The 288,358-nt window shown below is 41.9% G+C and overlaps 3 protein-coding genes and 1 pseudogene across 31 annotated transcripts; 2 read left to right on the top strand and 2 right to left on the bottom strand.

The window, feature by feature from the left end:
- Positions 1-67,822: 67,822 nt before the first annotated feature.
- On the top strand, positions 67,823-68,991 carry LOC112933454 (fructose-bisphosphate aldolase A pseudogene; annotated as a pseudogene).
- A 10,728-nt stretch (positions 68,992-79,719) lies between these two features.
- On the bottom strand, positions 79,720-121,262 carry FHDC1 (FH2 domain containing 1). Of its 5 annotated transcripts, none has more exons than XM_072724850.1 (12): positions 121,094-121,262; positions 113,366-113,994; positions 104,678-104,739; positions 103,557-103,659; positions 97,430-97,515; positions 97,242-97,342; positions 94,044-94,114; positions 93,842-93,949; positions 92,014-92,084; positions 89,652-89,769; positions 85,711-85,875; positions 79,720-83,360 (listed from the first exon to the last, which is right to left on the bottom strand). In XM_072724850.1, the coding sequence occupies exons 2-12, from the start codon at positions 113,855-113,857 to the stop codon at positions 81,378-81,380; spliced, it is 3,360 nt and encodes a 1,119-aa protein (XP_072580951.1). In that variant the 5' UTR covers positions 113,858-113,994; positions 121,094-121,262; the 3' UTR covers positions 79,720-81,377. The 5 variants fall into 5 exon arrangements, with proteins under 5 accessions (XP_072580951.1, XP_072580954.1, XP_072580956.1 ...); XM_072724853.1 differs by lacking the exon at positions 121,094-121,262 and adding an exon at positions 119,952-120,037; XM_072724855.1 differs by lacking the exon at positions 121,094-121,262 and adding an exon at positions 119,703-119,813.
- A 17,910-nt stretch (positions 121,263-139,172) lies between these two features.
- Positions 139,173-272,383, bottom strand: ARFIP1 (ARF interacting protein 1). Of its 20 annotated transcripts, none has more exons than XM_072724830.1 (11): positions 272,082-272,383; positions 257,264-257,343; positions 254,886-254,913; positions 223,766-223,867; positions 202,210-202,318; positions 197,057-197,152; positions 195,169-195,281; positions 185,896-186,117; positions 176,946-177,103; positions 168,479-168,653; positions 139,173-141,038 (listed from the first exon to the last, which is right to left on the bottom strand). In XM_072724830.1, the coding sequence occupies exons 1-11, from the start codon at positions 272,373-272,375 to the stop codon at positions 140,883-140,885; spliced, it is 1,533 nt and encodes a 510-aa protein (XP_072580931.1). In that variant the 5' UTR covers positions 272,376-272,383; the 3' UTR covers positions 139,173-140,882. The 20 variants fall into 20 exon arrangements, 17 of the variants coding, with proteins under 17 accessions (XP_072580931.1, XP_072580935.1, XP_072580933.1 ...); XM_072724834.1 differs by having other exon boundaries at positions 271,961-272,178; XR_011994982.1 differs by lacking the exons at positions 254,886-254,913; positions 257,264-257,343 and adding an exon at positions 166,970-167,192 and having other exon boundaries at positions 271,961-272,205.
- TIGD4 (tigger transposable element derived 4) lies at positions 272,233-282,882 on the top strand. Of its 6 annotated transcripts, XM_072724847.1 has the most exons (4): positions 272,378-272,596; positions 274,549-274,637; positions 279,266-279,351; positions 279,682-282,882. In XM_072724847.1, exon 4 carries the CDS (start codon positions 280,235-280,237, stop codon positions 281,768-281,770), a length of 1,536 nt encoding a protein of 511 aa, XP_072580948.1. In that variant the 5' UTR covers positions 272,378-272,596; positions 274,549-274,637; positions 279,266-279,351; positions 279,682-280,234; the 3' UTR covers positions 281,771-282,882. The 6 variants fall into 6 exon arrangements, with proteins under 6 accessions (XP_072580950.1, XP_072580948.1, XP_072580947.1 ...); XM_072724849.1 differs by lacking the exon at positions 274,549-274,637 and having other exon boundaries at positions 272,233-272,596; XM_072724846.1 differs by lacking the exon at positions 279,266-279,351.
- Positions 282,883-288,358: the final 5,476 nt, after the last annotated feature.

The following is a 288,358-nucleotide window of genomic DNA, read 5'->3' as shown; positions in this document are numbered from 1 at the left end:
CGTTTCCCTATTTTATTGCCCTGTAAAGCAGTAAAAACTGTATTAATTGTTCCATCTACCTGTGTGTCGTCCTGGCTGCCCAAATGGCCATGTCATCCAACTAATTAAAAAGTACTTGCTGCCTCCCAGGGCCCTTCAAATGTTACATGTGCAGATAAAAGTGAAAATTTTTGTAAATGGGGACGCCTGGGTGGCTCAGCGGTTGAGCGTCTGCCTTTGGCCCAGGGCATGATCCTGGGGTCCCCGGATCGAGTCCCACATGGGGCTCCCTGCAGGCAGCCTGCCTCTCCCTCTGCCTGTGTCTCTGCCTCTCTCTCTGCATCTCTCATGAATAAATAAAATCTTAAAATAATTATTATAAATGTCTACTGCACTCATCTTTGCATTTCTTTCTTGTGATAAGTACTGAGGGGTGCAGCTCTCAGCCCAAGAAAGTGAAGATGGCTCCTTTTCCTGGAGCCCCTGAATGCTGCTGATCAGCCGGAAGCACCCCCTCCCCCTGCAAGGGAGCCTGAGTTCAGGGGCAGTGGCAGAGCCTTTGGGAGTCACCTGGAATGGGAGCAACCTGAGGGGGATGGGCCAAGATCCCAGCGACATGGCCCAGCTCCCAGAACTCCCCTTTGGGCTGTGTGCTTCTGTTTTCCATCACCTCTATGCTGCCAGAAAGTTCTGTGGAAAGCAGCAGGGCCAGGAGGGCCAGGAGGCAGTCTGGGCAGCTGCGAGGGGGACAGTTTTTCCAGGTGGGTGCAGGGAGAATGCCTGTTTGGTGCAGGGAGAGCAGGAGCTGGGCCTCAGGTGCAGAGAAGGAAAGGACGGGCCTGCTTGGTGTGGGGAGAGCAGGAGCTGGGCCTCAGGTGCAGAGAAGGAAAGGACGTGCCTGCTGGGTGCGGGGAGAGCAGGAGCTGGGCCTCAGGCTAATCCCCGTGAGAACTGTGCGCGGTGGAGACAAGGGCAGGAGTCCAGGAGCCGCCCCTGGGTGCTGTCCCACGAGACAGCTAATTCCACCGCCCTGTCCTGCCGGGCTCTGGGGGCCAGGGTCGTGGGGCGGTCGGGAGACAGCTTGGAACCAGGAGAGCCCTGTCCCTGGAGCGACCCCCCGCACCCCCCCTGCATCCCCGCACGCTCCAGGAATGGGCAGCGACTCTCCCCAGACTCGCTCTTCCCGCTGACACTGGGCCCCTACCCAGGGTTCTAGGAGGTTCTGAAGGGGAAGACAGGGGGCTTAGCACAGGGCCAATTCAAGCGTTTTGCTTTGGCAAAATGAGAAAAAGAAGGTCGAGGCAGTGAGATTTTCAAAAAGTTAAATGTATTCAATGTAAAGATTGCTCTTGTGCTAATGCTGGGGGGGTGGGGGGGTGTCTGATGTTTTGATTTGCTTTACTGGTGGCGGAGTAGGTGCTTGGACTTGCTAAGGCCCTTACAGCCGGCTTGCCCATGGTTTTTTTTTTTTCCTTCTGATTTTATTAGCCCATGAAAGTTCAAATTCCCGAGGAGAGAAGCATCCCAGGGCCTGTCTTTTGGCCTTTTCTTCTGTGATGATTCCACCTGTATCTTATTTCAAACGACAAGCACCAAACCTTTGTTTCATTTAGTCATTTGACAGACATCAAATAAGCTGCCACTGCGTGTTGGACAAAAACTTTGTCAAGATGTCATGTTCCCTTGCAGGTGATAAAAGGATTTCGAACATTGCAGAAATGAACAACATAAAACAAAAGTATTAAGTGGCTATCGAATTTTCCCTGACACACTTGCCATGATACATCCGTGCACAGATCAGCCACTAGCACTTCACCAAGAAACTTCCTCTTTGATCATGAAGCCTAGTTATTTTTTCTTAGCAATGTTATCATTTAAAAAACCATGAATCTACAGGGCACCTGGCTGGCTCAGTGGTTGGGCATCTGCCTTGGGCCCAGGGCGTGATCCCAGGGTCCTGGGATTGAGTCCTAGGTCGGGCTCCCTGCATGGGGCCTGCTTCTCCCTCTGCCTGTGTTTCTGCCTCTCTCTCTCTCTCTTTCTCTGTGTGTCTCTCATGAATAGATAAATAAAATCTTTAAACAAACCAAAAAACCATGACTCTAGATCCTCCTCCCCAGTCAGTTTGAAGTGACCACAGTTGCTCTCTAGATGTGCCTTTCCACTTGCTTTACCAGTGAGTGTGTGTGGTGGAGACTTCTAGAGCTTTCCGGGCTTGTTCGGGACTGCAGCACCACCTAGTCAATCCAGACTCTTATGGGGACTTACTAGTTTACCCTTCTTTCCCTTGAGGCCTGACGCAGCTGCTGGGGCCATCTCTGTGTGCTGCTTGGTGCCAAGTGTGGGCCAGCTGGCAGCAAGCTGTAGAGCCCAGGCTTTGATCTGGATGCTTCTGCGGTTGAGCCCTGGCCTGGTAACCTCAGGCCTCTCCAAGCTCCGCTTCCCTCCCTTGTGATGTGAGATCATTCTAGTCCTTTCCTTGTGGGGCCACAGTAAAAAATAAGTGACATAATTTGTGTAAATCACTGGCTCTGGTGCCCACCACAGGGCAATAATCCAGTGGTGATTATTATCGTCATTGCACATATCAGTCTGCTAGGGCTGCTCTAGCTGAGAACCACAAACTGGGTGGCTGAAAAAAACAGAAATGGGCCATCTCACAGTGCTGGAGGCTGGAGGCTGGAGGCTGAAGGCTGGAGGCTGGAAGGAAGGTGTTGGCAAGGAGGGTTCTTTCTGAAGACCGTGAGGGAGAATCCGTTCCTGGCCTCCCCCAGCAGCTGGTGGATTGCGGCCCATCTCTGGTGTTCCCGCTACCTCACCCCCACATCTGTCTTGACATCACGCGGTGTTCTCCTGGCGCATCTATCATCACACGTCCATCTTCTTAGAAGACACCAGTCCTACTGGATTAGGGGCCCATCCTACTCACTAAGATTTCATCTTAATTTAATCATATCTGCAAGAACACTATTTTTAAATGAGGTCACATTCTGAGGTAAAGGGTATTAGGATCTCAATGTGTCCTAGGACGACACAGTTCAATCCACGACATGGGGGGGGGGGTGTAATAGGATTTTGCCTATTGCTGCTATCATGACTGTTTTCATCTTTTTTCTAACACTGGTTCACCTGCCACTGTGCACAGAGCATCACCAAATGCTGGCTGCATGGCAGTTTCTTCAAGCAATCTCCGCCCAGCCCTCTGTTGGTGGCTCCCCTCCACCATCTGGGGCTCCCCTGGACCAGAGCAAGTTCTCCCCTTCTTTCCACCAGCTTCTACCCCAGAAGACCCTCCTGCTCCCCACTCCCCATGCCCTCCAGCACCTCTCCACCTTCTGCCCAGCATACCATATCGGGTGAAGGGTGATGGCTCATGTGGGAGCAAGCAGCAGCCTGAGCTCACACGCTTGCAGCATGCCTGTAAAACAGAGAGACCCTCTGAGACCCTCCCCATGAGGTCTCCGTGCTGCATGGCCACTCTTCATCCCACCACCCTGCACCCTGCACACTGTGGTCCTGGCTGCCTGGAGCTGCCTGACAGTGGCCGACCCTCCTCAGGCATAACTTGCTTTTTGCAATCGCTGGCCTTCCTCAGGGTGCTGTGCCCATGTTCCTGTTCCTTCTCTTTTTCAGTTGGCTTCCCGTGTTAAATACATGACGGAAATTTCACTGATTAAGGAAAGCCTGTGGCCTAGCCTGTTATCGGTGGATGAAATAATCACTCACTACTGTATTTTTGGCAAATCCAGATTTTTCTACGTGTTACTGGGTTGGCTGAAAGTGGGAGTGCACCCAGGCATAGCTCTGAGCTTAAAGGTTTGGGTGTGACTCTTAGTGCCAGAGAAAATGATGACTGACAATTTCGGGCCATGGATTTCTGACTGCTGGCAGGGCCTGTAGATCGGGATCTCTCACTACCTGAGACCCAGCCTCTTCCCTCCCTGGAGGGTGGCTTCAGTGGGCCCTGGATACCAGGGAATCACACCTTCACATCCCTCTCAGCCCCTCCCTGAGGCCGCAGGAAGGAGTGAAGCTCTGGGGTGCTCAGGGGCTCCCAATCCCGGGAGCTGAATTGCCGAGCCCAGAAGAACCTTTCTGACTACATTTATGATCCTACTTTCAAGTGAGGGGGAATAGAAAGGCAAGGTCTTTGCCTCTCCTTTAGAATTGCCAGATTTAGCAAATAAAAAAAATATAGAACAACCCATTAATTAGACTATCCAATAACATCAAATCATTTTTTTGTCACCCTTACCATTCTTAAGTGTATGATTCAGCAGTGTTAAGTACGCACATGACAACAAATGGGTTTTTTTTAATGTTAACTGCATCCCAATCAATATTTGGGACATACTTACACTAAAAGATAATTCAGTGTTTGTCTGAAATTCAAACTTAACTGGGCATCCTGTATTTTATCTGGCAACTCTACCCCACTGGCCCTGGCTTATTTCATTTGTTTGTATTTCAGGTTCCTTGTCTCTATGAAGAGAAAGCATCCCCAGGGAATTGAGGCTGCCCCGCTCCCTGACCTCCTAGGTGAGAGGCTGGCAGCCCGGAACATATATACTGAAACCTTATTTTGTGTAGTCAAGATCTTGAACAAAGTGATAAGGAAGTGTATCTTTGGCACTTCCCCCTTTTCTACGGCATCCACTTGTTACCCTGCCCCTCCCTGGGCAGCCCCCTTCCAAGTCATTAACTCATCCTAGTCAAGCACTAACTGATAAAGGATAAAGTGTTAGCTGCTGATATGATTAAAATGTGACCTCCTCTCAGCCATACTTCCCCCCACCACAACAGTGGACTCAAATGATCAAGAAAGGATGGTGACCAGACAGAGTGGGAGATGTTGCTGGTGTGGGGTGAGCCTGTCCAGTCCCTGGGCTGTGAAGCCCAAGATGCTGATGACCGCTCACCTCTGCCAAGACCCCTTTCCTTACAGATCTTCTGAGAGGAAGGAGTTATTTGCAAGAAACTCTTCAAGGACTTCTCATTTATTTTTAATATTTTTAAAAGATTTTATTCATCCATTCATGAGAGACACACACAGAGAGGCAGAGACACAATCAGAGGGAGAAGCAGATCCTCTGCAGGGAGCCTGATGTGGGATTCGATCCCGGGACTCCAGGATCACTCCCTGGGCCAAAGGGAGGCGCTAAACCGCTGAGCCACCTAGGTGTCCCAAGGACTCCTCATTTAATGGAGAATTCGGATTGCCCTTGGTCTTCTATTTTTATAGTATCTAGATTCCCAGAGTGGAGATAGAAGAGAACCCCAAATGAGAAATCTTTAGAGAATGAGTAGCTCTAGTCTAACTTCATGCAAACCTCTTGTGGCCTTAAGGCTCGGTGACAGACACAAGAAAAGCTTTCTCTTCCTCGCTGTGCCAGGCGTCCTGGTTAGATTTGGGAATACCTGCCCAACTTGTGTGTTTCCACTGTACTCAGATACACATCAAGGTGGTGACGGACAGTGTGTTAGGCACAATTAAAACACACACAGTGACCCACATGCACAACCAGTTCTTCCTTTCAGGACTTTTCTTGCAACCAATTATAGTGGTAATGAAATAAGGCCATGTATACATCTCAATAGGTTTCTAATAGCAACTCAGTTGAAAATAGATTGAGCACTGCCAAGCACCAGGCCCTGTGACAGAAGGTGAGGTATAAGGACATCTAAGCCATGTCCCCTCATGGAGATGTTTATGGTCAGCAGCACCAATCACAGCACAGAGTGGCTTGTGCTGTGGTAGAGGGAGGCTCAGGCTGTGTAGGAACACCGAGGACAGTGATCCCCCAACCCAGGTGTGGAGAGATTGAGAGAGGTAGGCAAAGGAGGCTTCCTGAAGGAGGCAATTCCTAGCAAGATTGGAAAGAGCAAATGACAAGTTAAAAGCATCCCTTCTGTGGCAGAGAAGGCTCTAAAATAATAGCCAACCCAAGTCAAGGTTAACGTGGGGCAGTAGAGACTTGGCCTGCCCCTGTCCCTGGCTCAGCTCTATCAACTCCACTATTCTGGCCCAAGACTTTCTTTTGAGTCTCCCCCAAGTGAACCTACCAGCCATGAGCAGACAGAAAAGTGGAATCCCTTTTCTTAAGCTTCCTATTTATTCATTTCAGCCAAGCAGTTAATTAATTTTGGGAGAATCCCAGAGTGATTCTAGCACTCCCATCCAAACTTCAATTAATGAAAAGCTTTACTGAGGTTGTTCTCCAGAGCATTCAGATTTATTCTTTCTTGTTTTAATACTGAATAAGCTGCCTTTGAGGCTAGCGGCTTAGGGGGGTGCTCAGTTGTTTGCTGGTTTCCATTTTCTGCAGCTCAGCTGTAACTAAGGATTTTGACCACCAACTGGGCTTTCAACACCACTTCTGCTCAAGAGCCTGGTCCTAAAGGCTATTCTTGGCTCAAAGAGGCCCTGTCCTGCCTCTGCCTCTATAGCCGTTTCTTCACAGCCATGTCTACAGTCATTCTGTTCACCCACTCGATTCACACATGGAGAACATTATAACCCAACTAAAATATCTGAAAATGAGTCAATGATAAGATTCTTGGAAGAGGCTTATATAATAAAACCTCAAGAGGGAACTCACCAAGTATTGATGTCAGGAAGGAGATGCGAACCCAAAGGCATCTCAGTCCAACGGAGAGCAGACGGAGGGCAATTGTTACATGTGGGCCTCAGGGTCCCTTTTGGATGAGAAGACTCTGCAGGCATTGTACTGCCCCAAATCACATCAGATATATTTAGCCTGGGAAGATTTGCTTGAGGGATACAATAACTAGATACATCAAAATTTAAGGAGAGTGATTAAGAATAGTTCGAAGCAGGCAGAGAATATCTTTGGACAGTATATCTGCTGAGGCATGTGACATTATAGGATCAGTAGCCCTCGGAGGTTCAAGTGTAATCTGCTCTAAGGTTGCCTTCTTCATTAATCCATCAGTATATGCATACCCTCTCCCTCTCGTCCCTTCTCTCTCCCTTCTTCATCTCTTCCTTCTACTTCTGCCCTCTCTCTTTACTTCCCTCCATCATTTACCATAGTACCCCCTCTCCCTACTTTGAGTTCTACTCACTATGGGTCACACTTTACCATGGCACCTGGTTGGTTTAAGCATGATTGAATTTGGGGCACCTGGATGGCTCAGTCAGTTATGCATGTGCCTTCAGCTCAGGGTCCTGGGATGGAGCTCTGTGTCAGGCTCTCTGCTCAGCAGGGAGTCTGCTTCTCCCTCTACCCCACCCTCTGCTCATGTTCATGCTCTCTCAAATAAATAAATAAAATCTTTAGATATGATTAAATTTGCCTTTACCGTATCAATCACATCCTTATCTATTTCACTAAGACAAGGCCCAGACTCAGAACCATAACAGGGGTTAATAAGGCCAAATTCAAACCTAGAGGCTCAAAGAGATCTTAGAAAAGAGAGCTTGTGAAGGTCACATGGGCTGGAAAAACTTGTCAATAAAACAGTAGTGTTACTTTTCCATAGAAGAAGCAAACGAAATCTTTATCACTAGAAGGATAGGAGTCCCACCAGATGGAAAGGTGAATTATTGGCATTAGTTTGTGCCTCCTGTTCTGAAAAACAAATGTGCACACAATCCAATGTTCCTTTAAGTGACTTTTGTAGTTCTTTCCTTCCTATGACTATCAAACTTTTCAACCAGGTGGCAAAGACACCACTGCTTCCATTTTCCTACCACCACTCTCCCTTTCTCCTCTGACTCAGTGAAGCAACAGCCTCAGGAGTCACTCACTTTTGTCACTATGTTCACATCTAGTCCTCATTTCTTTTCCTTTTTTCCTTGATAGTAACCAATGATCAACTTCTTTACTTTGGGGGGGGGGGCGGATTTTATACTTATTTTATTTTTTCAAGATTTTTTTTTTAATGTTCACTCTCTCATCTCAAATATAGACAAATACTGAACTGTTCCGAGTTTATTTTTTTTTCCGAGTTTAAATACTTACTTAATACATAGCTAACATGTTGAAGCTTTCAGAAACAAAATAAGGTTTCAAAGCCAAACAGTGAGCAAGAGCTGAAATATAAGTAGCCAATAGGGATAACAGGATTGAATTTAGATCTTAGCAATATGCACACAATATCCCATGCAATATGCAAGGAGAATTGGAACTGAGTTACCTGAATAAAATGAAGATTCAAGAATGGTTGCCCACAGAAAACAAACTAGAAAAATTCTAACTAACAGGACAATGGAAGGAAATTTACTAGACATTGGGCTGTGGATAGGGAAGAAATCATTCACAAAATCTAGAACCCAGACCAATGTCAAGTAGGCTGTGATGTAGGGAGCACAGACCAAAAGACTAACATTAAAAATTGCTCTTGTATCTATTAATCATACAGGATCCCAGGACAGGCGAAGATAGACCAGCTGCTAAAGAGGTTTCTGGGGGCACCTGGTTGGCTCAGTTGTTGAGCATCTGCCTCTGGCTCAGGTCGTGATCTCGGAGTCCTGGGATCAAGTTCCGTATCAGGCTTCCTGCAGGGAGCCTGCTTCTCCCTCTGCCTATGTCTTTGCCTCTTTCTCTGTGTCTCTCATGAATAAATAAATAAAATCTTTAAAGCTTTTTTAAAATGAAAGAAAATAAAATAAAGGTGTGTCTGTCACCCAGGTATATCACCTACTAAAACCATATTCCTGAGGATTACTTCATAATCAATAGTTAGAAATCACACAAGGAGACAAACGACCATGGAGAGAACTAAGAATTATGAATAATAGAAATGAATCTGAAAAGATCTTTAAAACAAATTTTGGGAAAAACGTTGAATGTCATAAGGCAAGAGTATAAAAACTACTGGTTTATTTCAAAAAAAATACTTTTGATAAAATACCATAATTTACATACAGACACTGATGAACAAATAGATGGAACCATGAGCTGGATACAGTCAAAGAGAGAATTAGTCACTTTGAAGATAAATCTGATGATATCACCAGAATATAGCACAAAGAAGGAGAAATAAAAAATCTGGAAGAAATGTAGAAACCAGAACCTATAATGAAAATTTATGTTATAAGAGGAAAGAATGCAAGAGACATAATATTCAAATATCTGAGAATATTCCAGAATTGAAGAATGATAGGTATTCTCAAGTTGAAAGAATGTTTGTATCATGAGCTGGATACATTTGCTTTTATTTATTTATTTATTTTTTAAAAATATATTTTTTAAAGATTTTATTTATTTATCCATGAGAGACACAGAGAGATGCAGAGACACAGGCAGAGACACAGGCAGAGGGAGAAGCAGGCTCCATGCAGGGAGCCCGACCCAGGACTTGATCCCAGGTCTTCAGGATCATGTCCTGGGCTGAAGGTGGTGCTAAACCGCAGAGCCACCTGGGATGCCCTTTTTTTCTTAAAGATTTTATTTATTTAAACATTTCCTTTTAATTCCTCATTGAGACAAATAATATTCAAACTTCAAAACAAACACAAAGAAAAGTTATAAAAGCCACCAAAGAGTTAAGACAGAGTATTTTTTAAAAGACAATTAAAATGACAGCTCACTTTTTTATCAGTGAAAGTATATACCTAAAATGTAAATTTTTTTTCTTCAAAAAGCAGGTGGAGAACACTTTTTTAAAAAAGACTTTAATTATTTATTTATTTTGAGAGAGACTATGAGCAGGGGAGGAGGGAGACAGAGGGAGAGGGAAAAGCCAACTCTCAGCTGAGTGAGGAGCCTGATTTGGGAGCTCAATCCCAGGACCCTGAGATCAGGACCTAAACTGAAGGCAGATGCTTAATTGACTGAGCCACCTAGGTGCCCCAGAAAATACTTTTTCTTTTTCTTTCTTTTTTAATGACTTTATTTATTCATTCATGAGACACAGAGAGAGAGAACGAGGCAAGCAGAGAGAGAGAAGCAGGCTCCACGCAGGGAGCCCGACGTGGGACTCAATCCTGGACTCCAGGATCACGCCCTGGGCCGAAGGCAGGCGCTCCATGCTGAGCCACCTGAGTGTCCCCAGAAAATACATTTTCAATTAGAATTCTATACCAGCCAAAGCATCATTCAAGGCTGAGAGAAAATAAAGACATTTTCATACTTTCAAAAATTTAGAGAATTGACTAGTTATAGACTATCAAAGAACTACTGAATGATGCACATCAACAAAAAGAAATCAAAACGTAAAAACGGTATGGCATGCAAAGAGTCATAATGAGGAAATTAATTGTTAACAAATTAGTTGGAAATTTTTAATAAGACTTTAAAATTTAACAAGGAAACTTCCCTTTGAAAGAATGGAGAATAAAGAAAATTCTATCAATACAAAAGCAGACAAGAAAGAAAAAATAAAACCACTAGTAATATAGAAGAAATAAGTATAAATATAAGTATAAATATATTCATCATAATAGTAACATTAAACTTGCTAGTTAACACATGAAGGCGCTCAATGGAAACAAACAAAAAAGAAATTCATGCATACAAGAGTCACACGAACATTAAAAGTAATGGCAGGGGAAAATCTATAGCAGGAAGCTACTAATTGAAAGAAAGATGATGTAGTAATCTCAATATTAGATAATATAGAATTTAGGAAAACAAATATTAGTACAATTAAAGAAGAGCACTATACATTGGGAGAGAAAAAACAAGAAACAACCCACCAAGAAGATTTAGCAATCATAAACCTGCTTAGACCTAACAACATAAGTTTGAAAATCTACAAAGTAAAAATCAATCCATTTCAAGAAGAAAAAGAAAAGCTTCTCTCAGAAACTTCTACCCTGAGATATAGGGGCAGGATATCTGCAACTTAATATCCAATGACTTCAAAATCAAATTCGATCTTGATCTAAACCTGGACATAGATATTAAACAAAATAAATAATATCAAGCAAGCGTGATACATATTAACATCTTGGGGAATTAGGTGAAGAGAGTAAGGTAATTCCTTGTATTATTTTTGTAACTCTTTTGTAGGTTTGAAATAAAAAGTTTCAAAATTTAAAAAATAATACTGATGCACAGGACTCCTGGGTTCTTCAGGTCAAGCAACAAACTCATGATTTCAGCTCAGGTCATGATCTCAGGGTCCTAGGATCAAGCCCTACATCAGGCTCCAGGCTTACTGGGAGCCTGCTTGAGATTCTCTCTCTCCCTCTGCCCCTCCCCTTACTCATGTGCCCATGCTCTCTCTCTAAATGAAATAAATAAAATCTTAAAAAAAAATACTGATGTGAGTGCTACAACTGATTTCACCAGTTAGAAATTCTACTTTAAAAATTAGGGATGCACTCCTAGCAACAGATTTATTTAACACTTCTAGGTGATTCCAAGATTTTTAAAAACCCCAATAAATCAAGCATATAGAAAATAAATAAAGAGAGAAGATGTGACTAACACAATATTATCAAGCATAATCCACTAGATCAATTGAGCAGATAGCTCAATTGAAAAAAAGAGCAAGACATTTAAATGGGCACTTTCCAAAATGTGAGAAAAGCCCAACCATTTTTGTCACCAGCTAAATGCAAATTAAGACCACGATGAGAGGCCACTATACCCCTACCAGACTGGCTAAAATGGAAAAGATAATATGAAGTATTAGGGGAGATGTGGCGCAACCGGAACTCCTAAGCACCACTGCACAGAGCGTGAATTGTCACACCTGCTTTGGAAAACTGCTTGAAAGTATCTACCAAAGCTGGTTATGGGGCACCTGGGTAGCTCAGTGGTTGAGCATCTGCCTTCAGCTCTGGGTGTGATCCTGGGGTCCTGGGGTTGAGTCCACATCGGGCTCCCCCCGCCCCCCGCCCAGGGAGCCTGCTTCTCCCTCTGCCTCCATCTCTGCCTCTCTCTCTGTGTCTCTCATGAATGAATGAATGAATGAATGAATGAATGAATGAATGAATAAATAAATAAATAAATAAATAAATAAATAAAGCTGGTTATATGCATGCCCTATGAACCAGCACTTCTACTCTGAGGTATAGATCCAATAGGAAAGCATATGTGTGTTCACCAAAACACTGATACAACACTTCTAGTAGTAGTATTATTCATAGTACCCAAAAACTTAGGAAAAAAACCCTAAATCTTCAATAGTAGAGTGGATTAAAAACTGTGGTAAATTCATACTATAGAATACCATATATTGATGATAATAAATAAGTTACAATCACAGTGAACATAAATGAAACACAGAAATATAATGTTGAATAAAAGACATCAGGCACACAGGAATAAGTGTTGCATGATTCTATTTGTAAAAAGTTCAAAACTCAGCAAAATCAATCAGTAGCATCAGAAAGCAGGATGGTGGTGGGTGGGTGAGGACATTAATTACTAAAAACACATGATTTTTCTGGGAAATAATAGATATGAAGAGAACTGTCATTCAGGAAATAGAAGCCAGGGCAGCCCCGGTGGCTCAGTGGTTTAGCGCCGCCTTCGGCCCAGGGCCTGATTCTGGAGCCCTGGGATCGAGTCCCACGTCCGGCTCCCTGCATGGAGCCTGCTCCTCCCTCTGCCTGTGTCTCTGCCTCTCTCTCTGTGTGTCTCTCATGAATAAATAAATAAAATCTTAAATAAAAAAAAAAAAAAGGAAATAGAAGCCATATTTTTTTCACTCATTAATGAAACATGTATAAAGTTGACCAGAAAAGATGTCTCAACAAATTCCACAGAATAAATAAATATGGTTCTCTCACTATAATGCAATTAAATAATATATGCTCATTGTGGAAAATTTGGAAAATACAGGAAATAAGAACATTAAAATTGAAATTGCCTCTCAAAATCCAGACAAAAAAATCCAGACATTTTCACTCAGTATTTTAGAGCATATGTCTCTTATTTTTACCTATGTCTATTTTAACATGGCTGAAATCATTCTATATATATTGTTACCTAGAATAGCCAGGATAATCTTTCAGGACAACACTGAAAGATTAACCATAGCAGATATTAAGATGTATTATAAAGAGCAGCCCTGGTGGCGCAGTGGTTTAGCACTGCCTGCAGCCCAGGGCGTGATCCTGGAGACCCTGGATCAAGTTCCATGTCAGGCTCTCTGCATGGAGCCTGCTTCTCCCTCTGCCTGTGTCTCTGCCTCTCATTCTCTCTGTGTGTCCCTATGAATAAATAAATAAAATCTTAAAAAAAAAAAAAAAAGATGTATTATAAAGCCACAGTAACCAAGACACCATGGTACTGGCACCAAGATATTCAAATAGATCCATGGAATGGACTTGAGAGCCCAGAAACAGACCTACACATATTCAATTACTTTATAACAAAGGTGTTTCTGCAATTCAGTGAGGGAAAGAGTAGTCCTTTCAATAAGCAGTCCCCGGGATGCTTGGGTGGCTCAGTGGCTGGGCTTCTGCCTTTGGCTCAGGGCATGATCCGGGGATCCAGGATCGGGTCCCGCATCAGGATCCCTGTGGGGAGCCTGCTTCTCCCTCTGCCTGTGTTTCTGCCTCTCTCATGAATAAACAAATAAAACTTAAAAAAAAAAAAGCAGTCCTGGATCAACTGTATATCTATATGAGAAAAATGAGCTTTGATCTCCCTTAACACTATACATAAAAATTAATTCAAAATGGATTATAGATCTTACCATGAAAGGTAAAACAAAGTTTCTAGAAGAAAACAGAAGAGAATATTTCCATGACTTTAAGAATAGTCAAAGATTTCTCAAGGAGGGTAACAAAGGCACTAACCACTAAAACCAAGGCTGATTCATTGGACCACATAAAAGTTAAGAGCACTGTCTTTCCCCAAAAATACCATTAAGAGAGCAAGAGAGAGGCAAACCACAGACTGACTTCACGATGCATATATCTGACAAAGTATTAGTGTCCAGATTATGTAGAAGCCTATGAATTAAAAAAAAAAAGATAATCCAAGTTTTTAAGTGAGCAAAAGACTTAAACAGGCATTTTGCAATAGAGGATATCCAAATGGCCAAAAAGCATATAAAAGTTACTTAACATCAGTACTGCACCAGGAGATGCCAATTAAGATCACAATGAAATACTATCACACACCCACCAGAATGACTAAAACTAGAAGGCCAACAAGGCAAAGTATTGACAAGGTTATTGAGCAACTAAGACACTCAGACTTCACTGGTGGGAGTGTGAATTAGTACAACCATTTTGGAAAGCTATTTGGCAATCTTGACTACAGCTAAGCTATGATTACCCTAGGACCCAACAATCCCACTACTAGGTATCCAGTCAGAACTGAGCTTGCCCACCAAGAGACCTGTGAGAGAATTTCCACAGCACCTTAATTCAAAATAGCCAAAAATTGGAAACAACTCAACTGTCCACCAACAGTGGAATGGATAAATTAGGGAATATTCACACACTAGAAACAATAAAGAGTAACTCCTGCTACACACAGCACAAAAGAATCTCACAGACATGTGAGATAAGCAAAAAAAAAAAAAAAGGCCAAACATTAAAAGAGCACATATCCTGAGAGTCCATTCATGTGAATTTCAAGAATAGGCAAAACTATTGCATGGAGGGAAGAGTCACTGGGGTCATCTTGCCTGTGGCAGCAGATGGTATTAACAGGGAAGGGACATTAGAAAGCATTAGGGAACTTTGGGGATGTTAAAGTTATTTTACATCTTCTTTTTTAAAGATTTTATTTATTCATGAAAGACACAGGGAGAGAGAGGCTGGGACAGGCAGAGGGAGAAGCAGGCTCCATGCAGGGAGCCTGACGTGGGACTCCATCCCAGGACTCCAGGATCACACCCTGGGCTGAAGGCAGATGCTCGACCACTGAGCCACCCAGGGATCCCGCTATTTTACATCTTGAATTGAAATGTCACATATGTGTATACTCGTGTGTGTGTGTGTGTGTGTGTGTGTGCATGCGTGCATGTGTATACGTGAGATGGAAAAATTCACTGGTCATACACTTGATATCTGTGCTCCTGGTCGTATATACGTGAGTGTGCATGTATGGGTGTGTATATATAAAATAAAACATTTCAGGGATCCCTGGGTGGCGCAGCGGTTTAGCGCCTGCCTTTGGCCTGGGGCGTGATCCTGGAGACCCGGGATCGAATCCCACGTCAGGCTCCTGGTGCATGGAGCCTGCTTCTGTCTCTCCCTCTCTCTCTCTCTCTCTCTCTCTCTCTCTCTGTGTGTGTGACTATCATAAATAAATAAAATTTAAAAAAATTTCAATAAGAAATTTTAAAACTTTAAGTTAGAAATCTATTGCACTCTAGTTGATACATAGAAGAAAAGAGGAATTCTACTCTAGATCTGGATGAATGGGAAGAAAAAAAATGGAAAAATTTGCTGGGAAAAATGTAATGGATTCAAGAATTGCAAAGTTTATTTTTAACTTGATTTGTGTAGCTTGCCACTGGCAAACTTCCACACAAGCACGGCTCCAGAATGTGCAGAGAACTCTTCTAATCTACCCGCTGGTGAGCACAAACCAGTTCAACAGTGAAACTCCTCTTTAGTGGGAGCAAACTCAGTTTCAAAGGAAAGTGAGCCTCAGCAGAGGGAAATTTGTAGGGAAATAAGGAAATGGTTGGACTCCAAAAGAGTTTTTGAATTGGGTTGAAGGAGTGAAGAGGAGAAAGTCTTCCAGGATCCTCCATCCTTCTTAAAATGCAAGCTCTCCAACCCTCTACTGCTGGAGCCAAGGCTGTGCCTGGAGGCATCAGTGGATGGGCATTCCAAGCAAGTCAGGTGCAAAAATCCCACTGTCCCTTGCAGTAAAGATGGTTTGGAGGTTCAGAAGTAAGGGAAATAAATGGCAGGAAAATAAAAGTCAAGATATTGAATTCTGTAAATCAGTGGGAGAAACTGCTTACTGGTCTCTGCAATAAGCATGTCAAGTAGGATGCCAGGATATGATCAAGGAGAATGAACCAGCATGGATAAAGCTCTCAAGAGAGAAAAGAAGAAGAGAATCCAGTCTAGAGCCAAGACAGGGTTGTCCCCTGGCCACCAGTGGCTGAAGTTTTAAAAATATCCTGGTGGAGTGGGATTGGGAGTTACCATCACAATCATCATCAATAACTATGCTATTTTACATATAATTCCCATTTAATCTGCAATAGTCCTACACATATAAAGTAGTACTATTATTATCCTTATTTTACATATCAGGAAACTGAGGCTTAGAAAAGTGAAGTAACTTGCTAAAGGTCAACACAGCTAGTCAAACACCAGAACAATTCCCAGTTATACCTGACTCATCTGTGGCCACACCCCACTCGCAGGAACTGGTCCAGCCCAGTGAAGGTGAGAAGGTTGAGCTGTTGCCAGGCCAGGATCCTGGAACTGGGCCAGATAGATAACAGGATCTGAGAGTAAGGGCAAGATCACGTCTAGTGCTTTAAGTGTCTACGATCACCGCTATGCAAGTGGCTAGTTAGTGGTAGTGTGGCTCAGAACTTTTCATTGCTGTGTCCTGGGCTTTGATGAAAGAATGAAAGTAAGTGGAGGCTTGGCAGTGGAAGGATGGTTTTGGGATTGATTGCCTCTGCAGTGGATATGCAGAGAGAGGTCTAGGCAAAGGGTCCCTGGGGGATGTGGGAAGAAGGTATTAGAGGTGGAGAAGAGACCCTGCCAGGAGAGGACTATCCAGCAGATGCTACCTCAAGTTAGCTGATTACACTTAAAAACATCAAACAAGCCTGATGAGACGTTTTGGTGCTTATGATAAGAGGGAGATGTGGCTCAGAATCAAATATTACAGTTCCAGAAGGAAATGCATTGTTACATGAGAAAAAAGTTAGAGAGGGAGCGGAAAGATGAGACCACGTCCTTAGAATAAATGCACAAAAAAAAAAAAAGAATAAATGCACCAATTGCACATTTGCAGCATTCCCAGCTCTCTGCCATTAGCCTGGGAAACCAGGGACCCCGCCTTGTGATGTTCTGGAGCAGGCCCCAAAACCCCTCTCCAAACTCCGGATGTCGAACTTAGCCTAGGGGAACAACATGGAGCAAACCAAAATACGGATTTACGGTAGTTACCAAATCACTCAAAACAGTTCTCCTGGGTATTTGCCAGTTGCCTGCTGTCAATCACTCGGCATCTAAAGCAGAACTATTTTTGTCTTCCATGTCTGAAATAAAAAGATTCCAATACAGAAACAGTTTAATTTTTTAACAAGTGTACCTTGTAGCAGAATTTGTTCCTCACCTTATGCTGAGGTGAAGGCGAGTAGAAGGCATGGCTGTTACTGATATTTTTTTAAATTACAATTCAATATATTAATTATGATATTTCATGAACTATCAAACTGCTGCCATCTGAAATTCTTCCTGTGGAATTAGAGACAGCCTGGACTGGAAGTGAGTGGACACGAAGGGCATCATATTCCTGCCTTCAACTCTCACCCCCTCTGCCCTTCCTGTCTATAGCCCTACCCCCCCACCCCAAGGCCCATTTCCATTCCCATGCCCCCAGTAGGGCTTTTCCAAGGATGGAAATCCAATGTGACTGCCTCTGCAGTGAGGCCACAGGCCTGGAAATGAATACCAAGAGACAAGGTTGACCAGAAGCCACCTTATAGGTTTGGTAAAAGGCAGACTCTTGTGTATGAATGTTACTTTGATGTTAAAAAAAAAAAAAAAAGTTAACCAAGACCGCTTTAACTGATTGCTTGCCAATGCTGTGATTTGCAAATACAAAAGCAAACACAGGCACTGTAATCCCATGTTTCTGTTCTAAACAGCTATCCGATGGTCCAGAACTTTTTTTTTTTAAGATTTTATTTATTTATTTATTCATGAGAGACACAGAGAGAGAGAGAGGCAGAGACACAGGCAGAGGGAGACACAGGCTCCATGCAGGGAGCCCGACGTGGGACTCAATCCCAGGACTCCAGGATCACGCCCTGAGCCAAAGGCTGACGTTCAACCGCTGAGTCACCCGGGCTGGCTGGTCCAGGGCTTTCAAAGTCCTCCTAAGTTTATAGTTCCCTAAAAATTTGCAGACTTCTAGGAGTCTATAGCCTACAATTTGAAAAAAGCTGCTCTGGATCAAATTTTTAAAATCCCGTTGGGATTAGGATTATGTCAAACTCAAGAATGTTTTGGGTGCCATTAGGTTTCCGTAGAAGACAGTAAGACTTGGTAGCCCAGTCCCCATGCAGTGCGGGGTCTCCCCATCCCTTGTAACTCTGCTCCATGGAGCCGCGTGACAGGGTCAGATGTCCTCCTGTGGTGACACCTCCAGTACATAGACTCTTTATTCCTTCCCTTTCTGTAGCTTTCACAGGGCTCAGTCTAGAACAAAAGCTCCCGTCTAATTCCACAGAATGAATAAAAACAGGCCAAGGCCACATTGTTACGTGGGCCTTTTAGAGGTAAGCTTGCCTCACCTGCAAGCTTGAGAGTCTAACTTGTGGTAATGAAAGTGATTTTATCTCCTCCAAAGTATTGCTTTTCTCTCTAGGGCAAAACCAACCAAAGGAAAAAACACTTCTTCCAATAATTACATGGGGTTTCTGGGTCCAGGTTCAGCATTTTTACCATCTAGCTTTAGCTGCCTTTCCAGCAGAAGGATCATGGACTCAGAAGACTGGTAGGACACCAGATAGAACCAGCCCTTCACTCCACGCAGCCAAGAATGAACACTTCTAGGAATTTACTAGCCCACCAGTCAGCACATTCCATTACTGGGGAGGGGAGAAGCAGGTTTGCTGACCAACACAATGGTAACTCCAGAAAAGCCTTGGTCAGACCCTGTAACCATGGCTGCCCATTCCGTGAGCTTCAGTACAACCACCTTCACTCTTCTCTGTACCTGTGTGCGCTTATCAATGAGTGTGTGCATGTGAGTGTGCGCACACGTACAATCGTACAGAGGCTAAGTCAGAGTTCTTAAGATAAGGCACACTCTTTTTGAGATCTTTTTTCAATGACTTAGATGATTGAGGTACTTGAGAAAATCATTACAGTAAAACTAAATAGTGTTTTGGGTACTTGTGAACTAAGGCTTTGATCTTCTATGATGTAATGAGAAAGACTTTGGTAGGCTTTCCATAAAAGTTGTTCTAGGCACTTGGTATACTTAATGAGAAGCAGCAGGCCAACTTCTTGGGACACCTTGGTTCTCCAAAATAAACATCCAAACGCACCACGATGGTGGGTGTGGGGGTTGTGTCTGGGGTAACAAAGCCAAAGAGATGAGAACATGACAAGAAAACCAACTCCCGGGGCGCCTGGCTGGCTCATTCAGTAGAGCATGTGACTCTTGATCTCAGGGTTGTAAATTCTCAAGACCCACGTTGGGGGTAGAGGTTACTTTAAAATGAAAACCTTTAAAGAAACAAACAAACAAAGAAACAATTCCTTGGCAGGAAGGGAGCAATTTCATACAGGTGCCTTCATATAATGGTCCTGATGCATCTCTGTGTCACAAAATCAGGAAGTGGAAATCTCTGGCTCAAGCTAGAAAGGTGGAGGCACAGAAACCACAGGAAGGAAATGACTGTGTGGGGAACGGCCTGGCTACTCTGCAACCATCCCAGAGAAAGCCAGTTGAGCATTATGTTTCCATCATTGTCTTAAATTCTGGTGGTGGGAAGTAGAGGAAAACATCACTATTTGGGAAGTGGCTATAGGAGTAGAGAGTCTGGGTTCAAAAAGAAGAAAATTAGTATTCCTATTGTTTATATGCCCCAAATAGAATGTAAATTAGGGGACCAAATGGCCTACATCCTAATAAATTCCCTTAGACAGGATCGTCATGATTTTTTAAATAGTCTGTAGTAAGCGCCATCCGAGATGCTGTTAATTCAAGAACAACAGATTGTAGACTTAATGCTCACACAATAATTAATATCTTCAGTATTTATTTTTCTTATCATAAAACTAACACAAAAATGAGTAGTAAGAAAAATTAAAATCCCACTGCCAGTTCATTCGCTTTCTCCTCTCTCTCTTCCTGGCTGACGCAGTCGTGCCCTGCAGGACTGTGCCAGGATCTCTGGGATCTGGAGGGCCCGTGGTGCCCATCCCAGGGGCCCACATCAAGAGGTCTGGCGGACTTGGAGGGCACGAGAGCGCCTTTGTCTCTGTCATTGAAGCTGAGTGAGAGCCCTGCCCGGACCTGCCCCTCCCCACAGCAGGCTGGGTCCCCAGATTGTGCGGATGACTGTGGTTCCTCTGGACTGCACAAAGAAAGACTTCATTGTAGAGGGGATTTTGATCCCAAATTCAAATTGGGCGACTCCCTCCTCTTGCCTCACTCCCTTGCATTCTTCTCTCTCTCCCTCAGTCATGTTTTAAATCATGCTAACTTGCTCCTTTGAATGAAAGGGCTGTCATTCTCCAAACGGTCCCCGGTGTTCCCCCAGAGGAGAGGTGACCAGGGGCAGTGTGGCACAATGGCTAGACCACAAATAGTGAAGTCGGAAAGAGAGGAATTGAAATCTGAACTTTGCTGTGTAAACTTGGGCAAATCCCTTAACGTCTCTGAGCCTTTGTCTACTTACCATTACCCCAGGTTAGCTAACATTTGAGCTAATGCGTGTTCAGAGCTTAGCACCTTGTCTGGCACATAATGGGCCTTAATAAATGGTGGTGATTAATAAATGGTGGTTATTCCTTCACATCCCTGGAAGTTCAGCTTTCAACTAGGGTGATGTTTCTCAGCTTTGGCTACCCAAGGGGATCACCTAGAAAGCACTGACAAATCCTGATGCCCAGGCCTCACCCACAGCCTCATTACATCAGAATCTCTGAGGCTGGGACCCAGATACTGGGCTTTTAAAAACTGCCCAGGTGATTCCACTGTGTGGGAAAAATGAAGAAGCACTGGAAATGAAGCTGTGATAAACCACCAAGGGCAACTTGCCCCTTAGCTGCAGTAAACATACTACTCAGAGAGGAGCCCCCTCACTCCAGGAATCCCCTGGGAGCTAATTGCCAAGGTGCATCATGCAGTCCAGAGCTAAGATACCCCAACACTGGCTGGTTGGAAGGCAACTGAAGCATTTGCACCCCTCGCGGGGGGTCTTGGGGCCTTGGCATCCCTCCTGACACCCTGGATAAGTGGAAGTGGCTCACTTTCCCTCTGCCCCAGCAAGGAAACAGGCTCTGATCTGCTCTTCCCATTGAGGCCGTACCTGTCTGCTTCTAGCAAAGAGCTAGCCGGCCCTGGTCCTCTCACCTTGGGACACCATGCAATGTTTCTATTTTCAGATTGTTCCACTGCATTCATAGGTAAATCCTGGGAAATACTGAGTAGGTCCCAGGGCCGTTTACCTTTATGCCCAGGAAACAGAGAGGGAGTTCAACAGACCCAATATCTGCAGTCCCCAGAGGTTAATTATGCTGATGACAAACATTGAAAGAAAAACCCAAGCTGCACTTGGGTCACAGGAAGCCCAAGGCTGGGATTTTCTAGAGGCCACCAGTGCCCTGCCGTCTCCTGCTTTTCTGATGGTGAGAATTTTGTTCCTGCCCATAGATCCACAGGGAACTTCGGGATATGGAATTTGGGGGGCCTGTCTCGAGTGTCTGTGGCAGAGAATAGGGTGGAGGGAAAATGAATAAGAAAAGCAGAGAGTAGAACAGACCTTAAAACTCTAAAGCAGAGCACTTTGGCCTTTTGAACGAATCTCTGAAAGGAAAAAGAAATAGGGAATTTAAAGATGGAAAGGAGGTAGAATGGAGAAGTTAAAGCAAGTGAAGAAAGGATGCTAAAAATATTCTTTTTTCATCTCTGAGTACTAGAATGATGGGTTTTTCGCTTTTTTTTTCTACTAAAAAACTATTTAAGGAATATAGGTTTCTATACAACAAAATAAACACTCTTAACCTAAAGAAAGGATGGGATTATAAATCCGCACAATCCAGATGGGATTATAAATCAGCACAAAGCCTTTGGAAAAGAGTACAGCTAGCTGCCCATATAGCACAATCCAGCAATTCCAATTTTATATCCCTAAAGGCACAGGCGCTCATCAGATATACAGACAGGAATGAACCGTAGGGACAAGTGTCCACAAGGATGAAACTCATAAGCATAATATTGAGAAACAACATTAACCCCAAGGATGCACCAAAAAAGATGGTATAGCACTTACACAAACACCTCCCAAAAGCAATATATTGTTTAGTGATAATCACATGTGATAAAAGTATATAAAATCCACAGAGTTTAGGATAGTGGTAATTACTTGCAGGAGGAAGAAGAAGAGAAACAATCACTGAGCCTTAGACTCCTGAGATAGACTTATTTGTGTTCCCCTGAAATTCATATGTTGAAACCTAACCTCTAATGGGATAGAATTAGGAGGTGGGATCTTTGGGAAGTGAGTAGGTCATGAGGGTGGAGCCCTTGTGAATGGAATTAATGCCTTTTAAAAGAGGCCCCAGAGAGCCCCTTAGCCTCTTTCTCCATGTGAAGACATCGTGAGAAGTCTGCCCTCCGTGTACCAGGAACTGGGCTCTCACCAGCCACAGAATCTGCCATGCTTTGATCTTAGATTTCCCAGCCTCTAGAACTGGGGAAAATAAATGTTTCTTGTTTATGGGACCCAGTCTATGATAATTTTGTTCTAACAGTCTAAATGGACTATGACAGCACCTACATCAACCTGCCTGTTGGACATCTCTACTTGGCCATCCAAGCAGATACCCAAATGCCTTGGGCCTGGAAATGAGCAATCTCTTCCCTTCCACATTGCTTTTTCTTCTGTGATCTCTTCCCACCCTAAATGGTACCCACCTACCCAGTGGTTAGCATCATAGGAGTTATCTTTGTCTATTTCCTTATCCTCTTGCTCCATATTATATAAACTCTTGAACTTTTTCAATACTTCTTTATATGTCTCAAGTTTTTTGTGCATTTCCCCCCAATCTCTACTGTTGGAGCCTCTCTATATCTTTCCTAGATATCTACAACAGCTTTTTAAGTAGTCTCCCAGACTTTAGGTTGGGTGCCCTTGATTTCCCCTGCCACTTACCACCAGAATGATCTGTCTGGAAAAGAAATCTGACCGCATGAATCCCCTGCTTAAAATCTGAATGTCTGCTCACCACCTACAGGATCAACTTCAAGTACCTTAGCATCACACTCAGACCTTGCCAGAATCTGGCCCATTTTGACCCTCTAACCTCATCTTTACTCCTCCTGGCTCTCAAATTTTTTTAAAAAAAAATTCCATTTATTTATTCATGAGAGATACACAGAGCAAAGCAGAGACATAGGCAGAAGCAGGCTCCCTGTGGGGAGCCCAATGAGGGACTCAATCCCTGGATCCCGGATCAAGACCTAAGCTGAAGGCAGGCACTCATGGAACCATTTGTAGTTCACCCCACACATACAAATCCTCTGCTTCTAGTGTCTAGTGTCCACTCATCCTTTTAAGACCAACATATCATATCCCAAGAAAGCAGTTGCTTCTTAGGGCCAGCAGATTGTTGCCCAAGTCAAAATAGTGCCCCCAAGTTTATCAAATATTCCATTTCTTCCTAAGAGAAATCAGAAAGCTCAGTTTGGGGGCATCTGGGTGGCTCAGTTGATTAAGCATCCACCTTCAGCTCAGGTCATGATCTCAGGGTCCTGAGAACAAACCCTGTGTTGGGCTCCCTGCTGAGCAGGGAGTCTGTTTCTCTCCCTTCCCCTCTGCCCCTCTCCCCTTCACTCATTCTCTCTCACAATAAATAAATAAATAAATAAATAAATAAATATTTTTAAAAGTAATCTCAGTTTCAATGACAAACCACTGATTTTTATGGGAAAAAAATGATGATGTTTCAACATTGCCTCAAGTTTTTTACAAACACTGTAGACTCAAACAAAACATCTCTGAATTTTGAATTCAAGCTGAGCACCATTTTGCAAATTTTGAGGTATCCTACCCTAAGTTTCCTAAATTTGCTTTTTAATAATTTACCTCATCATCACATATTCTTATTTCTCGAAGAGTAAAGCTCATGGCTCTCTATACAGATTTAACCAACAGATTGCCCAAAACTACAGAAGCCAAGTTCAGCACATGTTTTCAGAAAAAAATAAATATATTTTAAAGCCTAGACATTAATATTTAGAAATACACTGAAAAACTGGTATATACTAGATATCTGTTATGACTTAGCTCAAGTATTCTTTACCTTCCCCTCAACCCCAGTGTTATAGGAAATTGAGTCACATGTGTCTCTCTCGTGTTCCTATAATTCTCTTGGAACAACGCCACCATTACATCCACCATATTGTTCTATATTTATCTATTTAAGTATTTGTCTTTCTCAAAAGAGTATACACTCTTGGCAGGGACAAATAAAATATGTATAGTATAAGGTTGTTAGGAGACTTTAGTCTCCAATTGTGTCATTTATGACACAATACAATAAAGTGTCTAGAACAGTGTCTGGCATATAGTAGAGTATGTACAAGTGCTTGTTTAAAAACTCATTTTTTTGTAGCCTAGCCTAGCATCCATTTTATAGTAGTTGTAACTATTTAAGGAGTCAAAAAAGTAAATGAATGAATTCAACTTGAACTAAAAATCTAGTTGTATGATATACATCCCTCCTGGAAACAGCCACAAACCATAGTGAAATCTTCTATTCATATATCCTTCAGGGATTCCAAATATGAATTAAATCTCCTTATAACAAACCTGAGGACTGGGTAATTGCTATTGTAAGTAGGCCACATCTGGGACTTGGAAATGTTTTATTTTATAGAGTTTTTATTGTTCTACTTACATGTGTTGGAAGTGAATTTAAGAGCTCTTCTAAATCATGCATATACTCCCCAAACCCATGAAGACTTAAAGAAAATGCACAGGACAATAAGGCCATGTCCTTATTTCTCTATTAGCAGAACTACAATGCATGCAGTCATTTCCAAGATGCCTTGGGGGACTGGAACCTTTGGCTTCTGACCTCATGTTATGCCAAGAAGACAATTTCTGATTTTAAGCAGCATCTTTCCGAATTATTTCTGACTCTGGGGCTCACCAGCCTACTCCTTGTGCCCAAAGTGAGATCCTTTAAAACATGATTTTCATCTCAGAAGTCCTTTCAGTGAACAAACTAAACTAAATTAAATTAACTAAAAATAATTTAGGATGTTGCAAAAAAGCAACATCCCTGCACCTGAATTTCCCCCTGAATGGAATCCCAGGACATTTTCTACAGAGTTCTAGAACAATCCAAAATGGCAAGTTCCTATCTAACTACTTTGACACCGGCTCGACATCTAGCTGGCTAAATGTGACTTGGTTAGTTCAACAACTAGCTGAGCACTAACCCTGGGTGACTCTGTGCTGGCAGCAGGGGTGGCAGGCACAGTGGCTAAGGCACAGACCAGTTCTCTGAGAGGGAAATTCACAGGGAAACAGACCATCACGTCACCCTGCAACCGTGCTCCTTGCAGACAAACTAGAGAGTACAAAGGGGGTCCTGTTGTCTGCAGTTATAAGTCAAAACCTATCAGGGCTTTCATAAGAGTTTTGCAGCTAATCTCTTCTTAGATCTTCCCCGAGTGTTTCAGAATAAGATGCAAACCTTTCTCCACAAAGAGAGAACAAAACAAAATCACACCTAATCATTTCTTACTGAGATGTCTTCCCAGATTTGAGTTAGTGACCATTTACTGCTTCAAAGCAAATGGCTTTAAAAGCTTGCCATGGCTTTCCCTATTCGGACTAGTGTCTGATCTTGTTTTTATCTTTGCTTAGTTATTTGCTCTAATAATAACTTGTGGCAGTGAGTTCTCCTGGGTTACTATTCACTGTGAAAGGGAAAGAACTCTTTGTTTCGTTGGTTTAGATTCATGGTGGAGCCATTATGCTCTGCTAAGAGAAAAGCTAAGTACACATAAGCTGGTTAACAGCCACTAAAAGGAGCCATTCATTGCTCTGCTGGGAATATGGATGGGGAAGAGGGTCAGGAGTCCTGGCACCTGGTCCCCATTGTGCTTCCCTGTACAAGCTATTCCAATCTTTCGATATCTTCATCAATGAAGAGAGAATGTCTTTTAAAGGCATTTGAAATGTTACCTAATAGGCTCTGTGATCCACAGAGGAGCTCCTTGCTCTCTGAGGGTTCACTCCACCATCGTGGCACACACATCAACATAGGAGCACCTGGAGAGGCATCAAAGAGGCAAGGACCATGTATTCTACACTATTTGTATTTGCGATCTTCTCCCGGGGAAGTCCTTCTCTACTTCCAACCATTTCATTTGCCCAGTTTCTGGGCAGTCTTTTGAACCAAGGTTTTTAATAATCCATTATCAAATCAATGGATTTATTGGACACCTAAATAAGGCCTTAGGGCTAAGAACTCGAGGGCAGTGGCTGTCAAGTATGGTTCAGAAATCCCTGGTGCTCTCAGACACCTCCTGGGGGCTCCACAAGGCCAAAAGTCAAGCATGGATCCTTTCAAAGTGGAAGGTAGATTAATGCATTTTTAAATTTTTTTCACATTTTTAAATTTAAATTCAATTTAATTAACATATAGTGTGTTGTTAGTTTCAAAGATAGAATTTAGTGATTCATCAATTGCATACAACACCCAGTGCTGCCCATCACCCAGTTATTCCATCCACCCACCCAATTCTCCCACCCTGCAACCCTCAGTTCATATTCTATAGTTAAGAGTCTCTTGTGGTTTGTCTCCCTCTGTTTCCATCTTATTTTTCCTTCCTTTTACCTATGTTCTGTTTTGTTTCTTAAATTCCACATATGAGTGAAATCATATATTTGTCTTTCTCTGACTTATTTGGCTTAGCACAATACTCTCTAGTTCCATTTATGTCCTTGCAAATGGCAAGATTTCATTCTTTGTTGGCTGAGTAATATTCCATTGTATATATGTACCTCATCTTCTTTATCCATTAATTTGTCAAAGGACTTCCGAGCTCTTTCCGTATTTTGGCTTTCAAAGTGCAAGGTGGATTAATGTATTTTAATGTAACACAATATCAAAAGCTCATTGATACAGTTTCAGGTTCCAAATTGCAACCAATCTTTAAAAAACTATCACTTGTCAAGTTTTTATGTAGAATGAAAAGAATAACCACAATTATTTGAAAAGATTGTTAACATATTCTTCTCAGGCAGCCTGGGTGGCTCAGCGGTTTAGCGCAGCTGCCTTCAGCCCAGGGTGTGATCCTGGAGCCCACATCGGGCTCTCTGCATGGAGCCTGCTTCTCCCTTTGCCTGTGTCTCTGCCTCTGTGTGTGTGTCTCTCACGAATAAATAAATAAAATCTTAAAAAAAATATATTCTTCTCTTTTCCAATAATGTATCAAAGTGAGGTTGGATTGTCTTCATATCCTTTAACTAAAACAACGTATTGCAAGAAATAGAATGTGAAAGCACGTGTGAGAATCTAGCTGTCTTCTATGAAGCCAAACACTACAAAAGCCTGAAAAATGCAAAACAATGTCACTTTTCTCATTAACTTTCCTTCGTTTTGGAATATATATTTCGTAAACTGTGCTATTTGCATTGCTATGTATTAGATATGTTATTGGTATTTTCAAATGAGTTAAGTAAATTTTTTAAATGTCTGTTTTCACTTTTAATATGGAAAATATCAATAGATATAACCAACATAAGCTCTTTGTTGTCTTCAATAATTTTTTCAGTTAAATTGTTTATGTTGAGATAAGTAAATTCATATACAAAGGAATAACACACAGAGATATGCTATTTCTCTTACTCAGTGTCCTGAGGAACAATGGTACCATCTTTGCAAAGTTATAGTACAGTATCACACCAGGTATTGACATTGATACAGTCAAGATTCAGAACATTTCCATCACCAGTAGGATTGTCCATTCATAACCACCCCACTTTTCTCCTACTTACCCTTTATCTGTTCTACATTTCTATAGTTTTATCATTCCAAGAATGTTATATAAATGAAATCACACAATATGTAGCCTTTTATTTTTTAAAGACTTCTTTATTTATTTATTTTTTAAAGACTTTATTTATTTATTCATGAGAGACACACACAGAGAGAGAAGCACAGACACAGGCAGAGGGAGAAGCAGGCTCCATGCAGGGAGCCTGATGTGGGACTCAATTCAGGGTCTCCAGGATCACACCCTGGGCTGAAAGCAACATTAAACTGCTGAGCCACCCAGGCTGCCCAATACGTAGCCTTTTAAAATTAGCTTTTTTCACTCAGCATAATTCCTTAGAGATTAACCCAGGTTTTTACATGTATTACTGGTTCATTCTCTTTTATTGCTGTGCCATAGTTTAGTTAGCCATTCATTCACTGAAGGACATTCAGGTTGCTTTCAGGTTTTGGCTACTACCAATAAAACTTCCATACACATTGTTATAGGGGGTTTTGTGTGAGCATAAATCTTCATTTCTCTGGGACAAATGTCCAGGAGAATAACTGCTAGATCATATGGTAGTTGCATGTTTATTTTTTAAAGAAACTGCCAAATTGTTTTCCAGAGCAGCTGTACCTTTTTACGTTCCCACCAGCTAAGAATAAGTGATCCAGTATCTTCGATTATATCTCTACCAGCATTTGTTGTTACTGTTTCTTACTTAGGCATTCTGATATGTTTGTAGTGAAGGCCCAATGTAGTTTAGGTCTGCATTCCCCTAGTGGCTAGTGCTATTGAAGATTTTTATGATGCGATTATTTGCTTTCTGTATATCTTCTTTGATAAATGTCTCTTCATGTCCTTCATCCATGCGTTAATTGGACTGTTGAGTTTGAAGAGTTCTTTACATATTTATATAATTTATATAATAGTCCTTTGTTGGATATGTGCTTTGCAAATATTTTTTCCATTCTGTAGTTGGTCTCTCTTCCTCTTTAACAAGATCTTTTGCAGAGCAGTCTGTATGCCATTAATTTCCCTTTCTTGCCTTATCACACTGGCTAGAACTTCTAGCCAGTTGAGTTAGAGTGGTGAGAGTAACATCCTGTCTTATTCCTGATCCTAGGGGAAAGCATTCAGTCCTTTACCATTAGGTATAATGTTAGCTATGGGTTTTTTCTATATGTTCTTTATCATATTGAGGAAGTTCATTTGTGTTCTTATATGCCCAAGAGTTTTCAACACAAATGAATGTTGAATTTTGTCAAATGCTTTTGCTACATTGATATGATCACATGATTTTTTTTTCTTCTTTAGCCTATTAATATGATGGGTTACACTGATTGATTTTCAAATATTAAACCAGGCTTGTCTCTCTGGAATAAATCCCACTTGGTCATGGTATAGAATTCTTTTTATATATTGCTGAATTCTATTGGATAATATTTTGTAACAGATTTTTACATCCATATTCATGAAGCATATTGGTCTGAACTTTTCTCTACTGTCTTTGTCTGATTTTGGTATCAGGGTAATATTAGTTTCATAAAATGAATTGGGAAGTGTTCTCTCTGGCTATTTTCTGGAAGTGATTGTATATAATTTGTATTAATTCTACTTTAAGTGAGTAGTAGAATTCTCCAGAGAAACCATCTGGACCTAGATTTCCTTTATGAGTGATTTCATTACGAATTCAATTTCCTTAATAGTTATAAGCCTATTCAAATGATCTATTTCATATAATGTGAGTTATAGTTGTTTGTGTTTTTTGAGAAAGTGGCTCATTTTGTCAATTCAGTGGGCCCGGGGAGGGATGACAAACGGGGGATGGAAAGCCCATTATAGTTATCCATATTTTGTTCATTATAGGCTGGCATGGATGAAAGTTCCAGCTTCCTACTTGGCCTTTTCTGACATTACCCTGGTGGGGGGTTTGGGATGCTTCATTACAGCCTGCTGAGGTTAGGAGTCTGGACTGCACAACTGGCCTTTGCTAGATGGATTTTGGTAGGGCTATGGTTTTTGGTTGGAGTGGAGTGGCCATTGTCTAAAAGTTTCCTATCTAGCAAAGTTGCCCCTCTCTTGGTCCCTTAGCTAGGGAAAGGAGACTTCTGTTGGAGTTTCTCTTATCTGCACACATTGGTGTCTCTGGGTTACAGCTCCCTTAACTCCAAGTTGGGGATAATAGGAATAGGAAGCAAAAGGTAAAGCCAGACACCTGCCACTGCATCATCCATTGGGTTCCTAAGTCCTTAGTCAGACTACCAACTTCTCTCCACATTTCAGAGCTTTCTTACATTTGCTTTATGTATAATGTCTAGGGCCAGTTGGTCTCTCTTCCTTCTCACTAAATGAAAAGAATATGGAAAATTTTGTCTTACCCATATTCCAGAAGCAAAAGTGTCCTCATTAATTTACGAGTATGAAGTTTGAGGACCACTGGTCTAGGGGATATGAACTACATAAATTATAGATCCTAGTTCTTGCATTTGTAACCTCGCTCTGAATGTGACATGTCAGGAATTTTAAATATTTAGCTCTTTCTGTTAAACTACATGAATTTTTTTTTTAAAAGAAGCTACCACCAATTACATGTGGTCAAAAAAATTCCTTTCTGGTTTTTCTGTTATTGTAGAGGCTTGCTTTTCTGTTCTGCCCCCCAGCGTATCATACTGCACCACATCACACTGTCATGACTGGGATAGCAACAATTTACATTTGTATCGCCCATGACTGCTTTCAAAGTGTTCTCATGTACATTATGACATTTGATCCACACAACAGCCATATAAGGTCAGTAGAACTAGCATTATCACACCAGGGCTGACATTTGGCTCGCACACACCAGTACAGTTGTACTGGCTGTAAAATAACAAAATATTTCTATAAAAGTTGCTGCCTTAAGTCCCCAGATAATCTCCCTGCCACCAGTTCCCCCCACCTCCCAATAATCCTGCAGTTAAAAGGTTAACGCTAGGCCAAAATGAGACCTTGCCAGTGTCAAATCTGATTGGGTGGTACCTGAGTCACCCCTATTTGCCAGATGCTTTGACTGTCACTTCTTAGTCTCCTTCTCATGAGATGGAAGCTCTGAGAACAAGTGACCTGTTCCTGTCTCTGAGCAGATCCTTCCTGAGCCAGTGAATGGATGGAGACGTCCAGGTAGTGGGGCTGACAGGTAGCCCCCTGAGACACCCCCTCATATACCCTGCTTATTTCTCCTGCCTCTCTGGGCCTTGGCACCTGCTATTTCCCAAACAACTGAGAGTGCCTGTGCCTGAAGCCTTCTCTAGGAACCTCAGCCCCCACCATCTTTCCCTTCTAAACTGCTCTGAGCCCACACATACCAGCTCTTTTTTTCTGGGGCCCCAGGGCACGGGAGGGGGGAGGCAACTCTATAATGAATCATGCATGTGTGTTTTATATTCTCCCCAAAGATCATACAGTCCTTAAGGAGAAGGACCAAGTCCCAAATCACCTGGAGGACGACGTTAGGCACATAATGGGTTCTCTCGAGCTCATAAGAAATACTGGCTGATTGGCAGGTTATCGGAGGCAGAGCACAGATGTGGATGGGAAATGCGTTCACACAACACTCTGCTCCCCTGGCTGGTTTTCCACCCACTTACAGTTTCATGCACATAAACACACCCATGAAACAAGATACGCGGCACTCCAAATGTGTTCTTGTGCCTTCGTGCACGGAAGGACAGGTTTTCACTTGACAGTTATATGATTGGTGTGTGCTCCCTCCCCACGTAATTTCTTAGGGTACGTACATTTATCAACGACACCAAAGAATGACATAAAGTCTGGTGAGTAAAGGGGGAATTGGAACTTAGCAGAACTCCTCAGCTCTGCCCATCTGGGGATGCCTGGGCCGGCAACTGCCGGCAGAGTAACCAGGCCAGGGGCCCAACGTGGAAGATCCCATCTGTGCTGCCACATGCCCCTCAAGTGGCCCTCCAGGGACAACACTATCGTTTTCAGAAAACATAGCGTGAAACCCCCTCAGTCTATGGTGGCCAACTTGGTGTGATATGAACCTAATAGAAATGAGATGGTTCCTGGTTTCTGAGACCTGACTGGTGGAGGTGACACTGACCCAGCTGGACAGGTCTGTGAGGGGACAGCCCGGATGAAGAATTCTTCTTGACCTGCGGCAGCCCAGCACCCTGCTTGGGACACTCAGACAGCGTCCCTCAGCTCCCTGCCCTTCCTAGGCCCCCTCCTGTCTGTTCCAGGGGCTGCTCCCGTCAGGGCCTTTGAGGTAAAACCTGTTCCCAACATGCTTAAGATTCAGAAAATTCCTGTGAGTGGCCAGCTCTGCACCTTGGCCTGCAGTTTGCTTCTCTCTTGAGAAAGACACCAGGTGAGGAGGAAGGTGAGAGATTTGAAGACAACAAGGAAGAGAGGCGCCCCGGGGTGCCTGCCAGCGCTGTGGGGGCCACAGCCCCACCGTCAGTGAGCGCAGGGGTGGCTCCGGGCCCTGAGGGGACGCCGCACAGGGACACGCAGACACCCGCCCTGCGGACAGGACGCTTCTCGGGCCCCAGCACCTACATGTTTTTCCAGAACTTCACAAGAAAACAACCTGAAGCATAAAGCTTGCCGTCTCTTTGCTGCCTTCAGAGTGGAAAAGTTGGGGTGACAGAGGAGTGTACGTGTGGCAGGGCTTAGACAGCAAGAGTGGCCGGCGTGGGCCGCCTGGAGGAGCCCCCACAGCCCACTTCCCGTAAACCAAGCCTAGTAGCTGGTTCATGCTCTCCCTCTCCCTCTCCCTCTCCCTCTCCCTCTCCCTCTCTCTGTCCCATAAACAAGCACACAGACACACGTATACACAACATGCACACTGCCCTCACTTCTAAACTAACATGCCCCTGGTCTCCTTCTCATGTTAGAAGCCCAACTGAACTTAGAAACTCCTCAAATCCCTCTGCCCTGTAACCTGTGTCTTATGGGCCTTTATTTTAAAAACAAAAAAAAACAACAAAAAAAAAAAACAGGCCTTTTCTAAGACAAAGCCACACCCCCAGACAACACCCAGCCTGCCTGGGCGCAGCAGTGCAGTTACCAGACTGGGTGTCGCATCCCTCAATCCCACCCTGGGCCTGGGCCTGGGCCTGGGCCTGACCTCACCACACTCGGGGCCCTCACCCTGGCCCTCGTGTGGGCTACGGCTACGGGAATCTTATTTCACACAACTGTGACAGCGGGTGGCTACAGTAAGTAAAGAAAAACACAACAAAACAAAATCTCTTTATGTTTTTCCCTGTTGTAAACATTCTATCCCCCAAGGGTTGGCCAAGTGGAAGGAGAGCGGTTTTCCCCACGATAATTACATCTTGAAGAAAACTGCAGCACCGTGTCTGAATCTGCAATGCCCAGGGAGTTGTTTATTTGACGTGAGCCACACCCACTGTTTAGTTCTCTAAAAGCCTGAGGACGGTGTCCAGGGGCCCCCACACCCGGCCGGCACCCCAACTGTTCCAGGCAGGACGCAGGACAGGCCCCAGTGGGCGCCCGCTGCTCTACCCACCCAGCCGTGGGCGGCCCAGGTGGAAAACAATACCCTCTTTCATGGGAGGCAGGTGGTTCCATTGCAACATAGAGTGAGAAGAATCAAGTCTAACCGTGAGAGGCTGTTTTGGAAATGGGAGGAAATGTATTTCCAGAGGGAAGGGGCCAACCACGTGCTGCTGAAGTGCCAACCTTCATGCCACTTCAGGGCAGCCAGCCAGCTGGTAAGCTCAGGCACGGCTGAACCGGTTGTTAAAATACTGAAATGCTCTGAATCTGAGTGGCAAATAGCGGCTGTCCCGAGCCCCAGCGGGTCCCCTGCTGCCTGGGCCTACCTCTGCACGTGTGGTGCAGGTCCCTGGACTTTCTCACAGCCCGACTTCGGAGGACCCGTCCCAGGAACTTGGTCTTCCCTCACTTGTGCTGTCAGTTCTGACTCTTCAATTCTTTTTAATTGAGGTATAATTGACATATGACATTATATTAGTTTCAGGTGCACCATATAATGATTGGATGTATGTGTACACCGCGAAGAGATCACAATAAGTCTAGTTAGCAGTTGTCATCATGCAAAGAACAACAAAACATTTTTTCTTATTCAGTCTCTTGGCAACTTTCAAGTATGCACTACAATATTATTGACTATAGTCACCATGATGTGTATCATTCCCATGACTTATTTATTTTATTTTTAAGATTTTATTTATTTATTCATGAGAGAGACACAGAGAGAGAGAGAGGCAGAGACACAGGCAGAGGGAGAAGCAGGCTCCATGCAGGGAACCCGACATGGGACTGGATCCCGGGTCTCCAGGATCACGCCCTGGGCCAAAGGCGGTGCTAAACCACTGAGCCACCTGGGCTGCCCGACTTATTTATTTTATGACTGGAAGTTTGTAGCTCTTGATCCTCTTCACCTGTTTCACTCATCCCTCAACCTCCCCCACCCTTCTAGCAACCATCATTCTGTCCTCCATATCTGTGAGTTTTGCTTTGTTTTTTAGATTCTACATGTAAGTGAAATCATATGGTATTTTTCTTTCTCTATCTGCCTTATTTCACTTAGCATCATACCCTCCCGCTCCATCCATGGGTCACAAATGGCAAGATTTCATTCTTTTTGATGGCTGAGTGGTATTTCATTTCCTATATATACTACAGCCTTTTTAATCCACCAGTGGAGACTATGGTTATTTCCATATCTTGGCTATTGGAAATGATGCTGCAATGGACATAGAAGCATATATATCTTTTTTGAGTTAGTGCTTTTGTTTTCTCCGGGTAAATACCTAATCGTGGAATTGCTAGATTGTATGGTAGTTCTATTTTTAATTTTTTGAGGAAGCTCCATACCGTTTCCTACAGTGGCTGCCCCAGTTTACATTTGCACCAACAATGCAAGAGGGTTCCTTTTTCTCCGCATCCTCATCAACACTTGTTATTTCTTTTTTTATTTTTAATTTTTATTTTTTAAGATTTTATTTATTTGTTCACGAGAGACACAGAGAGAGATAGAGGCAGAGGAAGAAGCAGGCTCCATGCAGGGAGCCCGACGTGGGACTCGATCCCCGGTTTCCAGGATCACACCCTGGGCTGAAGGCTGCACTAAACTGCTGAGCTACCAGGGCTGCCCAACACTTGTTATTTCTTATACTTTTAATACTAACCAATCCAACAGGTGTAAGGTGATATCTTACTGTGGTTTTAATTTGCATTTCCCTGATGATGAGTGATGTTGAGCATCTTTTCAGGTGTCTGTTGGCCATCTGTATGTCTTCTTTGGAAGAATGTCTATTGAGATCCACTGTCCACTTAAAAAATTGTTTTTGCATTATTGAATTGTAGAGTTCTTTATATATTTTGGATATTAACCTCTTCTTGGATATATGATTTGCAAATATTTTCTTCCATTCATTAGGTTGCCTTTCATTTTGTTGATGGTTTTCTTTGTTGTGCAGAAGCTTTTTATATAGTCCTATTTTTTAATTTTTGTTGCCTTTGCTTTTGGAGTCAGATACAAAAAAATCTTTGCCAAGACAACATCAAAGAATTTATTTCCTATGTTTTCTTCTAGGAGTTTTAAAGTTTCAGGTCTTATGTTTAAGCCTTTAATCCATTCTGAGGTAATTTTTGTGTATGGCACAAGATGGTAATCTAGTTACCTTTTTGTTGCATGCAGCTATCCAGTTTTGCCAACATTGCTTATTGAAGAGATTGTACTTTCCCCATTGTCTATTCTTGGCTCCTTTGTTGTAAAATAATTGATCATATATCCCCATGCATATTTCTGGGATCTCTATTCTGTTCCATTGATCTATGTGTCTGTTTTTATGCCAACACCATACTGTTTTAATTCATATAGCTTTGTTATATGGTTTGAAATCAGGGAGCACGATGCTTCAGGCTTCATTCTTCTTTCTCAAGATCACTTTGGTTGTATTGTGGTTCCATACAAATTTTAGGATTGTTTCTTCTATTTCTGCAATAAATGTCATTGGAATTATGATAGGGATTACATTGAATCTGTGGATCGCTTTGGAGGTATAGACATTTTAACAATATTAATTCTTCCAATTCATGAGCATAGTATGTCTTTCCATTTATTTGTGTCATCTTAGACTTCTTTCATCAATGTCTTATAGTTTTCAACAACCAGGTCTTTTACCTCCTCAATTAAATTTATTCCTAAATATTTTATTCTTTTTGATGCAATTGTAAACAGGATTGGTTTTTAAATTTCTCTGATGGTTCATTGTTAGTGCATATAAGTCCAACAGACTTTTGTATGTTAATTTTGTATCCTACAGCTTTACTGAATTTATTAGTGCTAATGGTTTCTTGGAGGTTTTTACAGTTTTCAATGTATAAAATTATGCCATTTGCGAATAGTGGCCATTTTACTTTTTCTTTCTGATCTGAATTCCTTTATTTCTTTTTCTTGCCTAAATGCTCTGTTAGGACTTCCAATACTCAAAAAAAAAAAAATAAATAAAAATAAAAATAAAAAGGACTTCCAATACTCTGTTGAATAAAAATGGCAAGAGCAGACATCCTTGTCTATTCCTGATCTTGGAGGAAAAGCTTTCAGCTTTTCACTGTTGAGTATGATGTAAGCAGTGGGCTTGTCATTATGGCCTTTATTATCTGGAGTTACGTTATATTCCCTCTTGAGAGCTTCTATCATAAATGGATGTTGAATTTTGTCAAATGCTGCATCTATTGAGGTAATCATAAGGTTGTGATCCTTTGTTTTGTTAATGTGGTATATCACACTGATTGATTTACAGAGAATGATGCCTGTAGATTCAGTGTGTCCAGTGGGAGGAGGTGGGGTCAGGACCTTCCTACACCACCGTCTTAGACAATGGTAAATATTTTTCATCACAACCTGTAGCACCTCCTCTGTAAAAGGTCACACAGACACACACCCCAATCAGAATTAATTGCCCTTTGAGAAATCAGATAGCACATTGCTTATACTTTGGGCATTTACCGCAGTCTTTCATCTTATTTCTGTTATATAGGTCATTTATATTCAGGTCTCCCCCTTCCCAGGGCCTGTGTACCCTTTATCCAGGGTTCCCCAGCACCTCATGCAGACTAAATGCCACATACATGTGACATTGGTTTGAATTAGGGTTGGCTTAGAGGTGGGGAAACAGGATGAGACAGAAGTCCTGTTGAGACAAGGGACATTTCCCTGTGTGCATATGTGCGTAGGGCCTGAGGGGCCATTTCTGCCTTCTCTGATGATCTGAATGTAGAGAATGAAGACGGGCTTAGGTGGAGGTGGAGAAGCCACATATCAGGACAGCCAGGAGTAAGAGCAGCCAGACTGGAATGGTGACAGGCCTTTCCCAGGGCTTGACTCTCCCATCAGGCTTTTTGGCTCCCCTCAAACTGAGACAGCCTGTTGGAAATGTCAACTTCTGGTTACTGAGGCTCCAAAGGAAAGTGTTCTTATGCAGTTACCCAGGAGGTGCTTGGCCAGAGAGACCCCAAGAACACCTGTAATTCAGCCATTTGGCCCTCAAATGGATAAAACAACCTACCGTTGGCCTGTCCTTCCAAGGCCTTCCAGACTGGTGAGGCTTCCTGGGAATGGAAGAATGGCAGAATGGGAGTGGAAACCTAAGAGAGACTGCAGTCCTGCCCCCTCTGAGGCCACAACTGGGGTAGAGTACAAGTGGGAGGGGTGGCTATGGGGCAGCAGCAGAGCTAGAGCTCATGGAGCCCAGATCTTATACTATTTGGGGAACATTCTTTAAGAGAAATAATCTAAAATTATGAGGACAAAATGAGGTACAAGTTTGGAAGGAGCTCACATAGGTAAGGGGCCTGAACCTTATGCTTCATTAGCTTTACAGTAAATTTGCCTCTGGTACGATCCTCAAAAAAGCAGGAAAATGTGGCTACCGATTTTCTAGGGCTGCTGTAACCAAGGACCACAAACTGGGTGGATTCAAACGCCACAAATGGACTGTCTCACAGTTCCAGAGGCTAGATGTCTGACATCCCAGTGTGGGCAGGGCTTCACGCCTTCTGAGACCTGTCAGGGACTCCCTCCTGGTTTCCTCTCAGCTTCCAGTGCTTTGAGGGCAGCCCTGGGCATTCCTTGGCTTGCAGCTACCTTATTCTGCTCCCTCCGTGGATCACAGAGCACCTTCCATGGGTCACTGTCTTCACATGGCCTTCTAAGGACACCAGTTACTGGGTCAGAGAGTCCACAAGCTGGCAAAACACGATGGGCACAGATTGACCCCAGAAAATACCGTGTGGATGTATCCACAACCCAAGGATCATGAAAGCCAGCTCCCAGTGCTCATGGAGCTAAGCCAAGGGGAGGGTGGTTCAAGCAGCAGGTACTGTGGGCCAGAATGCATCACTGATTATGGTTTTCCTTCCACTAAAAGGTTTGTCCTCTTATTTATGCTTTGCTTAATCTCTAAAATGAATTTAAGTTTGTTGGGCACATAGCAAGGCGTAGGAGCAGCCTGGAGAGCTCTAGGTGGCAGGCAGACTGGGATTAAAAACAGACAGATCGGGCAGCCCGGCTGGCTCAGTGGTTTAGCGCCGCCTTCAGCCCAGGGCCTGATCCTGGAGACCTGGGATCGAGTCCCATGTCAGGCTCCCTGCATGGAGCCTGCTTCTCCCTCTGTCTGTGTCTCTGCCTCTCTCTCTCTCTCTCTGTCTCTCATGAATAAATTTAAAAAAATTAAAAAACAAAACAAAAACAGACAGATCATCACAAGAAAGGTGATCCACGTACATTCAGTAACCCTGGGCCTGCCCAGCAAGATCGACCATGGGCTGGCCTGGTTGCTTCAGCGTTCTAATTAACCAAATGCCAAAGAGGCCATTCCATTTTCAGAGTCATGATTCAATTAAATACATCCAACATTTCAAATGCTACTCCACATGGGTCATCTATTCTCATTCAATCACCCTCTCAGAATCCAGGAGTGCCCCCAAGGACATCATTTTGAGTGTGAATCATCCATGGATATAGTACTGCACTTGTGAGTGATGCGGGGACTGACGACATCTTGCTGACCCTGTGATATAATGAAGAAGTGGCTTCCCGGTCTCCCAGGTCAGGATAGAAAATAATGGTCATGTGAGCTTGTAGTTGTTTGGGTTCCAGATTAAGAAGCAATATGATGGTCGCCTGGGTAGCTCAGCGGTTGGGCACCCGCCTTCAGCTCAGGTCATGATCTGGGTCCAGGGATCAAGTCCCACATCAGGCTCCCTGTGGGGAGCCTGCTTCTCCCTCTCCTATGTCTCTGCCTCTCTCTCTCGAGTAAACAAACAAAATCTTAAAAAAAAAAAAAAAAAAGGAAGCAATATGATAATGGACGTTTGATTGCATCTGCCTGTGAGGGCAAAGAACAAGCTCATGGATTGACCAGTTGTGGTGAGTGCATGTTTGATCGTACTGGGCTAGGAAAGGCAGGATCTGTACCCACAGAGCCCCCACCCACCCACAGGAGAAGGGCAACCCCTCTGGCCATTGAATGGTACCATTAAGACCCTGTGTGACTCTTTGACTGCACTTTGGACCATCCTGCTATGGGCTCATGGGCATTCACTGAAAAAAATCTCAATTTCCACCCATTCTGCAGGGTAAGCCCCTGGCCCTTGTCCTACCTTTCTGTGGGATAACAGAATTTCTCCTTTCCCTGTGCGTCCACTCAGAAGCGGCTATCAGAAAGCAAGGCTGCCCCTCAGAGTCCACTGCCGACGGCCACCTCCTACTAGTCCCACTGGCATCTCCAGCCCCACGGAGGACCACAGAACAGCAGACCATGGATGTAGATGCATCCATCTGCTGTATTCAATGGGTTCGGCGGGTGTGCCCCACAGGAAACGTCTGTTTGCAGCCACCACCGTGCTGGTCATGAGATAAGTGCTGGTAGTTGAGGCTGAAAGCTGCTCCGTGTCTGCTTTGGGTATGTCACCTCCCTCTGGGGCTTTTATTTGGCCTCTGTGCTGATCCCCAAGGCACTGAAAACTGGAAACATCTGTTCAATAATTAATACATGAATCAACAAGGACCAAGTTTATTTTCGTTCTTGGTATAGCCCAGGAACCAGTGGAGCACCCCACTCAGGAGAAACCCTAAATAGTTTTGAGGTAAAGGAACGAATGAGTCAATAAATGAATGAATGACATATCAAAACGAGAGTCATTTTGACAGTAGGAACAGAAAGGATCCAGGTGAACCAAAGCAACCAGGGGCGTTTCCACAGAGGAATAACACCTGGGCAGCTGTGGGGCACCTGGGGGGCTCAGTGGTTGAGCATCTGCCTTCGGCTCAGGGTGTGAGTCTGGGGTCCTGGGATCAAGTCCCACATTGGGCTTCCTGCAGGGGGAGCCTGCTTCCCCTCTTCCTCTGCCTCTTTTTGTGTCTCTCATGAATAAATAAATAAAATCTTGAAAGAAAAGAAAAGAAAAGAAAAGAAAAGAAAAGAAAAGAAAAGAAAAGAAAAGAAAGAAGGAAGGAAGGAAGGAAGGAAGGAAGGAAGGAAGGAAGGAAGAAAGAAAGAAAGAAAGAGAAAGAAAGAAAGAAAGAAAAAAAAAAAAAGAACTGGGTGGCTGAGGCTGAGCCGCATCGAACCAAGTAGAGAGAGGGTGAAGCCAGAACAATTTCTGTTGAAGATCTTCTAGGGAGGGAAAGGCCGGTGCTGGGAGGGATGTTGGGGCTCAGTCAATTAACAGCCATCATCCTGGAGGCTCAGCTGATTATCTTCCCATGGGACTAAGCTAGGGGCTGACTTGGACAAATTCTAGGAATTTGAGCTCACGCTGCGCAGTCCAGCAGGTAGTACAACCATGGATCCAGCAGCGAATGTGAAATCATGTTCTGCCCTGGCAAAGGGGCCCCAAGTGAGTGTGTTTTATGTTCTGAAGGAGAGGGATTAGGGAAAGTCAACATCTCCCTCCCTCTCAGTACTCTGGACTCTCAACCACTTGCATCATCGGGTCTTCTATTCAAGCTTCTTGGATTTCCCCTTAGGAGGCTTTTCAACAGCACCACCTACTCGGGGAGTCTCATCTTCATTCCTGCACAGACTCATCCAGTCCACATATACTTGTCAAGCACCCACCGTGCACCAAAAATTCTCCTAGTGACAGCAGAGAGCAGGACATGCGTGGTCGCTGGTATCATGCACCTTACATTCTCCAGGAAAAGAGGACAACAAACAAGTAAGGAAGGGAAAAAGAAGGGGCACCTGGATGGCTCAGATGGTTGAATGTCTGCCTTGGGCTCGAGTCATGATCCCGGGGTCCTGGGGTCCAGCCCCACATTGGACTCCCTGCTCCGTCGAAGAGTCTGCCTCCCCCTCTCCTTCCCCCTGCTTGTGCATGCTCTCTCTCTCACTCAATCTCTCTCTCAAATAAATAAAAATTAAAAATATTTTTTTAAAAAAAGGAGAAAGGGGAAAAAAGATAATTCCTGGTGTAGGTGGCACATTAAGGACCATCAACCAGGGCAACGTGATAAAGAATGACGAGGTGAGGGGTGGCGGCTCTAGATATGGTGGATGGTAGAGAGGGTAGCTTTGAAGAAGTGACATTTGAGCTGAAAGTTATAGGTAAAATAAACTCATGCCAAAAGTCAATAAAGACTAGAGAATATAGTTCTGATACTGCATCAATTAGAAACTGAGATTAACTGATATTAACAAGAAATAACCAAAGTGGCTCAAGTAAGTCACAGGTTTATTATTCCCAAGCAAAACGAGTACAAAGGTAGGTAGCCCCCAGCTAGGTCGGTAGCACATCAGACGCCAGCTCTTTCTAATTTTTGTTCAGCCATTTCTAGAGCCTGATTTCTAGTTTGCTGGTCACATTGTGGTTCAAGACTGGTGCTGGAGCTCCAGCCATCGCATCTGTATTCCAGGCAGGAAGACAAGAAAGAGAAAGGGACAACTGGGGCACTGCCTAACTATCTGTCTCCCTTTGAAGGAACTTCCCTGAAAATCCCATTCAGTGAGTTCTCCTCTGCAGCTGTTTGACCAGAATTTAGTCCATGGCAACAGAACAAAAGGAAGGCAGAGAGTCATTTAGCTGGGGACTGTCACTGATGTATCAGGTGGCTAACTAGTCATCTCTGCCACCAGAGGCCAAAAGATAGTTCTGCTCCAGACCCGAGAGCATGAGCTGCTGTTGGCCACATGGATGATACAGAATTTAAGATGAGGCCACTTCCCCACAGGTGGCATCAGTGATGTAAATTAGAACTCAGAGGCTGGCTGCCCCCCCACCCCACATACAGATCCTACCCTCAGTTGTCCCTACTTTTTTTTTTAACGTAAATTTATGTTTTTGAACTTATTTATTTATTTATATATAGATATATTTTACAGATTTTATTTATTTATTCATGAGAGACACACACACAGAGAGAGGCAGAGACACGGGCAGAGGGAGAAGCAGGCTCCATGCGGGGATCCCGGGTCTCCAGGATCACACCCTGGGCCAAAGGCAGACACTAAACCTCTGAGCCACCGGGGCTGCCAAACTTATTTTATTTAAATTTTTATTTAAATTTATTTAAATTTGTTTAAATTAAATTAGTTAACATATTGTGTATTTTTAGTTTCAGACGTAGAGATCTGTGATGCATCGGTTGCACGCAACACCCAGTGCTTGTTACATCACGTGCCCTCCTTAATGCCCATCACCCAGTTACCCCATCGCCCACTCCCTCCTCTCCAGCAGCCCTCAGTTTGTTTCCTAGAGTTAAGAGGCTCTTAAGGTTTGTCTCCTCAGTTATCCCTACTTTACTCCTGTATAGTCAAGTCACTGGGCTGCCTACTGTTCTCTTCACTGAAGAATAAGGACTGAGTTTTTTTTAAGTGTGTAAGTAGGTTTACTAGGGGCCACTCACAGATGTCAAAGCCTCAATCTGGAACTTGAAAATGTTACTTTATTTGGGAAAAGGGTCTTTGCAGTTGTGATTAAATCAATGGTTTTGAGAATGGATTATCTAAATAGGCCCTGGATGCCATCACCAGTAGAGTTCTGAGAGGCACAGAACAGGAAGTTGGGATGTCTGGGTGGCTCATCAGCTGAGCATCTGCCTTCGGCCCAGGGCATGATCCCAGGGTCCCTGGATCGAGTCCTGCATTGGGCTCCCTGCATGGAGCCTGCTTCTCCTTCTCCCTGTGTCTCTGCCTCTCTCTCTCTCTTTCTCTCTCTCTCTCTCTGTGTGTGTGTGTGTCTCATGAATAAATAAACAAAATCTTTAAAGAAAAAAGAAGAAGAAGCAATGTGACCATGAAGGCAGAAGCTAGAGCAATACAGCCAAAGGCCAAGGGGCACCCAGGGCCAGCAGTGGGAAGAGGCAAGGAACTGATCCTTGTTCCCCTGGAGCCTCCAGAGGGAGATGGCCCTGCCAACACTTTGATTTTGGATGTCTGGCCTCCAGAACTGGTAGAGAACAAATATCTGTTGTTTTAAGCCACCCAGTTTGTGATACTTTGTTACGACAGCTCTAGCAAATGAATGTAGTAGTATACCAGCTTGGGGGAAAATATTGAGTTAGAGGCATACCTTACATTACATACATTAGTGGATTAAAAAAAATCACAATTTTTTAAAAAATTACAATTTAAAAGAAATTAAATTGTTGAAACAACAGTAGAAAATGGGAAATAAATCACACTTGTGAGAGTGTAATGATGTTCTTAGTTGAAGAAATGTAAAAAAGTCTCAGTGGGAAAAATCTACAAATGTGGACATATAAAATCGCAAAGCTTCTATAATGAAAATGACAAAACTAAAATATTTAAAGCTTATGTGACAAAACACTATAAAGCCAAAAAATAAATGAAGAATTCATTCAAATTTATTAGAAAAACAGCTAGACCCTAACATAAATGGAGGAAATATATCAATGGCTCTCACAGTGGAAAATTCAACAAATGAGCACATGACATCATAATAAAATAGTTGTTTTTCTTGCATCAGGCTCTGTGTTAGGCCCTTCGGAAACATTGTCTCATATCCCTATACAAACCCTGCAAGGCAGGTGTTATCATCCCCATTTTGTAGATGAGTAAACTAAGGCCCAGGGAGTGTGGACAAAGCTTAGGGAGATGCAATTTGGACCCAAGTCGGAGAACAAAATTATTGCAGGTAATCACGCATTTTACCTCTACCCTGTGAGGCTAGGTACTGTGCTAAATAGAACTGGGATATAAAGGTGGACAAGTTGCTTTCCCTTTTCTTAGGGACCTGGAAACTAGAGGAGCAGGTAGACAGTGAGCCTTCAATCACAGATTGTGATCAGAGCCCACGGAGGAGAACCAAAGAAACACCTGTTGGATGTTCCCATTCGCACCTGGGCTGACTTTCAAGCTAACATCCAACAGCAGCGCCAGAGTGTAGGGCCAGCTTCGGAAAGCCGTTTTGTTAAGTCCTGCTCAGCGGGAGCCAAAAAGATATTGATGCTTCTTGGCCTAGTCATGCACTCCTGGGAATTTATTTTAATAAAATCATTCAGGGCAGCCCGGGTGGCTCAGCGGTTTAGCTCTGCCTTCAGCTCAGGGCGTGATCCTGGAGTCCTGAGATCGAGTCCCATATCGGGCTCCCTGCATGGAGCCTGCTTCTCCCTCTGCCTGTGTCCCTGCCTCTCTCTCTCTGTGTCTCTCTTGAATAAATAAATACAATTAAAAAATAAATAAATAAATAAATAATAAAATAATTCAAAAAAAGACAACAGAACTATGCTACCACAGGTCTATTGTAGCACGTACAAAACAATGGGAAGCTGAGAGGAAGCAAGAGGTGTTTGAGAAGCCCTCTGAGACTGAACCCCTGGAGTCCTGGTCCCCCCACCCCAACCCTGGCCTCCGGCGCACCTTTCACCTCTGCCTCTGTCACAGTTCAGTGTGTCCTTGTCCCAGCATGTGTCCCTGTGAGCAGCTTCGCTCAGATCCGCTGTGTACCCACAGCCACGAGGCCACCGTGAGAGGAAGGTGTGTTTATAGAATATGGTAGATAAACACGATGAAATATCGTTCAGCTGCTACCAAAAAAATCAGGAAGGCTGTGTTGAAATATGGAAAAGTGTTGTACAGCAGAAACAGCCTAGATGACGGCGAGAGGAAAGATTTAATGGGTCATGACAGATCAACACAATGGAACATTACAGGAACTGTTTTAAAAAGGGGGATTATGAAAACCATGTAAGGACGTGACAAAAACTGTTGGATATGGTGATAAGTAAAAATAGCTGAATACAGAATTATATATGCGAACAGACTATAGAAAAGGTTTCTCTGGTTGTCATGTCTATGTTATGTAACTTACATTATAAAAATGCGATGTCTACAAATAGTGATATGCAAAATTTTTGAGTTAGGGTAGAATGAGCGATTTAAAACTATTCTTTCTCACTCACACTATCTCAGTGGCTTTTCGGTGAGATGGACACAGTTTTTAAAAGATAATCTATTTTGGGCGCCTGGCTGGCTCAGCCGGTGGAGTGACTCTTGATCTCAGGGTCATGAGTTTGGGTCCCACGTTGGGTGTGGAGCTCGCTAAAAAAATAAAAATAAAGATAATAAATTTCAAAATGAAGAGAACTCTTCCAAACCAGGAGAGAAGTAAATCTTTCTTAAGGGTCTTTAAAAACATTGTTCTAGGTTCTGGTGATAACAGGTGAAGAAGCCAGGCTGAGGGGCGTCTGGCTTAAAAGCCTGCCTTTGGCTCAGGGCGCGATCCCGGCGCCCTGGGATCGAGTCCCACAGCAGGGTCCCCACAGGGAGCCTGCTTCTCCCTCTGCCTGTGTCTCTGCTTCTCTCTCTGTGTCTCTCATGAAGAAATAAATAAAGTCCTTAAAAAAAAAAAAAGAAGAAAAAGAAGCCAGGCCGGGTGTGGGCTTTTGGGCCGTTCACGCTTATCCATCCCCGTCCTTGTGGTAGATTGCCTGCAAAAATTAGCCTCCCACAGTTCCTCCATTCCTATGCATGTTCCTCCCATGAAGATATGGGAGCCATTTACCTCCCCTTAAATCTGGGCAGGCCCTATGACTTGCTTTGACCACAAAATGTGGTGGAGGTCACACTACGTAACTTTGGGACCTGGGCCTTCTCCTCATCCGTCCTGCTAGACAGAGGCCGCATGGCAAGAGAGGTGCTGGGGGCACAGGGGCGGCTCAGCCGACCCCTGATGTCAGCAAAGCTACCAGGCTGCCTCTAGCCCCACTGGAGCTACCCAGCCAAGACTACGAACAGCGGAGACCCCATGCCCTGAGCCCTGAGCCCTGCTCACTTGCAGAGCTGTGAGCAAATAAACGTTTGTCGTTGTTTTTAGTCACTAAGTTTTGGGTGTTTTGTTATGTAACAAAAACGAACTGAAACAACACTAACCTCCCCTGGCTTTGCATTCCCCTCCCGGGCACAGAGCCTGGCACGTTGATGGGTGGGTTCAGGGGAGAGAGAGAAGAGAAGCCAAATAGGAATATTAAAAACTAAAATTTACTGAGCACATTTTATTGTATTTTTTAAAGATTTTATTCATTTATTCATGAGAGACACAGAGAAAGAGGCAGAGACACAGGCAGAGGGAGAAGCAGGCTCCATGCAGGGAGCCCGACGCGGGACTCGATCCCAGGACCCCGGGATCACGACCTGAGCCAAAGGCAGACGCTCAGCCGCTAGCCACCCTGGTGCCCCATATTGAACACATTTTAAATCTTTTCTACATGTTGACTCTGTTATTCCATTCATGACACAGGTGAGGAAATGCCACAGAGAGATAACTAATTCAGCCAGGGTCACTCACTGTGACAGAGCTGAGTTTCTAATCCAGGCAGTCCAGAGCCCTTGCGATGGACAATTTTGTTGTACAACCTCTCAGAATAACCTGATGATGAAGATTAAGAAGGAATCTGAACGCTGCTCTGGACAAGCTCCTTCCTGAGTAAGTATAGAGAGAACAGGGTAATTACCAGGGCAGGCCTGTGGCTAAGGGGTGTTCCTGGGTGGAGGGGGGAGCTGGGGCCTGGTGGCAGCAAGCCCCGCATCCATGGCAGTTCTGTGCTCGCAGCCCCCAGAGCGGGCCAGCTCCACTGCGCCCACAGCCTCCTGGACACCCCCGCCCAGCCACAGATTTCTGGAATTCAGGGGTTCTCCTGGGCTCACTCATGTAGGTGGGACATAGAGGAAGGCGAATGGGGAAACCAGCCTCACGTTGGTTCTAATTCTATATAAACACTGTGCTGGGGATGTGGGGAATCTCCAGAGGCCTGGACTATCTAGCCCAGGGGTTGGCAAAATGAGGCCCGTGAGCTCAATCCAGCCTGCCGTGTTTTTGTATGACTTGCAAGCTAAGGATGTTTTTCAACGAATGAATGTTTTCTTTTTTCAATGAATGTTTTTCATTCTTTAATGGTTGAAAAAAATGGTGTGTTTTTTTTTTTTCAGGGAATGTTTTTCAATTTTTTCGAATTTTTTAAAAAAATTTTTTACTTATTCATGAGAGACACAGAGAGAGAGAAGCAGAGACACAGGCAGAGGGAGAAGCAGGCTCCCCATGGAGAGCCTGATGCGGGATTTGATCCCAGGACCCCAGGATCGCACCCTGGGGCAAAGGCAGATGCTCAACTACTGAGCCACCCAGGTGACCCTGTTTTTCGATTTTTAATGGCTAAAAATATCAAAAGAATGATTCTGTTTTGTGGCATGTGAAAACCATATGAAATTCACATTTTAGTGCCCATAAATAAAAATTTGTCAGAATACAGCCACACTCCTTTATTTACTTATGTGCATGTTTGCCTTCATGCTGCAATGACAGAGCTAGAGAGGCTTTCTGACCCACAAACCAAATAAGATTTACAAAATACCTGGGTGCCTCAGCGGGTTGAGCATCTGACTCTTGATTTCAGCTCAGGTCATGATCTCAGGGTCGTGAGACTGAGCCCTGCATCTGGCTCCAAGCTGGGCATGGAGCCTCCTTAAGATTCTCTCTCTCAGTCTGCCTTCAGCTCAGATTGTGATCTCAGGGTCCTGGGATCAAGCCCCATGTGGGGCTCCGTGCTCAGTGGGGAGTCTGCTTCTCCCTCTTCCTCTGCCTCTCCCCACTGCTTGTGCTCTCTCAAATAAAAAAGATCTTAAAAAAAAAATCTCTCTCCCTTTACCTCCCTCCTCCCCCACCTTGTGCACACACGTGAACTCTCTCCCTCTCTAAACAAAACAAAAAACAATGGCCTTTTATGGAAAATGTTTGTCAACTCTTGCTCTAGAGAATACTTCACATGTTGATATGATCTTAGGCAGCCTATTTTCTACATAAATTGCTCAAAATATTATGGTATTGACAAGGAATGTTAGATACTTTTTCTTAGTATCAGGTTGAGGATCTTAAAAGGGTTAGGGCCCCTGGGTGCTCAGCCAGTTAAGCATCTGCCTTTGCTAGGGTCATGGTCACCTGCCTTTGCTAAGGTCGTGGTCCCTCCTGGGGGTCCTGGGATAGAGTCTATAGGGCTTTGTGCTCAGCAGGGAGCCTGCTTCTCTTTCCCTCTGCCCCTCCCCCTGTTCATGCTCACTCTCTCTCAAATAAACAAAATCTTTAAAAATAAAATAAAGACAAGGGTTACAGGCTGAGCTGGGATATTTTTGCATGACGTGGCCAGATCTTTCAACCCCCCTTAGCTTTACTATCTCCTTCCTAAAATGGTGAGGGGCAGGGCTAGTATTCAGCTGTCTGCACAGGTGAAAGCAAAACAAGTTGCTAAAAACAGAGATTTCTGTATCACTGAATGAATAACTGAGGGGCTGGGGTTCTTCTGCCCCCTGTCCCTTCCCCCACAGCCTCCGCCATCTCCCCGGTTCAGCAACTAGAGGGTTAACATCTGATGCTGCAGATAGAGCTCTCCAAGACCCCAGGTGCCCTCCTTCTGGTTGTTCAGGGCCTGTGCTTATGGGTCAAGGGTCATTAAGTATTTTAAGTGTCACCCTCTCAAGTGCCCTGTGCACAATCTACCAAGAAGATGCATCCATTTTTTTTTTCTAAAACACATTTTCAATCCCTGAGCTCAAAAATCTGTCTTCTGAAATAGTCAGAATCTTAAAGCTCTGATCTTTGTCAGAACTCAGTCCCCATGTGAGCAATTAAAATGAAAAAAAAAAAAAATCTTCCCAAAGATGGGAACGAAGGCAGGAGTGTGACAGTTCATGGACTCTGGTCCCTTGGGTCTTGGGCTACGCAGGTCACCGAGGTTGAGAGGAAAGAGCCAGCAAAGCCCGCTCCCCACCATCCCCTCAGCTTGCTCCTCCAGACAACTCCAAGTTAACGCATCTTCTAGAATGTGCTTGCCTCGACCGCAAGGATTCCCATAGGCACCTTCTACGGGGTAGAAGAGAAGAAAGCGGTCTCAGCAACACGGAGCATGGCCAGCTGCTGCCTGCCAGACCTGGGCCCATCCCCATCCCCTGGCCACACTGGGGCAAAGGCAACTGGATACAACCAGCACCTCCCCCTCTGCAGGTCAAACGTGCTCAGGAGCAGCAGCAACCCGGTGATTGCCTCCCTCAGGAACTCACCTCCCATTTGTTTGCAAGCAAACAACCCCCCTCTGTCTGACAGAGGTCTTTGCAACTCCCTGTTTTCAGCAACTGAGATGAACCACTCCCACGGCCTGGGTGGAAGGGGCCCGTTGGGAGCCAAGAGACCTGCGTTCAAACCCAGCTTCTGACATTTCAGCCAGCGAATTCACCCACCTGCATGATAGGGTGAATGCTTGTGCTGCAACCACATGTGCCTGTCTTAATGCTCAAAAGAGATAAAGCAGGAAAGAGATCCCGTAAACACAGAGCCTTCCTGTGCCTGTCTGTCTTCCACATCCTCTCTCTTAGGATGTCATTTGCCTCCTTGGGAAGCAAGTGAGAGATGGTGAGGCCCTTTACCAGAAAAGGAGAAAAGGAAGGAAGGGGTTGCCCGTCTCCCACTTGTCGCCCACTCCCGTCTAAGTGATGCAAACACAGAGCTCTGGTGACCAAGGCTGAAAGGAATAGCTCAGAGGAACCATGGTCAATCTTGCTTATTTTTTTAACCTGTTTTTTAATCGGGAAAAGTTTCATCGTATTCATAGGAATACCAATTAAAACTAGAATATGATACAATCTTCCCCCTTCATTCATTCTGTCTCCGATGCTCTTTCTTTCTTTATGTGTAAATCCAGGTTTTTCATCTATATCAATTATCTTCTTTCTAAAGAACTTCTTTTAACGTTTCTTTTTTTTTTTTTTTAGATTTATTTATTTATGAGAGACACAGAGAGAGGCAGAGACAATAGGCAGAGGGAGAAGCAGGCTTCATGCCGATCCCAGGACTCCAGGATCATGACCTAAGCCACCCAGGTGTCCCTCTTTTAACGTTTCTTACAAGACAAATCTAATGGCAACAAATTGCCCCAGTTGTCCAAGAAAGTTGTTATTTCTCCTTATTTTTGAAGGCTAACTCCACAGAGTACAGAATTTGTGGTTTATCTTTTTCAACACTTCATTTCATCCTACTCCCTTCATGCCTGGTATCTGAGAAGTCAGATATAACTCTTATTTTTGTTCTCTAAGTAGGGTGTTTTTTCTTCGGGCTTCTGTCAGGATTTCTATCTTTGAGTCTCTGTGGTTTGAAAATGACATGTCTAAGTGTAGTTTTTTGGTCGTTTCTCCTGCTTGGTGTTCTCTGAGCTTCCTGGATCTGACATTAATTTGGGGAAATTCTCAGTCATTAGTTTCAAATATTCGTTCGTTCCTTTCTTCTCCTTCTGGAATTCCCATTACACATGTTACACCTTTTCAGTTTTCCCACAGTTCTTGAATATTCTGTTCTTTTTTTCTCCCTAGTCTTTGTTTTCTCTTTGCTTTTCAGTTTGGGAAGTTTCTATTATGATATCTTCAAGTTCAGTGATTCTTTCCTCAGCTGTGTCTAGTCTACTAAGAAGCCCATCAGAGGCATTCTTCATTTCTGTTATAGTGGTTTTTATCTCTAGCATTTCTTCTTGGTTCTTTTCCAGGATTTCCATCTCTCTGTCATATTGCCCATCTGGTCTTGCATGCTGTCTATTTTATTATTACAGCTGTTGGTTTATTCATTATTGTTGCTTTAAATCCCCGGTCTGATAGTTCCTGCCATGTCTGAGTCTGGTTCCGATGCTTGCTCTGTCTTTTCCAATTTTGTTTTTACTGTGTCTTAGAGTTTTTTCTGGATAGCTGGGCACAATGGGTTGGATGAAAGGAACTCCTATAAACAGTCCTTTCTGTGCCCAGCAGTGTGGTGCTGAGGTGTGGAGGAAGGGGAAGCACTGCGTCCTCCCGTGATTCAGTCTCAGTGTTTTAATGAGCTCATGGCTCTGGACTGTGCTTTTCTGTTTCCCCCCTTAGGTGGGACAGGGTGGCTCTAGATGGCCAGACTTTGAATATTTCCCTTCCTCCAGGCCAATTAGGCTCTGATAAAACCCTTATCGGGTTAGGCTCTGGTTACCTGGTTTTCCCTGAGGGCAGGCCTTGTTGCGAGCAGAGCTTTGGTGTATCTCAAAACAGTTCCTTTTTCTCTCCCCCAGATAGGAGCACCAGGGGAATTTTTTTTTTTTTAAATATTCACTGTGAGGATCTTGTAGAGCTCCAGGAGGTGAAACTCACTGAGGTATAGGGGATCACTATAACTGAGTCCCCTAGGGTTTTATGGCTCTCAGAATTATCCACACTGAGCCTCCAGCAATTCATCAGTTATCGTTCAGATTTCCCTACCCCAGCACTGATTCCAAGGACATTCCCACTCTTGGGGTTCTGCTCCAGTAACCCATGATTCTCTGTATTTGCCTCCCAGTCTCTCCAATTTAAGGGGCTGCAGTTTGTCCTGTAACCTCACTTTTCTTACAGACCTAAGGTTTTTGTTTATTCAGTTTTGACTTGTTAGGACAGAGGAGTGGCAATTCTAAACTTCGGACCTGCTGGATTAGCACTGGAAGTTGAATCTTGCTTAATTTTTTCAACCAACTTCTCTTTATTGAGAAAAGTGACTGGAATACTTCGTGTTCTGTGCTTGGTCCTGTGCTCGGTCCTGTGCTCGGTCACAGCTGGTTGGTAAGATGTGGAGACCGGGGTATGGAGAAGTTAAGTGACTGGGTGCCCTCACCCATGACATAAGTCGGAGGTAGTGGTTTTAAAACAGCATCGTCTTCTCTTACTGTTGGGTAAGTTTGATGAACCTAGACCAGACTCATTAGGAGTCTGAACAGAGGTTCCCAGGGGATGTTCCTACAAATGCTATTTCTGCCACATGCTGATTTTTTTTTAAAAAGACTTTATTTATTTGAGAGGGAGAGAGAGAGCACGAGTGGGAGAAGGGGCAGAGAGGGAGAAGCAGACTCTTCACTGAGCAGGGAGCCCGTGTGGGATTCGATTCCAGGACCCTGGGATCATGCCCTGAGCAAAAGGCAGAGACACGCCCTCCCCTATGTCCTGCATCTCCTCTTTCTAATAGGTAGACTGGACGAACCTAGACCAGACTCCTAACATGGAGTCTGAACTGTGGTTCCCAAAGTGTGGCCCTAGAAACACTGTCCAGCCTGGAGGCTCTTGGGGCGGGGGGGTGTCCTAAAGTCAAATTTGGAGATCATTGCACATAAATTTAATTTATAGTAAAGGCTTTGAGAAGCTCTGAAGTCAAGAAAATGGTCCAGCTCAGGTGTAATAGTTTGCCAGGGTGGCAGTCACAAAGTACCATGGACTGGGTGACTTCAACCACAGGCATTCCTTGTCTCACATTTCTGGAGGCTGGAAGTCAGAGATCAGAGTGTCAGCAGGGGGGGTTCCTTCCAAGGGCTGAGAGAGAGAATCTGTATTGGGCCTGCCCCCTGCGTGGGGGCTTTGCTGGCAATCCTTGGCATTCCTTGGTTTGAAGAAGCATCATCCCAATCTCCGCCTTCAGCTTCACATGATCGTCTCCCTGTGTCCCTGTTCAAATTTCCCCCATTTCATGAGGATGCCCCTCATGTTGGCTTAGGGGTCTAATATTCCATCCAGTATGATCTCATCTTAAGCTAATAACCTCTGCAATAAACTGATCTCCATACAAGGTCACATTCTGAGGTTCTGAGGGTTCGAATTCAACATGTGCATTCTGAGGGGCACAATTCAACCCACAACACCAGGATTTCCACACACTTCTGGACTGGAAAAATCAGCCCCTACAGCCCCCTTTGAAACTTCCCCAAACCTGAGTGTCAGTGAAGGGACTGCTGCCCCTTTGGAATGCCTGCTTTAAGCATCTGGGGAAACTGAGAAGGAGCTCAGATGAGAAGCTTCAAGAAGTCAATGAGAGGGTAGCCCAATCCCCAACCCAAAGAAGAAACAGAATCACTTGCTTGTTCCTTCTCTCAGTGCTGGGTGCTGGCAGGAGGCACCACGCCACAGTGCCTGCCCTCCAGATTGAAGAAGGAAAGATCAATTCTCTCTTGATATTCGGCAGCCCTTGGGCATTCACAGTGTCCCATATTTAAGGGGAACTGAGGCTTTGAGACATGTAGAAATGTGTCATTTGTTTGGAGTGCGAACTTGACACATATGGTGACATATGGAAGTCCCTGAGCAATGAGTAGGCCCAGCCAAGCACCTGCTTGGCATGAGTATTGTGGTGGCCTTCCTCCTTTTCCCCCACACACTCTGGGGAAGTAATCAAGGCTTTCTTGGAAAAGAATGGCCTGTTGGAGCTCTCTCTTCTGATTTTCCCAAAGAACAGAGGAGAAATAGAAGGGTTCTTATTAAAATTGAATGCCCAGCTGGCCCTCAACAAATCAGCGAAGTTGACATTAGCATCTTATTAACCAGAGGCTCACTCAAATGCCACAGTAGGGAGACTGTCCTGAGATATTATTGGCACAAAAAGTCACATTGAAGGGGACTAGACGGGTGGCATTTAGATGAGCTCAGAGAATGAGCTGGGCCGGACAAGGAGGAGGGAACTTCTGGTTTGAGAGATGAAAGTCTGAGAAAGAATATGCTTGACGTCTAAGAGATCACAGACATCTCAGAGCAGGAGAACATTCTGAAAAACTTGAATGAACAAGTAGTTCTTCAAAGCTTGGAAAAAGCAGTTGTAGGACAGATTAAAGCAAGTACTACTTTTAGGGTAGGCGGTAAACAATTCATGAGCTCAAGATCCAAAACAAGCTGTTATTATAAATAAGTTTGAAGAGTGTAAATCAGACTCAATCATGGAAATAAATGTAGCTAAGTGACAGTTGGAAACCAAAATTCTCAATGGGAATTGGTTTAAAATTGCATAAACCATGGGGTACCTGAGTGGCTCAGTTGCTTGAGTGTCTTCAACTCAGGTTTTGATCCTGGAGCCCTGGGGTCCAGCCCTGCCTCAGGCTCCCTGCTCTCAGCGAGCTTTCCACTGCCTCTGCCTCTCTCTCTCTCTCTCTCACTGTATGTGGGTCTCATGAATAAATAAATAAAAATCTTTAAAAAAAAATAAAATAAAGTTGCACAATCCAGATTCGAACCCAAAGCCTGGTGCAAATCCCTAACATTTACCAACGTGGTTCTAGTTTTAAAAGATCTTTCCCCTTTCCTGCTCTGATTTTTATCTTCCTTATACTAGTAACCACTATAGCATGGAAAGAAAGTCACAGGCTTAAGAACCAGAGGGTCAGCTAATTTCTGGTTCTGCTCCTCACAGGGATAAATTAGGCGAATTATTAAGCTTTATTTTTTATTTATTTTTATTAATTAATTAATTTGTTTATTTTTATTATTTTTTTAAAATTTATTTCTACATCCAACATGGGCCTTGAATGCATGACCCCAAGATAGAGTCACATACCCCTCCCACTGAGCCAGCCAGGCGTCTCTAAGAGAGTTACTGAACTTCATTCTCTCCAAAAAGGAATAGTGTGATCAAGCTAGATTTTTATGAATTATAAATTATCAGTGTGATAATTTATGTAAAGTGCTTGGCACATGGTAGATGCTCAATAAAATTAGCTCCTTCCTCCTCGTCCCCTCCTCAGAATTCTAGAGGAGAAATCAGCTTTTCCTGGGGCAGGACGGACAAAGCACAGATGCTGGCTAGATGGAGCGATAGAGAAGGTTCATCTAAACTTACACCTTCGTCCCACTTTCTTGCTTCTAATCTTCCTGATCTTGCTCCCTGTGTGAATGGGACTTTCTGAGGAGCTGGAGGCCAGGAGGCCCTCCTTGCAGTCACCCCTCAAGGTGACCTGGACGTTGGAGCTGAGGCTACTCGCCACTTGCCTAAAGGGCCTGCGCACACTCAAAATGTTTAAGAGAAGGAATTTGTAAATAAGTTAGCAGTTTGAACGACCCCTTCTCCTTCTCTCTCTCCTCATGTGTCATCACATGCCACCTTTGTTAAAAACAATCTTCTTGAGGTGGCCCGGGTGGCTCAGCAGTTTAGTGCCGCCTTCAGCCCAGGGCCTGATCCTGGAGATCGAGGCCCACGTCAGGCTCCCTGCGTGGAGCCTGCTTCTCTCTCTGCCTGTGTCTCTGCCTCTCTCTCTCTCTCTCTCTCTCTGTCTCTGTGTCTGTCATGAATAAATAAATAAAATCTTTAAGAAAAAAATCTTCTTTTGCATTGGTATATTCTTTTTTTTTTTTTTTGCATTGGTATATTCTTTGAACAAATATTTAGGTTCCCGCTCAGGAGACAGTGGGCCACAGGCAAGACCCAGCACCCACCTTTGTGGGACTCAGAAGCCCAGGGGGAAAGAAGAAAAGATAACAGTTCCTATGTGAAAGGTTTTCTTTCCCTTAAACATGTAAGAAGTTCTGAGGCAGGGAATAGGCCCGGGGCAAGGGACCTGAGGCATCAGGATGGAGGAAAACAGGAAGTGGTAAAAACAAAGAATGAGAGTGGGATGGAGATCCAGGGAGGAAGGGAGTGCTTTGCTGGGGAGGTGAAGGGGTGAGGGAGGCAGCACGTGGGGGGTGGGGGTGGGGGGGTTGTCGGAGGGGGGTGCTGCGGGAGGGAGCCGCCCCTCCAAGGGCAGGGGGCCCTCAATCCGGCCCACAGGCCTGTTGGCCCCCACTCCCCAGGCTAAACATCTGGCTGTAGACAAAGCGGGTGAAGGCCAGGACAAATAGGGCCTGGGCGTGGTTCTGCCCAGGACTGGGCTGCCTGTTTCCACCCATGTGCATGGCCCCCCAGAGGAAGCTGTGTGGATTCCCCTCTCCTCTGCCCCCCATGGGGGTGGTGGCACTTCTACACAGTTGTCCCAAGGCACCCTCCCCCTCAGGTGGTGATTTAAATGAAAAAGTGAGGGAAAGAAAGAAAAGAAGTGCCCCAGAGCAGGCCAACTAACTTCCCTCCCAGGCCCCAGTGTCCCCTTCCCCAAGCAGACCAGCAGCCTGCCCACATCCAGCCCTGTGGAGCCCTTGGTGGCAGCAGGGTCACATTTGGGATCATCTGCTGTTTTAAATGTCCTAATGAACCCTGTTTCTTTATCCTAGATGGCTGACCCCGCCCCCTCTTCAGGCCACATGGGGTAAGACAAAAGCTGCTAGAAAGCTGCTACCTTGACCAGCTTGTCTGCTTTGCCTGGGACTGTCGGGTTTTGAACAAATAAAGTCACATGTCCCAGGAACCTTCTCAGTCCTGGGTCACCCTAAAGCTTCTTCAGGGCCACACCAGCTTTGGGGGTTTTCTGTGGGCCCCCTAGGCAGGTTCCAGGCTCACGAAGGATTAACATCTGAGGACTTGCCCAGCGCTCCGTCCCCACTGCAGATGGGTCCCAGGGGACTGGGCTCACTTCCCCCCAGACGGTTCTCCATCACCCTGGCCCAGTGCCCTCACTGGGGGCTGTTCCAAAGCGGGCTCCTACAGTCTCCCACAACACCCTCCCCACCAGTCTGCAAGGGTCAGGAGATGAGGAAAATGAGCCATAGGCAAGCGGTGGATGTAGACTAAAACCCAGGGCTGGCAAACTCCAGACCCCATTCTCTGAAAAATAAGAAATAAATGTGTGTGTGGAGCAGGTTTGGGGGGATGGTGGGAAGTCATTAGGCAGTTGGAGAGTGAGTCCCTCCTCGACCAAGGCCAGTCCCCTCCACTTTCCACCCTGGAGATTCAGAATGGGGTGGGGAAGAAGCAAGCACTTTCCTACCAAGCTCTCCAGGAGGCTCTGACCCATTCCCCACCCCCATCAACCTGAGGACCACTGGGAAAGGCCCGGCTCTTCTAAACCCAAGGATCTTGAGCTTTTGCAAATGCACTGAATCTCTGAGATTTATAAATCTATCAGGAACACTGGCGTAGCTTCCGTAGGAGCACGGCTCCTCATTTGATACCGCTCTTCCCTGGGAAGGACTAGGCTGCGAAGGTAGCATGCTTCAGAGACTGTGGGTAACTCCTTCAGGAACGCTGTGCCTGCAGCCTGAGCTTCCTCTGGTACAGCTGCAAGGGATCATCTTCAAACATAAACCAAGCTAGAGGCCCATAGACATCTCTTTAAGGGCCAGAGGAAAAGCCTGAGTACCACCAACTAGGTAATGTTTTTCAGTTTATTAAATAGTATTATTATTAAATATTATATTTAAAATATTTTATTTTAATATTTTTCTCATTCTCCTTGTGACTCTATCAATGCTTGACTGATGTAGAAGTTATTTTATTTTAACGTATGTTTTGTTTTTTAAGATTTTATTTATTTATTCATGAGAGACACAGAGAGAGGCAGAGACATAGGCAGAGGGAGAAGCAGAATCCTCACAGGGAGCCGGATGCAGGACTCGATCCCGGATCCCGGGATGACGCCCAGAGCCAAAGGCAGATGCTCAACCACTGAGCCACCCAGGCATCCCTTAACATACGTTTTTTAATTTGCCACCAGCAAAGGCTTAGGGCATTGCTACGTTTCAGAACCTCAGGCCAAAATTTCCCAGGAATCTCTCTCTCTCTCTTTATTAAAGATTTATTTATTTATTTACTTACTTACTTATTTACTTACTTTTACTTACTTGAGAGACAGACGAGGAGCAGAAGGAGAGGGACAAGAGGCTCCACACGGAGCACAGAGGCTGATGCGGGGCATAATCTCACAACACTGAGATCATGATCCTGAGACCACGACCCAAAACCAAAACCAAGAGTCTGACGTTCAACCAACTGAGCCACCCAGTTGCCTCTTTCAGGAATATCTCTTAATGTCTTTTAGCTGCAAGATTAACCTATCTCTAGTCCTTTCTAAGGTTCCAGAAAGCATTTCTGTAATATCATAATTATAAAATAGAAAAGTCTCCAGTCCTTTCTTTAATCCCGAGGAAGTGCTTTCCTGAGCTATTGGGAGGAGACAAAGAGGTATCTCTTAGTGGCTTGCTGTGGTCCTTAGAGCTTCCCCCACTCCCCCGCCACCCCCCCCCCCCTGTCAGTTCTCATGGGTCTCCTGGGTCAGCTTTGGCCTCCAGACCCCACGCCTTTAGGTTGCACACACTGAACATGGTACTCCGTCCCAAGCACCTGCCAGGGACCCTCCGGTGCAGGTGTATTCCTTGAGCTCTATCCATGCCAGCCTCTTCTTTGATATTAAATTTCTCCAACTGGTCACAGTGCCTGCCATGCGGCTGGCACTCAGGGGTAGTGTTTTATTGTTGTGCTTAACATTATTCTATTTCACTTTCATCATTATCCCCAGATGGGCATCTCTCCACTTAACAGGTGAGGCTCTGAAAAGTTCACCGGCTCTCCCAGAGTCATGCAACCAGAGAATGACATTTGTGGGATCTCAAGCTCTAAGTGGGTGCCCCTTCCCCCATGACCCTTGTTTGCAAAGCTCCTCACACAAACTCAAGCCCTGGGTGCCCACTGAGCTAAGTGCCAGGGACACAAAGGAGTACAAGAAGCCAACAGAGTCCAAGAGGGACACATAAAGGGATTGTCTAATCTGAGTGACAGCGAGCCTGGAGGTGCGTTTTGCTCCTGGGAGAAACACCACGAAAGAGGGCTGGGTCACCTCCACCTCAGTGCAGCTCAAGTCAGCTTTCCCAGAGCCAGTGACCCTTGAAATGGGCCCTCAAGGCTGAGTGGGATCTCCAGGCAGCTGGGGGAGTGGGGAGGCAGCCGGCCAGTTCCAAGCTCAGGGTGATTTTCTTTGCCTGGACCCTGGGCTGCTGGGGTGAGAGGTGATGGAAATGGAAGGGTCCTATTTGCCCTTCACCTGCTCCCCCTCATTTGCCCTCGCACAGGTATCCCTCCATCCCCAGCTTTAGGAAGGGATTTTGCTACAGCCCCTCTACAGGGCATAACTGCAAAGATGAGATACGGGAGCAGAGGTTCAGGGTAGAATTGGGAAGGACTGATTTTGTAACTTTTCGCAATGTATAAACCTGCCCCCACACTTACCTCCAGGCCGAATGCAAGCACCAGACACGTCCCAGGGCCCACCAGCCACCCCTCCAAGATCCCTCCCACCTCTGGTCATAGTGAGAGTCTGCAGGCAGTTGAGATGTCCCTGGCACCCCAGGCCTGAACAGCCCCCACCATTTATCTTCCCACAGTAAGTGAGAGTGGTTTGGACGCAGAGGCAGTGTGAGGAGGCCTCTCTGCCTGTCTCTGGAAACCTCAGCCAAGCTCCCAGAGCGCAAGTGCGTCTGCTGGTACCTCCCCACCTCCCCACCTCGCTGTGGATTTGTCATGGAATGAGAATGACTCTGGCAGAAGTGCAGAGGCAAGAACTCTGTGCGGCTTACACACAGGAAGCCATGGGGAGCTCTGACATCAGTGGGAGTCCGGCGAATTCCCAAGAGTCCTGGCCTGGCAGGAAAATGACAGATGTTTGGAGGTCAGTGCTGTCCCTTCTTCCCCTCAGCCCCCACCCCCTTCCACTCTGCCCACCCGCCCCTCCTTAAAGAAGTACAAAATGGGGAAGGTTCACCCACAGCCTCCGAGCAAGTGCCCCGCTCTTTGTGTGCAGACCCATCTGATCCAGAATGTTCCTGCAATGGCAAGTCCCAGGTTCAGAGCCTGAAGGTGGTGAGGTTTGATGCTGTCAGCCTCTTCATTTATTTCAACCCGACTCGCACCCCTACATGCTGCCTCTGTCTGTAGCCGTCCTGGTTCCCTGAGAAGAGTCACAAGCCTCAATGGCGTGAATAATTGGATGTCACAGGAGCAGTGATGTATGAGTCTCTTTGACCGGCTTGCTTGCCTGTGCTCATATGTCATTCACGGTTCCTAAGCCTCCTGCACTGTGGATGAGCATGAATCAGACAGGAAAGGAGGTTTCCAGGGAGCCCTCCGTCCCCCTAAAATAGAGGCCCTACCACTTCTGTGTTGTCAGGTGTGTGCCATTCCCATCCAGCCAAGACAGGAAAACCTCAATGGGTTGAATTTCACAACGCTACGCCTGCTGGAGTCCCAGGAGCCCAGGGTCCCAGACCCCCAGGCACTGTGCCCGCTTTCTAAGTGACATGTGAACCTGTAAATTAAAAAAAGAAAGAAACTGTATGAGTCACTGCACTTTGAGGGGAGGGGAAGGTAAAGCTCATCTCCACTCCTTCCTCCCACCTCTGGTTCTCAAGGGCTAAACTGGTCCTCTCTGCAGAGCAGGATTTTCTCGGTGGAATTTGAACTCAGTTCCCCTTTCGGGCCGGCCCTGAGAGCACTCGCAAAACCAGATCTGCTGGTCCTGTTTGCAGCACAGCCATGCCAAGAGGATTTACTTGGTGTAGCTGGGATGCGACACGTGGACTCCTCAGCCAACAGGTGTGCTGCAGCTGGGGTTCTTCCTCCCTCCCTCCCCATGATTTATGGCTGCGTGAGCCCAGCTGTCCAGGGCTCTCAAATTCTAGAGGACCATCTGCCCTTCCTCCCACCTGGGCTCTTAGCAGAGGCCCAGAGGGCACAAGGCCAATTCGAGTGATACAGGAGGCATTGGTTTCGAGGCTGGGTTCCTCTTCCTGCTGTTCCGTGTTCTCTAGACCTTTGACCATTGTTTGATGAGGGATTTTAACAAAGATCTCCCTTCCTAGAGGTTGTAACCACAGAAAAGGGATTCTGGGAAGAGTTAGTCATAGAACATCCCGCTTGAACTTCCTGTGTGCTGTCTCTATGGAGAGGAGACGTGAGGTGACCTGGCCTGACACCTTCACTGTGCAATAGAAGAAAGTGACGTCTGGGCCTTGTCCCAGGTGGCACGGTGGCTTCTCCGGGAGACTAGAGCTGCCCCAAGTCTGCTGATCCGCAGCCACCCTTCCAGAACCGTGGGCTCACCCTGTCCTGTGTGCCGTCTGGCTGTGACCGTATTTCCAAGATCATTGCCCATCTTTCCTGCGCCCACCGGTCCACCCGCACACCAGCTCCTGGGACTTCGTTTCTCTCATCTCCACCACATCGCCGTGTGTGAACGGTGACACCCAGGAGGACCTCGATTAGTGGCCCTGAGCCGATCGATGGGCTCGGAGTCCAGTGCCCTTTCCAGGCCTCTGATCTGCCTTCGGGAGCCCCCACGAGCCCCGTGCTTGGGAGGAACCCCCAACGCAGAGACTTCCTCAGGTCATGAGAGCGCTCATCCTTTTCGGCCCTCTCCCGCGGGAAGCAGGCTAGTGGCACACGGGACAGACAGGGACAGCCTGTGCCATCGTCAATCAGTCGCCTCCCTCCCTCTGGCACCGGGGAGGTGACCTCACACGGCTCGAGGCAGGAAGCCGCTGGGTTACTCACCTGCCCAGCAGGCAGCGGCAGCGCCGACAAGGGAGAGGTGGTGGCAGCCGGTGGCCGGAGCAGGTCCCCGCGCCAGGGCTCCTGGAGCTGGCGCTGGCTGTGTCTGCGTGGGGCGCTGGGCGTGCAGGTGTACTTGTGTGCCCGTGCGCCCCTGTGCCCGTGTGCCCCTGTATCCGTGTGCCCCTGTGCCCGTGCGCCCCAGTGTCCATGTGCTCATGTGCCTGTGCGCCCCCGGGCCCATGTGCGTGTGTGCCCGTGTGCCCCTGTGCCCGTGTGCCCCTGTGCCCCTGTGCCCGTGCACCCCCGTGCCCCTGCGCCCCTGCTCTCCTGTGCCCGTGTGCTGGCTGGCGGCTGGGGGATCGGGAGGGCAACTCCTGCTTCACCCTGTATAAACCTGGGCAGCGTGCGGGTTTGAGGTTTAAAAACAAACAAACTGCTGCCAATAACTAAGTAAATATATTCTCCCCAAGAATCCAAATAGCTATTTTGTCCCCTCCTGCTTTCTCAGCTCCTCCTCTTCCTACCCTACCCTCAGGGCTGTGGGCAGACCCCAGGACTCAAAAACCTGGCCCAGGGCCGCCTGGGTGGCTCAGTGGTTGAGCGTCTGCCTTCGGCTCAGGTCGTGATCCTGGAGACCCGGGATCGAGTCCCACGTCGGGCTCCCTGCTTGGAGCCTGCTTCTCCCTCTGCCTGTGCCTCTGCCTCTCTCTGTGTGGCTCTCATGAATAAATAAATAAATAAAATCTTAAAAAAAAAAAAAACAAACACCTGGCCCGAAGGGTAGCCAAAAGAGCTGGATTCAAAGACAGAGAAGGTCTAGGCTTCCAGTATTTAGGGCCCTGAGGAATGCGGTCAAAGGTGCCACTGACCAAGGCGCCAAATAGCTGGCTGGGTTCCATGGACACCGATGGCCCCTCCAACCCCAAGCAACCGCCTCCTTTTTTTTGTTTCTGCCCACTTTCCCAGGCCTTCACTCCCTGGAGACACAGGCCTAGATTTAGCGTCTAAATGACCTGGCTGGCTCCTTGTGCAAACAGTGCACTAACAATACATGATAGGGTGGCACTTTGCAGACCCCGGGTTGCACCAAATCCACCCCCTCCCCAGAAGATCTGCCAAGATTGGCATCCTACTGAGGTTTCCTGAGGTCCCCCTACGGCCAGTAGAGTATTAGTGAGGGAGAAGAGGAGGAGGAAGAAAAGAAGGGGGATCAGTATAGGTGTCATCGCTGAACTTTTGGCAAAAAAATAATAAAAACCAAAACTGAGGACCTGGCTGTCTCCGTGGGTAGAGCCTGTGACTCTTGACCCCAGGGTGGTGAGTTCGAGCCCCACATTGGGCTTAAAACCTACTTGAACAAAAACAAAGGTGAATTTATGATTGTTTTTTTCTTAAAACACAGTTTTCGGTGGTTTCGCTCTCTCGAGGAGGGGAGCCACAGCTACGTGCCCCTGTAACCAAGCTGGGCTGAACCACGTCCACAAGTCCTGCGGGCACGGAGACTGGGAACACTTGGACCTCCTTCAGGACAGGCCCAAAGGCGCTAGAGGGCCGCAAGAGGAAAGTGAGTGTCACCACTGTTGAAACGACGTTACACACCAATTTTTGGCACCATTTCTAAGCGTGGGGAGCTGGCCGTAGCCTGGGGTTTTCCTGGTCGGACAGATTTCACGGCCCTTAGAGGGGACCTGGCCGGGCATCGCCTGCTGCTGCTGCTGCTTCCAGAAGCTGGAGGGCCTCGGGGAAGGAGGACAGCAGAGGCTGCACCGGTTTTCAGCTCGGCCACCTGGCAAGGGATCTGAGGTCAGGGGACAAAGAAGAGATTCAAAGGAAACAAACAAACCAACGGGAGTTGGTGGTGGTGGGGGCTGTGGGAGGAGAATAGGACCTAAAGGGAAGGACACCCCAAAAAACTTTCTCAGAGAGCCGCCGAGCCTGAAAGTCCAGTTTGGGAAAAAAAAATGGGTGGAGAGGAAACGACAAGAATTTCTCTCCAGCAAAGCGAACATTGAAGTAAGCAGAAAGATAATTATTTCTCTCTCGGGTAATGAGGCTTCCTTGGTATGGCAGTGTCACGATGGTCCTACTGATCTGAAAGGCTGCTTTTCTGAGGTTTCAGTTTCAGGAGAGAGGAGAGAAACAGCCTCCCATCCCGGCTGGTGAGCACAGGGACCTCCTGGAGGTGCCGGGGAGCCGCCCCTGCCCTGGGCCCCTGGGGAAAGGTGTCAGCCGAGTCCCCTCCCTGCCAAGAATGAGGACAACCAGGGAGACTGGATGGCCTTTCCTGGGGTCTAGTTGGGCAGGGACACATCTTTCATCTTCTGGGCAAGGCTGACGTTTGCCCAGTGGCCTCTCTGGCTTCTGGAAAACAACTTCACTGATGTGGTTTGGTTTACGGGGCCGGGGACCCCTACTCCATAAAGGAGGCATTTCTCTGGTTCTTTCTATTTACCCCAGTGAGACCCTACACCGGGCTTCCCAGGTGCCTCAGCTCTTCTCTGGAACCCCAGGGCCCTGTGTTTACTGGTACAAATGTGTAGTCTTCTTTTTTTTTTTTTTTAATTAATTTTTAAAAGATTTATTTATTTATTTATTTATTTATTTATTTATTTATTTACTTGAGACACACAGAGAGAGGCAGAGACATAGGCAGAGGAAGAGGTGGTGGTTTTGAAACAGCATCGTCTCTCTTTCTGATGGGTAAGTTTGATGAACCTAGACCAGACTCATTAGGAGTCTGAACAGAGGTTCCCAGGGGATGTTCCTACAAATGCTATTCCTGCCAGGTGCTGATTTAAAAAAAAGAAAAAAAAAAGACTTGATTTGAGAGAGAGTGAGGGAGAGAAAGAGAGCACAAGTGGGGGAAGGGGCAGAGGGAGAGGGAGAAGCAGACTCCCCACTGAGCAGGGAGCCCTATGTGGGAGTCGATCCCAGGACCCCAGGATCACAGCCTGAGCCGAAGGCAGATGCTCAACCACTTAATCACCCAGGCGCTCCTAAACAAATAAAAATCTTAAAAAAAAAAAAAAAAAAAAGCCTAAAGTCAGAGTGAGCTCTAGAACAAGGCAAGGGAGACCCTTAATTTCAGGTTGTATACATGCAGGTTGACAGCTGAGGACAAGGCCTTCTTAAATTTTTTAATTTTAATTTAAGTCCTTAAAGCTTTTATTTTTAAGTAATCTCTACACCCATTGTGGGCTGAAAATCACAATCCTGAAATCCCAAGTCACACGCTCCATCCACTGAGCCAGCCAGGCACCCCTAATTTTAATTTAATTTTCTTTTTTTTAATGTGAGTGCAGTTGACACAAGGTCTTTTTAAATTTTGCACGGTGGTCCCGGCCTTGCCGAGGCTCGGTTCCTACTCCTTACAGCCCAAGGTCCCTCACTGATGAGTAAATCTGGCAGGTGTCTGCAGGGCATCTCCTGCGTGCGCTCTGTCGTAGGCCTGGGGCGTAGTACAACCACGGGGGAGAAAGCACCGGGCCTGCCCTTGAAGAACTTGTAGGCTAGGACCAGGGAAGACAATCAGTTAGTAAATTGAATTGCATTTAATGACAAACCATTGTGCAGGAAGGAGACGGTGGCTCTCAAACCTGGAGCCAATCAGTGCGAGATGTGCCTTCTTCCCCGGACAAGGGGATCTGGAGCCCGCGCCAGACAAGGAGCCAAGCAGCGCTGCGGTTCAGCAGGCCCCGGCCTGGGCTCCGGCTATCCAGCACCCTGCAGTTGTCTGCTCTGTCCCCACCCCTAGTGACAGCGACTGTTACCTAGACCGTCTGAGGCAGCAGTTCCTGAGAAACTCTCTCTGGGCTTCTGAAGTAGACGTGTGTGAAAATGTTCGCTGCGGTGCTGTGTGTGGTAACACCACGTGTGAGTCACCAGGTGTCCATCAACAGAGCAAAGGCAGAGAACAATGCGGTGGTCACAGACTCAAGAATTTGTGCAGCAGCAGTAAGAATTAACAAGCTACAGGTGCACACGGCCACATGGAGAGATCGTAAAAAACAGGGTGTAGGATGAAGAAACAGAGCGGGATTCACAGTAACGCTCTAACTTACGTAAATTCAAAATCCGCATCCTAACAATGCTACATGTTGTACAAGGATATGTCTCCATGTCGACATGTAGGTACGCACACGTCTACACGCACACACATCTAAGAACAGATATCAAGTGCATTGTGGTGGGTGCCCACTGAGGAGAAGGGGATTGAAAGTGTAGAGGTGCAGGGAAGTAAAATGATGTCCAGGGGCGCCTGGGTGGCCCAGCGGTTGAGCGTCTGCCTTTGGCCCAGGTGATCCTGGAGTCCCTGCATCGAGTCCCACGTCGGGCTCCCTGCCTGGAGCCTGCTTCTCCCTCTGCCTGTGTCTCTGCCTCTCAATCTCTGTGTCTCTCATGAATAAATAAAATAATAATAATAATGTCCAGCATGAAAGGGCTTTGCCCAGGTGGATGATAATTGTGTGCCAACAACTGAGTGTGGTTAGCTCTGTTCTCCGCTCCTGTGGCCCAACACAGAGCAAAACAAAACCAATCAGCCCACCCGTAAAACCCTGACTCAGGACACCTTACATGGGCGTGGTGATTTCATTCCGTTCCTGTCAGGGGTCATAGGAATTACTCCAACCAAATTCCCAATTCCCTCTTCAGGCTTAGGGAACCTGAGGCCCAGAGAGGGCGTATCAGTCGCCCTAGTTGCACAGCTCCCGGTGGCAAGATGAAGACTGATGCAGATTCAAGCCCCTCCCGGGGACTCTGTGCCTCACTCTGTCTGGTTGCATGTTCTGACCGCTCAGCCCAACCTCCCCACAGTGTTTGTTTAAAGGGCTTGGCCATGTTTATCTTAGCACACGGGCGCCCTGTCTGAAGTCATTCACTGGCGCTAACTGGCCCTTCCTGAGTAGAGGTCAAGGTGAAAACCTCACTGGGAGCTGGGAGGCTCACGTTCTATTTCACTTTGTTGTTTAGTGTTTTTTTCTCTTTCCAGGACAACTGCCTCAAAGCACAGATGAGCTCATCGACTCACCTGGGCAGGTAAGTGCAGAACCTGGACAGTGCTTTAGTGGGAGTGCATCGTGTTTGGAGGAAATGATGTCACGGTGTGCTGGGCGGGGTAGGGGGGACAGGAACACCTTTAAAGGGCTCATCTTTCCCACAGCCTGTTCAGCATTCGCTCTGCCCCTGGCACGTCCAGAAGCCCCTGCACAATGTGGGTACGATGTGTTGATGTCAACAGTTTTGCTGGAACCCACAGATCCATAAAGCTGCTAACAAGAACACGGAACAAGGTGTTAACGTGGGCAGTGGGTGGAGGTTTAGGACAGTAAGTGTCCTGAGAGGGGGGCGTGAACAGGAAGTCTCAGAGAGCCTCCCTGAGGAGCAGCCTTTGAGAGGGGCTTAGATCACTCATAGCCCCAACTCGCACTTGGCCCAGTTCAATTACTAAAGCATAACATAGGGGCGCCTGGGTGGCTCAGTCAACTAAGCGGTTGCCTTCGGCTCGGGTCACAATCCTGAGGTCCTGGGATGGAGCCCCACATTGGGCCCCCTGCTCAGCAGAGAGTCTGCTTCTCCCTCTGCCTCTATCTCTCTCTCCACTCATGCTATCTCTCTCCCTCTCAAATAAATATATAAAATCTTTTTTAAAAAGAGAGAGAGGGACACCTGGGTCACTCAGTGGTTGAGCGTCTGCCTTCGACTCAGGGCATGATCCCGGGGTCTGGGATCGGGTCCCACATCGGGCTCCCCACAGGGAGCCTGCTTCTCCCTCTGCCTGTGTCTCTGCCTCTCTCTCTCTCTCTCTGTCTCTCATGAATAAATAAATAAAATCTTAAAAAAAAGAGAGAGAGAGAAAGTAAGCAGAGCAGCAGGCAGAGGGAGAGGGAGACATATCTATATGAATTTTTTTTAAAGATTTATTTATTTATTTGTGATAGAGCACATGTCGGGCTCCCAGCTCAGCGGGGAATCTGCTCCTCCCTCCCCTCTGTCTCTCCCCCTGTTTGTGTTCTCTCTGTCTCTCACTGAAATGAATAAAAAAGAAATCTTAAAAAAAAAAATCGGACTGGCTGCAACATGCCCTCCCCCCCACCCACCCAGCGCTGACCCCGGAGCAGAAGGAGGTTTTTTTTTAAGATTATTTATTTATTAAAAAAAAGATTATTTATTTATTCATGAGAGACAGAGAGACAGAGAGAGGCAGAGACCCAGGCAGTGGGAGAAGCTGGCCCTATGCAAAGAGCCGGACGCGGGGCTCGATCCCGGGACCCCAAAATCAGGCCCTGGGCTGCAGGCGGTGCTAAACCGCGGGCCCCCGGGCTGCCCGGGAGGAGCTCTCCGGCGTGGCTCGCGGCACCGCCCCGGGCAAGGGCATCCTGGCTGCAGAGAACGCGGAGGAGGGCGGAGCTGCGCTGCCTTGGGGCCATCCTATTCCATGAGCGCTGCAGTCGTCCCTTCCCCCAAGTCATCAAATCCAAGGGCGGTGTCCTAGGCATCAAGGGGGACCAGGGTGGGGTGCCTCCCCGCAGGATCCAACGGCCAGACTACCCCCAAGGGCTGGATGGGCTGAGCGCTGTGCCCAGTACAGGAAGGACGGGGCTGACTGTGCCAAGTGGGCTGTGTGCTGAAGAGTGGGGAACACACCCCCTCAGGCCTTGCCATCATGGAAAACGCCAGCGTCCGGGCCGTTCTGCCAGCATCTGCCAGCAGAATGGCATCGTGCCCCTCGTGGAGCCTGAGATCCTCCCTGATGCGGACCATGACTTGAAGCGGTCAGTATGGAACCGAGAAGGTCTGGCTGCTGTCTACAAGGCCCTGAGTGACCACCACATCTAGGAAGGCACCTTGCTGAAGCCCAATGTGGTAACCCTAGGCCACGCCTGCACCCATAAATATTCTCACGAGGAGATTGCCATGGCAACTGTCACAGCACTGCCCCCGCTGTTACTGGGATCACCTTCCTATCTGGAGGCCAGAGTGAGGAGGAGGCATCCATCAACCTCAGGGACATCCACAAGTGGCCCCCCAACGCCACCCCCACCCCCCAACCCCCGGCTGAAGCCATGGGCCCTGACCTTTTCCTATGGCCCAGCCCCTCAGGCTTCTGCCCTGAAGGCCCAGGGTGGAAAGAAGGAGAACCTGAAGGCTGCCCAGGAGGAGTGTATCAGCGAGCCCTGGCCAACAGCCTCGCCTGTCAAGGCAAGTACACCCCAAGTGGTCAGGCCGGGGCTGCAGCCAGCGAGTCCCTCTTCATCTCTAACCCTGCCTACTAAGCCGAGGTGTTCTAAGGCTGCCCCCTCAACACTCTAGCCCCGCCCCCTCCCACACTCACTCTTGAAGAGAGGGCCTCACCTGGGGCTCCAGGCTGCTCTTTCCCATCACTTTGGCCTCCCATGTGACATTGGTGTGTGGTGTTGTCTGTACATGCTAACTCCGTTGCTCTTTCCAGCCCACTGCCAATAAACAACTATTTAAGGGGGGAAAAATAAATAAATAAAATAAAAAAATAATCGTGTGCTGGTTGATTAAAATCCTTTTCAAGTATTAGTTCCCTTGCTAATACTTGACCCCATGGTTCACCAGTGAGATAGGCAAGGGGCAGTCAGTGTGCCTGCCCATCCTGGTGGCTACCGAGGCACAGCCGACGTGCTTAGTCACAGAGTCCTAGGATAAGTCAGCAGAAACCTGACCTTTCAGCCAGAGCCCCTGGCCGGCTCCCAGCTTCTCTGCACCACCTGACCTCCATGGGCATCATGCCACAAGCTGCAGCTCTTTGCTGAGCCACCTGGGCTCTGCTGGGAGGGCACACAGGTTTGAGATGTGAAATAGGCGCCTGGGACAAGCTTCTGGCACTATCCTCCAAGAGGCCTCGATGGTGACAGACCTCAAAGCCTCAAAGATGCATTAGATTGTGGAAAACAGCCAAACACTGAGGCATGTGTGGAAAGCAATGGCCTGGTATGCTCAAATCACTCTTAGAATTTCTTTTAGAAATTCCTTTGAAGCCAGATAGATAAGCCACAGTTCTCTTATCTCATGGTTGTGTCATCTTTATGATGAAAGATAAGTGTGTTTGACGACCCACCATTTTTCATACGTGTGCCACCAGACAACAGAGCCCCAGCCAATTGTCACTCACGGGGCATACAGGACATATCCACAAAATAGGCTTCCCTAATAATCCCGTTTGCCATTTACTGAGCACCCTCTATGTACCAGGATATACTTCCCACTTTAATGACAGCCCCCAAAGATCATTTTTCCCATTTTACAGAAGAGGAACTGGGAGCCTCGGATGGTTAAGTGGGTTCCCCAAGCTAACCCAGTTAGGACTAGCAAAGTTGGGATTTGAATCAGGTCTGTCTAGAACCAAACAAAGCACACGTTCCCTTGTCGGTCTTCACAGGTTCCTGGGGTGGCAGTGGGGACGGTCAACCACAAGACCAGCGATGAGTGGGCCTTTGAACCCTTCTGAGGATATAGAGGAGACCACTGGAGGCAAATGGAGCAGAGAGATAGGCTACAATGTGGCCCCAATGTCCCTCACACTCACAAGGACCACAGTATTAAAATCAGACCCCCTGGGCAGCCCACATGGCTCAGCGGTTTAGCCCTACCTTCAGCCCAGGGCCTGATCCTGGAAACCTGGGATCCAGTCCCACATCAGGCTCCCTGCATGGAGCCTGCTTCTCCCTCTGCCTATGTCTCTGTCTCTCTCTCTCTCTCTCTCTCTCTCTGTGTGTGTGTGTCTCTTGTGAATAAATAAATAAAATCTTAAAAAAAAATTTCTTTTAATTTTTTGATAAAAAAAAAAAAGACCCTGAGCCCTGATGGGAACTTGGAGAGCACAGAGCTCCGCCTTTGCTAGAGGAATCCCTAAGGAAACAGACATTTAAAGAGGATGTGCAACTGGCCCAGGGTCATCCAGAGCAGGATGAGGAAGAAGCATGACTTCAGGCCTCTGCTCTTTCCGCAATGTGTGGTGGTCTCCTTTTTGCCAGTGTCTGCTGACGCTAGGGCACTGGACATCTTTCTGTCTTGCCTTCTTGGCAACCAGGGTGACAGGTTTCATGTGGATGGAGGACACACCTGCCCAGGTGGCCACAGGGCAGCAAGTGATCCTGTTTCAGAATCAGAAAGGAGTGTGCTGGGCTGTGGAGAGGGAGCCTCTGGTTCCTCCTGCTTCCAGGGCTTTGTTGATTTGAAGGAGACTCCAGGCATGGCGTAATCCCTTGGCCCTTCCCTGAACCAACACCTGCCTGCTGTGATGTGGACCTGTAATCAATGGGCATTTTCCCAGAGAAGGGACACCAGGAGTCCCAGGTGGGAAGGAATCCCCTGAAGACTTTGTCCTCAAGGATGAAGTCATGGGTCTTGGAAGCTAATGCATTTTATAGATCCAATAAAGTAGATACAACCAGGCTGTTGAGGTGCTGTCAGGTGTCCTGGAGCCCTGCCTTGCTTACTCCGCTGGAGGAGGAAGCCGAACGAGAGGCAAACTTGGGTTTAGTGACCTGCCCAAGGTCATCAGCCAGATAGGGACAGAGTCCGGGTGAGGACCTGCTGCATCAAGTCAGCAGGCTACTGGGGAATGTGCTGGCCTCCCTGCCTGACTCACATGGGTCTCTAAGGCATCCCTGGTGAGCCAGCCCACATCACTGGAGGCCCTGAGGGGTTGCCAGGCGTGGCCTTTACCTAAAACAGTGATAATGGCAAACACTTGGACTGTCTTAACATAGTGAGCCATTTAACCCTCTGGGGTGCTGTGCAGTTAGTTGCACAAGGCTGATTCTCAAGCATAGATGTTAAGCGACTTGCCCAAGGTCACACAGCTATTAAATAGCAGAGCAGATGGGGGCACCTGGGTGGCTCAGTGGTTGAGCATCTGCCTTTGGCTCAGGTCGAGATCCTGGGGTCCTGGGATCGAGCCCGGCATCAGGCTCCTCGAAGGGAGCCTGCTTCTCCCTCTGCCTATGTCTCTGCCTCTCTCTCTGGGTCTCTCACAAATAAATCAATAAATAAATAGCAGAAGAGGCAGTGGCCTAGCTGCCAGTGGAAGGCGGGCACCCCATCTCTTCCATCTCCAGAAATGTTCCAGGGCTCTTATTACATAAAGATGAGGGGGTCATGTTTGAAATGCCTGGGGGCTACTTCTATCTGCTTTCAGGGTCCCATGATGTGGCTTAGGGGCATTCAGGGCGGAAGCAGGTGGCCCTGCATTGGGGCTTTGGCCCCCTGAGGGGGAGCTGCCCTCTAACAGGCCTGAGGGATTGTAGGGTGGCCTTGAGGTTCCCATTCCTCTCAATGTCAAGCACAGACCTAGTGCCTGGAGCACTCAACACTTGTCTTTTGCTTTTGTCCCTTTTCCAGCATCTAAGGACCCTCTTCTCCCAGAAGCTCACCCGCCATGGGGCCTTCAGCCGGAGGAAGTACCTGAGTACCACACCTTTACCTATCCAAACCAAGCCTGGGCAGGTACAGAGACCTGCTGGTAAGAGAAGGGTGCTGGGCAGTGGTGCCCCTAGGTAGCTCGAGGGCACGGGTCCCCGAGCCTTCCCCCCACCCTTTGAGTTCCAGCCCCCACATGCTGAGCACCTACTTTTGTGCCAACCCTTGCTGGGTCTTGGAGGGCTCCACAGATGAAGAAACAAACACCTTCACCCTCCCCACTCTACACAACACACCAACGAGGTTATAGCCTCATTCAGGAGTCAGACAGATATAACCAACTGTTCTATAAGACAGGTGGGGTTTGGCATCATCACCCCAAGTGCTATGAGAGATCAGGGGAGGGAAAGATCAATTCCCAAAGTCAGGGGTCACAAGAGAGTTGATAGAGGGAATGATGTATTCCATCTGGATTTGGGGGAAGTTGGGTTTTCTGAGAAGCCACTGAATAACACGATCCCGGGCCCCCTGTTGTGGGAACACTGTGAGCCACAGAGCTTTCCAGAATCACAAACTTTTCTTTAATTCACACTGAGAATCTGTTGTAAGGTGATGGCCCTTGTACCCCAGAGCCCTGCCATATGGACAAATCTAAGAAGAATAAACAGATGCTGCCCAGTGGGCCCTACACCCAGAGACATTCGATAAATTCTTTCAGGCAGTAAGGAAGTTGCCTGTCATGATGCTTCTCCTCATGACACAATAAGGTACAGCTGGCCTGTGAGGGGATAGTGCTCTCAGGTGCCCCTGGATCTACTCAGCTACAGAATCTGAGGCAATCATTTCACAGACTCGGAGTCTTCCAGATGGAAGAGACGTGGAGGGCCTCCAGCCAGGGGTGGTGGACATGTGGCTTTGGCATGACCTCCTCCTGTACCTGAAGATGTATCTTCATTTTGTTTTGGAACAACACAAGATTAATCCCACTACCAGGTTCTTATTATCCTTTTTCAGTTTAAACAGTCTTCGTGGCTCATCCTTGAGCATGGTGTCCAACCCTTGGCTGTCCCAGTCATTCTCTTCTCTCATACTCCAGCTCACCAAGATTCCTCCTGAAAGGTGGTGTCCCAGGACTGGGGACAGATGTGGACTGACCTGAACAGCTGGACCTCATGCTGGGAGCTATCATTCCATGAATGTGATCAAAGACGGGGGTTTGGGTAACCATGTGAGACCCCTGACTCACACACTCCCCTTACTTTTTTTTTTTTTTTTTAGAAATTTTATTTATTTATTCATGAGAGACAGAGAAAGAGAGAGAGAGAGAGAGAGAGGCAGAGACACAGGCAGAGGGAGAAGCAGGCTCCGTGCAGGGAACCCGATGTGGGACTGGATCTCGGGTCTCCAGGATCAGGCCCCAGGCCCAAGGCAGCGCTAAACCGCTGAGCCCCCCACCCCCACCCCGGGCTGCCCGCGCACTCCCCTTTCATCTCTCCCAGAATGAATTCCTCTACCAAAATGTGGGAATGACAAGTTCCACCTCCCACTGGATCATGGGAACAGTGGGTGCGTGAGTAACTGCTCAAAGCTGTGAGCTTCTGGGGAGAAAAGTTGCTAGCCAGACTTCGATCCATTATGAGCTGGTTGAGGAAAGCCGGGGCTTGGGAAAGGGCTGAGAGCATCAGGCAACTTAGCCAGGTGCTTATCTAGTGACTTCTTTCTATTGTACTGGAGTCAAATCTGAACTTGGGAGGAGGAGGCCCTGTGGGGGCGGGAAGGCCGTTTTGCTGCCTCTCAGCAGTGGCAAGAAGCCTGCCCTGCGGACAGCCCACCTCCTCTCTCTCCTCCCTGGGGATGAATCAGCAGGTGGGAAGCACTGATGGCCTGGGAAAGGAGACAATACAGCTGACCAGCAAGGCTGACGTCTCTCCACTCAGCCACAGCTGAATGCAGGTACTGTTCTTTCTGTTGAGGCAACCTCCAGTGCTGAACTGCCGTTTTAATCCAAACATAACTCAAACTGCTCTACTGCATCTGCCCAAACTGGCAAAGTGGCTGTCCCCGAACTTGCCAAGGCTGTCCGGTCTCCCAGCAAACGCCTCGGACTGATGGGGAGCCATTTATAGCAAGAAGTGGTGAGAGGTAACTTATTCTGCTGTGGAAGGAACCAGAGCCCAGGGCTCCTCCCAGGGTGAGCTTCACACTCCACAACAGGGTGGGGAGCTGCTTTCCCACGCCCCTTCTGCTTGCCTGCTGAGGCCGCACGCGAGCGCCAGGCTCCCAGCGCACACTGAGTCAGCACCCTGGAGAGCTGCCCCGCCCCTCCCTGACCAGTGAGGTCAGCACAGATGCTGCCCCCCCACCCACCCAGGGGGAGCGGCAACTGCAGCCACTGGGCAAAGCTCCCAAGAGCTGAGTTAAAGTAACACCCCTGAAAGCTGTGGAAAGCTCCAGAACCCAAGAAGCGCAGGGAACAGGGTTCCAAAGAGCATGTTTGCAGACAAAATCTCACCATTGGGGGACGCCCGGGGGGCTCAGATTGGGTTTTCTGCGGTTTGAGTGTTGAGCAGTTGAGCGTCTGCCTTCAGCTCAGGGCATGATCCCAGGTCCTGGGTTAGAGTCCCAGGTCGGGCTTCCTGCGAGGAGCTCGCTTCTCCCTCCCTCTGCCTGTGTCTCTGCCTCTCTCTGTGTCTCTCGTGAATAAAGAAATAAAATCTTAAATAAATAAATAAACAAACTGACATTATTTTTATTTTTATTTATTTTTTAATCTCACCGTGGGCACTCATATGGGTGTGGCATCATTCGGCGTGTATTAGCAAATCGCTTAGCAGACACCAAATTACAATCTTCCTAAAGGGCTGCCATTGCAAGACTTGAGGGACGCGTCACTTCCTATGTTCCTCTGGAGCCATCATTCCAGAAGCTCCGATATTACATCACTGAGAGCTCCAGACTCAAAGGAATGGCCAAGGGTATGATTGAAGGTGCTTCTGTCTTAAGATCCAAATTAGACCAACCCTCAGGATCCTATAAGGCTCTCCTCCTAACCGGGTGCTGAGCTCAGAATAAATTTTCTGCATCGCTTGTTTGGGAGAAAAGCACCTGCATTGGCTGACAGAGCCTCGGAGAGGGGCCCAGCCCAGAGAACAGCTCATCAGCCCCTAATCAGGACCCCTAGTCTCTGGCCTCTCTCCAACCCACTGGTTCTCAACAGCAGGGGGGGAAATGGATCACTGGGGAGTTAAAATGCAAATTTGGGGACCCCACCAGAATGATTCTGACCTAGAGTGGAACCAGGAATCACTCGCCCAGCCCTAGGTGATTCTGCTACACCTGAAGCACTCCACGGCGTGTGAGACTGTGGGCCACTGGCTGCTCAGATACTGTCTGGGGTCTGGAGACACCACAGAGAGTTCACCACCTGCAGCAAACATCTGGCCCTCCCTGAATGACCCACTTGCCCAGCTACCCACTGTCCTTAGCCACACAGGTGACCTCCCACAACCCCTGCCATCTTCCCATTGATTATCAGAAGGCAAGGGCATGTGGTTGAATCCAGCCTCCCTCCTGGAAAATTGAAAGCAGATGAACATGTTTCCGCTGGGCTTATTTGTGCCCTTTTAGGAAGAGCAAGCAAAAGGTAGTCTCAGACACAGAAATGGCCCACATTTGCTGGAGTCAGCCTGGGAGATGGGAGCCTCTGTGTCTGACCTCCGGAGTGGAGAGGACTTTTCTTTTGGAGCAGTGGAGAGTGAACATTACTGGTGCCCTCAAGTTGCTGTGCCTTAATCTCTGCTCCCTGTCACAAAGCTGGGGAGGGATGTTCCTGGCACCCCGGCACTTCACTGATCTGTAGGAACTCTGTTACGAGTGATGTCTCTTGTATAGAAACGTCGATGCCATGGTCCACCCATGGATGGGTTAAGTAGGTTTTTCATGGGCTGGCCTAGGCACCTACCTATGGTGCATGACACAGTTGCTCTGGGAAAGTGCATTCTCAACTCTTCAACTCCTCATCATCTAATTGGCAAGCAAACTCCGGGAATATCATCGGCTTATGACTCAGCCCTTGAATGTTTCCAAGAAGGCTGGGGGCAAACCCAGGCCTGGTTCCAAAGGCCTGGCATGAATGCACCAATAGAGACCTCAAGCAGATCCTCATTGAAAGACTCGGCACCTTCATCCCCCAGGCTGATGGTCAGCTTGTGCCAGGCTCCTGGTGGGCTCTGGGTCTAAGGCCCATGAATGACTGGCCTGTGAGTGCTGCCTGTGGCTATGACCTCTCCTGCAGCGGGGTCCAATTGTCCTACCTACCAACCAGGAAGCCAAAAGCTTCAATGCAGTGCTGTGGCCTGGAAGACAGAAAAGCCATTTTCTTCAACTGTAAGAATGTTACTTTTATTTTCACTGAGGTGATCCATTGAGCCATAAGGCACTTTACTGGAAGATACTTGCAGATGAAAAAGCCGCCAGGGAGAGCCTGCTCTGGGTTATTTTCAACCCTGCCACAGATTAAGTCCAACTCTGCAAGGTTACTCCACAGACACTGAGAAGTGACCCGGCAGACCCACTGTCCTCCATTTTTGTGTGTTCACAGCCCAAATAATTTTAAGAAGCATTTAGTGAATGGGGTGCCTGTGTGGCTCAGTCAGTAAAGCGTCCGACTCTTGGTTTTGGCTCAGGTCATGATCTCAGGGTCATGATCTCAGGGTTGTGAGATGGAGCCTGGAGTCAGGCTCCGTGCTCAGCGGAGTCTGCTTGAGATTCTTTAACCACTCTGCTCCTCCCCTGTTCTCTCTAAAATAAATAAAATCTTTTTAAAAAATTATTTATTTATTCATGAGAGACACACAGAGAGAGAGAGAGGCAGAGAGACAGGCAGAGGGAGAAGCAGGCTCCATGCAGGGAGCCTGATGTGGGACCCGATCCCGGGTGTCCAGGATCAAACCCTGGGCCAAAGGCAGCGCTAAACCACTGAGCCACCCAGGCTGCCCATAAATAAAATCTTAAAAAACAAAAACAAAAACTTAGTACCTTATTCTAATTTAGTTTATATGTTTGATGCTTATATCTGTTTGAGGACACAAACCAAAAAAACAAAACAACTCTTCATTTTTTCATTGGGGCGCAGGACTGGAATGTGAATCAAAAGTATAAGAATTGAGGGGCATCCGGCTGGCACAGTCTAGTAAAGCATGAGACTCTTGATTTTGAGGTTCTGAGTTTGAACCCCGCATTAAGAATAGAGCTTGCTTTAAAAAAAAAAAAAAAAAAAGCAAAAGAGGGATCCCTGGGTGGCTCAGTGGCTTACCGCCTGCCTTCAGCCCAGGGTGTGATCCCAGGGTCCCAGGATCAAGTCCCTCATCAGGCTCCCTGCATAGAGCTTGCTTCTCCCTCTGCCTGTGTCTCTGCCTCTCTCTCTCTCTCTCTCTCTCTGTGTGTGGGTGTGTGTCTCTCGTGAATAAAATCTTAAAAAAATTAAAAAAAAATTTTTTTTAAAGTATAAGAATTGAGAATAAAGTTTAAGTTTCAACAGAAAATTCTGTGGAATTGCAAAATATCAATATCTCCAGGTGGGAGGCAGTAGGATATTGTACCCTTAGAGGCAGAAGTTTGTGAACTTGTATGCCCTGGAGGGTTGAATTAACAGTTCCATCTGACTATTCTGGGACCTCCCACAATAATACATAAACAAGCAGAATCTTGAATGAACAACTGTGGCCCCTTTAAACTCAACATATAGGGGCACCTGGGTGGCTCAGTCGTTGAGTGTCTGCTTTCGGCTCAGGATGTGATCCTGGAGTTCCAGGATCGAGTCCCGCGTCGGGCTCCCTGCAAGGAGCCTGCTTCTCCCTCTGCCTGTGTCTCTGCTTCTCTGTGTCTCTCATGAATAAATAAAATCTTTTAAAAATAAACAAACTCGGGATGCCTGGGTGGCTCAGTGGTTGAGTATCTGCCTTTGGCCCAGGGCATGATCCTGGAGTCCTGGGATCGAGTCCCGCATCGGGCTCCCTGCATGGAGCCTGCTTCTCCCTCTGCCTCTTTCTCTGTGTCTCTCATGAATAAATAAATAAAATCTTAAAAAAAATAAAATAAACAAACTCAACATACATCTTCAAGAGGACTGGAACAGATTCCTCGTGAAAGCCACAAAATAAAAAGGTACAAAGAAAACTACTTGAGATCCACTATAAGAGTCTTTTTTTGGTTGATGCAACCCCTGGTTTAACAGGTTGAACATATAGTAGGGAGTCCAGCAGCCCGACCAGCTTTTAACAGGCAAAATCAGGCTCTGAGAGTCCACGGAGCAGATAGCAACTCATAAGGACATCATCTACTTTTTTTTTTATTTTTAAAGATTTATTTATTTAAGATAGAGAGCATGAGCAGGGGCAGGGGTGGGAGGAGTCGAAGGAGAGGAAGAGAGAATCTGAAGCAGACTCCGCACTGAGCTACTGAGCAGAGCCCCACGTGGGAATTGGGTTCACAATCCTGAGATCAAGATCGGAGCCAAAAGCAAGAGTTGGGTGCTGAACCAACTGCGCCAAGCAGGCGCCCCTCATCTACTCTTCTGGTGGTGCCTGACCCAGGGATCATGCTCTAAACCACTTCAGACAAAGCCAGAGAGTAGCTGGGACTAACACCTGACATGAACCCCTGAGGTTTGAGGTGCATCTTCCAAACAATTGCCCTTTCTTCTCATATTAAGCACCAGCAGTACATTCAAATCAAACCACCCCTCCCTCCCTCTGCTCATTCCGGAGGCAGCCGCAGAAGTGAGCTGTGATTTCCCAATAGTGTCCTGAGCCAAAATGCATGAGGACACATAGGGGCAGATCCAGACTTGCTGGCCCCACAGAGATTACACAAAGCTTGGCCCAAAACATGGAATAATGCGAGCATGTACGAGGTGCTGAACATTCCATCCGCGGCCTGCATGTCAGATGCATGCTTGCATTCCCACAGGTCTGGCGCCAGGCCCGCTCTCTGGGCCTTCAGTTAAAGTTTCTGGGCCACAGAGAAGACACACACCAACAGCCCAATTTGACTCTTGAGCCTTTTGAGGACAAGATCGCTGCATCCCAAACCTCCTGCATCCGGGCTTTTCTGTGTGCAGGAAATTATATACTATTCCACAAGGTTCACACACACACACACACACACACACACACACACAAACACACACACACCCATCAACACAGTAAGTCGAGATAAACCACAACTCCCATAAACAGGAACTTTATTAAGCTACATGTTACATAAAAGAACATATAAATGGACCTTTAAATACATTCAGTTCATCTTAAACAACTTATATAGAAACTTATTTACATTTCTCCATTATATACTTAAATTATTTTTCAAAGCTTACTACCGATAAAAGGTAATAGAATGATCACCTGCTCATACAGATGCATACACAGAAGCTCCACAAGGGTAAGTAAAACCCCGCTTCTCAAGAAACTCAGCTTATTAGGTTTCAAAGCAACAATGTTCTGAAGGTGCTTCCTTCTGAGCAGGCCTTTGACATGAGGCCTCTGCTATGGAGGTGCTGGCGGTCAGTTCGGAGAAGCTGGTCCTGGGGTAGATGGGTCCTTGGTTGTCTGTAGTAACTTGGACTCTTGGAGCTAGAGGAACCTCTAGAAACCATCACTGAGGCCATGTTCCCACTTCTCTGGCTGGGAAGCAGAGGCTTAGGGAGAGGGAGAGATTTGCCAAAGTCACATAGCATTAGCAACAGAGCAGGGACTGGGACCCCAGTTGCCAGGATCCTACCTGGAGGTCCTGACCCCACCACTATCCACAATTTTTTTTTTTTTTAATTTTAGGGAGGAGGGGGAGAGAATGCACATTAGTCGGGGGAGGGGCAGAAGGAGAGAAAACCCCAAACAGATTCCGTGCTAAGCTAGGAGCCTAACACAGGCCTCAATCCCATGACCCTGAGATCATGACCGGAGCCAAAATCATGAGTCGGATGCTTAACCGACCAGGCCATCCAGGCACCCCACTATCTACCAACTTTTGACCTCTTTCATCCATTTCCAGCCACCCATGGGCCCTATGTTTTGAATGTTGTTGTCTGCGTGGTTAAATATATGGTTTCTTAGACTTTTTGAGATGATGAAAAGCAGTGCAGGATTTCCATAACCATTTTTGTGGGGCCAAGGAAATATCTACTCAAGGCCATTTTTATAAGGTTTTGTGATCAGGTGCCTTACTTATTTAGCCATAAAGCTTACCATTTCAATCTAGCTGACTTATGGAAGCTCAAAGTTTCCAATTAATTTGGATGGGAGGCAACATTCTTGAGGAAGACTGGAACATCAACCACATGGATTTGCTGAAATCCATCTACCACCGTTGGATCTAAAGTAAGGTTTCACCTAAGGTTTCACTAAGTGACCAAAAGTGGAAAAGGGCAGGGAGTAACTTTAAATAACAAGAAAGTTTCAAGAATCCCCTCATTTCCTAATTAGTCTCAAAAGGAAGTAGTGAAATGGGCAGTGAGTAGAAACAGTAAATGTTTTTTTTCCTCTCCTTTCTTTTGAATAAAGCCTTCCCCCCCCTCCAAAAAAAATGTCCAGATAATCTAAATTCTCCTAAAAGCAGTTTTTCTTCTGTTTTTGGTCTGTTTTTAAAAACTTGGTTTGGTTTTTCTCAGGATTTAAAAACCACTGTACCAAAGAAGAGATGTCAACATTAACAGGTATCATCCGGGACGCAGATCTACACTCTCCAGGCTCCAAGTGGGGTTGGCAAGAGAAGGGAGGGCTGGCTGCAGGCAGAGAGGAGGGAGGGAGAGGACAGGGACGGAAGGGTTCATTCTTCCCCGAAACGAGAGTGAACCCAAGTCTTAGCAGCCTTCACTCAGTTTTAGGACAGATACATAAATGGGAAAACACGAAGGGGAAGACGTGCTCCGCTCAGGAGCCCCTGATGCCTTTGCATTAAAGTATGGACTTGCAAGTGCAGGAAGACCCAGCATCCTGAACGCACGGGAGCACCCCATCTGCACGCAGTGATGTCCCTGGGCCGGGCTCTGTGGCTCCTGCTCCCACGCAACCCTCACCCCAAGTCACACCAGTGAGCGAGGCGAGCGCCTTCAGGGAGGCGGTGCCAACCCCGACCCCGGGGCTTGCGGAGAGTCCGGTTGGCAGCAGCGGACGGCGAGCGGGACGCGGAACCCCCAGGCCCGGGGACGCGGGAGAATCAGGTCTTCATATTGAGGGTTTTGTCTTTTTTTGTTTGTTTGTTTGCTTCTTCCCCTAGGAGGCATTGCATTCTGCAAAAGGAACTAAAATACTTTTGCGATATTAAAAAATAAAGTCTGACGTATAAAAACTGGCCGGGATTTTCTTTCCTTTCTACTCCGTGGGTAAGAACAGCATCTCCCCCGTGCACGCGAGGGGGGTCCCTGCACCGGGAGGGGTCCCCGGGCCTCGGCGGCTGCACCCTCCGCAGCAGGCGCCGTCACTTGCGCAGGGGCTCGAGCATCCTCCCCAGCGCGGCCCGCTCCGGGGGCTTCAGCCGCAGGGAGGCGCGGTCCCCGCGGTCCCCCGGCGCCCGGGCCCTCGGAGGGGCCTCGGCCCCCGCCCCCGCCCCCGCCTCCGGCCACCTCCTGGGGGCCCGGGCGCTGCTGGCCCTCCGCAGGGCGCCGCCGTCCCTGGGGGCCGCCTCCTCGGGGCCGCCCTTCGGCCTCGGCTGCCGCTGGGACGACGCCCGGGAGACGCCGGGCGCTCGGGCCCCGGGCGGGGGGTCGGCGCGCAGCGAGCGGGACGAGGAGGCCACCGTGTTGCGGGCGAAGCTGGGCACGGGCGGCGGGGCGCGGGGCGCGCTGGGGGCGGGCGGGGCCGGGGGCTCCTCCTCGGGGCTGGGGCTGGGGCTGGGGCCGGGGCCGTCGGGGCCCTGCGGGCCGGAGCGGCACATCTTGTTCTCCTCGGGCTTCTGCCTGGGGACGTTCCGCAGGGGCTTGGCGCTGGGCTTCCTGAGCGAGCCCCGCGGCTGCAGGGGGGGCTCCCTCCCCGCCCCCGCCCCGGCCCCCGCCGAGGCCCGCGGAGACTCGTCCGAGGGCCCCCGGCCGCCGGGCGCCTCCCGCGGGGGCCGCCTCCAGCCCGCGGGCCCGGGGGCGCGGCCGGCCCTGGAGATGGGCACGACCTTGCGCATGCTCTCGCTCTCCGAGGCCGTCAGGGTGCGCACCGCCTTGGGGGCCGCCGGCTGGCTGCGCCGGGCAGGGCTGGCCTTGGGGGCGCCCTGGGGCGCTTCCCTGACCGAGCTCCTCTTGGCGGCCGCCGCATCCTTCGCCTTGGCGGGCCTGTCCCCGGGGAGGCTGTCCCTGCGGGCGGGGGGGCTCTCCTCGGGCCCTGGAGCCGGGGCCTCCCCGACGGGGCTGGAGGTGGGGTGAGAGGAGACCTGGCTGCCTGGCTCCCCGGCCCCCGAGGACAGGGAGCCGTCCCCCCCGCCCGCCTCCCCCGGCTCCGAGCAGTCCAGGGTCAGCGAGCAGTCGGTGGCGTCCGAGATGTAGAACACAGGCCCCGGGTCTTTGCTCTCAGGGTCGCTGCTGCCCACAGATGCTAGAGCCTTGCCACTGGGTTCGTCGGGGGCAGCCGGGTCCCCCTCCCCGTCCAGGGCTGGGCCGAGGCCACCCGGGGCACCTGTGCCCACAGGCCTCAGGCCGCTGTGGCTGGCACTGAGCGACGACGGCTCGCTCCCATCCCCCGGAGACACGGGCGCCCTGGAGCTGAGGTCATTCGCGGTCAACCTGGGCACCTCCTCTGGGCCCTTGGGTCCCTGCAGGTCGAACTGAGCCAGCCCTGTCACCAGCTCGTGCTCCTTAATCCCCAGAGCCAACGGCGAGAGCGGAGGGGACCGGGCCGGGCTCAGGCCCACGGGCTCGCTATTCCTCTTTCGAAGGATGCTCACCCCACTGCGCCGAACTCGGGGGAAGGCGGGCGTAGGGTCCTCAGGCCGGAGGGCGGACAGCTGGCTCTGGCAAGGTGATGAGGGCGGCTCGGGGTCCTCCTTTCGGCCTCCTGAGGCCTGAGGTCTATGTGCCTGGCCGGGGTCCTGGGCCTTTGGGTCCCCAGGCTCCATCCAGGCCAGCGTGGGCCGGGCCTGCCGAGGACTGTTCCGGGGCAAGCTGTTGGACTTGCTGGGCTCCTCAGGGCTGCCGGTGGAACTTTCCAGGAAGGTCAGCAGCTCCCGGTCAGCGAAAGCACCCAGGGAAAGGCGGGAACGGCGGGTGTTAGGAGGTCGGTACGAAGGGCTGACAGGCCTGGGTTGCAGGAAGGGGGGCAGGTCCTCCGTGCCCTTCTTGGTCAGCTGTTCCACGTCATTCTCACTGCTGCTCCGGCAAAATCCCCCAAGCTCCCCAGCCGCCCAGGAGCGACGCTTCTGCTCCAGCTCCTTCAGCCGCTGCAGCCGCCTCAGCTCCTGCACAGCCCGGTCGTGGTTGTCCTGAGGGAGGAGTGGAGAGAAGCCCGAAGACACATGAGACACAAGGGACCTGCGTGCAATTCCACAGCCACCTGCCTTAAGACCCAGCGAGAGCTACGTGCATGGGGGGCACCTGGCTCCTAAGCGTCACCAAGAGAGATGCTGTCGGTTTGCAGGCAGGAGGGTGTGGCGAGGGCTAGTTCTCCCCAAGCTGGCTGCGGACCCCACCAGCCCACCAGCCCGTCTACAGCTATCATCAGATCCCTGGGCCCAATTTCCAGCTCGGCAGCCAAGGCACTGTGATTCCACACATGCCAGCCCCTCGACTCCAAAGGAACCCAGCATGGCTTCTAAGCGGGCGAGACAGAAAGGACTTCCGGGAAAGGGCTACCAAATCGATGGCAGAGAGAAAACAGGAGGAGCCTGAGATCATACCTCCCAGCTGCATCTGTGCAGAGGACGCCTACACAGGTGCACGCACGTGCAGCACATTGTGCTTAACCACGATCTGAATGCGTCAAAGTACACCCAGGCTACTAAGAGATGCCTTTCAAATCTGTTCTCTGAACACTCCCTGGTAAGGCAACACCAGAGGTGCCAGGGTGGCTCTGCCCTCATGCCCCACCCCCTTCCTACAACCAGACAAGAGGATGTGCTTTACAAAGCCTTCCACCACCCTCCACCCTGCTCCAAGTGCCCAGCCCTGCCCCAACAAAACCAAACCAGAACAAATGCACATCGTAAAGCACACTTCACCACCCGGCTGTGCACTTTAACTATATTTGTGGGGCGCCTTGAGTGGCTCAGTCAGTTAAGCGTTGGCCTTTGGCTCAGGTCATGATCTCAGGGTCCTGGGATCGAGCCCCACATCGGGCTCCCCACTCGGCAGTGAGTCTGCTTCTCTTTCTCCCTCGGCCCTTCCCCCTGCTCGTGCTTTCCCTTACATAAAGAAGTAAAACATATTTTATAAAATATATATTTGTCAGGCAGCCCAAGTGACTCAGCGGTTTAGCACCGCCTTCAGCCCTGGGTGTGATCCTGGAGACTGGGGATCGAGTCCCACATCTGGCTCCCTGCATGGAGCCTGCCTCTCCCTCTGCCTGTGTCTCTCATGAATAAATAAATAAAATCTTAAAAAAATATAGACGTCTCCTAGATGTGTGGCTCTCCCAACCCAAATCTGTCATTGACAGCACTTTTTACTTGAAAATCAATTTTCTCAAATGGTGGATTTCCCTTCCATGTTTCTGTGACGCTCTGGCTGGGGATGCGTGGCCCCTCCTGCAGTTCTGGCCCGGCCTCTCCAGTGTCCCAGGTCCCCCCAGGCCCTCTCCTCCAAGGCTGCCTGGAGTCGGGGCAGGGCCAGCTCCTGGTGCTCAGGACAGGTGGGTGAGAGAACCACACAGGTGGCCCCTTGGTCTGCAGCATTCTGACAGGGACTAAGAAACTCAGAAAAAGCCAATTTGGCCTCCACCACCCACTATCACCTCCCACTGCTGAGCTCACTGCTTGGACAAGGGAGAGGAAACGTGGCCACAGGCTTAGCCTCCTTCTCTCAGCGGGAGAGAGAAGGAGGGGTTGAGAACTCAAGTCACTCTGGCCTACTCAGGGCTGGAGGGAAATCAGTCCCTCAAAGGAATTCAGCTGCAGACAAACCTGCATTTAAATACAGGGAGAGGTCTAACGCCCAAGTATTTAGTTCCTCATCACGGTCTGAAGTGGAGGGATGTTGTTTTTGTTTTCAACTGACAGATGGAAGTTGCAATTGCAAAGCCAAGCAACCCAGCCTCCTCTGGCTCCTCTACTGAACTCAGAGATTACTGGAACCGGACGCTGAGGGCAAGGAATGCAGCGGTGCTGCTCAGACGGCAGCAGACTCCTGACTACTTGAGAATTTCGAAGCCGGCTCTGGCCAACCGTCTGGCAATGGCCATGGTGCCTGAAACAGGGGAGAGGAGGCCCTCCGATCCTCCCACCGCGAGCAAGCACTCCCTAGGAGAGCACGTTCTTGCCCGGGGAGGGGGGGCGAGGAAGACACCCAGGACCTTCGAAGGAATGTGTGTCAGGGCTGCCCCATAAATGACCTTTCCGGGCACAGTGCTGCCAGGCCATCGGAGCAAGTGTCGGTGGCAGCGGCCCGGCGGCCGAGGAGGCCGAGGAGGCCAGGGCTGGGCTCCGGCGATGGAGGCGCCCGGGCCTGGGGTGCCAGGGCCGCTTGCCTGGAGCCTGGCGGCGGCTGCTGCCCGCACCACTTTCCTGACACCCTGGAAACGCTGAACCATCTTTCCGCCAAGGGCAGCGAGCTGGGTCTGGAAGAGGGAAAATAAAAATCCACCCAGCTCGGGGAGCACGGCCACGCCGGCAGCCATACCTTAACTGCTTTGTTGAATTTGACACAGAAGTCTCGAAAGATCTGAAGGCACTCGTCCAGTTTCATGGTTTCTTGGTCTTCGCAGAAGAAATCTATAAGGGTGTGGGCCTCGTCCTGGAGCTCCTGCTTCCAGTGCTCTAGTTCCGTCAGCTTTTCCAAGGCAAACTGCGGGAAAACAGACCAGCACACGCTGGAGCCAACGGCAGCCGAGGCGGCGTCTGCGCCCGCCGGAGCCCAGGGAGCCCGTGCCCCTGGGTTCAACTCCGGGCTTCGGCAAACGGAAGGCTTATGGCAAGTCCAGCGCCCTCAGAGCCAAAAGGAAAATGTTTATTAATAAATAAATGTTTACTTATAAAACATATATACAAATATAAATATACAAATATAAATGTTTGTTTATAATAAATAAATAAATAAATAAATAAATAAATAAATAAATAAATAAATAAATCTTATACTGGCCAAGGGTTGAGTTCAGGGTGTCAGAAGTCTCTTGTACTGATGGAGAGAGAGAGAGAGAGAGAGGCAGAGACACAGGCAGAGGGAGAAGCAGGTTCCCCATGGGGAGCCCAATGCGGGACTCAATCCCGGGACCTGAGGATCACAACCTGAGCTGAAGGCAGATGCTTAACCACTGAGCCACCCAGGTACCTGAAAGGGAGTTTAAATCTAATCTCAAATGATCTGTATTAGGGTCAGTGTCACCTCCATGGACCGGAGGCCCCCTTGCCCAGACAAACTCCCCAGTCAAGGCTTCTTAACCGTGGTGTTTATTCCGGTTAGCTCAGAAGCACAGTCGACAGTCCATGCTTGCACCCCACCCATTCGATTCAGGACTTCTGCTGTGTTAACTACCACTAACATTTTGTTACAACTCCCCAGGAGATTCTGAAGAGTCTTCGTGGTTAATAACCACTGCCCTACACAAACCCATCCTCTTCACATCTTCACTTTCTCCTAATCCTTCCAGAACAGAGTCTCTGGTGCCTCCAGATTCTGGCATCAGGGATGCCTGGGTAGCCCAGGTCGTGATCCTGGGGTCCTGGGATCGAACCCTGCATTGCGCTCCCCGCTCAGCAGGATGTCTGCCTCTCCCTCTGCATCTCCCCCTGCTCATGCTCTCTAATAAATAAAATCTTAAAAAAAATAAATTAGATTCAGGTACCGCCACCACGATGAAAGATAAATGAAAGAGGTTTGCTTTCTTCCAGTGAGCGCCCAGCCTTTTTCAGGATGGGATCTATCAGGTGCACAAGCACCCTTCCCTGACAGCAGCGCGTGACATTTACGCTGAAAGGAGGTAGCAGCTCCTTAGAGGAGCCACAGTCCCAAGGAGACTGAGTATTTGGGATTACACTCACATCTTTCTGTTTTACTGGGCAACAAGGCTTACGTGAAGAAGGAACGCACAAGGCATATAACTTTATAAATCACACTTACCATGTTTTTAAAAAGTCTTATATTTGAGAAACTTCCTTTGAGTGGAGGGGCAGGTGTCGGAAATGTGAAGATACAAACTGCCCACCCTCAAGGAGTGGAACTGCTGCTAAGCCATACTTGAAGAGTGAAGAGCAACTCTGAGATGACTCATGACCTCCCACCCACCCCAACAGATTTTCCCCCTTAAAAGTCCTTTTCTTACACCAAATACATTCAAGAGGTAGTAAGAAACCCAAACCACTGAGGAAACTGAATACCAGAGAAAGTAACCATCTGAGTCAGTAGCCCAAGGCAGTGTGTGCATTCATGCTCTATTATTCTTTACGGAGAGAAGGGTATTAATGAAAGGATAAATCTTTCCCTGTCATTCTTCCACAGGGGGAAAGGTGGATTCCAGCCAAAAATAACTCAACTGCAGAAAAATAGGACTCTTGACAAGAATCTACATGGGAGCTTAAGCTCCGCCTCCTGTGGCTCATCACTAGATCCGGTGGGGATCGAGAGAGAACCAGGAAGGAAAAACTCACATGCACTGCTGTCGCCCTTAGGACTTGGGAAAGAGAAACATTCCGAATATGTGTGTGAACAATCACCAAGCTCAGAGGGTTTTTTGGCCGAGAGTTAGTTTTCTACACAGTCTCCTGACTGTGTCCTAAACTACACTGGCCAAGTGTGATCGACAAGAGATGAGCAGTTGTCCTAGCAAATTCAACTTTCTAACTTGCCTGCTCCAGACCCACGTTCCAAACCAATTTATTCGTTGCTTCTTGCCCAGAGGGTCAAAACCCTGAAACTGTGTTCTTAACTTTTTTTTTTTTTTTTTCTGTTCAAGAAACTTCAATGTTCCCCATTGGCTAAGAGCACAAAGTTCAAAGTTTTCAGATTGGCATTCAGAGCCCTGCATGTACTGACCCTACCCTACCTTCAAAATTATACCTCCTCCCTCTATTTTAAAAGCAATTGAACATAAAAAAAGAAAAATAGTGTGTGGGAACATTCTATTTATACAGATACAAATGAGTACTAGAAAGAAGCATTTAGAGTTAAAACAAGGTTGCCTTGGGACCCCTGGGTGGCGCAGCGGTTTGGCGCCTGCCTTTGGCCCAGGGCGCGATCCTGGAGACCCGGAATTGAATCCCATGTCAGGCTCCCGGTGCATGGAGCCTGCTTCTCCCTCTGCCTGTGTCTCTGCCTCTCTCTCTCTCTCTGTGTGACTATCATAAATAAAAAATAAAAAAAAAAACAAAACAAGGTTGCCTTTAAAGAGCAGCTGAGACAGAGCCGTTTTTCATCACAAGCCTTTCTGTACTACTACGTAGCATAAAATATTAACATTTCATTTAGGAGCCAGGGAGGGAGACATCCAGAATTCTCAGCTCACTGTGGGATGTGCCTTCTCCCTCAGTTTCTGACTTTCCCTCGTTTGTCGGCATGTGCTTACTGCTGCGTACTTTCTTACCTACTGCTAGGTACTTTCTCTCAAAGTGAGAGAAATCTATGCATTTTAAAGAGAATATTTGTTTGGTTATATTTGAAAGAAAATGCAGAACACATGTTTAATAATAAAAATAAACTCCCAGCAGAGCCAAATGAAATGTTTGCTGATGGGAGCTGAACCTTACAATTTTTGCGGTAGCTTAATTACACGTAAAACAAGCAAGAGCTTAGGTTGGTACAACATCTGGAGCACACTGTTCCTGGCACCAAGGGCAGCCCTTCCATGCAAACTCCACCTTCCAAGGCTCCAAGCACTGATATTTAAGGTAGCACACCACTTCCCTAAGATTGAAGGCATGAAAAACCGCCACTTTTTTTTTTTTAAATAAGGAAGATAAAAGAAGTATGTCAGACTATGTGATTAGTGAGTCACAGTGAGCTGTCACAAACATGTCCACTCTGCTGGTTTTTGTTGATGTTATTCAGAGCAGCTCCTGACACACCCTGTGGGGCTGATGTATTTGGCGTGTTGATAGGCACAGCTATCATGTGTGCTCCCGCTCTCATTATAAAACATGCCAAAACGGAGCTTGTTTCTTCAATAAAAACAAGTGAAGGAACAACAGCCCAAGTTCTCAGGTGTCTACAGTTTCTGTAGAACTTTGTTCTGTTGTCCAGAAGTTTGATTAGGAGGCAGAAACTCCCACACCATGGTTGAGAAGCAAAACGTGAGTTGCCGGGCACAAGCTGCCAAGTGCTAGCAAGGTACGCTGATACCAATGCACTATGGCGTGCGTGGTGTGATGATGTAAATCAAGCGGGATAAACGGAGGCCAGCCCGCAACCAACGCCTTAGGTTCAAAGCACATTCAGCATCCCCTGCTAGGAAACCAACCCAGCAAAGGATGGGCACTGAAACACGAAGTTCCTTTTACTGACTCAGGGGGGAAGAATAGGAATGGGAACCTGCTACTTCCCCAAAGCCATGCAGACAGATTTTACCAGCCCCGGCAGGTGCTGCTGGAAGCCAGATCGAGACAGGTGGACTCGAATCACCCACAAACCTGAAGGAAATCTTCCATCTGCTGACAAAGTTCACCATCCCGCTGAATGTTTTCCCTCAGAGATCTGGTCCTGATAAAGAGCGAGTGCAGCTCGGCCTCTGTGTTATCCAGAGATAATCTGAAAGAAGAAAGGGGAGAGTGGGCAGTTGCCACAGGGAAGCCATGTGTCATGGGACAGTAAACAAGACCAACTGCTGGTCAAACCTAGAAGCAGAGGGCAGAGGGGTCACGATGACATTTACCACTCCTGTATTTAGAGTTTCCGCCTGTTTTTTTAAGAGTCCATTTCTTCCTTGAGACACATTGGTTCAAAGACAGAAGGCTATAACTTTGTCCTTGTTGGTGAGATAACAAAACCATGAGACTCGTAGAGCTGTTCATAAAGTTGGTCTGAACACCTTTATGCAAGCAGCATAAAAAAACAGAAACAGAACTCAGATACTTCCACTTTTCTCTGGCACAAATACAAAAAGCTCCGACTCAAGCCCAGTAAGGCAGTGTACACATCAAGGGCAACAAGGAGATACTAAACAGATGTCATGTTGCCACCAAGAGCCAGAGTGACTGTGGGTATTTCAGAGAGAACTAACAGGTGGCTAACAGTTCTGCAAAGAAATGGCGGGACTGATTGCAAAGCTTTTGTTACTTCTGTCAAATCAGGACTAGGAGAGCACGAGCGATGTTTCTGCCATCTGGTAAAGTGAACAGGTGAAACGTAAAATCCAGGTGGAATTCACTTAGCAAACTCACAAACTAGGATGCTTTCATACTTCCATTGTGAATTCTAACTTTTCTTTATGCAATAGTTTCCTACCTTCATTGGCCACTGGCACCCACCTATGATCTGTTTGTACTTCACCTTCCATTTCAAATAAACTTTACAAAGTTTTTTCTAAGACAGTATCTAGCTAAACTTCTCCATCTAACTCTTATCAGAAGTGTCAGCTCAAAAATATAAAGGTTATTTCTCTATATATACCTCTTAGTAACATTTCTATACTAGTTGGAGGAAAAAATATTCCTGCACAAATTTCTTTTAAAAATTTAAAACCAGAATAGCTTATATCTTATAAATGATGCTCATTCACTGGGGTTGGAGGGGGTGTAATCTGAAAATCTGTAAACATGAACTATGAGCTATTCACAACTTTGGACTGATAATGTCACTTTGGGAAAGACATGTCATCTGTGCCTAGATGCTCACAGTCAATAATACTGAGACAGTGGCCTATGACAGGGCTTAGCTTGAAAGAAAAACTATCGTTCATGTATCTATGCATAGGGTTCACAGCTATCCTAACTGGATATAGTCACTCAGAGAGCAAATGCACAACTTGAAGTGGTGCATCGCAGCCAGTTCGCAAGAGGCCACCGTGGGTGTGGGCGCCTCTCCTGACTCCTCCCTCAGTGAGGCCACACTGGTAGCTTCAAATCTGCCATGGTAGCAGTATTTACACCACGGAACTCAGCAAATGCTACAAATCAGGATTTCTTTCAGTAAAAGCTGGTTATCAAACATGTACCATTGGATACATGGGTATGTTTTGTAAATTTAAAAACAGAGAACTCAAAAATAGCTCCTATACACAGATTTTAGCTACGTTAAAATACACATCTATACTGGGATCAGAAGCAAATTAAGGTGATGTAAACACAGCTTATGTTTGGTAGATACTTTCTCTGTAAGGTTGAGTGACTAATTTAAAACTAAATCCTTTCATAACCCTTGATATGGTTCCAACTTCTTCTAGTGCAATAGAAAATAAATGTACCATGTTAGATTCTACAAGGAAATGGCCCTGGAAGTTTGACTGGTATATACCAACTCCCAAGGTAATTGGCTATGTTTGTTTGAGTTCTATCTTTTGGGTGTGAAGGGATTTGAAGTTCTTAATCCATACTGTTTTTACACTGATGATATTCATTAGAAAAGACTGCAATATGTTTTTTAGATGAAAAATAAAGATTAATTTTTCAAAACCCCCAAATTCCAAAGGTGCACACACACCTCTGTAAGCAAACAAAAGGAAGGTCTGAAAATTCAACAAGACAAAACTTTTTAAAGTTATAAAATATCATAAAGTTATAAAATAGTCACCAGTTTTCATTCAAAAGTAGTTTAGGAGCACCTGGGTGGCTCGGTGGGTTAAGCACCTACCTTTAGCTCAGGTCATGACCCCAGGGTCCTGGGATGGAGCCCTGCATCAGGCTCCCTGCTCAGTGGGGAGTCAGCTTCGCCCTCTGTCTCCCCCCAGCCCCTGCTCGCGCTCACTCTCTCTCTTTCAAATAAATAAATCTAAAAAGTAGTTTTAAAAAGCCAAAACTGAATTCTCAGCATTGATTTCCAGTCTTCTTTGCTCACCTAGCAGCCTCCTGAACGTGATGCAATTTTTCGGAAAAGTTTAGAAGAACAGCATCTTTCTTTTGGGCTTCCTGGAAAAAAAAGCAAGAGTTTTCTCTCACTATATGTATAAAATTGGAAGGAAACAATTATCCCGAGGCTTAAAGGAACCCTAAAGTTCTTGTTTTTAATGCTTGATGTACTTAAAGCAATTCACTGGAACATGAACTATGATATTCTTAGTAAGATTTACCAGATCTCCCCTACTCTCAAAGTAGATTTAACGTCCCAGAACAATCAATCCCAACGTGAAATACAATTCCACGTGCACACATACTCAATGGAAGTGGGTGGTGGCTTAGCAGGGCCCATTGTTTCGAAGAGAATCCAATATATCCTGCTTAAATACCACCCATACCGATGAGTATGCCTTTAAATGACCGAGATGCTTTCAGCTGCTAAACCAGTTTGCAAACTGAGTTAATCAGAAGGTGCACAAGCCATGGAAGTGTTTGTGGATTCTTTACCAGTTCAGGGGATACAAGGAAGGGTGCAATCTCCAACTGTGGAAACGTCCCCCGACGGGGAAGGACCAAGGTACATGGAGCCCCTGGATAAATGGATCTAAAAGGACCACCAGACTACTGGCAAGGCACACAGGCTAAGGAACACATTTTCTGGTTTTAATGCCCTGAAAGCTAACTTTTAAATTCGTCCTGAGTTCAACATGTCCTCTGTCTTCTGAGGAATGGAGTGGTAACTGTGTGTATTATTTATGCAGAGCCCAACACTGTGTGCCCAACACTGAAGCAAGCACTTTATGGAATCGCCCCCTCAGCCTTCTTGGTACCTGTTTTGAAGTATCACTAGCCCCATGATTAGATGAAGAAATTGAGGGTCTTAGCGTGTAAGTCACTTGTCTGAGGAATTACAGCTAATAAAGGGCAAGTCAGAATCCTAGTTCTGTCCTGCTCTGAAGCTCACACTAGAAACAAGCCCGGCTTCCTCCCCAGCTTAAAAGCTAGATCTGCGTGACTGCTGTCAAAACAACAAAGGTGATCCAATGAAGGAAAAACAAATCAGCACAGTTCGTAATTTGAGATAATTTAACGACAGACACAGATGACTGTCGATAACTGAGTTTTCACCCTGTAACTGATTGTTTTGGTCTCACAAAGACCCAGTCAGAGATGGAGGTGATGGACGGGGTGCGAACCCTGTGCTTGTGGCAAGGCACACTCACTCACGGTTCACAAAGGGAAACAAATGCAAGTGATCTTTTTCCTTGCTCTGGCTCCCTCCCTCCCTACACATAACTGGTCACAAACCTAGTCAACCCAACCCCGGGAAGGTCTCAACACCCAGGCATCTGCTCTCCATCCCTGTGGCCATGACTGATTCTCAGCTCTCGCCAAACGATCAGAGCCAACTTTGGCCAAAAGGTGTCCCATTTCTAGTTTCTCTCTCCACTCCAGCCCATCCTCCATACCACCTTATTTTCCTAAAAACAAAGCCAACCTGGGCATGCCATTATTCTATGCATAAACGTCCACTGGCTCACCATTGCTAAAGCATGAACCCAAATTCCTAGGTGTTTAGGATGTTAATCCTTCATAATCGGGCTTCACCAACCCTGACCCCGGCCTCCCCCAACCCCTCCACTTCCCTCCTAACCTACAACCCTAGGCACAGCTCAGCTGAGGAATCTGCAGAGAGCTTTTGCAAACAGAACCTTCTTGGAGCCCACTATGTCCTTTCCTGTGTGATGCCACCTTAATACCTGGGAAAAACCTCCCCACCTCCAGGGAGGATTCGTATTCATTGTCTCTCTGAACTCATCACTTCCTACCTGTGCAACAAAGTGCAGAAGATTCATCCCAGGTTTGTTTGCTTTTGTGTCTGCCAATTTGAGCAAAGAAGACAGTTTAAATCCTACTGCATTGCCAGCATACCCTCCCTAAAGAAGACAAATCAAAAGAAAAAAATATATACGTATACCTTCGGATGGACAAATAAAACACAGTATTTTAATTTTTTGGAATTTTACTTACTGCATTCATGATATTGCCTGCCTGTAGCACCAAGTGTAATATTGAATGTAGCTCCTCACATGACATCAGTTCTGTCAAAAAAGAACACGCCACAGTCCCTTCAGCTTAAATGCACAAAGACAGCCACCCTACCCGAGTTCAAGCGGGCCTGAAGCAAGCTCTGACCCACACTGTGTATAAACACTGGAAAAAAGCAAATCAAGCAGCACAGTCTGTGGTGTATCTAACATACCATTTGCTACTGGTAATCCATGGCCTAGTGTTTAACTGAGAATCAAATATCTATGAGATATTTCAACATCATAAAATACTTCAACAAGATTTTTCAAGTAGTGGAAAGCGCAAAGGCCTTATGAAAAGCAGCACACTGTCGTTATAGGAGCAACCTTTTTCTCAGCAATACTTTTTCCCTTCATATCCACCAGCCTTTGAGATTATATTTACAGAATATGAAAACTAACAGAGAGCAACATTTTGCTTAGTCCACGAGCTATGAGGAGATAAAAAATAAACAGGCTGGGATGACATGTAAATAACTTGCAAAGCACTATAACCCTTAGGGGCCAGGCACCCAGAGAGTCTATTTTATTCAAAACTATACATTTCATTTGGATTGACTTAAAGATTATAAAAGAGCTTATCAGTGTAATATATCTGTAAACTAGTTTTTTTTTTTTTTAAGACTTTATTTATTTATTCATGAGAGACACAGGGAGAGGCAGAGACACAGGCAGAGAGAGAAGCAGGCCCCATGCAAGGAGCCCGATGTGTGACTTGATCCCAGGACTCCAGGATCACACCCCGAGCTGAAGGCAGACACTCAACTGCTGAGCCACCCAGGCGTCCCATAAACTAGTTCTTTAAACACAGAAGCTTTTGTACACACATGTATGCAAATTAACAATATTAAAAATTGTTAAGGTATTTAAAAAGCTAAGTTTGGTGATTATTAAAATAACAGTATACATAGATAATAAAAAGTCACCTATGAATTTTTTATATGCTCCATTAAGTGTGGTATTACTTTCAAAAAAGTATACTTGGATCACTGCCTGCATTATGTTATCTAAGAAAGCCAGTATTTGAAGGTTAACCAGATAAGAAACGTTTCCACCATGCCCGCAAATTTGCATGGCTCAATATGAAAACTATTCCATCTCGTTGTGAACGAGAGGAACAGCCCTTCCAAAGTGGCTGCAATAGCCCTGGTGTGTACAGAAGAAATTTTAAAAGGCCTCCCTATTGCAAGAAGAAAAACTGCCCTTAATTCTTAGTCTCCTCTCTAAACTGAAGAAAATACGATGGGCTGAAGAGCAAACTTTATCTCCACACAGGCCAGAGCAATTAAACAGGAAAACTGAATAGGAATCAACAGTTCTATAATGACTAGAAATCCAGAAAACCACCCAGAGGAACTCAGGCTGGCACTGAACACACTGGAAAATGTGAGGGTTAGGGAGCCCCAGATATCTGCCTTGGAGATGAGGAGTGCCCACACATGTACTTGGCCTGTTTGCTCAGTGCCATAAATGCCAGAGGGTAAAACTTCATCACTATGGAGTGAGACAGGAGAGCAACCGCAAGGAGTCTACCCAAGCTCGGTAAGCAAGTTGGCAAAGAAATGAGAATGACCCCTTGCCCCTCTCAAATGTAAATAGCCCATAAGGTGTTAGAGTAGTAAGAGGAATCAGGTGGGAGAAGACACAGAGCAGAACCACTAGGTACCTGCAGAAAAGTCACACTGGAGATGTCCAGAAGGAGTCAGGAGGAAAGGAGGTATGCTTCTGGAAAAGGAGGTCCTAGGCACCAGAAGCCAGAGGATGGGAGGCAGCGTGCGGCTGGCCTAAGTGCCCGGGCTTGGAGCACACTCACATATACTACACACACTGCACACACACAGAAAACTGACCTAGGAGAACAACAGGGGCCAGCTGCAACCAGGGGTTTACTCTAAAGCTTGGGATGAAAGAAATCTTTTATGAGAGAAGAATATGCTAATTAATTAATTGGTCAATTAATCAGGGAGGAAAGTAAATGGCAATAAACCTTAATTGTTATTCCAGGTAATATCTTATTTTCCTTTTTATGGTGTATCAGAATTAGGACTTTGCATTTCTCATTTCAACTGAATAGTTTTTTAAAACAAACTGCTACCGGGGCAGCCCCGGTGGCTCAGCAGTTTAGCACCGCCTTCAGCCCAGGGCCTGATCATGGAGACCAGGGATCAAGTCCCATGTTGGGCTCCCTGCGTGGAGCCTGCTTCTCCCTCTGCCTGTGTCTCGGCCTCTCCCTCTGTGTCTCTCATGAATAGATAAATAAAATCTTAAAAAAAAAAAAAAAAAAAAAACTGCTACCAAACGGGTGTAGGCACTGTGGAAAATAGTATGGAGGTTGCCTCAAAAAACGAAAAATAGAACTACCATATGATCTAGTAATTCCAGTACTATTTACTCCAAAGACTGAAAACAGTAACTCAAAGGGATACATGCATCCCTTTATTTATTGGGGCATTATTTACAACAGCCAAAATATGGAAGCAACCCAAGTGTCCATCAATAGATGGATGGATAAGGAAGATATAGTGTATATACATACAATGGAATAATATTCAGCCATCAGAAAGAATAAAATCTTGCCATTTGTAACAACATGGATGGCTCTAAAGGGTATAATGCGGGCAGCCCGGGTGGCTCAGTCGGTTAAGCAGCTGACTTTGGCTCAGGTCATGATCCCAGGGTCCCAGGACTGAGCACCACACTGGGCTCCCTGCTCAGGGTAGAGTCTGCTTCTCCCTCTCCCTCTGCTCCCCCCCCCCCCGCTTGTGCTTGCTCTTGCTCTATAAATAAATAAATACATACATACATACATAAATACATAAATAAAATCTTTAAAAAAATTAGAAGACTGCTTACTAAAAAGAATAAAACCTAAAATAAAGTGCTATCACCAAAATTAATAAAAACAAATTACATGAAGCATCATGTGAGGGATCCCTGGGTGGCTCAGCAGTTTAGTGCCGGCCTTTAAAGGCCCAGGTATGATCCTGGGGTCCCAGGATCGAGTCCCACATGGGGCTCCCAGCATGGAGCCTGCTTCTCCCTCTGCCTGTGTCTCTGTCTCTCTCTCTCTCTGCGTCTCTCATGAATAAATAAATAAAATCTTAAAAAACAAACAAACAAACATCATGTGTTCACATACCTTTTGTAGCAGTTTTTAGAATTGTTATGTCTGTGTATAGAGAAGAACAAGAAGGTAAAAATTCCTTCTTTAGCACCATGGCTTCAATCCGAAGTGAATAGCTGGAAAATAAAAAGCAAAACTGTAGAATTTGATGTCATTAATTTTAAAACCTTGCTCTGTAAAGAACAGTGACAGATGATCCTTACTTTGGCACCTGAATCAGGTAGTGCAGAAAGGAGTCCGCCAGGGACAACTTGGACACATCTCCACTAAATGTTTTTAATTTCTTTATCTAAAAGACAAACAGAAAAAAGGGTACAGAAGAAAATAACTTGTGATTAAAATGTAACATTATTTTAGATTTCATCTTAGAATTCCTGTAAGAAAATAAGATTTCGGTGCTAAATTCAAATTAATAAAAACGTAGACCTAAGGAGAGATGGAAAAGGAAATCATCACATCCACTATGTTGGATGAGGAGAAACCAAACAAATTAGAAGGAGAAGTGCTGCATCATGTGTCTAAGTGTAAACGATCCCAAGAACCAGAGCCACAGGAATCCTCAGGGAAGTTACTAAAGGGTCAGTCCTAAGGTTGAAAATTTTCTGTAAATTATAATCTGGAAGGGAGATCACTGGGAGAAGAAAGAAGAGACTGGGTCGTCATTATAACTGGGTCCTCTAGGTCCCTAATGAATATTTTGGCTACAGGGGATCCCTGGGTGGCGCAGGGGTTTGGCGCCTGCCTTTGGCCCAGGGCGCAATCCTGGAGACCCGGGATCGAATCCCGCGTCGGGCTCCCTGCATGGAGCCTGCTTCTCCCTCTGCCTTGTCTCTGCCTGTGTGTGTGTGTGTGTGTGTGTGTGTGTGTGTGTGTGTGTGTGAGAGAGAGAGAGAGACTATCATGAATAAATAAATAAAATCTTTAAAATAAAAGAATATTTTGGCTACAGAATACTCCAGACTGGGTGAGGGCTAATAGACCTTTCTGGGGCCAAGTCCCCCCGCCACACACACAGAACAGCTTTATAAGAAGGGGCTACTGTGTGCTGAGGAGGGTACACATGGCTCTCCAGCAGCAAGAGAAAGAGAGAAAGAGGTGGCTTAAGTAGCTGAGGGGTTAATGTCAAGACTTCCCCTATGAAAAAGATCAGGTAATAAAACAGGATGGACAGTCAGGTGTCATTCTAGAAATTTTTAAGAAGCATCCACTATGCCCCCGTCCCGTCCACGCTCCATGCACACACCACAGGCGTGGGGAAAAGACTAGAAGGACCCGCCTAAACGAGGTGACAGGATTATAGGGACTATTATTTTCTACTGCTGCTCGTTTTTATTTCCTAAAATGTCTACAATGATCATGCGTTACTCTTGTAAAAAATTAAACTCAACTAAAAGGGATTCTTTCAACCGTAGCAAAGAAAAACAAAAGACTTCTGACACAGGAATACAGCCAAACAGCTAGCAGGTGGGGATGGAAGCAAAGAGAAAGTCCTCAAACTGCCATCATCAGAGCAAGTCAGTGCCTTCCTCACACAGAAACCTGGACCAACCCGACGGCAGAAACTTTTCTACGTCTGCCGTAGTAGAGGGTCTTCTGACAAAAATACTTTATGGTAAACAGAATCTTGGGACTATGAGTCAACCAGACCGCTTATCTCTGCAGCTGACTGCTGCCAGTTAGCCCTGACCACTTTCCAATGCTCTCTGTACTCTCTTCCATCCCCTGGATCATGGCGGGTGCCCACAAAAATAACACGACTTTTCAGTGTCTTGAAAGACAGGAAATGACAATCAGAAGCAGAGAGGAGGGAATATCTGCAAAGATTCTCCAACGGAAGTATCTACGTCAACTACCTGAAAATACAAAATTTAACAGTGCAGATGCACACCCTAGACTTAACTCTGGTGCTGAAGACTACAGGTCCCCCCCTCACCCAAATGGGCAGAAAATAACCATTTATAGAATTGCATTACTTCCTCTACTTTTAGGGCCCCAAACTGATTTTTACCATTTTTAGCCATTCTCAATGTAAGGGCAGATGGAATTTCTGGTTTAGCTAAACCCAAATCAGTGCCTCGCTGCTGAACTGAAAAAGCCATAGGATGAATCCTGATCCCTTGTGAACTAGAGTTTAGCAATTCACTATATATGGGCAGGGGCAGAGTGAGGTTGTACCTTTCATAAGACCCATCTATGCAGCATGTGCAAAGCTTCTGAAAATAACAGCACAATTTTCTGTCTAAAGCATAAGACTAGGTCATGCTAAATAAACTTGGTAGATATTTCTATTAAACATGTGCTCAACTGTAACTGAACAATGATTAATCTCCTTCACTTATATAAAGAGCTAACAATGTTTATGGATTTCAAGAGAATGGTGATGGAAAGATAGTATTTAATTTAAATGCCATGTATACAGTTCTTAATTCCATTTCAAAATGAGACTTATGTTCATTAAGAGGGATTACTGTACCTTCACAGTGGTAGGGAGGTAAAAGAGAGAGGTGAACAAACCCTATAATTATTGTGCATTCTCGTCATCATCAAAAAGCATTTATCAAACATTGTTAGGCATAATTTTGTTGGCTGAGCCAAGTGACTCTCATTATGACCTGGCTGTGCTCGGTTTCTGTCCTAATAGCACGCAGCATGCTCCTGGAGCCTCACACATTCCAAAGTGCAGACTTCCTTCATCCCATCTAATTCCACTCACATGGCCTTGAAATAGCAAGATTTCCCACCAGTGGACTCACCCGAGAGAAGACCCTGGGGGCCCTCTTCCCTAACATTCTCCCCTCAGGGGCAGAGTCAGCAAAGAAGGTAGAGATGAGCTGATGAAAATGTCAGAGGAGGCAACCAAACTGTTGCCGGAGAGAACAGAAATTTTCTACCACCTTCCAGCCCTGCCTGTTGTCCCTGACAGCGATGCAGGGATGGGGCACGGGCCCCAGCGGAGGGAAGGGCCCGCAGGCTGCGTGCGGGCTCCCTTCCACCATCCACCCAGCTCCTACTCCAGACTCCTCCTTGTCCCCTTTCTGGGGACAGGAATACTTACTCAGGACAACGAACCCATTCCCAGGGCTTTTATTTCTGGGTCTACCTTCTTCCTCTGCAAGTTTTTTTTTTTTTTTTTTTAAGATTTTATTTACTTATTCATGAGAGACAGAGAGAGAGAGGCAGAGACACAGGCGGAGGGAGGAGCAGGCTCCATGCAGGGAGCCCGAGGCCGAGGTAGGACTCGATCCCGGGACCCCAGGATCACGCCCCGGGCGAAGGCAGGCGCCACCGTGAGCGTGAGCAGAAGGCAAGGTGAACCAACAGGCCAGAGAGAAGATCTGTGGTGCAGGGCGGAGAAATCCTGAAAACAAATTAACCTTCTGCCGGCTTGTCAGCGGAGAGCGCGGCCGCAGAGGGCTGTTTCCGCTCCTTTTCCAACACGCAGATAAGATTAGGGATCACCCGAGGGGCGATGACAAGGCCGGGGGGGCGGCGCGAGGCGGGGCTCGGAGAACCTCTGCCCTTCCTTCCTCCAGCGAACCGCTCTGGGGTCAGACGAGTCACGCGCAAGCCCACCTCCCTCTCCGGCCCACCGGCCATGCGACCCTGGAGCACTTCTAGCTAAGCCGTGCGAGCCTCAGTTTCCCGGCTGCAAAGTGACCAGCATCTGCGCTGTCGCTGCACGGAGTCAGCGCAGAAGAGGCGCAAGACCATCAGAGCGACGACTTGGTGGCTTCCCACGGGCCACGCGCTGGGACACATCCTCTCGCTCGGCTGGACTGTGCCCTGCCCAGTGCCTGGGACACGGGGACAGCCTCGATAAATGTTTAGTCCCTTCTTGTGCTAAAAGTGAGCGCAGGATGTTACACAAGGCTCAGCAACACGAGCTACGCAGACACTTGTGCACGTATTAACACACTGCTGCCACGTTCCTGGACCTCTCTCCCCCTGGGCCCTGGACTCCTCGGCCTCTTCCCCAGGCTCCACCCTCTCCCCAAGCCCCTGGGGCTGGCCCCTGTGGGGGGGGGTTCCAAGGGCCCCTCGGGGCTCGAGCAAGGCCAGGGCATGGGCCCCCCAGCCTGTCTGCCAGCACCGCTGGGCGGCTTAGGGAGGGGCGCGCCTGCTGGGCCTGTCAGGGTGTTCCTGCTGAAGGAAGCTCCCAGCTGAGTGTGGAGGGTGTGGTGAACTGAAGCCAAGAGGCAGTAATGTAAACAAGAAGTGTGACCAAGTTTGTCGGAGATTCAGAGCGAAGATGACCCCGCCGGCAGGAGGGTGACAGGAGAAGCAGCTGCGGCCTGGTTCGGAGGGGGAGCCAGTTCCTGATCCCGGGGCAGTTCCAGCGCAGCAGGCCGCGGGCTGGGGGGGGGGGGGGGGTCAGGGACAGGCCCAGGACTCTGGGCAGCGCGCCTGGGGGGGTTTAGTCACCTTGCCCACCCCGAGACATCTCCTCTTTGAATTACGCCCCCCCCCCCCCCCCCAACACACACAACTCAGAGCTTTTTTAAACCTGGGAGGCTCCACAGCTAAGTTGCTTTGAAATATCCCTGAGTCTCCCGAAGCCTGCACCTTCTCTAATCAGCTCTGAATTTAAAATTAGAAAGGAAGATGTTAGGGAAACCGTATTTGATCGCCCACCTCTTCATGGCACGAAGCTGGCAGCCTCCCTCACGCCTAACCTCCGTTCAGTTAGAAATTTCTAAGAGCCTTTCGGAGCACACTCCCACGTATTATCACAATCACATCCGATCGTCACTTAAAGGAGAGAGGAGGGCAGTCAGGAGTGGGCACCAGAGCAAGCCCTAAGGAAGGGGCATGAGAAAAGCCCAAGCAGGAATAAGGTTTCGAGAACCACTCAATGTTTTTAAAATTCCAATGAATTAAACCCTATTTATCCTAATTAAAGACTTTTGAAACTCTCATTCTCTACATTAGAAAAAAAAAAAAAAAAAGACTAAAGACTGTTAAGTATCTAAGATCCAGGGTAAATTATAATTTGATGTACCTTTCTCTCAAGACTTTAAGATCCTTTATTATCATTAATAAATGCTGGTAGTTAATCTTGGCTTAGGTAAATTACACTTAATTTGCAAACAGAAAACCTGACACAGAGAGAGGTTCAGATTATCAAATATACCTAGGACGCCCAGTTACCTAGTAAGACCCTTGAGCTGGCACTGTGAGTTTATCACTGATTGATGTGGAAGAGAATGTTCAGATATATACTCCTCTTGTCATTTATGGCACTAAAATCAAATTCCATAAATTATGTGTGGGAAGAGGAGTGGGATGGGGGAGAGAGGAACCAGCAATATGGGTAAAAGGAGAACTTAGACTTTTTACTTTGTAAGAGTCTACATTATTCAAATGTTTGTAAGCACAGGTATTCATGTCATTTCTTACTGAATTTTTTCAGGGTCTCCTTCTTCAGAAAAAAAAAGGCAACATTCTGGTTTGGTTTTTTTTGTTTCTGTTTTTTCTATGAAGCTCCTAACCATTCAACAGTTTAGTTAATTCAGTCCAAAAAAAAAAAAAAAAAAGATCAATAACTTTATATTGCGGTACTACATTGCTATCAAAACAATTTTACCTTTCAGTCAATTACAGAGACAATATTTATTAACAGTTTACCTATCTCTCCAAAATTTTAGAGCATCTTTATTCAAAAGTGGTTCCCTCTCATTTTTTTGTATAAAAAGTACACATATTTATAAAATAACCTGGGTACAGCTTAGGCAAAACCCATCACTGGTGATGGAAAAGGAAACCAGGGATCCCTGGGTGGCAGAGCGGTTTGGCGCCTGCCTTTGGCCCAGGGCGCGATCCTGGAGACCCGGGATCGAATCCCACATCAGGCTCCCGGTGCATGGAGCCTGCTTCTCCCTCTGCCTGTGTCTCTGCCTCTCTCTCTCTCTCTCTCTGTGACTATCATAAATAAATAAATTAATTAAAAAAAAATTAAAAAAAAAAAAAAAAAGGGAAACCAAAGTTTACTGAGGTCTCATGTGCCAAGAGCCACGTTCGATGCATGGCTAGGGTTTCAGCATCCTGGCAATTCAGTGAGGCAGGCACCATCATCCTCGCTGCAAGGGCGCAGAAACTAAGTTCACTGGAGTTAGGAAATTTGCCCAAGCAAGGGTACAGGTGCAGTTTTAAGCATCGACTCCCTAACTCGGCAACAAATGTTCTCTCTGCTAGGTCACTTTTTACTTTTATGTGAGAAAACTCTGGCTCTGGGTAGCAGAGTGACCTTCCCATGTGAGTTCTGACACCCTGAAAAATATTCAGCTTTTATCACACTCCTAATATCTAAAACTCATGTGCCAAATTCCTTACCTCCTCTGACTCCGGCAGAAGCTTCAGAAATTCGCGCAATGTCTCTGATCCATAATGCTCGCTCTTTCCTTGATGAATATCTTCTACAATGGACTGAGGAGACCTTGAAGAGGCAATAATCAGATTCCATTTCACGTTTGTTGGAGGGCCGAAGAAATACAAGTCAGTAGAAATTAAAACAAATCACCTCTATCCTTTTTCCACCCAGCCCTTCTTTCCAGTCTGAGGGATGTGACCTGCTGTGTCAGTGATCACAGGAGCCCCACTGCCAGGGGAAGCGGGGATCCTGACACACCACCCAGGGGCCCCTTTACCCAGAAGCCCATCCTCGGGCATTCCAGAAAAGCTAAATGTGACAGCAACCACTGAGAGTCTTACTGGGAGAAGAAAAGCCATCCCCTGTGGTCACGTGGAAACCTGTGGAGCCTCTCCTTTCCACTTTAGAATACTGGCACTTTTTCTTTTTCTTTTTCTTTTTTTTTTTTTAAAGATTTTATTGATTTATTCATGAGAGACACAGAGAGAAGGACACCTGGGTGGTTCAGTGATTGAGCATCTGCCTTCGGCTCAGGGCGTGATCTCGGTTCTGGGATAGAGTCCTACATCGGGCTCCCTGCGAGGAGCCTGCTTCTCCCTCTGCCTATGTCTCTCATCAATAAATAAGTAATCTTAAAAAAAAAAAAAGAGAGAGACACACACACACACACACACAAACACACAGAGAGAGAGAGGCAGAGACATAGGCGGATGCTCAACCACTGAGCCCTCCAGGTGCCCCTAGAATACTGGCATTTAACCACTGCCAACCAACCAGTCCAACCTTTGCTGAGGGGCAACACTACAGATGAATTTATAAATTCCCTGGCATGACAGGCTTGAGCAGATCCCCTCAGGCAACTGCCTGTACTTCAAGCCACCAGGTTATGTTTTCATGCAGGGAAACAGCAGAGAGTGACAGGCACTTGCATACTCATCACACCATGTGTCTAAGGAGGATATGTAGGTATGCAGAATGACTTTCGCTCATATTAGAAGCTGAATTTTCAGCTCAGCCACACCCATAGACTGATGCTGACAGCATGGATGTGACTAAAGTTGCAAATGGGTGCAAAAAACCTTACTTCTTAAATTGCTTAAGAAATATCCCAATGTTCATGCTCCGTTTTGCATCCACGATAGTAATCTGGAAAAAAACAGATACATGTAAGACTATTAAAGTACAAATTAGAAGAGCTGGACGGAAGGAGAGAATTATAACCTATCAAAAAACAACATTATTAAAAAAAAAACACTATTTTAGAAGAGAAATATGTAAATCTGATTATTAGTCAATACACCTAATATAGTTTTGCAAATATTAAAATATCATTTCCCCAAACTTACTGCAATTATCTATTTCCTTAGCTATAATAACTATACAGGTCTATTTTAATCTTATATAACTTTTTTTTGAGAGAGTGAGAGAATATGCATGTGCATAAACTGGGGGAGGGGCAGAGGAAGAGGGAGAGAGAATCCCAAGCAGGCTTCACACTCAGTGCAGGGCCCGGCCAGGGCTTGATTTCAAAACCCTGAGATCACGACCTGAGCCGAAATCAAGAATCAGTCGTGGGGCACCTGCACGGCTCAGTAGGTTAGGCATCTGCCTTCAGCTCAGGTCATGATCCCAAGGTCCTGCAATCGAGCCCCATGTTGGGCTCCCTATTTAGTGGGGAGTCTGCTCCCTCTGCCTCTGTCTCCTGCTCCCCCTACTTACGCTCTCTGTCAAATAAATACATAAAATCTTCAAAAAAAAAAAAAAAAAGAGTCATCATGCTCTCTGTCAAATAAATACATAAAATCTTCAAAAAAAAAAAAAAAAAAAGAGTCAGATGCTTAACTGATTGAGCCACCTAGGTGCCCCAATCTTATATAATTTTTAATGAACAATGTATATTATTTTTTTTAATTTAGCAGTTTCCTCTTAGAATAACATAGCCTTTGTGTAAAGTCCAAATTTGAAAAACAAGGGTCTTAGCATAGCCAGATCATATGGGATTTGAACTAAGAAAGTAAATAAATAACTCAAGATATTGCAGAGTCCCAACCCTGATTTAGGGATATAAGAGGACCAATACTATTATTTCGGAAATGTAATAAAATTAATTTTTTTCTAAAACAAAAATTTCTTTCCATTGAGAAAGAATATTTATGCCCTTTAGGGGGAGGTAAGAAAGTCTCCTATATTTTATTTACTCAGAATTTAAAAAGGAAAACTCTTGTGCTGTATTTCACCAAGTCTAAGACGCTTGTTAACATCTCCAGAATCAGGATGCATCTTTGATTTAAGGAAATATGGTGCCATTCTAATGTACCGGCAAAACCCAGATTGGGGCTGCAACAGGTTTTAGCTGTTCAAAATTAGTAACTGGACAGGATTTTATCAGTCTGGAAATTAGAACCCTTTTTGGCAGGGGGTGAGGAGGATGTTATTATTAAACGCAGAAGCCATTTCTTTTCTCTGGAAGGAAATATCCAAGATGCAGGGAGGAAAGATCACCTAAAAACTGCCACAGTGTGTTTTTTTGTTTTGTTTTCACCCATTTTTTGGTGAAGGGAGACTAGCTAAAACAGGAATGTTATGATTCTCTTCCTTTCCAAATGGATGTGATTCATTTGTGAACAAAAGAGAATCGGGTTTCAAATTAAATTCCTGTTCTCCAGGCCTTCGAAGTTTATAAGCAGCAGCATGAACTGTTAACCAAACTTAATGGCACTTCCTGACTATAAGGTTAAATTGTCACAGGACTATGGCTGCCTTCTTTTGAAGGCTAATCTTAAACAATCACGTTATTTACTATCCTAGGGCTTCATCTCATGTTCCTGCAATCACCTGCCAGCCATAAAATAAACTCCCGAGTGAACAGGGCAGGCTCCTTACTGGAATCCTACCCGGTTCAAGTTTGGGGTGAAGGGAGGGGGAGAATCAAAACCTGTCAAACCCAACACCTTTTAACGAGGAAAGCCCACACGAGACAGAGGAACCTACATTTAGTGAGACAGAAAACTACGTGTATTATTGTAATTCATCAATTAAAAAGCCGCAAGTAAGAACACGTATACTGATACAGAGACATACTGATCCAAAGCACTTCCTCGGGACTCACGTCTACCCAGAATGAAGAAAAAAACGTATTTGCTACTCGGCTCATTAAATCACCACCTATTTGACACCTGTCACCTGTTTGACAGATAAGGAAACCGAGCCTCGACGCATCATGTTTTATGCCTCGTCTTGTTTTATACCTTCCCCAGAGTAACGTGAGAACACAAATGCTAGCCTGGGTCTTTCTGGTTCCTTCTGTCTGGTTCCTGTGAGTTTCCATGTCGCTGAGGATACAGGAGCACAGAGCAGTGGCACTGTTCCCCCACCAGCCGTGGACTGGTATCCACACCCATGCGCTTCTCCGGGAATGGGGGCAGCTGTGTAGACACCATCCATGGGGCCTGGCCAAGGCCTCTGGGGGCCCAGGGCTGTGTGTGCGGGACGGTGGGTAGAAATCGTTTCTCCCGGTGAAGACAGCCTCGACGAGCTGCTGTCAGGCTTGGGCAGCAGCTGCCTCCAACGCTTAGGCAGAGCTTCAGAAACTGGTCACCAGTTTACGAGGATTCAGCAATAATCCTAAGGGAAAACCTGGGCTGGCCGTCGCTGGGCACCTGACAGGGCGAACAAAGTCTCATCCTACCACCAGGAAGATGAGACTACTAATGGCGATCCAGGGACAGTCCCTCTCTCCCCACGTCCTCTAGTGCCTAGTGCCCGGGCGGCTCTTCCTCCCAGGCTCCCCCACTCGATCCTTCCAAGGCGGTGTTGCACAAGTGCTTGTTCAAGCCCTTTAAAGCGGGTTATCGTTTCACGTGTTAATTAGCTTATCTTACTCCCCAAATGCTTGCCATCTCAAAGCTGGGCAATTCAGGAACCCCTGGATGTGGGACCAGGTGGTGTTCTGTTTTGTCTTCTTAAGATTTTATTTATATATTTTGATAGAGAGAGAGAGAGAGAGAGAGAGAGAGAGGGAGCAGCAGAGGGGAGAGGGAGGCTCAGCAGAGCCTCAGACAGGGCTCGATCCCAACACCCCCAGACCATGACCTGGCTGGAGGCAGATGCCCAACAAACTAGGCCCCCCAAGTGCCCCCAGGTGGTGTTTGGGAATCATCCAGAGCAGTGGACTCTGCATGTGCTGGCTGCGCAGGAGGAGACAGACAGCCCCAGGGAAAAGCGTGAACCAACCCGGCTCTCCGCCTGCCCGCAGGTCCAATCAACAGAAACCCACGTTTCTGGACACCGCAGGAAAGGGAGGCAGGACCCCCACTGAAGTCAGGGCCTGTCACAGCAGGTAGAGCCGGGGCACTACGGACTCATGGGCTTTCCCGTCACGGGCCACTGCAGAGGTACATGCCATCCCTAGCGAAAGAAGGAGAATATAAGGTCATATGCTCAACTCACGCCATCCTGAGGACTTCCCAGCAGGATGTGAGGGGGCCCTGCGACAGAAGCAGTCTCCCCGCAGAGCCCTGAGACCACAGCACCCGGTCAAGGGTGTGCTGGGCTATACCACTCCTTTGGTCCAGCCTCCAAATAAGCGGGCCTAGTGTGTCCTACAATTTCTGTTCGCTCCTCTCCTAAGGAGTCACCAGTCTGCCTCCCATATTCCTTAAGGGAAGAAACAGCTCTTGTGTTTTAGCTGCGGTAAAATATACAGAACATCTGCCATCTTAACCATTTTTACTTTTTGAAGTGATCTCTACACCCAACAGAGGGCTCAAACTCATGACTCCAAGGTCAAGGGTCGACTGAGCCAGCCAGGTGTCCCCCTCCTTAACCATTTTTAAATGGTCAGTGGCATTAAGTGCATCCACATTGTTCAGTACAACCATCCCCACATCCCCCCGGTACACGCATCTACAGAACCCTTCCCACCTTGCAGAATTGAAACCCCTTAAATCGTAACTCCCCGTTCCCTCCTTCCTTCAGCTCCTGGCAACCACCCTTCTACTTTCTGTTGCAAAGAATTTGACTATTCTTAGTAATGTCACATAAGTGGAATCATATTATGTTTGTCCTTTTGTGATGGGTTTATTTCACTTAGTATAACGTCCTCAAGGTAGAAGAAGAAATTTTTAACCTACTTTTGTTTCAATATGTCAAAGAGGGCTTCCTTGACTACTTAAGTACCACTGAGTAGTGGTTATTTCAATGCTACATCAAATTCAGAAAAGCAAAATTAAAAAAAAAAATCTTCCCACATCCTCTTATATAAGACATAGCTTTTGGTTTCTGATGTGGCTTTTTTTGTTTGTTTGTTTTCATTTTCTTTTTATTTTTGGTTGGCTGCCAATTGGGATATGTCCCAGCCTGGGTTTGGGGGAAAAGTTGAGAAAGAATAACCAATAACCTGAATTAGCATGGAAGAGTAAGATGTTACTTCCCAGAAATTAAAAAAAAAAAAATCTACCTTCCATCCTTCCTTCCTCTCTCTTTTTCTAATAAGCAATTTTAGTTATTTCTTACATGGTATTATTGTAAATTGTAAACATTACTACAGATACCATATTGAATGATCTCACATGTTCCAACATTTGTGGCTTTTTTCCTTTTTTTATTTCACTTTTATTAAGGTAAATTAGCAAATAAAATTGTAAGATATTTAAGGTGTATATCATGTTATTTGACATATGTAAACATGGTGGACGGATTCCCATCTAGTTAATTACCACATCCATCACCTCCCGGTGATCTTTTTGTCCTCCTTTTCACTGACAGCACTTAAAATTCTACTCTCTTGGGGCACTTGGGTGGCTCAGTGGTTGAGTGTCCGCCTTTGGCTCAGGTCATGACCCCGGGGTCCTGGGATCAAGTCCCACATCAGGCTCCCTGCATGGAGCCTGCTTCTCCCTCTGCCTGTGTGTCTTTCATGAATAAATAGATAAAATCTATAAAAGTAAAATAAAATTCTACTCTTAGCAAATTTCAATTCTACAACAGTGTTATCAACTGTGGTCACCATGTTTTATATTGTAGCCTCAGGCCTCGTTCATATTGTGTTTTGTCAATCCCAATTTTGATCATATTGATCTCATATTGATACATACTCCCTTTGCTCCCTTGGTTCAGTTCTGCCAGCTGTTAACTTTTAATTTCCTTTGGAGGATACCAATCAGCTAAGACTGTGCCTTCCTCTAAGAGCATTTCAGATTCTAGAGGGAAACAAGCACAGACCCGACTAACCAGTATGAGTGCCGATGATGCTCTAAGGGAACTGGGGAGCAGTGGGGAGCACATAGACAGGGAACTTCTCAGGGATGAGATCAATGAACTCCAAAAAGAAGGTGGAGTTTGAGCTCTTTTTATTATTATCCCCAGTAATATATTTTTGTTACTTCTAATTATTTTATTGCAGTTTAATTATTATTGTCACACTTGTGGTCTCCTCCAGTTGATTTTTAGGTATCAAAAACACAAGGATAGTCATATTTGATAACCTTTCCCTCCCTTCCCCCTTAACTATATGTTCTAACTTGCTATATTTTGAGTGTTGTTCTTCCTCAATTACCCATTCCTGAACCCAGCTCTTTTTTATCTTCCAGCAACTTCTTTCTTTGGAGTATAATGAAACTTATTTGCAATGCTTTATAAGCCCTTTAAAGTAGGAGCCAACCACATAATGGCAGGTCATTTCTGTAAGAGGTTATTATAGTTCCAGGGGACATTATCCGATCCCCGACATGTTTGAACCTCTGGAATTATGGCCTGTGGGGTAGCAGGTTGGGATGCCATGTTTCCAGGCTCAGGATGGGTCACTCTGCCAAACAGAGTATTCTCCACTCAATGTGCACAGGTGGTGAGAACCAGTACTTTCAACCCTGGATTCCATTTACTACCGAGTAAATCGGAAGATTTATTACTGGATCTTGTGAAACTATCACTCTGCTGAGTTGTAATTTCCTTAGACGAAAGTCTAATGAGGGAAGAAAATAGCATGTACTGCATTCTTTTACTGCAGGAAAAAAAAAAAAGTATATAATACTTCTAGCCATGTTGGGAAATAGCATGAAAAACTGAAAATAATCTGGATAACCCTGTTATGTGACAATATTACCCAACACACACTTAAATCCATCCACCTAAACCACTTATCCTACCTGAATGTTAAAGAGTTGAAAAGTTAAATTATCTTATGACACAAGGTCACGGTGATTTAATTTTCCTATCTAGTAGCTGTCTCTCAGATTAGAACCTCAAGTGTTAAAAGTAAAAATATTTGCACACCCATATTCATAGCAGCAGATTCACAATAGCTAAAAGGTGGAGGCAACCCAAATATCCATTGATGGATAACTAGATAAACAAAATGTGGTATATACATACAATGGAATATCATTCAGCCTTAAAATTCTGACACATACTACGACACGGTTGAATGTTAGGGACATTATGCAAGGTGAAATACTCCAGTCACAAAGACACATACTGCCTGATTCCACTTCTATAAGGCCACGTAGAGTGGTCAAATTCTCAGAGTCAAAGTAGAAGGGGCTGCAGGGAGGAGGGAGTGGGGCGATTTCACGGACACAATGCTGCAATTCTGCAAGATGGGAAGAGTTCCGGGGAAGTGTGGTAGGGATGGCTGTACAACCATGTGAATGCATTTAATGACGCTGAACAGAACATTTATAAATGGTTAAGATGGCAAACGGAATGTGTATTTTATCACAATTAAAAATTATTACTTGATTTCAGGTATTTTTTAAGGGAAAGGAAAAAAAGGTGAAGATGTATCTGGGGAGGGGAGGGGAGAGAGAGATGAGAGGAAGACTTTTTATTCCTGAAATTTAGATGTGGCCTAGAAATGGACATTTCTGCTTCGGCTGTACGCAGGGAAAGATGCTACACTCCCTGCTACTTCGCTCCTTCTCAGAGTGCTGCTGAACCTCCCTTGAATTAGCAGACATGAAGCTACAAGTTCCTAGTAGGCCCTTGAACTATCATTTGCCAAAATAAATGTCTCCAATTTATAAAGGATGCCACCCGTTCTAACCTGGTAGCTGCCTCCCCAGCAGCATGGTGAGCTAGGCCCCTGTCTGTTCCAGGGGTTTTCCTGAGACTTGTGTTCTATGTCCCACCGTACCCAGCCACCCTTCCCTTCGACATTCTTGAAATTCAGTAAGTGGAGCTAGGAAACAATGGTGAGAAATGCCCTACTGTACAGGGAATCTCTGCTGGAAGCTGGGGCAAAGGCCAGGGTACTAAGGAAATGACTTCTTGCTCCTTCCAATACTGAAAGGATGCACGCTAAGAAATAAAAGGACCTTGCATAAAGGGAAGAGCAGGGAAAGCCTGAGTTCAGCAGGGGAGGGCACGAGGGACTGTCCTAAAGACTTCCGCTCAATTTTATTTCACAGTTCATGCTTGATCCTAATCCCAGCATTCTCTACATTTTATAGTTAATAGACTCTCGACTAGGGATCCCTGGGTGGCGCAGTGGTTTGGCGCCTGCCTTTGGCCCAGGGCACGATCCTGGAGACCCGGGATCGAATCCCACGTCAAGCTCCCGGTGCATGGAGCCTGCTTCTCCCTCTGCCTCTCTCTCTCTCTCTCTCTCTCTCTCTCTGTGTGTGACTATCATAAATAAATAAAAATAAATAAAAAATGAATAGACTCTCGACTATTTCAACCACCAATTTCAAGGACCCCCAAGTGAAGTCATGGAGAGAAGTAGTTAACGTGTTCCTGAGCCAGAGAAAAGAGGTCAATACTGTCAGCTTGACAAATCAATTATGCAGAGAGGCGCTACTTCATCCCAGAGCCCTGCCCACTTTCTTACCTGATCTACTCCATCTTTGACCTATTTTCTCTGCTCCTGTACAACAGATTTTAAAAATGATACATTTGTTGCTCCCCCTTTTCCTTTTTGGTGGGCAATGCTCTTTCCTTCCCATCTCTAGTTTCCTAAGTACTTCTGCTAATAAGCAGAGGCCTCTCAATTTATTGTTTCTAAACAGGGTACTTTCAAATGCAATTTTTAACTCTATAATATAGACAGTGATTGGGAGCTCTCAAGCTATGCTTTCCGTGAACTTCTTACAATCTGTTAGCTCTCCTTAGTTCTCAGTGTAAGACATTTATTGCTAACTGGGAATATGCTTCCTAGAAAATCCACCTAAAGCTAGCCTTAGGTTTTGAACTCTCTGGAATCTCTATTCCACAATGGCCACAGTTCAATTCAGAGCTCTGAGGAATGAAGGCTATCTCATAACACTTAGGGAAGGGAAAACTAGAGGGAAAAACACGGGTAAAATCTTAAGGATGCGTATTAGTTAATGGTGCATTTAACAAAGGCCATTTTGTCTCCAAAAGTTCCAGTTAATCTCAGTTTAGCTGAGTTCAGGAACTCAGGTTTTTGTTTAGACAGAGACTAATAATGTGGACTTCGGCAGAACTGCTCCACCAGGGGAAACCGCAGCAGATGTGCTGGAGACAGGGCAGTGCTGAGAGGCCAAAGAACGATGGCCCCACATAGCATGTTCTCAGCGTGAGCTCATAATCCACCGGGATGTCTGGGAGGATGTGGCATGCATGCTTCTTATGCTTTTTTGCTAGTCAGCTCAAGCTCATCATATGAGGCCCTTTTCTATCATTTCCAGAGCACATTTACTTGCATGATCTTATGTCTTAGTGACCGAGCAACTTGCGAAATGCACACACCCTTCCAAACATACAACAACGCAGCATGCAGAGGATCATCCCTCCGCGATCGATCCGTTCTTACCTCTTCCCTAGCATCCCGGAAGGATGAATTTAAAGTTCCTCCTCTCCTAGAAAGGGAAGACTTGGTAGTATCTTCTTGCTGCCCAAAGAGTTCCTCAATGGTCTTTGTATCAATCTGGTAGTCATGCTGCTGCCTGGCGGCCAAAGTCCAGATATTGGTTTTGCCACGAACTTGCTCCTCTGGAATGGTTTTCCAAAAAAAGCTTCTCATCCGCCTTTTCTTCCCAAGGTGGCTGTAGCCATTCATGTGAGAGGCTGGGGGTAGTCCCGGAGGGGGAGGTGGGGGCGGAGGCCCCCCAGGGAGTGGAGGTGGGGGGGGAGGAGGAGGAGAGGGAGGAAACCCCTCCCCTGAATGCAGACATGGTGGAGGTGGAGGGGGTGGAGGAGGAGGAGGGGGCGGCGGTGGTGTCTGCCCAATCATGAATCCGGCTCCTGGGCCAATAGTCCCATTTTCTTTATCGCTGACCAAGGAGACACAATTCATAACATGCATAGTACTGTTGCCTTCTAAGGAGATAATTTCTTGGCCTTGGGGAAGCAGACACAAACATCAAACTCGTGTCATACTTTTTCACTCGCTGGTCCGCTGCCAGAGAAAAAGCCAACCGTGTTGTGTGTCATCTTCCAAACCTACAGAGATAAAACAATTTTAAACCGGGCCAGGAAAATATCTGAATATTAGCTATTCCCTTCCGAGCCTAGTGCCAGTCCCCCTCGAGCGGCTGGGTATTACAATCAGTGAGAGGCAACACATCCAAAAGAGCATAAAAAGGGACTAATACTTTTCTAAACATGAACCAAACAAATTTTACTGCCTGGAAATGCTGGCAAAGCAACAGCAACAAACTCAAACTTGGAAACCTTCCATTAATCAATAAAACACATATTTATTGAGAACCTGCTATAAGTTCAGCAAGTATGGCTCACTTCATGAATAAACTACTTGTTCATTAACTGGCTCATTTTCTTTGGGCAATGGATACTCAACCCCCAGGGAAATTACCCAAATGGCTGAAGTATTAGGTATTAGTGTACGACCCTGCCTTTCTCCAGTATGGACATGTCCCCTACCAATCACTTGGTCAAAGGGCATCCTCTGCCTTGCATGTAATAGGGCATTTGGAAATGATAAAATAGTGACCAAACTCATTCCCCCAGAGTCAGGGCCACCATGTACCTGCTCCCTCTGGTCACGTGGCTTCCCTGCAAATGAAAGAACACTAGATGTGAAGATTAAAGGCTGTAGCTCTAAATCCAGCTTTACTGCTTACATTTTAGACAAGTCACTTCACCTCACAAGACTTCAGTTTTGTCATTTGTAAAACTAGGAGGTTGGGATCCATTCCATGACTTCTCTCAGTGCTCCCAATGCTAACATTTTAGATTCTAGTTAAGCCACTCTTTCAGAAACAATCAGAACTTCATGCCTACCTCTTCTGTGACACTATTAGCAGAGGAGACACACACAATGATATGCTGCCCATATCATACCTGCCACTTGTCTACCCCTTATCCACACAGTCATTGAGTTATTTTGGTGGCTTGTGTTTTCACTGGCCTTTAAATGTTTCTTCCAGTATTGAGTTGTTAGGGACTTGAAGTGAAAACAGAGGTCAAAACAACTAGATTTCTTCAAATATAAGGACAGGTTAATGAAGGATGTGGGAAAAGGGACCCCATGCAGGCTATGAAGTCAGCACCCCAACTATGTGGACATGTAGACGGTTTCCTCCAGGACATAAAGGGGCCAGATTTTTTTAGACTGGACTTCTGCACATAATTACCCTTTTATAGCATCACTGTCAAAGCTCACTTAACCAACACACATTGGTCAAACAATACTAGATTACGCAGGAGTAAACCGTCTGATAGCACTAATTCAAATACAATGAAATTCTTTACACAGAACCACGTATAAAAGGCAAGACTGCCTTGGGAATAAAAAGTGGAGACTCCAGAAATAGGCTGTTTTTTCCTCAGATCTCAGTTCTGCTACTTTTTAAATGTGCAACCTGAGGTGAAGTAGGCTGTTGAACCTATGTCTCAGCATCCTCATCTATACTATAAAGATATATTGTTTCATTGGTTTGCATAAGAATGAACGAGCTAATACATGTACCAAGATGCCTCGTACATAGTTCATTATTAACAATAACCACTGTCATATATACATAGGATTTCTCTTTACTTTCACAGGTATTACATTTTCTTTAAAATATATATTGGGTTGGGACACCTGGGTGGCTCAGCAGTTTAGCGCCTGCCTTTGGCCCAGGGCATGATCCTGGAGTCCCACAGTCTCCCTCTGCCTATGTCTCTGCATCTCTCTCTCTCTCCGTCTCTCATGAATAAATTAATAAAATCTTTTAAAAAAATACATATGTATTGCGTTTATGGATAAAATGCTAAGTTACTCCAGGCTGCTAGAAAAATCCCCTTAATAGTTCCATTCTTTACTAGTTTTGTCCTTTTTTCAGTACTCAGTGACTATGTTATTATTTTATCTCTAAATTACAAGAACAGGGGTGCCTGGGTTGTTCAGTCAGTTAAGTGTCCAATTTTTGATTTTGGCTCAGGTCACAATTTCAGGGTTCAGAGATCGAGCCCTGCATCGGGCTCCCCACTGGGCATGGTCCAGCCGGCTTAAGAGTCTCTCTCTGCCCCTCCCCCCCCATAGTCAATGAATAATAAATTGCAAATACAAATATTTTTATTAGGGACACCTGGGTGGCTCAGCCATTGAGTGTCTGCCTTCGGCTCAGGGTGTGATCCTGGGGTCCAGGATCAAGTCCCCTATGGGGCTCCCTGTGGGGAGTCTGCTTCTCCCTCTGCCTATGTCTCTGCCTGTATCTCTGCCTGTATCTCTCATGAATAAATAAAATCCTTAAACAACTGTTTTTATGAAACATTTGAATACTTTCGAAAACTATATATGGGTAGAAGATAGCACTGCCAGCTACTAACTGGAATTTTTTTTTTTTTTTTTTTTATCTTTTTAGCCATGTAGAAGTGTTTATCAGTGACATTACGAACATCCGCAGCGTCGTGCAGCCATCACCACTGGAAAATTTTTTAGAAAGTAAAACTGAAATTATTTATCCAAGTCAACTTACAGCTCACTGGAGATGCAACTGACTTTTAAAAGGAGTTTTCATAATTACCATTAGGGGCATAACTAGGCTGTTTTCATAGTTGGCACCCCTTGAGCAATGACTCATTGTCAATTACAGTTTATAGTTACATTTGAACTCTTCTTTTTTCAAGACTGCACAGGAAATCTTGGCAGTTTATCCTTACATAGTTTAAAACACTTCTGTACATAAAATATCTCATGTATTGAAGAGCTGCTAATCCTCCAATTCACCTCTAACTGCAGATATGCTGACTCGTATAGATTATTCCTGTTAAGAATGGCAATAACCTTACAAAGTCCCATCCTAGAAAGCAGCAACTCACTCAGTGCTGCCTAAGTATATGCACAGATGTGCCATTAAACCTCACCGAGCAAATACAGAGACACTAAAAAGAGTGAGAAAGACTATACCTCAGGTTGTACACGAGCACTAGTTTCTAACACTAACACTTTTGAGTACTGGGCATTGCACCAAAGTACCAGATAAAAGCTTGTCAAAGTAAAAAAGTGACATGTGTTAAGTTACGTGCTGCCGTGTAATTCTAACCACTGCCCCATCTTGAGAAAGAATGTTATTTTTAAAAGTTAGAAGAACAAAATAAAATTTACAACACTGTTACTGGTATGTTGTCTGGCTAATTTTTTCCCAGGGTAACAAATAAGGATCCCAGGCCCCCAACAGCTTCTAATGAATAAATCCTCCAGCAATGATTAGCTAAGATGCTAATGCTTTTACTACTGGCTTCAATAGGGCTTTGATAGGGCTTTCCCTCTGGCCAGGATTTCCAATGTCAAACAGACAGGAAAAAGAGAGTGCAGACAGACATTCTAACCCTTTCCACAGCCTTATAACATGTTAAAACAGAGGATACATAAAGAACATTTGATTTACTAAGGGTCTGGGCCCCAGTAGAGATGCAAACGCATACTCTCCAAGCGTACTAGAACACAGGTAGTGCCACAGCCCTAAAAACAACATTGCAGCCCTAAAAACGCTGTTTCTCACAGCTGCTGACTGCCAGCAGGAACAATGGAATTAGCCTTGGCTCTGTCTGGAAAATGTCAAGCGTCCCATCAATCTCTCCACGGCAGACAGAGACAGGTTTGTATTTAACATCTCACCTATAGGTTGGGGACCTCAGCGACAGGGAGGACAGCCATGAAGGCTGACAAATGCCCAGCCCTAAGTAAAATGTAGAGCTGTCACTGGAAGGCTCTCAAGATGAGAACTTTTCAAGTCCCGGAGTGCTGATCATGACCTACCAGGGGTGTGTCTAAGTGATGGACCCTTTAGGGAAGCTGTAGCTCAACTAAGCATCTTTTTAACTATGTGAATTTTTACTAAGCGGGTGCTGGGACCAGGTCTTTGGCCTTGAGCCGATCAGCAAGCAGAAAGTCTTAGAATGCAAATGTTCCTAAGGGTCTTCAAAGAAGCCCTCTGGCCTCAACTGCCAGCACTGCTTTGCTCCTGGGGAGAAGCCTGAAGCTCTCTGGCTCCCTTGAAGGGAGCGGGTGGGAGGGAAGAAGAGAGAATATATAGGTTTCATTTCAAGGTGTATTTCGGAGGAAAACACGTTCCTGAAAGTCAGTTCAGTGCTCGGGATTTTCCTGAAAGAGGGTTCGTGGGACCCTGTTGCTCAGCTGGTCACTCACGCTCTAGGCCAACAATAACCAAAAGTAAACGTCAAGGAAAACCCTCCAGAAAGCTTTTTCCCCTTCATTTCTGACTTGTGTCAGGGATGAGGTGGGAGCCCAAGAGCTGGCCCCCACCCTGCTGACGACAATGGGGGGGCGGGGGCAGAGCAAGCCGGGTTTGGGGAGAAAACAGGGTGAGGAGAGTGCAGGCGAGTCTAAAATGGAATTCTTGCTCTCCTCTAATTCACTGGGAAAGTCCAGTCCCCGACCACGCAGCTTCCAAAGCCGCTCCCGACCCGCGACCCCACGGGCCCGGGTGCGGACCCGCAGCCCCCCCCCCCCCCCCCCCACGGCCGAGCGCAACGCCCGGGGCGCAGGGAGAAGCACGCGCGGCTTTGAACGTGCATGCTCAGTCGCTCCCAAGGTCCCCAAACCGAGGGGAAAAAAAAGAAAAAAAAAAGCAAACGAGCGCCAAAGGATGCTCGAGAGAGCGGGGAGGAAGCGCTCGCTACTCCTTCCAGGACGGCAACCGAGGGTCAGCGCAGGGCCGCAGACGGCCGAGCACCAGGGCAACTTCTGTGCAGGCGGAGCGCAGCGCACGCACCCCCGGGCCTGAAGAAGTCGGGCGAGGGACACACCGTAGTCTCCTAGGTCTCTGCACCGGCGAGCGACCCCCCCGGGTCCGGGGTACCCCCCCCCGCCACTCACCCCACGGCCGCGGCTGGCGGTGCAGGAGGCTCGGGCGCCGCGTCCGCCGGGATCGCAGGGAGCGCGCCGGCTTCCGAGGCGCCGCGGGGGCGGGGCGCGAGGTCCCCCCGCCGCGCGTCCTAATCTGCGCCGCGGCGGGAGCGGCGGGAGCGGCCCAGATAGGCGCCCTCACGGCCGGCGGGCTCGGCGGCGGCGGGGCAGGGCGCGCTCCGGACCGGGCGGGAACCAGCGAGCCTCCGCGCCCCGGAGCGCCGAGCGCCCACCCGGCCTCGGGCAGAGCCGCGGCGCGCCCGCCCCCCCGGGGCCCCTCGAGGCGGCCGCTCGGGGCGGGGCCGGGCGACCCCCCTCCCCCCGGCCCGCCCCCGCCCCGCCGCCCGGAGGACCCGCTCGCGGCCCGCCCCCGCCCCGCAGCCGCGCGGAGTCCCGAGGCCGGCGGGGAACGGGTCCCGGTGCTGGCGGCCGACGCGGGGCTGTCGCGGTCCGCGGAGCCGGGCTCCGCCCCGCCCTGGAGCCTCGGCGGCGGCACCTACCCAGGTCCCGGCTCCGGGTCCCGGGCGCGGGGGACGGGAGAGGCAGCCTCACGGCCGCACTGCGGCTCAGCCGAGGAGGGGCCGAGCCGGCAAAAAAAAAAAAAAAAAAAAAAAAAAGTCGAGGAGAGACTCGTGGTGTTTGGTGGGAGGATGAAAGCGAGAGCCCGCAGTCCCCGAGCTCGCGGCCCCGCGGCCCCGCCTCCTCCCGGGCCCCGCAGCCGAGGGCGCCGCTTCTGGCCGGCTCGCCCGGCCCGGCCGAGTGTGCAGGGGCAAGGGCCGCCGGGTCCTCGGCCCGCATCGCCCGGACGCGTCCCCGCCAACCCCGCACCCACTTTCGGGAGCGGCAAGTCGCGGCGCGCCCCGTGACCCAGCTCGTCCTCCCGACGCGGGTCCACACCCGCGGGCTCGGCCTCCGGGCACCGCTCGCCGTCCTCGCAGCCTGCGCCGCGCAGGCACCCAAGCCGCTGGGGGGCGGGGGGGAGCGGAGGGAGCGCGCGGGCCGCCCCAGCCTCGCCCGCGGCGCCGCAGCCCCCGCCCCGCCCCGCCCCCGCCCCCCGGGGTGCCCGCTCGGGCCCACTCACCGCGGCCGGCGCTCCGCGCGCTCCGCGCTCCCCGCTCCCCGCTCCCCGGCGCCGGCTCCCGGCGTCCGCAGCCGCGGCGGCTCGGGACCGCGAGGGGGCAGGGCGACGCGGGGCGGGGCTCGGCCGCGGCCGCAGGTAACAATGCGGCGGACCCGCCCGCTCCCGCCGCTGCCGGCGCCCGCCAAGGGCAGCACGCCCTTTCCTGCCCGGCCCCTGCCCCTTCCCCCTCCCGGCCTCCGAGCGCGGCGGCGCGGCGGCGCTCACCTGCGCCCGCCGGGGCCCGGGGGCCCGAAGCCGCCGCCCGCACGCCGCTCCCCGCACCCGGAGGCCCCGAGGGCGGCAGGGGCGGCGGGAACCCGACAGGTACGTGTGTGGAGGAGACCAGGTGTCCTCGTGCCAGCAGCGCGGGCACGCGCCGCGCCGGAGCCCGCAGGTGCTTCCCACCTGGCGGCCTCTCCGCAACCTCCCCGCCGCCCTTCCCCGCGCACACGCACACTCGGGCACACCCCCTCCGCGCGCACACTCGGGCACGTGCACACCCCCGCGCGCACACTCGGGCACGCATCCCCCCTCCGCGCGCACACTCGGGCACGTGCACACACACCCCCGCGCGCACACTCGGGCACGCACATCCCCTCCGCGCGCACACTCGGACACGTGCACACACCCCGCGCGCACACTCGGGCGCGCACCCGGGCACGCATCCCCCCTCCGCGCGCACGCTCCGGCGCGCACACTTGGACACGTGCACATACACCGCGCGCACACTCGGGCGCGCACCCGGGCACGCATCCCCCCTCCGCGCGCACGCTCCGGCGCGCACACTCGGGCACGCACCCACCGCGCACACGGGCACGCATCCCCCCACCGCGCGCACACTCGGGCACGCACCCACCGCACACTCGGGCACGCACCCACCGCGCGCACCCGGGCACGCACACGCCCACCGCGCGCACACTCGGGCACGCGCACACGCGCACACACAGGCGCGCGCCTGGCCCCCTGCGCCCCACGCTGGCGTCGCCCCGGGCAGCGTTCGGGGGCCCGGCCGGGTCCCTAGAAGCCGAGTCCCGGCCGAGCGGGGGCTCCCCAAGACGGCGGCTCCTGCCTGGGTGCTGCCAACCTGTAGGTTTGTTACTTACTTTTGTTTGTTGTAAATCCCCTCAGTGAGGATGGCTAACGGGAACCTCTCGGTTATCGTGAAGCAAAGCACAAAGTCCAGCGGAAGCCCGATCGCGTGAACCGACGCTGCCTGCGAAACAGTCCTCCGGGCGGAGAGGAGCGCAGCCGCATCTTTCCTCCGAGGACTTGTGAAGGCAGCGGGTGAGAAACGGAGGCAAAGAAGAGCCTTCCCTGGGCCAGGCAGCCTATGGGAAGTCAGCTGCAGGGGCGGGGAGGCGCCCTGCGCGGGGATGAAGTCATCCTTACCTTTGACTCGGTTAGCAGATAACAGACCACAGTTTTCCAGCCTCCGGTGCCTATGACTCTTGTCTCTCCACCCTGGTCTTCAACCCCTGAACTCCCACAACTGGTCCTCCAAGGAGATGGAAAAAGCGAAGCAAAAACAAAAACACAGTAAACAAAAACCAAAATCCGTGCCAGCCAACAGCCCGTTGAGTAGCCGTTGAACAGGCTTGTGCTGCAGTGAGGACTAGATCCCACCGAGACCACAGAAAACCTCAAGGAGTGGGAAATGTAGTAAAAGAGAACGCTCCATGCTCAGGGAGTTCATATTAATTCCAAAGGAATATGGCCCACACAGGCAGAAGTTTAATTAAGGAATTTCGAGGGGATCCCTGGGTGGCTCAGCGGTTTGGCGCTTGCCTTCGGCCCAGGATGTGATTCTGGGGTCCCAGGATCGAGTCCCACGTCGGGCTCCCTGCATGGAGCCTGCTTCTCCCTCTGCCTGTGTCTCTATCTCTCTGGGTCTCTCATGAATAAGTAAATAAAATCTTACAAAAAAAAAAAAAAAAAAGGAATTTCAAAATTGAGGAGTAGCAGGGTATCCTCTCCTTCTGTGTAGGCCTGGCTAGATGAAAGGTCTACACCCGCTGCACACTTCTTGCTCTTCGACACCCGCCCCCCCATCTAGGCTTCCCCCACACTGTACAAAGTATGCACTTTCAAATCAGCCACTTTTTTGAAGAGTCAAATCCAGTGACCCTTCCTCAACCCCGAGTCTTTGTGAGTCTTTTTGATCTCCATGCAGCATCCTGACCTACAGGCCTTCCCTCTGTCCCTCTGGCCTCCTCTGCTGACCCCTTTGGTCCTTCAGAGGACAGTAACTGGGTTCTTCCAACTCTATCTCCCATTATCCCATGGGTTCTGCCTTCTGATTTGAACCGGGAAGGGTCCAGATCTTATAGGGCCTGAAGCTTATAGAACTCTTGAGGGAGCTTTTTAAAGAAAAACAATAACTTACAAACACAACGCTAGATGTGTGTCTTTGGACTTACTTGTCCAGGAGAGTGAGGGGCAGGAAAACTTGAGCTGCCAGGCAAATCCACTTCTGATTTTACCTCTAGGTCAGCGACTTTTTTTTTTTTTTTTTAAGATTTTATCCATTTTTTCATGAGAGACACAGAGAGAGAGGCAGAGGGAGAAGCAGGCTCCCTGCAGAGAGCCCAATGTGGGACTTGATCCCAGGACCACTGAGCCACCCAGGGGTCCCTAGGACAGCAACTCTTAAATCCATATGGTCTCTGGTCCAAATTCAATATCCAAGCATCAACTCATCTCTTCAAACAAGCACTTTTCTGGGATCCCTGGGTGGCTCAGCAGTTGAGTGCCTGCCTTCAGCCCAGGGCGTGATCCTGAGGTTCCGGGATCAAGTCCCACATCAGGCTCCTTGCATGGAGCCTACTTCTCCCTCTGCCTGTGTCTCTGCCTCACTCTCTCTGTGTCTCTCATGAATAAATAAATACAATTAAAAAAAAAAAACTAGTACTTTTCCTACCCACACCTCTTATTTAAGACCTGAGTTTTAAAATTTGAAATCCCAGGGATCCCTGGGTGGCGCAGCGGTTTGGCGCCTGCCTTTGGCCCAGGGTGCGATCCTGGGGACCCGGGATCGAATCCCACGTCGGGCTCCTGGTGCATGGAGCCTGCTTCTCCCTCTGCCTGTGTCTCTGTCTCTCTGTCTCTCTCTCTCTCTGTGTGTGACTATCATAAATAAATAAAAATAAAAAATAAATAAAATTTGAAATCCCAGCTTTCCTCCAGTTCTTTTTCTCTGAGTTCCTTATATCTAAGTATTCACCAAACTCGTTGCTCTTTCCACAAGTCCTGTCTCTTACATCTCTGCTTTATATCCACATCCATTCACCTCAATTAGAGGAAGGGGGAGCTGATAATTACTTGCTGTTGGTCATGTGTCAGGCATCACATTTGATTCTCACACCAACCCTAGAAACCCACCATTCTATATTTTCTAGGTTAGAACAGTTCAGTTGGACCTCTGTGTCTACCGTCTCCTCCTCTTTCCTCCCTGACTCTGCTATCAGACCAGGGTTTTTGAAAGTCTGAGTTCAGGGCACCTGGTGGGCTCAGTGGTTGAGCATCTGCCTTTGGCCCAGGTTGAGATCCCCGGGTCCTGGGATGGAGTCCCACATGGGGCTCCCCACAGGGAGCCTGCTTCTCCCTCTGCCTGTGTCTCTGCCTCTCTTTCTGTGTCTCTCATGAATACATAAAATCTTTAAAGAAAAAAAATTCTGATTTCATCACATTACCTACCTGTTCAAAGCATCCATAAGCGCAGATACGTGCCTACAGGAAGAAAGTGGCAATCTTCAGCCTGACACTGGCTGCATGTTACCACCTTAGGTGGCCAAAAAGTAGTTGAGAGGCGCAGAGCACAGCTCTCAAATAGAGTCAGTGTCTCTACGGATCTGAATCTAAGGCTGTAAATCGAAAGGACACTTTGTTCTTCAACTTTTAATACGCTGAAAAAAAAAAAAAAACTTTTAATACGCTGATTGGTACACCCCCCCCCCCCCCCCCCCCCCCCCGCCCATCTCACCTGAGTTTGTGCTTGGGACTTAAGGTCCCCTGCTTGTCTGTGTCCGGGAAATACCAGCAGCTCTGTCTGGGAGGAAGGCCAGCAAGACGCCTCAAGCCAAGTGTGCCCAAAGTCAGCCAAGCCCCTGGAATCTGTGACCTAGAGGAAGCTGCTGCTGGGACCCCAGGGGTGCCTGAGCAGCAGCCAGTGTGGCCAGTGTGCTCTTTTCCAAGCCAGCCGAACCTCTTGGGAGTGCGTTTGTATCTTTGTGTGGCCTAGGCCATGGGCCCCACGGGTGCCAGCGCCAACCCCTGCCGAAGAACTTCTCCGTCTGCAGCTTGTCTTCCCTCTTCCCAGACTGTCCTTGCCAGATTGTTCCTTTTCCTTTGCCCAGTTCATCTTCTCTCTTCTGGCTTCACTTCTTCAGCCCCGAGAAGCTTTTAGCATCTTCTACATCAAGGATTTTGTATTCGAATCTGTCATTAGGAGCTACTAAACAAAAGCTTCAAACCAAAATAAGTCAAATTTTAGAATCCATCCTAAAAAATACCTCACAGTTCTAAAACAGACTTATTTGCTTAAGGAATAGGTTTAAGGCGTGAGCTGACTTCATGGGCCCTCTAAGGAACCACAATGCACCCACAGAAGTAAGTCCCGCTGGCACAGGATTGAGGCATCCAACTGATTTTTAAATCTCTTTCTCTCGGTGATGCAGACTGAAACTTCTTACTCTTTGTTCTTGTTAAAACGTATCTTTTTTTAAAAAATATTTTATTTATTTATTCATGAGAGACACACATGGGGCGGGGGGGGGGGGGCAGAGACATAGGCAGAGAGAGAAACAGGCTCCATGCAGGGAGCCCGATGTGGGACTCGATCCGGGATTCCAGGATCACGCCCTGGGCTGAAGGCAGGCACTCAACCGCTCAGCCACCCAGGCGTCCCAAAACGTATCTTGTTAAAACATATCTGATGAGATCAGTTGTTCAGTATTTAGATTATAAGCTGTATCTTTGCTCTTAAAATTGGAAACTGCAAAAGAAACTATACCAACTTTATAAACAGGTTTGCAGACAAACGCAAAGACGCACCACGACTTCTAATGACGCCATTTCTTTTTTTTTGTTTGTTTTTATTTTGGGGCAGCCCGGGTGGCTCAGCGGTTTAGTGCCAACTTTAGCCCAGGGTGTGATCCTGGAGACCCGAGATCGAGGCCCACGTCGGGCTCCCTGCATGGAGCCTGCTTCTCTCTCTGCCTCTCTCTTTCTCTCTTTGTGTCTCTCATGAATAAATAAATAAAATATTTTAAAAAATAAAGATTTTATTTTAAATTTAAAAAAATCTTTAAAAAAAATGGGGATCCCTGGTGGCTTAGCGGTTTGGTGCCTGCCTTTGGCCCAGGGCGCGATCCTGGAGTCCCGGGATTGAGTTCCACGTTGGGCTCCCGGCATGGAGCCTGCTTCTCCCTCTGCCTGTGTCTCTGCCTCTTTCTCTCTCTCTATGTCTATCATAAATAAATTTTTTAAAAATCTAAAAAAAAAAGATTTTATTTATTCATGAGAAAGAGAGAGAGAGGCAGAGACACAAGCAGGGGGCCTGATGTGGGACTCGAACCCAAGACCCCAAAATTCCTGGGCCCAAGGCAGGCGCTAAACCACTGAGTCACCCAAGGATACCCCAATGACAGCCATTTCTAAAAGAAATTGCTAGACCTCCTTGTTCCCTTCAAAGGTTAAAAAGTATAAAATCAATAAAATCAACAAAATCAACAGAATTGCTGTTGTCACTATGAATGCAAATTCGCATCAAGTATCTGACAAAATGCAGACACTGGATTGCTCTTGTTTTCTAAACAACTTTATACTGAGAAAATTATGTTTTCTTTTTTGCAGGCTAAGAAATGTAAATAGTAAGTTGCCTTGAAGTATAGTACACAATGACTAGGCTCTGATCATTAAGGGGAAGAAACTTTTTTCTGGGTGCTAAGTTGTAATTTCTGAAAATTTTAAGTAGAAAATGCTTTCACGGGTAGGGGCACCTGGCTGGCTCAGTCAGGAGTCTGACTCTTGATCTCAGCTCAGGTCTTGATCTCAGGGTTATGAGTTCAAGCCCGTGCCTCCACACCCAGTGTGGAGCCTACCTAAACAAAACAAAACAAAACAAAACAAAACAAAACAAAACAAAGAAAAAAAAAAGAAAGAAAATACTTTCACATGGGATGCATGTGATGCTGATTATCCGTGGTAGCATCAACAAAGTATTTTCCTGGCCAGAAGTAAATACAGGTACTTCGTCAGCAACAGTGCCTGATTTGTTTGAGGGCAAGAGAGATTATAGACAATCCTTACCAACTGGTAAGAATGAGGTAATTAGACTACTGAAGACCTCTTTCTCCTCCTGTTTCCTTAGAGCCCACTGTTCATTCGCTCCCTTTTAAGATGTGTGTGTGCGTGTGTGTATGTGTGTGTGTGTTGGAGGCAGGAATGTATGTGGAGACTAAGGTAAGAGATACACCGTGTACATTGCTGAGGTTCTCACCCAGAAAATCCTCAGCTAGGCTTTTTTTTTTTAAATAGTTTATAATTGATACAGTGCTTAGACAACTGATGAATATGAATTATAAATGTCAACATGCAAATTTTGAGAAGAATGATACCTTTAAAATATAGCATGAGGGGCACCTGGGTGGCTCTGTCGGTTAAGCGTCTGCCTTGGGCTCAGGTCAGGATCCTGGGGTCCTGGGATCCAGTATGCCTCTGCATCCAGCTCCCTGCTCAGCCGGGAGTCGGCTTCTCCCTCTGCCTGCCCCCCTGGCTTGTGCTGTCCCATGCTTGCTCTCTCTCTCTCTCTCAAATTAATAAAATCTTAAAAAAATATGTAACATGAAAGTGCATCCCTTCTCTCCACCACCCATCATCAAAAACAAGCACGTGAGTCTCAGTAAGAGGAATTAAGTTGAAGAGGATGTCAGATGCCAATTCTTTTGCTCCTGGTTTTAACTGTTTCAGATTGTTTACCCTTTGAAAAAGGTAGAGGAGCAAACAGTAATTCGAAACCATAACACTCACAGTACAGGCAGTCCGCAAACAAACCCAGTGAATCAACAATATTGGTATGTGGTGGTGGTGGTGGTGGTGGTAGTGGTGACAGTGGGTGTGGGGGTGGTGGGGGTGGTGGTGGGGTTTCCCCTGGGGGAATAATATGTGCACATCTTGTACAAGACTTTGTAGGGCAGAAGAACAAGTTGGTGACTTAGCGATGTGTAAAGCCCTTTTTACCCCTCTTGAAAATCGAGTTTGTACTTAGTGTAGGGACCAGTTACAAACAAATACTTTTGCACGAAGCTTCTATTTTTAATAAGAAGGCAAATACTTTGGGTATGATAGCAAATAAAGCTAGCCCACAGCAATTAGCATCTTAGTATTTCTCGAGCCAGATACATAGAAATAATTCAAATGGACCGTTTTGGAGAAAGAGGGTAGGTAAGCCTTCTGGTGGAAATACCATTATTATTCAAGTTTTGACCTCAGCCACGGAGGGGATCCCTGCCAAAACACTTCGCATCACAATTAGCTCACATTTTGCACCCCTTTGTGGGCCTGATCCGGCTAACCCGGCACCAGGCTGCTTTGGGGTTAAACCCCCGAACTTCTCTTTTCGTCTTCACTCCTAACTGCTGGCTCCTTCCAGAAGAAAGAGGCTACTGTATTCAGTCTAACTCAGAGAGGTGATATTAAACATTCAGCCAGTTGTAGTTTAAAATAAACAAAAGACATTACCCTCACATTTCTAAGTTCCTCTTTATCTGGTGTTTTTGTACATGTGATCAACTCTTGTGTGTTAAATTGGATATTAAGCCATAAAATGGAATAGAACATCTACACAAAGGATTTTTCTATAGGTGGTGACTTCTCAGGACTAGGCTCCAGAAAAGAGCAAATTACTTTTAATTTTTCTTGAAATGTTGCTGATTTCCGAGGTAAAATCCTGGGCTCTCTTTCCACGGCACTCCTTTGTTGAAGGCACAGGTGCAGGGAATTTCTGAATTTTTGAGGTTTGAATTGTGTCTTGCTTCCTGTGGAGTGACTGCCAGCAGTGTCTCTCCGGGTGTCCGTCTTACACAGGGGGAGAGGGGATGTAGGGCAAACACGCCACTGAACACAGGACTTTAATTTACAGTGTATGATGGGATTATCTCTATGCTGGAAATTCCCCCCCAACCCCACCCAAAAAGGACTGTTTCTCTTTCCCAGGGTGATTGAAAATCATCACTATGGATTCTTATTTACCCCAAGTTTGGAGTCACAAAGACACATCACATTTGTAATTTTATTTTATTTATTTTTTAAAGAATGCATTTATTCATGAAAGACAGGGACACAGGCAGGGACACAGGCAGAGGGAGAAGCAGGCTCCATGCAAGGAGCCCGATGCGGGACTCGATCCCAGGACCCAGTGATCATGCCCTGGGCCGAAGGCAGATGCTCAACTGCTGAGCCACCCAGGTGCCCACATTTGTAATTTTAAAGGGAGTATGAATAAGGGAAAGCAGAGAAAATTCTAGATGTTCACATATCTTCATTTCTCCCCCTTCCTCCTACCCTTATCAAAGATTTGAACATCTTTTCTAGCTTTGCATTCTCTCCGTGACGAGCATGCCCTCTTCCCAGTCGGTCCCAGTAAGGAGACTACTTCCAAGGGCACCTACTTGGCTGCTGGGCATAACCAGGTTAAATCTTGTCTACTGGAGTGGAAGGCAGAGGAAGGAAATCTCCCCGGCAGCTTCATGGAACAGGAGCTCATAAAAAAGGGGGCCCCTGTGATCCTTCTGCTCATGGTACAGAGTCTACAGAAGTCACTTGATGGCTCAAAGACCTTTGTCCTGTATGACAGGCTGGGTAGAGTCACCATAAAGAAACCAGAGGGGCAAATTCAGAAGGCTAGAGCAGGGACGGGGGTGGGGGCAGAAGGGGATGACGGGGGGAGCAATAAGGATCATGACTCACTCCCAAATTTTTATTGGCATCTAGATTTTTAATATTTTTTTAAGAAATAAATTTTAAGGGATCCCTGGGTGGCGCAGCGGTTTGGCGCCTGCCTTTGGCCCAGGGCGCGATCCTGGAGACCCGGGATCGAATCCCACGTCAGGCTCCCGGTGCATGGAGCCTGCTTCTCCCTCTGCCTGTATCTCTGCCTCTCTCTCTCTGTGTGTGACTATCATAAATAAATAAAAATTAAAAAAAAAAAAAAGAAATAAATTTTAAAGTTACTTCTGCACCCAATGTGGGGCTCGAACTCACGACCCCAAGATCAAGAGTCGTAAGCTCCACTGACTGAGCCAGCCAGGTGCCCCGGCATCGAGGTTCTTAACAAGTCACCTGTTCCACTTTAGCCAAAGCCCCTGAGATTGCCAACAAAGGCATTTTTTGCCTGTCAAAATGAGCTGACTGCCTCTTCATCAGGCTGTGATAATTGAAACTGCAATAAACAAGGTCACCAGGATCGTACTCAAGTTCCCAGAGAGCCACTCTTGCTGATTCAACCCCCCTGCCCCCCACTCCTGTGACCATGAAACGCTCACGCGCCCCGGGCCTTGTGTGCCTACATATAACCCACACATTTGAGCGCCAGGTAACTAGTTATTAATTTGTCGATTCTTTTCCTTCTCAAAAATGAGAGCGCACAGGTGGTCTCCCAGATGGTCAGACCATAAGGTCACACAATAAGCTGCTAAATCTTCTGGCCAACAATTCTCTCCTGATAGCCTGGAAGATACAGATAAATTCTGCCCTTTTGTCCAAAAACACTCAAGTGCTAGTCGGTAAGAAGGAGTCAAGCTTTCTTTTAAATGACTGGTAGGGAAAAGAAGTGTGAAGATTTGGGACACCTGGGTGGTTCAGTTGGTAAAGCGTCTGCCCTCAGCTTGGGGCGTGGTCCCGGGATCTTGGGATCCAGCCCCACATCAAGCTCCCTGTTCATGCTCTCACTCTCTCAAATAAATAAATAAAATCTTAAAAGAAAATAAAAAAGTGGGGCAGCCCGGGTGGCTCAGCGGTTTAGCACTGCCTTCAGCCCAGGGCCTGATCCTAGAGAACAGGGATCGAGTCCTGCGTTGGGCTCCCTGCATGGAGCCTGCTTCTCCCTCTGCCTGTGTCTCTGCCTCTCTCTGTGTGTCTCTCATGAGTAAGTAAATTAAATCTTAAAAAAAAAAAAAAAGTGTTAAGACCCACAGAAACGCACAGGTGACATTCCAATTTAGGGCTGAAGGCTGGCTGCTTGCACACCCACCTGCATGTTGGGCCTACTGCCCCCTCCCCCCACCCCCCTCCATTCGGTCCCAGGATTTGCACAGACTTTCTCCAGATCCGGATCTGATCAGAAGATCACAAAGTGTGAGGGCAGGGCTGTTTTACTGATCTTCCTACCTCATGGTGTGTACCCTGAGGACTCTGACGGTGGTTAGGCACGGTCCGCAGCTAAGCTTGCTCCTCGTCACCAGCCAAGGGCACCGGTGGGCCTCACCCTTCAAAGCTGGAGGCCCCAGCAGCGCCAGCCCTCATGGCTGGCCGTCCTCAAGGCCTTCTGTGACAAGGCACAGTTCGGGCCAGTCCTGCCCTCAAGAGGCTTCTGTAATCCAGGAGCGAATCCCCGGAGGAGACTCCACTCTTGGAGGCAGAGGGAAGACCCCTGAGGGGAGCGGCCCGGTGTCTGTCACCTGAAGAAGTGGAGGCCTGCACAGGCCAGTCGAGCGCGCCCTTTCAGAGACAGGCTGACGGGCCACTGAAGCCAGGCGGGCCGCGGGGCCGGAGAGCGCCTCCAGCTTTGACGTGGGAAGAAGGCTGGTGGGGACTGAGCCCTCGCTTCGGGAATTTGATACAGAGGATGGAGAATCAGCTATGGGCTTGGGTCCTCTGCTCCTCTCAGGGCTGCACCAAAGAGATGCTGATGCCCCATTTCTTTTCTTCTTTTTTTTTTTTTCTTTTCTTTTCTTTTTTTCTTTTTCTTTTTCTTTTCTTATTTTTTAGATTCCCCATTTCAAAAGACAGGAGACTAAGCCTGCCCGGGAAGCCGGCTGTCTGGCTGTCACTGCCTGGGGAAGCCGCTTCTGTGGGTGGGTGCACAAGGGTCCCAAGAGGCTGCTGTAAGGAAAAGACGGGCTAAAATGATGGTCAGCACACTAGCAATTTAATTAATCATGAAGTTTTTCTTTTCTTTTTTAAAAAATATTTTATTTATTTATTCATGAGAGACACACAGAGAGAGAGAGAGGCAGAGACACAGGCAGAGGGAGAAGCAGGCTCCATGCAGGGAGCCCGATGTGGGACTCGATCCCGGGACTCCAGGATCACACCCTGGGTTGAAGGCGGCGCTAATCCACTGAGCCACCAGGGCTGCCCAATCATGAAGTTTTTCTTAATTAATTGGGTGATCTTGGTCTACTGCGAGTGAACAGAAATTCACATAAAAATGAGCTAACAGGACTGAACAAAAAGAGCTCTTCCTAGAAGAAGTCAAGGTCAGCGTTGAGGTCACTGGCAAGGAAGTCTGGAGTGGATTGAACTGAAGCAACTTGTGTCTTGGGGAAAAAAGACTTGTTTTCATTGCTCTCATCATGAGCATAACGACTCCAAAAGCTTGAAAAGCCAAAGACAGCACAACGACCTCTTATTATGTCACTGTATTTTTTTTTCTTAAGGCTGCCAGTTAAGACCAGAGGCTGCTATGAAGCTTTTACATTTTCCCTTTCCTGGGGAGTTTGGGCAAAGCCTCGATCTCTCTAAACACACACACACACACACACACAAACACGTGCAAACACTTGTGTATATATATGTATGTATGTATGTATATATATGTATATAAGTAGGCTTGCTGCTATTCATTTGCAATTTCTAATTTCTCTCAGTTTGTGACTCGCTTAACTGAAGGAAAAGGCTAACTGAACTTTACAAAGATAATAGAGGGAGGGGCAGCCCAGGTGGCTCAGCGGTTTAGCACCGCCTTCAGCCCGGGGCCTGATCCTGGAGTCCCGGGATTGAGTCCCACATGGGGCTCCCTGCATGGAGCCTGCTTCTCCCTCTGCCTGTGTCTTTGCCTCTCTCTCTCTCTCTCTCTCTCTCTCTCTGTCTCTCGTGAATGAATAAATAAAATCTTCAAAAAAAAAAAAAAAGAAATAGAGGGAGACTTTTTAGATAAATAAAGTTTAGAGAATACAAAAACAATTTTTTTAAGACCACCCCATAGGAAATCTATTTTTTTAAGAGATTTATTTATGTATTTATTTAATTTTTTTAAGACTTTATTTATTCATGAGAGACACACAGAGAGAGGCAGAGACACAGGCAGAGGGAGAAGCAGGCTCCATGTGGGGAGCCTGATGCGGGACTCAATTCCAGCACCCTGGGATCACGCCCTGAGCGGGAGGCAGATGCTTAACCACTGAGCTACCCAGGAGTCCCTAGTTAGAAAATTTTAATCCACAACATTTTCCTTGTTCTGACCTAAGGCAGGGGTGAGGAAGCAGGAAACAGAATTTGACAACAATGTCAGCATCTATAATTTATTTGGGGGAATTCTTTAAAGACTTAAGCTATTTTATTATTTTAGGAAGTGTGCATTAGGGAAAATTTGGCCGCTCATAAAATATCTTTTCAGATTAAAAATAAGTTATTAGGGGGATCCCTGGGTGGTGCAGCGGTTTGGCGCCTGCCTTTGGCCCAGGGCGCGATCCTGGAGACCCGGGATCGAATCCCACATCAGGCTCCCGGTGCATGGAGCCTGCTTCTCCCTCCGCCTGTGTCTCTGCCTCTCTCTCTCTCTCTGTGACTATCATAAATAAATAAAAAAATTAAAAAAAAAATTAAAAATAAGTTATTAGGGATGCCTGGTGGCTCAGCAGTTGAGTGTCTGTCTGCCTTTGGCTCAGGTCGTGATCCTGGGGTCCTGGGATCGAGTTCCGCATTGGGCTCCCCGCATGGAGCCTGCTTCTCTCTCTGCCTCTGTCTCTACCTCTCTCTGTATCTCTCATGAATAAATAAATAAAATCTTAAAAAAATAAGTTATTCAAAATTACCAATGTACAATTTATTTTAAGCAGTCTAAGTGGTTACACTAGATGAACTATAAGCAGCTAAGATTTAAGAAATCCAGACTAGTAGTATGGAATAGAGTAGTATATGCTTATTTATGAGAAGAGGGGAAAAAACTGAGACAGAAAAAATCATTGATATTAAGCTAAAATAAGTGTGTCATCTGGGAGCTTAACTTCTCTTACAGCTTCAAGTAGCTATTTACAAAGTTGAGGAGAAAAAGGAGTGAAACTAATCTAGTTTAGTGAAATGTGTATTTTCCTACATGATTTCTTAGTCTAAGTAGTTAAAAAATTAAAAAAAATATTTTATTTCTTTGCGAGAGACACACAGAGAGGCAGAGACACAGGCTGAGGGCGAAGCAGGCTCCCTGCTGGGAGCCCAATGTGGGATTCGATCCCCAGAGCGGGATCATGACCTGAGCCAAAGGCAGATGCTCAACCACTGAGCCACCCAGGGGTCCCTGCTGAACCATTTAAAAAGAAATTGGAGGCATCATGCCACTTCACCTCTGACTTTAGGCACGCATCTCCTGTGAGGCCATTTGCCTACATTACCACAATATAATAACACAGCTAAAAAAACTAACAAAAAGTCCCTATTATCAACAAACACACACTCAAATTGTTCAGTTGTTCCCCAGATGTTTTTCTATAGTTATTTTTTTTTTCTAAAGTTATTTTTTGAACTGTCGTCTAAAGTCTCTTTTATTTTATAACAGTATTTCTAAAATAGTTTTTCTTTTGTGGTTGACTTTTTGAAGAAACCGAGCTAATTATCTTGGAGAATGTCCCAGATTCTGGAGTTGTCCAACTGATTCTTCATGGTGTCATTTAAACTTGTATTTTAACCCTCTTTGTTTTCTACACTAGAAAGAAAGGCAAACAGCTTGAGCAGATTCAGGATCAACAGGAGTATTCCAGCAGCAGTATCTCATGAGTGAGGTTGTATAATTTATATTACTTTGTACCCGGAGGCACATGATTATCAGGTTATTAGTAATCCTAACTTTGATCATTCGAGTTGGGACAGTAAGCACAAATCTTTTTTTTTTTTTTTTTAAGATTTTAAGTAATCCTTACACCCAACGTGGGGCTTGAATTTACAACCTCACGATCAAGAATTGTATACTGTACCCACTGAGCCAGCCAGGTGCCTCAGCCCAAGTCTTGTGTTAATGGTACTAGACACAGAGAGAAGCAGAGACATAGGCAGAGGGAGAAGCAGGCTCCTTGTGGGGAGACCCATGCGGGACTGGGAACCAGGACCTGGGAACACACCCTGAGCCACCCAGGCATCCCAACTTTTTCCCTTTTCAAACTAATATGTAAGGTCATACTTTAGTATTATGACATAATCTGTTTTCCTGCAATCTCTAATGATTTTAGCATCCACTGGTAATCCCTGTGTGAATCAATATTTCAGTGGGGCCTGCAAATGGTGATTTTTCTAATTTTGCCAATCTTTCTATACTTTTTAACTAGCCATACTTCTATAAATAATACTAGTGTCTAAAGTAACAGCCTGACATTTATTTAGAGTAAGTTATAAGTGTACTGCCTTTGTTAACTCAAATGAAATGGCAGTGCAACCACCAACTGCTTTTGTGTTTGAATTTTGTAATAAAAAAAAAAAACGGAATAAATTTTTATTACATGGCTCCTCTCAAAAACTATGCATGGAGTTGGGGGGATATAGGGTGAATAAAAAAGCATGCACTGTGTCTTCCTCAAGAGCTTAGAGACTAGCCAAAATAAGTATACACTCTTCAAAGGGAAGCAATAGTAATTATCTGCCTAAAACTTAAGGTAGTTTTTCATAAAGACCTTCCTAATATAAACTAGAAATAATTTAAGAGGAGGACAGAAGTCAAGTCATATTATATAAATAACCTGAGCATGTTGTTATTCTAAAAATTTCATGATTTTAAAATTTTTCAGCAAGGCCAACAGGGTTAAAGTTACATTTCCATCTCCTTACCCCAGAAAAACTACCACTCATTGAAAAAAAATTTTTTTACAGTGAGAGTTTGCATTTTCTTTAGAACGTAGAACTTCTATAATTGGGGATCCCTGGGTGGCTCAGCAGTTAAGCCCCTGCCTTAGGCCCAGGGTGTGATCCTGGGGTCCTGGGATTGAGTCCCGCATCGGGCTCCCGGCATGGAGCCTGCTTCTCCCTCTGCCTGTGTCTCTGCCTCTCTGTGTCTCCCATGAATAAACAAATAAAATCTTAAAAAAGAATTTTTATAATTAAAGCTCCAAAATAATGTGAAGACTAATATGGTTTACATTTTTCTTATGTACCCCCGTGCCAGCACTGTAGATTTCATCCCTAAGGTATTTATATAAACATACACAACTTTTGCTTTACAGAACCAAAGTGATATGAAACTAAATTACAGAAAGTTACTTTTGTCTAAGATCAATGAAACGGTATCTTGTCCCTTTCATTGTTCTTATGAATCAACAATTCATGATAATCTACAGTTGCAGAAAATTCACATTTTTTGACAGAGAATACTTGTGGCAAAGCCTAGATTGGGTCCAAACAAACAAAAAAAGGTTTTGTTTTTCTATGGAAGTCTCTTTTTTCTTTCTTTTCTTTTTTTAAAAAAAGTATTTTATTTATTCCTGAGAGAGAGAGGCGGAGACACAGGAAGAGGGAGAAGCAGGCTCCATGTAGGGAGCCTGACGTGGGACTCGATCCCGGAACCGCGGGATCACACCCTGAGCCAAAGGCAGACGCTCAACCGCTGAGCCACCCAAGCATCTCTTCTCTGGAGTTTCATTTATAAAAATCTCCTTGAAATTCTGGGCTCTGATAAAATATGAATCCAATTTAACCGCACAGTTAGCGTCCCAGTTCTCGGAATGGTCTAATTTCCCTTCCTCATATTGATAGTTTCTCCTCCCACATCAGAGTTAACACTAGAATAACAAATGGTTCTTGTTTAATTTACAGAAACTATTAAGAGTTAACTTTTATTTCACCACACAAAGCTGAACTTCATAGTTTTCTGTATAATAGGACAACCACTTGGCAATTTATTATAAAGGCCCATTTATGCCAGGAAACCTGTTGAGCAGGAAACCTTCAAGTGGGAACACAGAACTTAATGAAAGTCCTCAAAAGAGGAAAGTTGTTTGCATCGCCATTCTATTTTCATAGGTCTTGCTATTTTTAACAGTAGTAAAAGGCCTGTAGCCCTTGCGAAAGCTTTTTTTTTTTTTTTTAAGATTTTATTTATTCATTTGAAAGAGAGAGAGTGGCAGGGGGAGAGGGATAAGCCGACTTCTGCACCACTGAGAGTAGAGCCTGAGGGTGGAGGGTAGAGGGGCTCCATCCTACAACCCCCAGATCACGACCTGAGCTGAAATCGAGTCAGTTGTTTAAGTGACTAAGACAGATAGATGCTCCCCCTCCCACTTTTTAATTTAAATTTTAGTTAAACATACAGTACAATATTGGTTTCTGGAGAATTCAGTGTCTCTGAAAAGCTGTGAACCAATGCAAATCATAACTGGCCTTTTGATCAGAAAATAGCTTATTCACAACTGGACATTCTGAGCCAATATAAAAATTTGCAATCTAACAGGGGAAATCAGATTTCTTAAATGCCTAAGTTTGGTTAGAATTGAGTGATAGGGATGCCTGGGTGGCTCAGCGGTTGAGCCTCTGCCTTCGGACCAGGGAGTGGTCCTGGAGTCCTGGGATCGCGACCCATGTTGAGCTTCCTGCATGGAGCCTGCTTCTCCCTCTGCCTGTGTCTCTGCCTCTCTCTCTCTCTCTCTCTCTCTCTGTGTCTCTTATGAATAAATAAATAAAATTAAAAAAAAAAAAAGAATTGAGTGATGAAGGATCTCACAGGGTCTCAAGTCTCCCAGGCAACTGAAAGTTTCAAAAGAAAAGCCACCTGGCAAAAGAGATTTTGAAATACCACAAAATACAGGCATTTTTGGTATTTCACAAAAATTAGTTCAAATTATATACAGATGTTACACTGAACTATTGATTTAGATAATTTGCTTTTATTTTTCACATCCAGTGAAGGAAGGAGACCGGACACATTTTGAGGTAGATAAATTATTCTTTAAATTAACAGTGCCATGATTAAAAGACACTTATCTTTAGCTTTTCCAATATGCTTATTTTACTTGATATCTCACTTTCCAGGTTCACATTTCGTTTTCAGAATAAGAACAGTAAATTGGAAGTATATCATATATATTTGAAATATACCTACTACGAATCCATTTAGGGCTGAATGGATTATTTTTTCAACTGAAAAGACATTTTAATACACATTGTACTTTAGGAGAAGAAATGACACTTTTGACACATTTAATTGTACAGCTGAAATGGCAGGATTTAAAGGGGATGTAATAAATTTAGTTGCAAGTAACTTACCTGACATTATATTTGATAATTGGGGTTGGCTAAGCCAGTTTAATATATTTTTGGACCTTCATGTCTTTACCTGTAAAAAAAAGGACCTTCAACAGTTTATCTCTAAGGAAGCTTCTAGTTTCACACTTTTTTTTTTTTTTTAAGATTTTATTTATTTATTCATGAGAGACATAGAAAGCAGCAGAGACAGAGACAGGAGAGGGAGAAGCAGGCTCCCTGCAGGGAGCCAGATGCAGGACTCCACCCCAAGACTGTGGGATCACAACCCAAGCCTAAGGCAGATGCTCAACCACTCAGCCACCCAGGCGTCCCTAGTTTTGGTTAACACCATCAGTGTGGTGTTCTTTGAATATGGAAACGATGGTTCTTAAAGTCTAGCAGATTTCAGCTGAATTGCTTCTGTAAGCCCCAGTCCTTCCTGGGCCCTAAGATTTGGAAGCTTTGGGGTTAATCAAACAAGGAGGTCATAATTTCCTCACTTTGCTTCCACTTCTCTAAAGTCTCCCCCCAGCTCCTGTTGGTGGAGAGATCTTAATCATTTCTAATTAGGCATTGCCTGATTTGAGTCCATTTTTGTTCAAATAAACTCTTGTTTTTCTTTTTAGCAGGCCCAATGTGGGGCTTGAACTCACAACCCTGAGATCATGAGTCACCTGTACTACCAATTGAGCCAGTCAGGCAGGCTGATTTTCGAGATTTTCGAGAAAATCTTTCTCGAAAGCCACCAGCCCTACCAGCCTAACAAAGTCTTGAAAGTGTATATATACTTTGAGGGCTCATTTTCATTTCTAAGAATCTAACCTAAGGAAATGACTAGGTAAGAATATAAAGTTGAATGGGTGCATGTTAAAGGATATTCAAACTAGATCTTGTAATATAAATATTATCGGTATCCAGAAGATCTAACTTCAGGGGAGTTAGGTGGTTCCATGTAGTACTTAGTGACATGGGAAGTTATTTTATCTTCAATTTTTTGACATTATCTTCTGATTTTTTTCTATGATGAATATAAATTACTTTCCTAACAAAGTAAATATACCACTGGCTAATATGTTAATTATTTCTTTTGTACATGTACCCACTACTCAGAATCACTGATATTTTTAGTTTATTCTAAAAAAAATCATCAGTCCCAGCACCTGGTGGCTGCCTTTGGCTCAGTTTGTGGTCCCGGGATCCGGGATTGAGTCCTGAATCGGGCTCCTGTGAAGAGCTGCTTCTCTCTCTGCCTATGTCTCTGCCTCTCTCTCTGAGTCTGTGTCTCTCATGAATAAATAAATAAATCTTGGGATCCCTGGGTGGCTCAGCGGTTTGGTGTCTGCCTTTGGCCCAGGGTATGATCCTGGATACCTGGGATTGAGTCCCGCGTCGGGCTCCCTGCATGGAGCCTGCTTCTTCTCCTGCCTGTGTCTCTGCCTCTCTCTCTATCATGAATGAGTAAATTTAAAAAAAAAAAAAAAAAAATCTTAAAAAAAAAATCATTAGTCTTTAAAACTGTTTAATTCCTTACCTACTGAAGTTGTTACCAAAATGTGTAAGAGTGGACATGTTCTGCTTCCAAAAGAGACTCCAACTGAGAAAAAGAATTAAGTTATTGAGAAAAAGCAATTATAAATGACAGAAGCACCATTTTTTTGGTTATTGTTCTTAAAGTCAGAAAAAGACAAATTTGTCCTCAGAATGTCCAAACAGTTGCTTCTTAAAGTATGAAGACCCAGAGAAAGAAGATAGTGCAGCAAACACTTTTAATAAGAATACAAAATTCACACCAGAGGCACATTCTGGGGAATGTAAAGGAACTATCACAAGTAGTAATTCTGCTGAAGAATAAAATAAGGCTCTGTCAGAGTACAAATATACAGGAAGGAATGATTTAAAATAGGTTTATGATTTACAGTCACATTACATTGTACATATTAAGCACTGAAAACAGGCATATTAATTAAAAAGCCAGCTAAAAGGCATCTGAACATATATAACAAATCTTACAGTCCACAAAGTTCATGTATAACAGTAATTTTTTAAGTACTTCATTTCAACACAAAAGAAATGAAGACATATTAATTTATGTCTACAACAAAAATCAAGAGAACTTATATTTCAAAGGCTTACATGACTGATAGAACCACACAGCGGACAGGTCAACCACATAACACGAAACCAACAGTGCTGAACAACTAAAACAGTACTGGCCTTTCCAATCCCCTTTCTTCTTGTTACCACCACACTGTCCCATACTACCTTTCCATTACTCAAATGAAAAAAAATTCCTCTGTCTTCTCATTCCATGAAAGGAATGAAGAAAAACCAAACAGCAAATTCAAAAGTTGATTTTACTATAAACCTTAAATGCGGTTTAACGAATACAAAGAAACCCAACACTGATACACAGTGTTCCTTTCTAAGGAAGGAACAGATACGTCAAACATTATCTGAAAGGGGTTTCTTTATGGATTATGTACATTGGTTGAATAAGAATTACTGTATCTGAGAAGGCACATATCTGTGATTTAAGGCTTAACCGGTATTGTTACACATGGAAGTCAATGAAAGCTGTCTAGGAATTCACTTCTGTCAAAATGGAATTTACCCCAAAACTTGCTAAGTACATAGAAACCATCAAGAATTTCAACTCCCAAGTCCACCTGCAAAAAAAATTCTTAAGCAGGTTTCATTATGAATCAAAAAAAAATTGCTAACCTAAATGCCCAGTGACTTTGGGGGATGCAAACTCTTAAGCTCAAAAGCCTCACAGAAATGACAGTGTGATTTCCTGCGTCTTAAAAAAAAAAAAAAAAAAAAAGTCTAAACAAAATTACAATAGTACAGAATCATTTTTAAAAAGGTGTTTGCCACAACTCCACAAGCCAATCAGTCATTCGTTAGAGCTGCCGCCTCTGCATGGATGCTGCAGGAACACCATATAATTTTACTCTGCAAAATAGTTTTTTTCTTTAAGACAATACATGAAAATGAATCTCTTAAAGATGTTTAATATATTCATATATAAAATATCTGATGTTGATACAAATTATGTAAACCTCCCTTTGGAAAAGTTACAACTGGCCCTCATTTCCAGGACCAAAAATCTTGAATTTCTATCTGGTCAGTGCAAATCTATATTAGATGTTTTCAAACTACAGAAATAGCCATCAACCCTCACAATACAAAAGGATTTCTCAAAAAGGAAAATTATTGTGTTCAGATTATAGAAATTATGTTTACATTAAAATCACCCACCTTCCCATCAAATTTAACAGTTCAGTTGTTAAAGTATGAAAAAGGGAGAAATTAAAGCTATTTGTGCAAGAATCACTACAATGGTTGTGGTCACCGCTTCCCTAATCTTAACCCAACTCTGCTTAATTCTTATTAGGTTTGTTTAGAAATATAACAACGTGACTTTTTACCCCCCCCCCCCTCCCCCCCGGTGTGATTTTACTGTTCTTCAAGCCAAGATGGGGCATCCACTCCAGGGGTTTTCAACTTGATATGGAACTGCTTAAGTGTCTGTTCAAGCTGCTTCTGATTCCCGGCAAAGTAAGCAGCAATGGCGTTGTGGAAAAGGACCAGCTGATTGTGCAGCACTTTTACCTGTGGACCGGGCAGAGCCATAAGAGAAAGCGTTAACACCAGTGGCAGCGAAATGCAAAGTGACTTATCACAGTCCTCATTAAATAGTGTATCTCTCATCGGGAAAAGCAGTTTTAATAACAACCAAGTATTTCACACACTCACAGACTGCACATTACTTTGTAAGGGTCACTGGGCCTTTGATGACTTTTAAATTTTCCTAAGGGCAATAGGTCAGCTTACAAAGCTGGATATTCTGTTAACCATATTCAAACACTTGTGGCTTTCATTAAAAATATCACTAAATTCCCCTTCAAACTGAGTATATTCAAAATCAAATATTAAAGAGGGAAAATTATATACAAATAATTATTATACAGTATATGCTATATACCAAAAATGGACATCATTAAGGCTAAACTTTGTGTGAAACAGAGTGGGCCAGATACTGTGAAAAAGCAGCAGTTCTCTGCAAAGAATCAAGCCAAGTGGCAGGAAGTGTTGCCCAGGAAGCAATTTACTTAAAGTTCATACGACTCTGTTTTAAATACTTAGCACTTCTAGTGATAACAAGGTATGTTTTAACCAAGTAACGCTACTTCTGTAAATCTTTATTAAAGTCAGCAAAGCACTGCAAAGATTTATGAATAAAGTTATTTCCTGAGCTCTCATTTATAACTGCAAGAGTTCAATATGATACAGTATAAAATATACTGACTTATCCATCTACTGCAATATTTATTAAAATTGAGCTTTAAGAGTTTTTAGTGATGTAAAAATATCTGACATATTATGCTAAGGGAAAAACAGGACATGGTATTTTATATATGGTATGACATTTCCATTCATTTTATTATATACACGTGAACACACAGTCTCTCTAGCCTTTTCTCCATTCATCCACCTCTAAAGGAAACAACACAAACATTTATACTGGATATTTTTTATTTGTAAAGTCTTTATTTTAAAATTTAATAAAATATAATAAAAATAACACACACTCCAGGATTACAAAGTAAAACCTCCTGATCCATACTTTTTGCACTTAATCCCCTCCCTGGCCACCGAAAATCACTACTAACATTTTATTGTGTTTCCTTTGAGAATTTTTCTGGGCATATATATAATATTTAAAAACACAAAGGGACTACACTAAGCATACTTCCAGTAATGCTGTTTTCTCAAAATATCTTAGATATTTTTTATTCCATTCATTTATTCATTCAACTAGTATTAAGTACCTTCTATGTGCCACACACTGTTCTAGGTTTTAGGAAAATAGGAACAAATCCCTTCCCTCATGAGCTTCTATCCTTAGGGGGTGGGGAAAGAGAGAAGGGAGGCCAGAAATAAAAATAATATTGACATCGCAGGAAATTAGTATCCTAAGCCTTGAGAAGAGGTTGGGCTAATTCACAGACCTTTAGGGCATCTGACATTGCTGATTTACCTAAAAGTTGTTTAAAACAAAAGAAACTTTTTCTCGTCTTCAAATAAAGATAAAAAAAACAAAAATTCTAGCAGGGATACAGTTTAAGAGGACCACATAGCATGAAAACTAAAAAAATATCTGTATAAACCAAAAGAGGTATATCTTGAATTTACCTGGCCATTTAAGGCCCGCAACCTTTCTAAATGAAAATCTTTGGTACCAGGTGCAATAAGGACAACCATGAAACATTAAACACCATGTGTTAGGCACTATAACTAGGGATATAAGAATACAAACCACAGGGCAGCAGAAAATGACAGTATAAATGAGCAGCCAAAGTTTACTAGAAATGAGTAACGGTTTTAGAAAGTAAAAAGGAGGAAAATCAAAAGGGGGAGGACAGGCTTATTAGAAAGAGGTAGGCTAAGCTGGGTGATAAAGAAAATGAAGAAAGTACTCGGGGAGGTTGGGAGTTAGGGGTGGTTGCGAGATGAAAGAAATGGAGAAGAAAAGCAGTTAGGGAACAGAGATTCAAACACGAGAGGCAAATGCTACTAATTAGGCCCAAGATCTAACTGCATTTTTGGAGTAAATATAATACAGTATCTCTCCAGACTTTTACTTCCAATGTTCTAGGAAGACCTAACAATTGCATTAGGCATAGTTTGATACTGGTCACAGCCTCTCTAAATTTGTTTTTGTTATTCACTTAGGTCATCAGTAAAATATCCCCATTATTAGTATTGCTCCTTTACAGCAATTGCCAGAAAGAGCTTTGGAATCAGGAGGCATGCATGCCAATCTTAGTTGTACCACTTCCCAGTTTTCTTTGTGATATCAGGTACAGGTTACTTCTAACTTCACGGGCCAAGGTCTTTATCTGTTTATCAGGGATGCCATTACCAAACTGAATACGTAGTATCATTGTAAGGGTTAAGTGAAATGAGATACTACCTTGCACACTGTCTGACACAAAGTAAGTACTCAGTCAATTTCAGTGGAATCTAAGTTTACCTGTTGGACAGTCAAACCACACTGACTTTTCTTGGTAAAATAAAATTTCATTTATTTAGAAAATGATTTGGAACTTGTAAGAAGACTGTGATAATGTGATTTATAATAACAAATACATGCTTGGTCTTTGTCTTCATTTCTGGCACAAAGCACCTAAAACCCTTGCAATTTCCTAAGTGACCAATGAAGGGAGTACCTTTTGTTATCATATTTAGCGTCTTGTCCTGTTCTTGAAATAGCCCTAGCCCTATACAAGTGAAATGACTTCTGTTCATAAAAAGCTCTTTTCAACCACTCCTGACTTTATGTTAATGAGATTTCTGGAAAGTTCCTAGAAAACCAGGAGTAAGAGCTAGTCAGGGGAACAAAATTGTGATTACAGGGTGGGAATTTCAAGCTCCACCTGTCAACCTCTGGGGAGGAAATAGTGGCTGCAGGTTGAATAATTCACCATGGGCCAATGATTTCATCAATGATGCCTATGTAATGAAGCCTCCTAAAAACCTGTGAAGTGCAAGATTTGGAGAGCTTCTGGGTTGGTGAACGCATCCACACGCTAGCAAAGCGGAGTATCCCAACTTCATGGGGACAGAGGCTCTTCTGCTCAAGAACTTTACAGACCTTGACCCCTATGCACTTCTTCATCTGGCTGTTGATTTGTGTCCTCCAATAGTCCTTGTAATAAACTGATAAGCTAGTAAGTGAACGGTTTTCCTGAGTTCTATGAGACACTCCAGCATGCAATCCAAGTTGAGGAGGGCGCTGTGCTAACCTTCCATGTATGGTCAGAAGCACAGGTGACAACCTGACTAGTGATTGATGTCAGAAGGTGCAGAGGGTGGGGGCAGTGTCAGAACTGAACTGAATTGTAGAATACCCAGCTGGTGTCCAGGATCAAGAACCAGTTGGTGTGGGAAAAACTCCACACATCTGGTGTCAGGAGTGTTTGAAAAGTACTGAGTGTAAAAGAAGAGACAGTTTTCTCCTTTTCAAAGGCAGAAATTGCTGTGAAGTTTACCTTAGCACAATGAAAAAAAAAAAAAAAGGTGTGTGCTAAGCAAACTGTGTTGAAAAGATGCAGGGGTACAGGTGGCTTATCAACACTGACTGCCTTCACAGGGCCTTAAATCCAAGGGCAGAAGACAGCATGGGATGCTGCAGAAGGAATTCCTCTGCTTGACAGATCACCTCAGAGGAACTTTTTCTTTTTTTTTTTTTTAAGATTTTATTTTTAAGTAATTTCTATACCCAACATGAGGCTTGAACTTACAACCCTGAGATCAAGAGTTGCATGCTTCGACTGAGCCAGCCAGGCGCCGCAACTAAGAACTTTTAAGCATCGCTTTATAACCTCATGATTCTCTGCTTCTAAAATAAACACATTTTCAAGCACCATAGAGGCACTTCTTACAATTATTCACTGATTAGCACCATTCAAGTTAGTAGTATCACATATAAAATTTGTTCAAAACATTTTTTTTTTAAAGATTTTATTTATTCATGAGAGACACACAAAGAGACAGAGAGAGAGAGAGAGAGAGACAGAGAGAGAAGCAGGCTCCATGCAGGGAGTCCGACGTGGGACTCCCAGGTCTCCAGGATCTCCCAGGTCTCCAGGATCATGCCCTGGGCTGAAGGCGGCGCTAAACCGCTGCACCACCGCAGCTGCCCTGTTCAAAACATTCTTAATACAGACTTCTACTAATTCTCCTAATTCATATTGACCTTTCTCTATGTCTAGACAGAAAAGTTTTACATTGCAATCACTTTCAAAACAAGCTTTAAAATGAAGCACTGACATCTGCCTTAGTATCTACTAAGAAAAGGTCAGATTATTTTAATTAAGGTTATAACCCGGGTTCACCTTACATGAGTGGAGTTTGATTTCAGGACCAAATCTTTCTTTTTTAAAATTAAAAAAAAAATTATTTATTGGGCATCCTGGTAGCTCAGCGGTTTAGCTAAGCCGCTGTCGGGGTCCCTGCATGGAGCCTGCTTCTGCCTCTGCCTGTGTCTCTGTCTCTCTCTTTCTGTGTGTGTTTCTCACGAATAAATAAATCTTTAAAAAAATAAAGTTTTATTTATTTCAGTAACCTCTATACCCAATGTGGGTTCACAACTCTGAGATCAAAGTCCTATGCTCTTCTGACTGAGCCAGCCAGGTGCCCCCACAGATCTCTTTCTTGCAATATACTGGTCAATTAAAATGATAATTAGCAAAAAAGAAGTAAAATAAAACACTGCGAGTTAGCTTTCATTTGATTCCTATTTATGTAAAAGTGTTTTCTGAAACTGAGCTCTTCTCAGTCACCTGTATCTGTGTGACTGAGTTTGAGAACTTCTGGAGTTCTGGCTGTCAGGGATTGGTCAAAGGACTGGTCTGAGAGCAGTATATTTTGACAGAGGGTGGAAAAGTTCCCAGATGACCTTAGGTAGGAAAGAACTTTTCAAGATAAAACTTCTTAAGGGAAAAGATTGAGAAATTAACTTCATTAAAATTTAGTTTCTATTCATCCAAAGATAGTGAAATACTGAGGAAACATATCTGCATTACATGTACTGACAAAGGTTATGTATCTGGAAAATGTGAAGAACTCCAACAAACCAGAAGCAATCCAGTTAAAAAGAGCAAATAACATGGATAGGTATTTCACTCACAGAGGAGGAAACAGGAATGGCCAATTAAATCTGAAAAGATAGGCTGCCTTATTAGAAAACAGGAAAATGCAAATTAAAACTAACTTTGTGAAAGCAGACTTCAACTACCTCCATTGTGACCTCAAAATTTCTCATTGATTAAGTTCTTTCAGGGCTTATCTCTTAACTCAGGCAAAATACCCTGTGGGGCAAAGCATCCCGTGATGGAACCGAAACTACCCCTCAGGCAAAAAGGACTGCAACATCCAGCAACATCCCACGTGACTGACCCCAAGACAATGATTGACTTGACCTTTACTGCCCACTGGCACGTACCCACCCAACCTCTGTCCCACATTTTCCTTATATAAAACCGAGAAGTATTTTCAGCACTTTGGAGACAGTCTTTGAGATGTTTTCTTCCGGTGTTGGACTCAGTGAAATAAATTCTTTTCTTCTTTCACCATTACTTGTCTCTATGCCTTTGCATTTCTTGCAGCTCTCGGCCCTGGCTATAATGGGATGCCATTTTATATCCTCTACATTAAGAAAACTGAGAACAATTAAAACTCTTGTGCACTTTCAGTTGGAAAGGCTTTCAGTTGATTGTTATATATATTTGTACAAGTATGTTTGAAAATGATTTGGCATTAATCAATAAAATGAAGGATGCATACACGTCCCTGAACAGCATCTTGACTCCTAAAAATACACCATAGAGAAACTTGCACGTGTGTTTTATGCGACAGGTACAATTACGTTAATAGCAGAACTGTTTTTAGCATTAAAAAACAAGGAAACTGGGACGCCTGGGTGGCCCAGTGGTTGAGCGTCTGACTTTGGCTCAGGGCGTGATCCCGGAGTCCCAGGATTGAGTCCCACATCGGGCTCCCTGCACGGAGCCTGCTTCTCCCTCTGCCTAGGTTTCTGCTTCTTGCTCTGTGTCTCTCATGAATAAATAAATAAAATCTTAGAAAAAAAATACAAAACAAACAAACAAACAAGGAAACAACTCAAAACTTGTATTTACAGGAGAATGTATAAATAAACTGCAGCCTCTTCACACAATGGGGATATTATATAGGAGTGAGAATAAATGAATTGCAGCTGCATGCGTCAACATGGATGAATGTCAGAAACATCAGAGCAAAGCAGCAACCTGCAGAAGAACACCCGCCATAGGATTCCATTTATATAAAGTTCAAAACTATGCCTAATTGAGTGAATACATTCACATGTGACAAAACTATAAAGAAAACCAACAGGAACCAATAAACACAATTCAGAATAGGAGTTCTGCAGGGAGAAGAGGGAGGATGAGGTGAGGGAGAGCACAGAGGAGGCTTCAAAAATACTGATGGTTTTGTTTTTTAACCTGGGTGGTGGGAACATGGCTATTTTTTGTTGTCGTTATTCTTTATATTTTGCCTCTGTGTTAAACATTCTTTTGAATATACTTAACAGTTTTACACTATTAAAAAAGGAAAGGTTATGAAAGATAAGCCTGTCTATATCATAACTTCGTTGAGGATCTGCATTATTCAGTGTTCTAATGAACTACAGCTATCCCCACTTTACATTCTGAGAAAAAAAAAAAACAGACCTAAAATGTTACTTACATTCATTTATTCAATAAATACTACCAAGGGTCTGCTGGTGTCAGGCACTAGTCTAGAGGCTGCAATGCAAGCAATCAACAAAAAGACAACTCTGCTCTCAAGAAGCTTATGTTCTATTGAGAGAAGAAAGAGAAACAAGGTAAGTGAAACATACAGTATGTTAGATGATGGCATGTTTTACACAGAAAAATTAAGCAGTAATGGGGAATATGGGATTCATATATAGGAGAGGGCATGGTGATGTAAATAGGAAGACTAGAGTTGGTCTAGCCTTGGTTTAAGGTGACATGTGAATAAAGACCCAAAAGAAGTGAGGGAATGAGCTTTAAAGATGCTTTAAGTTTTCCAGTGAGGTTGGAAGAACAATTCTAGATGGAGGAAACAGCCAAGTACAAGGGTCCTGAGGCGGGTGCTGTGCTTGGTGTGTTCGAGAAACAGCAAGGAGGCCAATGTGGCTGGGGCAGAGTCGTAGGGGTCTGGTACAAGATGTGGTCAGACAGGTAATGGGGGGCTAGAGGATGCAGGACTTCAGATATCATCACAGAGACTGGGGTTTACATTTCTTAGTGAGAAGAGAAGGCACAGGAAGATCCTGAGCAGAAAAATGACAATATCTGATTTACTTTCATAAACATGCAAGGGTAGAAGTAGGGAGACCTATTAGAATACCACGGCGAGAAGCCAGTGAGATACTGGTGGCCTGGATGAGATACTGGTGGTAACAGAGGAGGTGGTGAGAGGATGCAGCATCTTCAATAGACTGTGAAGGTGGAGCCCACAGACCAAGCTGTGGGCATGAGAGATCAAGCACAAGGATGCCAAGACTTCTGCCCTGAGCAACTGAAAGCATGAAGCTACCATACACTGATACGGCAAAGGCTGTGAGAGGGTGTCAAGTGCAGAGGGAAAGGACATCATCGAGAGCTCGGTATGGGCCAGATGTGGCATGGCTTGCAGGCAGACACATAGAAACTCTAAGTAACTATTTTTGAGACTGGGCAGATTTCAGGATAGCAGTATAGTGAAGAAACGGAGTCAGATACAATCTTTATGGTTTCTTTCTTCTAAAATTTGAGAAACTTGCTTTCTAAATATAGGTGTATATATATATATATTTGGAAACTCAAATGGCTCTCAAAAAGCTTTTCAGTTGGAAAGGCTTTCCAATAGAAAAACATTGATTCTATTTACTATTAAGGACAAAAACTAGCTTCTCTTTTAGAGATTTGTGAAATTCAACTGGAAGTTTATGTACAAGTTCATGAACCAGCCCATTAACTAAATACTCCCTACTTAGAGGTATTTTTAAAAAAAGATTATTTATTTGAGAGAGAGAGAGAGCAAGCATACATAAGCAGGGGGAGTGCAGGCAGAGGAAGAGGGAGAAGCAGGTTCCCCACGGAGCAGGGAGCCCGATGCAGGACTTGATCCCAGGACCCAGGAATCATGACCTAAGTTGAAGGCAGATGCCTAACTGACTGAGCTACCCAAGTGCCCCTAGAGGTGTTTTTTTTTGTTTTGTTTGTTTTGTTTTTAAGGCTTTTTGCACTAGTAACATACCTAGGTGACAAAGTAATTTTCCACTTGGTCCTGCTAAGCATGAGTTAACCTTTCTTGTTTTTTATTTTTAAAATTCTGGATGATCCTTGGCTCCTGGAGTTACAGAGCAACTAGGGGGTTTCTGTATTTTTATTTTTATTTATTTTTATTAAAGATTTTTATTTATTTATTCATGACAGACACTCAAAAACCAGCCAAACATTTTTGGCAGATTATTCTTTGATATGGTAGGTGACATATTTATCCATGACAGACACACACAGAGAAAGGCAGAGACACAGGCAGAGGGAGAAGCAGGCTCCATGCAGGGAGCTCAATGTGAGACTCGATCCCAGGACCCCGGGATCATGACCTGAGCTGAAGGCAGACACCCAACTGACTGAGCCACCCAGGTGCCCCTGGGTCATAAGAATTTTTGACCTGCATTTCAATCCCCAATGTTTCAGAATAAAAGGACGAGAGGGGGAACACAACTCTGATTCTGTTACAACAGTCTAAAAGTTATAGCCAGAAAACAAGTGGGAAAAGCATCACACCACTTTTAGCTAACCCTACAAATGTCAACACAAATGTCACATATGTCAACTGAAGAGTAGTTTTTCACCCCCTTGAGGTAGCTGACAAACCCAACACAGAGACACACATCTTCTTGTAGCTAAGGTAGGTTGGTAGCCCACTAACAAAGCCTCAAGCTCAGTGTACTACCTGTATGCTAAATGTTCCCCAACACTGATCAAACTTAACCCGTGGGAAATCAAGGAAAGGGGGTGCTTTTTAAGACTGAATTCTAGTTTTCACAACAAAATGACACAATACCCATTTTCACAAAAACATTCTTACAGTAATTGTGAGAAGGTTGATGTGTAAGCCTTTAAAAGTACATACACACTTCAGAGTATATACTTCTTCTGGTATAGAGAGAGCCTTTGGGGATTCACAGCTTTTCAATTATAATTATGGAAATAAAGTATACAATTTTGTTATTTTAATCTCAGAAGCCTTTTTATGCCAAAATAGATAACCTTATTTTAAGATCTTTTTTTTTTTTTTTTAATTTGAGAGAGACAGAGAGAGAGCACGAGCAGGGGGTAGGGATATAGAGAGAAGCAGACTCCCCACTGAGCAGGGAGCCCGATGCAGGAATCAATCCCAGGACTCTGGGATCATGGCCTGAGCCAAAGGCACACACTCAACCACTGAGCTACCCAGGAATCCCCTGAGCCATCCAGGCATCCCTAGCCATTAGGGTGTTTTTTTTTTTTTTTAATTTTTTTTGTATTTATGATAGTCATACAGAGAGAGAGAGAGAGAGAGAGAGAGAGAGGCAGAGACACAGGCAGAGGGAGAAGCAGGCTCCATGCAGGGAGCCCGATGTGGGACTCAATCCCGGGTCTCCAGGATCACACCCCAGGCTGCAGGCGGCACCAAACCGCTGCGCCACCAGGGCTGCCCCATTAGGATGTTTAAGAACAATTAAGTAACATTAGAAAAACAGTTGCAAATCCAATTTTATTTTTATTTTTTGCAAATCCGATTTTTTTTTATTGCAAATCCAATTTTAAAGATAACTAATTTTGTAATCTTGGTAATGACTGTGCTGTTGTCACTATAGAGAAGTAGTTTTAATGAGACTTAAAAGTGTTATTTTAAGTCACTTGGCTTATTTATCAGGTTCACTTTACTAGATTACTTGGCCTTGTGAAGGTCAATCTAGGAAAGATTCTGGTTTCTCAAACAAAATTGGCTTAGGAAGAGAGATGAAGAAAGTAAGGTGGGGGAATGGTCAAACTGTACTTTTAGAAGATGGTGAAAAAAGCCAAAAATGTTTGAGGAAATTATACTTTTTCAACTTCCATTTGTTTATATTTATACAATCAGATAATGAGAAATGATAATAAGCACACGGAATTAAAAAAAACCAGCCGGGCAGCCCCGGTGGCACAGCGGTTTAGTGCCGCCTGCAGTCCAGGGCCTGATTCTGGAGACCCCAGGATCGAGTCCTGCATCGGGTTCCCTGCGTGGAGCCTGCTTCTCCCTCTGCCTCTCTCTCGCTCGCTCTGTATCTCTCATGAGTAAATAAAATAAAATCTTAAAAAAAATAAAAAAAACCAGCCAAACATTTTTGGCAGATTATTCTTTGATATGGTAGGTGACACTCATTTTTATGAAGCACTTTTTTTTTTAAGATTTTATTTATTTATTTGAGAGAGAGAAAGCACGAAGGTGGGGGGTGCAGAGGAAGATGGATAAGCAGGCTCTCCACTGAAATCATGACCTGAACCTAAGGCAGAGGTTTTAATGGACTGAGCCACCCAGGAGCCCTAGGAAGCACTTTCTGTGTGACAGAGAATATGTTACCCTTATATCTTCTTTGCAGGGCTTCTGTTCTATCTGTGTTACGGTTAATAAAATACTCAGAAAGTTACTTGCCTAAGGTTAGATAGTTAGGAAGCAGATGGGCTGGGATGTGGAATGTCTTATCCTAAGACAGGTAGGTCCACGTTCTTTCACCTCACCTATTCTAACCTCTTTATTCATAAGACAATACACATTTTGGAAAGCTTTTAAATGAAGTTTGAAACAAACAGAAAAAAGGTATGGAGGAACACTGGAAGGGGAGAAATATACAGAAGATATGCTTCAGCCACCTTCCTAATTTTGCTGTTGGCTCTAATGTTACACTTAAATATCATTGGGACAAGGATCTAACACAACGGGTTGGAGCAGATAAGAGAAATAAAAGTTAATTCTTTTTAAAATAATCCAATATTAAACTTTGAAACATTCTTTCCATACTTACAGAGCCAGTAAAAAAATCTATATTGAACTATTTACGTATGTCCTAACTTAGAAAAGATTTATAGTGCTAATAAGGATAAGTGAAATACAACAGAAAAGCAGAGATTTAAAAAAGGAGCAAAAGAAGATAGAGATGATAACTCCAGGCAGAAATGGGATGATGACAAATTTGACAAATTTTCAAAACCTAACATCAGAAACAATTACAGCAATTTAGAAATACACTAAATCATTGTGAACTCAATTACAAAGAACTTTCATAAAGATCTGCCAAACAATGAGCAACCCAGTTCAGACATAAGCAAAACCACTACAGCAACATCTGGTGAATGACCTAAAATATGCCATACAATACTTTAATTGTTAAAGGGCAAAACAAACTTCAACACTGACTACTAAGGCAGAGACAAGCTGAGGTTTTTTTTTTTTTTTTTTTTCAAGCTGAGGTTTTAAATAGAAACTGGGTAAGAGAAATTTAAAAGCAGGACTGAGAGCTGATGCCAAGTGGATTACACGGAAAACTTTTCTCCTGCCTACACAGCATATATCAATAGAAGATAAATACCATTTATAAGGTTTACTGACTGAAAAATTTAAAGTATTACTTCATAGGCATCAAAGCCATAAAAGGCACTTTATTTCTATCAAATGAACTTTTCTTCCAAATCAAATTTAGATTAATTACATACTTTCTTTTAAAAAATATTTATTTATTTATTTTAGCAGGGTAGGGGCAGAGGGAGAGGGAGGATTTCTAGCAGACTTCCCGCGGAGCACAGTGCCTGACTTGGGCTCAATCTCAGGACCCTGAGGTCATGACCTGAGCCAAATCAAGAGTCAGATGCTCAACCAACTGAGCCATGGAGGTGCCCCAGATTACTTACACACGTTTTTATCAGAGACACTGAAGTGATTAAAAGAGGCAATTTCTAGTTCAAATAAAAGTTACTAGTTTTAATATATTTATAAGTTTCTTCAAAGCAATTATTGGCTCTCCCAATAATTCTATAAAATAAGGGTTTATATTAAGTAAACAACAATATTGGGGTAGTAGCTTGGCTTAAACATGTGAGGAAAAACTGAAGCAAAATCATTCTTTTTTAAAAGATTTTATTTTTTTTTTTAAAGATTTTACTTTTAAGTAATCTTTACACCCAATGTGGGGCTTGAACTTATAACCCCAAGATCAATAGTCACATGCTCCACCAACTGAGCCAGTCAGATGCCCTTAAAATCATCCTTTAGTAAGAAGTCTCCAACCACTAACAGGTAAAGAATTAACTTCTTTCTTTACCCCCAATTATTTAAAAATGTATAATTATATACTTTCTCTGCCCATCATTGATTTTTTTTCCAGTAAGAAACCAGAAAAATAACAAACAGAAAAGTGTATCTGTTTTGGCTTTTTATTAGGTTTGTGAAGTATAATTTTATTACTTTGTAATAGCTTTGGAAATGCCTGTCATGTCAAAGCAATTACCAGCTGAGAAAAAGGCACTATCAAAAATATGGGTGTGGGCATTGGGAAGGGAGCAAGAGAAGGAAAGACAAATATGAACTACAAGTGGAGGTGGAAGAACAGATTTTATTTTTCTGACTCATTGGGATAGGTTTCAATAAATCATGGACAAGCAGGTTAAAAAAAAAGCTTCTGAGAGGGAAAAAAGGGCAGTCCTGTTTTGAAAAGCAGATAACTGATGAAACACAAGCTCTAGGTATGATAGGTTTCAGACCTGTGCTAAGGTCCTATAATTCTTTATCCAATAGTTCAGTAAAATGTTCAATGCACAGGTTTTCTTCCTCTATATACAGATTACTCAAAGATCAGTGTCCGCCAATTTACTTACTGGAGAAAGGGAATGCTCTACAGATACGTATACACAGAGCTAACCTCTAGGGAAAAAAAACCAGACTAATATACATTCATAGCACAGTATGCTAGGTATGTGCTTTACTGGAGAAAGCTCTGGGTAGGAGGGTAATACACAAAGGGGAAGAAAGAAACTTTCAAGTTGCTAGGGGTCATATTATGTACCATAAATCATTCAAGATAACATTTGAGCTCCTAGATAAAAATTTATTTAGGTACAGGGATACCCAGGTGGTACAGTGAGTTAAGTGTTCTGACTCTTAGTTTTGGCTCAGGTTGTGATCTCAGGGTCCTGAGATCAAGCCGAGTGGAGTCTGTGCTCAGTGCAGAGTCTGCCTAAGACTCTTTCTCCCTCTCCTTTTGCCCCTTCCCCTCATGCTCTTTCTCAAATAAATATGTAAAATCTTTAAAGAAATAAAATAAAAAGTTAATTTTGGTGCAGAAGAGTAGTTAAGGAACTGAATAGTTCTTTTCATCTATTAGGTAACTGTTCTCACTGGCCTTTGGACACCAGGCAACAAAAACCTACAGTTAAACCAATGCCCTGTTCACACTCATCTTTACATTGATAAAATAGTTTTCTGTCAAAGTATGGTTTTTGTATTGTACCTTGGAAACTAACTTTTTTCTTTAAGATTAAGAATTCAATCTCTTATACAACTTATAAAAATTCTGGTTCTGTGTACCTAAGAACTGATTATAAACTTTAATAGAAAAGCTTTATCAAAATTTATGATAGAACCATTATTTTTCTTTTAAAAAAATCCATACACAGTTATAATATACTTTTAAAAGAACAGAACATTTAATAAAACTTTACAGATAACTTAAACATACATTCCAGGGTTTCTTTCCTTTTTTAAAGATTTATTTATTTGAGTGAGGTGTGAGTGAGTGTAGAGTGGAGGGGCGGGGAGAAGGTGTGGGTAGAGAATCTCAAGCAGCTTCCCTGCTAAGTGTGAAGCTGGAGGCAGAGCTGGATCCCACAACTCTAGATCATGGCCTGAGCCTAAATCAAAAGTCAGGAGCTCAACCAACTGAGCCATCCAGGTACCCCTATGTTCCTGGGTTTCTCCAAGAATTTTTTTTCTGGGACAACTGGGTGGCTCAGCGGTGAGTGTGTGCCTTCAGCTCAGGTCGTGATCCTGGGATCGAGTCCTACATCGGGCTCCCTGTGGGGAGCCTGCTTCTCTCTCTCCCTATGTCTCTGCCTCTCTCTCTGTGTCTCTCATGAATAAATAAAATCTTAAAAAAAAAAAAAAAAGATTTTTTTCCCCCCTGTTCTTTCCCACCAATGCTCACATTACTCATTCTGTTCAGGTCATGCCACCTGGCCTAGCAGGTACTTCCAAGAATCCACACTAATGTTCTTCTTCAAATTCTTTCTTTTTTCTCATGTTGAACTCAGCATTTTGTATATAACAGATTTTACTAAATATCATCCATTATACTGTATACTGCTTATTAGCAAGAAGTCTGTCACAACCCTTACACAGTATTTCTTTAGGGTTAGGCATTACAATAGCCCAAAACAAGCCCAAAACAGTAAGTTTTTTAACTTACTGAATAATTTTTGAAAAGTGCATTTTTTGAAAATTTAAAGGAAGAAATAGATAGAAGAAAGCCAGAATGTTTTGAAGTATAAGAGGAATAAGGAATAAATCTAGGGGCGCCTGGGTGGCTTAGTAAGTTAAGTGGCAAACTCTTGATTTAGGCTCAGATCATGATCTCAGGGTGCTGCTTGAGTCTCTCCCTCTCCCCACATCCCACCCCCTGTTCGCTCTCTTAAAAAAAAAAGTGTGATGTTTAAAGGAAAAAACCTAGTTATCAAATGATTTTTTTAATCTAACAAAGCAAATGAATCATAGAAGGAATATGGTCAAAACCAAAGTGTTGAGTCATTATTAAGAGGACTTAAAGTAAAGGTTAAAAAGAACAATGCAAAATCAAATTCTCAAATACTGCTAGTGTCTTCTGCAATTTTACTCAGAAACACCAATTAAAGGTTTATTTTTAAGTAAATCAAAGAGACTCTAACTACTGAGAACTAAAAAAAAGTACAGAAATGCCACTGCCACCAAAACCAGTGCAGATTACTACTGATCTGTTTGAATCTTAAATTGACCGAACAATCCGTTCCCTTCTAACACACACAGAAGAAAAATGAAACACAAACTCTGTCCTCCAAATGAACTGATCATTTCTGATCAAAACATAAATATCTTATAATTGCCAAAGAGAGAGAACCAAATTAAATAAAAACAGCAGTTCATGATTATGAAGCTATCCCTTCTGGAAGGCTTTTAAGTTTTGTGTACAAAATACTTTCTTCACAAAAACTGGATGCTGGAAAATCTCAGCATAACTGACAGACTACATGACAGAGAGACTAGGTGTGCTTTTTCTCTTGCATTCACCAGTTGATGATTACAAATTTCAGACTGATTCTGGATAGGTATGCCTTAGGTGATGCTAATCAAAAGCAACCCACAACTCACAATTCTTTTTGGTTGCACGGTTTATATAAAGATAGTTAACTTCTGCCTCTTTTCTTTTTTTTTAAGATTTATTTATTTATTCATGATAGACACACAGAGAGAGAGAGAGAGAGAGAGAGAGAGAGAGAGAGAGGGGCAGAGACACAGGCAGAGGGAGAAGCAGGCTCCATGCCCGGAGCCCGACATGGGACCAGATCCTGGGACTCCAGGATCATGCCCTGGGCCAAAGGCAGGCGCCAAACCGCTGAGCCACCCAGGGATCCCTTCTGCCTCTTTTCTAAAGAAAGGAGGCAATGCAAACCACAATTTTTTTCTTCCTTTGTGTGGATCTAGCAAAATTTTTAAAGGGATCTGGAAGCCAAACCGGTAACAGCACATGGTACTGTACATGAAAATATTTTGATATAAATAAAAAGTACTATATACACCTTTTTTAATCTGTCATATAATGTAAAGTAGGAACTCATATCCTGGCAAGTTACCGTTTTTTCTATTCTCTCTAATATAAAATTGATCATTTGATTTTAAGCTAAAATTATAGGCTATATAAATATATATATATTTATATATATAAATATAATATTTATATATTATAATATAATATTATATATTATATATAATATATATATATATTAGGCCATGTCTGAAAAATAGAAATCTAGTTGAGTCTCATTTTGGAAAAAGATAAGGTATATATACTACTTAAAAAACAAACATTTTCTAGCTGTTCTTATTTTCCTTTCTTTTAAAAGTTAAATCTTATTGCAATAAGTAGGATCAAAACTGAAAGGATATAGAAAGTATATAATAAGAAGTCTCACTTTCACTCCTGTCTCTTACCACTCAGCCCCTTATAGGTAACAGATTTTAATTAATTTAGTTAATTCTTCCAGGTTTTCTTATTAAGCACAAATCTTTATGCTAAAGACTGTACATTCTTATTTCCTTCCTTTCTCACACAAAAGCTATTGTACCATAGACTACTTTGCACCTAGCTCTTTTCAATTAACAGTATATCCTGAGGATCATTCTACCAAGAGCATCCCTATTCTTTTTTTAGCAGCTGCAAAGTAACCCATTCTATAAATGAACCACAGTTTAATCAACTAGTCCTGTAATGATGAACTGTTGGGTTGTTCCTCATCTTTTGATAGTAAGTGGTGCTATACCGAATAACCTTCTATACATGCCACTTCTTCCTTGTTTAGGCCCTACCTACCTGTCCAGCTTCATCTACTAGAGCTGTTCTGCCGCCATCCCCATTATGCTCTGGCCTCACGGACCTTACTGACCTTCAGTTGGCTTTTGCATATTCTATTCCTTCCACTGAAAATCCACTTCCTCTACATACCTTTAGTCAGCTCCTTTACATCCTTTTCTTTCTTTCTTTTTCTTTTTTTTTTTTTTTTATGACAGTCACACACAGAGAGAGGCAGAGACATAGGCAGAGGGAGAAGCAGGCTCCATGTACCGGGAGCCCGACGTGGGATTCAATCCCGGGTCTCCAGGATCGTGCCCTGGGCCAAAGGCAGGCGCCCAACCGCTGCGCCACCCAGGGATCCCTCCTTTTCTTTTCTTTTTTTTTAAGATTTTATTTATTTATTCATTAGAGACACAGAGACAGAGAGGCAGAGACACAGGCAGAGGGAGAAGCAGGCTCCATGCAAGGAGCCTGATGTGGGACTCGATCCCGGGACTCCAGGATCAGACGCTCAACTCCTGAGCCACCCAGGCGTCCCTCCTTTACATCCTTCTGAAGCTTAGCCCCAATGTCACTTTCTCTAGCCTTCCACAATATCCTACACCAAGCCAAGTCCTCTTTGTATTCTCACATGACTCCTCTATTTCCCCTTTACAACACTTACATAGTTTGTATTTATGTAATTATTTGGTTAATGCCTATTTCTCTTACTTGACCATAAGCTCTATAATGGCAAAGACCACTATATTTCTACTCTTTAAGCCTGGCACATAAATAGCAACCAATGATATCTGATGAATAAAGGAATGCCAATTATATATCTATCTGCTCTTAGGATTTTATATGTATTCTGTTTTACCTTGTAAGTATCTCTTGACACTTTCAGTTCACTCCACTTTCATTACCACCACGCTGAACAAGCTCTCATCATTTCTTGTCTAAACTACTATATTCACTCTTAGGTTCTAAGATCTATTTGCCATATTTTAGACTTATCATTTGCCAAGAATTCTTTCAATGGGTCCCTACTGATACTAAAATAAATACTTCCCTCTCAGTGTTCTCTCTGTGCTCAGTTGTACTGATTCTAGTCTTATTTATTCTTTGAATATACCACACCCTCTTCTGTCACAGGGCTGTTACACATGCTGTTTCTTCTACTTGGAATACTCTTTGCTTCTCACTTTACTTAGTTAATGCTCAACATCACTTTCTCCTGGAAGTCTGCCAGGACCACTCCTAACGAACCAGGTACCTCTCCTTGAGAGCACTCGTCAGAGCTAAAATTTTACATATATGTTTTGGTGTGGTTTGATCAATATTGTTATTTCTATTAGGTTACAAGCTCTTTTAAAAAATTTTTAAAAAAATCATTTTATTTATTTATTCATTGAGACACAGAGAGAGAGAGATGCAGAGACACAGGCAGAGGGAGAAGCAGGCTCCATGCAGGGAGCCGGATGTGGGACTCAATCCCAGGTCCCCGGGATCACGCCAAACCCACTGAAGATGGCGCCAAACCCACTGAGCCACCAGGGATGCCCAGGCTACAAGCTCTTTGAGGGCAGAATTTGTTTTTGCTTTTGCTCACTGGGTATCACCAATATCCAGAACACTTCCTGGCACATGTATATATCTGATAAAAGTTTTAAATGAATGAAAAAAAGAACAATAACATGAAATTATATGATGAAATAAACTCAGGTATGAAATCTGGAAGTAAAGGTGCATGAGTAAGAGAAAAATCTAAATGTAGGTAATCATATTTGGCATAGTGTTAAGGTTGCTTATTATACATACTTACACATTTCAGTTCATAAATGTTTATTTTTTATTTAGAACCAGTAGGGTTCTTTTTCCTGTGAAACTTAATTTCACTTGACCTATGAGCAAATACCAAGAGAACTGTTTGTACCTCCAGTTATAGAAATAAAGATGACAATAAGTCATTAGCATGAATATTTAAAAAGGATCAAGAGTAAGAAGTTATGGGTTTTTTCTTTGGCAATGGAGAAAAAGATTTCAGGAATGTGTGGGCTTGTACATATTAAGTAATAATTAACATGCTTCTTAAAATTTGGCAAGAAATGTCCATTTTTAAAATTCAGAGGTTTACTTCTTTTCTTCTCAAAGAGAAGTTTTAGCAAACAAAGAATATCTTTGTCTTCCAAGTTTTTGCAAACATTTATAGCCTATTTTTACAAAAACATACTAGGTTTCAAGTATTTCCAATTACAGTGTGTATTTGCATAGACACTGAATCATCACAACTACATATATGGCTGGCTCATATTACCTAAGTATGTTTACTTTGTTTTTGGTGTTTTATTCTCTGTGTATTCCCTCTTTCTCCTGCTTCTGATTTTAGTTCATGGATTTTTCTCTGAAAAGTTAAATTCATTATAAGATACATATGAAATAAGTTTATAACATATTAGAAAAAATAATGTACTAATTATATTAGAAGACAAGTCCTAATATACAGGAAGATTATTATAGTATGATTAGATATAAACATGGTGTTGAGTAAAAACAAAAATCTTTTCATCAACCTAAGAGTCAGAATGACTATGGTTGTTTATTGTTTTTTTAAAAGATTTATTTATTTATTCATGAGAAACACAGAGAGAGAGAGAGAAAGAGAGAGGCAGAGACACAGGCAGAGGGAGGAGCAGGCTCCATGCAAGGAGCCCGATGCGGGACTCGACCCCAGGTCCCCAGGATCACACCCTGGGCTGTAGGCAGCGCTAAACCACTGCGCCACCGGGGCTGCCCAACTATGGTTGTTTAAAAAGGTATTCAAATGAAGTATATTAATCAAATAGGTGTCCAGTATAGATTCCAACTATATTAATCAAATATGTGTTCAGGATACATCCCAAGTCTGCTCATCTTTTTCTGTTTCCACTGCCATCCTTAAGTCACTGAACTATAACAAAGGATAAAACTCTGCATTTAATGGTTATAGCCAATTAACTGACATCACCTTAAAGTAAGAGTATATTTTATCTTTCTTAAAATAAGAATATAATAAAATTAATAAGATTCACACTTATTTATATCCTAAGCTGCTTTGTTGAATCTTTTTGGTGTTGTTGAATCTTTTGATACATTCATGATTTCCCCCTCAATACATTGGTAGCCCTGAAAAGAGATTTACCGCTCCCAAGTTAAATTATAGCTATCTTAAAGGAAATATTAATCTTAAACTACTTTTTTCATGTTTTATGTGATTCTAAACCATATAAAAAGCTGTTTTTAAAAAGTAAACATCAATTCCTCACACTGATGTGCATATTTTTTCTCTTATATTTTGCTTCCTCTTTCCATGCAACAGTATATACACTGCGGACAGCAGTAGCATTTCTGTGACAGTATGCTTTGCCCTCATGAAAGCAAAGAATGAAGTAACCAGGATTTGCCCTTCTATCCTGTTGTGGCTGACTCTATTTCCTTCCATCTCTTTCTCTTCCCTGCAGTGTACCTCTAATTCTGGGAAGAAATGCAAACACACATTTGCTAAAATAGCTACTATATATTTAACATCATTGCTAGGCATCATGAGGGCTGTAAAAGGAGGCAGGGTACCTTTCTCACAAAGTCTACAAAACATTAGAAATGTCTATTTTCTTCTCCTCACTAAAGTAGTCTTTATTTTGTTTTGAACCATGAAAGGAACAATAAAAGGCAAATAAACTGCCTTAAGTCACAAAATAACTCATGTTACATTACTCAAAGGTCTGGAAAAGGAGAAATAATGATGATAAAAGAAACATTAGAAGAGCCTAATTAACTTTGTCCTTACTGCGATGCAACTCAATTGTTTGGTAAAACAAGAAAGAGAATATCAGAGATTAATAAGAGTTGTTTAGGTTAAAGGTAAACAATATATTATAGGAGTGGGTGGATGGAAAGTACGGATTTTACATAGCAGAAGAGTTCAAGTTTCTCCATTAAGAGTAAATGACAAGAGATACATGCACCTATCACTCAGCATAAATGCATATACAAACACAAGAATGTGTGTATTTCACACACCTATTTCCTCTATTTTGCCAGAAAGAAGGAAGGCTAGACTAAGGAAATGTAACATTCAATATTCTAAAATATAGCTAAGACTCGACCTTTCAATCCATCTCAAAAAAGATTTTTTTTTTTTTAAGTTGTAAGAATGAAACAAAACATTCTCACAATGTTTGGCTACAAAAATTTATTACAACAGTCCCGTCACAGGAATGGTTCTTAGCCCTTTACTCAGTGATTATTTGCCTTTACTTTAAATTATTTTATTTTATTTTATTTATTTATGATAGGCACACAGTGAGAGAGAGAGAGGCAGAGACACAGGCAGAGGGAGAAGCAGGCTCCATGCACCGGGAGCATGACGTGGGACTCGATCCCGGGTCTCCAGGATCGCGCGTGGGCCAAAGGCAGGTGCCAAACCGCTGCGCCACCCAGGGATCCCCTGTCTTTACTTTATGTACCATTTTAGTTGTTTGATTATCTGGCCTCTCATTTTAGAAGAGAAGTGTTGCTATGGAAAGACACTTCAAAAGCCATGAAATAAGAACCCAGAGAAAGTCTCCTTCCCCCTAAAACTGCAAAAACAGCTTTAAAAAAAAAGAAGTAGCATTTAGGAAATTGTCAAATTACAAAACAGCACACTCAATAATGTATCAAATAACTTATGTTTTAAAAAACTAAAACTTAATATACATAATTTAAGAAATAGGGAAAGTATATTATATTTTGTTAAAATTGAAGTGCTAAGGAGATTATCTGACAACTACGTATAAGAGATATAAAGGTACGAATTCAGTTGTAGTTTAACAAAAGAAGAAAAAAACAGGATTTGAGGCATTACACACTGTCAAGAAAGCAAACAGGGATGACAGACAGTTTCTAGGCCTAAAAGCTTGCTTTTTCCTCCCTTTGTTAGAGCTATTAAACAATAAAAGTGTGGGACACCTGGGTGGCTCAGTGGTTGAGCGTCTGCCTTTGGCTCAGGATGTGATCCCGAGGTCCTGGGATCGAGTCCCATATCAGGCTCCTTGCATGGAACCTGCGTCTCCTTCTGCCTATGTCTCTGCCTCTCTCTTTCTCTGTGTCTGTCTCATGAATAAATTAATAAGATTAAAAAAAAAAATAAAAATAAAAGGGTAAGAGTAGCTCAACAATAAAAAAAAGTTTTCTCATAAATTTTAGTCTTCACCCAAATTACAGCTATTGATTGCTTAAAATAATAGAGATTAATATTCTCTCTTTAAAGTGTTTATTTTTTTAAAGGTTTTATTTATTTATTCATGAGAGACACAGAGAAAGAGAGAGAGGCAGAAACATAGGCAGAGGGAGAAGCAGGCTCCATCCATGCAGGGAGCCCGATGTGGAACTTGATCCCAGGATCACGGGATTATGCCCTGAGCCGAAGGCAGATGCTCAACTGCTGGGTGTCCCTCTTTAAAGATTTTATTTTAGACACCTCTGATTACAGAGTTCAAATTAAAACTTAGGTTAATGACAACTGTGGAAAGCTGAAAACAAAGACTACCGGGATGCCTGGCGGCTCAGTGGTTGAGCGTCTGCTTTTGGCTCAGGGCGTGATCCTGGGGTCCTGGAATCGAGTTCTGCATAAGGCTCTCTGCATGGAGCCTGCTTCTCCCTCTGCCTGTGTCTCTGCCTCTCTCTCTGTATCTCTCATGAATAAATAAATAAAATCTTAAAGGAATAAAAAGAGAACAAAGACTACCCTTAGACCCTCTAAAAACATAAATCCTTGAGAATAAAGGCAAATTTTATTTATTTAAACATTTTATTTTATTTATTATTCATGAGAGACATACAGAGAGAAGCAGAGACATTGGCAGAGGGAGAAGCAGGCTCCCTGTGGAGAGCACATGTGGGACTCAATCCCATGATCCTGGGATCACAACCTGAGCCAAAGGCAGATGCTCAACCACTGAGCTACCTAGGTGCCCCTAAAGGCAAATTAAAAAAAAAAAAATTATAGTAAGAAAGGTCAAAAGAAGATGTGACAACAATTTTACTCTCAAAGGCAATGACTTCCAAGCTTTATCTCTGAAGCCTTGACCCTGCGCATCCAAACTCCAAACTCACATCATTAACTTCCTACCAAGTGTTCCATGTGAATATTTTGACATCGTCTCAAACTAAACACTGGGGTAAATGGAACAAATACCAATCCCTCATCCATTACAAACTTCGGGCCAAACTAGCTTCCTCTGTTGATTTCCAACCCCTGCCACACAGCCTTGAAATCACTGATTCTTTCCTTTCTGCTGCTACTGCAACAACCCTGGGTCAGGCTCTTCATCATTATATTCACCTATAAAAGACTCCTCACTGCTCTGCGTGCTTCTCTTTTCTTTCTGCCTTTAATCTATAGTACCTGAAGAATATTTTTGAATCATACTTTCTCCCCGTTACTCCTAACTTTACAAATTCTTTAATGCCAACTAGATCAAGTTGGATACAAGAGTCATCTGACAGACACCGAAACTTTACAGAGATAACCTGGCTGGTCCCTTATTGCTCAGCACGCATCCTTTTTGAGGCCACAATTCAATCTTTATGTGATCAAGGCTTGATACAATATGGCTTCCAATTATCTTTCTGATTCTTCCTTTAAAACATGTCAAGGTTATGTCCCATTACAATAGTCTACTTCTCTACTAAACATCAATATTCCTCTATTCTTACATGCGGGCCACTGCCCTTGCCAAGCAGGTTCTCCTCCCACTTCCTTCAGGCCTGTCTTCCTGATCTTTCATGGCTAGGCTTAAGACCTATCTCATCTATGGATCTTGAAAATTTCTCTTCTGGTCAATTCATTATTCTTACTTACTACTAAGAAAATATTGTTTACCTAGTACCAAATGATATAAACTTAATATTTCAAATTAATATGCTGAAATACAGTTCATGACTCCTGCCACATCTTTCCTAATGTCAATTTCTTCTTATATCAGCAAAAAAGACAAAGTAGGCAGGATACAGGTTAAGTTTAAAAGCCACCTGGGGAAGGTGTGAAGGTGATAACTTGTAGAAAACAAACCCATCTCATGCTTTTGTAACTCCCTAAGATCATAAACTTTACTTTCCTTCTCCTTCATCCCTTCACTTAGCAATGGGCCTAGCATACAGTAAGAATACTACAAATACTGGTGAACAGTACTTTACAGAGGACTTTTTCACTCACTTAACACAAGCCATGATTTATCTTCATTTTCCAGAGAAAAATACAGAGGATTGGAGATTCAACCAAGATCATGAAGTTAGCAGTTGGCAGAAGTGGGTCTTGGAGCCCAGGTTTTTCACATTCTTAATCTGGAATTTTTTGTAAAGGACACAGTCCACCTTGCCTATTCATTAGCTTATGCTGCTCAACGCTAGAGCAGAGCACAGCGATAAACAAATGAGGGAGAGCAAGGGCGGAGGAGAAAGTACACAATTTCTTTTCTACCTGCTGCCTCTGTACCTCCTTTCTATTTCTCACATTAGCACAAGAGCTGTTTTTCAGATACAACACAGGAATACCTAGGCAGTAATGACACTGGATGTAGACAGGCTTCAAATCATTTCTTCAGTCTATTTTTTTCCTTTTTTTTTCTTTCCAGTCTACTTTCTACAGCTCAAATATTGATTTGAGGTTCCCAGAATCTGGAACTTCTCCTGGACACATGAAAGGGAAGAGCCTGGGTATATCATGCAACTCTTCCTAATAAATGAGGAGCAACTTTATAGTGGGCAGATCAGGGAGACAGAGGTCCAAAAGATCAGAAAGAACAGGCAGATATGATCATGAGGTGATATAAAACGAATTCACTCATCTGTGAAATATGGATGATGAGAGTATCTGATGGATAAAGATATAAGCCTCAAAAGGACAGAGATTTTGTTCTTTTCTGTTCACTGACATATTCCCAGTATATAAAGTATTCAGTAATATTTATTGAAAGAATTAAAGTATGAAGATTGTTGTAGGATTAAGTGAGAGAATATGTAAAATGCATAGTAACTGACAAATAAGAAGTACCTTCTCTGATTCATGTCTATATCTGGGTATTTCCTAAGTTTCAAAAGTAGTTACAGCAGGACAAGTAGCAGTCACATGGCCATTGCTTATCCTTGTGTAAATTTCTTTTTTTTTTTTTTTTAAAGATTTTATTTATTTATTCATGAGAGAGAGACACACACACACACACAGAGGCAGAGACACAGGTAGAGGGAGAAGAAGCTCCACACAGGGAGTCCGACGTGGGACTAGATCCTGAGACTCCAAGACCACACCCTAGGCCGAAGGCAGATGCTAAACCACTAAGCCATCCAGGGATCCCCAATTTCCTATTTTTATTTAGTTTTGCAAGGACTATATAAGCATAGTGCTTTGGGATACTGATTCTTTCCAAATTATTTTCTCTTCTTTTTTTCTTTTGGTGGGGAGGGGAAGAGGGAGATGGAGACAGAGAATCTTTTCTTTTTTAAAGATTTTATTTGTTCATGAGAGAGAGAAAGAAAGAGAGAGAGAGAGAGAGAGAGAGAGAGAGAGAGAGAGGCAGAGACACAGGCAGAGGGAGATGCAGGCTCCATGCAGGGAGCCTGGCGTGGGACTCGATCCCGGGTCTCCAGGATCATGCCCTAGGCTGAAGGCGGCGCTAAACCGCTGAGCCAACTGGGCAGCCTGGAGAGAGAGAATCTTAAACAGGTTCAACACCCAGTGCGGAATGCAAACTGGTGCTCCACCTCATCACCCTGACATCATGACCTGAGTTGAAGTTAAGAGCCAGATACTTAAACCAACTAAGCTACCTACGTACCCCACTCTCTCTCTCTCTTTTTTTTTTTATAAAGACAACATATCATTTAAAATATAGAAAAATATGTAGAAAACAAAAATTACCCCTAATATCACTATCCAGAGAATAGCACACAACACCATTAGATTCCCAAAGAACACCATTACCATTTTATAGACTTCCTAAAATCAATTTCTCTATTTGCAGAGGTCCTGAACCCCCAAGTTAGGTGAATTCCTTTCTTTCATTTCAAGTTAGCTTTAGATAGAGCCTCTCAAATCCTAGCTAGCATACCTCACTTAGCACTATCCTGAGAGTGCTGATTATAGGGGAGTATATGAAAAATATTTTTATATTTAAAAATAAACATCTATATATAAGTATTGATATATTCCTATCTATTAAAATGTTAAGCCATGTAACTGATCTATCCCTCTCTACATATATACCTATAGAGAGATATATCTACATAGATATATATGAATGGACTAAAAGGAATGCCATCTTACGTGCTCAGCTAACGAATGCTGAAAGGCTGCACTGCGTTCTTGTTGGAATGATGCTGGGCAATCTGTCTGATAACTCTGCTGAAGTTTCCTTTACTGCCATTGTAATGGTTTCTGGTGAATACTTTTCACCCACTGTAGCTAAAAAAAGTGAGTGATAGTGCAGGACTTGGTAGATCCCAAGGAATGTGTTATTCTGCAGCTTTTATGGTAGCCAGAAGAGTTTCTAAAAAAATGTTAAGGAAAACAAGAAGATATCAACAGACAATAGCAAGTGAAGAATAATTTTAAGAGGGTACTTAAAGAAAGTAGATTTGAAGACTTATTGTGACTTGAAAAGCACAAGAAGACTACAATACGCAGTAGAAAGACCCCATCTCTACAAGGCTGATCCATTCCACCTACTCTGTGCTGTGCCCACTATTGGCTTTCCTGTTTCAAGAATGCAATCTCTCTTACAAAACTGAGTATGCATGTCATGTTAAAAATATTTAACATAAGGGCACCTGGGTGGCTCAGTTGGTTGGGCATCTTGATTTCAGCTTGGGTCGAGATCTCAGAGTCATGAGATTGAGCCCTGTTTTGGGCTCCCTGCTCAGTGGAGAATCTGCTTGAGATTCTCTCTTTCTCCCTCTCCCTCCCCACTTGTGTACCTCAAGCATGCACACTCTCTCTCAGATAAATAAATCTTAAAAAAAGAAAAGGTAAAAACAAGAAACTGTCCTTTACCAAAACTCAGGAGCCTGTTACCATATGGATTCATCTCCAAGTGAAGCTGTATCTGCTATAGGAGATCCACCTCAGCTCTCATTTTTCTGTTCTAGTTCTTGGATGGACTCATGTTATACAAAAATAATGTGGAAAATTGATTTCTTGGCTTATTTCTTCTAGATTATACTAACTGCAGCTCTAAGCTGCACCTTTTAGTATTCCTCATTTATTAGTTACTAAGAAGAAAGTTCTTCTCTTCCTGAAATCTGTGGCCTTTCATTAATAAAAAGGTCTCAAGATATTCAAAGCAGAATCTATCATTATGTAACTTTTTATTTTTTATTATTTATTTATTTACTTATTTAAAAAATATATATATTTAGATTTAATTTTTTTTTAAGTAATCTCTACACCCTGTACGGGTTTGAACTTATGACCCTGAGATCAAGAGTCCAACGCTTCACTGACTGAACCATCCAGGTGCCCCAATTATGTAATTTTTTAAAGCATTTGATATCAACTCCAATCTGAAGATCAATAGTTGGACATCTAATATTTTTTGCCAACTGTTACATGTGAAATACTGTGACAGTAGGGTTGATGATGACTTTTATGACAGAAAGATAAATATATTTTTTGTTCTTCTAAAAACGTAACCACTGATTCTAGCTGGAATTCCATTATGCAATGGTAATGAAAGAGAGTTAATAGAAACAAAAAACTTTCTATTTAGCTCTCTTTGGGGTGACATTATTTTAAAGTCCATAAAAATTTATTTCAGAAGGTAAAGACTAAATTTACCTTATTTTCTTCTAGAAATTTCAATTTGATAGAAACATCATTACGCATTTTATCATATTTTTCCTTATGTGCTTGAAACAGATGCTGTGACTGCTCAATCTTTGGCAGAGTGTTTGCATCACGTGGTCCAAGATTCAGTTCTTCCAAATCAGTGCGATATGCATCATATTCAATCCTGGAAAGAACAGAGTAAGTGATGCACATTACAAAAACAGAGTGAAGTAAGTTCAGGAGGTGAGTTGGAAATATATGACAGTCTTATATTATACATTGATAGACAATTCTCATACATATATTATGCCTTACACTTTTAAAATCATGTATTTTTTAATACAAAGAGCTATTAATATAAGCGTGTGGGGGGGAAGCTGCCTATTAGTCTTATTAACTATTCCTCCCAAAGTACAGTATTAACTGACAAGTAGAATTTCTAAAATTTAAAAACCAGTTTAAAAAGACAGATGTCAAAATCTAATGCTAACAAGATCAAGTGATCTATTTTTCATGGAAAAATGGTAATGCTGATAAGGTAAAGCATAGAAAGATCACAGACTTCAGGATGACACACTTTAACTAGTAAAAGGAAGTTATACTGAGGGTCAGCAGTCCTTAAAGTATAGTCTATAGTCTAGCCAGCAAGGTACAAAAGAAATATAATGCAAGTCACATATGTAACTTAAAATTTTCTAGTAGTGCCATTAAAATAATAAAAATTAATTTCACCCTTTAAACAATATATTTTATTTCACCCAATATACCTACAATATTATCACTGCAACATGTAATCAATGTAAAAAGCTTGTTAATGAACTATTTTACTTTTTTGGAGGTAGTAATGAGTCTTTGAAATCCACTGTATATATTACACACCTATCTCATTTCAATTTAGGCTAACTACCTTTCAAGGGCTCGACAGACACATATGGCTAGTGGCTACCATATGAAACAGAGCAACTCTGGATGGATTTCCATAACATTAGTATTTAGAAAATGACAATGGCATCTATTACAGAGCACTTACCACCTTGTGATCCTTTAGGTGCCTTCCCATTAATATTTTCCTACTAACTGAAATAATTAACCCACCACCACCACTCCATGATCACACTGTATCTCATAATGCCTCTGTCACGGCACCTATGTAAGTACAGTACTTGGGGACTTGCTTATCAGTGATTTATCCAGCAGTCTCTATTATTCAGTACTCAGCTAAGAAGAACAATGTGAGGGATCCCTGGCTGGCTCAGTGGTTTAGCGCCTGCCTTCAGCCCAGGGCGTGATCCTAGAGTCCCGGGATCTAGTCCCATGTCGGGCTCCCTACATGGAGCCTGCTTCTTCCTCTGGCTGTGTCTCTGCCTCTCTCTCTCTCTGTGTCTCTCATGAATAAACAAAATCTTAAAAAAAAAAAAAAAAAGAACAATGTGACCTCTGATTTAGTTAAAATCAGCATCACAAAGCTTATGTCCTAGAACTAAAGCTCTTTATTCAATATCTAGAGTACAATCTACTCCTCTTATTCTGGCAATTAAGAATATTTTAAAGATTTATTTATTTATTTTAGAGAGATTGCACACATGTGGAGGGTTGGGGAGAGGCAGAGGAAGAGAAAGGCAAGCAGACTCCTGGTTGAGTGCAGAGCCTAATGCAGGCAGGGCTCAATCTCACAACCCAAGGATCATGACCTGAGCTGAAACCAAGAGTCAGATACTCAACTGACTGAGCTGCCCATGTGCCCTTTAAGAATATTTTAAACAACATCAACTATATTCCAATGTGCCTTGAGGATTTATTTTTATCTTGTACTGAATTTAACAAACTTGACATTTTAGGGTCAAAAAGAATCATTTATTCATTCACTGATACATTGATTCATTCAACAAATATTAAGTGAGCCCCTTCTATGTTCCAGGCACTATATTAAAAACCAGAGCTATAAAGATGAGTAGATAAAGTTTATCTCAAAGAAACTTGCAGTCTAGGGGGAGAGAAGCTCTTGAACAACTAAAACAAAATGAGATAATGGTAACTGCCATGAGGGAGGGAGAATAAGGTACAGAGGAAATCAAAAGAATTGCCTAATTAGGTATCTTCGAACAGAATTAAAACACTAGAATTAAAATTTAAAGGATGATAAAAGCTTCTGAGGTGAACTGTGGAGGGAAATAAAGCAATCCAGGAAGAGACAAGCATAAATAAAAGCACAGATTCGTAAGATACCATGATACATTTGGGAAGTAATTCAGTATGTTAGAACCTCAGGTTGGAAATGATAATGGAAGGAATTAAAGTCAGACTAGCAGGCAAACTGACATTAAGTAGCATATACAGGCCACATTAAAGGGATCAGATTTAATCTGGTAGGTCAAGGGGTGGGAAGCCATTTAAGAATTCTGATCTATGGGGGCATCTGGGTAGTTCAGTGGTTGAGCATCTGCCTTTGGTTTAGGTTGTGATCCTGAGGTCCTGGGATCAAGTTGCACATTAGGCTCCCCTCAGGGAGCCTATTTCACCCTCTGCCTATGTCTCTGCCTCTATCTTTGTCTCTCAAGAATGAATAAATAAGGATCCCTGGGTGGCTCAGCGGTTTGGCGCCTGCCTTTGGCCCAGGGCGTGATCCTGGAGACCCGGGATCAAATCCCACGTCGGGCTCCCGGTGCATGGAGCCTGCTTCTCCCTCTGCCTATGTCTCTGCCTCTCTCTGTGTGTGACTATCATAAACAAAAATTAAAAAAAAAAAAAAAAGAATGAATAAATAAAATCTTAAAAAAAAAAAAGAACTCTGATCTAGAAAGTAACATGTTCTACTTATTCAGCATAGAAAGACGGCCCTAGGGGATCCCTGGGTGGCGCAGCGGTTTGGTGCCTGCCTTTGGCCCAGGGCGCGATCCTGGAGACCTGGGATCGAATCCCACGTCGGGTTCCCAGTGCATGGAGCCTGCTTCTCCCTCTGCCTATGTCTCTGCCCCTCTCTCTCTCTCTCTTTCTCTCTCTCTCTGTGTGACTATCATAAATAAATAAAAAAAAAAAAAAAAGAAAGAAAGACGGCCCTAGTGGTAAGAAATGGAAGATGGACTGGAGTGGATTAAGAAACAAACAAGGAAACCAATTAGAAGACCATGGGCAAAGGAAAATTAGTCATTGGATCAGGACAATGGCAGTGGGGCTAAAAAGGGGAGGCAGATATAAAGATTTAGGAGGCAAGACTGACTTAGTAATGTTAAGTTAAATTCCATGGGTCCTTCAGCCAGATTCACTCTGACCTTTGCTGGCTCTAATGTCTTAATCTAGTTATTTTATTTCTTTTTGTTTTCAGTTTTTCATCTATAAGTGAGATTAGTAATTTCCACAAAAAATATAGAGTACTTAGGATATACCTGGTAATAACTAGTATCTTTAGAGTGCTTATTATAATGGTCAAATTAGAAGAGGTCTAGCCAGAAGTAGATAAATTAAAAACAATAAAAAGTGACGGAAAAAAAGTAGAACAAAAATAGTGATATATGATGACTTAATGTGAGGACAAATGTCCTTCATTAACCTCGGAGCACACTTCTAAACAAGATTAATATAAATATAATTAAAGTTGTGATACTGACCTTATATCCCTTAATTTTTACATCCAGAGTTTGTTGATGGTATCAAAGTAAAACTTTCCATAAGAGCTTCTCTAACAGTGCTCATTACCACCAGGAAGAGAAGTACACTAAATTTTCAAAATGCAACTCTTCAAGGTTGCCAGTCTCAACTGAATCCATATCAATAAAGTTAGTGATGGTTGGTTACTCTATGACTTATTTTACATAAAACTTGTAGAGAACAGGTGTCCACATCTGAAAAGTCTTGACCATAATTGATTCCCTTGTTGGTGCTGCTCTGGAGAAGTGCTGAATGGGCTGTTACAAGATTTTCTATACACGGAGCACCAGAGGGCTAGGAAATACTTGTACACAATGCATAATAGGGAGCATTAAAAGGCCACCCAGACTTTTGCCTAAATTGCCACTTTTTGTGCTGATCAAATAGCTAATCCATGCCCTATAAGCCAGTAAATTCTGGTTCTGACAGAGAAGAAAATTCAGCTACTGAGAAACTTTTAATCTGGGGTTATTTTTAAATGTTATCCCTGTGGGGCACATTTTACTATTACAACTAGTGAATTCCTCAGTTACTTCAATAAAATCACACTGTAATTTCAATAAAACAAGAATAAATTATGGGGTGAGGTCATTGTTGTTGTTAGTTTTTTTTTTAAGATTTTATTTATTTATTTATTTATTTATTTATTCATTCATTCATTCATTCATTCATTCATTCATGAGAGACACAGAAAGAGAGGCAGAGACACAAGCAGAGGGAGAAGCAGACTCTCTGCAGGGAGCCTGATGTGGGACTTGATTCTCAGACTGGGATCAAGCCCTGAGCTGAAGGCAAACGCTCAACCACTGAGCCACCCAGGCGTCCCTGTTGTTAGTTTTAAATTACACAGAGAAGTCGTTAAAGGTTTCCTGATAACCAGCTATCAAATACATATAACCTGATTTATAATCCTGTTCAGAAGTTTCAAATAAACCCATATATTAGATTGAGATTTTTAAAAGAGATTTTATTTATTCGAGAGATAAGAGAGGGAGTGTGTATATAAGCAGCAGAAACGGCAGAGGAAGGAGAGAACCTCAAGCAGATTCCTGGCTGAGCACAGAGCCTGATGGAGGGCTTGATCTCACGACCCAGAGATCATGACCTGAGCCCAAATCAAGGACACTCAACCGATGAGTCACCCAAGCACCCCTAGATTAAGATCTTTTTATCACACTCTACTTTAAGTCAGACAACTCAATATAAGATGTGAAAATTAGGGATCCCTGGGTGGCGCAGCGGTTTGGCGCCTGCCTTTGGCCCAGGGCGCGATCCTGGAGACCCGGGATCGAATCCCACGTTGGGCTCCCGGTGCATGGAGCCTGCTTCTCCCTCTGCCTGTGTCTCTGCCTCTCTCTCTCTCTCTGTGTGTGACTATCATAAATAAATAAAAAATTATTAAAAAAAAGAGATGTGAAAATTATTATTATTTGAAAATTATTATTAAAGATTTTATTTTTAAGTAATCTCTACATCCAACATGGGACTCCAACTCACAACCCTGAGATCCCAAGTCACACATTCCATCAACTGAGCCAGCCTGGCACATCATAATTTTTATTATTTTTTAAAAAGATTTTATTTATTTATTCATGAGAGACAGAGAGAGAGAGGGAGAGAGGCAGAGACACAGGCAGAGGGAGAAGCAGGCTCCATGCAGGGAGCCCAATGCGGGACTCGATTCTGGGACTCCAGGATCATGCTCTGGGCCTAAGGCAGGCACTAAACTGCTAAGCCACCCAGGGATCCCCACATCATAATTTTTAAAATAGATATGAAATTTGAGATAAATCTAGTTTATATTTGAGACTGAATGATTAAAAGTAAAAGGAAGAAAGCAAACAGGCTCTCATTTTGGCTTTGAAATTGGCTCCAAGTGAGCAAGCAAACCTTTTAACCTCTAGAGGCTTATTTTTCTCTTCTACAAATTAAAAAATAACTTGTGTACTGTTCAGTGACTCATCTAATGATCTAATGAATTTTTCTTTCTTTACTATGGGTTAATATTTGAAAAAAAAAAACTAAAAAAAATTTTAAATTAAGCTATATGCCCAACATGGAGCTTTGAATTCACAATCCCAAGATTAAGAGTCGCATGCTCTACTGACTGAGCCAGCCAGTCAGTCACCCCATAATATGGGCTAATTTTTTTTGGGGGGGGGGGGGCTAATGTTTTTAAAAGCATCTTAAAATAATGGCCAAAGAGAAAGATATTATATCCTTAAAACAAAACGTATTTTAAAATATACTAAACAAAAATACACTTTAGGTACTAAAAGTATTTTCAGGATAAGTGGACAAAGTACAGAAACAGAAGTCAGATTCAAGTAGTTCTTGACTAGAAGGTAGAAGAGGGTAGTTTTAGAACCAAAGAATTTTCATCTTCAAAACCCACAAATAGGGCAGCCCTGGTGGCGCAGCGGTTTAGCGCTGCCTGCAGCCCAGGGTGTGGTCCTGGAGACCCTGGATCGAGTCCCACATCAGGCTTTCTCTGTATGATGCCTGCTTCTCCTCTGCCTCTCTCTCTCTGTCTCTATGAATAAATAAATAAAATCTTTAAAAATTAAAAAAACCCCCACAAATATTAATCTGAAAGGCTAGAAAATAAGAATTCTTAAAAGAATTAAAGAGATAAAAGGAAAAGGGTATTCATTATGAACAAAGCAGGACATCACAAATAAGGAACAGATTTGGAAAAGAACCAAATAAAATTTATAAAAATAAAAAATATATAGAATATTCTTTTGAAAAATACAATGTCCACAAAAAGATTTAAATAGAGACTGGAGAATCAGTTACTAAGAGTGTTACTAAAGGGACTCCTATTGAAGGGTAGGAGAAATTCCTGAGAAATTCCTTCAGTGTTATTGAGGGATATCCTTTTTTTAAAAATTTTATTTATTTATTTATTAATGAGAGACACACACAGAGAGAGGTAGAGACAGGCCGAGGGAGAAGCAGGCTCCATGCAGGGAGCCTGATGCGGGACTCAATCCTGGGTCTCTAGGATCACGCCCTGGGCTGAAGGCAGTGCTAAATCACTGAGCCACCCGGGCTGCCCTATTGAGGGATATCCTATTGATGGATTCCTTCCATTTATTTTTTCCATCTTGGATTTTTTTTTTTAGATTTTATTTATTTTAAAGAGAGACAGAGAGCATGTGAACAAGTGAGAGGAAGGACAGAGGGAAAAGGAGCAGCAGATTCCCCACTGAGCAGGGAGCCTGATGCAGGGCTTAATCCCAGGACCGAGGTCAGGACCTGAGCAGAAGGCAGACACTTGGCCAACTGAGCCACCCAGGCATCCCACCACTTTCTGATTTTATTTTATTTTATTTTTTTTTAATTTTTTTTTATTTATTTATGATAGTCACAGAGAGAGAGAGAGGCAGAGACACAGGCAGAGGGAGAAGCAGGCTCCATGCACCGGGAGCCCGACGTGGGATTCGATCCCGGGTCTCCAGGATCGCGCCCTGGGCCAAAGGTAGGCGCCAAACCGCTGCGCCACCCAGGGATCCCAACTTTCTGATTTTAATACTGTGTTAGCAAATAATTAAAATAGGGAAAAGCAAAAAACCAAGTCCATGATCTAAATAGGACACAGACCACATCTCTACCCTTCTCCTACCAAACAACCACAGCTATTTATCTTGACCTTCATTTCCAAGTCATTAAAAACCACATGTTAATACTAAACCTAAAATTACAAACACAAAATAACATAGAAGCATCTCTTGTGAAAAGATTAAAAGTTAATTTTCCAAGGATTTTGGGCTTTCAGTTATGTGAAGCATAAGGAAATATATATAAGAATAAGCACTCAAAAACTAGATGAGTTTAGAGTTTTCATAGCCATTTCTCATATTATTAAACTATGGTAAGGGGCCAAAACATAAATTTATACTTCCAAAAGTTATAGTTTGCACTTAACCTCAACTATGCTATAAAAAAAATGGGATAGGAAGTAAGGATTTCAAATGTTCAGAGGAAAAAAATTCAAAGTAAATCAGAATAAAATGAAGGGGAGAAAAATAGTGCCTGGAATCAAAAGTTGAAAAATGCTATTGCTGATCTGCTAAAATGTACTTAGCTTACCTAACAGGATGATTATGAGATAGGGAATTAAATAATGAGTGTATCTGTGTATGTTTATAAAATGTCTGAAAACACTGCATTATAAACAGCTATGAAAATACGTAAGAGTTTGAAGCTAATTATAACCTAGGTAAGTGGAAGGCTAGGAAGTTGGTATCCACAACATAAAATCATGGAAGCAGAAATGAGCTTCTTTAATGAAGAGAAAGTGAAACTGTAAATCTGGCTATTGCACTGCTTCTACTGGGAAGCAGCAGTAATAAGAATGAAAAGAGAGGCTTAAGGCCAGATTATAGAGGGCACCTAGGATCTACCTAGTAGAACAAAAGGCCCTATCCTCTTCTAAGGAAGCTGGAACTAGGAGATCCTCCATCTCTCTATTCTCTAACAGGCAGGTTTCGGCACATAACCAAGGCTCAATCAGATATTCTCTAGACAATGAATCAAAATATTGAGGGGCCTTTTGGAAATGACTTATGGTGGCCATGGCAACATCAAATACCAGAGGTACCCAGCATCAGGGTCCTAATTAGATTCTTCTGAGGCAGGAATTCTGAGGAATTTTGATTCCTGCTTGTTTCTAGAATCTGCTCTTCTGCCTTTCTCTTAGTTCTATCTACTGCATTCTTTTCCTGCCTGTATTAGCCAAAGCTGATTTCTAACATATATAACCTAAAACCTCACCTGAATTATATACCATATGTAAGCAGACCATATAATGAAAATTTACACCTACCTGGCACTTTCATATTGTTTCACAGTCATTAATGTATCTTCAATTGTTTTATTCACCAAAGTGTTCACACTGGCAATAAAAAAATTAATGGCTCCAAGAAGAGTCTCCCCATTTTTAGCCAGTAGCTTCTGGGTATCTGCATTATAGCCAAATTCTTCCTACAACAAGAAAATCACCTTAACATATCCACTTATTAGTGAATGTGACAAAGAAGTCTTAAACATATCACTAATGGGAAAATATTTGATTTAGAGAATATCTGATTTAAAATATTTAGCTATAGAAGTTTTCTTCTTTTAATGTTTAAATAAACAAATCTAAATCACAGCTAGCTATATAATTACCAGAAAAGTTTTGTAAACCAAAATTGTCATCAGCTCAGATGTATAGCTAGAATCAAATAATTTTAAAAAGTTAAACTACTTTGTACTAGAAAGAATATTTTCATTTCCATGTTTTGTTTCTATTATACTGTAAGCACAGCTGTTAAGAAGAAAAATATAGCAGATTATTAATCAGAGAAACCATAACTTTCACAACCAAATTAGGTTAACAATTGACTAAAACTTTCAGACATAGACACATTGCAATTTCTGTGTTTTGACATAATCTCTTCGGTGTATAAATATTAACAATGCACATTTCTTGTAAACTCAGGGACTAGTTGACTCCCCAGCTCAGGTCTACGTAGGTGCACAGCTGGGGAAGGATCACTCAACACCAGTTTGAGTTCGTTCTCTCTGAATAAACTGAGTTTTGGCTTAGAAAACATTACATACAACTCCTTGATATGGCAAGTACTAACTAAATTTTCAGTAGTTGAAAGACTGGAAAACTTTAACAGATTATCAGGACACATCTGGACAAATAAAAAAAATCTGATCATAGCTTATTGTAAGATTTATTCTTCAACTTAAGAATTCTGAAGTTTGTTATAAAACACTTTTTAATTTAAGCTGTAAAAAAGTAATATGAAATTAAATAAAATCTTAGAAAATGCAAGTTGAATGCTAGTGCTATAGATATAATTAAATTTCTAGGTCATAAAATAGCCAATAATTAATAAATAGCAGGAGAGTAAAATTATCTTGTGCTAAAACTATTTAAGAGAGAAATAAAGAGAGAGATCCATTTAAGAGAGATCCAAGTAACTCTTTTTTTTTTTTTTTGAAAAAAGATTTATGTATTTGAGAGAGAGAAGGAGCATGCATATGTGTGCATACAAGTCAGGGGATGGGCAGAGAGAGAAGGAGAGAGAGAATCTCAAGCAGACTGCCCCCTGAGTGCGGAACCTGACCTGGAGATCCATCCTAGGACCCTATCATGACCTGCACCAAAATCAAGAGTTGGATGCTCAACTGACTGAGCACCAACCAGCTGCCCCAACCCTGTTCATTTCTAAAAATTCTCAATACCCAGAATTTCACAGAATTAACATTAAGAATGCCACAAATCCTAATTTAGCCAGAGAGAGACTTATACAACCTAGAAGGCTACTCTTTTACTAAAAACAAACAAAATACCCTGGAGCAGAGTAAGATGAAATAGCAGCAGACTGAAAAGTTGTATAGCAGAATCTGGATACTATATTTATAATAAAGAAACAGGCCTATATTCAAAGCAGAAAGGAAGAGTGAACTGCCATTGTTCTGTTTCATAAATGTAAATCCCACCTGTAATTCCATGAAGAAAATATAAAACTTTAAAAAAAGAAAAAAAAAAGAAGAAAATATAAAACTTAAGATTTTAAGTTGAAAGTTAACTGGCTAGAATAAAAAAGCTTTTTTTAAATAGTAAGGTATGAGACATAGTATAGTAGCAAAAGATATAAACTGGGGCACTAGAAAGAAAGGAATATACATATATATATGTATTATAAGAAACACAAAAATAATTAAATATGCTTTTTAGCATTGAAAATAAGTAAAACATGATTCATAAACTTCATTTAGTTAATAAGTTGTTTTAGTATTTTCGGTTGGACAGGGACATTTTATACATTATTATAAATTGCCTTAACAATTACAAATAAACTAAACCTAAAGTCATTTTATGAACAGGGCTGTGGTTCTAATCTGCCACTGAACAGGGAAAGCCAATATAATTCCTTAATCTCAATATCTGCTTGCTTTATAGAGAGAGAGAACAAAGCTTCAAAATATTTGAAAATTTTTTCTCTTTAGCAGCTTCTACATCATTTACAATATTTATCAGATATAAATGACAACTGTCTCCCCTTAAACTTATACATCAGGACTAAATAACGGAAACATCTGACTGGATCTAAAACATCCAATTTTAGTGCTATCAATTATTACCTAATTAATAACAAGTGGGTTAATTTAAAAAACACATGGCAATTAAGGAATACAGAGAACACTACTGACAGGTACTAGTTGATAATCGATAATAATATGGATTATGTGAACTTTTTTTTTTTAAAGATTTTATTTATTTATTCATGAGAGACACAGAGAGAGGGAGAGGCAGAGACACAGGCAGAGGGAGAAGCAGGCTCCATGCAGGAAGTCTTATGTGGGACTCGATCCTACGTCTCCAGGATCACATCCTGGGCTGAAGGGCGACGCTAAACCACTGAGCCACCAGGGCTGCCCCATGTGAACTTTTCAAATCTTGAAGTATATGCTACTTTCTAAATTGAGGAAAAAAATAAATTTTAATGTGTTGAAGTGCCATGGCATAACAGAACTGGGGGTCAGAGGCATGTGATAAAATGGTAAAAATCTAGTTTGGAAGTTCATATCTTGATTCTGCTACTGACTGGATTTATCTATTTTGTTAAATTTTTTGTGTGTCAATTTCTCAGTAATAATATGAAGATAATTTTCTTACAAGTTTGATAGGAAGTGTGATGAGATAACCTGCATAAAGTTTCTGATAGATGACAGGCATTCAAAAAGTTTCAGGAGATTTGCTTTTTCTTCTACTGGATACTGCTTGTTTCTCTAGAACATGAAAGAACTGAACTAATCTTGGGATGCCTGGGTGGCTCAGTGGTTGAGCTCTGCCATCAGCTCAGGGCATAATCCTGGGATCCTGGGATCGAGTCCCGCATCGGGCTGCCTGCATGGAGCCTGCTTCTCCCTCTGCCTGTGTCTCTGCCTCTCTTTGTGTTTCTCTCATGAATAGATAAATAAAATCTTAAAAAAAAAAAAAAAAAAGAAGGGATCCCTGGGTGTCGCAGCGGTTTGGCGCCTGCCTTTGGCCCAGGGCGCGATCCTGGAGACCCAGGATCGAGTCCCATGTCGGGCTCCCGGTGCATGGAGACTGATTCTCAGAACCTCTGCCTGTGTCTCTGCCTCTCTCTCTCTCTCTCTCTCTCTCTCTGTGTGACTATCATAAATAAATAAAAAAAAATTAAAAAAAAAAGAACTGAACTAATCTTTAAATTCTTCAACTTCCAAATGCCCCAATCCCAAAACAGCTATCATAACCATCATAATTTATCCAGTGCCACTATGTGCCATACGTGTGCTAATTATTGTCAAGGAGTCTCAGTTAATACATCATAAGGTAGGAGGAAGTGGACACCAGCTCTTCATCACTGCGCTATAAATTTTTTTCTCAAAAAGAATCAACAGAGTTACTTTGATGACTTTCGTGATTGATCCTGATGACCAAGGGAAAGGAAACTGGACTGCTAAGGAAGAGTATGCCTGGAATACAGGCAACCTCTTAAGGCATCTCTTAGTACTACTATCTTGCTCTGTGATTAATGTCAATAGAAAACAACACCACCACATTTCAGTCAGGACTACTAATGGCCTGGACCCTTCAGGAAGGAAGGTTTGGGTCACCCCACCAGGCAAAGAACTGACTGAATGAGGTGTGAACCAAGAGCCAATATAATACGGAATGACTTCAGTGGAAGCTAACACTTCATGACTATCTGTAGAAATGAAGACTATAATTATTGTATTTCTTCCTTATTTTGTTATGTGCATGTATGTATAAAGCAGATAACTTCGTTTTCTTCCCACTCATATGCCCTTAGCATACAACGTAAGATGTATTATTAACTTTACATCATAGTATTTAACTAACAGGATATTAAGGAAAAAAGTGAACATCACTCAAGGACTCTGCTAACTTTTCCCCTCTTGTGGGGAAAAGGTTAGTCTGTCTTTGATAGTATGCAGGATAGTCATATCATATTAGGTGAAAGTAAGGCTCTCTTACTGCCTTTACTTGGAGATTAAGTATGGTTTAAGGATATATGTATAATTGTTGCTAGCCTGATGAAGGGTAGACTGTGATGATGTTAATTTTATGTGTCAACTTAAATTAGCCAGTTGTTTGCCAGTTGTTTGGTCAAACACTAGTCTAGATGTCACCATGAAGGTACAGATTTTGTAGATGTGATTAACATTTGCAATGATAAACATTACAAATAACACCTTTTAAAAAATATTTTATTTATTTATTCATGAGAGACACACACAGAGAGAGGCAGAGACATAAGCAGAGAGAGAAGCAGGCTCCATGCAGGGAGCCTGATGTGGGACTTGATCCCAGGACTCCAGGACACACCCTGGGCAGAAGGCAGGCACTAAACCACTGAGCCATCCAGGCATCCCCTATAAATAACATTTAAAGTTGACCTTAAAGAGATTATCTTCCAGAATGTGGGTGGACTTCAATCAATTAGTTGAAGACCTTTAGAACAAAAAGACAGGTTTCCCAGAGAAGAATTCTGCCTTAAGACTAGAAATCTGGCCTTGGTTTCTAAACTACTAACCTACCCTTCGTATTTCAGATTTGCCAAGCCCCACAACTATGGGAGCAAATTTTTTTTTTTTATGGGAGCAAATTTCTTAAAATAAATCTCTGTGTATTATCTACATACCTCCTATTGGTTTTATTTCATTGGAAAATCCTAATAAAAAACACCCATCTATAAATACTGATTCTGAATTTCAAATAGTCTCTAATAGTTTCCAGTTTACCACTATTTTCATATTTATAAATACTAATTAGAAAGTTCAGTAAATTTTCTATTTCTTTATTGTTTATTTCCTTTATTTATTTATTTTTTTATTTATTTATGATAGAGAGAGAGAGAGAGAGAGAGAGAGAGAGAGGCAGAGACACAGGCAGAGGGAGAAGCAGGCTCCATGCACCGGGAGCCTGATGTGGGATTCGATCCCGGGTCTCCAGGATCGTGCCCTGGGCCAAAGGCAGGCGCCAAACCGCTGCGCCACCCAGGGATCCCCTGTTTATTTCCTTTAAATCACTTCTGTGTACATATTTGCCTTTAGTATTTGTTCACTAACAAATCATATCAAGTATATTTTGGTGCATAAGCCATCATAAAAGAAGAATATAGCATGTCCTTTTAGCAAAATAGAATAGTTCAATTTCTTGTTGAAAAATGTTGCATGGGGGTACCTAGGTGGCTTAATTGGTTGTGTCTGACTCTTGATTTTTGGCTCAGGTCATGATCTCAGGGTGGTGGGATAGAGCATGGAGTGAGGCTCTGCACTGAGCATGGAGTCTACTTGTCCCTCTCCCTCTGCCCCACCCTCTGCTCACCTGTGTGTATGTGTGCACATGCATCCTCTTTCTAAAATGAATGGATAAATAAAATCTTAAAAAAAAAATGTTGCATGATAGACTCATGCCTGTTGAACAACTAACTAGATAGATAAAAATACCTGTGATGATTAATTTTTTATGCCAACTTGGCTGGGCCACGATGTCCAGATAGATCTTGGTCAAACATTCGCAATTTCAGTGAAGGTGTTTTTTTTAATGAGATTAATATTTAAATTGGTGGAGTGTGATGAAAGAAGGCTGAGACCACCCTCCACAAGAGAGGTAGGCCTGCCACATCCAATCAACTGAAGACCTTAATAGAACAAAGACTGAATTCCCTGTAGCAAGAAGGAATTCTGCTAACAGATTGCCTTTGCACTCAAACTGCAACTCTTCCTTGAGTCTCTCTCTAGTCTGCCAGCCTACCCTACAGGTTTTACATGTATCAAGACTCCAAATCCTGTGAACCAATCTTTTAAAATACATTTCTCTATATATCTACTTATCCTGTTGGTCCTGTTTGTCTACAGAACTGGACTAATACAGTACCACATTTCCTTTTTGTCCTTAAAAATTCAGTGACTCTTGAATTTAAGAAAATTTATCTGGGATATCATCAGAAGACTTACAAACTGGGATTTCACTCATATTATCTATTTTGCCATCATCATTGAGTCAATGCTGCTGTCTCTCTGCAGTTCTCTTCTGATTTTGTCTAATAACTGTGAAATATCTTCCTTTGGTGTTGTCTTCTCTTTGCCATTACAGGCAAAAAATGAAAAATTCTAAATTTTCAACTATGTTGCATAAACATGAGAAAAAAAAAAAAAGACTACAAAGAGTAGTAGTACAGGGGATCCCTGGCTGGCTCAGCAGTTTAGTGCCTGCCTTTTTTGGCCCAGGGTGTGATCCTGGAGTCCCGGGATCAAGTTCTGCATCGGGCTGCCTGCATGAGGCCTGCTTCTCCCTCTCTGCCTGTCTCTCTGCCTGTCTCTCTGTGTCTCTCATGAATAAAAAAATAAAAATCTTAAAAAAAAAAAAAAAAGAGTATTACATCATTTTTAAAGGTGATGCCATCATTCTTTTATTATCTTAGTAATTTTTAACATTGGAAATAATGGATGAATAATGATGAAATAATTCCCAAGATGATAAAATAGTTAAGTGTTTTAAGATCAATCACATCCCATACTGTGTCTTTTACTTCCAATGGACCTGTATGGCAGTTGCAAGATAAAAAGTTGTATTCTGGAGGTGCCTGCCTTCCGCTCAGGTCATGATCCTGGGGTTCTGGGATCAAGGCCTAAGACAGGCTCCCTGTTTAGCAGGGAGCTGGCTTCTCCCTATCCCTCTACCCCTCCTTCTAATTCATGTTCTCTAGCTTGCTTTGGTCTCTCAACTAAGTAAATAATCTTTTTAAAAAAGTTGTATCATCTGGGGGCACCTGGGTGGCTCAGTGGTTGAGTGTCTGTCTTTGGCTCAGGGCATGATCTCTGGGTTCTGGGATCAAGTCACACTTCAGGCTTCCTGCAGGGAGCCTGCTTCCCCCTCTGCCTATGTCTCTGCCTCCTCTGTGTGCTTCTCATGAATAAATAAATAAAATCTTTAAAAAAAAAGTTGTATTCTGCTAATAAAAACAAGTACATTTCTCATTGGAATAAAACTCATGAATTATTAATCCTTACAAAAGGTTAGAGATGTTCAAATAAGAAACTCAAAAATTAAAACTAGGTCTAATGGACTTGAATACTGAAGATTAAACTCTCAGTTCTGTTAAAAAAAAAAAAAAAAAGGATTTGACACCGAGAAAAGATAACAGAAGTACCTACTAGCTAAGACTGAGCATTAAATGAGCTAATACATACATAAATCATGTAGAACAATATCTGGCATATAGTAAACCCCCAATCTGTATTAACTATTATAATTAACAGGGTCTATTGAGTGCAGCATTGCTGATAACACTTCTACAACACTTCCTCAGACCCTATACCCGGGCTACCTCTTTCCATACTGTGGGGTTTTCTCTGAATCACAGACCCTCTAAAGATCCCATTTAAAAGACATAGCAAGAGATCATGGAGAAACAGACATAGTTATGGCCTCCCCATGTACATGCAAAGGTGAGCCCCACCTAGAGCTGCCTCCTTCTGGCCTGTTGGTACATGTCCTTGGCTTGAAAACAAAATAAGTATGTATATGTTCATATATACAAAACATAAATTATATACATAAAATATATAGAACTTTCAGCTCTACCTCTTCTTAAAAAAGATTTTATGAGAGAGAGAGCAGGCACAGCTGTATGCATGAGCAGGGGGAGGGGCAAACGGGGAGGGAGAGGGACAAGTAGATTTCTCCCTGAGTGTAGAGCCTGACACAGGCTTCACCATCTTAATTCCACAACTCTTGAGATTATGACCTGAGCCAAAAGCAAGAGTCAGATCCTCAACCTACTGAGCTACCCACGTGCCCCACAGCTCTCTATCTTTTATTTGTTTTGTGATAAAAATTACCTGACCTCTCCTGGCTTCAGTTTCCTCATCTATAAAATGGGGATAACATTTCTTCTAGTGTTGGGTTAGATAAATTATTAAACATAATGGTTATAAAGAACCCAGCCCTTTACACTCAACTGCAGCTATTACACGATTGATTAGCTTCCCAAATATTAGATTAGTTCGTCTATCTAGTGACTCAGAATTGAATCTCAGTATTATGAAATAATATTGTCATCTCTAGCCAAACTTTCTTTTTCAAGATTCTAGATATTATCACATAACTTAATGCTCTAAATTATCTAACTCTTTAAGTTAGAAGTCCGTAGGTAAGGGATTTCTATACCTTTTGGCTTCAGGTGAGGGGAAAAAAAAAAGACATCAAAGAAGTCACTTAAGACATAAATTCTTAGGAATGCTTTGCTGAATACTTATAGAGATATGGTAGAGATGTAATTTAATAATTATTCTAAAATTCTTAATTTCTAAAACTCACAATTTATATTAATGATTTCGGTAAAAGTAGATCATGAATCCAGTCAAGCAAGTTACTATTTGTTCAAGACATTTGGAGAATAGGTAGGAGATTTTCAGTAGGTATCTGAATTTGCTTTTTACCCAAGCTTACATACACAGAGCTATGATTTTTTTCTAGACTCAGGCAAGCTGAGTACTTTCCTTTTCCTTTCCCCTAACCAAGTTCCCTTCTCCTGAAACCTCTAGCTGACATCTCTAGTCATCTGGGCCTTCTTAAAAATTACATGAAATATCTTAAAAGAACATCAATTCCAATTTTATTAAGAGTTAAGCAAATCAGAAATGTAACAAATTATATCTTAGAATATTATTGCCATTCTCTTCCTCCATACTCCAATAGTTATTTAAAATAATCTTACATGGAGTTCTAGTGACTTCAAACTCAGGTCAGCAAATGCATCTCCAAGTTGCCTTTGAGTATGCACCATCTGGAAAAGCTGGGTCGACAATGTCTGAGCCAGTCTTAAGATATTTTCGTATTTTTTCTTGTTATCTCTTAATATATCAATCTGAGCTTCAAGTTCAAGGTCCACAGTTCTTGATCCACGGCCTAGCTTCTCAGAGATAATTTGTCGAGTGCACTAAAAGTGGAAAGATGCACTTTGTTTAGGAAGAAAAAAAAAAAAAGAACAAAAGAGAAAGGAATAATATAGCAATCCAAAGTACAAATGTATTTGGCATATACCATTTTTGGCTTCAGACAAACTACCCCTAAAAAACTGAAAATTGTCAGCTCACTTAGAAGTTTATCAAGATTCAAAACAAAATTACTAGACATCTCCAATGACTATTACTAATCAGAGGACGTTTAAAGACTTAGCTAATTTATCTATTTCTAGATGAACTCCCTCACATAATCAAATTTCAGGCTTATCAACTTGACTAGATTATTTACAACAACTGAGATACTTGGCATTGATTTAAGAGGACGTTTAAAGACTTAGCTAATTTATCTATTTCTAGATGAACTCCCTCACATAATCAAATTTCAGGCTTATCAACTTGACTAGATTATTTACAACAACTGAGATACTTGGCATTGATTTAAGAAAAAAAAAAAAAGAACAAAAGAGAAAGGAATAATATAGCAATCCAAAGTACAAATGTATTTGGCATATACCATTTTTGGCTTCAGACAAACTACCCCTAAAAAACTGAAAATTGTCAGCTCACTTAGAAGTTTATCAAGATTCAAAACAAAATTACTAGACATCTCCAATGACTATTACTAATCAGAGGACGTTTAAAGACTTAGCTAATTTATCTATTTCTAGATGAACTCCCTCACATAATCAAATTTCAGGCTTATCAACTTGACTAGATTATTTACAACAACTGAGATACTTGGCATTGATTTAAGAAGCGGGCTGTAATATCGAAATAATAAGCACACCAAAATTCTATTCTCCTGTTGGTTTCAAATATTTTTTTTCCTTCTATCTTCCTCTTAAGTAATTGTGTGTATGTGTGTGAATAGGAGGAATGAAGGGAAGAAAGGAAGGAGAAACAGGTAAGAGGAGGAGGTGGGGAAGGGTGCAGAGAGAGGAAGGGGAAGAAGGGAAGAGAGAGGAGGGAAGAAGAAAGAAGAGAAAGAGGTAGAGATTAGACATTCCTGAATTCTTTTACTTCTGTCCGGAAGGAATGGTATTAAATTATGCTATTCTGTCTTGCTCCAGAAATAATGATAAGGGAAATTTCTGTTAGCAGTAAAAAGTTATAAAAAACTTCATTACTTAATATGTTTTGAGAGTAACCATATAGGGCATTAATATACTCTTCATCATTTAAAGTTAACAAAAAAATTTTTTAACAAAAATATTCTTAAAAAGTAATACATAAATATTATAATTTTAAAAATTTGGGGATGCCTGGGTGGCTCAGCAGTTGAGCGTCTGCCTTTATTTAGCTCAGGGCATGATCCCCCTGGTCCTGGGATCGAGTCCCGCATCAGGCTCCTGCAGGGAGCCTACTTCTCCCTCTGCCTCAGTCTCTGCCTCTCTGTGTTTCTCATGAATATATAAAATAAAATAAAAAATAAAATTTGAAAATTTGCTCTTTTATCTTTTCTTTCATAGTTTTGATTACACAATTGATATCTATTCCAAAGTTTAAAATAATGAATGAAATAAAAGGTGAATTTCCTCTTCTTTCCTTTAATACCACTAAATAACAGAAAACTACTATTAATAGTTTGATGGATAGTCTAGACTCTTCTTTAAACCTCTAAACTCACATATAGGGCAGCCCCAGTGGCGCAGAGGTTTAGTGCCGCCTGCAGCCCCAGGCGTGATCCTGGAGACCCTGGATCGAGTCCCACGTCAGGCTCTCTGCATGGTGCCTGCTTCTGCCCTCTGCCTGTGTCTCTGCCTCTCTCTTTCTCTCTCTCTGTGTGTCTCTATGAATAAATAAAATCTTTAAAAACAAAATAAATAAAAAAAACTCACATATATAATATTATTCAAGTAAAAATGAGACCGGATTATGCTATACATAATATCCTGAGTATTTTTCCTATGACAAAATATCTTGAGATTTTTCCTTGTCAATACATATAAATCTTTATTTATTCTTCTAATGCTAGTACATCAAATTCATATACTACTCATGTTTTTCTATTAAGAACTAAAATGAATTCCCTGACACATTCTCTATTTTCATCAATTAAGGATCTTTGTGAGTAAATACTTAAAAATAAAGTTCCTTTTTTTAAAAGGTAGAGAAATTAACTATATAGAAAATTACAGGAAAGGTGAGAGGCTAAACTCACAGAAGAGAGATAAAACTATTCCTATGGAAAACATACAAACATATATACTCTTAGGAGATGAAAATCACATCAGGAAAAAAGCTTAACTGAAGGACTTTGTAATTTTAATGAGGAAAACATCAGCAAGAAATAATATCTGAAATGGTAACAAGATAAAGGAGATATGCCACTTCTCATCCACACCAAGACTTTCCCTCTGCAATATTATCAGAGATTTACTCCATCAGAGATTTACTCCATCTGAACGCCAAAGCATATGGTACCTTTCATAGCAACCCAGATAAAATAGTCTGTTGCAAGTCAAGAGGCTAGAATTCACTGAAGAAGCTTGACAGACTAAGTAAAATGAAAGAAATGCCTACCGTTGTCTAAGTGGCCATTTGTTCCCAGAAATAATGGGTACAAGCAGACAGCATGGTCAAAGGTTAAATGAGGAAATGTTTTTTGTTTCCAGGAAGCCAAAGTAGTAAGCAGCATAAGGCAACAGTGATTATGAAGCATATTAAAAACTTGATGCTGGAAACAAGCGTTGAAACGGGCCTTTCCAACCTTGTATTCCAATATAGGTAATGTACAATTCTAAGGACAATCTATGTAATCTGGAAGTGAGAGTCTCCAGAATGCCTACTTTGCTGAAAATGCAGATGACTTACAATGAGCTGGAAGTCCTATTCAGTATTCTATACTTACAAATTAAGAATCTATTTTGAAGATAAGACAAATGGAGCAAGGTTAAAGGGACAGGAAGAAGCAAAAGTAAATTACTACTCTATGTAGATCTCTTACTCGGGGAGGGTGGATGTAATAAAGTGATAAACACTGTAGAAAAAACTATGAATCACCATCGTACAGGTCATGAGTTTATAAGATAGTCACTGTGTACTCTGAGTATTTAAATAGTACCAAGAACTTTTTCTGTAATACCAAAAAGTGAACAAAAAAACACTTAAGTACAAGAAAAAGGATAATTTCATGGCAAAAGCTGATAGATGAAAGAGTTATGAAGAGTGAAGGATAGGAAAGAAGGGAGCATAAAAGAAAATACTAGAAATTGAATGAGGGGAATAGGTCAATCATAAATGAATAAGGCATTAGGATAAGAAAAACGGAATGAAAATTTAAAGATATTGGCTTAAAAGCAACAAAGATTAGTTTGATAAGGTGTGAATACTGATGGCAAATTCTCAAACATTTAAAAAAATATTTAATGTTTGGGAGACATGTCAAACAGCTCTGAATGCTGAAACTGAGATTATTCTCTCTTTTTTTTTCTTTTAAAGATTTTTAATTTATTTATTCATAGAGACACACACACACAGAGAGAGAGAGAGAGAGAGGCAGAGACACAGGCAGAGGGAGAAGCAGGCACCATGCAGAGAGCCTGACGTGGGACTCGATCCAGGGTCTCCAGGATCACGCCTGGGGCTGCAGGCGGCACTAAACTGCTGCGCCTCCGGGGCTGCCCTGAGATTATTCTTAAATAAAATAATAGGATGGACTTCTAAAAGTACTGTATTCTTTTTTCTTTTTTTTATTTAACTTTTTTATTTTTAAATAATCTCTATACCCAACATGGGGCTCAAACTTACAACCCAGAGATCAAGAGTTGCAAATTCCACTGAGTCAGCCAGGTACCCCTACTGTATTCTTTTTAAAAAATTTGAGGGGATCCCTGAGTGACTCGTTTAGCACCTGACTTTGGCCCAGGGCGTGATCCTGGAGTCTCGGGATTGAGTCCCACATTGGGCTCCCTGCATGGAGCCTGCTTTTCCCTCTGCCTGTATCTCTGCCTCTCTCTCTGTGTGTCTCTCATGAATAAATAAATAAAATCTTTTAAAAAATTATTTGATTTTTAGGGGTGCCTCATTGGCACCCCTAAGAATACTTACTTATATATCAGAGCCTGAACTTAAAATTGTTCCCATTATATATTTGGTTTAAATCACCAGCCTGTTCTTAGAACCAAAATTAACAACCAATAAAGAAGTACTAAATAGTCTCTGTGAGGAAAAGCCTTTAAGTGATTGATGTATTACAAATAACTCAAGCCACAAATCCACTTAGTACCTTTGAATCTTAACAGGCACAAGACAGTAGAATTTAAAGAACAGTTAAGTGGATGAAAACCCTAGCTGTTCAAGTCAGAGCAGCGGCCATAACACTCTCTGTTTTGTGAATTGTTTGTGGCTGTAGTGGTGTGTAAATCAGAAATTGTTTATACAGAGCCCATAACTCTTAAGAGTAATACAGCAGTCAATTTATTCTTTCAATTAATACTTTAAAAATATGACCTGAAATCATCTACAAAAGTATAGGTTTTCTTAAGATGATAAAAGTGTCCTGAAACATGCTCATGAATCTTCCCAAAAATTATTTAGTGTTAATTGTTAGAGAACAGAAACAGAGATTAAAGGCAGAAAACCATGCAGGAACTGAAGTCCAAGAAAAAGATCAAAGTTGTAGCTAATATCAAGTCGCTCAACAATAAAATGGGTAATAAGTACAGTTCTAAATTAACCAAATCAAAATCTATACTTGAAGGATTATTCAAATGATAATGAATGCCCTACATAGCTCACAGTTTGGAATGAAAAGGTAAAAAAGCCACAAGAATGCAGTCAAGGGGACCCAATAAGGTTATTATACTTTGAGCTTCTTTAAGTTAAGAAGCCTATGCCAGCCCAGGCACATTGGCTACAAACTCCATTAAAATCATAAAGTTAGAATGTTCTTTTTCTCTTCTGTTTATACGTATTTTAAGTATAAAAATAATTTTAAAAATTTTAAAAAAGATTTATTTATTTGAGAGAGAGAAAGGAGGAAAGAGAGCATGCATGGTGGGAGAAGGGGCAGAAGGACGGGAGAGAGAGAAGCCTCAAACCAACTCCTTGCTGAGTGAAGAGCCTGACACAGGGCCCAATCTCAGGACTCAAGATCATGACCTGAGCCAAAATCAATAGCTGGCCACACAACCAACTGAGCCACCCAGGCATGCCTAATTTTTTTTTAAAGTAAACTCTAGGTCCAACATAGGGTCTGAACTCTCCACTCCAAGATCAAGGGTTGCATGCTCTGCTGAGCCAGCCAGGTACCCCTCTCTTCTGATTTAGGCTGTAATATCCGGATTTAAGTTTTGATGAAAAACATTTTCAGTTAAAAATAATCATTCTGAGAAGAACAGTAATTCCTTCATATAGCATTATGCCATGTGTACAACATTTTAAATGCTGGTCAATTTCATTAACACAAACCATTCATTCACTCATTCATTTATTTATTTTTAATCTCCAATGTTTATAATATGAGGGCCAGGGCTTTCTCCCCAACTCAAGTTTATAAATTTTCGATTGGCTTGTGAAGCCAATAAGGATATTTCTTCTTTTTTTGGTGGGTGGGTGGGGGATACTTCTTGTCTAATTTGGTTTCTGGGAAAACTTCATTTAGGTCCTCAGTGGTCATCTGATCAAATGGAATTATGTTCTTCATCTTCTTCAGCTCTTTTTCATATTCTTCAATTCTGGCCTTTGAGAGAGAAAAACTCAGCACAGCTTTTCAGATCTTTTTTTTCCTCAGTATCCACCTGGACAGTGTATTTATCCTCTGACACAGGAACCTTCAGGGCATTAAACTCAAAGTCATCTACCAAGCCAACCTTTGCCACATTGGCCTTGTAGTAAGCCCAGTCCATAGCAGGTGGTTTCTCAGGAAGAGTAGTCAACTTGGAGGTAAGCATCTCATTCCAGGATTTCAGGGAGTTGACGATGGCCTTCTGGTTTCGGGGTATGATCTCCCCAAAAGCTACCCAGTCAACGGTTTTTAGAGCAAGTTTTCGCCCAGGCATCTTGAGATCCTCCACTGATCCTGGCAGCCCACAGTCCACAGCAGCAAGAACACAAACTTTTAAAAAGGCTCAATGTGGTATGTTAATATAAAAGATAAATATGGAATCCTAAGGATTCAACTCAGATTATTGTAGAAGTAAAAGACAAAAAAACAGGAAACAGATAAAAAGCATATATATATATATAAAAAAAAAACAAAAAAACAAAAACAAAAAAAACAGGAAACCATAAACTAAAGGACACAAGAGAAGAAGATTCAAATGAAGAAAATCTTGAATTTTGTAATTTGGAATTACTGCAACTTGGTTCAGAAATAAGACATGCATTTTTTTTAAGGTGATAGTTATTTTTATTAGTTAAATTGATTAATTTTTAAAAAAGACTTTATTTATTAGAGAGAGAGAGAAAGAAAATGAGTAGGGGAAGAGGGAAAGAGAAGCAGATTCCCTGCTGAACATGGAGCCCAATGTGGGGCTCAATCCCAGGACCGTGAGATCATGACCTGAGCCTAAGGCAGACGCTTAACTGACTGAGCCACTCACGTGCCCCTAATTTTTTTTTTTTTAAGTAATCTACAGCCAATGTTGTGTCGAACTCATGGCCCTAAGATCAAGAGTTGCATGTTCTACCAACTGAGCCAGCCAGGTACCACTAAGGCTTGTATTCTTTAGGTTTCATTGTGTGGTCATAGAATGTTACTAGATAGAGGCAAATTTCATGAATAAATGAACAAAGGAATGGCAGAACAAATAAATTTAATAAATAAATGAATGAAGCTCAGTTTGGTATGAAAGACACATAAGTGAAATGAAAGGAAGCAAAAAGAAGAATTCTAAGCAATAGGTAAATACAGTCTCATGAACAAAGTTATAGACATGTGAGAAAGCACAATTTAGGAAATCTCTGGAGAATTTGGTTGGATCACTGGATTCAAGGGTGGGAGAGAGGAGCAACAGGGGATAAAGTTGGGAAGGTAGATGGGTCAGATCTATGCCATTCTAAAGACAATGCGATCAACTGAACAAATTCAAGCAAGAAAGAACCATTTTAGGCAGTGTAGAAATGTAGTCTAACAGATTTTGTCAAGAAGCTATTTCAGTAATGTGAGAGTAACAAAGATATGGACTATGGTTGTGAAAGCTGGAATGGAGAAAAAAGGGATAAAGTCAAACAATATTAAGGAGGCAGAGTCCATTTAATGACAACAGATATGTGGCATCAATGAGAAGATGAAGTAGAAATTTGAATATCTGGGTGAACTGTTGTGATACAAGAATACAAAATGAGAAACAATATATAGAATAAGAGAATCCCCCCAAAAAAGAGAATCCACATCCTTCCACATCCTTGATAACAAAAGGAGCAATAATTAAATACAATGTTCTAAATGAGAACAGTTTATGCTGGCATCAATTTTTGACAACTATAACTGGCACTTCTCAGGGCTACACTAGCATGAGGTAAATAATTTTTGGAAAGATTCATGAGCACGTTTCAGGGCATTTTTATTATCTTAAGAAAACCTGTACTTTTGTAGATTACTTCAGATCATATTTTAAAAGTATTAATTGAAAGAATAAAATTCACTTCTGTATTACTCTTGAGAAGACATAAAGAGACATGGGCTCTGTATAAAAAATATAAACAATTTCTGACTTACAAACCACTACAGCCACAAACAATTCACAAATATAAAGTGTATCATGGCCAATGCTCTAACTTGAGCAACTAAGGTTTTCTTCCACTTAACTGTTATTAAAACTAATTTTTTTTAAATAATTATTTATTTATTTATTTATATTTATGATAGTCACAGACAGAGAGAGAGAGGCAGAGACACAGGCAGAGGGAGAAGCAGGCTCCATGCTCCGGGAGCCTGATGTGGGATTCGATCCCGGGTCTCCAGGATCGCGCCCTGGGCCAAAGGCAGGCGCCAAACCGTTGCGCCACCCAGGGATCCCTAAAACTAATTTTTAAAAAGATTATTTATTTGAGAGAGAGAATGAGTGAGCATGAAAATAAGCAGGGGAGGGGCAGAGGGAGAAAAAAAGAGAACCTCAAGCTGACTGTGCACTGAGCACGTAGCCCAATGAGGGGCTTGATCTCATCATGCTGAGATCATGACCTGAGCTGAAATCAAGAGTCAGCCACTTAATTGACTAAGCCACCCAAGTGCCCCTAACTGTTCTTTTTTTTTTTTTAAATTTTATTTATTTATTCATAAGAGACACAGAGAGACAGAGACAGAGACATAGGCAGAGGGAGAAGCAGGCTCCATGCAGGGAGCCTGATGTGGTACTCGATCCCCAGACCTGGAATCACGCCCTGAGCCAAAGGCAGACACTCAACCTCTGAGCCACCCAGGTGTCCCCCCCAACTGTTCTTTAAATTCTACTGTCTTGTCCCTGTTAGGATTCAAAGGTACTAAGTGGATTTGTGGCTTGAACTATTTCTAATACATCAAATATACTACAGAGTCAATAATTTGCTTATTTGTTTTACAGAGGCCACACATACAAAAAAATAGCTGCCAATTACTCTGATGCAATGAAACTAACAACAATAAATTTTTGAAGTCCAACTCATTTGTCAGCGTGGTACTGTCTGTACAGTTAAAGCTTTGGTATTACAATAAGATCAGAGAATTCTAATTCTGAAAAATGAATATACTTCTTTGACATTTTCCTGTTATAAAGCATCAAAAACAGGAGGTAGGGACAGATAGGTCTATAGCAGTTCTACAAGTAAACGTGTTCCAAGGCAATATGATTCTTCTTCAATTATGTGCTATCAATTAATAAGCATTCCTGTAGCTTTTTTTTACTCTTTTGCTACTGACTTTTTAAACTACATTTATATAAAGCTCAAGAAAACAAAATACTTAATTTTCTAATTGTATTTTTTATGTTTATGTGGTATTCTCTCCTATATATTTATATAATTGCAAATAATAATTTGAATAACATACAAATGAAAATTCTTAGAGCCAGTTAGGGTGGAAACATTAAAAATAAAATACAAACCTTGTAGGTGTTTAGACTCCATTTTCTAACAAGCTCTAACTTTTCCATTGCAGGATTTTTTACTTCATCTGCTAGAATAACTGGTCCACTTTTGGTCTGTGTTCTCTGGACACCTGCATGATCATAACAAAAAACAAAACAAAAACTAGATAAAGACAAGTAGGGGAAAAAAACCAAACCATTGATTCTGTTCAAATTAAACTACTTATGCACTACTTATGCCTGGTGGCTCAGTTGGTTAAGCATCTGCCTTTGGCTCAGATCATGATTCCAGGGTCCTAGGATCAAGCCCCACTTCAGGGCTCCCTGCTCAGTGGGGAGCCTGCTTCTCCCTCTGCCTCTGCCTGTCTCTCCTCCTGTTTTGCCTCTCTGTCAAATGAGTAAATAAAATCTTAAAAAACAAAAACTCCCCAAAAACTCCAAATTAAACTACTTATGCAAGTGAAAGACTACAACTTCCTGGATCACTGAGGACAATTTCTACATACTTAAAAAATATTTCTGCCCACCCAACACAAATGTTATGTGGTTTGACTGTCATCTTAAAAAAAGAAAATGCTGCAACCAGGTTGCCTTCTTTTCCAAATAAGATTTTTACTTCTAGCAAACAAATTTTCCACAATTAATCATATAACCTAATGAACCTAAAAAAACTGTGTCAGTAAAAATCTGGCAAGGTTATGTACTCTTCACAGTGATCTCCTTTCATCATACGATGTAGAACAGAGCAACAACAGAGGTTACTATAATTTTGGAGGATTTAAAAATATAATTCAAATTTCAAAGTCATTAAAATAAATATTCAACCAGAAGTATGAAAGGCTAGGCTAAAACAAGACCTACATTGTATTTCCTTGTTTCCTCAAGAGACCACCCACCCTCCTGCAAAAAGCCATAATTAATAAGGGCAGTATAAAGCCCTGACAGTGCATTGCTCCAACAATTAAGAAATTGTGATGTAAAAGCAACTCTACACTTACAGAGTTTCTATAGTAAAATATTTTTCATAGGAGAAAATAGTTAAATGCTTATGATACTACTGACTTATAACAAAAACTATATAATGATTAAAAAAAAAACAGTAAAAGAGAAGAGAAAAATCTCTAAAAAAATGGTTTTTAAAGTCAGAGCAAAAACTTATTTTCTCACTCCTACAGTCAGATCAGCTTTTGCCACAACTTTACCACTACATAAGATAAAAAACAGTATATAAAATAAAAAACATTTAAGATTTAAAAAATTCTCATTGAAACAAAATACAGAATGTTAACACTTCATGTTAAAAGAAATAGATAGTTCAGCTTTTTCCTGTTTTATTGTCCTGCAATATTAAAGCATAGAGGGAATTCAATGTAAAGAAATGTATTTTCCCCAATATTTTTCATTGGGCATAACTGGTAAATTATATATCATTTTGTTGCAATTTGCAAGCTATCTGTAAGCTGTGGCTGAAAGTAGGAAGACACAACATTTTCCACTTGACCCATTCCAAATAATGAACAACCCAATTGTTGAAGGCTTTTTTGTTTAACTGAAAACAGACAGAGAGCAGAGCTGCAAAGCTGAGAGGCTCATGTAAGTGAATATATATTTTCCAGAGTAAAGAAAGCATGATTTAAAATGAATCCAATCTTACAATGTTTTTTAATCTTAAAGTGAAATAAATTTCAGGTTTAAGATATATAGTTAATAGCTCTGAAAAGCCAGAAAGATAGGTATGGCTAGAAAGATTATTTTCATTATTGTTAAAAAAAGAAAGAAGCAGCCACCAAAAGACAAAGCCAGATTACCCACACCTAGGAATATAAAAGTAAGGGATTATGAAACTAAGCAAATTGGTTTAGTTTCAGAAGTAGCAAGGGTTTTATCCAATCAGTGCAGTGAATACCTGCAGGAACAATTAAATCACTTCCTTGTTGAGCCAGTCGACTAGCTGCAACCCTGCTGGGAGACATAACAGATGGCAATGGTGGTGCTGGGGAACCTGGAAAGGGTAGACATTTAACTATGAAAATCCTTTTCCTCCTCCACATATTGCACGTTTTGAATATCAGTTTACTGATATCTCCCTTAAAATATTCAAAAACTAGGATTCAAAACTTTAATATATTTGCTTTCTTGCAGGAATGGACTAAAAATAAATGGATGCTACTCAGGCAGAGTTCTTGTAGAAACTTTTCATGAACTGTTGAAACCAAACAAAACACATTAACTATAAGAAGAAACTTGGCAAGAACACGTCTAAACAGGACTTTACCTGGACTCTATTTCCAAACCAATTAAGAGAATGTGACTCAAACTCCATAGTTGAACAATTTGAAGCTTAAGTAAATATTTTATAACCTGCTTCTTCTACATTCAAAGGAAAGCTCCTTAAGTAAACAAAGGTATGTAATAATGTATCAAAATTATAATTAAAATCCACAAAAATGTGAATGAGTCACAACCTTTACGGGAATTGTAGTCTAAAATTTCACATCACAAACCCAATAGCACATAGTATAGATCACTGCTATTCATAGTGCAGATGCAAGGAACCCACATCAAGTATTTGACCTGAGAGCTCATTAAAAATGCAAAAACTCAAGCCCTGCCCTGGACCCAGTGAACTAGAACCTGCATTTTCACAAAGATCCTTGGGTGATTTGTCTGTATTCTGAAGTTTGGAAGTCCTGAGGTAGAGTTCTATTCTAATTAATCATAAGAATGGAACTCTTAAAATATACCTGGGACACTCCACAAGATCTACTGATCATCAGTGGGTATCTGTAGGGTGGCTTTTTTTTTTTTTAATTACAGTTTTACATTTTTTATTGAATTATTTTTATTTATTAAACAAAATATCTGTATATATTTAAGATGTACAATGTGATATTTTGATATATGTATATACTGTGAAATGATTGCCACAAACTAATATATCCAGCACTACTTTTGGTTACTTTTCTGTGGTTATTTGAGCTCTATTTTATTAGTAAATTTCAAGTATATAATACAGTATTAACTCTAGTCACATGCTGTTCATTAGGCATCTGTAGTTTTTTAAAAAGCCACTCAGATTACTGTCAAATACAACTAAGTTTGAGAATCAAAGGAAAAAAAATTTTTTTAAGACTTATTTATTTATTCATGAGAGACACAGAGAGTGAGGCAGAGACATAGGCAGAGGGAGCCTGACGTGGGACTTGATCCAGGGATCATGCCTTGAGTTGAAGGCAGATGCTCAACCACTGAGCCATCCAGGTGTCCCAAAGGAAAAAAATTTTTCAATGAAACACCATTAAATTTTAAATTAACTCTGCACTTGAAATGTCTTTCCACAGTCAGCTAAGAATATTTTAATGTCTGGTACTTTTATTTCAACTACACTCTCCCAGTTCCCTAGAAATCATATAATGAATCAAATTTAAAATTAAAATGTTCTAATAGGACAGAAATCAAGATCAAAGTTCTTTACTTAGAGTTTGGAATAACTGGTTATATCCCAGATATACTCAGTTCTGATGGAGAAAGTCACTAGTTTTAATAATATGAAAACCTTAATTTGAACTAGATCTAACATTAAAATCCAAACATACACTAGACCAAAATAGATTGGCACTACTTTCCAAAGTGAGATATTTATCTCTTTAAATCTGTTTAACTATAAAATTTAAAACTAGAAAGGATGACAGAAATTAACTAAGTCTGACAAACTACAAGAGAAACTAAACCCAGAGGGGTTAAGACAGCTTATCAGACTCAGATGCTCTGAATTCATATCCTAAAATCTCCATTATTAAATTCAATACAAAAAAATACCAATCCATAAGTTACTTATTGAGTTGGAAGGCATTTTAAAAGGTTATCCAATCCAATTACCATTTTATTTTATTTTATTTTATTTTTAAAAAGATTTTATTTAATTATTCATGAGAGACACAGAGAGAGAAAGAGGCAGAGACACAGGCAGAAGGAGAAGCAGGCTCCACGCGGAGAGCCCGATGTGGGACTCGATCCCAGGACTCCAGGATCATGCCCCAGGTGGAAGGCAGGCATTAAACCGCTGAGCCACCCAGACATCCCCCAATCACCAAATCACCATTTTAAACAAAGACTATCTCTACTATCTAAGGCACAAGGGTTTCTGTTATATGAGCAAATGTTTAAAAAAAAACAAACAAAGACAACTACTATAATTCCATTTCTTGATGATCCCAGAAACAGAGCTCTGTTGTTCTGGTTATTACTGTTTATTAGTCCTGCATAAGAAATAATTCAATGACACAGAGGGAGATGTGTATAATATATGTAACAAATGATACAGAATTTTCCAAACTAAAACAGCAGAAGACGTAGTACCCTGGTAACTGGGTACTTCAGCCTTTTCCTTTTCCTTTCAAGGGAAATATTATCACTTCTCTATATCTTCAACCCTTTACAAAACCCACTAATTTAGACTAAACTAGTTACTAAAATCATTCACTAATATCCAATAAAAAAATAATTCTTAAAAATCTAAAATCTTGGGCAGCCCAGGTGGCTCAATGGTTTAGCGCCTGCCTTCAGCCCAGGGCGTGATCCTGGAGACCTGGGATCGGGTCCCACGTCGGGCTCCCTGCGAGGAGCCTGCTTCTCCCTCTGCCTGTGTGTCTCTGCCTCTGTGTCTCTCATGAATAAATTAATAAAATCTTTAAAAAACAAAAACAAAAACAACTACAACTTTCTAAAAAAAAAAACAACAAAAAAAAAACCAACTTTCCAGACGCCTAGGTGGCTCAGCAGTTGAGCATCTGCCTTTGGCTCAGGTCATGATCCTAGAGTCCTGGGATCAAGTTCTACACAGGCTCCCTGCAAGGAGCCTGCTTCTCCCTCTGCTTATGTCTCTGTCTCTCTCTGTGTGTTTCTCATGAATAAATAAATAAAATCTTAAAAAAAAAAAAGAACCACCCCCAACTTTCTAATAAATGCTTAACTAATCTGCATATGGCAGAATGATTATCTTTTTAATATACTGATCAACAATATCCTGTTAAAAAATGTTACATGAAGTCAATTCAAAGAAACATAAATTACTGCCATTATCATGAAACATATTTTTTATTTCACTTTGAAGAACTAGGATGTGAAACTAGCAAGTGAAACTCATTAGCATTTCCATGCTTATGCACAACAGTTTATAATGGTCAGTTGATTTTAATCATTGTATAATACTATACTACCTAAGGGAAAAAAGATTAAACCAAATGTCAGTTAAATAATTTCACTGAGAATGCTTAAAACATCTCAACGGTAAAAGCATTTTTTAATTCTCTATTGACATTTAAATTTGGAAACTGGTGACTGGTCCAAAAATGGTGTCACATCATGCAAAATATGCCTTTTATTCTTTAAGCACTCAGTCAACCCTTTCAAAGTTAAAGTTATCCCCTAGATAAGAATGCCAGAATGCTATATAATGACTACTAAGATATTGACACATATGCTACCTTTCTATGGTTTTATTTTTCTGAACATAAGGATGAAAAAGGTAAAAAAAAAATGATGTCCCTAGGTAGCTTATTTATTTTATAGCCTAGAGTAGAGATTGTTATTCTGGATTATCCTAAATGCTTATTTGCAGGACCTATTTAGGAAAGAATATATTTCAAAATAGAAGTTGTTTTTGAATAAAGTATTGGCTATTAGTATAATAAAAATACAGAATACTATTATCTACAAGAGGGCTAAGGATTGCAAAGCAGAGATTTTTTCATTTTATGAAATTATAATGAAGTGTTAAAAATTAATATACTTCACTGAACATCAAATATAGTAACTATTTTAACTATTGCTCTGTCAAAACAATTCCTTTTTACATCCAAATGTTTACATGATTTTTTGTTTTGTTTTCATGGTTTTACTTTCATTCACATGAAAATGAAAAAACACTTGAAAAAGGTTACTAAATGCAAGGATATTGAAAGGATGCAACTTTTTCCTTTATATTAAAAAATAGACCTATATATGAAATGTGTGCAGAAAAGAATTAACATAGCACATCTGTTTATCCTTAAAGGGACCAGCCTACACAACTGGCCTTTGGTTGGCATCTGGAAAGTTAAATTTTGAGAAGATTCCCTCTATTCTTGGAATGGTTAAGACTGGCTCATTATGCCTGAATGTTTATACAAACAATGTGGTTTATGCTAAGTGCCTATTTTTCACCTGGGAGCCTGGAATGTTGGTACATGCTAGGCAGAGGGTGCCTATTCGAGCAATCTCCAATAAACACCCTGGGCACTGAGGCTCTAATGAGCTTCCCTGGTTTGCAATAATTCATACATGTTGTCATAGTCCGCTGGGGGAATTAAGCATAATTAACAACTGCCGTCTAATGTCCTGTGTGACTGCACTGGGAGAAGACCCTTTCAAGTATGCCCAGTTTACCAGGCTCCCTTAGGCATCCTTTGCTCTTGCTAACTGTGTTTGGTATACTTTCCCAGTAATAATCATCACCATGAGTATGACTATAAACTGAGTCCTGTGAGTACTCACAGCAAATTACTGAATCTGAGGGTGGTCTTGGGAGACCTCTTATATGGAATGTATAATAGGAAAAATAAAAGCAATTTTTCTAATTGCTTTGAAATAGGAAATATGTATTTATACAAAACAATATTGACTTACATAATTTGTAGTTAAAAGCTAAAATAAAAAATAAAAGCTAAAATAATTTAAATTTGTATTTTTGATATAGTGTTTTAATTTTTAGTTTAGCATTTTATTTTTTACTTTAGTATTTTAAAACCAAATCAGTGAAATTCTGCTGTATTTATAGAAATAAATTACATATAAATATATACAAATAAATGTATAAATACATAATGATTTATTTACATAAAGAAGATTACTAAAACAATTAAAATTATTTAAATTGAAGAGAAAAAAGATTATGCTTACAAAATCAGCATTTTATCACAGAATCAAAGGACTTCATTATGCTTTATTAATAAAGGTAGCTTTTGATGCATTTCTCCCATCCTCCATCCCAGCCATTTTTAAAAATAGGTGGGCTCTTACCTTGTAATGCTCCTGCTTCAATAACCCCCTCTTTGGTACTGTCAAAGCCATGAGATGTAATTTGGGTTTCTGAGAGACCAAGTCCAGCTGGTAATGAACGCTTCAAATCCTTGGCAACATTTGAATAAAAGAGAAAATCTTTGTAAAAAACTCTCACACCACATAGCAATTCAGCATGATGGTGTCCTTTTATTCCCATCTTAAACTATATTTTTCTCTACTATATAGAGAATGCTGTTGTGGCATTGTGTAATGGAATTCTATATACATTCTATAATATGTAAACAGCAACAAACTCCACAAGACTTGTTATTAAGAGGTTATGGTGTATGTTAAATACAAAATACTTCCACTATTCTAGAACTAAGCAGCAAGCAGATATAAAAATTCAATTTTCAAATTCCTAAGCTATTGATGCATCAGAAAAATCATTTTAAAGAACAGAATTAAGATGTCTATTGTGTAAAAACTGATGTCTAATACAATCATGATGAACCTGGCTAACGGTCAGTATAAACAAGTCATTCACTTGCAATATTACTTTTCCTTTGATTTCATTAGGGTGAAATAAAGGAAATTTTCTGCTATTTAGATTTATGTTAAACACTGATATTAGTCAACCCAATTGCAAATTAGCTTATAATTGGAACTTAGCTATAATAAATATAATATTCCACATTCAGTCTTATGGTTTAAATGGTTTAAAAAAAATATATAGAGAGAAAGCCAAGAAACACAGATTTCCAAAAGTCCTTTCCTTCCTCTGGCTTGGATATGAGGAATTACCCAATTTTCATAATCAGCATCTATGAATGGATTCTACTGGTTTCCCACAATAATGACAAATGATGCACTGAAACAAAAATATTTCTTTGAAATCCTTTAATATGGTACCATATCACATATAACGTACAGTTACAATTCGAAAACTCAGAACACTTAAAATTTTCTAATTGGCAAAGTCTAAATTTTTTAAAAAGGTTTTATTCATTTATTTATTTGAGAAAGAGTGTACACAGGAGGAGGGACAGAGGAAGAGGAAGAGAGAATCTTAAGCAGACTCTGCACGGAACCTGACACAGGGTTTGATCTCATGATCCTGAAATCATGATCTGAGCCAAAATTAAGAGTCAGACACTTAACTGACTGAGCCACCCAGGCACCCTGGCAAAGTCTAAATTTAACAGATACATACTGGCAAGTGTAGAGAAGGATTTTTCTCAAGGAGCTCATTAATTTTGCCTTAGGCAATTATTTGATTGGTATGGTGGACCCTGAATTAATAACTAATGAGGTTAATTCTCATCTTATCAAACTGACTTATCAAACAGTATTTGACACAGGTAATTGTTCTCTCTTTGTACTTTAAATACTCCAGCTAACTTCAGATGCTCCTGACTTTCCTCTTACATCATCTTTTATATTCTACTATATTCTCCTTTGCTGATTTCTCATCTCCCCAACCTCCAAATTCTGGAGTGCCCCAGGGTTCAGTCAGAGGACTTTTTTCCTACAATCATTTTTTTTTTTAAGATTTTATTTATTCATGAGAGACACAGAGAGAGAGAGTCAGAGACATAGGCAGAGGGAGAAGCAGGCTCCATGCAGGGAGCCCGATGTAGGACCCTGGGATCATGACCTGAGCCAAAGGCAGACGCTCAAGCACTGAGCCACCCAGGTGCCCCCTACAGTCACTTCTTGAAAGATCTAATTGATTCTTAGGGCTTTAAAAACCATCTATACATTGACAACTTCCAAACTTAGGTGTCTGACCTAGGCCTCCCTCTTTAACTCCAGTATATCTGGTCACATTACTTATTATTTCAACTTGGATATTAAATTTGCATCTCAAACTTAATGTGTCCAAAACTAACTGGTTCTACAGTAAATCCACAATTCCCAACAGACAAAACAAAATAATACCACCTATGTTTTCACTCCTCTCTGTTAACAGCATCTCCACTACCAAACTTAGTCCAAATCTTAGGAGTTACCTTTGATTCTTCTTCTCTTACATCCACATCAAACCATTCGCAGATTCTATCAGATCCACTTTCAAAATATATCCAAGATGAAACCAATTCTCACCACTTCCACAGCTACCACTATGATCTAAGTTAAGCTGTCATATTTTGACAGGATTACTCCAAGAGCCTCTTAATTGGTCTCCTTGCTTCTATCCAAGACACACACCTCTAAATCTACACATCAACCAAAATTATCCTGTTTGCAAAAGCTCTCCAATAGCTTCCCATCTCATTTGAAGAAAGCCCAGGAACGCCTGGGTGGCTCAGTGGCTGAGCGTCTGCCTTCAGCCCAGGGCATGTTTCTGGAGTCCTGGGATCGAGTCCCACATCAGGCTCCCCGCATGGAGCCTGCTTCTCCCTCTGTCTGTGTCTCTCATGAATAAATAAATAAAATCTTAAAAAAAAAAAAAAAAGAAAAAAGAAAGCCCAGACTGTTAAATGTTCTCAAGGTATTTACATGATTTATCTCCTACCAGCCTCAGCGTTACAGCCATGCAGTTCCTTCAAAAACAATAAAGCTGTCTTTGTTTCAGAGACTTGTATTTCCTGGGTTTTCTTTTTTCCTGAATGCTTTTCTACCTGTCATCTACAGGGCTTGTTTCTTTTGCCCCTTTTTGTAATGGGGGAGCAGGGCCATTGAGGAGCTGGAGCCGAGCCGGGACCGCTCCGCGCGCAGCTGGAGCCCGGCGAGAGGGCCGGGGAAGGGGGGCGCGGACTGGGCCTGCAGCCCGCGGAGGGCCCAGGCGTCCCTCCTTCCCTGCCCCTGTACCTGGGGATCTAGGACACTCATCCCGAGTGAGCAAGACATGGACCCTAGAGGAGACCAACATTCAGGGAATGGAAGTAAAGCTACACCCGTCCCCCACCCCCACCTCTACCTCCAGCCTTGAGAGTGAGAAAGGAATTGGAAGGGCGTGGATGGGGTAAAATCCTGCCCTCTACTCCGTTCATCCCCTCAGCCCATCCTGTCCACTGAGCCTTCCCAATGGAAACAGGCCAGCAATCATCTCGGTTCCTGAGGACTTTCTGTCTAACCACCTGGACTATAAAAGACAAACCAGAGGCTTCTCCAAGTGGGACTGGGCTTCAGAAGGCCCTTCTGAGAGGAGCCAAATACCTCAGATGGCTAAGGGAGTGGCCTGGCCTCAGTCTGCTCAACTAAATCACCAGTTCCAAGACAGCAGGGAATAATAAAGATAAAAATAATATAATAACAACAACAAAAAAAAAAGTCTCTCTTTTGCCAGAGAGACTTTCCCAGGACAACATATAAAATAGCAACTCTCAGGGCAACTGGGTGGCTCAGCTGGTTAAGTGTTGAACTTTTCTTTTTGGCTCCGGTCATGATCTCAAGGTCATAGGATTGAGCCCTTCATTGGGGGGTCCATGCTCAGCAGGGAATCTGCTTGAAATTCTCTCCCTCCACCCCTCCCCTCTCTCTCCAAAATAAATAAATCTTAAAAAAAATAAAATACCAACTCTTATAGTCTCACACTAGAACTCCTTAGTCTGCTTACTCTGTTTTATTCTTTTCATAGCAGATATCACTCAGTATTTGTGTTTATTTTTATCTGCTCTCCTTTATACCGTAAGCTTCATGAGTACAGGGAAGTTGCCTATTTTGTTTTAGCTATATGTTTAGCACCTGAAATAGTGCCTGAGATATAGTAGATATCATAAATATGTGTTGAATGAATAAATGAATTTATTGAATGAACTAAAGGACTTATGATTCAATACCATATGCATTAAGAAGCTGCTATAGTAATAAATTTATCTTTAAATTTAATGAGTATTTGCTGACTCCCTCTGTGTTAGACTTTCTAAGCAAAGAAAAAGGTAAGGTACAGTTCTTGCCTCAGTGGAGAGACAAGATATACAAATATTAATGTAAAAGTAGAACTTGTTGCCAAAGTAAAGACAATAGGTATCAGAGGAATTCAGAACAGGGACTTAATCTATGAAAACCAAATATGACAAGAGCAGGTACTGCTTGAGCTGTGGAACATGAAGGATTTATTTATTCATTATGCCAACATTCAATGAACACCAATGACAGCCACTGCTCTAGACACTACAGATGGAACAGTGTAGCAAAGGGTCTCTGCCCAAATTAGACTCACACTGAGGAAGAAAGGAGGAGCAGCCTGATAGTACACAAATATAAGACAGGTAATAAGTACTGTAAGTAACAAACGGTAAATAAATTTGTTTTCTTAAGGTGGGATACAAGAGATATAGAGTGACCAGCAAAAAGTGCTACTTTGGGTGGGCAGATTCCTGAAAGCAGTGTGAGGGAGTGAGCCAAGTGAGTTTTAAGACACAATTCCCTTATAGATAAGTGATTTGCAAATATTTTTCCCCATTCTAGGAGCTGCCTTTTACCTTTCTTCGTGGCATTCTTTGAAGCATAAAAGTCTTAAATTCTGATGAACTCCAATTTATTTTTTTCTTTATCTTTAGTTGCTTATGCTTTTGGTGTTTTACCTAAGAAACTAAAGTGCTTAATCCAAAGACATGAAGATTTATACCTGTTTTTTGTTCTAAGAATTTTATAGTTGTAGCTCTTACATTTAAATCTTTGATAGATTTTGAGTTAATTGTTTTAGGATTTTTTTTTAAATGTTATTTATTTATTTATTTATGATAGTCACAGAGAGAGAGAGAGAGAGAGAGAGAGAGGCAGAGACATAGACAGAGGGAGAAGCAGGCTCCATGCACTGAGAGCCCGATGTGGGATTCGATCCCGGGTCTCCAGGATCACGCACCTGGCCAAAGGCAGGTGCTAAACCGCTGCCCCACCCAGGGATCCCCTAGGATTTTGTTTTTAAGCTATCTCTACACCCAATGTGGGGTTCTGACTCACAACCCCAAGATCAAGAGTTACATGCTCCATTGACCGAGACAGTCAGGTGCCCCTTGAGTTAATTTTTGAGCGTGGTGTGAGGTCTGCATCTAATTTCATTCTTTGCATATGGATATCCAGTTGTCCCAGTACCATTTGTTGAAAAGACTATCCTTTCCTCATTGAAAACTCCTGGTACCCTTGGTGAAACTCAACTGACCACAAATGTAAGGGTCTATTTCTAGACTCTTAATTTTGCTCCACTGGCCTATGTCTTCCTTATGCTAATACCATATTGTTTGATTGCTATAGCTCTGTAGTAAGTTTTAAAATCAGTGAGTCCTAAAACTGTTCATCTTTTTCAAGATTTTTCGGCTATTCTGGATATAATGATTTTACATATGGCCAGTTTGTCAATTTCTACAAAAAAGAGAATTTGATAGAGATTATGTTGAATATGATCAATTTGGGGAGCACTGCCACTTTAATGAGTTAAGTCTTCTGATCCGTAAACATGAGATGTCATCCTTCCATTTACTTAGATCTTTAATTTTTTCCAACAATGTTCTACAGCTTTTAGTGTCCAAGTCTTGCACATAATCCTGAGTAGTGGATTTTTCCCCCTCAATTTTTTTGCATTATTTATTCCCTAAAAATAAACTGGATTCTGCATAATGCTCTTGCATTTCATAACTCTGCTGAACTTATCAGTTCTAATACGTTTTTTTTTTGTGCGTGTGTATTCCTTAGGATTTTCTATATACAAGACCACGCTGTTTACACGCAGAAAGTTTTATCTCTTCCAATCTTGATGCCTTTCATTTGTATTGTTATTCTTTATATCTTATACATTTTGTGTCAATACTCTTTTATATCTAATATTTAACAAAAACATTAAAAAATAGTGGTAAAATCAATGCATATGTAATATGCAGAGTTATTCATTTGCAAAACCAAAAGAAACTGCTGTAAAATTGAATGGAGGTGACAGGTCTACACCAAAACAGAAAACCAATTAACATTAGTTTTACCAAGGACATCTCTTCAAATTGGCCTTAAAAAAAGATACCTACTCCAATGTGTTATCCAAGCAAAGCTATAACAATTTTTTTTTTTAAATTTTAAAGTCTTACTGCTAATCATTATGGGGACAAAAAAATTAATAAACATAAAATAATAAACACAACTAAGCTACAAATATTTATTCTTGCTTTCTTCATCCTAATTAGAATTTCTTATGGAATTACCTTCTGAATTTCTTATGGCATATTTTAAAGATGTTTATTAATAGCAAAAACTCAAATCATTTTTTAAGAGTATCATAATCTAATCAAGAATCAACTATTACTAAGAACACGAAGACCTGGAAAGATAATTTAGACAGACCTAATTTGGATACCAGCTTTCCTAGTTAGTGGCTGTGTGATCCTGGACAAATACTTAAAAACTTGCTTAACCCATGTTTGCTCAGCAGTAAAGAGAGGCTAAAAATTAATTCAGAGTTCTATAAAATCTATGAAAACCAGATGAGCTAGGCAAAGCACCCAATATGTATTTTTCAGCACCCGTTAATGTTAGGCATCCCTCTCCTTTACTACAATTGTTGTTACAACTAATCAATGCTGTTGCTAATAATTACTGTGAAAGACATTTCTTGGACAATTATTACATGCTAGGAATTGTTTTAAGCACTTTAATGAACGTATGTACAGGCAGCCCTCACTCTGCATTACAGATCAGAACTGTAAAAATGATCAAGTAAGCTGAAACTGTATAAAGTGATTCATGGAAAATATTGATTATTCCATGACCTTTAAAAATTCTTGTCACAGCTAAAGCTCTTTCCTTGTTTATGTTATTCAATGAGGCTTCACTAAGTTCTTCCAGAACAAATCTAGGGTCTCTCCAACAGTAGCAGCGTCAACATCCCTACAGTCAGCTATTTCTTCCAAAACTCCATTTAGGTTTGATTTGAATTTCACTTTTTCCAGTGTTATCATTTTTCATTTCTTTGCTGCACTCCCATCTTTATTCATTCATTCTCTTTTGATCATCCACTTTTAGAAAATGTCACATGGATTTATGACCCAGAGACAAGAGGGTAATACTACCACAGGGTTTGCTGTCTGTATGAGCTGAATAACACATATGCAGTGACCAATCACCAAGAGACTGTGAAAGAAGTGACATGATTAGTCAATAATAATGATTCACCTCTGTTATTCACATAGTGATTTATGGACTTCAGTGCTAGCAGTGAAGTTTGTTCTTTATTCAATTAAAGTTAATACACCATGGAGACTTAAATCTGAGATGTGTTGTCGGGAGACTGGCATCATTTAATTAAACTGTGGTAACTGAAATTAATGCATATTGAATCTATACAAAACAAGAACCGCCTGTATAGTCTCTCTTTAATCTTGACAATAATACTAAGTGGTATTATCACTACTGCTTTACAGATGAAAAAAAACACAGTATTAACTGTAATGTATGGTAAATGTAAACAGCTACAAGTAGTTTTTTAGAGACTTGGAATTTATTTTAGCTTCTATGTTTTCTAAAAAATTTAAAGAAATACCTTTTAAAAATCATTACTTCAGAATCTGCTGAAGTTTAAACACTAACACAAATACATTCTCAACTTATTTCCTAATAATACAAAAGCAATTAATTCTTTCTTTCCTTTTCACTTAGTTCCTAGGGTCACTTAAGACCGCTTGTCACAGGACAACATTCTTTTCATTTGAATATTGTTTTGAAGAGAACTTAGAATTAAAAACAAAAATCATTACATTAAGTTTTATTTACTTCTTTTTTTAAAACCAAATCTCTGGGTCTGTTCATTTCACAGAATAAATGATCTTTACCTTTCTATTTTATTTTTTTTATAATTTTTTAAAAAGATTTTATTTATTTATTCATGAGAGACACACACACACAGAGAGAGGCAGAGACACAGGCAGAGGAAGAAGCAGGCTCCACACAGGGAGCCCAACGTGGGACTCGATCCCAGGCCTCCAGGACCACGCCCTGGGCCGAAGGCAGGCGCCAAACCTCTGAGCCATCCAGGGATCTCCTCTAGTTTATTTTTTAATATACTAAGTCAGTGATTTCTAGTTTTAAATATTAATCTTCTTATTCATATTTGCATTAAAAACAGATAATCTTTTCTCTCTGAGAGACATATCACTCACAAAATAAATACTGCCAAACTACCAAGACATTTTTTAAACTTTGCGTGTCTGGTCATTAAAATTAACTATTTTTGGAATGGTTTCTTTGAATGTTGCCTTGCTCAGTCTTGACAACATTTTTAGCTCTCCCCAAGAAAATAACTATCAAAGATACCTCTCAAAATATGAGGACAAAAAAGCACACATAAACAAAATAAAAATGACATAAAGGTCCAGGGCAGTTTTGTTTGCTGTATTCTTGAAACTTATCTGAAAAGAATATAACTCATTTGAATCATCTGTCGTATCACAAAGTATTGTGTAAATTCCCAGAAAGGAGATAAAGTAGTAGTAGTTGGTAAGAGGTTACATAGTAAACATGATGGATATCTCTGAATACCTAAGTTTTCAAGAAGTTACAGGGATGCTTTCCACCTTCTCTTGCATGGCCTCTAGAAGAAACAACTACTTGTCTGAGGATATTACATCCCCTCAGACCCCTCTTAATGATCTCCCAGGGGTCCTTTACTCAACAAACAAAAGTTCTTCCAGGAAAAAAAGTCCTTTATGTAAAACAGCTGTGAAATCTGAAAAGCACTAAGGCCTTTCTATGTCTAAACTGTCACCAACAGAAGGAGCCTAACCAAAAGTGGTACAAATGGGTCCATTCAGATTCTAAACAGAATTATCATTTTGATAGTTGTCTAGCAGCTGAGTGCAACACAAAGTGATATGGGTTTTGTGAGAGGAATGTAGAACTTGTAAGATAACATTCAGTATTTTGTGAGCCTGTTGGCTGTTTTTGTTTTTTGTAAAATACATACACATTCTCTGAGTAATATAATTTAGCATAATTCACAAAAGTCTAAAATATGCCTTTACATGATCAATTTCTTTTTTTAAAGTTTTTCAGTTATAAGGCTGGGCTTAGCTTAGTAACTTTTTAAATAACCGTTACTGCATTTACCCCTATGGTTTCCAGAATGTATTGCAGAGACAATGAGCCCACTATAACCAACAACATAAAATCTCTAATTTGCATTTTATGTCATGACATTCAATTCAAAGTTTAGAACTTAGCAAAGTCGTGCTTAACAATTATACAATAACATGGAATAAAACTAAAGTTAACTTTCTATTCAAGCATTAGGTTAACACTCAGCATTTAATGTTTTATTTATTTTTTTAAAAAATTATTTATTTATTCATGAGAGACGCAGAGACAGAGAGAGAGGCAGAGACAGGCAGAGGGAAAAGCAGGCTCCATGCAGGGAGCCTGATGTGGGACTCCATCTCCAGGATCAGGCCTTGGACTGAAGGCGGCGCTAAACCGCTGAGCCACAGGGCTGCCCATGAGAGAAGTCTTGAATTAGAGTGATTCTCAAAATGTGTCTTGTAACCAGCAACAATCTGTAAGGATTCTCCAAGTACTCTATATATCACATCAACTCTCTTCTCAGTTTCCTTACCCTATGTTCTCCCTGTTTTCCTCTTACCTTCATCTTTTAAAATGGTCTGCTGTTCTTTACTGGTTTAGGTTCTCTACAAGAGAAAAATCTTAACTCTCACTTCCCTACTTCCCTTGGCAATCTAACTGATCCATCTCTGGTATCTCTAGACTTGTCACCCCTGAAATTCATTCTTCAAACTGTAGGCAGGCAGAACTTTCTAAAATGTGGATCTGATTTCATTTTTACATTATTTAGTGCCCCCAACCCCTTCACCTTTACCTTTACCTTTTAGGTAAAATCCCAAACTCCTCAACATGACTTTAAGGTTTTGCAGGATCTGGCCCCTACTTATCTCGCTAGCCTCATTTCTCACACATCTGCCCCACATTCTCCACTCCAACAATAGTGAATTTAAAATCTTTTAAAAGATTTTACTTATTTGAGAGAGAGAGAGAGAGAGAGTGCGAGCACAAACATGCACACACTGTGGGGTAGAGGCAGAGTCCCCACTGAGCAGGGAACCCAATGCAACTCGGGGGGTCAATCCCAGGACCCCAGAATCATGACCTAAGCTGAAGGTAGACACTTAACAGTTTAACCAACTGAGTCATCCAGGCACCGCCAACAACAGTGAATTTTCAATTCTATAGTCTTACACCTTCTTCAGCTCCTATAATTGCCTCTGATGGGAACATCCCTTACCCTTATTAATTTGGCCAGCTCATCCTTGAGATTCAATTTGCTAGGTAATTCCTCAGGTAATCTTTCCATACTCTTCATACCAGTACTCACACCATGCTACATTTGGCCTAGTATATTACTTTTCATGTAATATTAAAATTAATTTATAAATTAATTTCTATATTCTCTCTTCTTGCATACTGTAAAAGCTAAGACCAGGTTGCTTATCTACCTTGTTCCCCTTTGGTATTCATTCCTAGTGTCTAGTAGATATAATACTAATACTTCATTTACTAGCAATTTTATCATTTAAACATTTTATCTCCTTCCTCAAAATGGATAAAACCTTCCAAAATATTTACATAATTTTTAAGGAAATAAACTGAAAATTTCTGTTAAATGTTCTATGAATTTTGGTAATTTAAAATCCCCTTTGTTGGGGTACATAGTGGCTTAGTTGGTTAAGCGTCTGCCTCTGGCTCAGGTCATGATCCCAGGGTTCTGGGATTAAGCCACACAGTGGGTTTCTCCCTCAGTCTACTCTCCCCTTTCTCTGCTTCCTACCCTTCCCTCTCCCTCATACTCTCTCAAATAAATGAATAAAATCTTTTTAAAAATCCCCCTGTTGTTTCAACAGTTAGCTGCATATAAGGAATATCTGCTAGAAGAAAAGCTGTTTTTCTAACAGATCTTCATATCCCCAATCCTACCGTAAACTACTGCAACATCCTAGCTTCCTTGTGGTGGCCTTTCTGCCCCTCCATAATTACCTCAAGTCAAAGATGATTATTCTCCAACATTCTACTTATCAGCGAATAAAAGGCATGCTCAACATTTTCTCAGCTCTCCACTGGTAGGTCTAAATTACCAGGCTCAAACTTTAGTTTGGGTAAGAACCTCCTGAGAACCTATAAAAATTCAGATTCTTCTCAGCTGTCCATGATGATCTCATTAAGTTGGGAGTGTGACGCCTAGGAGGCAGAATTTCAAACAAATAAGCCAGGTGATTCTGATGCAGATAATCCTGTGCCTACATTTTAAGGAACTCTGTTGTAGAGCTGTTTTTCCATACTTGTAAAATATTGACTCCCATCCCGCATTTCATTGTGGGCCACAGGACTTCACTGCCATCTTCTCCACCTTAACATGGTTATCTACCTTCTTTCTAGTCAATCCTAAGTATTTATTGACGGCTTTGCCACATCCTCAACTCTTACCATTATTCTAGGTGTCATTAACCTTTTGCATGCTCTTGGGCACACTTTCAGAGACTGAAATGATTCTATGTTCAGTTTGCAATTCCTTTTTAACTGATATGTAAGGTCCAAGATGAGTTTTCAAAGCTCATTAAAAACATAGTCTATAATGGCATGGTATGTAGTTTGTTGCTTTTTTTTTTTTAATTAAGATTTTATGTATTTATCCATGAGAGACAGAGAGAGAGAGAGAGAGAGAGAGAGAGAGAGAGAGGCAGAGACACAGGCAGAGAGAGAAGCAGGCTCCTCGCAGGGAGCCCGATGGGGGACTTGATCCCGGACTCCGGGATCACACGCTGAGCCGAAGGCAGATGCTCAACCAGTGAGCCACCCAGGCGTACCCCCCCTTCTTTTTAAAAATACAAACCATGAAATACTTAAAATGAAATAAAATCTATTGCATGAGCTTGCCTACCTATGTTGATACAGAATGATGCGTTGTAGTTATAACAATCTGTAAAGGTGTATGATTTTTTTTTCCTCCTTAATATACTTGTAGGAAGCTCAAAGTTGGTAGTTTGATACAGGCTTGGTAATTTATAGTTGGACAATGGTCCCAAAAAATTGTGAGGGCAGATAAAAGATATACTACACTAATGAAGTACAATCCAATCTATACTTTGGTCTCAGATTTCATTAACCCTTTCATCTTTCATGCCCCGTTCTACTTGAGCCACTGGAACTCCCATGGCCATGCTTTGGGATCCTGTTATCCCTCAGGAAGCAACAATTCTGGAATTTAGTTAAGCCTAATAACTCACTTTGTGGTCACAGCCTCCTGTATCTGTTATTCCACTTGATCAAGTTAGCAAATCTGACTTATCTATTTTCTCTATTTTATCAGCACACATGCAAAATCTCAGTCTCCTCTCTCTCTCTCTCCCTCCTCTCTCTCACTCATTCAACAAACATTTAGATAGAATCACTATCTTTTGATGGTTTACTGCCTACCCTCTAGACCTCACTCCAACCCCCATGCCCCTTTCATCTAGATTCTAAATAGTACTGAAATTCACTAAGAATGAAATCATGTACCAATCTCCATCAAGGGAATGCTGAATTTATTCAAAGACTTATCACTGTGGGAACATTTGTATGTATCTACATTCAAAACAATTCCTATTAGATATAAAAAAAAATTATTCTTGCTAGAGTTTGTTTATAAGTAAAGGGAGAATCTATCATCTACCTTATAGGCACAATATCTTAACATAGATGAGGCTTCTGCTCCTCAGTAAAAATTTTATTCACATTTTTCAACAGAAATTCCAATCCAGAATTAATTTAAAAGATGTATATATAATAAGCACATATATCTAAAAACTTAATTTGTGGTAATAGTACTAAGAATATATTCTTTCTTTGAAAAGTAAATATTAAAATGGATCTACATTTGCAAGAGTTAAGCAATCCTTGAAAAACATTTGCCAGTATCTCTGAAAGGGTCCAAGATATACAGTTGGCAAAAACTGGCCTTTGGAAAAAGTCCCTGTCAAATCAATGTTGCCACTGATGGAGTTACTAAATTTTTCAGATGTAATACAGAAATGTGATATTGAATAATATATAGTATGGTGACAAACTGTCATCACATGCTATTCAAACTCTAGGACAGGATGGGTGAAGGAGAAAACATGTTAAAATTTTTAAGTTCTTGGGATCCCTGGGTAGCGCAGCGGTTTGGCGCCTGCCTTTGGCCCAGGGCGCGATCCTAGAGACCCGGGATTGAATCCCACGTCGGGCTCCCAGTGCATGGAGCCTGCTTCTCCCTCTGCCTGTGTCTCTGCCTCTCTCTCTCTATCATAAATAAATAAAAATTAAAAAAAAATTTTAAGTTCTTATGTTGGAATTCATTTTTTTATTGAGCAATTACTATGAAATCATAAATTGTGCTGTGTGAACACACTGTTTCTGCCCTCAAAGTGATTTCAATCTCTTGGGAAAGGCAGATAAGTAAATAGACAATTACAACACTGAGGTGAGGGGAGGAAGTATATCCAAAATCAGTTTTCTTTTTCTTTTTTCTTTTTTAAAATTTTATTTATTTATTCATAAGAGACACAGAGAGAAAGAGAGGCAGAGACACAGGTTGAGGGAGAAGCAGGCTCCATACAGGGAACCTGATGTGGGACTCGATCCCAGGTCTCCAGTATCACACCCTGGGCTAAAGGCAGGCATTAAACCACTGAGCCACCCGGGCTGCCCCAAAATCAGTTTTCTGACAATTTCTATTCTTATGTTCCTTCCCAAATCTTCTCCAGACTGCTAGAGTTTACAATCCAGACTGATAAACACAGGGGAATGGAGAAACTATTTAGCTTACTAAAAGCCTTTAAAGAACAGTAACAACAAAGACCACATACACAAAATTTCAATAACAACAACAATGATGATACATGCTGGGAAATTAAAGATATAGATGGATGTATCAACTCTAAGAATACATCTTCCTGTTGATCCACAGAAATCTAGAAATGTGTTTCTAGTCCTGACTTAAACATGTGTTTGCATTCACTCATTTATTCACCAAACATTTAATGAAAGCTTTATCTATATGTGGCAGCACTATAGATAAGGTAATGAATGAAGGAAGCATTTTTGTCCTCACTTTACTTATAATCAAGTCACATAAGCTCTAGGTATAGCCAGCTAATATGCGTAATGCCATCACAACCTAAGGGGCCCTTTTTCTCAACTGTAAAACAAAGCAGTGGAACTCAGAGATCTCTAAAATACTCCTACTGAACTAAAATCCTGTGATTTAACTCAAAATCTAAACTTGTGGACCAGACGTTTTTAAGACCCAGGAAACTAAAGAGCCATAGGCAGGGTTCAGCGAGTCCTAAACTCCCTTAAAACTGAATGTAAAATTTGGTAGTTTTGTGTATATGTACATTTATCTAGAAAAAAGATCCACAGGTGGAAAAACTAAATTATGGATTTTAGTTTTGGGCCTACCACAGAAAAAATTTTGTTTTACCCATATCTACTAAGATAACTTTGCTAAATCTGTCAAATATAAACATAATTAACAAAAAGTATCAACTATTTGGAGCTTATATTTGCTTCTCTTTAATTCATGGCATGAATTGCATGTTTTAATCTAATACTTTGACCAGCACTTTAAAGAATAAATTAAAAATAAAATGTGGCTTACAAATCAAAGAATAACCTGTATTCTTTGAGACTGAACTTTACTAATCTTTAAAAAATAAGAATTTTGGGATCCCTGGGTGGCGCAGCGGTTTGGCGCCTGCCTTTGGCCCAGGGCGCGATCCTGGAGACCAGGGATCAAATCCCACATCGGGCTCCCGGTGCATGGAGCCTGCTTCTCCCTCTGCCTATGTCTCTGCCTCTCTCTCTCTCTCTCTCTCTCTGACTATCATAAATAAATAAAAATTAAAAAAAAAAAAAAGTAAAAAAAAATAAGAATTTTTATTTAGAAAGAAATATTTTTTGCCGTAAAAAATTGTGATAATACTAAGGCCATTATTCTATCCTCTATATAATCCCTCATCTTAAATCCCTCATCTTAAGAGTAACAAACCTCAAAATATTAACATATGTTTAACAAAATATTAACATATGCTACCAATGGATTTCTAGGACTAGCTTTTACATTACAATCTCTAACAGAATGTGAATGTTGAGTTAGACTCTAACCAGGGCCTTCTGCAGGACAGACTAAGAGGAGAAGCCAAATGAAGAATGAAACATCTGCAATGAGACAGAAAAACCTGGACAGAAACATTTACAATTTCACTGCCTGTGCCACAGTGACACCAACTGGCCAGTCAAGATATGACAACTTAATGAACAATTATATTCAAGACTATATTTTTTAAAGTGCATTATGTAGTATGCTTTAAATAAAACCCATGTGATTTTATTTTTTAAAAAGATTTTATTTATTCATTTGAGAGAGAGAGAACAAGTGTGGGGAGAGGGGCAGAGGGAGAAGCAGTTTCTCCACTGAGCAGAGACCCTGATGCAGGGCTCAATCCCAGAATCCTGAGATCATGACCTGAGCTGAGCCAAAGGCAGATGCTTAACCCACTGAGCCACCCAGGCACACCATTATATGATTTTAAACAACAAACAGGTATAAAGGAAGATAAGTGAAATACCTCAGAAAACTCTTTTATGCTCCAATTTTACAGATTTGTAAAGATGTTCTTTACAATTAATGCTAAAAAATACATTTTCATACTTATTTTCTATATAAGCTTTTATCAATATTAAAATATCAAAAAAAATAAAAAAAAATATTAAAATATCAACAGGGACATGAGATTAAATGCAATTTTCCTTTTATTGCTCAGGAAAATAAAGGATGGAAAGTATGACAAAATTGAGGTAAATATATGCCTAAAAGATCTTGAGTATAATCTATTCAAAATGGTCGAAAGATGCTTTTGAAATATTGTTTTCATTCATGGCTAAAGGAATCAAACAGCCAATTTTATTTTAATTCAAGGTTATTAACTATGTAAGAGACTCTCATGATTAATATATTCTTAATAAGAGCAGGTACAAACAGAAACAAGTTTTATGATGTTGAATTTCTTCAGGGAGGTGAAGTGGGGTGAACTATTTGAAGTAGATTAGTGCTTCTTAAGGAACCCTTTCCCACAGGTAAAGTTCACATCCAATAAAAGGAGACCTCCAGAAGAACATCCTTTTTCCTTCTCTTACTGCCCAATAGAAGTGAAATAACACTGCAGAGGAATGTCCAAAAAGAGAATTTGACATTAACCAATGTGCAAACTTACAAAGCAAGTTAGCTGGCTTTGACTGTAAGCCAAGAGCTTATACAGATAAGTTATGGTTTAATTCACTTCACTCTAATAAGACATGATTCTGAAGTTAACATCTGAAAGGATAAAAACAACTTTCTTCAGTGTCATTCAAAGGCATATAAAGGTTTTTTGTCTCTTAAGTCTTTTTTTTTTTTTTTTAAAGATTTTATTTGGGGGAAAGAGCACAAGAGAGAGCAACTGAGGGGAGAGGGAGAGGGAAAAGCAGACTCATCGCTCAGCATGGAGCCTGAGGTGAGGCTCAATCCCATGACCCTGAGATCATGACCTTCCGTTGAAATCGAGATTTGGACACTTAACTTACTGTGCTCCCCCCCCCCCCCCCCCGTGTCCCCTTTTAAAAGATTATTTATTTATGAGAGAGTGAGAGAGAGCAGGCACGTGAGCATGTATGTGTGCACATGTGAATGGAGAAAGGGCAAAGGGGGAGGGAGAAAGAATCTCAAGCTAACTCCACACTCAACACAGAACCCTATGCAAGGCTGATCTAAGGGCCCTGAGATCACGACCTGAGCTGAAACCAAGAGTCGAACACTTAACTGACTGAGCCACCCAGGGAACCCAAAGGCAAATAAAGGTTCTTAAGTAAAGAGACATGAATAAGTTTACGACAACCCAGAAAAAGAATAGAGGCAGAGGAATTAACTACCAGGTATTAAGGTTAAAGATAATACCTTTTTTAATGTAGTAATTAAATAACAGTGTGGTATTATTACAAGGATAAGAATAAAAGACCAAGGAATAAAACAGAGTCAGAAATAGAACAATACATATCTGACTACCTGATTAATAGCAGAAGGTCCCAGTGCAGAAAGGATAGTCTTTTTAAAAAAACAGTGAATGGCAATTAGATAGTAATATGAGGGAAAAAAGTGAACCCTGACTCCTACATCACACTACACACAAAAATTAATTCAACAAGAATCACAGAGTTAAGGGTGAGAAGCAAAACAAAAAGACATTTAGAAGAAAACAGTATCTTCATAATGCTAGGATACACAAAGATTTCTCAAAATGGTCAAAGTCACTAAAAGGAAACACTGATAAATTGGACTTCATTAAAAATTACCAACTTTTGTTCATCAAAAGATACCATTAGCAGAGTGAAAAAGTTGCAGACTGAAAGAAAATATCTGAAATACACATATCCAAACAAATGACTTAGAGTAAATAATTTCTACAAATAAACTAGAAAAAGGCAATAGAAAAATGGGCGAAAACTTGAAAAAGGGCTTATTATTTATTTATTTTAAATATTTTATTTATTTATTCATGAGAGACACAGAAAGAGAGGCAGAGACACAGGCAGAGGAGAAGCAGCCTCCATGTAGGGAGCCCAATGTGGAATTCGATCCTGGGACTCCAGAATCACGCCCTGGGCCAAAGGCAGGCACTAAACCACTGAGCCACCCAGGCCTCTAGAAAAAGGGCTTCTTTAATAAAAGATAATATTCAAATGGTCAATAAGATTATGAAAATATGCTCAATGCATTAGTCATTAGAGAAACACATAGAAAACCACAATGAGATACCATTATGCTTCCATCAGAATGGCTAAAATTAAAAGGTATGAGAATACTGGGACACCTGGGTGGCTCAGTGGTTAAAAGCATCTGCCTTCGGCTCAGGGTGTGATCCTAGAGTCCTGGGAGGGAGTCCCACGTCAGGCTCCCTGCATGGAGCCTGCTTCTCCCTCTGCCTGTGTCTCTGCCTCTCTCTCTCTGTCTCTCATGAAAAAATAAAATCTTTAAAAAAAAAAAAAAGTATGAGAATATTAAGATTTGGTAAGGATGTTTAACCACCAAAACTCTCACTCATTGCTGGTAGGATTCTCAACTGGTCCAAACACTGTGGAAAATTAGTTAATGTCTACCAGAGCCAAACATCATGTATCTGGCAACTCTATTCTAGGGTATATGCCCAATAGAAATAGGTGATCATGTACACAAAAAGACCTGTACTAGAAAGGTCACAACAGTTTCATTCATAATAGCCACAGACTGGAAACAACCTAGGTATCCATCAACTGAAGAATGGATATATAAATTGTGGTATATTAACACAATGGAAAACTACATTACAATGAAAAGGAATTAAATACTGCCATAAGCAACAGTATGAATAAATGTCACAGAAGTAATGTTGAGCAAAGCCAGGCAAAAAAGAATGCATACTGTATAATTCCATTTATTTGTAGTTCAGGAATAGTCAAAAGCAATCTACCATATAAAGTCAGAGTAGCAGTGAGTAGCCTGGGAAGGAGGGTTGTATATTGTCTAGAAGAGGGCAAGAGAGACCTAGTTAAAGTCCTGGAAATGTTCTACAGCTAGATGTGGGTGGTGGTTCCACTTTGTGCTTGTTTTTTTTAAATTTATGATCCTAAGGGTTTTTTGTTTTTTTTGTTTTTTTAATAAGATTTACTTACTTGAGAGAGAGAGAAAGCGAGAGAAAGAGAGAGAGAGAGACCAGGCAAGTGCACACACATGTGTGCAGGGGGTGGGGCAGAGGGGAGAAGCTGACTTCTCACTGATCATGGAGCCTAATGGGATGTGATCTCACAACCCTGAGATCATGATCTGAGCTGAAATCAAGAGTTGGACACTCAACAGACTGAGCACATTCGTTTGTGCTTTTTACTGTGTATAATAGCTATAGCTTAAAACAAAACTAAAACAGCAATATAAGAAAAAGAACAGGCTTTCGGTGGCAGGTGAATCTCCAAAACAATACAACATTTTGTATGTACTGCATTTTTCTTGGACAAAAGTCATTAGGCTATTAGAATCAACTCCCTGATGGCAGGTATTTTTGTCATTTTTATTTACTACTATATCTCCATGCAAGGTATAAAACAGATACTCCATAAATATTTGAAGAACAAGGGGCGCCTGGGTGGCTCAGTTGGTTAAACGTCTGCCTTTGGCTCAGGTCATGATCTCAAGGTCCTCCCTGCTCAGTGAGGAGCTTGCTTCTCCCTCTAACTCTGCCTCTCCCCCACCTTCATTTGTGCTTTCTCTCTAATAAATAAAAACATTTTAAAAATGCAGAATAAAATAAAAATAAAAATAAAAAAATAAAAATGCAGAGTAAGTTTGCAAAATGAGCTGTTCCCAAAAGTAAATTGAAGCAATCATTAACTAAAATATTGGTATAATGAATTATCTGATTTAACAGAAGTTTATAAAGTGATTGCTAGAATCTAATGATGGTAGCATGAATTAGCTTATTATGCAGGTTTGTCTTAGTACTTTCAAACACAAGAAGACTAAAACCAGAAGTGAAAAATTCCTTTGTGTACTCATATTTTAAGGTCTCTTCCTTATATGAATCATTCTATATTAGGCCACAGGGGCTTAAAAACCAAGTTAAAACACGTGCAATTAAAATAAACCTCAACTTTGAAGAAACACTGATTGCTTCCCAAAAAATTGCTGAGGCAAAAATAAGTGAAATCCAGTGAATTTACTAAAATCAATTGAAACAATCTACCTAAAACTGGTTTCTCCTCAACCCTAGGGGTCATTTGATAATGTCTAGAGACATTTTTGTTTGTGAGAGAGTGCTACTGGCATCTAATAGGATCAGGCCAGGGATGCTGTTAACCATCCTATATGCAGAGGTCAACCCTCTACAACAAGGAATTTATCCAGCCCAAAATGTCAGTGCTGAGATTGAGAAATCATGATCTAAAATATCACATTAAAATAAAAAATTTTTAAAAATAAAGGATTTTGTTTTTAAGCATATGAACTAAAGAGTCCTATTTAAACTATAAACTAATTCAAATTTCTTTCAACTATCACTTTTTCAAAAATATGAACACTCTATTTTTTTATTTTTTTAAAATACTTTATTTATTTACTCATGAGAGACAGAGAGAGAGAAGGGCAGAGACACAGGCAAGGGAGAAGCAGGCTCCATGCAGGGAGCCCAACGTGGGACCCGATCCCGAGTCTCCAGGATCATGCCCTGGGCCAAAGGCAGGTGCCAAACTGCTGAGCCACCCAGGGATCCCGAACACTATATTTTTAAAGTTAAAGTTGTATAGAAGCACCTGGGTGACTCAGTTGGTTAAGTGTCCAACTATTGGTCTCAGGATCATGAGTTCAAGTCCCACTTTGGAAAAAAATAAAGTTGTACATATGTATCAAATGTAATATAAAGGGATATTTAATGTAAACATCTCCAGAGATAATAACCATCACTATCATTTCTAGGACTATCCTAGGCATATCGCTTACTTTATTTCATTTAATATCAATAGCCCCATGAAAGTAAGATTCTCATTTATAATGATTAGAAACAAAAACTAGAAGAGATTAAATAAATACTTGCCTAGGGTTACACTGCTAGAAATGGCATAGTGTAAATTTGCACCCAGATTATCTCCAAACCCATAGTGTTTCCATATGATACACTAAATTTTTCTTTCTTTTTTTTTAAAAAATATTTTATTTATTTATTCATGAAAGACATAGAGAGAGAGAGAGGCAGAGACACAGGCAGAGAGGAAGCAGGCTCCATGCAGGGAGCCCGATGTGGGACTCGATCCCGGGACTCCAGGATCACGCCCCGGGCCGAAGGCAGGCGCCAAACTGCTGAGCCACCCAGGGATTCCCTCTTTTTTTTTTTTTTTTAAGATTTTATTTATTCATGAGATACACACACAGAGAGAGGCAGAGATACAGGCAGAGGGAGAAGCAGGCTCCATGCAGGGACCCTGACGTGGGACTCGACCCCAGGTCTCCAGGATCACGTCCCAGTCTGAAGGCAGCGCTAAACCGCTGGGCCACCGGGGCTGCCCAATACACTAAATTTTAATTTCAAATGAGAAGCAAATCAAAATTAAAAGCATCTCAAGATTCATTTTCCACTGAGTCAATATGCCACTTTAGAAAGTAAACAGCAAATTCAGGAGAAGCCTGTTTAGGAATTACATACTAAGGACACATAGAAAACAGTGCCAATTTTTGAAAGGATAATCTAAAGTTAATATTTTTTCTTATCACAAATAAAACTAAATAGTTTTATAAAGTTATATGCCAAAGTCATCAGATACACTCTTGCTCTGGTCATAAAAAGAATTACTAATGAGAACATTAAAGCCTAAATGCTTACTGGCTGAGGGATTAATCTTAACAAATCACTAACATGACCCACCTAGTTATCCCTACATGGTAACAATAGATTCTTGACACTTCAGCCAATCTCAGAAAATATTCCTATATTAAATGCTATTACTTTTTTCTTAACATTTAAGGCCTTAGCATGATTCTTCGTATTGAGAGAAAGAAAAGTATTACCCTATTAAAGCCATGTTCACGAGAGTCATCAACTTCTCCATTACTAGTCACTGGAATTTCTGCTGCTGAATTTTTGGGAGATTCTTGAGCCATGCTAGACTCCTGAAAAAAAGGAAGAAGAAAAGAAAGATTAGAAACAGCTGTAAATAACACTAAATCATAAAGGCAAATATTCAAGACTATTCATGCTTATAGCACTTAAAAGCCACTATTATAGCATTTAAAAAAATAATTACAACCTATCTAACACGTAATAAACATGACACTAATCTAATAAAAAAAGCATCTGCCCTTTAAAACTGCAATCAACTTAAAATTTCTTGTTTAAAAATAAGTTACTTGTAGATCCCAGTGGGCAAGAGCCTTGCCTCACAAATAGTGTTATGATAGACTACCAGCTACAATTGAAAAAAAGTATCACAAAAAGCCAAACTTGATTTTTAATTCCACGATAGCAACTCTACTTATCCTGTTGTACAAAATGGGATTCTAGGTCAGCTTTTCTACAGTTTACCTGATAGAACAAAAACTTTTCAATCTCTACACTAGTCTTACACTCTGGTTTTACTGTTCTAAAAGTCAAATAATGTTTGGGGTGCCTGGGTAGTTCAGTTGATAAGGCATCTGCTTTCAGCTCAGGTCATGATCTCAGGGTCCCGGGATCAAGCCCCACATCGCCTCCCTCTTAGAGGGGAATCTGCTTCTTCCTCTCTCTCTGTGCCTCCCCCCTGCTCAAGCTCTAATAAATAAAATTTTAAAAATAATGTTTAAAAATAAACTCCTTAATTTTATAACCATTATTTTCTATAAAATGTAAATTTATTTCAGAAACTTAATATGGTTAATCAGCAACAGAAAGTTAATTCTCTTTTATTTTATTTTTATAATAAATTTATTTTTTATTGGTGTTCAATTTACCAACATACAGAATAACAGCCAGTGCTCATCCCGTCACTGATCCCCCCTCAGTGCCCATCACCCATTCACCCCCATCCCCTGCCCTCCTCCCCTTCTACCACCCCTAGTTCATTTCCCAGAGTTAGGAGTGAAAGTTAATTCTCGTTGGTAAAATCTCTCCTTGTTCCAACTGCACATGCTTGTAAAAAGCATATGTGGCTACAAGTTAAAATGAGAATTTTATACTGGTAAAGGATTTTTTTTTCTGGTAAAGGATTTTAAAAATGATCTATTTTTCCTCATTCTAAAAATTAAAAAAGTTCAGAGTAAATAGCTAAACCATTTATTTCACTTTTCACAGAGAACAGGTGCCATTCTCTACTCTACTCCCAGCCCCCCTCCCTTTTAAACCAATAATGGCTTTAGAAGTGTTAGTCAGACACACACTTCCACACACTTTTAACAATAGTGCCCACTAAAATAAAGACTTTGACAGAGTATGTTAGAAACACAATTGATATTTAACAGTACGTTTTCTAATGTTCAAACCTGAATCCAGCTGCTACCTCTGAATCTGCACTGTACAGAATTACCAAAACTAAACCAAACTAAAATATATGTGTGTGTGGGTGCCTGGCTGCCTCCATGGGGTAAGCATCTGCCTTTGGCTCAGGTCATGATCCTAGGGTCCTAAGATGGAGCCCTACCTGGGGATCCCGGCTCAGTGGGAGCTTGCTTTTCTCTCCCCCTCTGCCTGATGCTTCCCCTGCTGGTGCTCTGTCAAATTAAAAAAAAAAAAAAAAAGTGTGTGTGTGTGTGTTTAATCTAGACTTGAATCTACTGCCAAGAGTATTAAGGGGTTCTTTGATTTTCTCTAGAAGAATTTTTTTAAAGATTAAAATAATTAAGTGCTGTCATACTTAGCTTATGCATTACTCATTTTGTTTTTAAGGAGTTAAGGACAGGATCAAGGCCAAGAACCTTTAAAAAAAAACCTGCACTATACTTTGTAATTTAGGGAATTCTATTAGAGTAAGTCATACTACTAAAAGCAAGCACTAATGCAAATAGGTTTGTGGCCTAGTCTTTACTTTGATGAAACAAAAAGTCTTATTAATAGATTGAATGATACCTAACAATATTTTTCATATGGTGTTTATATCATTAAGTATGTGAGACAGAAGATATTGTCAAGTATATGAAGGCAGGACTTAAAGTACTCTATTCATAGTACTACGGACCAGCAATGCTCAAACTTTTTGGTCTCAGGACCCCTTTACATTCTTAAAAATCATCAAGTACTCCCCAAAAGCGTTTATTTATGTGGGTTATATCTATCAATCTTTACTGTATTATAGAGTAATGTTATAAATTTTAAAAGTATTTATTAATCCATTTTAAAGATGTCAAATTGAAATTGGTTAGGCCAATGAAAAAAGAACTTTCAAAATAATGTAAAATCCTGCTAATATCACTTAAAACATTTCACAGAACACTACTTATTTCCTTGCATTCCTTTTTTTTTTTTTTTTAAGATTTTATTTTATTTACTCATGAGAGATACAGAGCAGGAGAGAGAGAGGCAGAGACACAGGCAGAGGGAGAAGCAGGCTCCATGCAGGGAGCCCGCCGTGGGACTCGATCCCGGATCTCCAGGATCACGCCCTGGGCTGCAGGCGGCGCTAAACTGCTGCGCCACCCGGGCTGCCCTTTCCTTGCATTCCTAAATAGATCATAAAAATACTGATCTTTTTTTTTTGATGATTTTTTTTTAAGCTGTGTTTCAGAGCTTCTGGAGACTGGTTGTCCCTCTCCCTCTGCTCCCCCACTGCATGCATGGTCTCTTTTTCTGCCCTGCTCCCCCAATTAATCAATCATTAGTAATAAAGAAGATATAAGTGGATGCTGCGTTGAGTGGCTTAGTTACTCCCTCTGGGACCAAAGCCCTCAAAGCCTGACACCACGCTCAATCTAAGATCATGACCTGAGCCGAAATGAGTTGGTTGCTCAACTGACTGAGCCACCCAGGCCCCCCTAAAGTAGTTATCTGTTTTAAAAGAACCTGAAATGTCTTTTTTAGAGGATATCTGACTACTTTATGCATAAATTTACAGAAATTCACTGATCTCTACTAGAGAAACACTTTTATAGTCCCCAGTTACAGGAATGGCCACTAACTGAACCAGAGAACCACTGACACTAGGCTGGCTGATCCACAGTTCACACAACCTAAAAGACCAGGTCAGAAAAGTATTGCCCAGCAGAAGAAAGAGAAATTTCCTGAGCTAATCAGACTCATTTTGAAGTGTAAATTAGGAATGCTCAGGGCAGCCCTGGTGGCTCAGTGGTTTAGGGCCGCCTTCAGCCTAGGGTGTGATCCTGGAGTCCAGGGATCTAGTCCCACACCAGGCTCCCTGCATGGAGCCTGCTTCTCCCTCTGCCTGTGTCTCTGCCTCTCTGTCTCTCTCATGAATAAATAAATAAAATCTTAAAAAAAAATTAGGGATGCTCAGAGAATTAGTCACCTGGGGTATTGGAAGACAAATGAGAGCAGAAGAGAAAGAGTTATGTTGATGACAGGTCACAGCTTAAAAATTCACAAACTCTAGTAAAGGAATGTTAATCAAACTTATCAAAGTTTATTGACAGTGTTATCTGTGTCTGGTTCTTCCTTTCTGAATTATGACCTTATAAAAATCTTCTGTTCTTGGATTTTTAAAAAATTGTGGTAAAAAACGCATAACATACAATTTATCATCTTAATCATTTTTTTTAAAAGATCTGAGAGAGGGAGATAAGAGATTATGACAGAGATAGCGAAAAAGAGCACATGCAGGGGAAAGAGGGAAAAGCAGACTCCCTGCTGAGCAGGGAGCTCAATCACGACCTCAGCTGAGGGCAGATGCTTAACTGATTGACCCACCCAGGCGCCCCCATTTTAATCACTTCTAAGTGTACAGTTCAGTAGTATTAAATATAGTCACACTACTGTAGACTCTCCAGAACTTTTTCATCTTACAAAACTGAAACTCCACATACATTAAACAACAACTCTGCATTTCCCTCTCCCCCAAGCCCTTGGCAAGCATCATCCTACTTTCTGTTTCTATGAATATGACTATTTTGGATACCTTATCAGTGGAATCATATAATATTTGACTTTGTGACTGGCTTATTTCACTTAGCATAATGTCCTCAAGATTCATCCATGTTGCAACATATATCAGAATTTTTCCTTTTTAAGGCTGAGTAATATTCCACCGTATGAATATACACATTTTATTTAACCATTCATCCAACAATGGACACTTGGATTGCTTCTACTTCTTGGCTACTGTGAATAATGCTTCTATAAACACAGGTATGCAGCTCTCTCTTCAAGATTCTGTTTTTAATTGTTTTGGAAATATACCCAGAAGTGGGATTGCTAGATCATATAACTATTTTTAAATTCCGGAAGAAACAGCACACTATTTTCCATAATTGTTGCATCTTTTTATATTCCCACCAACACTGCACAAAGGTACCAATTTCTTCATATACTCACCAACATTATTTACTGTTTTTTGTAACTATTTTTTTATTTAAAGATTTTATTTATTCATGAGAGAGACACACACACACAGAGAGAGAGAGAGAGAGAGAGAGAGAGAGGCAGAGACACAGGCAGAGGGAGAAGCAGGCTCCATGCAGGGAGCCGGACGTGGGACTTGATCCCGGGTCTCCAGGATCACGCCCTGGGCTGAAGGTGGCGTGAAACTGCTGAGCCACCTGGGATGCCCTGTTACTAACTATTGTAAAAGGTAAGAATAATACCTCATTGTGGTTTTCACTTAGATTTCTCTGATGATTAGTGATACTGAGCACCTTTTTATTTTATTTTTTTAAAAGATTTTATTTATTTATTCATGAGAGACAGAGAGAGAGAGGCAGGCAGAGACAGGCAGAGGGAGAAGCAGGCTCCATGCAGGGAGCCTGATGTGGGACTTGATCCCTGGACTGCGGGATCACGCCGAGCTGAAGACAGATGCTCAACCGAGCCACCCAGGCGTCCCCTGAGCACCTTTTTATATGACTGTTGGCCATGTGTATATCATCTCTGGAGAATTGTCTATTGAAATCCTTTGACCATTTTCTAAATTGGGTTGTGTTTTTTATCATTGAATCATAGGAGGAAACTGAATTTCTATATTCTGGATATTAACCATATTGGAAATATGGCTTGCCAATATTTTCTCCCATTCCATAGGCTGCCTTTCCGCTCTGTTGATTGTGTCCTTTGATGCACAGACATTTTCAATTTTGATGTAGTTCAATTTGTCTATTTTTACTTTTGTTTCCAGTGCTTCTGGTATCTTATTTAGGAATTCTTTGCCAAATCCAAAGTCATGATAGTTTCCCCCTGTATCTTCTTCTAAAATGTTTATAGTTTTAGGTCTTATATTTAGATCTCTGATCCTTTCTGAGCTGATTTCGTATATAAGGGTCCAAATTCATTCTTTGCATGTGGGTAATTCAGTTTCCCAGCACCATCTATTATTGAATACTTTCCTTTTTCCATTGAATGTTCTTGGCATCTTGGATTCTTTTGAGATTCCTACTTTCCTCATTGCTACTGCATTCTTACAATATACCCAGATTACTTGTGGCTGTTGGAATTAAGTGTCTGCTTCTTGCAAATAAGAGACACTAGTTATTTGGTCTCTAATTCAATCTGGAAGACTGAGTTAGCTATCTAAATAATCATCACTCTTTTAAACCGTAAGATATATTCTTTTTTTTTTTTAAAGATTTTATTTATTTATTCATGAGAGACACAGAGAGAGAGGCAGAGACACAGGCAGAGGGAGAAGCAGGCTCCATGCAGGGAGCTTGATGTGGGACTTGATCCTGGGACTCCAGGATCATGCTCTAGGCCAAAGGCAGGCACCAAACTGCTGAGCCACCCAGGTGTCCTGTAAGATATATTCTTACTTTCTTCTTCCTAAAAACAGCAGGTGATTCAACAGGTGTTTACTATCTTCTAGGCAATGTACATAGGATAAAACAAAAATAGAAATCAGGTCTTAGGCTTACATAAACTTAAAGTGTACTGTAGACAAAAAAATAATTATAATACAGTGGGGGTGAACACCAGAGGGAAGCACTTACCAACGGTTTTATTTATTTATTCATTCATTCATTCATTCATTCATTTATTTATTTATTTTATTCATTTATTCATGAGAGACAAACACACATACACAGAGGCAGAGACACAGGCAGAGGGAGGAGCAGGCTTCATGCAGGGAGCCCAATGTGGGACTCGATCCTGGGACTCCAGGATTATGCCCTGGGCCGAAGGAAGGCACTAAACTGCTGAGCCACCCAGGGATCCCCAGCACCAAGCGGTGAGCACTAAGAGGGAAAATTTAATAAGCAATGGTATTTAAGCTGAATCTTTTAGGATAACAGATTGGGACACAGAAAAGGGAAGATTCTAAAAGAAGGAATAATAGCAGCATAGTAGGAAAAGAGTTTGGTATATTCTAGAAATTGCAAGTAAAGCAACTTGGCTGAATGGTGATTACCCATTCATATACTCACTGGTTCAACTAATTTACTGAGCACTTTAATGTGCCAGGCACAAGTTCAGACACACAGAACAGAGTGGTGAACAAAACAGATCCTCATAGAGCTTACATTCTTGGTGAAAAAACAAATAAATATGTCTGTCATACAATCATAAGTGTTAATGGGCATGTATATGTACACATATGTTCATGCATGTGCAGTTTTAAAAAGGTTAGGGGAACATCAGAAGTTATTAATATTTTTGTAAGACCTGAATAAAGTGAGGGAGTAAGTCATGCAAATATTTGGGAGTACAACATTCTAGGCGAGGGAATAGTAAATACAAAGACAAAAAGGTGAAAAGAAGCTCAGCTTTTCAGGCAAAGACATTAAGCCATGTGGCTTGAGGGGAGGATAAGGGAAGAAGAAAGGAAATGTCAAGAGACAGCCAGGGGCAAGAACATGTGTGGCTTTAGAGACCATCATAAGAACCCATATTTTATTTTCAGTGATATAAACCACTTGAGGGTTCTGAACATAAGAATGAAATGATCAGACTTACGTTTTAAAAGGAACACTCTTTTCCTGCTGCATTGAATTAAACTATAAGTGGACAAAGGCAGCAGCAAAGAGAATAAGCAGGAGGCTAACAATAATCTAATCAAGAGATGATGGTGACCTAGAAAGTCAACGCAGCTTTATTGATATCTGTTTTAGTCAAAGCTTCATTAACATAGCTAAGAGGAACATTTCATAATGATAAAAGGATCAATTCATCTGGAATATATAATAACCAGATATATGTATGTTTGTCCCAATAATAGAATTTCAAAATAAATGAAACAATGACAGAATTAAAAGGGAGAAACACAGAAGTCCATAATCACAGATTTTACCACCAATCTCATAGCAATTGAAAGAACTAGACAAAGAAAATTTGCATAGACATAGAAGATCTGAACACTATCAGCCACCTTGACTTTTATAGAACAGTAAACTCAGTAATGTTAGGATACATATTATTTTCACACAAATATGACACATTTAGCAAAACAGATATTTAGAGCATAAAATAAGCTTCAATAAATTTTAAAATACTAAAACCATATAGTATATGTACTTTGACCACAGAATTAAATTACTATCAATCATAAGATATCCATGACCACATCACCAAAATTTGGAAATTAAATAACACATCTAAATAATGGGACAAAGAAGAAATTAGCTTTAAATGCTGATATTTTAACAAAAAATCTTAATCCAAGGATATAAGGATGCACGTTAAGAAAACAAAACAAAAAAAAGAGCAAATTAAACTAAAAGTAAGCAGTATGAAGGAAATAAAAAGGAAATAAACACCAAAAATCAAGGAAATAGTACAAAAACTGGCCTAATACTTCAATAAGCTTAAGCTCATGAGAAACGAAGAGATGAAATCTTGCATGGAAGAGGAGATTTCAATGACAGGTAAGTACATGTACAATATGATTAGTTCACAAACAAGGAGAACGAGAGATGCAGAGGACATTATTGGAACAATTGTGGGTTAAACAATAGCACTGTGTCAATTTTCTAATTATATAATTTTGATAAACATACTGAAGTTATGTAAGAGAAAATCCTTGTTCTTAGGAAAAAAGGGACAAATATTTGTAAATCACTCTCAAATATGAGAGTTGTACTCTCAAAAAGGAAGTTGTATTTACAGAGAGAGAGACTGTTCAAGTAAATGGGACAAAACAACAGTTGGTGAATCTAAATGAAGAGTTAAAGCTTTCAGTATAGTATCTTATCAAAAGCTTTTAAAATAAAAGTAACAAGGAAGCTATAAAAATATGCAGCACGCTATCATAACGGGCTTCATACTGCCAGATAAGTGTGGACTTCATTTTGAAAAGGATTAAGAAGAAAGCAGCAAGAGAGCCTGATCATTTATTTTAGAGAATAGTCTCATGGGAGATTAGACTGAGGGGAAAGAAGGAAAGACTCCACATAGAAAAACTAATTAAGGGGGATCCCTGGGTGGCTCAGCGGTTTAGCTCTTGCCTTAGGCCCAGAGTGTGATCCTAGAGTTCCGGGATGGAGTCCCACGTCAGGCTTCTGCATGGAGCCTGCTTCTCCCTCTCCCTCTGTCTCTCTTTGTGTCTCTCATGAATAAATAAATAAAATCTTAAAAAAAATCTAATTAAGACACTACTTTACAGTTCGAATAAGAACTAATAATGATCTAAATTAAGACTGTGGTTAATAGAAAAAGGTGGATTCAAGAGTTATTTAAAAAGAGGGGTGCCTATGTGACTCAGTCAGTTGAGCATCCGACTCTTGATTTTGGCTCAGGTCATGATCTCAGAGTGAGATCGGGAGATCAAGCCCCGAGCTGTGCTCTGGGCTCAGTGTGGAGTCTGCTTGAGATTCTGTCTCCCTTTCCTTCTGCCCCTCCTGCTTGTGTGCATTCTCTTTCTCTCTTAAAAAAAAAAAAAAATCTTAAAAAAAAAGGGGGGAAGAAGAGACAGAGTGACTGGATTGTGGAAGACAAAAAAGTAAAAACCATCTAGGATGATTTATGCCTTTTCCTGACCCATACCCAATCTGTGGTTTGGACAATTAGAAAGACAAATATGTCATTCACCAAAGTGGGAAAAGGAGAGGTTTATTTGGCTTTGAGAAAGTCAAAAAATGAGTTTGTGTTGTAGACATTCTGAATTTGAGAATGTTTGTGGGGTATGCAAGTCCACTAGCACATCGGGAATTTCAAAATGCAGGTCTGAACACATTAGGTCTGGGAGTTTTCAATACAGGGATGTAGGATGGCATGGACTGATAAGAGGGAGAAGAGAAACTGAAGAGAAGCATCCAATGGAATATTAAGGGGTAGAGGGTAATGCAAAAGAGATGAAGAAGAGGGTAAAAGAGTTCATGATGCAGACACAGCAGAGAAAATTATAACAGTAAAACTATGTATTGTTTTAGTTTATAACATGCTCTGAAAATGAAAAGTATGATAAACTAATACCACTTTATGCCATAAAGCAGGTAACAGGAATATTCATTTGCCAAAAGATATACAAATATTCTGGTTATTACCTGTTCACTTTCTTATCCACAAAGAATGATCTATTTTTAGAAACATCATTTACTAAACCTTATAGAAGTGAAAATTAATAACTAATACACAAGTTGGTAGAATAGGGCTCAAAACCAAAAACTCCATGTCATCTCCCTGAACAAAAACCATTCATAGTATTTCACTCATGCTTTAAATTGAAATTGAATTTGAATTTAAATTAAACACTCAAAATAATTATACAAAAGGCTTTGGGGAATAATTATGACCTTTAGAAATAAAATTAGACTCTCTTCTAAGATTCCTGTTATTTAAGGTTTGTTATGGTCAGATTGTTTGTATCCCCCACTCCTCAAATTCACATGTTAAAATCCTAATGCCCAATGTGATGGTATTAGGAGGTGGGTCTGATAGGAGCTGCTTGGGTCAAGGTGCTTAGAGTCCTCATGAATGGGATTAGTGTTCTTAGAGACCCAAAAGAACTCTTTAGAAGAGGGCTTTCACCAGAACCTGATTTTGCTGGTATCTGATCTTAAACTCCCAACCTTCAGAACTGTGAGAAATAAATTTCTGTTGTTTATAAGCCACCCTATCAGTGTTTTGGTATAGTAGCCAGAACAGAGTAAGACAAAGTCCTTCACAATAGGGTCCAATCAACTTTTCAGGCTTCACGTCTCATAACATTTACCCTTCTAAAGATCTACTAAATCTGCTTGCAGTTTCTGGAATGAAATGCACTCTGCTTTTGTGAACATTTGTTCAAATGGTTTCCAATGTTTAAAATGTTCTTCCATCTTCATATCTAATAACATCTTGCCCATAATTTAAGACTCAAATGTTAGCTCTTTAAAAACTTATTCCAGAGCCTTGGAAAGACAGCACGATATAATGAGAAGGATAAGGACTTCAAAATGAGACTTAAGTTAAAATACCAGATCTACAATATGGTAGTTATTTTGTGATCTTTGTTACTTAATCTTATTTTTCTTATGCACACAAATTAAAAAAAAAATACAAATCTCAGATAATGCTTGAGGGAGGATGTATTCAAAGCACTTATAAAGAGTACCTAGCCCATAGTAAGCATTCACTGAAGATGCTTCTAATACTGTGCCAGTAAATGTTTAACAACCAGTTTTCCAAATTAAAAATAATAAGTTTTAGGGGTGCCTGGGTAGCTCAGTTGCTTAAGCATCCAACTCTTGATTTTGGGTCAGGTTGTGATCTCAGAGTTGTAAGATGAAGCCCTGTTTTGGGCTCCAAGCCTGCTTAAGACTTGCTCTCTCCTTCTCCCTCTGCTTCTCCTGCTGGCGTAATAATGTACAGGCTCTTCCTATCAGGAATACAAAGTACTCTCTCCCTTTTTGCTGGGGTCTACAACTGATTATGAATGGTAGGGCATAAGAGCTCTCACTCTGGCCTCCCACCTCCATTTTAGTGAGGTTTCCTATATTAATTTTCAGGGAGTCAATACTCCCCTATGGCAATTTCAAGCTTCTAACATGTCTAGAGATGGGAAGAGATGTGCACTAGCACATCATTATACAGTATTTCCATTAGAGAAACACCATAAACACAAATAATCTCAAGAGCACAGCTAATAGTGTGAAGTACAGTAAAATATTTAGGAACTGACAAGTTTTGAGTTATTTACTGTTTTTAACATATATCTTTACTATAAATTTATAAATCTTTATTTTCAGATAATGCCTGTATTTAAGAACTGGCTTATAAAGTTCTCAGAAATTTAACAAACAGGTCAGTAGGAATCTAACAAACAGGTCAGTACATATCTGATCCGTCCTTACTGTATTATCTCCAAGTCAGAAATTAAGTACTGGGCACACATATTATACAGTTCAATCTCTGGAAACAATGCTAAGATATAAAATTTAAAGAATTTTTAAAAATCCAATATATGGATATCATACTCCTGATTATAGTGTTATTTGTTTGGAGATGATCTAAAACCATCCTCATGTGGCAGACCTATGTATCTACAGATCAGATTTACTACGATATTCATTAACAAAAAGGTAAACACATTTTATTCACACTTTTTATTTCATAAAGCAACAACAAAGTCATGCCTTTTCTTCCTACTTTTTTTTTTTTAAGATTTTATTTATTTATTAATGAGACACAGAGAGAGAGGCAGAGACACAGGCAGAAGGAGAAGCAGGCTCCATGCAGGGAGTCCAACGTGGGACTCGACCCCAGGTCTCCAGGATCACACTCTGGGCTGCAGGCAGCCGCCAAACCGCTGAGCCACCTGGGCCGCCCTCTTCCGACGTTCTAAATTCATATGATACATTCTAAATTCATATGATAATTAAGGAGAGCAAAGCTGAGCAAATACTACACATGACTGGGATACTGCTTTGTGTGCTGACAGTAAAAGTGCATTTATTTTTACAGTAAATGATTTTCTTTTTTTTTTTTAGTAAATGATTTTCTTGACTCACATGTACTAGAATGCACTTTAAAAAGCAGAATTAGGGATCCCTGGGTGGCGCAGCGGTTTGGCGCCTGCCTTTGGCCCAGGGCGCGATCCTGGAGACCCGGGATCGAATCCCACGTCGGGTTCCCAGTGCATGGAGCCTGCTTCTCCCTCTGCCTGTGTCTCTGCCTCTCTCTCTATCTCTCTGTGACTATCATAAATAAATAAAAATTAAAAAAAAAAAATTAAAAAAAAAAAATAAAAGCAGAATTAGCCTTGTAACATGAAGAGAAAAGCAAAACCAAAATAACGAGTCCAGAACTCACCCTGAGAGTTAATATATTCTACAACCAAAAACATGCAACTGGATACTAGCTTCTTAAGTCTTTTCAGTGGATCAAACTGGGGATAAATTAACATAGCATATATCTAACAAAGATTTTATTTATTCATGAGAGATACAAAGAGGTAGAGACATAGGCAGAGGGAGAAGCAAGCTCCCTCCGGGGAGCCCGATGTGGGATTCGATACCAGGACTCTGAGATCACGTCCTGAGCCGAAGGCAGACACTCAACCAACGAGCCATACAGGCAGACGTCCCTAATAAAGATTTTATAGTTGAGTGTTTCATCCCTAAAAGGTATACAGCAAAACCCTGAAAAGTTTCATTCATATATGCCAATGATTCTCAACCTTCTCTCCATCTTAGAACTAAGGTGAGAGCTTTTTAAAAAATACCACCACAGAGCAGAGAGGCTTGGGAGATTGGTGGAGTAGGAGGATCCTAAAATCATCTTGTACCACATTTAAAACTAGGTATCACTTACATGCAAGTAAATAAACTGGAGACCCATCTGAAGACTGGCATAACAAATTCCACAACTAAATGTAGAGGAACCATATTGGAGAGGTTAAAAAGGACAGAAACAGTGGTCTGGAGCTGCCAGCTTGGAGAGGGGGAAATGTCAGAAAGCTCAATTGAAAACCAGAGAGGCTTAATTCCATGAGTTTGTATAGCCATAGGACTTGGGAGCCTGGAACTTTAACAGTCAGCTGACTTTGCCCTGGGCAAACTTGAAGGGAGTGTGCTGGGGGACTTTTTTGGGCACAAAGGAGTTGGCAGGTGTCATTTTCCTCCTCTGCCCCCAGCATAAACACAGAGCCACCTGAGGGAGGGGGTGCTGCACAGACACTTGCTACCTAACCTGTTAGCAGTGTGTTTTCAACAAGTTTTCCAGAGACATACCCACTCCATACTTGTTGGCCTGGACCCTGAGCGCAGTGCAAATTATGCTAATGTGGCATGCACAGATATTGTAACTGGGCACTGTATGCACAGATGCCACACCACTAGCCACTGCAGCTGCAGTGCACTGCTGCACCCCCAGGGATCCTGCCTAGGACAAGTGGTTTGATGCAAACTTTGCTAACACCATGGTTCTGACCCGAAGCCCCTCTATGGTTCTGCCTCCCTAGAGCCAGTTGCCTGGGTCTCACTAACATCACAGACAGCAAGCACACCCCACAACAGGCAGGGAGTCAGGGAAGATGTCTGAACTAAAATGAAAAGCAACAGACACAATAGCAGGATGCCAGAAACACACAGAGGAGGCTCCCCTGAAATGCCAGATTCTGGTGAACAGGGGACACTGTGCTGCAGGGCACTACAAAATCTCTTTTTCATAAAGTCACTACTTTCAAGAGCTGACTTTCCTAACACAGAGAACACAAGTAGAAAAAAATGAAGAGACAGAGAAATACATCCCAAATGAAAGAAAAGGACAAAATTCTCAACAGGAGAACTAAGTGAAACAGAAATAAGTAATATGCCTGATACAGAATTTAAAGTAATGATCATAGAAGACTTCAGAAAAGGCTGTCAGAAAAGGCTGTGAGGACATGAGAGACCTCTGATGAAAAAAATTAAAAAAATAACATACCACAGTTGAAGAACTCAATAAATGAAATTAAAAATACAATAGATGGAATAAGTAGTAGGCTACAGGAAGCAGAGAAATGTTATCAGTGACCTGGAGGATAGAGTAATGGAAAGCAATCAAGTTGAACAGGTGGAGACAAACAAATACTATATAATGAGAACAGACTTACAGAATTCTGTGACTCCATCAAGCATAATAATAATATTTGCATTACAGGAATCCCAGAAGGAGAAGAGAAAGGGGTGGGGGGCAGAAAATGTATTTGAAGAAATAACAGCTGAAGACTTCCCAAATCTAAAGAGGGAAACAGAAATATATATTCAGAAATCACAGAGATCTCCAAATAAATTTAACTCAAGGAGGTCCCCACCAAATGCATATTGTAACTAAAACAGCAAAAAATAGTGATAATGAAAGAATTTAAAAGTCTGCCAGAGAAAAGGAGAGAGTAACATATAAAGGAAATTCCATAAAGCTATGAGCTGATTTTTCCCCAGAAACTTAAGTCAGGAGAGAGTGCCATGATACATTCAAAGTGCTCAAAGGAAAAAAAATCTGCAGTGAAGAATACTTTATCCAGAAAGGCTATCATTCAGAATAGAAGGAGAGATAGTTTTTCTGACAAACAAAAGTTAAAAGAACTCATGACCACTAAATCAGCCCTACAAGAAAAGTTACAGGGGACTCTGTGAGTGGAAAAAAAACAACAGAAATGTGAGAAAAATAGGAAGCACAAAAGAAAAGAAAAAGTATAAAAATCACAAGCACAAAATGAAAAAATGTAAAATATGATACCAAATATTTAAAACATGGGAGGAGAGAGAAGAATGAGTCCAAATTTAAGCAACCATCAGCTTAATACTGACTGCTATATGCAGAAGATATATACAAATTGAATGGTATCCACAAAGTATTTATTTATTTTTATTTATTTATGATAGTCACACACACAGAGAGAGAGAGAGAGAGGCAGAGACACAGACACAGGCAGAGGGAGAAGCAGGCTCCATGCACTGGGAGCCCGACGTGGGATTCGATCCTGGGTCTCCAGGATTGCGCCCTGGGCCAAAGGCAGGCGCCAAACCGCTGCGCCACCCAGGGGTCCCGGTATCCACAAAGTAAAGAACAGTGAAGGATATACAAAAAATAAAGTGTAAGGAATCTAAGTATATCACTAAAGAAAACCAGCAAACCATGAAAAAGTAAGCATCAAAAAAAAAAAAAAAGACAAGTAACAAAATGGCAATAAATACATATCTATCAATAATTACTTTGAATATAGATTAAATATGCTATGTCAAAAGACATAGGGTCACAGATTAAAAAAAAAAAAACAAACTCAAGATGCAGGGGTGACCAGATGGCTGAGTTGGTTAAGCATCCAACCCTTGATCCAATCCCCCCAATCATGATCAGCCCAGGTCATGATCTCAGAGTCATGAGATCAAGCCCACAACAGGCTCCATGATGGGCATAAAGCCTCCTTAAGATTCTTTCTTTCTCCCTCTGCTTCCCCCACCCCACTGCTTGTGATATCTCCTTTCTTTCTCTTACTAAAAAAAAATAAATAAAATAAAAAAAAATAAAAAAATCCCCAAAAGAAAATAAGTCCCATCTATATGCTGCCTACAAGAGACTCATTTCAGACCTAAAGACAACCTACAAGTTGACTGAGGGGATGAAGAAACGTTTATCATGCAAATGGATGTCGAAAGAAAGCCAGGATAACAGTACTTATATCAGACAAAACAAACTTTTAAACAAAGACTATAACAAGACACAATGAAGGACACTTAAAGGAGACAATCCAACAAGAAAATATAACAATTGTAAAAATTTATGCACCCACCATGGGAGCACCCAAATACATAAAACAGTTAATAATAAACATAAAGGAACTAATCAATAGTAATAGAATAATAGTAGGGGACTTTAACACCCCACTTACATTGATGGACACTTTATCCAAACAAAAAATCAACAAGGAAACCACGGCTTTGAATGACACAGTGGATCAGATTGATTTAACTGGTATATTAAGAACATTCCATCCTAAAACATCAGAATACACATTCTTTTCAAATGTACATGAACATTCTCCAGAAGAGATCACAGATTAGAACACAAAACAAGTCTCAACAAATTCAAAATACTGAATGCAGCTTTTGATACCATGCAGCTTTTCTGACCATAACGCTAGTAACATTAGAAATCAACTATAAGAAAAAATCCGGGAAGATCACAAATACATAGAGGTTAAATAACATGCTACTAAACAATGAATGGATCAACCAAGAAATCAAAGAAATCAAAAAGTACACAAAGACAAATTAAAAAGGAAATGTAATGGTCCAAAACTATCAGGATGTAGCAAAAGTGGTTCTAAGAGGGAAGTTTACAGCAATACAGGCTTACCTTAAGCAAGAAAAATCTCAAATAAATAACCTAGTCTTACACTTGAAGGAGCTAGAAAAAGAACAAACAAAACCTTAAGCCAGCACAAGGAAAGAAATAATAAAGATTAGAGCAGAAATAAATGATATAGAAACTAAAAAAAAAAACCCAAGAGATCAATGAAACCAGGAGCTGGTTCTTTGACAAGATCAACAAAACTGATAAACCTCTAGCCAGATTTATTTAAAAAAGGGGGTTGGTGGTGGTGGAGAAAGGACTCAAATGAAAAAAATATCACAAAAGAAAGGGGATAATAACCAACACCACAGAAATACAAATAATTGTAAGAGAATATTATAAACAACTATATGCCAACAAATTAGGCAACTTAGAAGTAATAAAATTCTAGAAACATGAATGTGCCAAAACCAAAGCAGGAAGAAATAGAAAATTTGAAAAGACTGATTACCAGCAAGGAGAGTGAGTCAGTAATACAAAATCCCAACAAACAAAAGTCTAGGACCAGTTTCATAGGCAAATTCTACCACAACATTTATAAAGAGTTAAAACCTATTCTACTCAAACTATTTCAAAAAACAGAAGAAGGAAAGGGGGCCTGGGTGGCTCAGTCAGTTAAGTGTCTGCCTTCAGCTCAGGTCATGATCCCAGCGTCCTGGGCTCAAGCCCTGCATAAGGCTCCCCGCTTAGCAGGGAGTCTGCTTCTCCCTCTCCCACTGCCCCTCCCCCTACTCATGCATGTGCCCTTTCTCTCTCTCTCTAATAGATAAATAAAATATTGGAAAAAAAATAGAAGGAAATCTCCCAAATTCATTCTATGAGAAATCACCCTCGTAACAAACCAGATAGCCAACACAAAAAAGGAGAATTACATGCCAATATCTCCCATGAACATAGATTCAAAAACTCTGAACAAAAAAATACTAGCAAACAGAATCCAACAATACATTTAAAAAATCATTTACCATGATCAAGTGGGATTTATTCCTGGGATGCAAGGATAGTTCATTACTCACAAATCCATCAATGTGATCCATCACAATAATATGAAAAAGGATAAAAACCATACAATCAAAAAAAAAACAAAAACAAACCCACACAATCATTTTGATAGATGCAGAAAAAAAGCATTTGACAAAGTACAACACCCATTCATGATAAAAGTCCTCACAAAGTAGATTTAGAGGGAACATATCTCAACATAATAAAGGCTACATATGAAAAACCCACAGCTAACATCATACTCAATGGGGAAAACTTGAGAGCTTTCTCCCTAAGCTCAGGAACAAGACAAAGACTCACTTTCATCACTTTTATTCAACACAGTACTGGAAGTTCTAGCCACAGGAGTTAGACAACAAAAAGAAATAAAAGGCATCCAAGTTCCCAAGGAAGAAGTAAAATTTTCACTATTTGTAGATGACATGATACTGTATTTAGAAGATCCTAATAATTCCACCAAAAAATGACAAGCACTGGTAAGTGAATTCAATAAAGTCGCAGGATACAAATACATGCTAAGGGCAATAATGGACAAAATAATGGACAAAAATCAATGTGCAGAAATCTGTTGCATTTCTATACACTAATAATGAAGCAGTGAAAAGAGAAATCAAGAAAATAATCCCCCCCAAAAAGAAAATAATCCCATTTACAATTACACCAAAAATAATAAAATAGGAATAAACTTAATGAAAGAGGTGAAGATCTGTATTCTAAGAACTATAAAACACTGATGAAATAAATTGAAGATGACACAAAGAAATGGAAAGACATCCCATGCTCATGAGTTGGAAGAACAAATATTGTTAAAATATATAAACTACCCAAAGCAATCTACAGATTTAATACAACCCCTATCAAAATACCAACAGCATTTTTCACTGAGCTAGAAATAAACAATCCTAAAATTTGTAGGGAACCCCAAGACCCCAAATAGCCAAAGCAACCTTGAAAAAGAAAAGCAAAGCTGGAGGCATCACAATTCCAAACTACAAGTTATATTACAAAGCTCTTTCCCTCTCTTGCTCTAAAATAAATAAATAAAATCTTTAAAAAGGGGGGGGGGTCCTTCTGATCAAGGAAAAAAAGGGGGAATCACCTGGTGAACTTTTAAAACTGTTTTTAGGGACACCTGGGTGACTCAGAAGTTTAACACCTGCCTTTGGCCCAGGGTGTGATCCTGGAGTCCCAGGATCAAGTCCCACATAAGGCTCCCTGCATGGAGCCTGCTTCTCCCTCTGCCTATGTCTCTGCCTCTCTCTGTGTCTCTCATGAATAAATAAAATTAAAAAAACAAAAATAATAAATAAATAAATAAATAAATAAATAAATAAATAAATAAATAAATCTATTTTAAAAGCTTACTGGCCAGGGTGCCTGGCTGCTGGCTCAGTGGGGGCATCATGCAATTCCTGATCTTGGAGTTCTAAGTTTGAGCCGAGATTACTGAAATAAAACTTGAAAAAAAAAAAAAAAAAAAAAGAATCACTGATCTGATGCCCTAGACTCTAAACAAACACACACACACAACTTTAGCAGAGGGAAGGATCTAGAAGTCCTTCAGTTCAACTTGTCATCTAGATTAAAACCATAAATCAGATACAATCATACACTTGTTGAAATGGCCAAAATTAGAAACAATGACAAAACCAGTGTTAAGCAAGTATGTAGAGCAACTAGACTCTTCTACACTGTTGGTGCAAGCAAAAATTGGTAAAAATTACTTTGGAAAACTATTTGGCAGTGCTATTAAATTTAAATATATACCTATCCTAGGACTCAGCAATTCTACTACTGAGCCACCCAGGCATCCCAAATGTGTATTTACTTTTATAAGAATTTGCTAAACATTTCTCCAAGTGAAGCACTTTATTACATTCCCTCCAGCATTGTATGCAAATTCCAGCTACTCTTTGCCAACATTTGTCAGTTTTTTTAAACTTCAGCCCATTATAGTGGGTATGTACTTGTATCTTAATGTGGGTTTAAATTTCATTTCCTTGATGATCAGTGACGTTGAACACCTTTTTATATACTTACCTTTCATATATTTTCCTTTGTAAAGTGCCTGTTAAAATTTTGGCCATATTTTATTTGAGTTGTTATTACTAAGTTGCAAGGCTCATATATTATTATATACATATTTATATATTTGAATACCAGTCATTTGTCAGATATGTGTATTACATCTATTCTCTTCCAGTCTGTGGCTTGCCTTTTCTTTTCTTTTTTTTTTTCTTTTTAAAGATTTTACTTATTTATTCATGAGAGAGACAGAGAGAGAGGCAGGGACACAGGCTCCATGCAGGGAGCCCGACATGGGACTCCATGCCAGGTCTCCAGGATCAGACCCTGGGTTGAAGGCGGCGCAAACTGCTGAGCCACCCGAGCTGCCCGCCTTTTTTTTTTTTTCCCAATGGTTTTTAATTTTGATGAAGCCCAGGTTATCAGCGTTTCTCTTTTATTATTTGATGGTTTTTGTGTCCTAAGAAATATCTGCCTACTCAAGATCATTTAGTCTAGTAAGCCCATTTCTGTTACAGTGATTTTGATCTTTGGCACTTCTTTTTGGTTCTTTCCAACGATTTCGGTATCTCTGCTTATATTGCCCATCTGTTCATGCATGCTGTCTACTTGTCCATTATAGCCCTTAGCATATTAGTCATAGTTGTCAAATTCCCAGTCTGATAATTCCCACATCCTTGCCATATCTAGTTGTGATGCTTGCTGTTTCTTCGTTGCATTTTTTGCCTTTTGGTAGGTCTTATAATTTTTTCTTGATAATCAGGATGTAAAAGGAACTGCTTTTTTTTTTTAATTTTTATTTTTTTATTTTTTAGGAACTGCTCTTAATAGGTCTTTAGCAATATGGTGGTAGAGTGTGGGAGAAGGGAAGCAGCATTATATACCACCATGGTTAGGTCGCAGTCTTTTAGTGAGCCCATGCTTCCAGACTGTGAACTTCACAAGTGTGGCTCAGTTTTTCTCTAGCTTAGGTGGGACAAGATAGCTAAAGTGTGCTAGATTTGGTTATTTCCCTTCCTGAGGTCAGTTAGGAGCTGATTATACCCAAGCAGATTAGGTTCTGGTTTCTCCTGAGGGTAGGCCTTGTTAAGAAGAAGAGTGGTGGGGCTCAGTCCATTAAGTGTCCGACTCTTGGTTTTGGCTCAGTCATGATCTCAGGGTCTTGAGATCAAGCCCTGTGTTCAGTTTCCCACTCAGTGGAAGTCAGCTTCCTCCTTCTCCCTTTCTCTCTTCCCCCTCCCTGCATGCATACTTTCTCTCTCAAATAAATGAATGAATGAAAAGCACCTGGGTGGCTAGTCAGTTAAATGTCTATATTCGGCTCAGGTCATGATCCTAGGGTCCTGGGATTGAGCACTGCATTGGGCTCCCTGCTCAGCAGGCAACCTGCTTCTCCCTCCTCCACTTCCCCTGCTTGTGCACACGCTCATGCTCTCTCTCTCTCTCCCTCTCTCAAATAAATAAAATCTTTAAAAAGAAGAACAATGTGGTTGGTCCGGTATATTTCAAATGGTTCCATATCTCTCCCTACTGGAAGCATGAGGGGATTTTTCTCCAATATTTATCATGGTAACCTGGTCCAGGTCTTGGAGGTAAAATTCACAATTTGTTGGGCAAATTATCTCTTAATGACTGGGTCACCCTGGAATTTTTATCTCTCTCTGTTCTCCACAGTGAGCTTTCTATAATTTGTTGGTTACAATTCAGGTTTTCCTACCCCAGCACTAGTTCCCAGGATGATTTCTACTAGTGAGATTTTGTGGTAAGCCATGACTTTATATTCACCTGCCTTCAGTTTTGAAGGCATCATTTTGCCCTGTGTCCTTGCTGTTTTGCTTCCCTGATGTAATCTGAAATTCCCCCTCCCTTCAAATACCTGGAGGACAGGGAGAGCTGAAGAAAGCAGCAGGCCACTAGAGGTTGGTAGGTGGAAGTTTTAATAAGCAAAGGGAACTTCCCTACGAGGCTTGTCCTGAGCGGCAGCAAGATGAATAGGTTCCCATGCCCATCTGACAAATCTTAAAATTTTATGAAGAGGCCTTAAATATGTATACCATGCAGGTGTTTTCAACACCGGATCATTATTTCAAGGATATGTTCTTGGAGCAGCCTCTGGGAGCTCGAAAGTCAAGCAGAACCCACATTCCAAGGATGGAGAAAGTGGGTAAGGAGCCTCTGAATGCCCAGGTCCAGCTTATGGGTCAGCGGCTGTCATCATGTCTTTTCAGTGACCTCCAGCAATCTTCCTCACTCTTAAAAATTCAAGCAGTGTTGGGATGCCTGGGTGGCTCAGCGGTTGAGCATCTATCTGCCTTCAGCTCAGGGTGTGATCCCAGGATCTGGGATTGAGTCCCACATCAGGCTCCCGGGGGGGGGGGGGGGGGGTTGTCTGCTTCTCCCTTTGCCTACGTCCCCACTTCTCTGTGTGTCTCTCATGAATAAATAAATAAAATCTTAAAAAAAAAAAAGTAAATACACATCTGACCATATGACTCAGCCATTCTATACCTAACCATTCACCACAGATATTAAAACAAATGTCCAGAACAGACTTTTATAAGCATCTTCATGGTGGCTTTTATTCATAAGAGCCCCAACTAGGAAAAAATGCCCACCAATAGGTTAATGGATTAAAAAAGATAGGTTAATGGATTAAACTGTGGAATGTACACATAATGTAATATTCCTTAGCAATAGAAAGAAATGAGTTCCTGATGTATGCAGTAACTATTAATCTCAAAACATTATGCTGAGCCAAAAAAAGCCCAACACAAAAGAATACATAGTAAATGAACTCTAGCACATTTATATATGTGACTCTAGCACATACAAAACCATGTATATAGAACTCTAGCACATACAAAACTTATTAAGACAGATCAGATGTTTCCTTGAGAAACAGGGAGAGGGTGGGCAGGGGTGGGGGTAAGGATTGACTGCAAAGGGACACAGACACTTTAGGATGACGGAAACAATCTGTATCTTGATTATCATTATGGTTTCCCAAGTTTATACATTTGTCAAAACTCATATTTAAAACAGGTGCATTTTATCACATGAAGATTTTATCTCAATAAACTGTTGATTTTCTTTTTTAAGAAAGTGGAAAATTCTATTCTGTCCTCTCTAATGTTAGAGGATCCATTTCTCCTGTTAGCCCCAAATCCACCCAGAAAGCCCAAGATGGTAGGGGGAGGCTTATGGCCTGATTATAGTACCTATCTATAAAGAAGGACTGACTCGCAGCTCTACAACCTAGTAGCAAATAAAGTTTGTCATTTTCCAAAACATATGTCTCCATGACAAAAATATATTAGACTAATAAACTCTCATTATAAAAATCACTGCAGAGTCCTAAATGTCACTTACAGACTTAAATTCCCTGTTTAAGCCAGTCTGAAAATCATACGCACTTGCCTTCTAAAAGAATATCTAAAAAAATGTCAGAGCATTAAAAAAAAAAATCCCTGTTTCCCATATCCAGTGTCCCTTCTCCTAATTAAAAAAAAAAAAAAAAAAAAAAAAAAAAATCAGCAGTAGAGGCAATAACTGGTTTGCCAAATCAGATTTTAGTCAAATATGATATATATCTCATTCTTTTGGCTGCCCAGCCACAGTCCCCTCCAATAGTGGGGAAAGCCTCCACATGGTAAGGCTGGGGAAAGTGCCTGTGTCTTATTATATAAAAGCTCAAAATGCCAGATAATTAAGTAAATATCTGGAGCCAGATTACTTGGGTTCAATCCCTGACTTATAAGTGCCTGACTTATAAGAAGAACTATATGAGTTACTACTGTTTGTTCTCCAAGCTCTGGGGAAACTGCCATATGATCTGGGTTCTGTCAAATAAAAGGCACTTGCCCCAGACCTGGAATCAGAAACCAGTGATAAGAAGGAAAGAGGGACGACAGGATCTCATTCTAGAGCAGCCATAACTTGCAGCAAGATCAAATTCTGGGTCAGAAGTGGCCACACAGCACTAGTGGTGGCACCTAGGCACCACAGACAGGGGTACGGGCAGTGCTGGCTGCTTCATCTGGTGCTAGGCAATGCAGCATGGTACCCTCACTGAAACAGTGCTGAACCATGATTTTGGGCATAGTTCTAGGTATAAAGCCTGGATTCTAGTTTTCTAATCTTTCTGACAATTCTGTAAGCTACCTTATATCCTCCTAGTAAATGTCTTTTCCATGTAAGTGAGATGGAGTTGGTTTCACTGCTTGCAACCTAAGACCCTGACATAAGAGCTATAAAAAGTGAATAAATGGAAAACTGTCTTATGAATGTTTCTGAGTATCAAGGGAAAACTATGAAATGGCCTAGAAACTTTTCAGAATGTTAGAATGCTATGAAACTTGTTTGACAGCTTCATGGTTCCCAAATCTAATACGACAATAACTGAAAACCTGATCTTTATCGACTGCTTTCTACATGCCAGGCACTGTGTTAAGCATGTCATATTAATTATTTCATTTAACCCTCACAGGTGCCCTGTGAGGTAGATGGGATTTTCCCAATTTTACAGATGAGGAAACTGAGGACTACGAAGGTTAAAGAATTTAAATAGTTTAGATAGTGTATCCTTCCAAATGTATTAAGACCTAACATTTAATGAGTACTTACCATGTATCAGGCACTATTCTGTTTTTCTTTTTCAAAGATTTTATTTATTAAATAAATAAATTCATGAGAGAGAGAAAGAGAGAGAGAGAGAGAGAGAGGCAGAGATGCAGAGGGAGAAGCAGGTTCCACGTAAGGAGCCTGATGTGGGACTCAATCCCAGGTCTCCAGGATCACGCCTTGGGCTGAAGGTGGCACTAAACCGCTGGGTCACCGGGGCTGACCTATTTTTCATATATTAATTTATTTAGTTCCTTTTTTTTAATTTAAAAAAAAATTTTTTTTTTAATTTTTATTTATTTATGATAGTCACACAGGGAGAGAGAGAGAGAGGCAGAGACACAGGCAGAGGGAGAAGCAGGCTCCATGCACCGGAAGCCCGATGTGGGATTCGATCCCGGGTCTCCAGGATCGCGCCCTGGGCCAAAGGCAGGCGCCAAACCGCTGCGCCACCCAGGGATCCCTAATTTTTAAAAAATTTTTAAAAATTTATTTAGTTCTAATTGTTCTGTGTACATTGTCTCATTTAACCCACAACTCTCTAACGTACGTACCATTATTATTCCTGTTTTACAGGTAAGAAAACAGACTATGAAATTTGCTTAATGACATGCAGCTAGCAAGTGATGAACTAGGATTCAAATCTGGCAGTCTGGCTTCAGAGACCCCATTTTTAACCTCTACATTATACTGCTTTTCCAAAGGTGACTGAAATATATCACTGGGCCATACCAACCAATATATGTGCATTCAGATATTTGAGTCAAATTTTGCTTTCTTAATGTTGACAACTTATTGTTGTTTCTTCTATTTCCACATCATTGTGCACAATTAAATAGTAGTATTATCTTTATCTCTCATTTCCAACAACTGAGAATGAAGCATCGGCCTCCAATTATACCACTCTGTTAACCCCAGAGTGCTAGAGACAGCTGTATCCCAGAACTTTCTACTCCCCAAAGTGGGCAAATGCAGAATTAAGCTAGGACATGTGTGACTCAGGAGCTTCAGGATACTAAGTCTATTATTGCAAATGGCATCAACTGCCAGAAAATATGTTATCAATGAGCCTGATGGTTATGTTATCAATGGTTCTCATCCAGGGCTGATCTTGCACACACCCTCCCCCAAACATTTATCAATGTCTGAAGACATTTCTGGTTCTTATGGTGGGCATGGTGTGTTATTGGCATCCTGAAAGGACAGGACAGGGATGTTACCAGACATCCTACAATGCACAGGATAATGCCCCACAACAAAAAACCATCTAGCCAAATATGTCACAGTGGCAAGGCTGAAAGACTGTAAATAGCTTGATGCTATAACCTGCTTCTTACACTAGTGGATCCCATAAGTCTTTATACTTACTGACTTTAATGTCATAGAGATAACCCATTCCAAAGCACGAGACCAACTGCATTGTGGGGGGAGTAATTCTCCCCCCATGAACTCCTCTGGCAAGCTACTTAACACTGTCCATCACCCCAGCAAAGTTTTTCAACATAACAAGAGCTATAACATGGCTCATAAGTCTGGCCCCTAGCTATTCCTCCAGCTGCTTCTCATACCATTCTCTCCTCTCTCTCCAACTTGGCCAATTAGGCAACCAAATATCTATTAACTTCACCTTCACTTTCAGGATGCACAGTAACTCTCCTCCTTGTCTATTCAACTCCTAGTCTATAGTCTTTTCTGCAGTTACTGAAGACCTAGGCTAAAAGAAAAAAGCTCCTGGGGAGCCTGGGTGGCCCTGCTCATGATCCTGGGGTGCTGGGATCCAGCCCTGTGCTGGGCTCCCTGCTCAATAGGGAGCATGTTCCTCCCTCTGCCTTTCCCTCAACTCATGCTCTTTCTCTCAAATAAATAAAATCTTAAAAAAAAAAAAAAAAAAGCAAGTGAGCAAGCTCCTGTAATTTTTTTCTGGCACAACTGATGCTTTCAAATTCTAATTCAAAATATACTTTGCCATTAACCTTTAAAAAGACTTTACATATGACAATCAGCATTTATAGGTGAACATCTCATGGAAAATAAGATACAACATTAACAAAAATTCACCCAGACCAAAAATCTATCTTAATAATGAGAGAGAAGGCATATTGGAAATACATTTCTCGCTGTTATAAATTTATTACATTATAATGGTAAAACCTAATTTCCACAATGCTTAGAAACAAGGTAGAAATTTTCTAGAAGAGATGTAAAAGAATTTGTCACCTTAGACTTCTGCAACTATACAAGGCACTGTATCTCCTAAAACACACACATTTAAACATTGTTCTTTACTACAGTTTACCACTGAGCAAGCAAAAATAAAGTGCTATAACAATAAACTTGAAGTTTTTCCAATTCTTTCCTAAATCTACCATTTAATAAGTTACTTGAAAATTCATTGAAAAGTACTGCAAAGGGCACCTGGGTGGCTCAGTCAGTTAAGTGTCTGCCTTCGGCTCAGGGCATGATTTGAGGGTTCTGGCATTAAATCTCGCATCGGGGGGATCCCTGGGTGGCTCAGCAGTTTAGCGCCTGCCTTTGGCCCAGGGCGCGATCCTGGAGTCCCGGGATCGAGTCCCATGTCGGGCTCCTGGCATGGAGCATGCTTCTCCCTCCTCCTGTGTCTCTGCCTCTCTCTCTCTTTCTCTCTCTGTATATCATAAATAAATAAATAAATCTTAAAAAAAAAAATCTCGCATCGGGCTCCCCGCTCAGTGAGGAGTTTGCTTCTCTCTTTCTCCCTTTACACCTCCCCCCACTCATGCACTTTTTATCTCCTTAGCTCTCCCTCTCTCAAGTAAATAAAATCTTAAAAACAAAAACAAAAACAAAAAACAACCAAACTGTGAAATATCCAGCTCAGCTCACTGGCTGCATATACTCAGTAGGTATATTGTTCTTTCATGTAGCTACATTTTCTGCTAATTTAAAGGACTAAATTGTTAATTTCAGGCAATCTGAGACTAAAGAGTAATAAAGAAAGTAAAGAGTGTCAAAAAAGAAGAGAAAGTAGCCAAAAATATTTAACTCTAATTGTTCTAGTTATGGTTTCAAACAATGAAGGTCCCAGTGTTTAGTGGACTATGCATGTCAACAGAGACCATACTTTGTTCCAATACCAAAAAGCACAAATGCCTTCTGTGTCAGATGAAATTATTTACATTTTTGTTTGCCTACAAAAAGAGAAAGCAATTATATTAAACTCATAATTCAGTCTTTGAAATTTCCTTCTGCATTAGTAAAAATAAAACCTTTAAAAGATGCTTACTGTATTATTATAAAGTGTTTGCATGATTCAAAAGTGTTAGGTGAATAAACCTCCTGCATGAAGTCTCAGGAGAACTAAGCAACATATCAGGAAACATGGATTTAAGGACCAGCTTTGCCCTTTTTATAAGTTTATAAAAGTCACCTTATTTTCCTAAGTTTCAATTTCCTTTTTATAAAATCAGATTATTAACCTATATATCGTAAAAATCAAATACAAAATTGCTTGGAAAACTGAAAATACCATATTGCATAAAGATATCATAATTATAGCACACTGGTTTCAGCTCAGCTCCAACAGGACAAATATTGGAGTAGGTCCATCAACACTAATACATACCAGCACAGCTACCCCTGCTGACTTTTTCACTATGGGTATCCTCACTACACTTTTCTAAAACAGACGAATATCAGGAGAGTTGAAACTGTATCCAAATGTTATTGTTTGTAGCTTTGTTCTTTTTTATTTTATTCTATCTATCTTGGCAACTTCGTGGTTTTAAAAGGAAGATGACTCAAAACCTATTATAAAGAGACGGCTAAAACAAATGTGGTAAAATCTAGATCACTATTGAATCTGGATGCTGAGTATATGGGAGTTCATTTCTTATTTAACCTTTATTTTATGTTTCAAGTTTCCCTTAAAAATCGCTTAATATATTAAATTGGGTGTATTTACACCTAATCTGTCTTATATTTTCAACCAGGTGCTACCTGAACACTGCATTTCCAATCTTCCCCCAACTTTCTCATCCTGTTAATCTCATTTCTATATCAAGCCAATCTCATCTGCCAGCTACCACTACAACCACATTTCCTTCCACTCTTTCCTCACTGACACTCAGCTGTAGCCAGAGAGCCCTCACCACTGTTCCTCAAACACACCAATCTTATTTTTGCCCTTGTTTCCTCTTTCTGGAAAGTTCATACTCCCAGATTTTCACGTGACTCTCTCCCTCATCTCATTCAGGTTTTTGCTAAAACATCATCTAAGGGATCCCTGGGTGGCGCAGCGGTTTGGCGCCTGCCTTTGGCCCAGGGCGCGATCCTGGAGACCCGGGATCGAATCCCACATCAGGCTCCTGGTGCATGGAGCCTGCTTCTCCCTCTGCCTGTGTCTCTGCCTCTCTATGTGACTATCATAAATTAAAAAAAAAAAAAAAAATTAAAACATCATCTAAGAAGGGCCTTTCTTGATCAACCAATGCAAATCAGCAGTTTTCATTACTCCTCAGCCTCTTATCCTGCTTTATAGCAGTAAAGATTACATTATATTATAAAATTATTTATGTTTTTAAAAAAATTTTGAGACCAAGAGTGAGAGAGAGCAGGGGGGAGGGGCAGAGGGAGAGAGAGAGAAGGAGACTCCCTGCTGAGCAGGGAGCCCCAACATGGAGATCATGACCTGAGCTGAAGGCAGACGGTTAACCAACTGAGCCACCCAGGCACCCCTTTTATGTATATGTTTAACATCTCTGTCTTCCTCCCCAATGTTTACAACATAAAAGTTAATTCCTCTGGACACTCAAAATCCTTCCATGACTTGGACTATCTTCTTTCCACCAATTAATTATGCTTCTTCAGGTACCCTATTAAATAAAAAATTTTTTCACACTTTCTCATACACGTCTCTCAATTCCCTTTCTCTATGCCTTTGCTCCATCAGTGACCATCATCACTCATATGCTCAAATTCTACTCACACTCTAAGACTCAGTTTAAAATGCCACCTACACTGATATTCCCGGCTGACACTCCTCTGAACTGCCACAATTTTTATTTGTACCACTCTAAAAACATTATTACTCTACATTTTATTTATTTTAAAATTTCCTCTATTGGGGCACCTGGGTGGCTCAGTGGTTGAGCATCTGCCTTTGGCTCAGGTGGTGATCCCAGGTTCCTCATCAGGCTCCCTCTGCTATGTCTCTGCATTTCTGTGTCTCTCATGAATAAATAAATAAAATCTTTTTTTAAAAAATAAAATTTCCTCTATTAATCAAACTATATCTCAAATGCAGGGTCTGCATTCTTTTAGAACATCATAAAATAATAAAGTGAATATTTGTATATATTTTTTGGATATTAGGAATTTATATTAGTATTAGTGTTACTATATTGAAGGACAGACAGAAAAGAATAATTCAGGCAATAATCCTAGAACATGCTAATAAATACCTAACAACCTACTTTTCTTTCTTTCCCTTTTTGTTGTTAAAAATATACTTTATTTGCTTTTTTCCCCAATATCCTTGTTTCTACTTTTAAATAATTTTTCCTACTTTTTCTTTTTTTTTTTTTTTAAGATTTTATTTTTTCATGAGAGACACAGAGAGAGAGAGGCAGAGGGAGAAGCAGGCTCCATGCAGGGAGCCTGACGTGGGACTCCATCCCAGGACTCTAGGATCACACCCTGAGCCGAAGGCAGATGCTTTTAACCACTGAGCCACCCAGGTGTCCCAGTATTCTAATACCTTTTAATTTTAGCCATCCTTATGGAAGCATAATGGTATCTCATTGTGGTTTTCATATGTGTTTCTCTAATGACTAATGACGTTGAGCAAATTTTCATATTCTTACTGACCATTTGAATATTATCCTTTATTAAAGAAGCCCTTTTTCTAGAGGCCTACATGAGACATAGGCAGAGGGAGAAGCAGGCTCCATGCAGGGAGCCCGATGGGGGACTTGATCCCGGGTTTCCAGGATCATGCCCTGGGCCGAAGGCAGATGCTCAACCGCTGAGCCAGGCGGCCCTCCTACTTAGTTCCTTAAATTCATTTATATCTTCCACTTTTATCTGGGTTCAAATCACAGCTCTGTTTTTCATTAGCTATTTTAGCCTTTTCAGGTCTTTGTTGCCTACTCTGTAAAATGAGGGAGAATATCTCAAATGCAAACAGGGTTATTATACTAATAAATGAGATAATATATAGGTAAAACCCAGTGCAGTGTCTAGCACCTAATAGACTCTCTGTGAATGGTGCCTATTAACCTATTATTTCTTCTACAGATACAGAATCAGCAGTTTAAACAAATTTCAAGGTATAAAGTTTGAATATTAAAAACACAAAGAACAAAATTCATCTTCATTTGCTCTAATTAAGACTGGACTAGAATACAAAGCAAGCCACGCTCATGTTTTCTTTCTTTTTTTTTTTAATTTAAAAAGAAAAAAACCTGATGTCATTAAAAAAAAACAAACCACCACATAAAAGAAGAAAGCATTTTTGTGGACACTGATGAGATGGATATTTTAACAGAAACATCATTTGGTTAAGAGTTAGAAAACTACCCTAGGTACTACAATAAACTAGCTGAGTAATCATGAGCAAGGCAATTCACCTCAAGAGACCCTAAACAAACTCTTCTTGTTCAGGGTTAACAGTGTTTTTGGCTTGGAGTTTTTGCTTTGTTTTTTCTTTGCTTGTTTTTAAAGATTTTATTTATTTGAGAGCATGCATGTGCACACCCGCAAGGGGGGGTGGGGAGAGCTCTGCAGAGGAGGGAGGAAGAAAGAATCTGAAGCAGGTTCCATATTTAGTGTGAAGCCCAACGAGGGGCTCCATCCCAGAACAGTGAGATCATGACCTAAGCCAAAACCAAGAGTAAGACACAAAACTGACTGAGCCACCCAGGTGCTCCTTGCTGTTGTTTGGTTTTGCTTTTAAAGAAATCAAAACTATCACCCATGTTCTCATATTCTATTCCTAAGAAACCAATAACCATATATCCTTTATATTAGTAGAGTGAGAATTCATTCACCAAACTGGCCACCAGTGATGCACCAAGCTCAAAGATTAGTCTGAATTACTGAAAAGTCTGATACATGGAACACTTAAGAAGTTAACAGCCATAATACATAGAGATGTATTCAAGAAAAATTCTTGTAAGCAAATCTCACCTCCCCAAAAATGTTTTCATCATGAATTCTGAAAAAGAACAGATTTAAATTAGAATACCAATGAACTGAGAATTTTAAAGATTTATTTATTTATTTAAGAGAGAGAGTGTGCAGGGGGGAGGGGCAGAGGGAGAAAGAGTCCTAAGTGGACTCTCTGCTTAGCATGGAGCCTGATGCAGGGCTTGATCTCACAACCCCAAGATCACAATCTGAGATAAAACCAAGGCTGGACGCTTAACTGACTATGCCACCTAGGCACAACATAAATGGGAAATTTTAGTCACAAAATATCCCTAAATCTTACTTTGGTTAACTATAAACTCATACAGTACTTTTAAATTTGCACATAAATTCAGACTATACCTATGCAGCTGGTTTTTTTTTTTTTTTTTTTAGACAAATTATAATATTTCCTGTGAACACTGTACACTGGGTATGGCTAAAAATGCAGGGAATGCTTAACATGTATTTTAATGTTAATATACATAGAAATTTTCACAATGATTCCTTGGCAGTGGTTTCCTTGAAAATCATCACCACTCAGGTTTAACTCTCTATTAAGCAAGAAATTTCTTGTTTAGTGGGGAATCCCTGGGTGGCTCAGTGGTTTAGTGCCTGCCTCTGGCCCAGGGCGTGATCCTGGAGTCCCAAGATCGAGTCCCACGTCGGGCTCCCTGCATGGAGCCTGCTTCTCCCTCTGTCTGTGTCTCTCTGTGTGTCTCTTGAGAATAAATAAATAAAATCTTAAAAAAAAAAAAAAAAGAAATTTCTTGTTTAGCATCTATGTGACATTCACATAGCCAGAACTCACAGTGGTAAACCACAAACACGATACTTTCATTTATTATGAATCTTGTAATTGCCTTGGCTGCTGATCCTTCCTGTAGCACACATGCATCAAACTTCGTCTGATCATCTTTCAACAGTACAGATTCAGAAATCTGATCATAAAAAAACAAACCCATGAGTAAAGATAAATACAGTACACATAATTCCCTGCTTCTCTGAACGACTATAATTAAAACAATGCTTTGACAAATAGCAAATAATCAAAATATTTTAAATCACAAAGAATCCTGACTCCTCTACAGGTAATACATATTTTGTCAACCAGAACTCACCTTTGACTTTTGGACTAAAATTAAATTATCTAGCTCTAAATCCCATATTAAAGCTTTCACACAGATTCACAGGGTCTTGGCTTAGTCGAAGAAATACTGCGCCTGGCACTGTGCATATATATTGACAGCAACCTGGTTCAGAAACACTGCAGCAGGAGTCAGAAGACCCCACGTGGTGTTCCAGCCTTGCCAATTCCTCTAAGTCAGTCACTATCTCTAAAAGTTAAATATGTTCAACAAATAATGGGGAAAATAACAGTTGCTGAATGATACCAAATTGTTCTAAGGTTCAAAGAGGAACAATATGAAAGTGCTACTCTGTAAATTATTAAGCACTATAAAAATGAGAGGTTTTACTAGTATTGGGTATTCAAAAACATCTGATAACTTGAATTTATTTATTTGTTTTAATTTATTTTAAATTTTTTGGTTATTTATTCACAAGAAACACACAGAGAGGCAGAGACATAGGCAGAAGCAGGCTCCAGTAGGGAGCCTGATGGGGAACTCAATCCCAGGACCCTGGGATCATGACCTGAGCCAAAAGCAGATGCTCAACCACTGAGCCACCCAGGTGCCTCTGAAAACTTGAATTTCATAGAAAATTAATTTTTTCATATCTTACTCTTTAATGAACTAGAGGTTCACAGAACCATCAAAGAAGCAGTTAGAACCACTTGCAGAACTTCGGAAAAAAAAAAAGAAAAGAAAAAGAAGGAAGAAGGAAAGGAAAGGAAGGAAGGAAGGGAGGGAGGAAATGAGGGAGGAAGGGAGGAAGGAAGGAAAAAACAAATCTCTACATGGTCCAGTGCCTATCACTGCAGCTTCAGATTTAGTGAGTCAAAAGCAAAGTCCAGAACTCAGGTTTTTTTTTTTTTTAAAAACTCTACACTTGGATTCTGATGCATACCTAAATGCAGTATACAGGGAGAGAAGCTCAAATATGAACCTATTACTGTACTATTTCAACAGAAACCTCATTTCATGTTTAAATTAAAAGCTATAGCTTGACCCAAACTTTTACATCCATCTTTATGTGACAAATGTATTTTAGAATTGCAGATGCCCAAAGGCAAAGAGTAACTTACTTCCCATTATGAAGAAATCTCTCTTCTCACTCCTTTCCTGTGTCTATGTGTATAAAAGAATTTACTCAGAATGGCACATGTTTAGATCAACTGAGTTAGTTTGGCAGTCTAAAACTTTGATTGAAGTGGGCTGATTTCATAGAAATACATAGAAATACCACCCAATCACCTCAGAATTAGACTTGACTTCTTCTGTGCCTGGTTTAGATGCACCAAGAGTTGTAGTATCATTGCTGCAGTCAGACATACCTAAAAGTAAAATGTGTTAAGCACATATTAAATAATTTAGTTAAAAAAGTTGTATAATCTCACCAATATTCTTACAAATATTCTGTAACATACTAATCTATTTGCAGTCAGAATGTGCTTTGCAAAGTGATCTACAATCACATGAGTATCTACTAATTATAACAGGTAACAATTCTAAAAAAGCAAAAATCCAAAAAAAGTATTTACGCAGAATGTAAAAATACAGACCTCAACTAAGAAATAATTCTGTAAAATCATTTTATTTTTATTTATTTTTTTTATGTAAAATCATTTTAGATATGAAATAGTATTAAAAGATCAAAGGGTCAACTTGATTTGACAGATCAAACTCATATCCAAAGATCTGAAGCGAAAATATTATTCATAGCCTACATAAACACAAAGTTTTAGACCAGAACTCAGACCTCTTCTACTTCCCTGGCCAGTGCTTCTTCGAAACTTTGATATGAGTGTTCATTCTCTAAGTGAAACACTATACCAAGATTTTATTAAATAAAATTTTAATTAGAAAAAAAAGTTTAATGAGCTATTTTTGCTTCTAACTTATTCAACACCATTTAGAGAATACCAACTATATATGAACTCTGCTAGGCACGAAGGAGAAAGAAGAATAAAACCTAATTCACATTCTATGAGTACTCTGAATCTAGTCAGGGAGACATAATTACAAGACACCATGTTCGGTACTATAATGCAAAGAAACACATTTTTACTTTTGAAATATACTGCAGAGAACAATTTTACAATTCATCACAACTTCATCAATCACATGGGTATTTTATCATCTACATCACCACAGGAAAAAAGGTGAGTACCATATAAGATATTTTAAGAGAGAGAGAAAGAGACCATATTCACATAACTTTTATTATAGAAAAGTGTTATAATTGTTCTCCTTTATTATTGTTAACTCTTAATGAGTCTAATTTATAAATTAAACTTTATCATAGGTATGTACATGTAGGAAAAAACATAGTATATACAGGGTTTGGTACTATCCAGTTTCAGGCATCCACTGGTGGTTTTGGAATGTACTCCCCACAGATAAGGGGAGACTACTATAAAGAACCATTAAAGAAAAAAATATAAAAACCAGATTGAGAGCAGAAAAAAGTCATGAACAGAAAATTCACATACACACAAAAAATATTAAAATTGCCCTCCAAAATATAAAAATGTTCAAATTCATACATAATTAGACAAAGTGCAAGTTAAAACAACACCAAGATACCATTTCTCACCTATTAGACTGGCAAAAAAAATATTATATTTAAAATATAACAAAAACATTGTTAGTGAGGAAGTAAGGTAAAACAGACACTATCATATATTGCTGATAGGAATACATATTGGTACAAACATCCTGGAGGGAATTTTGGTGATGCCTAAGAATATCATATATGGATTTATTGTTGGACCCAGTAATCTCATTTCTAGGAATGTACCCTGCAAATATACCTCCAACAATACAAAAATACATAAACATTACTCTTCATAAATGTAAAATGTTGGAAACACCCTAAATGCCTGTACATAGAAAAATGATCAAATAAACTATGGTACATCCAAAGAGTGGAGTACTATGCAACTGTAAAAAAAAATAGGAAGATCTCTATGATATGCAGTGATTTTCAGGACATTTTGTTAAGTGAAAAAAGTAAAATCCAAAAATACTTCATATAACTCTTTTGTTCTTAGTTCATGTAATAACAAAGGGATATATTAAAGTACACGTTTCTGCTCATTAGAACAAAAGAAACACAAGGATAGACCAAACACTAAGGAGATAGGTTTCCTACAGGGATTAAGTAGGAAAGGAGTGAAATAAAGTAGGAAATGGAAATAAGTCCCAGGGATAAGGAGGGAATGACACTTCTCTGAATACATATTTGCAAATAATTCTCATTCTTAGGACCATAGTAATAATTTCACATACCCATCATTAAAAAAATAATTAAAACCAACCAGGATTTGAAGGGAACTCAAAATAGTATAAACACACCAACAAATGAACCTAACAGTAGTATAAATGAATAACTATGGGAAGGGAAGATGTAAGGGGTAAAGAGAAAGGGAGGAGCCAGGGAAGGAGGAAAGAGTATCTTGACTAGATACCTTTAGGCTAAAGGCAAAAACAATCATATTTAAATGCCGTTAATCTAGTGAGTGATCTGGTTTCTCACAAGACTATGGGTTAATAATTCTGATATCATGTGTATACTAGAACTGAACAAATAAGGAGTGTCTGGGTGGCTTAGTCGGTTCAGCATCTGACTCTTGATTTTGGCTCAGGTTGTGATCTTGGGGTTGTGAGATTGAGCCTCATGTTGGGCTCTTTGCTGGGCAAGGGGCCTGCTTGAGACTCAGGATTCTCTTTCCCCACCAATCTTTCTCTCTCTTCCCCTTAAAAAAATTTTTTTTGAACAAATAAGTAAAAAGAACATAGATACTGAGAGCTAGGTTTCTCACTGTTGGAGAAAAGTTATAAACAAAGAAGAGAGAAATGCTAAAATGAACCTTGTGGTGTTGGACTGGAATTGGAGTTGTAAGTATAAACTCATGGTTTTTAATGTGCGTATGTGTGTGTTAGCATGCATGTATGTTTGTGTAGTGTGTGCTATAGGTTTCCAGGCTTTAATCAATAAGAAGGCCTAGAAAGACTGATACCCAGCAACAATGAGTATACCTGGTGCTTGGATCTTGGTCTCTAAACACCATTCTCCAATAAAGGAACCCCAGTTCTTTGGGAGAAGTGGTTGATTCTAAGGCTGGGGCAGGGAAAATACAAGATGAGCCTGAAGCTACTTCTGGTGTCAGAAAGTAAGAAGTTAAAAAAACAAAATAAAACAAAACATGAGAGTCTATCAAAAGAACACAGGAGCCAACCTGAAGGATTCCCTAATGGCCAATTCTGGAATAAACTGAGCAACAAAATAAATGATATTACTGGATTTAGATCCATAGATTAAAACAAAGGAGTCCATACTGATATAAATAAATAGCCAAATAAATAAGTAAACAAGGATAAAGAGACAATACTTCATACAAGAGAATTTCAATTAATAAACAGAAAAGAGGGAAACCGAATCACCATATGGCAAATATCACAGTAATAAATATTGCAGACAAGATCCACTGATAGATGCAAAGATTAGAGGGCAAAAGTTTGAGGAGAAACAAGATTTACTTAATTCCCAAGTATCACTCACAAGGTACTTATGAACTGAAAAAGGAAAGATAATAAAATGAAGGAACTTACAGTTCATAGTGAAGAAACTCAACAGATCTAACTTAACCAAGTAATCACAAAACATCATAATTCCCTTGAAACACTGCACTGAGAACGACACTACTTTGTTTTTCTGATATACTTGCCAAAAATGCATAAGCTCAGTCCTATCATGAGAAAATATTGGACTAACACAAACATGTATTGTATGTTTCACAAAATAATTCATATTCTTTAAAAATGTCATGTTTCCTAGGTAGGATCCTGGAACAGAAAAAAGGGCAGTAGAAAATTTGGTGAAAGTCTAATAAGGTCTGTAGTTTAGTTAGTAATATCACAACGTTAGTTACCTATTCTTGATAATTATAGTCATGTAAAATGCTAGCATTCAGGAAAGTGAGATAAAGAGTATAAAGAAACTATACTATTTTTGCAAGTCTAAAATGAGATCAAAATTAAAGTTTTTTAAAAACAGGAAGAAATTCTGAATAAAGGCAGAAGAACTGCCCTCAGATAAAAGGAGGAAATCTCTTCCACTGAGGGAAGAATGAGAGGAGGAAGGAACCCCTGGAGATAGTAGAGTGGAATGGAAAACAGAAGAAAGTTAAGGCAATTCACTTTTGCTGTCTTCTACTTTCTTAAGAAATAGGAGTTGTTATCTGCTCCCTTGTGCTTATCAGCAGCACCAAATAGGAAAATATATCATTATCATTCAGCTCAAGAAAAGGCCAAATAACCCCAGGCATATAGGGAAAACAGGAAATCAACTTTCTGAGAATTACAAAGATAGGTACTAAATCTGTGTTTTAATCATATTCTTGAAATGCTCTGACCTTCTTCACATTTTTTTTCAAAGTTTGTTCGCAACTTTCATAACTAATATACACAGGAACAAAAAGATTTAAAAAGTTAATGACTTGTAACTTGTACTTTTTAAGTAGTATTTTTTTTTTAATGGATGTATTTATTCATGAGAGACACGGAGAGGCAGAGACATAGGCAGAGGGAGAAACAGGCTCCCCGTGGGACTCGAGCCCAATGTGGGACTCGATCCCAGGACCTCAAGATCCTGACCTGAACCAAAGGCAGACGCTCAACCACTAAGCCACCTAGGTGCCCAGTAGTGTGTTTTTTGATCTTTACATAAATTCAGTTATCTTTAAAAACTGTTTTCAAAAAAGGGGCACCTGGGTGATTTGGTCGGTTAAGCATCTGCCTTCCACTCCGGTCATGATCCTAGGGTCCCAGGATGGAGCCCTGTGTCTTCAGGCTCCCTGCTCAGTGGGGAACCTCTATTTCCCCCTTTCTCTGCCCCCCCTTGCACCCTTTCTCTCTCTCAAATGAATAAATAAAATAAAATAAAACTTTTCGAAACAGAATGATAAATCACTATTACAAAACTATCATTAATGCTCAGGTCTCATAAGCCAACTTGTACTGCAGGCCAAAAATGCCTCAAGTCATCTCTGGGGCTCTACTTCTATAAATCAGCCAGAGGTATTCATTAACTAATGAGTGTAAGAACAAATGACCTATAAAGTTAATTATTAATTAGTATTTGTAAAAAGTGCATAAATAATATCACCTAAAGTTTATAATTCATCCAACTGTTTGGGGTTGTTTTTGATTTTATTATTAAAATCACATTTTAATTTCCATAAACTAATAAATCACATTTTAATTTCCATAAACTGAATAAACTAGATCTATGCAGAGGGAAATTACATAAGAACTTTAACTGGAATTTAACTAGGAAGAATTCTATACCCTACAATACTTAAATGCATTTAGATTCTTCCTAGGAACCAAGAAAGAGAAGCCAGAAGGTACTATACTAGATTTGTCAGGATACTGGAAGTAGAAACAAAAGATTTTGTGGATACCAGAAAAGAAACACTGCATTTAGTTTTCATGATGCCAATGAGTGAAAGACTAGAAGTCTAACACTAAAGGATAAACACATCAGTCTAGATAATTCAAAAACAGAAAGCTTTGATAAAATATAGTTAATTCTCAATTACATGTAATAATGGGAAACAATTTAAAAATCAATATTCAGGGGTGCCTGGCTGGCTTATTTGGAAGAGCATGCAACTGTTCATTGGGGTCATGAGTTCAAGCCCCATCCTGGGTGTAAAGATTACTAAAAAAAATTAATAAACTTAAAAAAATCAATATTCAACTATTCCCATCTCTACCATCATTACTAATTTTTAATCAAGTAATAAAATTAAAAGTCTTATTTTCCCCATTCAGATTGTGTTACAGAGAAACTAATGAGAAATAAAATGGTAGGATTTTCAAAACTAATCTCTGAAAAGAAAACTGGGTGTAAATAAAATCTCAATTATTTAATGTATTGCAGCCTCATTCTTCATAGATGACTAGTTGAGTTCCAGAATATTAGCAGTAAGGCCAACCAAGAACCAAAAGAATTGGAGTACTTTAATTCTGTTCCTAAATTCCAAAACTATATAAAATAAGCCCCTCAATGTTCACAGGTAATATTTTTCAGTGGAAAAAAGTTCAGAGCAAATAATCTAAGAATACAGCTTAAACATAGATACAGATTGTTACATATAAAATATTTATAAATATATGCATTTACGTGAGTTGGTGTATATTTTTTAGAAGCAACAGCAACAAGAATGAGCACACACAGTTCCCAGATATTGATTTCTTATACCATTCTCCAATAAAGGGAACCAGCACTCCTTGGAGAAATGGCGGAGTCTAGGGCTGGGGCAGGAAATATAGATGAGCCTGGAACATCTTATAGTGCCAGAAAGTAAAAGATGTGCTAAAATAGAAACAAAAACAAAAACAAAAACAAACCCCACCAACAACAAACCAAACAAAACAACAAAATCCTAACAATGATGCGGATATGTCAAAGGAATATAAAAACCAACTGAAAGAGCTCCCAATGGCCAAAGCTGAAGCAATCTGTGGGGGAAAAAAAAAAAAAAAAGTTGTACTGGATTATAAGTCAAAGTGTAAAGTAAATACCCAAGAGTCAATATTTATATAAACAAATTAGGGACAACTGGGTGGCTCAGCAGTTTAGGGCCCGCCTTTGGCCAGGGGCGTGATCCTGGAGCCCCAGGAAAGAGTCCCATGTCAGGCTCCCTGCATGTCAGGGTCCACTGCTTCTCCCTCTGCCTGTGTCTCTGCCTCTTTCTCTGTCTCTCATGAATAAATATTTTTTTAAAAAATAAACAAATGGGATCCCTGGGTGGCGCAGCGGTTTGGCGCCTGCCTTTGGCCCAGGGCGCGATCCTGGAGACCCGGGATCGAATCCCACATCGGGCTCCCGGTGCATGGGGCCTGCTTCTTCCTCCGCCTGTGTCTCTGCCTCTCTCTCTCTCTCTGTGACTATCATAAATAAATAAAAATTAAAAAAAAAATAAACAAATGATTGACTCAGTTAATAAATGAAGAAGATGAATTTCCCTTGCAGAAGAATTCCAAAAAATTCACACATAAACTCCACTATTAAGGAGATAGAGAATACAACTACTACTACTTATTAACCATGTAATACTTCTTATAATAGTGCCTTTCTTCTAGAACGTACAATATGGAAAAGTGGGGGGAGGAGTAACTTTATAGAGGACAAACCTGATAAACTTTATAGAGGTCACATCTCAAGCTAGGTGACCAAGGTTAACAGCAACAGTGGTAAGGCACTCTGAGTATTCACTCTTTATGGATGATGAATATGTCCCTTTACCTCTGTGGGTTTTCCTCCCCAAAACACATTACCCAGTCTAATCCTAAGAACAGCATCAGATAAATCTCAATTAAGGGAAAGTTTACAAAGTACCCGACCAGTAATTCTCAAAACTATCAACCTGAATCAAAATCAAAGTCTGAGAACCAGTCAAAACCAAGATGGCACATGACACTAAATCTAATTTGGTATCTAAGAACAGAAAAAGTTCATTAGGAGAAAACTGATGGAATTTGAACAGATTAGTATGTATGAATACTAGTTCATGAGTTGTGACAAATGTACCATACTAATGCATATGTTAATAATAGGAGAAACTGGCAGGGGATATACAGGAATCTCTGCACTATCTGCAATAATTCTTTTTTTTTTTTAAGATTTTATTTATTTAGGGATCCCTGGGTGGCGCAGTGGTTTGGCGCCTGCCTTTGGCCCAGGGCGCGATCCTGGAGACCCGGGATCGAATCCCACGTCGGGCTCCCGGTGCATGGAGCCTGCTTCTCCCTCTGCCTGTGTCTCTGCCTCTCTCTCTATCTCTCTGTGACTATCATAAATAAATAAAAATTAAAAAAAAAAAAAAAGATTTTATTTATTTATTCATAGGGACACAGAGAGAGAGAGAGAGAGGCAGAGACCCACGCAGAGGGAGAAGTAGGCTCCATGCAGGGAGCCCGACGTGGGACTCAATCCCGGGTCTCTGGGATCACGCCCTGGACTGAAGGCAAAGCTAAACCTCTGAGCCACCGGGGCTGCCCTGCAATAATTCTAAAAATCTAAAACTATTCTAAAATAATTCTAGAAATCTAAAACTATTATAATATAATCTAAGAGTCCTGTGCTATATTTTATATTATTATATAAGTTATCATATATGATAATTTTTTCATGCACTTACAGAACAGTATAACTATCAATTTAACTATTTTAACTACTATATTTATATATATTCATATTCAAAATCCTGTATTATAAAACTTCATGAATTGACATCTACTTCGAAATTCAATCAATATTTAGGTATTAGGGGCAGCCCCGGTAGCTTAGCGGTTTAGCGCCACTTTCAGTCTGGGGCCAGATCCTGGAGACCAGGGATCCAGTCCTACGTCAGGCTCCCTGCATGGAGCCTGCTTCTCCCTCTCCTGTGTCTCTGCCTCTCTCCCTCCCTCTCTCTGTCTCATGAATAAATAAATAAAATCTTAAAAAAAAAAAAATTAGGTATCAGGTACTGAGGCTAGGTCATAGGGATTTAAGATGAGCCAAAAAAGAAAATAAGATTTGGCCTCTATCTTCATGGAGTTTGAAGGCAATGGAAGAGAAAGAGAATCATATAGTCACACACAAAATGTAAATTGTAACTGTGGTAAATGTATGACCTGGGAGGTTAGAGTATCTAATCTGAGAGGTTATACAGTATTCCCTCAGGAAACAAAACTGCTGCTGAAGTGTGAAGTATAAGTAGGAGCTAACAAAAAGTGAAATATAAAGAAGTGATCCAGACACGGAGAAAAAAAAGCACGTGCAAAGGTTCTGTAAAGGCAAAGAGCAAGACAAGTACAAAGGACTAAAAAGGTGGCCAGCATAGTTGTAGTGGAGAGGTAAGCAGAACACAGTAAAAGATGAGGCTGGAGGATGAGGATGAGTTAAACATTGTTAAGGGGTTTTATTTTTACCTGAGAAGCAACAGGAGGCCATTGAAAGATTGGGGAGGAGGAGAGAAGACTGACATTCAGATGTGTGTTTCAAAATAAACCAGCCTTCAGGATGGTTAATGGATTAGAGAGGGGCCAGAATAGAAGTGGGCAGACAAGAATGGGCAATTGTAGAAATTCAAGCAAGATGATGGTAACAAACTAAAGTGGTGGTAGTGGAAATGGGAAGAAGTAAACAGATTCAAAAGATATTAGGAAAGTAAGATTAATAAAACTTGTTGACACACTGGATGTAATCAGGAGAGGGAGTTATTAAGAATGATCTAGTTTCTGGATTTTACAACTGCAAAGATAATGGAGACACTCAATGAAATAAGGAACAAAGAAAGAGGATGAACTTTTGGGGGGGGGGCATGAAGGGGAAATCAATTTAGTTTTAGACATGTTGTATTTAAGATACTTTTAATACACTCAAGAGAGGGCACCAACTAGAAAGCAAGATATACAGGTCTAGAGCTCAGAGGAGATAGAAAACATACCCTCAGAAAAGCTGTCATCTTTATCCTAGAAAAGCAGCTAACTATAATCCCCAAGTATCCTCGAAAAACATTAGACTTTGACCATCTGGATTTAGTTAAAACAAAAAGCCATGAGAGAATATGGCAGTAATGTTTTCCATCAGCTAAAACAAAAACTGTTAGGCACCATGGGGAATACAGAGATTTTTAAAATCTTGGTTCAATAGTACAGCAATTATGTCACTAATTATATAATATTTTAAAGTTTTAGCAGGGCTGGCCAATGTTGGGAACGTTTTATACCTGTGCTATCCAGTAAAGTAGCCACTTAGCCACACGTGGCTGGCTGAGCACCTGAAATGTGACTGAGGAACTGAATTTTTAATCCTATTGTAACTAACTTAAATAGCCACATGTGGCCAGTGGCTATGGTATCAGAGCTGGTTTAGAGCTTCCTCATCTATTCCATCTAATCCCCAGCAGTTACCCTGCGAATTAACTGACAGTGGGTATGGATGATAGAGGGATTAGAGCCCTAGGAACTTTCATTCCGTCTGCTTATGATATTATTTGAATTTTAATTTCAAGAATATGTAGTACTTGTGTAATTAAAATATTTTTTATTTTAAAAGTCATTAATATGCCATATAAATTAGGAAATACAGAAGAACAAATAAAAATAATTTGTAAACCTTTAAGAAACAATCTATAATTAATGCTTAGTCAGATATGAAGAGGGTTATATTTTTAACCCTTTTGTTAAAAGGACGTATAGCACCAACGGCCCAATAAAAAACTGAGTCTTATTACTTCACTCTTCTATCCCACCTGCATCTCCAAACACCTTGGAAATCCTTCCTTTTGCGGGGGGGGGGGGGGGGGGGGGAGGTCCTTTTAAAAAGACAGCCACTGGGCAGCCCAGGTGGTTCAGTGGTTTAGTGTCTGCCTTCTGCCCATGGCGTGATCCCGGAGACCGGGGATCGAGTCTCACATCAGGTTCCCTGCGTGGAGCCTGCTTCTCCCTCTGCCTGTGTCTCTGCCCCCCTCCCCCGTGTCTCTCATGAATAAATAAATAAAATCTATAAAAAATAAAACAAAATACAAAGACAGCCACCATGTCTACAACTTAAGCTCAAAACTACCAAAAATAGACACTTAATAGTCCACTTGCCTACTTCCCCTTACCACTATCAGTATCACCTTTTGCCACCAATGTCACACACTGTAACTGGAACCCAATCTCTATCCTACAATGTCAGAAATCATTTATCACTATAGTGAAAAGAGTACAAGCTCTGGAGTAGAGCAACTTTGGCTGTGAGTCTGTGGTTCTCCTCCTTTTACAGGTTGGGTGACTAATTACTACTATACCTGTTTCTTTATTTGTTAATAGGAAATAAGAATATCTAATATATAGCATCTATAAAGCACAGTGCCTGGCCAGAATAGCACTTAATAAATGACAACTATCATGGACTTCTCTGTACCTATCACTATCCTAGATGCCCTGAAGGTAGCACTCAAACTCAACAGATTGGGTCATGGCCATCCTGGAGATTACATGCCACTGACTTAACCCCCAGGGACTCTTTCCACCTGGGATTTGAATTCCTGATCCATCCCTTATTAGGTACATGACCTTATACAAATCACTATCTAAAAACCTTAATTTCTTCATTTCTAACATGGTAATATATTTTTTTGCCGCCCACTTGATATAGCTGGAGTAAAACTAAAAGGAAATGTGCTTTGTAAATTATTATACACTAAATAAACAGAAGGTATTAAACAAAGAGTAACATATTCCTCTTCTCTAAGGCAAAGGTTTCCCACCAGTGTGCCAAGAGTGAATTATATATTTGCTAAAATACTGACCCCTCCCTCAGCCTTCAGGGAGCCAGGGAGAGCCAGGCTATACTCTGGCATACAAGTATATAATTTTCTATGTGTGCCATGATGCAGAAAAGTCTGGAAACCTTGCCTAAAATACTATCTCATCCTAGCAGAAACTGGAGTTGGCCAACTGACCCTCTCTCTGGATATTTAGGCCTTATTACCAACTCCTCTGTTCTTATGATCCTGCTTCAAAAACAGTGCATCAGAGCTCCCTAAAGGAAGGGAAGCCTAAACATTACGGAGCTGTTAGTCCAACGCTATCACAGACATACAAAACAAAAAACAAAAAACAAAAAAAAGCCAAAAAACAAAAAACACTTTTAGATGAGAATATAGCAAAGATACTGCCATATTTTCACAAAAGATTTGAGCTATTTCCAGCAACAGCTGCCTATAACCACCCTAAGACAAAGGTTTAAAAATTATGAAGAGGAGAATAAGAGAAGGAAGAAAAAAGCGAAAAGGAATAAAAGAGAAAAAGAAAACATAATACTTTTGTAGACAATAGCTGAGAATCTGCAAGAGCTGTTCAGTGGCTTCCATGGCTGCCTGACGCTAGTAGACCAAACATAGCAAAATTACTTTCAGATTCTTTTGTTTTATAGTCTTTTTTCATACATCCTAGAACTAATGCTGGTGCAAATCTGACTTTCAGACTCTCATGGTCCCTAAGTCATCATCTTTCATATTATGTGCAACTGCTCTTTCCAGTCTGTACATATATTGTTAGTTTTTTCATCCATAGCCATATTATCTTAAATTCCCTATTGAGGGGTGCCAGGTGGGGGGGGGGGGTGCAGCCAGTTAAGCATCTGACTGTTTGGTTTCCACTCAGGTCATGATCTCAGGGTCGTGAAATGGAGCCCTGAGTCAGATTCCACACCCAATGTGGAGTCTTCTTAGGATCCTCCCTCCCTCTCCCTCTATCCCTCCCTCTTGTTTTCTCACTCTCTCTCAAAATAAATAAATGAATCTTAAAAAAAAAAAAAAAAAAAATTCCCTGTTGAATTTATTCCTTCCTTCATCCTGAATTCCTTACTCCATCCCAAATTCATCATTCTTGGATGTATTTATATCTCCAGACTCCTACAAAGTCAAGTTTATTACTTAAAACCTTTTTCTCACTTTCCACTTCTCATGTCATAATACACCCACACACTCTACATACACACAGATTTTATATCCATCCCCATGGGAAAACTCTACCAAATAAACACTCCACAGACTTTCGCCAAGTTCATTTCTTTTTGTCATGACTTTTAGATATGACATTCAACAAGGTGTTCATCTACTGAAGATTAATAAGGGGAAAACTCTACGTAATAGCTGATAGGAAGTAAGCCAAGATACCCGCAATTTATGCCAAAAATAAAGTAAAGGAAATATGGTAGAAGCCGTCTAGAGTAGTTAAGAGCTCAGTCTGGAGTCAAACAACCTACGTTCAATCCTGGCTCCACCAGTGTGCCTCTGAGCAGATTACTTTGGCTTCAGTTAATCACTTAGTTTTAGCTTCTTCATCTATAAAAATGGAGATTTTAGCGACCTTTTAAAGTTGCTGCGAGGATTAGACGAGATAATCACATAAAGCACTCAGCATAATGCCTGGCACACGATAAGCAAACAAATGTTAACTGTTGGTATGGCATCAAATATAACCTATGTGCTGACTTTGTCATTACCTTAGAAAGAAACTAATTCAGGATAATCTACTCTTCATAAAGTTACATTTTCTGCTTCCCCAAGTGAGGATCCTAGACATCAGGAAAATGTTTTGATTTTGTGAGAAGAATCTGGTCACCCTATAAGCTGTATAGGTCTCTTCAAGTTCTTACATTCTATGGAACAAGTGCCAAACCTTTAGAACTTCAGCCCTCAACCCATAAACATTTTGCAACCAAATAAGTAAGTTCAAGTACATACTCTAATCTCACAGTAAATTGGGAGGGATGCTAACTTATTTACATGAAAGAACAATCATTAAAATACCTAATATAGAGAGGGAAAGGTGATGACAAGCAGTAACATATCAAAAGTTGAAGAACTACACTACTAATAAGATGCTGAAGCATCTTATTTGCCATTTCTAGCAAAGCCAAAATCTCAAGTGATAAAACAGGAAAATGAAAGCAAAGGACAACTAAAATTAAAGTTTTAAAATCTGAACTGTACCTACTAGCGGCGTGATATTTAATATGTATTAAGTAATAATATAAATGCATTAATTTATAAACCCATTGGATCTCCACAGCATTGGCCACAAACAGCTATCCCTAAAAAGAAACCTCAAAACCACAAATCAGGAACTAATAAGCTGGCACTCTCACTTCCTTCTCTAGGTCTAGGATGGAATTTAGAAACACTGACGTTTTGAAGTAGTTAAGAGATTTCAGTGTAAAGCTAGAATCTCTGCATTCTACTCTCCCAACACAAACTATCTACAGTTTGCAAAAAATAATAGCAACACAAAAAAAGGTGTCATGAACATGAACAAGCCGCTGAGAAATGGTTTTTAATCTATCTGGAGATTGTATTGTCTCCTTTGAGAATGTGATTTTTTTTCTTTAAATGGACATTCTCCCCCCAACGCACTCAAAATTCTGCACACAATTTCAGGGGTGCAGAAGGGATGAGAAGGGATGAGAAGACCCCTCATGACTGTGGAGCCCAAGGCATAACCCAGGATTAAGGCAAACAAATTTATTAATTTGAAAAGGAATACCAGTAACTGAGGCAGAGATGTTCATTCAAAAAAGAAAAATTGGAAATATTTTCTATTTTCTCAGATAATGAAGGTTAGACGTGGTGGTCAGGAGAGGGTGTTGCTCATGTTGAGCAAAGAAAACAAAACAAAACAAAAATAAGAACCGAGTTAGAGAAATTACGTTCTTTTAATCCAGGAGAAAACAAAGAGGAGTTAGAAATGCTAAAGGAGGGGGGGTGGTGGCTTAAGGATTAGAAGGAAGTGTAAACTATAAACTTCTTGAGATCAAAGGGTTCAAGAAGGAAATTTAATTTTTTAAAAAAAGGAAGCAATAAAGTTAAAAGGGAAAAGCGTCTAGAAACTCCTTTAAAGAAAAAAAAAAAAAAAACAACTCTGTGCATTTCCATTTCCTAGACACGTAAACAGTAACTTGGCAAGAAGGAACGGAGGAGCAGAGGCTGCGCGACTTCCCTCCCCAGCTCCAGCCTCCCCGCCGGCCCCGGGCAGCCAGGCCGGGGCGCTCCGCGGGGCTCCTCCCTGCGCCGCCGCCCGGGAGCCGCCCGCGGGACCGTCGCACCCCCGCTCCTCCCGCTCCTCCCGCTGCGGCCGAGAGGAAGCAGGGGCCGCAGAGCGCGGGGCGCACAGGTGGGGACTGGGCCCGGACCCACGGCGGCCCGCCCGAGACCTGCCCTCCGGCGCTCGCAACGAGGGGGCAGCGCAGCCCGCGAGGCCAGCCTCCCCGTGCGCCGGCTGCCGCGGGACGCCGAGGGTCGGGCCCAACGGCACAGACCCGGGCCGGGGTGCCTAGCGCAGGTCCGCCCCCCGCCACCCCCCCCCCCCCGCTTCCCCGCGGGCCCGCCCCGCCCTCACCTGTCTGCGGGGCACCCGGCAGCTCGCCCGTCGAGGCTTATCCCTGCGGCCGCTCACACCAGGCAAGAAGCGAGCGGAAACGCGGCCTGGGCCTTTCCCTTCCGCCCCTCCCCCCACGCACCTCGATCCGCGGGGGCGGGGAGCCACGGCAGCTGTCACAGCCTCTCGCCGACCAACCGCGAGGACACCCGGACCCGCCGCCTCCCGACCCGGCCCGCAGCCCCAGCGCCGAGAGCAGCGGAGCCGGAAGTGAGGAGGCCGGAAGTAGCGTTGTCCCGGGCCCCGGCCGGCCTCTCTCTCCCTCCGTCCGGCGCGGCCCCGCCACGTCTCGATGGTGCCAGCGCGCCTCCCTCGGGGCCTCCCCCGCCCCCTCCGGAGCCGGCCCCGCCCCCCGCCGCGGCCCTAGCAACCACATCCGGGGCTCCGCGGGCGCTGTTGCCCGGGTAATGGGCTGGCTGCGGCCGGATCGCAGAGGGGCGTGCGCCCGGCTCCTGATGCACCTGCCGGATCCGGGAGCTTGCGGAAGGGCGCGCGGGCCTGGGCTTGAGAGGTCGGAGGTCTCCCGGAGCCCTCAGCATCCCTTCCTTCTCACTCATGCACCCCAGCTTCACGCGTTGGGCGTCCCCCCAGCAGACGGTGAGCCGGTGGCGGGAGGGTGGAGGTGCACGTAGCTCGCCGCCGCGCACATCGCAGGAGAGCCAAGCTGCTTCCTCAGCGGCCGGAGAGCAAGTGGAAAGTTTTTCCAGCCCCGTGGGGGGTGGGGGTGGGGGTGGGCGTGGGGGTGGGGGGAGGATGGCGGGAATGCGGGGTGCGGGCGCCCGACCCTCGCTTCGCCAGTGCCGGGAGCGCCCCGCTGCGGCCACGTCTTGCAGCCCACCCTGCTCGGGAGGACCGGACCCCCCGGCGCGGCATCCCTGAGCTCTCGCTGCCTCTGGGGTCGCTCTGCGCCGCCGGATCCCCGATACTTCTCCTTCCTGCTCCTGTTTTCTTATTCTTGGTTTGCTCAGCCCCGTTTCTTCTTAAGTAGATCGCTGCCCCGGGTACGGAAACCGCGGGACAGGCCTCTCGCTCTGAGCCCTTTTGTAGTTTGCTAAGTTGAGCCCCCCCCTGCGCTGTGGATCCCCGCCCATCCCCGGCCCTGAGTGAGGGGATGTGCGGCTGGGCACGGGGGCTACACAGACCTGAAGCTCATTTGCACACAGAACCTACAGTTGCTGCATCCACGTACATCTCTCATCAAGGTCCCGGACCGCCCTTCCTTCGACGGCCTTGCATGCTCACTTTTGCAGCCATGTCACTTGGAGAAGTGCGAAGGGTAACTGTGCATCCCGTGGCATTGACTCTTCTTTAGATCTGCTAAAGAAGATCTGCTTTTGTCTTACAAGTAATGAGACCTTTTTAATGGCCAAGCACCCAAAGACAGAAGTCGGCCTTTACAAATTCTAGGGAGTTTCAGCATAATGAATCGTGCATCCCTGGACAGATACCTTCCCCCATGTCCACGAACGGTAAACACCCGTGAGGACACAAACGTTTCAAAAGTAAATAACAATATTTATCTGCTGAGCTCTCCAAGTGTGAGCTCTCACACTTCCTCTGACAAAAACAGTACTGAAGTCTCAACGCATGAATCTGTGTATAGAGGACCCTCATCTTAAGGGGCTCTGTTCTTAACCAAAAGAGCAAATGTATGTGCCAGTTCACTTAAATTATAACTTCAGGACTGTAGTCTTCTGTGGACTTTTCTGTTCAAAGCCATCCTGTTAATCTTCTCAGTTATAAGAAAAGGATCCCAATCTAGAATAATTACTGCTCTTCCTGTAGGGGAACAGAATGGAACTTAGTAGCCAAATACAAGTATTCTTGGTTTCTGAAGGGTAGTTAGAAGGAGGTGCATGGCAGTGCTCAGTGGTGCTTAAAAGATCCATACTTAACTGGTTGAGTTGGCTGGCACCTTTAGGATTCCTGCCAGGTGTCTCTTGAGTTTGGGGATGCTTAGCGTTATTAGAGTCAGTCTGACTATTAAATTGGTAGACTCAGAGGTGTTTCTTACACTGGAAAGGTGGACACTTGCATTAATCATTTGTCCTTAGCTGGATGGTTTCCTTTGCAGCTGCTGATGTTTTTTGATAGAGATTCTGATGGATTCAGAACTGCTTGGAACTCGTGCTAATTTCTGTTTGCGGGAGGTGCCGTTTATCATGTTAGGCACTACAGTCTAGTGTGATTCTGGTACTGCACATGCTTAGTCCTCATACCTGTGCAAGGGCTACACACAGGATTCGTCTTCCCATGATTTCTGCTGCTCCAAGGAAACTTAGAATGTAAAGTTCACTTGAAGAAAACACTGGCAGCTACTTCAGCTGGTGATGGAAGACAGTGAAACTCTATGTGATTTATTTTGGAAAAAGGAAGCAGTAGCTGGTATTTTTCTAATTTGGGGGAAATTTTTGATGCTGACAGAAAGACCTTCTTTAAAATCTAACCCTGCTTAGATGGAGACCTACCTACCTTTCTTCCCTCCCTCCCTTCCTTCTTGCCTTCTCTCCTTTCTCCCCTCTCTCTCTCTCTTTTTTTCTTTGCCCTAGAGTTTGGGGAGTTCCTCCTGCCCATTCTCTTTAGGAAGAATAGAAGATTACTGCTTTTCTCTAAAAACTTGGCATCTGTGTTTGGAGAGGTAAGAAAAAAGGTAATAGTTGTCTGCCATGTATGGTTACGACATGGGGATTATCTACCAATTTACCTTTGTACTGCTATTAGTTATTATTCAGCTTTTGAAAAATCAGGTGCCATTTGTTCACTTGGCTTGTGGGAACTCTGATGCCTATATTTCATTTATTGACCAGGAAGGAAAGGGGCCCAAAAGTTAAAGAATATTATTTTATTCTCTTCTTAGTGAATTAAATGTACACACAACCTTTTTTCTTTGCTTTAGATGTTGAATACTGTATGCTGCTTATAAATATGATTTCCTCAAGAGAAAGAAAAAGGTGCTACATTTACATCCTTTCTAGGGGAATTCTGGTAATGTCACAATAGTTTTATCACTCTCCAACGTCGGTTCCCTTTTCATGGAGACATATTTAGTTAATGATTGCACAGTGTCATTTTTTGGAAACAAATCCTTTGTTACAGGATACTGATAAGTGGAACATTTAAAGAAGCCCGTGAATAGTAGTTTGAGTAGAACATAAGAGTAGAAATTGTTTTAACTACAAAGAGAAAAAAACTGAAGTTTTTTCCATTCCATTATCTAGAATTAACATTCAGCATTTTGTCATCTTTTTTCTATGCATATATATTTTTCTACATTTATTTAAGAAATTGTTATTTAGAACCTACTGTTTGCTGGGCACTAAGCTCTGTAGGAATAGCCATGAGCCTCTGCCCTCATGTAACTTTCAGTGTATATTGGTTTTGTTGGCATACAGTTTTGTATTTTGCTTTTTTCACTTAATATATTATGGAATTTTCTTCATATCATTAAATATTCTCCTTCAGTGGCTCAGTAGTATTTTAGCATATATATTTCTTAAATTATTTACTTAATCCTTTTTACACATTTAGGTTCTTTCCTGTTTTGCCTGTAATTATAAAACAACAATATAAGGAATATTGTTGTATGGTAAAATTCTAAGATGACTTCCAATGATTCTCACTGTGTAATTCCCTCCAATATGAACATGATAGGACATCATTCTCACATGTTATATTACATGTGCAAGGGATTTTGCAGATGTAGTCAACTGACTTTTAAATTAATCAAAGGGGAGATAACCTGGATGGGCCTAAACTGATTATGGGAGCCTTTTAAGAGCAGGGAGTTTTCTCCTGCTGGTTGCAACAGAGAAGGCAGAGAGATTCAAAGCATGAGAAAGATTTGGAGGAAGGTTCTCTAGTGCTGAAATGGAAAGGGCCACAGTCAAGGACCTGAAGGAGGCCTCGAGGAGCTGGGAGCAGTCTCTGCTGATGGCCAGCAAAAAAACTCAGGGACATCAGTCCTACAACCACAGGAAGTTGAATTCTGCAAATAACCTGAATGAACTCGCAAGCAGATTCTTCCCCAGAGCCTCCAGATAAGAGTCCCGTTTGACTAACATCTTGATTTCTGCCTTGTGAGATCCTAAGCAAAGGATCCAGTTGAGCTCACCTGGACTTCTGGCCTGCAGAACTGTTAAATAATAAATGGGTATTGTTTTAAGCTATTAAATGCAGCAATAGATAATGGATACATTTGTAAGCTAGGTTATTTTTATATGTATAATTATTCTTTGGGCTAACATCCTAGGTATGGACTTCCTGGGTAAAAGTTGTGCACATTTTTAAGGTTTTTGTATAATATTACTAATTTGCCCTTCATAAGCTTTGTACTAATTTATTTACCTCCTCACAACCTATGTTATCACATTCTGGCAAAAACTAGATACTGTCATTCTGATAGGCAAAAACAAAAAACAAAAAGGTATCTCCTGTTTTGAAAAAAGATTTACATTTCTCTTGTTACCAGGAGAATTGACTATTATTTTCTTGGAGTTCAGTTGGTAAGTCTTTTTTAGCAACTTGCCTATTCTTTAGTTAGCTTGACCACTGATATAGAGAAAATAGCATCTAACACGTAGTACAGTATTTTTCTGCTGTAATATTTTCAAGGAGTGGAATGATTAATGAGCTTAATCGAGAGAATGGGTACTTTTGAGATATACTACTCCTGCCATTACTCCTTGCAAGAAATATCCCAGACATTATACTGTGGAGAGTGGAAAATGTTAGCTTCATTGATTAAGTGATATTGGTGCCTTGTTCTTTTCTAGGGAAAAAGTCTGGCTTGTCTGGATTGACATTAGACATGTGGTTGTTTCAGGAATAAAGATGTATTGTATATTACCATGGAAAATTGTAGATTTCACTACTGTTTTAGAAGGAAATATATACTGTTAACGCTCAGAAAACAACTAATATCTTCCTAAATAAACATATTATTTTCAGTTTGATCCAGATAATCACCAATCTCTGTGTATATTATATTGCTTTATTTGGGAGGGAGTATGGGAGGAAATTCAAGTGACTTTTTCTGTAATCCTTTTTATTTGAGATGATAGGGTTTATTTCTGACAACTGAAAAATTTTTTTTCAAATTAGAATTATTTTAATAGATTAAGAAAAAAAGTACTAAAATACCCATGTGGTTCTGCTATGTTATTTGCCTGAAAGTAAGGGGCCGAGTGAGGGATCCCACTGCAGCTCAGTGGGCCCAAAGGTGGGAGACTAAGGAGTGCTCCCCCTCCCAACGCCCCCTGACTTCTATCCCTCTTGCTATTCCCAGCCCCCAGTTCCTGCAGTGGGAAACCCCAGTGGTGCTGCTTCGGTACTGGGGAGTAGAAGGCACCTGAAGGTTGGGTGACTGAGGATATGTGACCTTTAAACATAAAACACTGCAGAGTCGGGCAGTAGGTTGCAAGTGTCCCAGGCAGCTGCCAGGCCTGCTCCTCTATAGCACAGGCGGGTATGGGTTGGCTGTTCCTCCAGCAGAGAAAGAACAGAAGACAGAGGAAGAGAAAAGTTCGGAGAGTCCCTTTTTCTCTTGGGGCGTAGTTTTGTGTGATTTTTGTCTTAAAAAATTGGTTCTTGCTACCACAATTTCTGAAGGTTTGTATCTTCCCCATAAGAGCAAGATATTTAAAAATGCTTATTTTGAAGTAATACTAGATTTATAGGAAATTGCAGAAAAATGTGCAGGGAGGTCCCATATATAAGCAAGGGTTTTTTTGGGTTTTTTGCTTGTTTGTTTTTTAATTGAACAGTCAAAGCTTATTTACTTAGAAAGGTAAGCCCACCTTAACAGTGGGATAGAGTTGCTATTCATGTTCGCAGAATTCATAAAGGCCTATTCTTCTGCTCTTCCATGGAGGCTTGATAGTGCTTTTTTGTTTTGGTTAGGTTCAGATAGGCATTGAAAACACCGCCTTGGTTTGGTTTGGTGCTGGGGACATAGAGTGCATATTATCAGAGGAGGCCACAGCAGTGTGATTCAAAGACACTGTAATATAGTGAAAAGAATAGTAGTCTTTACATTAGGAAGCCTGGATACTGGACTGCATTCAACTGCATTATAACTATATAAGCTTTGAAATTCAGTTTTATCTTCTTCTTGAGTTGTTTGGAATACAGGAAGTGAAGGTGTTTGGAAACTAAAGCCTTGGGCTATCATAATTATTATTAAGACTTTTTTTCAGTAACATAACAAAAAAGCCTCCTTTACTGGTTGTAATTCCTATGATAAAAATTACTTCTTTTAGACAACAAAGGCAGAGGAATTTTGACAAAAAGTCTTCTCAAAAAATTTTGTGCAAAAAATTCATATGACATCTTGAAACCTGGGAGGACAGAGAGAAAAATTAGAGGGATATCGTGCCCACACTATTTCACACAGTAGTAACACCTGCTCATCAAATTAGCTTTTTACTTTGGCCTGCAGTAGGCCCCAAGCCTGTAGATTTTGGTAGGATGAGTATCACGTGGGAAGGTACGTGCAAGCCCATCTAGGTCTGTGTGACTGTTCTTACAGTAGTGTTTGGTTTAAGAGGATCTCTGCTTTCAGTATATATTTCAGGTGGGATTCTTGCTTCTGTTTGCAAGTAGAATTTTGTAAATCTTTAAATTATAAAGATTGACACAGCTGAAGGGACATTAGAGCGAGGATAATGATGATGAGATCATCACCAAACATTTATTGAGCATTTTGTAAGGTGCTAAATGCTATACTGAGTGCTTTACACTCGTTTGAATCTTCTTGAATGTGCAATAACCCTGTGAGAAGCTGAAGCTTCAAATGGCTAAGTAAACTACCCAGGATCACATAAGTTGTAAACAGCAGAATCACTTGTCAACTCAGGTGTGTCTGGCACCAAAGCCCATATCCTTGCACTATAATAAGCCCTTTACCTTACAGATAAGGAAGTGGAGGTCCTGAGATATTAAGGCCCATGGTCACTTTCCTTCTTAGTCTTAGTCTAGGTCTATTACTGCATTATTATATCCTCTTAGTAATTTGCTTACTCCTATGCATTTTTTCAATTATTTCTGGCCTCTGTGCATTTGGCTAATGTGTCAAGTTGATAAAAAGTTACTAGGTTTGTAAGCATTTAGATAAAATAAGATTTAGATTTTTAAAATTTGTAATGGAATCACTTAATTTGATTTTTAGTGAAGCCTTTTCTATCAGACTCCGACGAAGGGGACACTGTTTCCCATGTGCTATTAAAAGTTAAACCTTGTGACTACTGTCTGACTGTGTTTTTCTTTTAGAGAAGTCAGAGGGGGCAGTCTGTGACTTCATGTGAGAAATAGCCACCAAAGGTCTATCCAGCATCAATTTTAGTTCTTTAATTTTGGTAAGCGCCCATTTTTAAAACAGATTAAATTTGCCTGAATTATTTCAGAAGTATATATTACAAAGCATTCAAAGCAAGTGAGAATTCAAATGCACAGAGCAGAGCTAGAGGGCTTTTTACAGACGCCCTTTAGGAGGTAAGCATTTCTCCTAGGAGCTTTGGTTATTATATTTTCAGAAACATGTTCTCATTCTTTTCATTATTATTAAAAGCATAACTAATTAGTATAAATATTCTTTTTGATATTCAATTGACACATCATTGCTAAAGTAGCTTGTTTTCTTTCTTTCTTTCTTTCTTTCTTTCTTTCTTTTTTTTTCTCTTTTCAAGAAGCAGAAGATACACCATCAAGTCCTAGAAGGATTATACCACTTTCTTTTCCGCCCTGAAGAGACTTGGAAATTAACGGGTAACATTTTGCATGAAAATTGCTGAACGCTTTTCCTTCTTATCTCGGCGGCCTTCTGCGGAGAATTAATAGGAGGTTGAATGCGTGCATGGATAAAATGGATCATCTTAAAGGATTGAAGTTCCAAAAATATATCAGCAGGACTGGACAGGTTTGACATAATGAGATTTCTATTTTAGCTTGACTTCTGGAACACTGAATAAACTATAAACTGAGCCGCACACGTCCTGGGAAGGAAGTGTCTCTTCTACGATATTCTAGCTGAGTATAACTGCGTATAACATTTTTCTTATTCAGAACCTTTGAAAAAAGATATTTACTTATCAATTTCCCGAAAAATAGGACCAGTAGACACTTACCAACTTTTAATATATGAAGCAGGACAGAAAGCTACAATTTGTATCATTTTGGAAAAGAAATTTAAAGAAACAGCCACCAGAAAGACAAGCAATCTCTACGTAAGCGCTGGTGGAGATGGCAGAGGCTTCTGAGGATGCCTCAGCTCTGCCTGTGACAGTGAAGAAAAAGAAAAGTTTATCCATTGAAGAAAAGATCGACATCATAAACGCAGTAGAAAGTGGCAAGAAAAAGGCAGAAATTGCAGCTGAATATGGAATAAAGAAAAATTCCTTGTCTTCTATTATGAAGAATAAAGACAAAGTTCTAGAAGCCTTTGAATCTCTGAGATTTGATCCGAAGAGAAAAAGACTGAGAACTGCTTTTTACACAGATCTAGAAGAGGCATTAATGAGGTGGTATCGAATTGCTCAGTGTCTAAATGTACCAGTTAATGGTCCAATGTTGCGTCTCAAAGCTAATGATTTTGCCCAGAAACTGGGACATAATGACTTTAAGTGCAGCAATGGTTGGCTGGATCGCTTTAAATCCAGGTATGGCTTAGTATTCAGAGCTCAACCTGTAGAAGCTACAGCTGTGTCAGTAGACCCTTCAGCCGTCTGGCACCAAAATGTACTTCCTTATTATTTAAATGATTATCACCCTAAAAATGTTTTTAATATAAAAGAGACTGGGCTGCTTTATCGAATGTTACCTACAAATACATTTGCATTTAAAGGAGAAACATGCTCCATCGGACAGTTATGCAAAGACAGAATAACTCTGGTGGTTGGGACAAACATGGATGGCTCAGAGAAACTTCCTTTGCTTGTCATTGGAAAAAACAAAACTCCACATTGTTTCAAAGGTATTAAATCATTGCCTGTGTGCTATGAAGCTAACAGAATGGCGTGGATGACCTCAGATGTATTTGAACGATGGATGCGGAAGCTTGATGAGAAGTTTCAAGCCCAGCAACGAAGAGTGGTGATTTTTGTTGATTCTTTTCCTTCACATCCAGAGGTAAAGAACCTAAAGTCCATTGAGTTAGCGTTCTTTCCATCATGCTTATCTTCCAAATTTATAGCTATGAAACAAGGTGTTATTAAAAGCCTTAAAATCAAATACCGACATTGCCTTATCAAGAAATTCTTAAGCTCTGTTGAAGGCAGCAAAGAATTTACATTTTCCCTACTAGATGCAGTTGATACTTTGCACCTTTGTTGGAGGGCTGTAACCCCAGAGACTATTGTCAAGAGCTATGAAGAGGCAGGATTCAAATCTCAAAAGGAAGAAAGTGACAGGACAAATGCAGAGACAGACACTAGTCTTGATTTGGTTGCCCATGCTCAGGCAGCAGGCGTGGAATTTCCTGAAGGCTTATCTATAGAAGAGTATGCTGCTCTCGATGATGATTTGGAAACTTGTGAAGCTGCACCAAAAGGTGATTCAGAATGGCCCGAAGAAAATAAATCTGAGGAAACCGGATTTTATACTTCTGATGAGGAGGATGATGGTGGATCTCTAGACACTGAACTCCCTTTACCATCAAAAACGGAGGCAATAACTGCTTTAGAAACTCTTAAAAATTTTCTTAGAAGTCAAGATATGAGTGACGAGCTTCATAACTCTTTAGCAGACCTTGAAATTTTTATTAATTCATCATCTAAGTAATTATTTGTGGTACAACAAATGAGTAATAGCTTTTCTTAATGTATTTTATTATATAAGGTATATAAAAGGGAAAATACCACTGAAACATAAAAAATTAAAAAAAAAAACCCAACCTTTGGTTTAATTGCATATGTCTTTGACCTGAACAGCAAAGTTCCCTAGGTAAATTAAATAATGAGTAAGTAAAAAAAAATAATAATAATAATGATAATAATGAGTAAGTAAATGAAAAGTATGAATTTTAATATAGCAAGATTTGGGGGAGTAGAAAATATATTTTGGAGGCCTTGTACTTGAAATATGTGATATAAATGTCAAAAATCAAAAACTCTCCAGCTATTTGATTATACAGGTTGAATTGGTGATTGCTATTTACTTTTTTTTTAAGGCAGATCATGTTCTAGAATATTTTAATTCATCTACCTCGTATCAGAAATGAAATATCTATTCCTTAGATATTTATTTTTGTAAAGGCATATATTCTAGCCTTGTAGCAAGTGTTAATTTTAAATTATTTTTCTTGTAACTAGCTTATCTTGCTAAGAAGAAATTATGAAAAAGTACTGAAAATAAAGTCTGACCCAATTCTACACGAAAGTGATTAAAAATATATGTCTCACTACTTTCCAGTTATTTCTGTAGAAAGTCATTTGAAAGAGTATGACCTTATCAGATACTTTTTGTCATCTACAACTGGAAGATGATATGGATTCTTCCTAAATATTTGTATGTATATATGTGTTTAATAGAAAAATACATTACTTAAACATTTGTGAACTCATAATTTCTATTTTAATAAGACAACTCTTGAAAAGCTATATGAAGATATATATGCAGTTATGAGAAAAAGTGTCTTACGTGGTTCTTAGATAGTTTTCTAATTTTAAAGTTGAAACTTTTAATCTATCATTATTTTCCTGGTTTTACTGAATTTTCAGGAAAAGCTGAGTGTCTTTTCAGTATATTTTGATATATTTAATCTTTTTTTTTTTTTTAAATTCAATGGCTAACATACTGAATTAAATTTGGAGAAGTTTTGTCTACAGACTATTAAAATATTGTATGAAATTATTTACTCTCTGTCCATAAAATAGTTTTTGAAAGTATAAAAATATAATGTGTCTGACTTTTCTGTTGTCAAATTTTAAATGCCATACTTATTTAACATACATGGTTTAGGGTACCTTTTGAAAAGTATTTTGAAAAAGTGTAAAATGTTATACATATTATTTTTATTTTAGGAATCATTATTAGTCTGCCAACAAAAGACATATTTGGAAGGAAATATTTATAGAAAGTATTTTTATTGTCCATTATTGATTTACTCTGCTTTTGAGAGTTAGTAATAGCAAGCTTTAAAAATATATTCATTAAAAAAAATTTAAATTAAGAAAACTTCTTGTAGAGCAAAATATAGATTACTTAAACTTAATTGAAATCATTTTAATTAATGATTTGATTTAAAATTTCAGCATAATTGGAACTGTGAACCTAAATCATGGACCTTAATCTCTCTTAAGAGCCCTCTCTATAACTAGAACACCTGGCATATATTGAGTTTTGTTCAATAATTGTTTTCTCTTTGTTTCTCTACTTTATACCATTTTGATACCAAATTTTTATTTAATCATTCCAGTATTCTATGACATAAGAATTATTACCTCCATTTTTATAGATGAGGAAATTGAAATCTAAAAAAATAATTTGGTTAAAATCTCAGAAACAAAACCAAAATGCAGTAGTTCCCTATCACCTATCCTATGTTCCTCTAACTCTATACCACAATGCTGCTTTTCTATACTCCATAAAAGAAATTCTGTTGTTTTTTCCCTTGAGTTTAGGGCCCGAAGGATGAAATATTTCAAAGAATTTGCTGAATCTATGTTGATAGCTCTGTTCACAAGATGTCTCCTGAGAACACTGTTACTAATGCAACACTCACACTTTCTGGGTTGGTAATTCTGTACAACTCTTAACACAGAGGTTCCAGTGCGGTTCTAAGGCAAATACTTGAAACAACTTTAATATGCCCAAAGTGCTGAAAGTACCTACTATTCTTTTTCTTCTATGACATGATTCGTTTTTTATTAAAATAAAAATGGGGCATAATAAATCTAAAGGTGATAAAATTAGGCAAGGCTCCTATAGAGAATAAGAAAAAGATGCCTGCTTATTTAAATTCAGAGATAAACTTTAAGTTGTTAATGTTGTATATACTATTCTGTGTAATTTACAAGCTATATAAATTTAAACAATTTTCAAAACAAAATTTCTTTAAATTCACTTTTCCTAGAACAGACAATCATGGCATACCTCACTCCTGATTTACCATCTCCATACACAGTTAATGCAAAGTTCAGACTAAATGTCACTTGTCTTTTCGGAAAAGAACTTCACTTAATTCACCTGCTTTTCAGTTAGGTGTGTTATTTTCATTCTTGCTTTATAAATTTCTACTGTTGCAACAATGTTTCCCCTTCAGTCTACTTCACCAAATAACAAATCTTATATTGAATTTGGGACATTGTTTCACTTCACTAGTGAAAGGTTTGGTTCTGGATAAAGTAGGACAATGAGTAAACCAAGGCCTGTGGGTCTTATGTTGCCTGCCTGGCTTCTCATTTGGACCTAAGGTCAAATGTAAAACCTCCCATTTACTGTATACAAAGCAGAAGAATTGAGAGGCAAAGAATAGGGGAGGGAGAGTTGAAGGAGTACTTCCCAAGTAAACACCTCAGATCTCAGGAGAAGCCCTTTTCAATCATTGGCTCAGTAAGGACTCAGTAGAGACTGGCAGAGAGAGATTTGGCTCTTAAAGGAGGTAGCACCCCGCATCTGCCAACAGGTTCAGAGTCCAATGGTGGGCTGGATCTTTGGGGGAACATAGAGCTACCTAGCTAGGTGCAGTGTGGCATAAGGAAGCCAAGAAGCTATACCAATTGCTGAGAATTCCTACTACTAGAGGAGAGAGAGGCCTAGATGGGGGGACCATAGCTGGCATAGAGTAAATTCTCAGAAAAAAAAAAAAATCATTCAATGGAATAAATTTAATCTAGCCCTAGTTCTATGCTACCTTGCAAAAGATATTTCATTTGTCTAAATATCAGTTTGTACTACCCATAAAAATAAGACTGACACTTCATTTGAGTTTATCTTGAGGATGAAAGAAAATTTCTCACGCAAAAGCATTTAGCAAGCTCTAAAGTGTTCCTTGCATATAAAGAATGACTAGAAAGGCACCTCCATGCTACTACTTCCAGATATGCCCAGGTAATAGCCTGGTGATCACTAAACATCAATGACAATTTCCTCATTGGCATTCTTCTATACGATAAAATAGAGAAGTCAACATTTCTAGAAATATGCTATTTATCTATAGAACTAAAATATTTTCATTTTGAATGAAGGAGTAAAAAAGTGACTTAGAAACCTTCAGTTTTCCTTGTGCAGAGCTTCTGCAAAATATTGCAGATAGTCATCTGCTCACCATATGCTCACATGACCTGTCTGTGCCATCGCAGGGAGTTGGGGGCAGAGGAGGAGGAGGTTTCTTCCATCTCTTCTTATAAACGCACTGATCCCATCATGGGGAGCCCATCTTCATGATTTCATCTAACCCTAATAACCTCCCCCCACCCCATCTCCAAGCATCATCACAGTTAGGGCTTCCACATATGAATTTGGAGGGTGACAAACATTCAACCCATAATAACCACTTAGTGCTAATAAAGATATGGGGCACATGGGTGGCTCAGTCAGTTAACTGTCTGACTCTTGGTTTTGTCTCAAGTCATGATCTCAGTGTCATGAGATCAAGCCCCACATCCAGCATCATGTGCGGTGTGGAGTCTGCCTGAGATTCTCTCTCCCTCTGCCTTTCTCCTTGCTCATTCTCTCTTTCTCTCTCTCTCTCTCAAAAAAATTCACAAATTATCAATCTGTGTTGTGCTGTATCAATCGGTCTTCAACTTGCTATAAACTAAAAGAGTACATGTATTTCAGAACTTGTTAATCAGCTATAGCTATTAGCAAGGTCCTGAAAGTTTATAAAACCTTAAGAAGACATGACGACATTTTTCATGGCCTTGAATAAATGGAAAAACTCAACATTGAAATGTAAATTCATTTCTTCCAAGTTAATCCCAGTCAAAATCCCAATGCAGATTTGTCAAAAATTTTGTAAAATAATTCAGATTTTTGGGCAGCCCTGGTGACCCAGTGGTTTAGTGCCTCCTTCAGCCCAGGGCCTGATCCTGGAGACCTGGGATTGAGTCCCATGTCAGGCTCCCTGCATGGAGACTGCTTCTTCCTCTGCTTGTGTCTCTGTGTCTCTTTCTCTTTCTCTCTCTCTCTGTCTCTGTGTCTATCATGAATAAAATCTTTAAAAAACAAACAAAAAAAAAAAGATTCAGATTTTTGTAAGAATAAATATGTATCAGTATATCAGAAAATTTTGAAAAAACATAAGGAATATTTTATCTATACCAGAATTTTAAACAATATTGTGTGGGCAAGAGAATAGGTCAATCAAAAGTATAATATATAATATCTAGAAAAAGAATTTGCATATGATAGGAATGTCTTTTTTAAATTTTTTTAAAAGATTTATTTATTTATTTATTTATTTATTTATTTATTTATTTATTCATGATAGACATAGAGAGAGAGGCAGAGACACAGGAGGAGGGAGAAGTAGGCTCCACGCCGGGAGCCCGGCGCGAGACTCGCGCCCTGGGCCAAAGGCAGGCGCTAAACCGCTGAGCCACCCAGGGATCCCCAGGAATGTCTTCTAATCAGTGATGAAATAGATGGATTATTTAATAACTGATATTAGGGCAAATGGCTAACAATATAGGATTAAAAATATCATACATCAAAATGAATCCTAAAAGAATTAAACTCTAAAAGAAATGAAAGAAGGAAAGAAGGAAAAAAATGAAGAAAGGAAAGAAGGGAGGAAAGGAAAATATTAAATTAAACTTTTTAAAAAAATATTTATTTATTCAGAGAGAGAGAGAGAGAGAGAGGTAGAGACGTAGGCAGAGGGAGAAGCAGGCTCCACGCAGGAAGCCTGACGTGGGACTCCATACCCGGTCCCCAGGATCACACCCCAGGCTGCAGACAGTGCTAAACTGCTGCGCCACCAGGGCTGCCCAAATTAAAAATCTTTTAAAAGGTATGACACTCAAGAATAGTTAAGTATAAAAATACTAATAAAGTATGGAAATAGGGATGCCCGGGTGGCTCAGCAGTTGAGCGCCTCCCTTTTGGCCCAGGGCATGATCCTGGAGTCTCAAGATCGAGTCGCACATCAGCAGCCTGCTTCTCTCTCTGCCTGTGTCTCTGCACCTCTCTGTGTCTCTCATGAATGAATAAATAAAATCTTAAAAAAAAAAAAAAAGTAGGGAAATATGTCAACATTACTAGGAATCAAAGAAATGCAAGCAAAAAAATGGGACATCTTTTGGGGGGGCTATCACAAGACAAGATTATAAAGAATGATAATACTAAATGTAGGCAAGAGCTTAGAGAAATGGCTGCACTGATGTGGGAAACATAAATTGGTACATTTAATTATTATAGTTGGTGTGTATTAAATACTTATTAATTTCCAGACTTCAAAGTACTTAGCCTATGCTGGTTAAACTCAGAATAACTCTAGCTATATCATCCCCATTTCAATGCTAAGAAAATTTAAGTATAGCTATAGCTAATAACAAAACTAGGATTCAAACCCAAAAAAATTGACTTAAAAATATGTTGTACATGATATAAATTTATCCTAACACAATAAAAATACTAAGGATGTTTGTTGCAGGGTATACAGGCCCATTGTCCCTTATCCAAAACCCAGGGAACATAAATGTTTCAGAATTAAGAATTTATCAGATTTGAAAGAGATGATATATACAAGCATATACTTTATGTAATATAACACCCTTGGGAGATACTAGGGTAGCATCCCACTGTCAAACATTAATAATTTTGCAGTGAAACATATTCATATGAAGTCAGGTATATAAAGATTATAAATTGCTTAATAGCTTCATCGTTTTTATTGCCAAATGAGTTTATATCAGGTCAGCTTTTATCATCAAATGAATTACAAAAAGGTTTTCAGAATAACTCTTCATGTTTCAAAATGCAGATAAAAGATTTGGTCCTATAGTAGCTTAAAACAAAAACAAAAGACTAAAAACTATTTGAGGAGTGCCTGGATGGCTTAGTCCATTGAGCAACCAACTCTTGATTTCTTTTTTTTTTTTTTTTTTCAACTCTTGATTTCAACTCAGGTCATGATTGCAGGGTTGTGAGATCAAGCCCTGTGTAGGGCTTCGTGCTCAGAGGGGAGTCTGCTTGAGATTCTCTCTCCCTCTCCTTCTGCCCCTCCTCACCATCCCCTCAAATAAATAAATCTTTTTTAAAAAGGCTGAAAACTATTTGTTTTTTAGTAGAAAACTTGTTAAATATACATGTAATATTAACTATAATGTCAAGGTCCAAACTTTTTTTAACTTCTTTTACTTGCATGTATATGCAAATTTGCTTGCCTGAACAGGATTTTTTTCTAAATTTGACTTGCAAATA

The sequence above is a fragment of the Vulpes vulpes genome, chromosome 10 (genome assembly GCF_048418805.1).
Source record: "Vulpes vulpes isolate BD-2025 chromosome 10, VulVul3, whole genome shotgun sequence".
In the NCBI taxonomy this organism is placed as follows: domain Eukaryota; kingdom Metazoa; phylum Chordata; class Mammalia; order Carnivora; family Canidae; genus Vulpes; species Vulpes vulpes.
Note: the sequence above shows the minus strand (reverse complement) of the source record. Positions and strands in the feature narration are given on the sequence as shown.

Excerpts from the sequence above, each read along its gene's own strand:
- FHDC1 (XM_072724850.1), bottom strand. The coding sequence starts at position 113,857 with ATGCATGTTATGAATTGTGTCTCCTTGGTCAGCGATAAAGAAAATGGG. Across the intron at positions 97,516-103,556 it reads TTCTGCCGGAGTCAGAGGAG|ATAAAGAAATTAAAAACATT; the intron begins GTAAGGAATTTG and ends TTTGTCTTTTAG. Across the intron at positions 94,115-97,241 it reads TCTAAAAACTGCTACAAAAG|AACTGATGTCATGTGAGGAG; the intron begins GTATGTGAACAC and ends CTTTTTTGACAG.
- ARFIP1 (XM_072724830.1), bottom strand. The coding sequence starts at position 272,375 with ATGTGGTTGCTAGGGCCGCGGCGGGGGGCGGGGCCGGCTCCGGAGGGG. Across the intron at positions 254,914-257,263 it reads AAGTCAAGTCTAATTCTGAG|AATTCATGATGAAAACATTT; the intron begins GTGATTGGGTGG and ends GTTCTTTTTCAG. Across the intron at positions 197,153-202,209 it reads TGAAGCAGGAGCATTACAAG|GTTCCCCAGCACCACCATTG; the intron begins GTAAGAGCCCAC and ends TACCCTTTCCAG.
- TIGD4 (XM_072724849.1), top strand. The coding sequence starts at position 280,235 with ATGGCAGAGGCTTCTGAGGATGCCTCAGCTCTGCCTGTGACAGTGAAG.